The sequence below is a fragment of the Zootoca vivipara genome, chromosome 12 (assembly GCF_965207765.1).
Source record: "Zootoca vivipara chromosome 12, rZooViv2.hap1.1, whole genome shotgun sequence".
NCBI lineage: Eukaryota > Metazoa > Chordata > Lepidosauria > Squamata > Lacertidae > Zootoca > Zootoca vivipara.
The window spans coordinates 18432678-18677901 of record NC_142595.1 but is presented as its reverse complement, the minus strand read 5'-3'; the positions used below and the strand labels follow the sequence as shown (position 1 = coordinate 18677901).

Sequence of the window (245224 nt, the reverse complement as noted above, 5' to 3'; positions counted from 1 at the left end):
CCTCCATTGTCTCCCAAGGCAGACAGATGCCAACTTATGTTAAGGAGTGTTATGACTCTATTTGTGAATAAAGACATTTAGTATTCAGGATGCCTCAAGGTTTAAAACAAGAGAGGTTGAATTATTTTAATTGCTTTCTGCCAGCCTGCATTCCTGCTTGCTAGCTTTGAGGACTAGTAATTGTTTTCTTAAAAGGACGCGCGCACACACACATATACAGCATTTTTCCGTGTATAGGATGCCCCCCTATTTTTTTTTGGGGGGGGTCCAAATTAAGAAAACACCCCAGCACTACCAGTGTATAAGACGAGCCCCAATTTTAAACCTATTTTTGGTATACATAAAAAACAACTAGGCTTATACATGGAAAAATATGGTATATAATCGTGAAATCCCATACTTTACTCAGAAGGAAGCCGCATTGAGGCCCAGGCAAGGGTGTATAGCAGGGGAACTTATCCTTGTGTGCCATATTTCCTGGGAGATCATCTACCAAGCACCACTTGCTGCTAGTGGGTGGGCCCAACCCCAAAAGTGGGCCTAGCCAGAGCCAAAAGGGGTGTCCTTCCCTCTCCTCTTTTTCCTCTTTATACCACTCCCAGGAGATTCAGCTGAATCTGCATGAGATCAGGGCGAGGGATAGAATGTGCTCCTCCTGCCCCCTGCCCCCATACAGGGTTCAGCTATGCAGCTGCAAATAAAATGTTTTGAGTGTGTTGCAAAGTGCAATATACAAATGTGACACTGGATGGCGATGGTGAGCTATGGCAAATTCAATATATTTTTCAAAACGTTATGATTATTATTAAAAAGCATTTTCACGGGATTTTTTACGTTTGTAGATTCCACCTAGTCTAAGCAACTTCCATCTTTTAAAGAACAGGTGGACTACTCTCTGTTTAGTTTAGTTTTTCTCTTCTCTTTGGCCCCATCCGCACCATAACACACCCTTATGCCACTTTAAGAGCCATGGCTTCCCCCAAAGGGTCCTGGGAACTGTAGTTCATTAAGAGTGCTGAGAGGAGTTAGGAGACCCATCACAGAATTAGTCTGATCCTCCTCTGGAATTTCCAGGCAGTTTGTAGCAATAAATAGTTCCTAGTGAAGCACTGGGCTGGACTGTTTGCTGCTCCCACGTACAAGCCACCTTAGTATCCCAATGTTTTGTTTTCTTAAAAACAACACGTATCTCCCTGGGCTGAGATAGCCTCATTAAGAGTGCTTCTAAAGGTAAAGGGACCCCTGACCATTAGGTCCAATCGTGACCGACTCTGGGGTTGCAGCACTCATCTCACATTATTGGCCGAGGGAGTCGACATACAGCTTCCGGGTCATGTGGTCAGCATGACAAAGCTGCTTCTGGCGAACCAGAGCAGCGCACGGAAACGCCGTTTACCTTCCCGCTGTAGCGGTTCCTATTCATCTACTTGCACTTTGACGTGCTTTCGAACTGCTAGGTTGGCAGGAGCTGGGACCGAGCAACGGGAGCTCACCCCGTCACAGGGATTCGAACCACAGACCTTCTGATCAGCAAGTCCTAGGCTCTGTGGTTTAACCCGCAGCGCCACCTGTGTCGCTTAGAAGAGTGCTTCTAGATGACCCATTTATTGAGCATTGAATCTGATTCGTTTGCAGGGAGGTTACATGATAGGTCAAAGTATTATCCTGGTCCACTTTCCTTATCACAAAAAGTCCAGTCTTTCAGGAAAGAGGGTTTGTTACTCAAGACCATCCCAATCAACTGCAATTGCACAAGCTGAATTTTCTGGTATGTGATTGCAAATACCACGTGAAAATAGCAACAACCCAGAAACGCCTTAAGACAGTTATATCCTAGACATCTTTTAAAGCAGAGATTGCGCGCCTCCAACAGTTTTGGGGCTGCATTTCCCATCATCCTTGACTATCAACTATGGTGGCTGGAGCTGATGAGGTCACACAACTCTTAAACCTTATTCTGGGGCATTTTCAGGCACAACAATAAGTCACCTTGCCCATTGTTTTGTATATTTCATCTGTGTATAATATTGCGCTGGAAAAATATTAAGATTCACGCAGAACCTCCTTCAATCTAGAACAAAGAAACAAGGAATTAATTCTTTGCGCAACTTCACCTGAACTTTTGGCTTGTAAAATGCTATTCATTTTACAGCCCCACAAGTAGAGAAAACCTTTGCAAATAAGGGCACCACAGTTCAGGAAGGATACAGACAAGCTGGAATGTGTCCAGAGGAGGGCAACCAAAATGGTCAAAGGCCTGGAAACGATGCCTTATGAGGAAGGGCTTAGGCAGCTGGGTATGTTTAGCCTGGAGAAGAGAAGTTTAAGGGGTGATATGATAGCCATGTTCAAATATATAAAAGGATGTCATATGGAGGAGGGAGAAAGGTTGTTTTCTGCTGCTCCAGAGAAGCGGACATGGAGCAATGGATTCAAACTACAAGAAAGAAGATTCCACCTAAACATTAGGAAGAACTTCCTGACAGTAAGAGCTGTTCGGCAGTGGAATTTGCTGCCAAGAAGTGTGGTGGAGTCTCCTTCTTTGGAGGTCTTTAAGCGGGGGCTTGACAGCCATATGTCAAGAATGCTTTGATGGTGTTTCCTGCTTGGCAGGGGGTTGGACTGGATGGCCCTTGTGGTCTCTTCCAACTCTATGATTCTATGATTCTAAGAAAGGCTGTAAATGTATGTGTAAAAATAAAAATAAAGAAAGGTAAAGGACCCCTGGACGATTAAGTCTAGTCAAAGGTGACTGTGGGGTTGTGGTGCTCATCTCGCTTTCAGGCCGAGGGAGCCGGCGTTTGTCCACAGGCAGCTTTCCGGGTCATGTGGCCAGCAGGACTAAACCGCTTCTGGCACAACAGGACACCATGATGGAAACCGGAGCGCACGGAAATGTCGTTTACCTTCCCGCCGCAGCAGTACCTATTTATCTACTTCACTGGTATGCTTTCAAACTGCTAGGTAGGCAGGAGCTAGGATTGGGAGGGTGAGGATTTCTTACCTTCCAAGTCCCGGACTGCAGAATCCGGGACCGGCAGCCATGTGACGCAACTTCCGGTGTCGCTTTGCCCTTCTATGGGCACCAAAAATGGCCGCCTCCGGCTTCGAAAGTCACTTCTACTCATGTCCGGAAGTGCGTCGACGCAACTTCCGGTGTCGCTCTGCCCATCTATGGGCACAAAAATGGCCACTGCCGACACCGGAAGTCGTGCCTACGCACTTCCGGACATGCGTAGAAGTGACTTTAGAAGCCGGCGGCAGCCATTTTTGGTGCCCATAGAAGGGCAAACCAGAAAGAAAAAAATGGCCGCTCACAGGAGAAAATAACGGAGATAAACAAGAGACGAAGTGATACGGGGGACCACCGGGAAAAGGTAAGTAAAAACGGGGGTTTCCCGGGGAAAACGGGGTACTTGGCAGCTATGGGATTTGGGCAGGACTGGAACGGGATACTATCAATGGAAGAGACTCCTTCTCATTGCCCTCCCGCCCAATTCTTCTGAAGTACCTGAAGGAAACGTGCAAGGAATTAAAAAGTTACCCCCACCCCACCCCAGCCCAAGTGTTTGCCCCAAATCTGAAGGCTCATAGGAGTCCCTCACTGAACTCCTCCCTTCATGCAAACATGTAAACTGGTGCCCTCCAGAAACTTTGGACTACATCTCCCATCAGCCCCAGGGTGTGCTGGCAGGGGCTGATGGGAGTTGTGATCCGAAACATCACATTGGTGACAGACGAAGTAAACAAACCACCACCAGGCTAGCTTAGCAAGACACCTGGTTCTGAGCTCACACTTTGTTTTGCTCCGAGAAACCACAATCGCCACCCAACCTTGTATAAAAAAGTTTGTTGCTGGTTTGGCAGCCGTGGTTTGTTAGGGCCAAACGAACCACGCTCTCAGGTTTGGACATCGTCATGGTTTGCTTATGCAACTGCGCAAAAGGAGAAGCACAGCAAGGAGCGTGCACCGGACAGTTGAATAAAGCATGGTTCGTGTTGTAGCGTGTTACATACAAGCATGGCGAATGTGTGCTTAATTCTGCTCTAAAACTAATGGGACCACAGTGTGCCTCAGTCTGGCTGGACCACGTCCAATGTTCTGGAGGTGTGGGTTCATCTTAAACCAGACCAAATATAATACCTTGCTTTCCCCTCCCTGTGCCGTTGTGGAGGTCACATGAGCTAACTAAAGCAGAAAGCACGCTGTCTTTGTGTGCAATGCAATTTAAGCAGCTCTCCTCCGTATGACTAAAGAAGAAGACGTCTTTGTTTAGCTCCTTTGTATGGTAGAGTAAATAGGCTTGCAACATTGAACCCTCTGCAATTTGGAATAGTATCAATTTGTCTTTTTTTTTTGTTAGCCAGAGATAAAGATCAGTGTTTAGCTGTGTAGCCTCGATGTATCCGATCTCTGACACAGGATTATTAAGCAAAAATTATCTGATTGAGCAACTGAATATAGAGCGGAATGCAAATTTTAATCAGTATCTTAGGAGGTGAACTGGCAAATAATTAGCCAGCAGTGGAATACAGAACATTTGCATTGAATTATGGAAATGACCTGCTCTGCAACCTACAACCTATATATTATTTTTATTATGTGGAGATGACAGTACCAAATTGGTGGCGCATGCCCTTCTGGCTTGCACTCTTGATAAAGATTTGAGGAGAGAGGTTATCACCCTTCTTTTATTATCCATTCCAGGTCGCCCAGCCACTGCCCCAGTGTCCTTTCTCTTGGCAGATCAAGATGAGCAGGTGACAGAAAAGACTGCAAGGTTTATAGCTGGGGCAATTAGAACGAGATCCACTATTTGACTACTGATTCAAAACCCTAAAATGTATTTTATATAATTGACTTTTTATTTCTATCCTTTGTATATCGTATTGTTGTTTTATCGCTACGACCGATGGCTTACAAAAATAAAGATCCATCCATTCATTCATTCATTCATTCATTATTATTTGCCCGTTCCCCACCATGAGGTTCCAGGGCGGGTCCGAGCAATCTAAAACACAACATTAAAAACAGTTTAAAACAATTGGCCATCACAACTAGTGTGGGTCCTAAAATCAGTGGCGGAGGAAGGCAGGTGCGGGGGGGGGGGGCACGGCCCGCCCTGGGTGTCATACCTGAGGGGGGTGACATCGCCGCAGGCGGCGTCCCCTGGGATGCTTGCTACTCGCCCCCCGCCCCCCGGAAGCTCGCCATGGACGGTGGCGCCCCCATGGGCAGATCGCCCCGCCCCTGGGTGCACCGCACCGGGTGCCAGAGCAGCTAGCTCCGCCTCTGCCTAAAATATCCCTCTCTCAACAATTAACATTATAACTATTTATTTTTCATGCATACCGTACATGCACAGAGACACAGTTAATCAAAGTGTGCATTTCTTAAGGAATCACCTTTCCTTTTTAGTCCAGGTAAAGGTAAAGGTAAAGGGGCCCCTGACCATCAGGTCCAGTCGTGTCTGACTCTGGGGTTGCAGCGCTCATCTCGCGCTATAGGCCGAGGGAGCCGGCGTTTGTCCGCAGACAGCTCATGTGGCCAGCATGACAAAGCTGCTGCTGGCGAACCAGAGCAGTGCACGGAAACGCCGTTTACCTTCCCGCCGTAGAGGTCCCTATTTATCTACTTGCACTTTTTGATGTGCTTTCGAACTGCTAGGTGGGCAGGAGCTGGGACCGAGCAACGGGAGCTCACTCCGTTGCAGGGATTCGAACCGCCAACCTTCTGATCAGCAAGCCCTAGACTTCTGTGGTTTAACCCACAGCGCCACCTGGGTCCAGGTAGGGCTGCCATATTTTGAAGAGCAAAAACAGAGGACTGCCTGAACTGGGGCGGGGCGGGGGGGGGGGGAGGTTCATGGCAAATAAGTGCTTCAAGTGGTTCGCGACATATCATATGAATAAAATGTATAAAACTTCCAAAAACATATCGGAAACAATCAGAAATAAATAATATCCACACAAAAAACACCCCCAAACAAACCCCAAAATCAAGCCATACAACATTGCATGGATTCAGTACAAATGCACCAGCCTAATTTAACAGCTTTAAACTCAACAGGAGAGAGAGAAATGTCTTACACTGAAACTAAAAAGTAGTTTGTTTGTTTGTTTGTTTTAAAAAAACCACCGTCTTCCAGACAACACACCTGTCATTTGGATCCGAGACTCAGGCTTCACACATCCAGGCACCCACCCCATCTCTCACCTAGGGTGGTGCAGATACCCCCCCCCCCCGTGGGACTGTAGGCTCCAATTATTAAGGGCTGTCGCCCTACATGACAGTCAGCAACTGTCCTTCTCACCTGTCCCCACCCCCTCCTCAGTCACTGATAAGCATTCATTCATCCAGGCTAGAGGCTAGGAGCACAGTTACAGTGGTACCTCTACTTACAAATTTAATGCGTTCCGAACGCACATTCATAAGTAGAAAAAAATTGTAAGTCGAATCCCATAGGAATGCATTGGGAGAAAAAAATCGTAAGTCGAAGCAACCCTATCTAAAAATTCGTAAGTAGAAAAAATCCTATCTAAACCGCATCCAAGATGGCGGACGGAGCTCCGTTCGTAAGTAGAAACATTCGTAAGTAGAGTTATTTGTAAGTGGAGGTACCACTGTAATTGAAAGTAGGGCTGGAGGAGTAATTTGATTCTGTTCGTATTTAAAGGCAATCTTGTCCACACTTTCTAATCTTGTCCACAGTAGGAGGTCCACTTCTGAGGGCCTTCTGGCGGTTGCCTCATTGCGGGAAGTGAAGTTACAGGGAACCAGGCAGAGGGCCTTCTCGGCGGTGGCACCCGCCCTGTGGAACGCCCTCCCGTCAGGTGTCAAGGACATAAAGAACGACACAACTTTTAGAAGACATCTCTAGGCAGCCCTGTATCAGGAAGTTTGTAATGTTTGACATGTTATTATTTTTTATATTTTGCTGGAAGCCACCCAGAGTGGCTGGGGAAACCCAGCCAGAGGGGCATGGTATTGGTATTATTATTATTATTATTATTATTGAAAAAACAGTCATCCTTCAAAATTCACTCTTCTCCGAATTTTGCAATCCTGTTATCCAGTCAAGTAACATGTATTAAAATGCAAATAGTGTGGTAAAGTGCCCATTAAAAATGTGTCTATTAGTGAAAATATCATATAAAATGCATTATTTTGGTAGTACGTGGTCTACAAAAACAGTTTATAAAAATGTGAACATTAGGAGAAATTTTCAATAAGATGCTGATGAATTTTCAAAGTGCCTTTTTCTTTTCTTTCTTTCCCCCCTTTCCGTTTTCCTTTCCTTTCCTTTTAAAAAGTGCAAATCACACACTGATATGGAAATGGGGAGTATGGGATTTAAATGGGAAATATAAGAAACTGAGAGAAACTGAAATTTACAGATCCACCCAGCACTATTGGTAAGCCTGCTATGTCTGTCTGCTCCTCCGAGGCCCTATTTTGCACCAGGTGCTGGGTCTTTGGGGCTTTATTGCAAACGCACATATAAGTTAAAATAGCGTGAATAAAACATGTGATATTCCAGGGGAATGTCTGGCAGAAAAGGTGTCTATTAGGCAAAATTGCATACAGAATTACATGCATTAGGAGAAATTCTACATTGAAATGCTGATTCTCACAGGAACTTTTTTTTAAAGATACATGCTTGAAAATATGGAGAACTGTACGAAAATTGACAGATTTGCCAGTCCCTACTCCCAGGTAAGTGACTGCAGTTTAAGTCAGCTGTAATTTGGACACCTGCCAATTCAGTTTACTATTTCAGCAGGAACGATGACAAAAAACAAGAATGTGTTAATTTCCAAAGCTCCTCCAGGACTCTAGAGTCAGCCTCTTCCTTTACTGTGCCTATTAAATATTTGAGAGTTGTGGGGGGGGGGAGCTCTTCCATGCCGACAAGCAACACACCCACAAAGCAAGGACAACTGGGAGGGGATGTCCCGGATTTTGCTAACCACACCCTGGTTGTCTCACTGTCTCTCTCCCTCTCTGGGCTGTAGCCACCACCCACTCTGTCCCACCGGTTTGGTAACAAGTCACCGTTCGGCCTCGTCAGCGAAACAAGTTGGGCAACTTCTGTTTGGCACGTGGCTCTTCCGAGGGTGAGGTGATCTTGGGCTGTCACCCCTGGGCAGAATGCCTCTCTTCCCTTGTCATAACAGCTTCCTGTCATGGCAGGGCATTGGGGACACCAGTGGGTGGGAGGAGGAACGGCAAAGAAGATTAGGGACCCGACAGGCCCACCTTCGAGTCACTCAACCCCAAGGCTCTGGGGCCTTCTGTTTCGTGTTGGCTTTGAATGATCTGCTTATGCAGCTGATACGATCTGTGTTCTCTGAGCTCTCAAAACATGTGGCGGTTTGTAATTCCTGCGCGACAGGTAGAAAGCTTGCCTTGTACCAAATCAGGCCATTGGTATAGCTAGTTCAGCACTATCTATGCCACGGACGGGGAACCAGATATTTGTTGGAGTATTTGTATGGGGTGTTAGGGGAGGGGAAGTAACTCTGGTGGGGCACACGTCTTGCTCCTTTTGAGGTAGTTGGTCCACCTTTGGTCCGCACCCTGCTCTCAGCTCTCACCTGTGGCTCCTGGAAGCTGCCAGCGTGAAACAATGGCCACATCCTGGGAAATGGCGATGACTGGCCAGCTAAACCAGGTTGAGGGTAGCCAATGGGTTTCAAACCCTCGGTGGGTTAGGGATTTCCCCTGCCATGCAAAGACAGACTTGGGTGGATTGAGCGGAAGAGACTAATAGTGTGCCTAATGGTCAAGAAGGTGGTTTCTGCACGTGCTGTAGAGGCATAGCTGCCAAGTACCCCGTTTTCTCCGGGAAACCCCCGTTTTTACTTACCTTTTACCGGTGGTCCCCCGTATCACTTCGTCTCCCGTTTTTCTCTGTTATTTTCTCCTGCCGGCGGCCTTTTTTCTTTCTTTCTGATTTGCCCTTCTATGGGCACAAAAAATGGCCACCAGCGGCTTCAAAGGTCGCATCTACACATGACCAGAAGTGCGTACACGCGACTTCCGGTGTCGTCGTCGGCCATTTTTTGTGCCCATAGATGGGCGGGGCGACACCAGAAGTTGCATCGACGCACTTCCGGTCATGCGTAGAAGCTACTTTTGAAGCCGGCGGCGGCCATTTTTTGTGCCCATAGAAGGGCAAAGCGACATCGGAAATTACGTCGACGCAACTTCCGGTGTCACATGGCTGCCGGTCCCGGATTCTGCAGTCCGGGACTTGGAAGGTAAGTGTAGAGGAAAGTAAGGGGCAGGTAGGACTCATCCACCTGGGAAGGTAGCCCATCTAGGAGAAGGGGAACTCTGATCCTAAACCAGGCATCCCCAAAGTGCGGCCCTCCAGATGTTTTGGCATACAACTCCCATGATCCCTAGCTAACAGGACCAGTGGTTGGGGAAGATGGGAATTGTAGTCCAAAACATCTGGAGGGCCGAAGTTTGGGGATGCCTGTCCTAAACCTCTGCTGCCTTGCTGAGAGAAGTCACCCACTGTGTTCCATGGCCTAGCAGAGATTTGAACCCTGGTCTCCCAGGTCTGAGTCCAACCTTCGAACCGCTGCTCCACACTCCTGGTCTGCAGCATTAAAAGGCCAGGATAGAGATACCGTCAGGAACGTGGCTCACCTGAGCACAGGGGAAGAGTCAGACTCTGAAATTGAGCCAAGTGAGAGAGAGGCCAACTTTGCAGATGAAAGCTGGCCGGGAAAGGATAGTTCGACCCCCGCTTCCTGAAGAAGACACTGTTAGTTCTCAAGAAGCGGGAGAGTTAGGAGGCAGCCAGAGCGTTGCTAGGCCATCAGCAGATAAACAGAGGACTGAGAATGTGTTGAGTGGAAGTGGGGAGGGGGAAGGCCAGCCTCTCAGTCCCCATTCTCGAAGACTGGATAAGGTCAGAGGGCAACGGAAGGGCAAGATGGGAAGGGTGGGAATTTGGCGTCCTTCCTGCTGTGAAACGGGCAGCGATTCAGACTGACCAATTCCTGTCAATGCAAGCAGGCGAGAAGCTGTGCCAGGCATCCCCAAACTTCAGCCCTCCAGATGTTTTGGACTACAATTCCCATCTTCCCCGACCACTGGTCCTGTTAGCTAGGGATCATGGCAGTTGTAGGCCAAAACATCTGGAGGGTCACAGTTTGGGGATGCCTGGATGTGTTTTTGTAAATAAACGTAACATAAAACTGCCGGAGAGTCATTAATTCTTTTCGGGGCTTGCATGCCTGCCTGAGATCATTACAGATACAGCATCTGCCTATTGGCCAATGAAGGGCGGGATAGCTGTGTTAGAAAATAAATAAATAAATAAATAAATAAATGCCAAGCAACCACATCAGCCTTCGCCAACCTGGTGCCCTCTACAGATTGCCAGACTCTGGTGGATGGTGTAGGATGGAATAAAGGGAACAACAACATCTGGTCTACAAGATGGGGGAGATGGTTCTAGAATTACTTGGCCTTACCTACCTCTGGCTGGGCTGACGATGAGTTGTGTTCTGAAACATCTGGAGGGCACCAGGTTGGCGAAGGCTGAACTAGATGGAGGAAGCAAAATAAAAAAATTCCTTCAGTAGCACCTTAAAGACCAACTAAGTTTATATTTTGGTATGAGCTTTCGTGTGCATGCACACTTCTTCAGAAGTGTGCATGCACACGAAAGCTCATACCAAAATATAAACTTAGTTGGTCTTTAAGGTGCTACTGAAGGAATTTTTTTATTTTGCTTCGACTCAGACCAACACGGCTACCTACCTGTAACTAGATGGAGGAAGGCCATTCCGAATTTGTTCAATTGTGTGTTGTTGTTGTTTTTTAAAATGCAAATGAAACAAACGAAAGTGAGAAATGGAGGAAGCGTCTGACAAGGAAGGAGACAGGAATGGGTGGAGGAAAGCAGACGAGCAGGAGGAACACGAGAATCCTGCAAACTGAATCCTGCAAAATATTGGGAGCCGGCCAAGAAATGCAAAGCAGAAAGGCAGGGTCATTGGGGGGGACGGGACGACTGAAGAGTTAGACGGCCTGCAACCTGTTTTCCGCACACCACAAAAGGTCAGGTGTGAAGTAATGATAATGACATAGCTTCTGAGCATGTGCAGAATCTGTCCTCTCAATTGCTAAAGAAGAAGAAGAAGAAGAAGAAGAAGAAGAAGAAGAAGAAGAAGAAGAAGAAGAAGAAGAAGAAGAAGAAGAAGAAGAAGAAGAAATATATAAGCCACCACTTCTGCCCTCTCCCAAAAACCCATACAGAGAGATTCTGCTTACTTTTAAACTGGGTGATTGAGCATTCAGTTTGCTTCATGCTGAGTCAAGCAGTTGATCCATTGAGCTCAGTACTGCCTACACTGGCTGGCAGTAGCTCTGCGGGTGCTCCACCTCTGAGCCGCGACCAAAGCCGGCTCAAGACATTTGGCTGCCTGAGGCGAAGGACAAGATGGCGCCCTCCCCCAAGTCACATACAAAAGCCAATTGGACGGGTGGTTCAATCTTACTCCAATACTGGCGAAAGTAAGCTCTGTTGAGGACAGCAGGCTAGCCCAGGGGGTACACAGCAAGGCCACATGGTACTCACAGCTCTGTGCCCTCCCTGCACCTCCGCCTTGGCTGCTTGAGGCAGCTGCTTCACTTTGCCTCATCGTAGGGCCGGCCCTGGCTGTGGCCCTTCTTCGAAGTATCTTTAACAACAACCAAAGGTGTGCCGTGTGTGTGTGTGTGCCGTGTGTGTGTGTGTGCTTTTAAACGAACTCCCACCACGGACTTAAACATGTCAGTCAACTCCCTGATTCTTGTTCTCATTCTCTCTCTCTCTCTCATATATTCTTTAGTTGGCAGCCGTGTTGTAGTAAAATATGCTGCTGTCTCCACATTGTCTGCCCACCCGCCGGCACAAGGATCCTGTTTGCACGCAGCCCGGAGAGGAGAAAGCTGCGTGGAACTGTGTGTGTGTGTGTGTGTGTGTGTGTGTGTGTAGTTACTCCTTGGATTAACTCTTTAGTAGTTCAAGACATTCTATTCCAAAAACTGTACATAAGAAGCATAGGCGGTGGCGGGGCGGTGGCGGGGTGTTCCAGCCCCCACAACATTCTCCATGAAGGGGCAGGGCACCCACAATTTTTTGCACTGGGGCCACACACACCATGGGGGCGTGAGCACCGGACGTCAGCATGCCCAGCGACAGAGGATATGCTCCCACCGCCTGGCCAGAGAGCATAGGATGTGCCAGGAGCCCGTTTCAGGAGAGGGGTGGCAATGCTGCCACGACTACCCTTCTTCTCACCCCTTGCCAGGTGAGACCTGACCCAGGAGCGGAGCTGTGGCTGGGCAGGAGGGAGCTGACTGCTCACTTGAACGGGCAGCCCAAAATGCAGAAGAGAGTAACAAATCATACAGCATCTAGCAAACTGCATTACAATTGCTTGAGGCTGACAGAGGAAGAAATGGCGTGGTTTGCCAAGGAAATTTCAAGTGCATTTTCTGAACACATTTATTTGCATTGCAAAATCCGGAGAGGCGTGGATTTCGAAGGCTGTCTGTCTTTCTGTTTGTGAATGGTTTCTGAAGGTGCGAATTAGGGAGGTTTGCTTTTAAACGTGAACGGAGTTGAATTTCTTCCCATTCCCTAGTAGGCATGCACATCAACCCTGAGCATAACAAGAGCTTGCTGGGCTAAGACAATGGCCCATGTAGTCCGGCACCCCATTCTCACAACATCAACCCAGATGCCTATGGAAAGTCCACAAGCGGGATTCAAACGCAAGAGTTCTCTCTCTTCCGATGGTTTCCAGTAACGGGTATTTGACTGTGGAGGCAGAACATAGCCCAGGCACCCCCAAACTGCAGCCCTCCAGATGTTTTTTTGGCCAACAACTCCCATGATTCCTAGCTAGTAGGACCAGTGGTCAGGGAAGATGGGAATTGTAGTCCAAAACATCTGGAGGGCCGAAGTTTGGGGATGCCTGGCATAGCATAGCCATTGTGGCTGTTGTTATTTAGTCATTTAGTCGTGTCCGACTCTTCGTGACCCCATGGACCAGAGCACGCCAGGCACTCCTGTCTTCCACTGCTTCCCGCAGTTTGGTCAAACTCATGTTCGTAGCTTCGAGAACACTGTCCAACCATCTCGTCCTCTGTCGTCCCCTTCTCCTTGTGCCCTCAATCTTTCCCAACATCAGGGTCTTTTCCAGGGAGTCTTCTCTTCTCATGAGGTGGCCAAAGTATTGGAGCCTCAGCTTCAGGATCTGTTCTTCCAGTGAGCACTCAGGGCTGATTTCCTTCAGAATGGATAGGTTTGATCTTCTTGCAGTCCATGGGACTCTCAAAAGTCTCCTCCAGCACCATAATTCAAAAGCATCAATTCTTCAGCGATCAGCCTTCTTTATGGTCCAGTTACTAGCCATTGTGGCTAGTAACCATTAATAACCCTCTCCTCCATGAATTTGTCTAATCTCTTTTTAGACATAATTCTTTAATTGATTTTCACAGATTTACAGATTTACTTATATTTCAATATGATTTCTCCCCCCCTTAAATGTTGACTTCCCCACCCTCACTTCCATGATGTTTTTATTCCTACTAATGCTTTATATGACATACTTTCACCCAATACAATTATCCTTCATGTCAATTATCATTGTTTTCATTCCGCTGCTCATCATTCAAATCCTGCCTGCGTTTTCATTTTACTATAAGAGCATAGCTGCCAAGTTTTCCCTTTTCTCGCGAGGAAGCCTATTCAGCATAATGGAATATCCCGTAAAAAAAGGGATAACTTGGCAGCTATGTATAAGAGTTCTTCAGGCATGCTGAAAAGGGTCTCCACTCTTCCATGAACTGTTCATCCCTTTTGCCTCTCATTTTTTTGCCGTCAATTTTGCCATTTCTGCATAGTCTATTAACGTTTGAAACCATTCCTCCTTAGCTGGCACTTCTAGGGGAGCGGGTGGCACTGTGGTCTAAACCACCGAGCCTCTTGGGCTTGCTGATCAGAAGGTCGGTGGTTTGAATCCCCGCGATGGGCTGAGCTCCCATTGCTCTGTCCCAGCTCGTGCCAACCTAGCAGTTTGAAAGCACGCCAGTGCAAGTAGATAAATAGGTACCACTGTTGCGGGAAGGTAAACAGCATTTCCATGCACTCTGGTTTCCATCACGGTGCTCTGTTGTGCCAGAAGCAGTTTAGTCATGCTGGCCACATGACCCAGAAAGCTGTCTGTGGACAAACGCTGGCTGCCTTGGCCTGAAAGCGAGATGAGCGCCACAACCCCATAGTCACCTTTGACTGGACTTAACCATCCAGGGGTCCTTTACCTTTTACCTTTTACTTCTCCTTCTTTCCATTTTTGCTCCTACAGGATTCTAGCTGCTGTTACATACCTAAATAGTTTAATCATCGTTTTCAGGACCCCTTCCCTATCATCCCGAAGAGAAAAGCTTCAGGACTTTTGGGAATTACCAATTGGAACATTTCCTTCAATTCATTATGTATACCGTAATTTCCCCAAAGCCATTAGCTTTTTCACATGTCCACCAAGTAGATATATATAATATATACCGTATATACAGGTGAAACTCGGAAAATTAGAATATCGTTGAAAAGTGCATTTATTTCAGTAACACAATTTAAAAGGTGAAACCAATATATGAGATTGATGCATGACATGCAAAGCAAGATATGTCAAGCCTTTATTTGTTGTAATTGTGATTATTTGTCATTAGGCAATTATAAATGGAATGTAATTAATGAAATGTAATAGTGATGTTTATTTTTGTTTATTTTTGTATTATTGTAACTATTTGTTTTATTACTGTGGAATTTCCAAAAGAAAGCATTTGTAAAAATTAAAAGAAAAATTAAAAAGAATAAGTTGCATTACTGAAATAAATGCACTTTTCAACGATATTCTAATTTTCCGAGTTTCACCCGTATATATAAAAGACCCTTCAGTATGCTTACAATTCCAACATTTACTTGACACATTTTGTCTAATCCTCTTTTAAAATCATTGAGGTTGGTGGCCATCGCCGTCTCATGTGGCAGGGAGTTCCATAGTTTTAACTATGTGCTGTGCGAAGGGATTTCTTTGATCTGTCCTGAACCTTCCAACTTTCATTCAGCTTCACCCCTAAAAGCATATGCCCTGCAATACCAGGGAGAGGATAATAGGCGCACTCAGCATGTGTGCACCACTGCATTTTTTTTTTTTACAATTCAGTACACAGAGCGGGAGAATTGCAACACTGCAACACTGACAGGCAGCATCCTGCCAGCTGGCTTGGTAAAACTGGTAAGTTAGCCAGAGCAGGAGGTGCAACTTTGGGCGACATTAGAAACGCATCTACGCAGGAGGGAGACGAGGGCTATGGTGAAAGCCTTGTGTGGACACTTCCTTCGAGTTAGGGGTGAAAGGGGACCAGTATTATTTTGCAGGAATCGACACTTTTTTCTACATTGCTGGGTTCCATCAATAGTCTTCCTAGGGTGGTTGCTTAAGGCATTGTCCCCAAAGAGAGAACGCGACGCACACACGGGAGCAGCTTTGCGCTGAATGCGCACATCATGCTAATTTTTAAGCGCCGGTGCAAATTTAGAAATTAACCGCTACATCGAAATGCAGCGCATCTTGGCACAGCAGGGAGGGCAGAGGGGAGGTGACCCAAACACCTGCTCCAACTGCTCTCCTGTTGCAAACTGTAGATAGGCAACTTCAAGGCCTCTGCCCTTCTTTTAACCCAGTGGTTCTCAAAGGGTGTGGCAGGAAAGGATGGCAAGTGGGGCAGGGAAGATACAAGGACAACTGAAGAAACGTGTACATTTTAGTGTAGCATATCATGGGAGTCAACTCCTAGGGCCCCCCCCCCCCAATAAAATATTTGAGCCCCCCCCAAGTGATAGTCATTGCCATTACAATTGTGTGTGCACACAATGTGATTGATTATGCAGGGCGGCAGGCATAGCTGCCAAGTTATCCCTTTTTTTCAGGGATTTTCCATTATGCTGAATAGGCTTCCTCGCGAGAAAAGGGAAAACTTGGCAGCTATGGCGGCAGGGGCGGTTCGCCCATTGGCCCTAGTGGCGCAGGGCGCCAGGGCGCTGGGGCGCCCCAGTAAGTGGGGGAGCTGCGCGGCGGCCTCCCTTTCCCTCCTCCTGGATGCCCGCCAGCCGCGCCGCTCAGGGGAGAGAGGTAAAGGAGCGGAGCAGGGGCACTAGGACCCTGTTCCGCTCTGCAGTGCTGGGGTCATCCCTCACCCCAATGCTGCGTTTCATTGGTAGAGATGACGCCACATGGCAGCAGCTCTACCAATGAAACGCAGCGTAGAGGCGATGGTGGGCTGGTCCCTGGTGTTTTTCTTTTAAAAAAAGAAGGGGGGCGCCCGAGGGATCCCTGCACCAGGGCGCCCAATGAGCTTAAGACGGCCCTGTAGGGCGGGGCTTATCTGGACCCTCCAATTCAAGTTGGCACCCCTGTATACTATAACAACAACAACAACAACAACAACAACAACAATTTATTTATTTCTACCCCCGCCCATCTGGCTGGGTTTTCCCAGCCATTCTGTGTGGCTCCCAACAGAATATTTAGAAGAAGAAGAAGTAGAAGTAGAAGTAGAAGAAGAAGAAGAAGAAGAAGAAGAAGAAGAAGAAGAAGAAGAAGCGATAAAACATCAAACATTAAAAACTTCCCTAAACAGGGCTGCCATCAGGTGTCTTCTAAAAGTCAGATAGTTGTTTATTTCCTTGACATCTGATGGGAAGGCGTTCCACAGGGCGGGCGCCATTGCCGAGAAGCCCCGGTTCAAAATATTTTTATTTATTTATTTGCAGAATATGGATAGATTTCTTTTGAAAATGGCAGCAAGAGCATCAGTTGATACAGACGACAATCCTGGTTGTGTTTTCCAATGTATTTCTTATCAATTAAAAAATCTGGTGTGTGGCAAGCAATTTTTTATTCCGAACGTGTGGCCTGGAGGAAAGAAAGCTTGAGAACCACTGCTTTAAGCCAAACTTGTGTCAGACAACACTTGAGATAGAGGAAGTCTTCAAACAGAACAGGGGTGTGGGGACCTTTGTCTTCCAATGCTGCCGAACTACAGCTCCCCTCAACCCCACCAAGCATGGCTAATGTCCAGGGATGATGGGAGTTGTAGCTCAGCAACATCTGGAAGGCCAAAAGCCTCCCACACTGAAAAAGAATGATGTGCTCTGAAATGTAGGATATATGATCAAGCTAACTCTTGATAATATTGATTTCATTCATTAAGCAGAGGATAGATGTCCAGGGATGCTATGCCAGCACAGTGGTACCTTGGTTCTCAAACACCTTGGTACTCAAACAACTTGGAACCCAAACTCTGCAAACCCAGAAGGAAGTGTTCTGGTTTGCGGACTTTTTTCAGAAGCTGAACATGCTCCGTTTTGAGTGTTATGCTTCCGATTTGAGTGCCACACTTCCAATTTGAGTGTTGCGCTGAGGTCTGTCTGTTTTTGCTATTTATTTTGCGTCTTTTGTTTTTGTGGCTCTTTTTTGTTTTGTTTTCGTGACTGTGTGGAACCCAGTCCAGCTACTGATTGATTATGTGACTGCGGTACATTGCTTATTGCTTTCATTTTATAGATCAATGGTCTCGTTAGATAGTAAAATCCATGTTAAATTGCTGTTTTAGGGGGTATTTTTTAAAAGTCTGGAACGGATTAATCCGTTCTGCATTACTTTCTATGGGAAAGCGTGTGCCTTGGTTTTGGAACGCTTTGGTTTTGGAACGGACATCCAGAACAGATTAAGTTTGAGAACCAAGGTACCACTGTAGATTTTCTGCATTGGACAAGAGGATCTTTGAGGTCACTTCCAATTCATTCATTCATTCATTCATTCATTCATTCATTCATTCATTCATTCATCCATCCATCCATCCATCCATCCTTCTGGTGTATCTCTAGGGCTCAGAGTGGTCTTCAGCTGTTTTTCTCAAGTTGAATAGTCCTGTTCCGAGGAGGTTTACAGCTGTTCCCAGGGGTGGCACAGCTGGGCACCTGCTGAAGCCCACACCTCTGCAAGGGTGTCCTGCCCAGTCACCACTGTCCTGCCATTCCCCAGTTCATTCCCATTCCCTTGTCCCTGCCCAAGTCAGCTCCAAAGTGCATAAACAACCCTTGGGCTGCAGCAGAGAGCTTTCGTAGCAGGCGGCAGCCGTGCTTCCATGGGGCAAGGACACAGAGTGCCTCTGCAGTGAGTCACAGCCCAAAGGCCTCCCCCGCAGGGGGAGGGTGCAGGAGGACAAACATGAGGCGCTCGCCGCCCCCAGATGTTTGGCTCTTTGTTTATGTGGTGTCAGCCTTCCTGATGTCAAAACACCCTTTCTTCTGGCAAGACCTCAAGGGCTTTTTTTCTTCCATAGACTCATCGCCTCATCCTGCATTCAGAGCAACTGGGGACAGGATTAGGCTCGGGACTGCAATATTGCCTGGCTAGGGAGAGTTTGGCTTCTTGTTGGTTTGAGCCCCAGAATCTCTTGACTTTTGGCTGGTAGCCATGACAGAAATCCATCCATCCATCCATCCATCCATCCATCCATCCATCTCTCTCTCTCTCTCTCTCTCTCTCTCTCTCTCTCTCTCTCTCTCTCTCTCTCTGTGTGTGTGTGTGTGTGTGTGTGTGTTTTGCCAATTATTTTTCCAAATTTTAACCCACTTAAACAAATTTTTATAAGTTATTTAAGAGGCCGCTGTAAGCAGATAGGATCTTTTGCAGGATTTTGATTTCACTTGTAGTGTAACAATTACAGTGGTACCTCGACTTACGAAAACGATCTGTTCCGCGGCCGTCTTTGTAAGTCGAAGTCTTCAGTTCTTGAAGCGCCCATTCTGCGCATGCAGAAAAGGCACGGCGAAAAGACTTCCGGGGTTGTCGACTTCGGAATTCGAAACCTTCGGAAGTCGAGTTGTTCGGTTGTCGAGGTACCACTGTACCATGGAAAATATGGATTGATATAATAGAGTTTGAAAGAAGATGCAGTTATAAATGTTTAAAATGGGACTCCAAGGAGGGGGCTGGGGGAAGTGCTGAGATTTTGAGGAATCGCTGTACAGTGGAACCTCGGTTTATGAACACCTCAGTTTACGAATTTTCGGTTTATGAACGCCGCGGACCCATCTGGAACGGATTAATTCACTTTCCATTACTTTCAATGGGAAAGTTTGCTTCAGTTTATGAACGCTTCAGTTTATGAACAGACTTCCGGAACCAATTATACCCATGCTTCGGGTTAAGTACGCTTCAGGTTGAGTACTCCGTGGACCCGTCTGGAATGGATTAATCCACTTTCCATTACTTTCAATGGGAAAGTTCGCTTCAGTTTATGGACGCTTCAGTTTAAGAACTCCATGGACCATCTGGAACAGATTAATCCACTTTCCATTACTTTCAATGGGAAAGTTCACTTCAGTTTATGAACGCTTCAGTTTATGAACAGACTTCCGGAACCAATTGTGTTCATAAACCGAGGTACCACTGTATATGGATGTGTATTCGAATTTTTATAACCTTGTACAGTGGTACCTCGGGTTACAGATGCTTCAGGTTATGGACTCCGCTAACCCAGAAATAGTACCTCAGGTTAAGAACTTTGCTTCAGGATGAGAACAGAAATTGTGCGGCAGCGGCAGCATGGCAGCAGCGGGAGGCCCCATTAGCTAAAGTGGTACCCCAGGTTAAGAACAGTTTCAGGTTAAGAACGGACCTCCAGAATGAGTTAAGTTCTTAACCCGAGGTATCACTGTATTGTAAAAATCAAATAAAAACAATTAAAAAAAATTACTGACACTGTGAGGGATTAGAGGATCCAGAGTTTGGTTGAGTGCATTTGATTGGCTGCAGTCTGGCTTGTTTGCATGTGGGATGGGTGGTTTGTTGGGTCAAGTTAGCCATATTGGTTTGCATGCTGTTGGGGAGGGGATATGTTATTGTCTTCTTGTGCTGTGCATATGCACCAGAACCCCTTGTTATTTGTTTCTTTTAATCCCATCCTTTCGTCCAATTGGCGGAAGGGCTTGGGGTTCAAAAAAAGAAGAAGATTCAGTTCCTGGTGTCTCCAGGAATTTCCCCTGCCTGAATGCCTGGAGGGCCAACTCCAGTCAATGTCCACAATACTGAGCTAGAGGGACCCAATGACTTGGTAGGAGGCCACTTCCTATACAGTATCTCTGTGTTCTTCCCCTGCCAGTCCTTTCATCCTTACAACAACCTGGAAGGTAGAACGAGAGCAAGTGATTGGCACAAGATGGCCCAGTGAGCTTTGGGGCACTGGTGTAGCATGGGGGTGCGATGGGGGCGGTCTGCCCCGGTGCCACCCTGGAGGGGGGGTGACACTCGGTGTGCCCCCCGGGGACTCCCAAGCCGAGCGGTTCCACTCCAGCGCCATGCACGGATAGTGCCGAGGTCCTGTGGTCGCTGTCCCCTCGGAGGGTCACGCCGCTGTCCCCGCACGCCGCTGTCCCAGTTTGCTGGCGCTGCGCAGCGCGCATGTGTGTAGTACGCATGCGTCGTGTGTGGTGATGTCACACATGCGCACTGCATGGCAACGCCCCCAGGTGCCGCTCCGGGTGCCAGAGCGGTTTCCTCTGCCCCTGCTTTGGGGAAGGAACGTAGCTCAGTGGTAGAACATTTGCCTTGCATGCAGAAGGTCCCAGGTTCAATCCATGTGATCTCCAGCTCCCATCAGTGCCAGCTCACATGGCCCAATGATCAGAGGATGGTCGGACAACAACAAAGAGGAGGGCACCAGCCGGGGGAGGCTGACGCAAAGGCACGCCGGCACTGCCAGAAGAAAAGAGTCGGCCAACCTGCTCCACAGGAAGCTTCAAAGGCGAGGAGCAATTGGAAGCAGGGTTTATTACAGCCCAGCCCAGTGCTCTAATCACTGCACCACACTACTGCTCTGCCTGGAGTACTTTTCATAAACAACGCACACATGCACACACACACACACACAGTTGTCTGCTTTCCGATCTGGATTTCCAGCTCTTCCTGAGGTGTCAGTTTGGGGTGAATGGCGACGAGTTCCAATTCGGTTCAGGGAGCAAACCATCGCTCTGCTACATTTACCACCCCAAACTAGGATCCAGCAGAGCTTCCCAGCGCTACTTAGCTCAATAAAATAATAATAATAATAATATCAGGCCAGGTGCAAGTCTGCAAGGGAAGGCAAATGATGCTGATGGAAAGCATGCAGTGAAATCGGACAACTTTCATTTCAGAGGCTGGAGAGCGGAAGGAAAAGTCTCCAGGTCTGGGGATTCAACTTCCTTTATGGCAGGGATGGGGAACGTCATCCCCAGAGGCTAAATGCGGAAGGATGCCTGGATGGTTCAGTTTCAACCCGCCACAAATGCGCAACTACAGCATCAGTGACGCGTGGCGGAATATACCCACCCCAAAACACACACATCCAATGTAGCAGCCAGGCTGTTGACTAGCTCTTGTTGGTGGGGACAGGGGTGTACCTAGGGTTTGGCCCCCGCCAAGAGCCCAGGCCCGGGGGAGTGCAAAAATTGTGACAGAGACCTGGCGATTGCTAAGGGTGCAAAGGATGGGGGGGGGAGAAGGGGACGCTGATACAACTCATTGCCAAGGGAGCCTAAGTACACCTCTGTGTAGGGATTAAATGGTGGGGGGAGAACCCCGTACACCACCTTGAGCTCCTTGGAGAAAAGGTGGGGTGCAAACGCAATAAATAGTATCGGCTTTATATTGCTCTCGTATTGATTTGTGTATTTTAATGGATTGTTTTGTACTGCCCTGGGAACCTTCAGACTGAAGGAGGGACGATGTTGATGAAATTGTATGCTCAATCCTCTGTTTGGTGGGGGGAGGATACCCCCTTAAGTACTTCCTTAGCATGCTGTTAGCTCCCCCTGGTGTCCTATTATCCCAGTTTGGCCCCCGTTTCTGTAGGCACCCACTGCTTGCATTCACCACTGGAAAGGAGTTGACGGACAATAGGCCACTCAGAGTGGACAATATTGAGCTAGAGGAGCTCATGGTAAGGCATATTCCTGTGCTTCTATGACCTCAGCCTCAGGTGGCGATCCTATACTGCTACTGTCCCTCACACCTTATAATTTAATGTGTCCGGGTGGGGATTCACTGAACTCTCTGAGGAAGCAGACTCGGTGCCGGACTCTCATTCTGAGCACCTATCCAGAGCTATCAAGGGGAGGGGAGGGGAGGACCCGAGTTTCCTTCTGCACAAACTTATCGACTGCACACGGGTCTTGTTCTCAGTGGCGCCATTGGGGCCAGACCATAGGGCCCAAGTCTGGGACCTGCCCAGCTGAGGGCCGCTCCTGCAAACAGGGCTGACAGGAGCAAATGGCGATGTGCATGCTAGGAACGGAACCCCTGGATTGGCAGCTTAAGGTCCCAACAGCCTCCTCAGCCCCTTCCCCTCTCACCATCCGGGGTCTCTCATTGGCCCTGCAACACCAAAGGTGGCATCTGATTGGCTGAGCTCACCACCACTCTCCACCCTGGGGTTGGAAACAATTTGAATTAAAATGGTGGGCACACCAGAGGAGTTGGCGGGTGGAGGGTTTTGCTTTGCAGTGTGGAGGTGTGCTTCCAACAAAAGCAACGTCTCTGCCAATTTGGAGCTGTCCGAGGTGCTGGAGAACATGGCAATTCTCTCCGTTGCCCCAAACCTACGACCTGATTATTCAGATACCCTGCTGCCTATCAGCCTGGTACTCAACCCACCTATTTGTATGTCTGGACGCTCCCCGTAAATAAAACCAATACGTACACACAGAAGCAAACCATGCATGTAGAAAGGCAGGTCAAGGATTGGCTTATACCATTCCCCTTGACATGGTAGGTCATTTAGCTCTGCAATGTAAAGCTCTTCAGAGTGATCTCTCACATCAGCTTCTCATTATTGCAAATCCATCAAGGGTCCTTAAGCGTTAGCGAGGTTTTTCCACTATTTCAACATATTTTTTTAAAAAAACTCTTGCAAATGTCTCTTATTCTCTCACCAGACTTACCTGTTCTTCTGGATTTACCTGCTGTTGCATCTAGTAGCTGCTGGCGACCACTTTGGCGTCTGCTAAGCTAGCAGTCGAAGAGTCTCTGGAAACTCTTATCTACCTATCCCTTTTTCTAGGGATGGTTCTGGAGACGCCTTCTTTCAGACACCCGCAGTTCCTTTAAAGCAGCCCTTCAAACTGAAAATCTTAAATTCTTCCCATGGCACATTGCACAAGGAAGCTTCAGGGTTATTAATGGTTATCTCCCTCAGGCCCAGCGCAACAAAGAAACCCCCTCCCCATACAACAATGCGCTGTGCACCTGGGGTTCCTGGGGATCTCTACTAGGTGTACTCCACAGCATCATTCCCCATCCATCCCTGCCCTGGACCTTTGTTAAAACATAACAGAATACCTCTGACCTACTCCCAGTGGCGGCCATTTTTCCTTTGCAACGTCCCACAAGTTGAGCCAACTTCCGGGGCCTTGTGGTGATGGAGAATGTCCATTGCTAGAAGCTGTTTAATCTTTATTTTTGTTTAATGAGGGGCCTAGTCAAAGTGCTGGGACCATGTCAGCTGCCTGAGGATGCCTGGCGGTGATGCTAGGCCTGGCCTCAGATTTGACTAGCCTATGACTAGGGTGTCAAATACTCGGTTTGTGAGCTTCCAAAACAAGTGGCTGGCCTCTGTTGGAGAAATACAGGCAACTCCCCATTGATGCGGAGCAAAAATCGGCCCTAAAAGAGCTTTAAAAGATGGCACAAAAATAGCATCGAGCAATTCCACAAGCCTTTGCGAGTGCGATCCCAGGAGCCCTTGCACCAACCTTTGAGGCCTGTGGAGAGTTGGAGTTTGAGCAAGGAGGTTTGGAGGGAGCTATTGTGGTGGAGTTTGATGGATTTTTGGTTTTTTCAAAAAGGGTTTCCAAGGGTTTCAAGAGCTTTAGAGGGTGTTTGCAGGCTTTTTCAGTGGTGTTTTCAATACACAGTTGTACCTTGGTTCTCAAACGCCTTGGTGCTCAAACAACTTGGTACCCAAACACTGCAAACCGGAAGTAAGTGTTCAGGTTTGCGAACTTTTTTTCGGAAGCTGAACGTGCTCCATTTTGAGTGCTACGCTTCTTATTTGAATGCCACACTTCCATTTTGAGTGTTACGCTTCCGTTCTGAGTGCCACACTTCCGTTTTGAGTGCCACGCTGAGGTCTATCTGTTTTTGCTACTGGTATTTATTTTGCGTTTTGGTTTTTACGCCCCCCCCCATTTTTGTTACTGTGTGGAACCCAGTTCAGCTATGGATTGGCTGATTGTGTGACTGCGGTACATTGTTTATTGCTTTCATTTTATGGATCAATGGTCTCGTTAGATAGTAAAATCCATGTTAAATTGCTGTTTTAGGAGTTGTTTTTAAAAGTCTGGAACAGATGAATCCATTTTGCCTTACTTTCTATGGGAAAGCGCATGCCTTGGTTTTTGGAACACTTTGGTTTTGGAACGGACTTCCGGAACGGATTAAGTATGAGAATCAAGGTACCACTGTATGTGATTTCACTTAAACATGCAGTTCCTCGGAATATAACCTCCTGCCTAAATGCAAACTTTCCTGCAGTGAAGGACTACACAAGGGTTGGGGAACCTGTAGCCCTCCAGATGTTAGGATTCCCCACTCCCATAGCTGCCAAGTTTTCCCTTTTCTCGCGAGGAAGCCTATTCAGCATAAGGGAAAATCCCTGTAAAAAAGGGATAACTTGGCAGCTATGCAACTGGGGCTGATGAGGGCTGGAGTCCAGCCACATCTGAAGAGCTATTGGTTTCCCATCCCTGGAACTTACTCAACTTTGGTCTGATCCAGCAAGCTTAACTTTTCTGTCCTCTGATTAGTTTTTTTTTTTTAAGGTTAGTACAGTGGTACCTTGATTTACGAACAGCCCTGTTTATAAACTATTCGGTTTATGAATAGGGACACGGGTGGTGCTGTGGGTTAAACCACAGAACCTAGGGCTTGCCGATCAGAAGGTCGGCGGTTCGAATCCCCCCGACGGGATGAGCTCCCGTTGCTCAGTCCCAGCTCCTGCCAACCTAGCAGTTCGAAAGCACGTCAAAGTGCAAGTAGATAAATAGGTACCGCTTTGGCGGGAAGGTGAACAGCGTTTCCTTGCGCTCTGGTTTCCATCGCGGTCTTCCGTTGTGCTAGATGCGGTTTAGTCATGTTGGCCTCGTGGCCTGGAAAGCTTTCTGTGGACAAATGCTGGCTCCCTCGGCCTGAAGGCAAGATGAGCGCCGCAACCCCATAATCGCCTTTGACTGGACTTGACCATCCAGGAGTCCTTTAACGTCAAAGTGCAAGTGGACAAGTAGGTACTGCTACAGCGGGAAGGTAAACAGCGTTTCCGTGTGCTGCTCTGGTTCGCCAGAAGCGGCTTTGTCATGCTGGCCACATGACCTGGAAGCTGTACGCCGGCTCCCTTGGCCAATAACGCGAGATGAGCGCGCAACCCCAGAGTCGGTCACGACTGGACCTAATGGTCAGGGGTCCCTTTACCTTTACCTTTTACAGTGGTACCTCAATTTACGAACAGCCCTGTTTACAAACTATTTGGTTTATGAACTCCGCAAAACTGGAAGTAGTGTTCTGGTTAGCGAGCTTTACCTCAGTCTACGAATGGAAGCCAAATGGTGGAAGGGCACCGGTGGCAGGAGGCCTCATTAGGGAAAGCGCGCCTCAGTTTAAGCACGTATTTGGTTTAAGAATGGACTTCAGGAACGGATTAAGTACATAAACTGAGGTACTACTGTATTCCTTTCTTCTGATGCTCACGAAAAGCCCAGTTTCTAAGCTCATTGTCTAGTGTCTGACTCTCTCCTGGTTTGAGGACTCTGAGCTGCTAAGCTGCGCAAGGTGAACACAGGCCTCTCCTTGCCCCAAAGTCTCACACACCCATCACATAAACCATCCCTGTTATGGGGTGAGGCTCTTTGCATGCAATACTCCCTCCCACCTTGTTTGTTTGCAAATGGCAGCATTGGCCTTGGCCTGCCGGAGGACGACAACCTTTGGTGCTGTGTCAGAAACCATACCAATTACATTTCTGTGGTATATTTGCCCCTACGGGGGTCAGGGAGGGAAGCCAAATGTGCTTGATAGTTCCTTTTTTTCCTTCTCCAGCTCAGGAAAAATAAAAAACTTAATTCCTTGAAAACAAGGACCAGCTGAAGCTGAGCCACGTTTGTGAATGCAGAGACGGGGGATCCTTGGTCTTTCCAGACCCTGCCACATTCCTTCTCCCATCAGCCCCCCCCCCGCCACTGTGGCCAGTGGTTAGGAATGATGGGAGTTGTAGTCTCACACGATCTGGAGAGCCACATGTTCTATGACTCTACGCAAATGTACAGTATGTCACGAGCAAGACTGAGGACCAATATATATTTATATATATAACCCCTCTTGCAAATGGTAGGCTTCGCAAGATGGTCTGAGCTTTGAAATGCAAATTAAGTTTTGCGTGTGTGTGTTGGCTGAATTAAACAACTGCATGTGGTATCAGAAATACGGCCCATTCCCTTTCCCTTGTTTCACTGAAGTGTGTGAGTGAGGTATACACAGCGGTGGAGCTTCATGCTCCGCCACCGGGGTGGAGAGCAGGCGCGCTGCCCCCAGGGACGTGGTGCACATTCTGGGGGGCAGGGCGCAGTGTGCGTTTTGGGGGCGGGGCACACCGTGCTCAGGGGCGGGACGCGCCGCGCGCAGGGGCAGGGCGTGTGTTTGGGGGCGGGGCGGGCAGCCGCGATGGCGCCCCTGGGATCACGCCGCTCGGGACGGCCCGCCCCCACCACCCCTATCTTCCTACGCCCCTGGGTACAACACACACACACACATGGGGGGGGGGTTGCTGACATTTCCTGTGATCTCAGAATAGACCATACAAGGCAGGCATCCCCAAACTTCGGCCCTGCAGATGTTTTGGACTACAATTCCCACCATCCCTGACCACTTGCCCCCTTAGCTAGGGATCATGGGAGTTGTAGGCCAAAACATCTGGAGGGCCGCAGTTTGGGGGATGCCTGATACAAGGGATCCATATGATTGCAGATATACATATTGCAATGCAACCACATGTTCCATCGCACATTTGCATCTTATGTGCAGTCAGTTCCTCCTCGCCAAATTTGTCGGTGGCAGGATGGTACAGATGATGACAGTTTACCCCCATGGTAGTTTGCACAGCTGCACGAGGTCCTTTAGGCAAGAATTGCAGGTCCCCTCCCGCAAGGGGTGTCTGCGAAAACTTCTCTCCCCCACATCTTGCTAGGAAGGCAGCCCTAGTCTGCCTTGCTATTTCAGCTCGCTCCAAGAACATGCCCCATTCGGAAGCTGGGTTGAGCTTGGCACAACACACACACACACATTTCAACTGGAATATAGACAGGCACAACTGTGGGTGCTGCATTTTAGTCGCTCGTCCACCTCTGCGCATGTCAGACAACCACGACCGGTTGCAGAATTGCCCCCCACGATGACACATATTCCGACTTAGTCAAGGTTTGGAATTCTACCTCGCTCTGAAAGCTGTTATTGCAGCCCGGTTCTTGCAAAGCTCACGCTGCTAGATTTAAGGCATGCTGACAGAATAAGGAACAGGCGATTCTGGGGGAACTGTTGGCATTGCCAAACACCAAGGGCATTTGCATGCAGGCCCAGATTGACAAAACACACACTGCGAGCTGAAAGACAACAAAAGGGCCACTCTGTGAAGTTCAAAATGTTTTATTAACATTCTATGAGAAAGTTTCTGTTCGCTACCGAAGCACAAAGAAGCTTGGGCAAAGTTCTCACCTTGCCCTTCCCCCCCCAAGCCAAGATAAAAAAGAAACTTCTTTTAAAATTTAAAATAAGCTTTATACAAATCAGCCCTATATACATTCCCCCCACCTTTCTCTCCTTATCTATTATACAAGGCGACATAAATAGCAACCTTGACACTGTACAACATTAGAGAATGCTTATTAAAATTGCAGCTGTTTGTTTAAAAAATAACAACTCCCCCCAGCTTTATTATTTTTTAAAAAAATCCAAGGTGGATTTGTTTTTTTTCTTCTTTAAAAAATAAGCCTTCCTCTCTGACGATAGCTTAACATGATGCAAGTAGCGCAACACTTAAGACAAATTTTCACTTTCTTTTTCAAAAATAACAATAACTTAAATTATTCCCAAAGTATTTTAAATATCTCCCTAAATTTTTAAAATAAACATTTATCCGCCATCCACCCCCTTACAAACCCTAATGTAAAGGTCAAGTGGTATAAATTCCCAAGCCACATATTTTAATTCTTGGGGTAATTCTGAAGCATCTCTAAAAGGGTTGAGATTTCTCTTTCTTTTCTGAACTGGGATTTTGGTTTGTTTCATTTGGCTGAAAGGGAAATAAGAATCTGGTCCCTCGGAACACAATAATAAACGGGTCTACTTAAAACAACAACAACAACAACACCTTGTGTTCAATAGAGTTTGACTCCTATGAAAGTGGGCACAGAACTATATGGGTTGCCATATTTCAAGAAATAAAAAGTTTTGGGAAAGTTGAGATTTTGGAGGGATATTGCCCAAAGAAAGTTATCGAGCTTTTTTTGGGAAAGTTTCAAAAAACCCGGACATTTTTATGACGGCCTAAAAGGAACTGAGAAGCTGTTTTGTGCTGAGTTTTATACTATCGATCCATCTGACGCAGTTTTGTCCTTAACAGAGATGGGGAACTCATGGTCCACCAATGTGTTGTTGCCTCCGACTCCCATCGACCCCAGCTAGCACAGACAACATTGAGAGGACCAGTAGTTCCCCATATCCATGAAACAGAGTTTCAGACTGGGGAGATTCCCAGCACTAGCTGGAGGTGCCAGGATCCAACCTTGGGACTTTCCCCATACAAGACATGTGCTCTGTCACAGAGTTATGCAGCTGATCTCCTAACCTGATGTAAACATGGAATAACCCACGATAATTTGGGCCAGGTTCCCTCCCCCCGTGCCTTCCTCTCCCCCCCCCATGCCACTCCACAACACCGACTGGTGTAAAGCAAGGACCCAAACATTTGTCCTTCCAGTCCCATGTAAGCTGAACTTGAGTAACTTTAGTTCAAAAAAGAGCTAGCGCAGATGGGCAGTGTCACAAAGGAGATCAGAATCTTCACACACACCCCAAGGCAAATAGTTCTGTCAAGGGATAGCTCAGTTGGTTAGAGCATGAGACTTAATCTCAGGGCCATGGGTTCGAGTCCCACAATAGGGAAAAGATTCCTGCATTGCAAGGGGTTGGACTAGAAGACTCTTGTGGCCCCCTCCAGATCTACAATTCTATGATTCTATGACCACCCCACTCCAGTTTATGCTGGATATTTTGGTCCCCCAACCAAGACAAATCTTGGTCCATATTAAACCTGGACTAATGTTCCAGAACTTTTCTTCCTGCGTTGGGATTTTTATCCTCAGTTTAATCCCAGTTGAAGAACTGGGTCTAAGCCCACCTGTTTGGCTTTTCTAATTCAGAGGGCTCCTGGAGTAAACCTGAAATAGCCACTACAGTAGTGAGATCAGAATTGGTCCTTTCCATCACAGCTCTCCGAACTCTCCCCCTGTTCTCTTTGACCACAAGCTCTCCAGCACTATATTAACACTGGAGGGGAGCCTTTTGCCTTTCAGATGTTGCTGAACTACACTTCCATTCAGTCCCAGCAAGCATGACCAGTGCCCAGAGATGATGGGAGTTGTAGTTCAGCAACATCTGGAGGGCCAAAGGTTTCCCACACCTGCTATATGCTGCCCAGTTTTGTAAAACAGTCATGCATATTTCTAAGGAATTGGCTTAAATCCTAAATTTAGTGTGTGTGTGTGTGTGTGTGTGTGTGTGTTTAAAGCTGTGACAATGTTTACTTGCCCCCACCATCTCTTAAATGTTCCTTAAAATAAATAAATAAAAAATTCTAGCTGGACATTATTTCTGGGAGGTCATGTAGGAATAGAGAGGGGTGGGTTCGTTAGACTGCCTCCATTCCCTAAATGAATGGACGAGGTAACAACAGAAATCCAGCTCCTGCCATAAATGACCCTGATTGGACTTTGAAACCTTGCCAGATCTTTCAGAGCTCTCCGAGGAGATCCCTCTCTGATTCACTTTGCTTGGGAAAGTGAGCAAACAACACCAAATCAACAAAACAAGAAGGAAGGTAAAGAGAACCAGTTGTATACTTTCTTCTCGGGAACCTGGGGCGGCGCTGTGTGTGACGCTGGGCTTCTCTCCAACCAAGCAGAGAGCCTTCCATGCACATGTCTTCTGACTGAAGCTGGCTGTGATGATGATGATGATGATGCCGGAGAACTGCCTACAGATAAACCACGCAGGAAGTCGAGGAGGTTGGTCGCGTAGGGCGGGTGAAACCAATTTGGCTGAGATACAACATGGACTATGAGCTTTTCTCCCTCCCTCCCTCCCACCTTTCCCTTTCCCTTATTTTTAGATGGTCTCTCAAAAGTCTTAGCCTTTACTGCAGCTCAGTTGTTCCTGAGATGGGATGGGATGTATACATGTCCTACAAAACACATCAAAGAGTTTTGACTTGTCGCTGTCTCTCTGTTTCTCCCTGTCTCCCTCTCCCTCTCTCCTTCATTCCTTTTTTCCTGCTCCACTGGTTTCATCAAGGAGGCAAAGGAGGTTAATATACCGCTCCAGGATTGGGAGGAGGCCCCGGAGATGGGTGATGCATAGAGCCAGGAGTGGGAGGAGGTCCTTGCTGTGGTAAGTGAGGCCCGCTCAGGTTCTGATGATGGTACCAGGGGCTGTGATCCTCCAGGTAGCTTGGTGGGGAGTTATAGGAGAGCGGCTGCGGGAGCTGGCTTCGACTGGCTGGGTTGTTGTTGTTGCTGCTGCTGCTGCTGTTGTTGTGGGTGTTACTGTCCCAGAGGGTGGGAGACGGCGGAGAATTGCAAGCCATGGAGTCACTGTTATTGGGGCTGTGTTCCAAGGGGACCTCTCCGTTCTTGTACAGCTTCTTGAACTTGGACCTTCGGTTCTGGAACCAGATTTTCACCTGAAAATAAAGAGAGAATGAACCATGAAAAAAGAAAGAAAGAAAAGGTTTCAAAGCTTTTTGGTAGGACTGAGCTTCATCTGTGGCACTCTGGGTTCTGAAATCAGGCCGTGGGGTTGAAATCAAGCTGAAATACCCATGTCTTTCCTCACCAAGGAAGACATCCCTACCATGAATGGAGAGAGTTGTTAACACTCCTTCTTGGTCCATGTGGTGGAGCACACGCTTTGCACGTTCCAGGTTCAATCCCAGGTTTCTCAAGTTTGGGTTGGGAAATACCTTTTCCCGAAACCCTGGAGAGATGCTGCCAATCGGTGTGGGCAATACTGCGGTAGATGGGTCACCAGTGGTTTGCTTTTGTTATAATGCATGTCCCTATGTTGAGTGCTCACTTATCCCAGATCATGTCAACTTTAGAACGCCAAAGAGAAGGTGGATCTCAACCAAGATGATGTGCCAGCATCTAAAATACACATTCAATGGCATGGCCCCAATTTCATGCACAGGAGGCAAGAGGTGGCCTATGCCTCTTATTTCCCCAACTGCAGTTCTAGAGATGATCATGAAAGTTCCCATCAATCGAGGGGAAGTTTTTTGAGTGGTGTGTAGAACAGGTGTCAGAGGGAAAAGAAGGACTGGAAAGACCCACTTGGTGTACTTAATATAGAATTTTGGAATTGGGTTGTAGCTCTGCAAACTGCTAACGCTTCAAAGAGCTCCACGCTGTACCAGACGCAGAGACACCCCCCCCCACACACACCCAGAGACCACTGCTGCCTAGAATTGGGACTTCAGCGTTCTGCAGAGTTGCTACATCATAATGAGCCAGGATTTAACCTGAGCCAAAGTTTGCCAGCTTTCAGTCATCGCATCTCTTTTCCAGCCTAATCTCCGCCTGGGAAGATGTGGAGAAAAAACATTTTCACCTCTGAACTTGTGTACAGTTCATCCTTTGAGTTACCACAGCAAAACACATCTCTGGAATCGTGATGGGACTTCCAGATCTGAGCATGCACACCTCTCCTTCTGTTTTCAAAGAAATAAATTGTTTCCAAGAGGAAGCCGTCCTCAGGCAGAAGTGCCTGGTTGAGACGAAGGTAGAATGCATAAATTCCACGCATTGTCAAAGAGTTCAGATGAAGCGAGGGGGAAATACCCCTCTTCAAAGAAGGGGTGGGGGGATCTGTGGCCATCCAGTTGTTGCTGGATTCTCAACTCGGTCCCAGCCAGAATGGTCAATGTTCAAGGACGATGGGAGTTGGCATCTAAAAACATTTTGCAAGGCCACGGGCTCCCCATTCCTGCTTTAACTGTAGTCTAGACTCCTTGGACCAAAGGTAAGAGAAAAATGAAATAATATATTCCTCCGAAGCTTCCCCACCCCCCACGTCACACTCCCTAGAAGAGGCGCCACATCTATCCGTCTTTTCAAAACAATCGCCCATTTCCCCCCCCCCCCAAACCGATCTTTCAAAAAGTCTTGGTGACGAGCTCTTTCGGAACGTCTTTTTACAAGTCCTCTTGGGGTGGGAGGACTGAGGTGACGAAACTCAGGGCAGGGCTGGGAGGGTGGCCTAGCTGGCTTGGAGCCTTTCCGATAGCACTCTGAGGGCTGCGGCGATGACGTCACACTCTCCTCACTTTGGAGAAAGAGCCGAGGAGCAGCGAAAGAAAGTGGGTGGTAGGTGGGGAAGGAAGAGCAAGGGAGGAAAGACTAGAGAGGGAGAGAAACTCCTGGGAGTCAAAACAAGGAAGGAGGAAAGATTTAGGACTCCTTTGTGTGCCTGGTTGGGAAATAGCCATATTTGCGGGCGGGAAGAGGGAGGGAGATTTCTCCCCAATGCAAACCTGGCAACAGGTTCCTTATGAGCAAAGTCATCTTCCAGATTGCAGCCTTTGGTATTTGTTGCCTGTCAATTAATTAATTCATGAACGGATAGATTGCAGGTCATGAAGGACTGAACATGTTACCTGAAGTCAGCCAAAGTTCTCACAGAGTGCGCTTGCATTAGAGGGCAAGGGGAAATTATGTACAGTATTAGAGTCTGTGCAAGCCGGCTGTAATTAAGGAGCACGCACAATGGGGAAAGGCCCTTTCCAAAGGCCAAAGGGCCCCATCCACCAGCACATTCTCCCTGCAAGACAACATTGAGAGGACCAGTAGTTCCCCATATCCATGAAACAGAGTTTCAGACTGGGGAGATTCCCAGCAAGGGCACTACTGCAGATCGTGAACAGTATTGCAAAGTAGGCTGCGGTCCTGTATACAGTGGGAAGTAACTCTGGGACTTCCACCTGACTGCAATGTCTAGAACTGAACACTTAGTGGCACAGGACTGACAAGGAAGGAGCAAAGTGAGAAAGTAATGGCTATGCTCTTTTCGGAGGAAGGACACAAAAGGAAATGCCAAGGCAGAAGCGGGAAGAAAAGCGCCAGCGCCATGTCCACAACATACACCGTTTCCCCTAAAGGAATCCTGGGAACTGTAGTTTGCCAAGGGTGCTATAGCTCTGTGCGAAGTAAACTACAGTCCCCAGAATTCTTGTGGGGGGGGGGGGAGAGCCATATCCTTTATGGCGTGGCTGCGTGACAGATCAGCTCGATTTCCAAATCCAAAGCGGCCTTTCCAAAATCCACCAAGATTAAAGAAACAGCTCCCCCTCATGTCCAAAGAAAAATCCATTGTGGCTGGTGTGTGTTTGTGTATGCGTGTGTTAAAAAAATCAAGCCTTTGAAGAGGTCCCACTAAAAACAGTTCGGAACAGTTGCTCCTCGTGTGTGAAAGTTTTTATTTTTGCAGAGCCCACTCAACATCATTAGCATCAAAATGCCAGCCTGTATCCCTCCCTCCCCAATTTGACCAGATTTGCTCTTTGGGGGGAAAATCCATTTAGGTTTTAAGAAGAAGAAGAAGAAGAAGAAGAAGAAGAAGAAGAAGAAGATTGTTGCCAACAACTTGTTATCTCAGTGTCCCATTTGAAAATTAAGCCTCCTGTCTGGAAGCACAGTTAATCTATCGATGGCGGCACCTTCTTCATTTCAGAGCATCTTAGCTCTGAAAAGCTTCCCAAAATGATCAAGCACACCCGTCAGGTCCTATCCCAGCCTCTGCACACCTTTGGACAACAAACACTGTTCAGCCTCGTAAGGAGGTCAGAAACACCCAACCTATAAATCCTAGTGACATCTAGAGCAAAACAAGAAGAATGGATTTATTCATTTTAGGGAAGGGAAAAGCCGGATCCTGGACTTCCAGCTACAGAGCTCATTTGGTGAGATATCTGTTACAGAGTGAAGCTCCAGCGCTCCGGATGCCATTGGACTCCAATTCCCATCCCAGTTGAGATGTGCAAGGTGAACTTTGGAACTCCCTGCCTGTTGACATTAAGCAGGTGCCTGCTAAAGACACTCTTGTTTAGACGTGTCTACCCAGATGCTTAGAAAGTTGGGGTAATTTTAATCTATTTTAGTATTCTAACTTTTGAATGCTTTAAAGTAGGGTTGCGTTCCCCCCCTCCCTCAATTTTATTGTTTTACCTTTTCGTAAACCACTTTGATGCTTTTTTTCCAGGAAGCAGTGTATAAATTTCATGAAATGAAATAAAGAAACAATAGGAGTTATAGGATTATAGAATCATAGAGTTTGAGGGACCCTGAGGCTCATCTGGTCCAAGGTTTTTGTGCTGTGCAGCTGTGCAATTTGTGCTATTGTACAGGGGTACCTCGGAAGTCGAACGTAATCCGTTCCAGAAGGACGTTTGACATCCACAACGGTCGATTTCTGAGGCGTGGCTTCTGATTGGCTCTTGCAATCGGAAGAGCCAATCGGAAGCCGCTTGTCTGCCGCGTCGGATGTTCGGCTTCCGAAAAACGTAACACTTACATCTGGGTTTCTGACGTCTGGGAGCCGAAACATTTGGCAATGGAGACGATTAAAAACCGAGCTTTGAGTGTATTGGCTACAAACAATAAAACTGATTGATTGATTGATCTGGTCCAACCCCTTGTGGTGCAGGAATACAAAGCTGCCCTATACAGGGATCAAACCTGCAACCTTGGCATTATCAGCACCACGCTCTAGCCAATTGAGCTAGTCCAACAACAACTGGAGGGCCACAGGTTCCCCTGACCTAGCCTTAGGCTGCACACACATCATATATTTAAAACACATTTCCAACCCCCTAAAGCAGGCATGTCCAAAGTCTGCCTTGGGGACCTTATTTATTGAGGTCAAATCCTAAAAAAAGCTCAACAACTTCAATCCTAAAAAAAAGCTCATCAAATAAATCTGGCCCTCTTTTTTAAAAGTTTAGGCACCCCTGCCCTAAAGAGTATTGGGAACTGTAGTTTATCAGCCCCCTTAACTACAGTTCCAAGGATTCTTGCGGGGGAGGGGGGTGCTGATGTGCTTTAAATGTATAGTGCATATGCAGCCTTAGTAATGACGTGGAATATTTTACGATCACGGAATGGCAAGGGACCTTGTACAAGCCTCCAAGCTCACCCCGACCTGGCCACCCAGTGTGCCTCTTGAGCAAACAACAGGTACGCTCTAAGCAAGGAGTTTCAGATGACTCAGGCAAGCGAGCCAAGCCAAGCGCTCTTCTACTGCAGGAGACAAATAAGCACCAGCCTAGCCAACAGGGACCTTGGGGGGAATTCCTGTCTCGATGATCACATGGCCACCAGTGAGTGAGCAAAACGGCAAAAAGCTCCAGGCGACTCAGGGGAGTGAGCCAAGTGCTACGTTGCACCAAATTAGGGGGGGTCACTAATCAATGTGTGACCCCGGGGAGGAAATTCGTTCCTGACCACCATGAGGCTGTGTCAGTGTCACCCCACCCACAACATGCGCCCCGAGAGCATTATACTGAGGGCAAGGGTGAGCGTTCTCAGGTGGCCATGAGCGTGCTACATCGCCGCATCATTCTTGGCAGTATCAGGCAGCCCAGAGGCACGCCAGCTTGCTGCCTTATTTAGACCGAGGCAATTAAGAAGGCAGACCTTTTAAAAGAGAGGGAGCATCATCAAAGCACTTGGCCAGCCTTGCGTTCCATCTTCGCTTCTTCTCCCTGGCTGACCTGCTTAACAGGGATAGCCTAAGCGAGGAGGAAATAAACATTCAGGCTTCGTGTCCGAAGGTGGGAGGGATGAAGCAGAGGAAAGCAAGATGGCTGGCCAGAGGAGATTTGCAGGAATTTGGCATTGGAGCCTGTGAATTTAAAGACGAAGCTTTTCTTCTTCTTCTTCTTCTTTTTTTAAAAAAAGGTTTTGAAGGAACTAAGACAGGCATCCCCAAACTGCGGCCCTCCAGATGTTTTGGCCTACAACTCCCATGATCCCTAGCTAACAGGACCAGTGGTCAGGGATTATGGGAAATGTAGTCCAAAACATCTGGAGGGCCGAAGTTTGGGGATGCCTGAACTAAGATCTTGAGACTCACAATGTCAGGGCTAGGACGTGGAACAGAAGCTGTAACTGGTGATGCACTCAAGAGTTGGGAGAATATTTTCATTTACTTATTTAAGGCCTTGATATACCGCTTAACCATTAGCAATTCTAAGCAGTGTAGATTAAAATAAATCAGGTCATCTTGTCCAAGCCCCTGCAACACAGGAATCTCCACTAAACATCCATGACAGACGGCCATCCAAACTCTGCTTAAACCATACAGAGAATTTTTAAAATCGCCATAAAGCCAAACACAATTCTGATTTATATAGTGTATATCAATCAAGGGTAGGCAAATTATTACCCTGAAGATGTTGTTGGACTCCAGCACCCATCAGCCCCAGCTGGCCTGACGAGGGCTTTGGCAGGATGTGAGTTGTAGCTCGACAACATCTGGTGAACCACCTCTGGTTTATACTATTCTCACCATTTTATTTTATTTTTAATACCACATTTCTAATTATACATGTTGTTCCAATTACACTTCTTCCTCCTTGAGGAAGTTTATCCTATTGAAGAGGACGAATTAACACTATGTCCCTAATTTTTTCAGTTTCAAGATTTTAGATCTTGTAAAAAAAAAAATCAAATCAAATCAAATCTTCACCTGCTTAAACTCACGGGGAAATTCAATTTCATCTCAGCCAAGCTCATGTCTCCCACAAAGTAAAAGCTTGCTTTCAATCCTAGGGAACCATCTGTATATGTGACTGGGGGTGGGGGGGAGATCCTGCCCACATAAGGTTTTATGCGATGAAGAATCCTTTGAATCTTTGCTTTTGGCTGAGCTATTTTAGCACAGCTCATTGTAAGCATGGGTAAACTGGTTTTGCGGATGCTTTTCAAGGGTAGCTGGATCTTGTCCTTTCCATCACCACCCAGGAAAAACCTTTGAGAAGCAGGTTCTGCTGGGAAGATGAGCTGAACGCAATCTCCAATTGCACTTGAGAGCATTTGTGAGACTCTGAGCAACCACATCTCTTCAACAATCCCCCCCCAAAGAATCCTGGGAACTGCAGTATACCCCTCGCTGAGCTACAATTCTTTGGGGGAAGTTTCAAATGTTTGCTGCAGGTCTTCTGCCAGAGAACTTTTCATAGAGGCTTTTTAGAAGCCATCAGTGGGGATGCTCTAGATCTGAGCAGGCGATATACATCACCAAGCAGGGAGCTGGATCGGATAGGCCATGAAGCTTCTGCACAACTCTATAATGCCATGCCTTTATCTTTTACCAGGCATAGGCAAACTCCGGCCCTCCGGATGTTTTGAGAGTACAATTCCCACCATCCCTGACCACTGGTCCTGTTAGCTAGGGATGATGGGGATTGTAGTTCCAAAACACCTATGCCTGACCTTTACTGTACAAGTTCTAAAACGGAACCCTGGGGTTGGAAAGATTCCGGTTCCGAGCCTTGATTGGCGCGGGAGATGAGGGCGGACTGCTCCAAACCCATCTCTGTGGTTGCACCAGATAAGAGGTCAGCGACTCTTCAAGTCACCCTGCTCCTCCTGCCTAGATAGCCACCGCCTTCCAGCCTGAGCTTGGCATAAACAGCGGAAGTTGCATGACTGCTATTATCTCCTCATGCCTCTGCCTCCCCAAATTGCAGCTGGAGTAATTGGGTCAAACTGCTTCTGGCGTCGGACGTCCTACTACTGGAGAGGGCCTAGCAAAGTTTCCAGGCAGTTTGCTTTAGAATATATATATGAGAGAGAGAGAGAGAGAGAGAGAGAGAGAGAGAGAGAGAGAGAGAGAGAGAGAGAGAGAGAGAGAGAGTTGAACAATGATATGAGCCTTCTGTGGGCAGTTCTGCAACTCTGCAATACGTAAAACTTTTATCCCAATGTACTTTAAAGGGCAGGCAACCTGTCCATCTTCTAAACCAGGCATAGGCAACCTTGGCTCTCCAGAAGTTTTGGAATTACAACTCCCACGATCCCTGACCACTGATTTCATCTCCCAAATGTCATGAAGCAGTACTTGCCAATCTTGCTTTATTCAGTATTCCTGCCTCCGCTATAAACTGCATCATTGTATCAGAAGGAACCCAAATGCTGCTTAAGTCTAATCCGATAGTATCCTTACCAGCTCTCCATTCCTGTACCCATCCAAGCTCCTTAAAAGCAACAGTAAAGGCTAAGCAGGGGTGTCAAAAGTCCTTTGGATGGTACAGCCTGGCCTCCTGTCATGCCTAAGAGACAGATGGCCTAACCCCGCTACTTGCCATAGCTGTCTTACAAGCAGATTTATTTTATTGCGGATTCATGCAGATTTGCTTGCGGGGAGGTCAGATGCTGCTGCATCAAAGCAAAGCAAATGTTACCCCACACTTCCTAGCACAATTTCCCATCGCTTATAGCAAAGAGTCCAATCGAGGGATTTGGGGGGGGGCAGGCTTGTTGTGCAAGACTTCCCAGCCAATTATAATTGTGCAACCTGAACTGGCTGGTACTTGTGATTGAATCCCACCCAAAAATAGCAAGCACCCTGAGACTTTTTGGCCTCCAAACTTCCCATTAGGCGGAGAAGCTTCCGTCGCTTAGGGAACTTGCCAAACTCATCCAGAAGCATCGGAGGACGGGGATAGCCCTCCATGGGCAACTCAGAAATCACTTGGGGAACCAGAAATAGGATTGTCTACATTTAAAAGAAAATCTTTATAGCAGGGGTGGCCAACTCCCAAAAGACTGCGATCTACTCACAGAGTTAAATACTGGCAGTGATCTACCCCCTTTTTGGGGGTTCAGGTCAAAGTTGTTGAGTTTTTTCAGGGAGGAGGTAAAAGGTTGAGCTTTTTTAGGGGAGCCACAGTTGTTCAGCTTCTTTTGAGGGAGCCAATGATCTCCCAGTGATCTACTGCAGACGACCACTGATCTACAGGTAGATCACGATCTACCTGTTGGACATGCCTGCTTTATAGCAAGCAATGAACCTTCGCCAATTAGAACTGAAATTATGGCACAGTGGGAGGTTTACCGGTGAGTCTTTCCAGCGCACTATTTACCTGATCAGAATACTACCCCCGTTCCACTGCCAAAAAGGTATCAAATAAAGTTTCTGTAGACACACACACACACACACTGCTGCTGCTAACACTGCAGGAAATGTGATCTCTGCTTTTGGTCCTCCACAGATGACGATTAGCTGAGATTTCAACTGACAGTACAAATCCTTTTGAAGGAAGTCTCCCTCTGTTCAGTGGGGCTCACAGAGCAACCCTACACAGGTCTTCTAAGAAAGAAGTCCGGGCCGAGTTCAAAAGCCCTTTCCTCCCAGGTAAGCATGTGTAGGATTGAAACCAGTTAGTGTTGGGCTTTTTTTCATCTGGTTTAGATGTTTCAAAAGTCTTTTTTTTTTTGTCCTCCCTCCCCCTTGAAAGCTGCAACCACTATTTGCCCAAGGAAACAGATGGTTATCGGCAGTCTAAAAATGACATACAGGCACACACACCTTCCCAGTGCTTTAAACCGTATGAGCAAAAATCCAAGAAAAGGAGAAATATTCACAGCCTGGAATATTGGACAGTGTTCTTGGAGCTACCAGCATGAGTCTGACCAAACTGCGGGAAGCAGTGGAAGACAGGAGTGCCTGGCGTACTCTGGTCCATGGGGTCACGAAGAGTCGGACACGACTAAACGACTAAATAACAACAACATTCACAGCCTTATCCTACTCATGTAAGTTCAGTCCCGCTGGTTACGATGGGGCTGATTCCCAGGTTTAAGCGTGCAATCCTAACTACGTCTACTCAGGAGTAAGCGAGGTGCCTAAGGCTCCAGCTTTGCAGCCTGATCCACAATGCATGTTTTGCTAGAGATCAAGTAATTATGCAGAGGGGCAGTAAAAACAAACAAACAAGCAAACAAACAAACAAACAAACAAACAAAAAACACCCATCGTTCAATGCTGCAGTATAATGTCGCCACCATTTCTCTCTTCCTTCCTTTCTGTTTGTTTTTTTGTTACCCAAGGAGAGTTTGCCTTCAATAAGGTCTGCCCAGCTATTCCCGTGGCCTACTACTAGATAGCTTGGTGGGCTGAGATTCTAGTGGATCCATCCTCGGCTCAGTCACACTTGGAGAAGCTTTGCGGGAGTTGCTCCTTGTTAACTTTAGCTCCCTCCTCCCTCAGTCCTGTAAAATGGGAATAATAACGAGGCACCTTGCGAGTCTGATCAGACCCTCCAAGTGTCCCCATTTTCCAGGCACAGTCCCGGATTTACAAAAGCCGCCTCAGTTTCTGATTTGATCCCAGAATGTTCCGCTTTCCCCTTAGAACGTCCCTATTTCAATTGGAGAAACATCGGACGGTATGGAATAAAGCGTCCCTATTTTCTCTATGTTTAGCCTGGAGAAGAGAAGGTTAAGGGGTGATATGATAGCCATGTTCAAATATATAAAAGGATGTCATATAGAGGAGGGTGAAAGGTTGTTTTCTGCTGCTCCAGAGAAGCGGATATGGCGCAATGGATTCAAATTACAAGAAAGAAGATTCCACCTAAGCATTAGGAAGAAGTTCCTGACAGTAAGAGCTGTTCGACAGTGGAATTTGCTGCCAAGGAGTGTGGTGGAGTCTCCTTCTTTGGAGGTCTTTAAGCAGAGGCTTGACAGCCATATGGCAAGAATGCTTTGATGGTGTTTCCTGCTTGGCAGGGGGTTGGACTGGATGGCCCTTGTGGTCTCTTCCATGATTCATTGGAGAAATGTTGGCGGGTATGGAATAAGATGCCCTATTTTCATCGGAGAAATGTTGGAGGGTATGGAATAAGACGTCCCTATTTTCATCAGAGAAATATTGGAGGGTATGCTGTTTGCGTGGAGGAGCATGAGAGGCAAATATTTTGTGTCTTAAACAACAGTACACAAAAGACACATGCAGGCCATCCTACTTGGGACATGTCATCCCCAGCAACTGTGAACCCGGATATGCAGTTGCTAGCTGGTCCACCAGCTGCTTGTGTTCAGCCAATGTGGGGGACGTGTGGCTTTCCAGATGTTTCGGAACTACAAGCCCCATCATCCCTGCCCATGAGTTGTGCCGGCTAGGGCTGCTGGGAATTGCGAGTCCAGCAACACCCGGAGTGCCACAAGTTCCCCACACCTCCTCCAGAGGCTACCAGGGAGTTGTTTTCCCAACTTGGCCAACTTCCTCCTCGCAGTTACCAATCAGCACCTCTCAGCTGAGCCTCCCTTGGCCTCAGGAGGAAGAAAGGGACTCTGCCAAAACACAGGAGTTGCATCGCCACACCTACATGTTTCCTGCCGCCGCCGCCTCTCAGGGCAGTCAGCATTCCGCTCTGGATCACTGAGCCCCAGCCAGGGACGAATGAGTAGGCCTGCGACAGCAGAGGAGCGATGGAGACTTGACTCCTTCCCTCCCATGCTGCGGCCCACTGCTCCAAATCTGTCAATATCGTCTAAGCCCGACGCCTACACATGGTTCCCATGTTATCAGAGCTACTGCTCTCATCAAAGAGACATCGACATATGTCGCCTTGCGCAGTGGCATAAAAACCCAGAAACCTCTTCTCAACGATCCCCTCCATCCCAAAACTTTTTGCTGCGATGCCACGGAATGCACAAAAACATTCTAACTGCAGAGGTTGAAAAGGCTGATTGTGTGGAATGCTGGCATTCCGCACAGCTGTCAAGAGAGAGAAGTGAAATATTGGCTGTGTGGGTTAAAAACACACACACACACACCCCAAATGGCTAGGAACTGGAGGGGCTGAGGAAAATGAGGTCAAAGCAGCAGATGGGGGAAACCTGCATGCAATACCTAGAGGAGTGGGGAGGGGGATGAAGGAAAATACAGCCAGGGGGGCTGAATTTCACATAAGGATTTGACACGTATCTTCGGATTTTCAGCCGCAGGACTCCACTTTTGTAGTAATGGATTGGGATTCCAACAGCTGGAAGCCTCAAAGTAATTGTGAAATCAAGAAGGAAGCTGGAACATCCAAACACCTGGAACTATTTTTCTCTTACTGTCCTAAGCTCTTTTATTCAAGAGCTGTGAAACTCCTGCTGGGGATCTCCCAACCATCTAGGGCCACTAAATCCAGCAACTTCCTGAGATTTTGCTGGAGTTCCACGCACATGTCCCTCTCACGCTCACGTTTCCCTAAACAGAGTCGGAAAGCTAAACAGACCAGGATGTTCTTTTTTTTTCTTTTTCAAATGTGTGCTTGTTTCTACCTGAGTCTGGGTCAGTCCAAGCTGCGCGGCCAACTCTGCCCTCTCTGGCAGCGCCAGGTACTGCGCCTTTTGGAACCTCCTCTGCAAGGCGGCCAGCTGGTAACTCGAGTAAATCGTGCGCGGCTTTCGGATCTTTTTGGGCTTCCCGTTGACCATCCGCACCTCTGGCTCGGGTTCTTCCTTCACTGAGACTGCAGAAAGGGGCAGAAGGGGGGGCGGGTAAGGCAGAGGAAGAACTACATTAGAGCACAGGAATAAATAAAACCACAGTGACTTGCTGGATCGGAACTGGGAAAGGAGTTGCTTTTCAAACAGTTGGAGCGGCAAGCTGCCTTTCCGCAGAAGGGTCCAAGTTCTCGGTCTCTGCTGGAAAAGAAAATGAATGAAAGTCTGGCTGCAGAGGACAATGCGCATTTCTCTAGGACGGCGAAGATCAGCCCTTTGAGAATGGCGGCTCAACAGAATGGCAGGCTGTGATCTCCTCTGGCGACTATTTTATTTTGCTGGGCTGCTCCCCAAAACTCTTAATTTGCCCCCAAGAACCCGCCCGACTTCTGCGCACCACGAAAGCACCTAACTCCCCTCCAACGGTTCCCAGGGGTGCAGAAAACATCAAAATTATAATGTCAAAGATGTCAAAGATTCATCTCACAAGCCTCTGTGGCCTAAGACATATAATGCCACCATAGGCATGGGACGTCCACCATCCATTCCCCCCAACCCTACCCAGTCATCAGTCAACAAAGCTTCGTAATCTCCATCTTTTAGGGCTAGATTGGGGGAACGATGTCTGGTTTAATTGAGGGTATCTGGAGCATGCTATGGGAAGCAAAGGTATAGAGTTGCGTCCAAGCTGAGTTTTACTCAAAGTCGACCCATAGGAATCATGCATTCCAATTTCGCCCTGTCAATTCATTTCAATGGGTTTACTCTGAGCAGGTCTGGCATTGGGTACGGCATATTGTACACTTGGGTTGAACCAGTCAATTCACCTCTCTGGAGTCTGTACCGCAGAGGTTGCTTCGAGCCAACTGTTGCTTTATTGTCATGAGACAGAATCAACTTTACCCCTGAATATTGAAAAAGAGCCTTCTCTTGCCCAGTCTTCTGGGAGTCTGTACCATCCTATTCAGTGGAAGCGGAGGAGATTCCACTGTTAAGATTTCGGAAAATAATCGAACTTCCCGTGGTTTTTATCACTTTTCTTTCTCTTCCCTTGCCCAATATTTTTCTCGTTTTCAATTTTTCCTTCGCTCGGCTCGACTCTGGTTATTTGATCACTGCCTGGGTTTCTGTATCCAGATTTCCCTTTCTCCCTCTCTTCTAGTCTCAGTTTCTTCACTTTTTCACCTGTTGTTTTTAGCATTTCCAGAACTGAACGTGGCTGGACTTTGGCCTAGCCAGCTCTGCTCTGTTTCAAATCTCCTGGCTCACAAACCTGCCTCCTCCTCCTCCTCCTCTATGTCCTTCCTAGTTTGCCTTTCTAAAACTGTCTCCATTTCTCAGTCTCACTGGAACCAGGGATATTTTTTCTCCCTGGCAGGAAGCATTGTCCGGTTACGTGGGGACAGTCGGAACCACACTGCCCCCATGTTCCCTTCCTGAAATATTTGTGGGGAGTGAGGGCGTGAATTAGGCCTCAAACCTGCAAGCATCTCTAGCCTGCTTCACTTAGAAAATCGGCATGCTTAGTTTTGTTGACAGAGAAAGCCTTTTCTCACCTTTACACACCTCCGTCCTAAACCCATGTACTTGGAAGCAAGAACTACTATTTTCCATGGAGCTTTGATTTATTTTTATTTTTTAATAAAGAAGAACCTATTGCCTTCTTGTTGGCATCTTTTGCTTTTTAAACTTTCCACTTTATTTCCTACGTTTTAATCGGTGATACCAAATCAAATGTCTCTCCTCTTCCAATCATAAGTTGCAAAGTATCTCAAATAAAAAGTTTTGGAGAAGAGGGGAGAGAAGCCCAGCAAATTCTGCACACCTGTCCGTACACTCACAGAAAATAAATTTGTATAAACTTGGGAGAGGCGGTCACAGGACAAAAGAGTGGTGTTTATTTTTTAAGTGTGTGTGTTGGGGGGGGGGGGGTTGAATATTCCTTTTGCCCTCGAAAAGTCACAGAATCACCCCGGGGGGGGGGGGGCGGGTTTGTACAAACTATCAAACCCTAACTTGAACAAAAGAAGCTATTGTGATATTCTTCTAAAAGTCGCTTGTAGTTTACATAAGAACAGACAGCAATCAAAAGTCACGAACCAGTTCATAATAATTTTTTATGTAGACTGTGTTACGGGTTATACTGTTGGGTATTCCTAAATTTCTATATCTTAAGTACGCTGAAGAAATAGATCTAGGAGGGGAAAGTCGCCTTCAGATATTTTTCTCCCCTCTTTCTTCAAATGAGAGAAGATAATCCACCACTGATCTCAATCCCCTTTTGACCAGGAAAAAAAAGTTGTATAACCCGAAGATCTCCATCACTGGCTTTGCTATTTCATGCCAGAATAAAGCCTGCAATGAATTTTTCATATGACATCTTTTATGGCAGAGCCTGAATGTGGCAAAAAGGGAATAAGGAGGGACAGGGCACTGTTGTCGCCTCTAACTTGCCAGCAGCCAGGGTTGTGCTTCTGAACGGGATCCCAGAACTGGAGCCCCCATTTCAGTCTTTTAATATTGAAGGATAACTTTATGGACATAGGACAAGCTAACGTGAATGTTTGTGGATTGAGGGCACTGGTTTAGCCTCATCCTAGAAGTTCATGTTTCTGATTCAATGGGGCTGCTGCTGGACCCCCTCCAGAAAGTGTACTTGTTGTCTAGTGTGATAGAGCAAAGGTTACATTCCCCACGTCCAATTTTCCTGTTCAGTAGTAATACCTTTCTCAGAAGATATTACCTAAGTATATCCTCCCCCTCTTCCATATCTTCCAAGAGAATGGGGGGAAGTGATTCCACTTTCTAGGAAGGTCTTAGCTTCCCTGAACCCTAAAACTCCCCTTTCCCAATAGTGTCACTAACACACACACACACAGCTTCTCATACCCTTGACTTCGCTCGCCGGGAACAGAAATATTCTCCTTACCTGTTTCTTGACTGGGCAATGGCTGATCCCGGAAAGATCCATACGGCCTGTAGGAAGTGCTGTAGGGGTAATCAGATTTGGGGGAGTACGTCCCAGCACCCCCAATCCCATTGAGGTTAAATTGGGGGTGGTACGCATAATGGTTCATCGGCTGGGTGTACGTCTGGGTGGGATAATACTCATGCTGGTTATGTGGGGCGCTGTAGTAACCCAGATCCGTGATGGACGACTCGGGGAGCGTAGGGGAGTCCTTGGTGGCCACATGGCAACTCAGGGAGCTGGAGATGTCCGTCAAAATACTGGTGATCTTCTTATCAAAAGATCCACTCATGGTGGCAAGGTCCACGCCGTCGCAAGGTCCACCAAGTTGAGCAAAAGGAAAACAACCCACCCACCCCCTTTTTTTAAAAAAAAAAAGTGTGCAAGGCTTGCTTGTAGGGTTTGGGGCAGATCTCCTCCTCTTCCTCCTCCTCCTGAGTAGGCTTACTCAGTCATTGCTGCAGTAATAGCTGTTGCTGCTGCTGCTGCTGCTGTTCCAACCCTCCTCCAGGGAAAATGTGTAAGAAATCCAACCCAGCCAGCTTGCTTAAACCCTTTAATTAGGGAGCAGGGAAGGGTGGATACTGCATTCCGATTGGCTCCAGAAATATTGCCTTGCAGGCAAAACAGACTCTCCCCCCCCCCCCCACTCCCTTCTCTCTTTGCCTTTTCTTTCTTTCCATCTATCCATACTTTTTTAAAATAAAATAAAATAAAAATGAAGGGAGCGGAGGAAAAAACTAATGCAACCCCTTCGAAGCACACATGGACACACATATTTACATATACATGCCGCTTGGGACCACACACACACACACACACAACACCTTGGAGAGGAGATGGATGCCCCCCCAAACCCCAGGGTGGGCTCTCCCTATATCTCCCCTCTTGACTCTGGGAGGGATTAACTGTTTTATAAAGGGGTGCATCCCTTAGGATGGGGAGAGAGGCACATCTGTTCTGCATTTGACATGTTCTGTTCACCTGTGGAAAAGTGTGTTTGGGTGGTGCTGGCCCTGATTTTTTTTTTGGGGGGGAGAGTATGCATGTGGCCTGCATCTGCCCCATTCCAGCTGGAATGGCAGAGACGCACTCAAATTCTACGGGTTTTTGTTTAAATGATGTACAGAGCATTCTTTATCTGTTTTTAAAGCACTCCGCAAACCGTTGCCGGCATTATAGTCCCCCTCCCCTCCCCGGTGTTAAATTAAAAGTTTCTACCTGTCCTTCAGAGTCCCCTCTGAATCTGGTCATGGATGCTCTTATAAACACCTGGATACCTTGATGACGGATGTAGCACTTAGTTTACTTGGTTAGAGGATGCTGCTGATAATGCCAAGGTCGTGGGTTCGATCCCCATATGGGTGCGTATTCTTGCTTTGCAGGGGGTTGGACTAGATGACCCGTGGTGTCCCTTCCAACTTTATGATTCCACCATTCATTTGCAAATTGCTTTCAGGTCTTCATTACACACACACACACACACACACACACACACACACACCCCAGATCCATCGCTTGTTCATTTACAAACTGCTTTGCAAATCTTTATTATTATTATTATTTCTTTGCAAATCTTTATTCCACCTCCCATTCCTCCGACACGTGGAGAGTGAATCTCGATTAAATCCAGCTGAAAGGAAAAGGTGGAGTTTAAATAAAGTTGTGACTGATTTCTTTGTTGCCTTTTATTGGAGGGGTAATTGTTGGCTGGACCTGAGCCAATGCACTTTTCATAATAACCACCTTGCGAGGCAGATCCTCTTCTTCCCATTTTATTGATAAGGAAGTGAAGCCGAGAAAGCAACACACCCAGAGACAGGATTTGAACTCCCTTCCAGATCTATTGCACCACATGTAAGCCAAAGTATCAGTGTTCCAATATGTCTTGTTGGGGGGGGCGCGTATAAGCGGTGTGTGGGTTCTAAGCGGGCAAGCGTTTGTGCATTTGTACAAGTATATCTGTGTCTGGGAATGTTTGTTTCTAGCTGGGTGGATAAAGGACCTAAATAAATCGCATACACGTTTTTACATTTAGCACAAAGTTTGGGGTCTGAGTTTTGGAAATGTTCACATTTGGAAATGTTCACATTTTTTTTTTAAAGAAAGTTTTAACCAAGCGTTTTAAGGGTTTAGCACCTCTCTGGCAAAGTCGGGGCTTTTTTTTTTTTTTTTGCTCTGAAATCCACCCAAGCCAGCTGCTTCCAAAATTAGGCAGACTGAAGAACCCTCGCATGAATGAATTTCTGCAAAGCGTATTCAAGTTAGGGAAAGTTGTGGGAGAATTTCCCACTGGCTGCCATGTTGGTATCCTTCTTCTGACTGTGTAAAGCAGGTGCGGGGAACCTTTGGCCCGCCAGATGTGACTGAACTACAACTCCCAACAGCACCAGGAAGCAAGTACTATAAACATACCCTGTGCTTGTCACAGTGTACTTCTTGGATTTTATGCCTACCTTCCAGTACAGAATCATGTGGGGGACAAGATAGTTCAGTGGCTCAAGGGTATTGGCCCCAACCTGAGTTCAAATCCCAATTTCTCCACAGACTTAACCCTTGGGCAGGCCTTTTGTAGGTAAAGGGACCCCTGACCATTAGGTCCAGTCAGGACCGACTCCGGGGTTGCAGCGCTCATCTCGTGTTATTGGCCGAGGGAGCCGGTGTACAGCTTCCAGGTCATGTGGCCAGCATGACTAAGCTGCTTTATGATGAACCAGAGCAGCGCACGGAAACACGGTTTACCTTACCTTATCTACTTGCACTGCATGCTTTTGAACTGCTAGGTTGGCAGGAGCTGGGACCGAGCAACGGGAGCTCACCCCGTCGCAGGGAATCGAACCGCCAATCTTCTGATCTGCAAGCCCTGGCTCTGTGGTTTAACCCACAGCGCCACCTGTGCCCCTAAAAAAAAACTGAGGTACCTTCCTGCTGGAGAGGTACCTATTTATCTACTTGCACTTTGTAGTGCTTTCGAACTGCTAGGTTGGCAGGAGCTGAGACTGAGCAACGGGAGCTCACCCCGTCGCGGGGATTCAAACTGCTGACCTTCTGATCGGCAAGCCCTAGGCTCTGTGGTTTAACCCACAGCGCCACCCGTGTCCCTTTTATAGAAGGTGATAAATTAAGCTTGTGATAACAACTGGCCCATCACTGCTAATGAACCCAGTGGCTGAAGAGGGATTCCAGCTCAGGTCTCCCAGAAACCTAAGGCCCACCTTGCAGGGTCGCTGGTGCTCGTGGGAGCTTCCATCCCTATGCAAATAGTAGCTTTGGGTGGGCGGACAGATTTTAATTGGGACTATTGCGGGAAGGGGGAAGTTAAACTCACCTTTCCCGTGCTACATGGACCTGATCCGCCATGCCCAAATGCTGCTGTGAAAACAACCGCACAGCTTAAAGTAATGCTGGTCGCATTGGCCGCAAGAGAGGCATGAAATACTTGTCCCTTAAAAAAACCCGGAAATATATACGGACCCAATGCTAGTCCTACTCAGAGGAGACCTGTGGACATTCATGAGGAGACCTGTGGACCAGCAATTGGTACAACCCATTGGCTGTGTGTGTCCCCTTTCTAAAAAAAACAACAACAAATACAGTAAACAATTATTTACTTGTTCATTCCATTATTATTTTGTCTTGCCGCCTGCCTGTCCTCGTGAGCCAAGGGCTCCTCTTTTACGTTGTCCTTTGAACGGACAGCACCGTGTGTGGGAATGCGCCCACAAATGGGATGCCTTTGCGCAACCTCTGCCAATCCTGTGTGTGATTCATTGCTCCCGTCTCCCTGAGCCCACAGACCTGTATTTCCGAGACTCTTGAGATATGCTGTTGTCCCGCTTTGCATATATGCAAAAATGTGGCAACTTGTCATGCGCTTGCTAAAGGACTGAGGTTGAGAGCCGGGGATTGTGGGTGTAGAGATATTTCTGGTGCCGAGCAACAAAGGAAACTGCCTTAGGGCCGAGCCAAACCAATGGTCCATCTGGTTTGAGGCTCTCTGAACTATAGACAGCTACTCTTTTCCAGGGTTTCGGGCATAGGGGCAGTGGCATCCCTGCCTGGAGATCCCATTGGGGATTGAACCCGGGACCATTGCGCTACCACTGAGCCACTGGCGTATGGGTTTGTGTGTTGGCTAAAGGGATAAAGGACAGGTGGAGTTGTGTGATGGCAAAGAATGCTGGAGAACATTTGTGTAGGTGGCAAAGGTTAGGGCGTAGATGGATTTAAATATGCGCGAGGCCACAAGGTTCATCTCTGAGCACATGGCTGAGCAGTAGGGTTTTTTTAATAGATAACTCACCATGAAGTTGTGACAATAAGTGCCACACTTTCTTTCTTTTTAAACTGCGTACCTTTGAGTACCCCCGGGGGAAGCACTGGGTAGGAGACTGAACACATAGGGGAAATATAATCTGTGGGGTGTGTATGTGGGATGGTGAGAACTGGGAAAACAGAAATGTACGGGATGCCCCTTTTGGAGCCAAAAGAGTTTGCAAAAACACCACGCGGAACAGAAGGTACAGCCTTCGAGAACTGGGCATTTCAAAACAATGTTTTCTTCTGTGAAACTGGATACATTTGTGTGTGTTTCCGCCGACACTTTTGCTTCACCGAATGCTAAGCCTTGATGGATCTGAAAGCCACTTGGCCCCAGATTCAGTAACACACGACCCTGTATTTCTGAGGCTGCAATCTTGCTTCTGAGCGGATGTGTCCAGGATGGCACGGCAGAGGTCTGAAGTGAAAAGCAGGATCCACAATGAGGAATCATCAAATCAGAACGAATGTTGAGACTCGATAGACTCCCCTCCGATCTATTCCAACACTTTTCTAAGCATTTTTCTCTGGTTTTTCTCCATGTGCATTCATTATCATTTGTTTGCAAAATAAAATCCTGTTCCGCCAACGTTAAGGGGAGGGGGAAAACACCGTGGTGGTCAACAACAAAAAACTAGCAATTAAAAAAACAAGTACAAAATACATCACAAAGCAGTAGGTCGACTTAATCCATCACCCCTCAAGGACGGATTAAGCTTGGGTGACGAGTTTAATTTTAAGCAGGTGCCTAAATGCGGGTACAGTAGGTGTCTACCTGATGTTAATTGGAAGTGCATTCCAAAGCGGCAGGTGACACCACACTAAAAATCCTGCTCTCGGTGGAATATAAAGCAAACCTCGAGAGCATAGGAGTAGAGGATCCAAGCGGCAGGACAAGGGGATGTAAGGTGAGACACCTTTGCTCACAACAGGGGTCAGGTGTGAAGGGGGTAACCAGAAGTTGCTTGTTTTAGACTAGTGAATCTAAGTGCCTCAGAGCTTGTTCTAGTTCCAGCAAGGATGCTCGCTGTGTGCAGCCATTTGACACCTCCGATATGGGACATGCATGCTTGCAGTGTGTAAAAGATAAACAAACTTTTGTTTCAAAAATTATTAGTGCTGGCTTGCCGTTTGTTCCTGACTTAATTGCCAGCTTCTCTCCACAGAGCAAAACATGGTGCACGGTTCTTCTCCCATAAGTCCTGTGAGGTAGGTTGGTCTGAGAGGTCATGACTGGGCCAAGGTCAACTGTTGGACTTCATGGCTGAGCGGGGATTTGAAACTTTGGTCTCCCGACGCTCTAGCCTGGTGCTCTAACCACTACGCCGCCCTGTCCTTCTACCTTCGCAGCCTTTGAGGCCTTTTACAGCACACTCCCAAACACAAACTATACCACCCCGCTGCTTTTCTCTGGCGCCAAAATGCTGGCGTCTTGTGGAATCGCGGAGCAAAGGAACCAGTGGATCAGAATGACTTTGAATTTAGCCCTTAAGCTTCCTTCCTTGTCCAGGTTGAGATAAACCCCCGAGCTGATGAGATTGTATTGTTGTTGTTTTTCTTGCATGCTTTCTAGAAGAAGAAGACCTCTGCCGGATTAGGCTAATGGTCCTGCTCTCATAGCAGCCAGCAGAACAGCGCACTTTCCTCCTGTGGTTTCCTGGGACTGCTCTTCAAAAATATATACTGCCCCTGACAGCGGAGGCAGAAAATAGCCACCAGGGTTATGAATGACAGTGGGCTCTTCCTTAGTCTCTTGCTTGAATGGCAGCCTGTGGCTTTGAGAGCTAACGCGGCCTAATGGTTAAAGTGCTGGACTTTGAGTGAGGGAACCAGAGTTCAAAACCCCACTTAGCCAGGGAGGTCACTGTGTCCTGTCGTGGTCTCTCTCTTGAGCTCCTTGAGGGGAAAGCAGGCTATACGTGTAACATTGAGGTAAGTAGTATGCTTAATTTAAATCAGGGCTCAGTCCCTAAACATGTTTGGAACACTGAGCCAAACACTGGAGCACATGCAGATTGTCGCATACCCTCCGGCATTTCTCTGATGAAAATAAGAACATCCTATTCAATAATAATAATAATAATAATAATAATAATAATAATAATAATAATAATTCTACCCCACCCATCTGACTGGGTTGCCCCAGCCACTCTGGGCAGCTTCCAATACAGAAAAACATAATAAAACGTCAAACTTTTTTTTAATAAAAAAACTTCCCTACATAGTGCTGCTTTCAGATGTCTTCTAAAGGTTGTCTATTTATTTATCTCCTTGGCTCAGGGAGTTGCATAACTCCACACCCTCCAACATTTCTCCGATGAAAATAGGGATGTCCTGAGGAAAAGCGGGACGTTCCGGGATCAAATCAGAAACCGGGACGGCTTCCGTAAATCCGGGACTGTCACTGGAAAACAGGGACACTCGAAGGGTCTGTTATTGTGAGCGTCAAATGGGGACTTTGCTGAGGTCGCTGCCCCGCACTCAATTGCATACTCAATCAGAAGACGGAGAAAACGTGAATGATAGGCAGTAGAAGAAAAAGACAGATCAGTGGTTAAATTATTGGAGGGCATAATAATTTGTTTGATTCTCACGTCATTAGAATAGCCCCTCCCCTAGTCAGAAGATTTAATTTCACCTCTGGCATATTTCTTCTGCATCCGTGCTTTGAATAGACTCCCCAGCGAAACATCTGATGTTCCTGGGGACACTTTGAAGTGGATCTCGTGAGCACATGGGATCATTATGTCACAACTTGTTGCACATCAAACGAGTCATGAACAGGCGCATCCCCAGATTCTTCCTCGGAAGCGGTATGCGGAGAGAATTGTGATCGAATGGGCCCCCCTGTGTGTGGTCGTGGAAGCTGTCCACAAATTGGCCGTGGGGCAAGGGAGAAACACGGGAGGAAATCCTACCACAGAACAGGGGCAGGCAATGGGGTGCGCTTCAAATCTTGTTGGATTCCTGCTCTCGTCAACCGCAGCCAAAGGAAGGCCGAAAAGGCCAGAGGTGATGGGTGTTCCATGCCAGATCCATCAGCCCCTTCACAGAGCGGTGATAATTCTCCTGCATTTCCTTAAGAGAGTTTTAAAGATGGATCTCAAAGACCAACAATGAACTCTAAAATACAAATGGGACGTAGTTCAAAACCATGCTTGAAATTTGGGGGTAGGGGGCTGAGGTTTTTGTTTCGTTTCGGGTGGGATATCAAGGATGATAGGAGTTACGTCTGGCCACAACATTTCGTTCTTCATCATCAGTGCTGGACTTGAGTGCACAAATGGCGAGGGAAAAAGAAACCCCATCAAAGCAAATGTCCCTTTGCGCAGCTTTGACTTTCCCCCCTCCAGTTTCCAGGTCAAAAGAAGAGGCTAACAGACCAAGGTTGCAACCCTTCCACTTCCTAGCATCTTTCTTGTATGAATGAATTACCCTGGAGGATATTCGGTTCCTGCGACATGGACAATTATGCCAGGGAGAATGTGTCCTGTGTGGCACAGATGCCAATTCAATAGCTCTTTAATAGGAATTAATTGCCCAACCATTAATTTTCTGCTAAATTAGGACACGCCATACATTTTAAACATATCTCTCCCCCCCCCCCACAAAGAATCCTTGGAACTGCAGTTCACCCCTCACAGAGCTACATTTCCCAGCACTTTTACAAACTACAGTTCCTGGAATTCTTTGTTTTCCTTTGTTTTTCTACATGTGCCATTGAACAGTATGTGGAATGGGAAAATGAAGCACAAACCTTTCTCCCTTCCCTTCTCTTCCCTTTGTTTTCACAAAGTTTGATCTTTAGTACTATTTTCCTCCCTTTAAAACTGGTCAATTTACAAGCTCTTTTTTCATGTGGCAAAGTAAGCCCCATCAATGCAGTGTGTACGGCACTTTTGCAGTGTGCGAAAGAACAAGTCCCTGCCCCAAGGAGCTTACAGTCTAAAACCCAACAATAGAGTGTTCAGTGGAATTTTTTTGTTGCCAATTTCCCTTCTTCCACCCCGGATGATAATAAAAAAAAAATGGGGGGGGGGGTGAGAGGGTAGTTATATAACTGGCACCAAAATTCCCAATCCGAAAGAAGTGATTCTTGACACATTGAGTAATCTATTTATTCAGTGCGTCCATGTTTATATTCGGCTCCTAATGTGTTTGTGTGACAAGAAAACTTTCTGAGTAAATGTGACACTCATGTGACGTGCCCATTGACTCATATATGATATCCTCCTGTCCTGCTTATATATATTTTCCCAAGCCCATTTAGGGATGTGCAGTGCAACATTGCCATCTACTGGGAGTCATTCTGTACTACCACACTGCCACACTGATCGTCTTCCAAAGCAACTACTCTATCCCGAACTTAAAAACGGAAAGCATAATGCTGGTGGTCAACAAATGAGGTTTAAAGACTGTCTCAAGGCAAATCTTTAAAAAATGTAGTAGAAACACTGACAACTGGGAAACACTGGCCTGCGAGCGCTCCAGTTGGAGAACAGCCTTTAGCAAAGGTGTCATGGGCTTTGAAGAAACTTGATCTCAGGACGCAAGGGAGAAACATGCTAAGAGGAAGGCACGCTTGGCAAATCCACACCGTGATCAACTCCCGCCTGGAAACCAATGTCCCCACTGTGGAAGGATGTGTGGATCCAGAATTGGCCTCCACAGTCACTTACGGACCCATTGTTAAAAACGTGTTTATGGAAGACAATCTTACTCGGATACGAGTGATCGCCGAAGAAGAAGAAGGAGGAGGAGGAGGAGGAGGAGGAGGAGGAGGAGGAGGAGGACCACACTGCTTATATCTTGTAAAGCCAGGAATCTGCAGTCTATCAGATTTTACTTTTTTGTTCTTCAGCTTTCATTTGACGCAGCCAGCATGTCCAATGGTCAGGGTTGCTAGAGGTTGCAGTCTGACAGCTCTTGGAAGGATGCAATTTAAGGAGAAATGTCGTGAAGCAATTCACATCCTTCCTTACATTTCCTGTTCAATGTTTCAGCTTCACCCGCTGCTAAAGACTAGGCTGTGCTGAGGTCCCTTTTCCTCTTCCCTGCTGCAAGTGATTGCTTGATAGCTTTCCCCTGAACCCAGTGTTCTTCTCCAGTCCAATCGCAATGAACTTTTACTCAAGGGGAGGCCAACATTTGTTTGCCTGCTTTGCTGCTATGAAAATCGGTCTGTATTCACATGTGCAAATGTCGCGCAAACGTGTGCCGGGAGCCCGAGCCCTTCAGTTTTACAAATGCTTAAGCCCTCCCAGCCACATTTCTCCCCAGTCCTTTTCTGGTGCTCCCTGCTATGTTATCCCCACCCCCTGCTTGCAAAACATCTGCATTCATCCATTCCCATTTCTCTCCTTCTTTGCGCCCCTCCATCCCTTTTCTTCTGAAACATTAAAAGCTTCCCTAAACAGGGCTGCCTTCAGATGCCCTCTAGAAGTCTGGTAGTTGTTTTTCTCTTTGACATCTGGTGGGAGGGCGTTCCACAGGGCGGGTGCCACTACCGAGAAGGCCCTTTGCCTGGTTCCCTGTAACTTGGCTTCTCGTACCCATCTGCTGAGGCAGCAACTGCAAATCAGTTGCCCTCCAGATGTTGTCAGACTCCAGCCCCTTCTAGACTGGGCTGTGGTTGTTGTTTTGTGGGTTTGCGTGGGTGAATTACGCAACATAACATTGACGCAACAGTACCACTTTTTGTTGTTGTGAGTTTATTCTGGGCTGTCCACATATCAATCTGCTTGATCAGTTGTTTTGCAACACTTCCCCAACGCTATTGGGTTATCCCCACCTGGAGAGGCTCACCAAAGCAGGACAGTCACCAATAACACCTTAGAATCAAAGACCTATAGCCACCCTGAAATGTTTGCAGGCACCAACAGTATTCTTTTTAAAAAACAACAACATTGTTTTTATTTATTGTTTGTGGTACAGAAGATAAATTATGAGAAAACAGTTGTTGCAACAGTAAACCACAAATAACTTGTCCTGATACAATTACAAGCTTCTGTCATGCTAGGCAATAACGTTTCATTTGATCACTCTAAAACTAGAGGGAACCCTTCAGAGGGCCTTCTTGGTAGTGGCACCCACCCTTTGGAATGCATTCCCATAACCTTTAGAAGACCTTCAAAGGCAGCCCTCTACCTTCGATCCAGAACACCTTGCGAGTCAAACGGTTTGGCTCCTGAATGCTGCAAACCTGAAAGCGAGTGTTCCGGTTCGCGAACATTCTTTGGATCCTGTGCTTTGGTTTCTGAACGTTTTGGAAGTCAAACGGACTTCCAGAATGGATTCTGTTTGATTTCCGAGGTACGGCTGTGTAGGGAAGTCTTTTAGTGTGTAATGTTTTGTTGTTTTTACATATGTTTGGAAGTTGCCCAGAGTGTCTGGGGCAACCCTATCAGTTGGGTGGATCATCATCATCATCATCATCACCACCATCACACCACATTTTCCCATGAGCGTTGTATGGGATGTGAAACACAAAAGCAGTCAAGTACAACATCCCTAGAGTGGACATAAAAGGGGATGTCTGGACCAGCCAGTCGGAACTTCCTGTTTCTCCTGGGCTGGGACAGACTTCCTCTGCATGTGGCCTCACCTGTGCAGGTAACAAAAGCATAGGACTGGCCGCCATCTCTCTCTCTCTCTCTCTCTCTCACACACACACACTACATTTGTTGAAGAAGCAACATCTGCTTAGCCAAAGATGCTTCCAGCCAAGAGAGGACAAAGGGGCTACAGTATCTCCTTATGGGATAGTTTCCAGGTGTATGTTACTTTTCTAAGCAAAGTCTGCCTTCTGGGATCCTATTGTGAACAGAATGTGAGTGAGTAAACTCTTTTATATATATACTTTTATAGAAGACTGTGTCATGTCTTACCTTTTATTAGGGAATAAAGGGGACAATACCAGGACAGTTGTTATAGAGGCTTTAGCGAACCTGAGCAAACGCATCCGCTGTAAGTTTAAAAGGGGAATGTTACTCTGCTACCGGTAAATTGTGGAACTTGTTAACACAAGTTGGGAAGGCTATAATCAAACAATATACCCTCTTCTGCATCCCTGAACATTCCCACACGTTGGGTGGATCGATGCCACACAGGGCCGTCTCAAGTTGGTCGGGCGCCGTGGTGCGGAGATCGCTCCGGCGCCCCCGCCCTGGTGGGCGGGCGCAGCGCGCAGCGCCCTCCTGCCAGCCCAGCGCCCTGGTGCCCTGCGCCACTGAGACTACCCCTAGAGCTGGGCCTGATGCCACAGGGACTGCGATTGCCCTTTGTTGCTTTGACCTGACATGTCAATTTCTCAGCCAATGCAACAACAGTATTAAAAGCAGGGTCACCCCCCAATATCATCACGAGTGCAGAGCATCATGAACACTCAATGAAAAGAACATCTGGAGGCTCCTTCCAACTCTCATTGGTCTCAGCCAGCTTGGAAAATGGTCAGGAATGACGGAAGATGTGTTCCAATAACATCTAGAGAGCCATGGCTCCCCCCCCCCCGCTCCCACAGAGCTTATGGTAAGTTGCACACCCTGAATTCTTATTTGCTATTGTCGCCTGAGGTCATCACACCTTCACAATCATTGCGCAAACGCTGCAATTTTAACCGCAGAAGACCGGTGCGGATCTCGAATCAAACAGTCCCCCAGTCATGGAGACTTATGATATAGGGCATTTTGAAGTTTATTTTTGGGTTCAGGGACTTACAAACTTCACTCCTTTTTTTTCAAACCTTATCTGAACAAGCTGTGCACCGTAAATGGAAAGCACATTTATAGCACAGCCCCCTCTCCCCAAATCGTGGGAATTTGAGTTCACCCATCACCATGCTACTATTCCCAACACCCTTAACAAACTATGCTTCCCAGGATACTTGTGTGGGAGGGGTGCTTTAAAAGTATGGTCTCAAGCTTTCAGACTGGGAACTAGTAGCTAGCCAGGGTCATGATCTCTCAGCTTTTTCTCTTGCTTGGTGAAGCAGCGCCATCTACTGGCTTTAGCAACCCACAACAGAGCATATGAGAGGCATTTAAGCATGGGCTTCACATTCCCAACAAAGTTGATGTGACTTGAAAGCATATGCAGTGCAGTCCTGCACATGTGGACTCAGAGGCCAGTCCTGTTGAGTTCAATCTGGCTTGATCCCTGTAAAGATGTAAAGAGGTAAAGGACCCCTGGACGGTTAAGTCCAGTCAAAGGTGACTATGGGGTTGCGGTGCTCATCTCACTTTCAGGCCGAGGGAGCCGGCGATTGTCCACAGACAGCTTTCCAGCTCATGTGGCCAGCATGACCAAACCACTTCTGTCACAACAGAACACCATGACGTAAACCAGAGCACATGGAAACGCCATTTACCTTCCCGCCGCAGCGGTATCTATTTATCTACTTGCACTGGTGTGCTTTCGAACTGCTAAGTTGGCAAGAGTTGGGACAGAGCAACGGGAGCTCACTCCATCATGGGGATTCGAACGGCCTACCTTCCAACCAACCGGCAAGCCCAAGAGGCTCAGTGGTTTAGACCGCAGCGCCACCCGAGTCTCTTTCCCTCGTGAAGAGCATAGTAGGATTGCAACTCTTCCCAGCGAAGTCAATGGGATTTCAAAGGGCAGGACTCAATCATCTCCTAAAACACCAGGACTCTTTTTGATGTTGTTTTGAGGAGGCGGGGCCAAGGTGTTGCCTTTTTCCTGCAGGGGAAGACAGGGCAATTCCTTTACCTGTTTGGCAGATGTGGCTAACTGGGTGGGTTGCCCTGGGTGTTTTGCAGAAGCAACTTGAACTAGCAAGAGGGCTGGACTGGCTCTGCTGCTGTGTCTGCACTGCGCTGACCAGTGGCATAGCGTCACTTGCCGGAGCCTGGGGCAAGGCGCAAAAGTGGAGTCCACAGGAAGCTCAACTTTGTCCATGCGGGTGCTCTGGCAATGCCCTGCCATGCCTGTGGTTGCCTACTACCACATGGGGGCCTTGGCTGGGGGGCTCTGCAGTGGTCCTGGGGCAGGAGGGAGCTGAGAGGGCTTCCTGGCGCAGCAGTGACCTGGTGCACACAGCGACGGTGCAGCTATGGTCCGTGGAGTGTATGGCGAACCGTCCCGAGGCACCTAATTGTGTGAGCAGCTAGAGGGGGCTCTACCCCAACAGGGGAAGGCCTATCTGGCTGCCTGCTCTCTGCTTGCAGAACACCAGGGTACCTAGGAGATGTGTGCGTTGCATGGGCACCAAATATGGGAGGAACACAGGACCAAGTCTCCCCAAAAATTGGAAATCAGAGGGGGCCCCCAAAGTTATGTGGTGGCTGCATGACAGGTCAGCATGTCCCCAGTGTGCACATGTGGTGTCAGCACGCCACAGAGCATGCTGACGTCATGCGTATGTGCACTGATGTCATGTGCACACACCATGTGACAGGCGCACATGGCGTGCTGATGTCATGCAGCCCTGGGCCCCCTCGATCACGGGGGCAAGGCGGCATGTGTGGCACACTGCATATGCTGAACGTTGCTGCTACCAGAAAAGGGAGCCACCTCCCTCCTGGTTTCACGGCGCATTCAGGACCTCTAGGGCTCAGTCGCACCCTTCAGATTTTGCACCCCAGGCCACAGCCCCTGCTGCCCAGCTCACGCTACGCCTCTGGTCTTCAGCTCCTCCATTGCTTCACCCAGGGCCGGCCCTACGGCCAGGCCGGGTGGCGCAGGGCACCACAGCGCCGGTCCGCCAGGAGGGAGCCGCAAGCTGCACCCGCCCGCTGGCCGGCCGGTCCGCCGGTCCGCCGCGCAGCCGCGCCCATGGCAACCGCACTGTGCCTGCCCGCCGCACAGCAGCGCCTGTGGCAGCCGCGCTGCGCCCACCCGTCCACCGCGCTGGGAAACGGGGTGGGGCGGGGCGCCAGAGGGATCAGTCGCACCACGGCGCCAGGGGCGCTTAAGACGGCCCTGGTTTCACCCCTCTCCCTTCCGGTCAGCAACAGCGGCCTACCAGCAAGCCACCTGGGTTGTTGTATTTGCAATCCTCCCCAATCCTCCTTTTGCACCCTCCTTGAGTAGTCCTGGCCTGGGTGGGATGTGTCCTTGATCTCTGACCATGCCTCTTGCTTGGTGGAGATGGTAAAATAAAACTCTCCCATTGAAGCACAGGGGGGTTTAGAGCATGGGTAGGCAAACTAAGGCCTGGGGGCCAGATCTGGCCCAATCACCTTCTCGATCCGGTCCGCGGAAGGTCCAGGAATCAGCATATTTTTACATGAGTAGAATGTGACGTAAAATGCAGCTCTGAGTTATTTGTGGGGCCTGCATGGTGTTTTTACATGAGTAGAATGTGTCCTTTTATTTAAAATGCATCTCTGGGTTATTTGTGGGGCATAGGAATTCGTTCATCCCCCCCCTTCAAAACCATAGCTGCCAAGTACCCCATTTTCCCCGGGAAACCCCCGTTTTTTTCGTACCGTTTCCCAGCAGTCCCCCGTATCAGTTTGTCTCTCGTTATTCTCCCTTATTCCGGTCCTGCCGGCGGCCATTTTCCCCCCTGCTTTGCCCATCTATGGGCACCGAAAATGGCCGGCGCCGGAAGTCGCGTCTACTCATGTCCGGAAGCGCGTAGACGCAACTTCCGGTGTCGGCGCTGGCCATTTTCGGTGCCCATAGATGGGCAAAGCGACACCGGAAGTTGCGTCTACGCACTTCTGGGCATGTGTAGACGCAACTTCCGTTGCCGGCACCAGCCATTTTTGGTGCCCATAGATGGGCAAAGCGACACCGGAAGTTGCGTCTACGCAGCTTCCAGTGTCACGCGGCTGCTGGTCCCGGATTTTGCAGTCCCGGACTTGGCAGGTATGTTCAAAATATAGTCCGCCCCCCCCCCCAAGGTCTGAGGCACAGTGGACTGGCTCCCTGCTGAGAAAGTTTGCTTGCCCCCGGTCTAGAGTCATTCCATGTGGCAGGGAGTGCCCTTTCTCCTCCTCCTTTTCCTCCGAAAGCTAGATCAGCTTTCCTCTGTGCTGGAGCAGTACAGCGAGAGAGCACGTAGCCCCTACAGCCCTCTGAGTTAAATTAAGTTATAAATAAATCTCCGAATGGGTGCGGCCATGTTGGTGTGTTTGTCAGTGTGGGGCTGTTGTCGCCAGGCACCCAGCCTTAAGGCAGGCAGGTACTTCAAAGGCAGGTGGGTTTCAGGCTGACAAGCCAGGCAGGCAGGAGGCCAGATGTCTGTCGGTGAAGACTGGGGAGCCACTCCCAGGAACGGATTGGAAAGTCAGCAGGAAGGTGAGCTGCTCTGTAGGGAGCCGGCTCGACTGTTAGGGTTTCCGGTGATGCACTGCCCAAAAGAGTGGGTTTTCAACACTGAAAAAGAAAACACACATCTGCATAACCTTTGCATCTGCTCAGCATCATGGATAGCTGCAGATTTAGAAATCAGTATAATTTAACTGGAGTGTAGGGGTTTTTAGAGCAGGAGCAGTCCCTCTGATGGGGGACACGTCATGCTCCTTCTGGGGTACCTTCTGGGGTAGGGGACGCGGGTGGCGTTGTGGTCTAAAGCACTGAGCCTCTTGGGCTTGCTGGTTGGAAGGGTGGCGCTTTGAATCCCCACGACAGAGTGAGCTCCCATTGCTCTGCCCCAGCTCCTGCCAACATAGCAGATCGAAAGCACACCAGTGCAAGTAGATAAATAGGTACCTCTGCGGCGGGAACGTAAATGGTGCTTCCGTGCTGAAATATACTCGGAGTCGAGAGTGAATTTCATGCTCTTTATTCAGCTCATAGTCATCAAGGAGAAGAAGGGAAGAATGGCTCTTTTCCCAAAACCATCAGCTTATATACATTATTTACACAATGGGCCTTGCGTGATTGGCTACTTCAGGGATACAACTGTGGGCCAATCAGGTTGTGGATTGACTTCTGCCTGCAGCCTGATTGGCTGCTCCTACAGGCCAATCAGGTTGCAGATTCACTTCTACCAGCCGCCTGATTGGCTACTCCTGCAGGCCAATCAGGTTGCGGATTCACTTCCACCTGGAGTTGGATTGGGTAGCTCCTGCTGACCAATCAGACTGCTGATTCTGAATCCTATTGTTCTAGGATTCAGCTCAGTACATAACACGTGCACTCTGGTTTCCATCACGGTGTTCCGTTGTGCCAGAAGCGGTTTAGTCCTGCTGGCCACATGAGCTGGAAAGCTGTCTGTGGACAAATGCCGGCTCCCTTGGCCTGAAAGCGAGATGAGCGCCACAACCCCATAGTCGCCTTTAACTGGACTTTACCGTCCAGGGGTCCTTGACCTTTCACCTTTCACCTTTTAACCTTGTCTGCCTTTGGTTCCCGCTTTGCACTCTGCTCTCACCTGTGTCTCATGCCCTGGGGACATGACTTCGAATGGCTGGCTAAACCAGGTGAGGGTGATCCATGGGTCTCAAACCCTCATGAGTTAGGGATTGCCCCCGCTTGCGAAGACGGGCTCTGGTGGATGCAGTGAGTCAAGAAAGCGGTTTCTGCAACAGCCAAGAAGGTGGGTTCTGCACATGCTGTAGGGCAGGGTTTCCCAAAGTTGTGTCTCCAGGTGTTGTTGGACTACAACTCCCATCATCCCTAGCTAGCAGGACCAATGGTCAGGGATGGTGGCAGTTGTAGTCCAACAACAGCTGGAAACCCACGTTTGGGAAACCCTGCTGTTGTAGAGGGAAGTGAGGGGCAGTTGGGGCTTGCCAACCTGGAAAGGTAGCCCATTGACGTAAGACAAGAAAAAGTCTGACCAGGCCAGGAAAATGCAGTGGAAAGCATAACAGCTACTTGATGCAACATCTTCTAACCTCCCTGTGAACAAATCAAAACGAATGCTCAGTCAATAGCCGGCATCCTCTCTCCTGCAAACTTTAGGCAAGCAGATTAGGACGAATGCTGAATAAACTGCGTACACAACCTGAGCAAGTAAATTCAAGCTCAGGCTTTCCTCTTAAATTTTGAGCAGCACATTCCAGTGGCCACTTGGTGGCAGAAGTAAACCATTTTCTTTTGTGACGCAGCAGTGGTTTTTCAACTTTCAAGGAACCGCTTCCATATACAGTGGTACCTCTACTTACAAATAACTCTACTTACGAATTTTTCTACTTACGAATGGAGCTCCGTCTGCCATCTTGGATGCGGTTTAGATAGGATTTTTTCTACTTACGAATTTTTAGATAGGGTTGCTTCGACTTACAATTTTTTTCTCCCAATGCATTCCTATGGGATTCGACTTACAAATTTTTTCGACTTACAAATGTGTGTTCGGAACGCATTAAATTCGTATGTAGAGGTACCACTGTACATTTGCCTGCCCAAAGGTCACCTTCATTAGTTGCTGGTGGGTTGTGTTCTTTTTTTTCTTTTTCTTTTTTGCCATATCATTTTTATTAATTTTACAACAATGCTTTCCATTACAATCCATCACAATGTAAATTTTGGCTTTTCAGGGCCATGATGTCCTCCAAACCTTCCTTATTATTTTCTATCTTTCAAATTTCTGCATTTTCACTACTTAACCATTGCTTTCAGATCAGAAACATCAAAACATCATTTTATTTTATTCTTTTCTGCAGTGATTTTTATACCTTCCCTTACAAAGCTTCTTGCAATCCTTACCAATGTGTTTGATTGACTACAATTGTCTTTCAAATAATTTACAAATTTAGTCCAGTCCTTGATGAACTTCTGGTCCCGCTGTTCTCAGATTCCTCCCATCATTTTGGCCAGTTCCACATACTCCATTAACTTCAATTGCCATTCTTCCTTTGTCGGTAATTCCTCTCGTTTCCACTTCTGTGCTAATGAAATTCTTGCTGCGGTTGTTGCGTATAGGAAAAGCTTGGTATCTTGTCTGTTAATGTTTGTACCTACAATTCCCAGTAGAAAAGCTTCCGGTTTTTTTAATATATGTATATTTCAACATTTTCTTAATTTCATTATATATCATATCCCAGAAGCATTTCATTTTCTTACATTCCCACCACATATGATGAAAGGTACCTTCTTTGTCCTTACATTTCCAGTGCTGATGGGTGGTGTTCTAAGCCATACCTCTTTGGTCTCCTATGAACATGACCAACACAGCAGAATCTGCAGAATCTCAGAAGGTGGTGAGCTCTCCTTCACTTCAGGTTCTGTATCAAAGTGCTCTTGTGGCCCACTCAATATGAAAAGTTGGGCTGCCTAGAACACGCTTTGCAAACCACAGCTTCAAAGGCTCCCCCATCCCAACTTTACTTCTCTCAACTTCCCCTTCCACCCAGAAAGATTTTGGATGTGTTGGATTCATGGGCAAACCAGAGGGGATTATGAAGTCTCAGGCTACCAGACTACCTGGTCAGAGTTATCTCCCCGACTGGTGAAAGCTTAATTCGGAAGGAACACTGCATTATTATTATTTTTAAGAGAGAGAGAGAGAGAAACAAAAAACAGATAGCCCTTCTGTTCTGTGTTGACTGCTCAATAACTGTTCTATTCTAAACAGTAGCAGCTGGAGACATTGGTCTACCCCAGGGAATCTTATCTAACTCCAGAATGACTCTGGATGCTATAAAAGACTACAATCCCTGTCCGGAGAGCTGCCTGCACTTCGGGCAGTGAGAATTGCAATTGGGGAGCATTTTTCATTGTTGAAAATACTTTTTGCATGCTGAGAGCTCATGTCTTAGCTAAGAAGGGTCCGACCCTCCATTCACCCTTGCTCCTGACTTTGGAGAACTCAGATTTCTAAAGCTTATTGTCCTGTCCCAGAGTAGGAAGTGAAACTGATCAGAGATGGCAATGAGATGGATGGGTTGCCACCCGAAGGCCAGGGCGCCACAGTGTCTTCTCGAAGATATTTGTAGCTCGCCTGCCACACCCACCCACGCCACCTACAAGGAGACAATCTGCCCAAAAAGGAGAAAGGGGGGAGACATGCAAGGGGTGGTCCACCCCAGGTGTCCCCACTGAGGGAGGGGGTGACAAAATGCTGGGCGGCACTCACCGTGGGGCCTGCAGCATGCCCGAGCCACGCATCTCTCCTGAGAGTGATGCGGTGGCTTGGGCGCCCGCAGGCTCCGCACTGCCCCAAATGGTCCGTCCACTGCCTCCCCCTCAGCTGTAGGGCGGTTGAGTGGGAGGAGGCAGGCAGACTCCTTGGAGGCCCCATGGATTATCCTGCCCCTGTGGGCATCTGGCCCCACCCCATGGCGCAGGGCACGCAAGCCGCCCCAGGACCCTGATCGGCTTGCTCCTCCGCTGGAAACGTAAGCAAAGTGTTTGGGACAAGCCCAAAGTATATCAAAAGTTTTCCAAAGTGCTCTTCTCTGTGATACAAACCATCATTTGGGCCTTCGGCCTTTCAAAGCTGGACTACCACACTGCACACATCATGGGCTGCCCTTGGAGACGGTTACCGGCGTTTCGGCTGGTTCGAAACATGGGGTAGGTTGCAGAGAGCACATGAGGGGTGGGCTCCCCATTGACTTCCAGTTGGCTGGCTCCATGAAACTGACTGGCAGGAGATTCAGAACAGACAAACAGTGGTACCTTGGATCTCAAATGCCTTGGTACTCAAACAACTAGGAACCCAAACACTGCAAAGCCGGAAGTAAGTGTTCCGGTTTGTAAACTTTTTTGGAAGCCAAATATGTCCCGTTTGGAGGGCCATGCTTCTGTTTTGAGTGTTATGCTGAGGTCTGTCTGTTTTTGCTATTTATCTTGTGTTTTTTGCGGCTCTTTTTGTGTTTTGTTTTTGTGACTGCGTGGAACCCAGTTCGGCTACTGATTGATTGATTGTGCGACTGCAGTACATTGTTTATTGCTTTCATTCTATGGATCAATGGTCTCCTTAGATAGTAAAAATTCCATGTTAACTAGCTGTTTTAGGAGTTGTTTTTAAAAGTCTGGAATGGATTAATCCTTTTTGCATTACTTTCTATGGGAAAGTGCGCCTTGGTTTTGGAACGCTTTGGTTTTGGAACGGACTTCCGGAAGGGATTAAGTTTGAGAACCAAGGTACCACTGTACAGCACATATAGAATAGAAATCAGTGTGTGTATAGAATTGTAGAGTTGGAAAGGAGCCTGAGGGTCATCTAGTCCAACCCCTTACAAGGCAGTCACCCATCCAACTTGAAACCATCCCAGACCCTGCTTAGCTTTGCAAATGCGCTAGCAGTTTTACTAGGAGGGGACATACATAGGATCATAGAATCGTTGAATTGTAGAGTATGAAGGGACCACGAGGATCATCTTGTTCAGACCCCTACAATACACTCTGAGAAAGGCACCTCCAGAGAAAGGCACTCTGTACATGCTGAGAGAATATCCCTCCTTTGCATGATCCCGAGTGGACAGCTAGCATTGAAAACAGGCCCTGCAGGAAACAGGCAGATGCCTTTAGTGCTTCCTACCAAAAGGCACGACCCCACCATCTTTTTCCAAACAGTGCTACATTTTTGGAGGGGGGGATTAATTTCCTCCCCCATCAGCCCCATTCCTGCACCAGGTGGTATCATGTAGGAGGGATGGCTCCTGGTGCCAGGTGTAATGGGGAGTCCTAGCTTTTCCTCCTAGTTGTCACATTCCTGGAATTCCAGCTGCCCTGCGGAGGAAGTATGAGCAATGTTAGCTTTGCAAACAAAGTCTGCTTTTCTCAAGTCATGCCTTCTGATAGCCAGTGTTCACACATAATGTTTAACTAGAGGTGAAGTGAAGCAGGCTCATGGGGCAATGGGTCTCTCTCTCTCTCTCTCTCTCTCTCTCTCTCTCTCTCTCTCTCTCTCTCTCTCTCTCTCTCTCTCTCTCTCACACACACACACACACACACACACACGTGCACACCCCAAATCTCTCCAGACTGTTGTGGTTATTTTGTGTACGCATCCCACAACACACCATTGATACAATAACAGTGCATTATTTCAGTGAGAGATTTTACAAGACGCCTGCTTCTTGGGAGAAAAGCAATGACAAACCTAGACAGCATCTTAAAAAGCAGAGACATCACCTTGCCGACAAAGGTCCGTATAGTTAAAGCTATGGTTTTCCCAGTAGTGATGTATGGAAGTGAGAGCTGGACCATAAAGAAGGCTGATCGCCGAAGAATTGATGCTTTTGAATTGTGGTGCTGGAGGAGACTCTTGAGAGTCCCATGGACTGCAAGAAGATCAAACCTATCCATTCTGAAGGAAATCAGCCCTGAGTGCTCACTGGAAGGACAGATCCTGAAGCCGAGGCTCCAATACTTTGGCCACCTCATGAGAAGAGAAGACCCCCTGGAAAAGACCCTGATGTTGGGAAAGATGGAGGGTACAAGGAGAAGTGGACGACAGAGGACGAGATGGTTGGACAGTGTTCTCGAAGCTACCAATGTGAGTCTGACCAAACTGCAGGAGGCAGTGGAAGACAGGAGTGCCTGGCATGCTCTGGTCCATGGGGTCACAAAGAGTCGGACACGACTAAACGACTAAACAACAACAACCCAAACACTATTCCACTTTCTTGGCTGTCCTGCGATGTTACCCCAATATTACTGTGCAGCTGATGCTGTCTAGAGGGGCACCATAGACAAAATTAATATACAAACAAACCAGAACATATTTCCTTTAAAAAAAAATACAGCATACAAAACGTTTGCGGGTGCAAATGGTATGGAACGCGGGATTGCGTGTAACCTCCCTGATATCGTCCCAAGTGCGAATCATCGTGTATGTGCAAGGAAAAGAAAACCTATAGGGGGAGCCTCTTCAATTCTAAACCTGCTTCCCAATCTACCTGGAAAAAGCAGCATGATTATTTCCTCCCGACCAAGGAACTGAGTCCAGATGGAGCCTCTCCTAGGACTGAATCATTTTTCTAAACCAGGAAACAGCAGCAGCAGGAGGGCACTTCAGCTAAACCCTGTGATGGCCTGGCAGGCCTTATTCCTTATCCCCGATGGGTTGGGGCTGGTTATTCAGTGGGACAAGGAAGACGTTCATGGTTGGAGGCATTCTTAAATACGATGCTGGTGGTGATCTTATAATTATGGTCTGGAATTGTACCATTCTTACAAGAGTCTAGCTCTGCAGAGAATGTCTGTATGTGGCAGCAACCCCCCCCCCCACCGCCATGATTGGCATCTTGCTTCACATACCCTCCCACACTTCACAGAAGAAAAGAGCGATGTGGTGTTTATTTATAGTGCTCACGTGTACAGTAGGGATCATTGTTCTGTCTCTCTCCAAATAGGGATTTAATTCTCTGGAAGCATGATTGGTGGAAGTAAATAATAATAATAATAATAATAATATACAGATGAGGCATAGTTCCTTAGTTAGCCAAAATGGCACCGCCCGGGAACAAAAGGAAGGTACAAATGTACCTTGGTAGCCAAATGGAATCCGTTCTGGAAGTCCGTTCGACTTCCGAAAAACGTTCAACAACCCAGGCGCATCTTCCGACTGGCTGCAGGAGCTTCCTGCATTCAATCAGAAGCCGTGGAAGCCGCGTCAGATGTTCGGCTTCCAAAGAATGTTCACAAACCGGAACAACTCACTTCCGGGTTTGCGGCGTTCGGGAGCCAAAACGGACGAGTATCCAAGGCGTTTGACAACTAAGGTTTGACTATTGACAGTCTTAGGGAGGAAGAACCCAAAATTTGTGGAAGTACAAAAAAGGAAGGAAGGAAGGAAGGAAGGAAGGAAGGAAGGAAGGAAGGAAGGAAGGAAGGAAGGAAGGAAGGGAAAGTAAAGGGTGGGTTGGAGATGAATAAAATCTCAAAAAGAGCCCATTGAGGGCTGAACATGCTCAGAATGCACAGAATGTTGACTCATTCTTGGGTTTGGAACTGGAAACCAGGGTTAGATGGAAATGGAATAGAGTCTTCTGTGAAAGGGCATGGCTGGCCACCTACAACCCTAAAGGGGAGCACTCTGCAGGTTCCAGGGGTTGCTGCAAAAGACAAAGGCTTCATCTATTCTCAGTAGTTGTGCTCGCCTTGTGGAATGCCCTCCCATCAGAAGTCAAGGAAATAAACAACTACCTGACTTTTAGAAGACATCTGAAGGCAGCCCTGTTTAGGGAAGTTTTTGATCTGTGATGTCTTACTGTGTTTTAATTTGTTGGTAGGGTTGCCAGACTCAATAGTGGACAGGACTTCTGTGCCTTTAATTGCCCTGCTCTCTTTTGAGTCTGGAAACCTAAAAGAGAAACCAGCAGACCCTTTGTTTAATTTCCAAGCAAAGGGTCTGCTGGTTTCTCTTTAAGGTTTCCAGACTCAAAAGAGAGCAGGGCAATTAAAGGCACAGAAGTCCCGTCCACTATTGAGTCTGGCAACCCTATTTGTTGGGAGCTGCTCTGAGTGACTGGGGCAACACAGTCAAATGGGCCGCATATTATTAACAACAACAACAATTATTTTTATTAGAGGCTATTCTCTCTGGCTTGTGTACTTGCTGCAGTGGCTTCCAGACTGGGCTGTGTAGTGTTAATAAGCCTGTTGTAATATTTCCCTAAGAATGCTAAATGGAATGTTTAATCTCGCAGTGGATCGGGGTTGTGTTTAGAGAATACTTGCAAGACAAAAATTGCATTCTCAGGCATTTATTATCAGTGCAGGGCAGCGGTAGCAGAGGAGGGAGAGGACAGAGCAGACTGGTGTTTTGAGTCTGTGTCTGTATATATTCACTTGCTCGTGTATTGGAAACACACACTGTCCCAAACTCCCCACTTAGATCCTGAACTCCAGCAGATGTGGGCAAACCTGAAGTGCTCTGGCCTAGGGTCAAGGTGGTGTAGTGGTTAGAGCACAGGACTAGGGACCAGGAAGACCCAGGTTCAAATCCTCAGTCTATATACACGTTGCTGGCTTAAATGCAACTGGGTCGTTCTTTTTCTCAATACGGATTGAGCTGGTTTGGTGGAAAGTTTGGTGGGGAAAAAAAAAAGGTCGGCCTGGGTGGGTGGAATCAATCTGGAACATTCTTCACTAAGAAGGCTGCTGCTTGTAGTTCAGTTGTTCACCACACGAGGCAGCCATGCACAGATTCCAGGAGCTTCTGGCACACCGTGCTCTCAAAATTGGAATAGGTACAAGAGATGGGGCAAAATTATTCGAATCAAGAAGTTCCGGGAAAGCTCTAAGCTAAGCTTCCCCTAGCTTAGGAACAGAGCCGTCTTTACCCGGGGGTGCGAGAGGTGCAGGGCACCTGAGTGCCAATTTTTTTGGGGGGGTGTGTGTGTGTGCCAAATGTATACCTACTGTATACTGGTCCCTCTCGATCGGTGGCAGTGAAAAGCAATGGAGCAAAAGTCCCCGCTCTGTTACTCTGTAGCGTCAAAAATTCCAGACGATTCACAAATTTTTCCGGTTTGTTGTTGTTACAGGTGAGCGATTTCCGCCCCTCCAAGAAAATTTTTAACAACTTTGAGTCCCCCCCCAAAAAAAGGTCAACAACTTTGGCTCCCCCCTCCCTAAAAAGCTCAATAAAAGTTAATTTGGGGGCAGCTAAACTAAATTTTGGGGTGCTGGGCAGATTTTTGCACCCCGGCAGCACATAAAGATGGCCCTGCTCAGGAATGGTTGTTAAAATGTCTAGGGCTATGTGTACACATTGCCATTTCATCTGGGTCCAGTGCAGCCCCACCACTGACTTTTGAATCCATGCACATGTAACGTTACCCCTGATGCAGAGCTATCCTGCAGGTTATTGAGAAACGCTGCTGTCTGATTCATTCCCTTCAGAACAGCTTCTGCCCAAAAGGAAAGCGTAAGCCACATTCACTTTGCAGGGAAACTGAGGTGTGTACGGTTGAGACGGGCATTGCACATGCTCAGATGATAGTTTAATGAATAAGTGTTCCGGAGGGTTGCAGGGACAGAGGAGGCGAATGAGTATTGCACGCAAGGTGAAGATGTCCCCATCCCCTCACTTGTGTGTACAGCACGCGCAAATGCACCTTGAAGCACAGCGCGGGGAGAATGACCTCGCTGCGTTTCAAGCCACTAATAGCCTAGATTTGGCAGAAATGGGCCAATTAGCAGAAACAATTCATGAAGAGAGGCTTGCAACAGTCAATTAATGTAGCAGATAAATGGATGAACTTTATATTTTACTGGAATACGTGTAGTGGTCGTGTTACGTTGGACAGAAGCCTGGCTTTATTTGTTTTCTTTGTAATCGGCGCTGTTATTCCCCATTTCTTTCTTGTGCATTATTTCTCTCTCAGGGAAGTTTAGCTGCAGCCTTCTTTATACACCTTTAGCTGTTCCTCTTTAACCAGGCCCTGGGCTGATTGACACGTGATCAGTGGCGAAGCTACCTGCTCTGGCACCGGGAGCGGCATACATCTGGGGGTGTGGCTGGTGTGCGTCCCAGGGGGCGTGGCATGTTGCCCGCGGGGGGCATGACACACATCCGGGGGGTGCGCAGCAAGTGGCACGCATCCCTGAGCGTGCGTGGCAAGCGCTGAGCACCCCAGGGGGCTGCGGCAACCACGGGCGGACCACCCCCCGCCCCCACCTTCATCAACCAGTGCATCCGATGCCCTTTTAAACTGTTGGGGAGTGGGGATTATTAGGGTTTCCTTGGTTTTTTTTTTATTATTATCACGTAGCCTATGTTTTTATATTGTGATTGACTACCCTGAGACCTGCGAGTATAGGACAGTAAAGAAGTTTAATTAAAAAAAAAGGAAATAAACTATGTGTTGTGCAACAGTTTTAAAAATACATTTACAGTCGTATCTTAGAAGTCGAATGGAATCCATTCCTAAAGTCCGATCGACTTTCCAAAATGTTCGAAAACCAAAGCACAACTTCTGATTGGGTGCAGGAAGCTTCTGCAGCCAATCAGAAGCCTCAGAAGCACTGTTGGATGTCTGGCTTCCAAAAATGGTTCGCGAACCAGAACACTCACTTCCAGGTTTGCTACGTTCGGGAGCCAAAACGTTCGGGAAAGAAGCTGTTCGACTTCCAAGGTACGACTGTATATTTAAAGCAACTCTTTACATCCGGGCCGTGTGAAATAAAGACTATTCCTGAGAATTAGAGACAAAGGAGCCTAAAGGAAGAAAGGATGAAGAGAGACAGATCAGGGCTTCTCTCTTTGTCCCCAAGCGGACTTCCAGCAAGTCGTCTTGGAGCAGCTATCACTCCCTTCGCACACCTTTTCTGTATCTGGGTTGACAAACAGCTGCCGGTATTCCTTACGGAGTGGGAATAGGCCCTTGGACACTACTTCCTAATCCTGTACCAGCTTGATCTCTGCCCTCATCTCTTCCCAGTGAGCCAGTGTGGTGTAGTGGTTAAGAGCGGTAGACTTGTAATCTGGGGAACTGGGTTCACGTCTCCCCTCCTCCACATGCAGCTGCTGGGTGGCCTTGGGCTAGTCACACTTCTCCGAAGTCTCTCAGCCCCACTCACCTCACAGAGTGTTTGTTGTGGGGGAGGAAGGGAAAGGAGAATGTTAGCCGCTTTGAGACTCCTTCGGGTAGTGATAAAGCGGGATATCAAATCCAAACTCTCCTCCTCCTCCTCCTCCTCCTCCTCCTCCTCTTCCTCCTCCTTCCCCCACTCCTGCAGCACCGCCATCCCCAAGCCAATAAAGGTAACAGGAAAAAGCAATCCAGACCTTTTCAGCATGAATTTGTGCCCTGGACTGCCTGGTTCTTCCTGCAAGGAAAGCACCAGCAGGGGTGTGGATGCTTTTTTGGGGGTGCCAAGTGCATCCTGGCAGCCTAACTCATCATGCATCATTGCTTCTCATCATTTCTCTTGCTGGCTCCTGCCTCAAGGTGCTTGCTGCCTCAGGTGATAAAAGGGCAACGATCCATGAATACTTCACTGTGGGATGACTCAGGAGGAGTGATCCCAAGGCTGGATATGGTTGCATGGCACCCCCAATCTCTGAGGGTGTGAGATTCCGGGGTGTGTGTGTGTGTGTGTGTGTTCCTGGAGCTGTTTCCTTTTGGAAAAATGAGGCAAAGTGCAGATTGTGGTGTCTTTGTGGTATATGGTTTATTTAATAATAATAATAATAATAATAATAATAATAATAATAATAATAATTTATTATTGATCCCCACCCATCTGGCTGGGTTTCCCAAGCCACTCTGGTTGGCTCCCAACAGAATATTAAAAACATCAAACATTAAAAACTATACAGGGCTGCCTTCAGATGTCTTCTAAAAGTCAGATAGTTGTTTATTTCCTTGACATCTGATGGCAGGGTGTTCCACAGTCCAAATATTCCTGTAATAAGTCCAAAAGAATAGCTCTTTACGTGTATACTTGTTGCTGCTGCAATTCTGACAGAACTCCGGCAACAAGATAACTGGATTTCAGTTTCTGTTTTGTGACTCTTCTTCTGGTTGGACCGAAAAGGAACTATGCAATGGCAGTTCAATAAGGGCTGCCATACGTCCAGAATTTCCCAGACATAGCCGGGATCAATCCGTTGAAAATGGCATCTGGGTGGGATTTTCTAAAAGTGGTTTAAATATTTGGGGAGACCCAGGCGTATGGTTGCCCATATCGGAAGTTTTTGGGTGAATATCTGGAAAAACGGCTTTAAAACATCTTTTTTCTTTTGGAGAAAGTTCAACAACTTTGGCGAAAAGTCTGGATTTTCAATTCAATGCTCAAGCAAATAGGTCAGCTCCGACTTTAGAATGGCACCTTGCTCTTTGAATATTTGTACGTTACTGTTAATGAATTTTTGTAAACCACAAACAGAGATGTTTAGTTTGGGACCGAGGAGCCGTGCACGCACACAACCCACAACAATCCTGTTGTTTCTCGTCAAATGCTGGATTTTGTTGTGTTTTTCACCCAAGAAGCTTCGGTCCTTTTTATGAAGTGGAATGATCTAGCTGCGTTTTAAACAGCTAATGTGCACACAGCCTTATTGTTTGTAGCTGAAACGTGGGTGGGTGCAATCACACGCATTTTTTTGGGGGGGGGGAGCTTACAAAATCCCCAGCCTTACTTGTAGAAGTTCCGACTTGCCCGTTCCTCCCCCCCCCCATCTCCACACACGAGCTAGAATTCTCCGAATTTTATTGCATTCCTTTCTTCCTCCTTCCCAATAACAGCTCTCCCCTCTGGGCATGCAGGATTCAGGATGAGGCTTGTCCATCTACCTCCCATGCCCTAGTTATGTCTATGGAGGGAGGAGAAGGGATGGGACTGCTTTCTTAGGGTGGGGGCTCAGCAGGGATGAGATGACTCCGCATGCCTTATGTAGGGAGCTGTGTGTTGTTTTGTGGTGTGGCGATGGGCGGGGGAGACTTTATCACTGCTGACAAACATGGCTTGCTCAGGTTCCTTTGGCCTTAATCAAGGTGTGCGGAAGACTTTCTTCTCGCAAAAGCAGATAAATCTCCGGATGTCTCACGCACTAGAACCGAGCCCCAGAACCTGTTGAGTCAAGGATCTGGAATGTGTCAAGCCCAGGGATGAAATGGATTTTCTCAGAATGTGCAAAGTGCCTTTCTTTACCGCTGCTCAACCATGGACAGCTTGTATATATATCTGGGAATCTGTGTGGGCTCTTCCAGAATGTCTTGAGCTGTGCTGGATTTATGTATAAGCTAAACAAGCTATAGCTTAGGGCCCCACTCTCTTGCCCACCCCAAAAAAAGATTAAAGGGGTGGGGGAAACCTGGATGTACGTTTCCAAAATATAAGATAAAAACAAATAAAATAAAACCTACACACAGCAACAGTGTTTTGTGTTGTGTAAGCTCCTGTGATGTAAGTAATGGGCCCCGCCTGCTAGCCTGCTCCCTAAAATATCACTCGTTTGCTCATTTCTTTAATGAGGGTGAAAGAGGAGAGCGCAAAACATGGTCTGAAGCTCAACATCAAAAAACCAAGATCATGGCCCCTGGTCCCATCACCTCCTGGCAAATAGAAGGGGAAGAAATGGAGGCAGTGAGAGATTTTACTTTCTTGTGCTCCTTGATCACTGCAGATGGTGACAGCAGTTATGAAATTAAAAGACGCCTGCTTCTTGGGAGAAAAGCAATGACAAACCTAGGCAGCATCTCAAAAAGCAGAGACATCACCTTGCCTACAAAGGTCCATATAGTTAAAGCTATGGTTTTCCCAGTAATGATGTATGGAAGTGAGAGCTGAACCATAAAGAAGGCTGATTGCTGAAGAATTGATGCTTTTGAATTGTGGTGCTGGAGGGGACTCTTGAGAGTCCCATGGACTGCAAGAAGATCAAACCTATCCATTCTGAAGGAAATCAGCCCTGAGTGCTCACTGGAAGGACAGATCGTGAAGCTGAGGCTCCAATACTTTGGCCACCTCATGAGAAGAGAAGACGCCCTGGAAAAGACCCTGATGTTGGGAAAGATGGAGGGCACTAGGAGAAGGGGACGACAGAGGACGAGATGGTTGGACAGTGTTCTCGAAGCTACGAACATGAGTTTGACCAAACTGCGGGAGGCAGTGGAAGACAGGAGTGCCTGGCGTGCTATGGTCCATGGGTTCACGAAGAGTCGGACACGACTAAATGAGTAAACAGCAACATCAAATATATAGGTTGCCTACATTCTGCATGTGCAAATGGTTTTAGATACCTACATAGCTGCCAAGTTTTCCCTTTTCTCGCGAGGAAGCCTATTCAGCATAAGGGAAAATCCCTTAAAAAAGGGATAACTTGGCAGCTATGGATACCTATTAGGTCCATAAATTACCATAAAGCATATATTCAACACAAAAAACAGTGACAATTTGTTGTTGGCAAAGGACAGCTGGACATATAAAGGGCCCCATTACCTTCAGTAGCTTAGGGCCTCATCAAACCTAAATCCAGCCCTGGTCGTGAGCTCTGATGGCTATTCGTTGTAGAAATTAACCCCTACTTTTACATTCAGCGCAATGGGTGCCCGTCTCTTGGCTATAAAAAAAGGGATGTGCATTTCTGAATCACACAAAGCTCTTCACAGCTGTGACTTACAGTGGTGCCTCGCTGAACGAATGCCCTGCTTAACGAAATTTCCGCTTAACGAAAGGATTTTTCGACTGGAGGTTGCCTCGCTAGACAAATTCGTTTTGCGAAAAATTCGTCTAGCGAATCGCGGTTTCCCATAGGAATGCATTGAAATTCAATTAATGCGTTCCTGTGGGCAAAAAAATTTCCAAAAAAATTCAATGCATTCCTATGGGATTCGCTAGACAAATTTTCCGTTATAAGAAAAGACCCGTGGAACAAATTAAATTCATCTAGCGAGGCACCACTGTACCTCCAAACATCTCAGAAATGACATGAGAAATGCCTGCTGGATCAGGCCAATGGCCCATTTAGTCCAGTGTTCTGTTCTCACATCCTATGCTTGCACATCTGCTACATTATCAATCTGTACCTTCAGCAGGTTAAACTATGCCTTGTGGCCATTTGCGGCTTATTTGGGTTCTCTAGATGGACATATTTGCATTTGCTTTGTTGCGGCTGGAATTTCTTCCCCTTAACATGTAGGCATTTCAAAACATTGGTCGGCCTTTTCCCCATCACCCGTTTGTCCCATGCTTTCCTTTCATCTGGGGAAGCTTCATAAACAAAATCCAGATATACGAGGAACCATAAATATCCTGTAAATATACAGATGGAGGGGAAGATAAGAAACAGTCGCTGGAGCTGCTATGTTTCTACAGCAAAGGGATAACGGGGCGGAAGGGTGGGGGGTTTCTCCACCCCACCCTAAAGACAATTGATGAATGTCAGGCAGACGGCAGCCGCTTATGGGATCCTGAGACCCGGAGGCTGGATTCACACAGACGAGCCAGCAGAGGCAAAAGCTGAACTCCACATGGCTTGGTCAGCTCTCTTTCAAAGAAGGTAGTTTGCAATGGGCGAAACCAGCCCTTGAAAGTCTTGCAGGGAAAAGATCATATGATCACAGAAGGGACCCAAAGAATCATCTCGTCCAACCCCAGGGGTAGGCAACCACAAGCGGCCCATGGGGGTCGTTTAACCGGCCCATGAGCTGCCCCCGAACTGAGCTGCCTGCTTGGCGAGTCCCTGTGCGCTGCACTAAACTGGCGCGGCGCAGCACGGGGACTCGCTTCCGCGGTGCCGGAAATTGCATCTGCACAGACGCCGAAAATCACAGGCGCGCATACGATCTGGCCAACGGAGGGATCTCCACTGGAGTGAACCGGCCCAGGTGAGGTAATCCTTGCCGACCCCTGTCCAACCCCCTACAATGCAGGAATCACAGAGAAAGGCTGTTAAATAACTGAATAATGTGTAATAAGAAAATTCCTTCAGTAGCACCTTAAAGACCAACTAAGTTTATATTTTGGTATGAGCTTTCGTGTGCATGCACACTTCTTCAGATCTGAAGAAGTGTGCATATCTGAAGAAGTGTGCATGCACACGAAAGCTCATACCAAAATATAAACTTAGTTGGTCTTTAAGGTGCTACTGAAGGAATTTTCTTATTTTGCTTCGACTCAGACCAACACGGCTACCTACCTGTAACTTGAATAATGTGTGTAAGCTCTTCTGCGCAGCCTAGGCGCAGTTTTCCCTCTGATGTAACTACATCCCCTACTAAATAGGCAACATTGGAGAAAACACTGAGTATGTTCTATCATAAAGGTAAAGGTAAAGGGACCCCTGACCATTAGGTCCAGTCGTGACCAACTCTGGGGTTGCGGCGCTCATCTCGCTCTATTGGCCGAGGGAGCCGGTGTACAGCTTCCAGGTCATGTGGCCAGCATGACAAAGCCACTTCTGGCGAACCAGAACAGCACACGGAAATGCCGTTTACCTTCCCGCTGTAGCGGTCCCTATTTATCTACTTGCACTTTGACGTGCTTTCAAACTGCTAGGTTGGCAACCCGAGGTACCACTGTACATAAATGGCTAATTTGACGAGTAGACTAAGAAACCAGGGTGAAATAACTTTTAAGGAAGATTGGGAAAGTTTTGTAGAACATTTGTGTGTGGGGAAATCATTGTAAACGTATTAAAATGTAAACAGGATTGGAATAAATTCAGTGGTATGAAGTAGATTGAAATAAAACTGAAAATGAGAAAATATTGGGGGGGGGAGGGGGAATAGAATATGCAACAGTAAAGGCTTAATAAAATGAACCAAGGATGGAAGGGAAGGGAAGTCGATGATATAGTTTGTTTTCGGTTAAATATTATTGTGTAAACTTGAAAATGATTTTAAAAAAAATTAAAGACAGTCATTCAAATGGTGTGCGTGTGACGTGTCATGTGATCGATTGTGTGCTTGGAGCTTATCTGAGCCCCACCCCACCCCACCCCACAGTATTTTAATCAAGCTGGCACCTCTGGGGAAATGGTTAAGTCGTCCTTCCTACTCACCTTTCCCCCTCTCAGACATAGCGTGCCCCCAGGCTGCTTTTGAGTTAAAGCAAAAGAACAGGACAAAACCACAGAAGAGTGAGTCACCAAACTTTTAAGGCGTAGCTTGAGCTTAACAACTTATGTAGTTCTGACCCTGATGACGAAGAACAGGGAGCCACAATTGTTTCACGCAAAATGGCCCCGGAGGGCAGTCTTAAGATGCAACTATTCTGCGGCGCAGTTAGGTAATTTTTTTTAGGCTGCAGACGTATTGCCGCTTACTCCTCTGGTGTTTGAACCCGAGTACACCTGATGTTATCTGCACTGCATAGGTATCCTGTAGCTCCTTGGGGAATCCTTCTGTTTGATGTTCCCTCCCTCGCACTCACTTCCATGCCATTTGAAAACGTGAAAAGGTGTGTACACTTCGGGTGGCTGTTGCACATGCCCAGATGATAGCTACGGGGAATTGGGAGTGCACAGCAATGTAAGGATGTGTCTGGAAAAGCTTCTAATGTGTACATAGCCTTAGACTCATAGAATCATAGAGTTGGAAGGGGACCCCAAGGGTCATCCAGTCCAACCCCCTGCAATGCAGGAATCTCAGCTAAAGCGTCCACAACAGATGGCCACCCAACCTCTGCTTATAAACCCCCAAGGAAAGAGAGTCCACAACAGTTCCACTGTCAAATAGCTCTTACTGCCAGAAAGTTCTTCCTGATGTTTTGTCGGAATCTCCTTTCTTGTAACTTGAATCCGTTGGTTCGAGTCCCACCCTCTAGAGCAGGAGAAAACAAGCTTGCTCCATCTTCCATGTGACAGCCCGTGAGATATTTGAAAATGGCTATCATATCTTCTTTCAGGTGGAAACTACAAACATATTAAAAAGCGCTGCGCAAATGCTTTTTAAAAAACATTTTGAAATATACATTGAATTTTGCATAGCTCACTGTTGCCATCTACTGTCACATTTGTATATTGCACATTGCAACACATTTATTTATTTTTTGCAACACATTTATGTTTTATTTGCAGCTGTGTAGCTGGGTCCCCAGTCTCCTCTTTTCCAGATTCCTTTCCTTAGAATCTGGATTTAAAGAAGGCATGGAAGACCCCTCTTTATGTGGTAACGGGCCTTATTCTTTTGTGCACCCTGAAGTTCTGCCCTGCTCCAGTTAAAAAGGTGAGTTCTGCTAATGCTCCAGTTTCCCTTACAATATGATTTCTTTTTCATTCTAAAGTAGGTCTCTTTGTGGGGATGGTGGCGGAGGTTCAGAGAAGATTCAGGTTCACGGGGGGGGGGGAGACTTAGTGGCCCACTTTGCTCCTTCTGCTTCTGGCTCCAATCCATCCCCACAGCCCATCCCCAAGACAAAGGTAGATTTGAACCTAGCAACTATCAATTTCTACCCTGCTCTTCTTTGCAAAGAAGCCCAGGGCTTGTTCCTGTTAAGGAGGGCGCCGTCAGCGAGGTAAAGGCACAAGCTACAGTGGTACCTTGCAAGACGATTGCCCTCCAAGACGAATTTTTCGCAAGACAAATGCGTCTTGCGATCTGATGGTGACTCGCAAGACGAATTTGTTTTGCCAAAAATTTGTCTTGCGAATCGCGGTTTCCCATAGGAATGCATTGAGATTTAATTAATGCGTTCCTATGGGCAAAAAAAAGAAAATTCAATGCCTTCCTATGGGAAACCGCGATTCGCAAGACGAATTTTTCACAAAACGAATTGACTCGCGGAACGAAATAAATTCATCTTGCGAGGCACCACTGTAGTTGCTTCTTATTCAGGGCCAGCCCTGCCATTAAGCAGAGTGAGGCGGATGCCTCATTCAGCTGATTTTGAGTGTAATGAAAGGGCAACAAACGACTACTTATTTAATTTATTATGAATGAATTTTCACTTCCAGAGAAAAGGAGAGGCACTTGTGGGATTTTCTCAGGTGCCAGGATGTTTTGACAAGCCTTGGCTAATGTATACCTTGACTGAGCATCATTTAGTGCTCTGCCTCAGGCGGAAAAATGACTTGGCTCAGGTCTGCTCTTTACTTTTTGTTTGCTAACCTTGCCTACTTTCACTCCCCCCCCCCCGCATTTTCCTTCCTCTTCTCCTTTCCCCCATTCCTTCTTTCTCACAGGACCTTAAACAGGGGTAGCCAACACAGTATCCCCTCCAGAGATTTGCTGAACTACAACTCCCATCATCCCTGACCTTTGCCTATGCTGGCTGTGGCTGATGGGAGTTTGTTGTTGTTGTTTAGTCGTTTAGTCGTGTCCGACTCTTCGTGACCCCATGGACCATAGCACGCCAGGCACTCCTGTCTTCCACTGCCTCCCGCAGTTTGGTCAAACTCATGTTCGTAGCTTCGAGAACACTGTCCAACCATCTCGTCCACTGTCATCCCCTTCTCCTAGTGCCCCCAATCTTTCCCAACATCAGGGTCTTTTCCAGGGAGTCTTCTCTTCTCATGAGGTAGCCAAAGTATTGGAGCCTCAGCTTCACGATCTGTCCTTCCAGGGAGCACTCAGGGCTGATTTCCTTCAGAATGGATAGGTTTGATCTTCTAGCAGTCTGTGGGACTCTCAAGAGTCTCCTCCAGCACCATAATTCAAAAGCATCAATTGTTCGGTGATTAGCCTTCTTTATGGTCCTTCTTGATGGGAGTTAGAGTCCGACAAACATCTGGAAGGCAACCTCTGTTCGTTGGTCGAAAGAAAACCAAAGTGGGAAGGAAATAATAGGCCATAAGGCTACAACAGGCGACAATTTCATTTCCCATTGAGCAGCCATTGGAAGGTTCTAATCACGGCCGGATTTAGATGAAGAGAGGCCCTGGGCTACTCCACTTGTGAGGCCCATCCCCATCCCCCACCCTCATAACTAGAAGAAAACGGAAGAGTGTTTTAAAAAAACTTGAGGGAAGCGAAGGATGATGACAGGTATTTAAAATTCTACAATTCTACCATTCACAATTTCTCCTCTAAAGGACATAAGATATTATTGTTAAACTAGTGGTTTTCAGCCCGTTTAATAACGGGCGCTAGAATCCTGGGGTTCGGAGAAGCGCTTGAGCAGCGCTTCTCCGAACCCTGGGACCTGTCCTTGCTGTCGGTGGCAGGGGGACAGGAACAGAGGAGGAGAAAGCGCTGCTTTCTCCTCCTCCGTTCCTCTCCCGCAGCCGCCGACAGCAAGGAGACATCCCAGGGTTCGGAGAAGCGCTTGCGCAGCGCTTCTCCGAACCCTGGGACCTGTCATTGCTGTCGGCAGCAAGGGGACAGGAACGGAGGAGGAGAAAGCGCTGCTTTCTCCTCCTCCGTTCCTCTCCCGCAGCCGCCGACAGCAAGGAGACCTCCCAGGGTTCGGAGAAGCGCTTGCGCAGAGCTTCTCCGAACCCTGGGACCTGTCATTGCTGTCGGCGGCAGGGGGACAGGAACGGAGGAGGAGAAAGCGCTGCCTTCTCCCCCTCCGTTCCTCTCCCGCAGCCGCCGACAGCAAGGAGACATCCCAGGGTTCGGAGAAGCGCTTGCGCAGCGCTTCTCCGAACCCTGGGACCTGTCATTGCTGTCGGCGGCAGGGGGACAGGAACGGAGGAGGAGAAAGCGCTGCTTTCTCCTCCTCCGTTCCTCTCCCGCAGCCGCCGACAGCAAGACCTCCTCCCTGGGTTCGGAGAAGCGCTTGCGCAGCGCTTCTCCGAACCCTGGGACCCGTCCTTGCTGTCGGCGGCAGGGGGACAGGAACGGAGGAGGAGAAAGCGCTGCTTTCTCCTTCTCCGTTCCTCTCCCGCAGGCGCCGACAGGAAGCAGACATCCCAGGGTTCGGAGAAGCGCTTGCGCAGCGCTTCTCCGAACCCTGGGACCCGTCCTTGCTGTCGGCGGCAGGGGGACAGGAACGGAGGAGGAGAAAGCGCTGCTTTCTCCTTCTCCGTTCCTCTCCCGCAGCCGCCGACAGGAAGCAGACATCCCAGGGTTCGGAGAAGCGCTTGCGCAGCGCTTCTCCGAACCCTGGGACCCGTCCTTGCTGTCGGCGGCAGGGGGACAGGAACGGAGGAGGAGAAAGCGCTGCTTTCTCCTTCTCCGTTCCTCTCCCGCAGCCGCCGACAGGAAGCAGACATCCCAGGGTTCGGAGAAGCGCTTGCACAGCGCTTCTCCGAACCCTGGGACCCGTCCTTGCTGTCGACGGCAGGGGGACAGGAACGGAGGAGGAGAAAGCGCTGCTTTCTCCTTCTCCGTTCCTCTCCCGCAGCCGCCGACAGGAAGCAGACATCCCAGGGTTCGGAGAAGCGCTTGCGCAGCGCTTCTCCGAACCCTGGGACCCGTCCTTGCTGTCGGCGGCAGGGGGACAGGAACGGAGGAGGAGAAAGCGCTGCTTTCTCCTTCTCCGTTCCTCTCCCGCAGCCGCCGACAGGAAGCAGACATCCCAGGGTTCGGAGAAGCGCTTGCGCAGCGCTTCTCCGAACCCTGGGACCTGTCATTGCTGTCGGCGGCAGGGGGACAGGAACGGAGGAGGAGAAAGCGCTGCTTTCTCCTCCTCCGTTCCTCTCCCGCAGCCGCCGACAGCAAGACCTCCTCCCTGGGTTCGGAGAAGCGCTTGCGCAGCGCTTCTCCGAACCCTGGGACCCGTCCTTGCTGTCGGCGGCAGGGGGACAGGAACGGAGGAGGAGAAAGCGCTGCTTTCTCCTTCTCCGTTCCTCTCCCGCAGCCGCCGACAGGAAGCAGACATCCCAGGGTTCGGAGAATCGCTTGCGCAGCGCTTCTCCGAACCCTGGGACCCGTCCTTGCTGTCGGCGGCAGGGGGACAGGAACGGAGGAGGAGAAAGCGCTGCTTTCTCCTTCTCCGTTCCTCTCCCGCAGCCGCCGACAGGAAGCAGACATCCCAGGGTTCGGAGAAGCGCTTGCGCAGCGCTTCTCCGAACCCTGGGACCCGTCCTTGCTGTCGGCGGCAGGGGGACAGGAACGGAGGAGGAGAAAGCGCTGCTTTCTCCTTCTCCGTTCCTCTCCCGCAGCCGCCGACAGGAAGCAGACATCCCAGGGTTCGGAGAAGCGCTTGCGCAGCGCTTCTCCGAACCCTGGGACCCGTCCTTGCTGTCGGCGGCAGGGGGACAGGAACGGAGGAGGAGAAAGCGCTGCTTTCTCCTTCTCCGTTCCTCTCCCGCAGCCGCCGACAGGAAGCAGACATCCCAGGGTTCGGAGAAGCGCTTGCGCAGCGCTTCTCCGAACCCTGGGACCCGTCCTTGCTGTCGGCGGCAGGGGGACAGGAACGGAGGAGGAGAAAGCGCTGCTTTCTCCTTCTCCGTTCCTCTCCCGCAGCCGCCGACAGGAAGCAGACATCCCAGGGTTCGGAGAAGCGCTTGCGCAGCGCTTCTCCGAACCCTGGGACCCGTCCTTGCTGTCGGCGGCAGGGGGACAGGAACGGAGGAGGAGAAAGCGGCGCTTTCTCCTCCTTCCTTCCTCTCCCCCAGCCGCCGACAGGAAGGACGCGCGCACTCTCCCCCCCGCCTCCTCCAACCGCCGCTCCTCACGGCCAGGGAGGGTTGTGAGGAGGCCTTCGCCGGCCTCCACCCCGGCGGGAGCGGCGGTTGGAGGAGGCAGAGTGGGGGGAGAGTGCGCGTGCGCAGTCTCTGCTGTCCAATCCCTGTATCCCTGGGGCACATGCGCAGTGACCCAAGGACACACGGGACATCTGGACGCAGGGACAACATGGACATTATTATATAGGATACCATGGTGATTTTTAAAAAATGCATAAAATTGAGGCTCCAATACTTTGGCCACCTCATGAGAAGAGAAGACTCGCTGGAAAAGACCCTGATGTTGGGAAAGATTGGGGGCACTAGGAGAAGGGGACGACAGAGGACAAGATGGCTGGACAGTGTTCTCAAAGCTACAAACATGAGTTTGACCAAACTGCGGAGGCAGTGGAAGACAGGAGTGCCTGGCGTGCTATGGTCCATGGGGTCACGAAGAGTCGGACACGACTAAACGACTAAACAACAACAACAAACTTTGGCAATAACTGAACTTTGTAAACCATTTTTGGCCTGGGCAGGCCTGGAACTAATTCCCATGTCTTGTTCCTCTCTAAGGAATCAAGTTCGGCCTTCATGGCATTCAACCATGGCTCAGCATCCTCTGAGGTTAAACTTTGGACCTCCCGGAAGCCTGAAGGTTCCCAAACCTTCTCTGAGTTACTAACAACAGCTGTATCTGCTATGACTGTTTTAGGAAACTCTTCAGCATACCTTTTGGGTGGTTTACCCTTTGTGGCCCTTTCAGACCTGCGTGCTATACACAAGTTTCCACACTAGGCTTGTCCTCTTTAGGAGAATCCAACAGGTCTGGGCAGCCTGGGTCGTCCTCTTGTATACCTGCCGGGATTGACATGACACCTGACCCTCACCTGAATCGAATGTATGCAACTAATGTACGCATTCTTGCAAGTGTTTTTTTCCTAAAGTAATGCATGTTTGCCCATTGTTTCCACCAAAATATTAATACACACTTCCCCAATATGTGTACATTTTTGTAAACATTTGTGGGTCAATGAGCTATATACAGTGGTACCTCGGTTTATGAACACAATTGGTTCCGGAAGTCTGTTCATAAACTGAAGCGTTCATAAACTGAAGCGAACTTTCCCATTGAAAGTAATGGAAAGTGGATTAATCTGTTCCAAACGGTCCGCGGAGTACTTAAACTGAAGCGTACTTAACCCAAAGCATGGGTGTAATTGGTTCCGGAAGTCTGTTCATAAACTGAAGCGTTCATAAACTGAAGCAAACTTTCCCATTGAAAGTAATGGAAAGTGGATCAATCTGTTCCAGACGGTCCGTGGAGTACTTAAACTGAAGCGTTCATAAACTGAAGCAAACTTTCCCATTGACAGTCATGGAAAGTGAATTAATCCGTTCCAGATGGGTCCGCGGCATTTGTAAACCGAAAATTCGTAAGCGGAGGTGTTCGTAAACCGAGGTTCCACTGTATCAGAAAAAATCAAATAAGTGCAAATCTTGAAGGATATCTGTGCTTTTGTTTTCTATTGTTTCAGAAAGAGTGAATTTGATAGGCTTGGCTCCCAATGACACCTGAATTGAATTTCCCCCCCATGCCCAGTCCCTGCTTTGAATCTTACTCAATGGTTTTGACAAGCTACCACCACTCATCTTCAGTTTCCCCACTGCAGGATGGAATAAATAATGCTTCACCTACCTGACAGGGTTGTTGTAAAGATTGATATAAAATAATGCATGTGAATACTTCAATATTTTAATGCATGGTGGAAATGCCAAGTCTTACTACTACTCCGGGTCATCCCCCCAGGATGATGATGATTAATACCCCACCCACCTGGCTGGGTTTCCCCAGCCACTCTGGGGGGCTTCCAACAGATTAAAAACAGAATAAAACTTCAAACATTAAAAACTTCCCTAAACAGGGCTGCCTTCAGATGTCTTCTACAAGTCAGATAGTTGTTTATTTCCTCGACATCTGGTGGGAAGGCGTTCCACAGGGCGGGCGCCACTACCGAGAAGACCCTCTGCCTGGTTCCCTGTAACCTCACTTCTCGCAGGGAGGGAACCACCAGAAGACCCTCGGAGCTGGACCTTAGTGTCCCAGCTGAACGATGGGGGTGGAGACGCTCCTTCAGGTATACTGGGCCGAGGCTGTTTAGGTCAGCACCAACACTTGAATGGTTGTTTTGCACTGGAAAAGGCTAATCTAGTTGGCTGGCAAAGGAGCATAGTAGCTGAGCAGCTTGCAAAATCTCAGTTCTGCACGGTTTAGCAACCCAGGTTTAGAAAACTGATACAGTACTTGGAAAAGCTGATACTCTTGCAAGGCAGCCGGGTCTGTAATCAGCTCAATTCATTTTAATCTGGGATACATTAGAACTGGCGAGCTCCTATTCAAAATAAGAGAGTTGATCTCTTTGTGCAAAGGTGGGAGCAGGCTAGGCTGGGTGCAATGGTAACTGGACAGATATTTCAGGATATTAAAGAGTCAGATTTGGTTGTTTCCTGGACCTTCATTTAAGAGCCTAATATTTATTTAAAAAGGCACTCATTTATTTATTTTTAATTTTATTTAGCATGTTCCATTCAGTAAACACAACCAAAAAGAATAATAAAGTCACCCTGCTGAGAAATGGGGGAAGGAAATGCATAAAGCAGAGGAATCTACAGAGGAAAGAGGGGAGGTTTTTTTTTTTTTTAAATAAACTTTATTGAAATTCAAATCAAAGCACACAAATCATACAAATCATATATATCATGTATCCAAACCTACAAATAAAAATATAAATAAAGCCTAATACGGAAATCCACTAAACTTATCTTTATATTCCCTTTACTCAATGATTCAAACAATAAACAAACAAAACAAACAAATTTATCCTCTCCAACCATTAAACTTCCACTTGTCGTCCTCTCGGTTTAAACAGCCATTTTAATTAATTACTGCTTCCTTTACCACCTTATACTTTAATTCAGGGGCGTAGCGAGGTGCCGCGACACCCGGGGCGGCAAATTGTCATGCACCCGGGGTGTGGGGGGCGCGACGTCGCTACGTAATGATGCATGTGTCGTTACGTGGCGGGGTATCACCGCCCCCGCACCTCCAAAGCTGTGCGCCTCCAACTACAAACTCCAGGTAGTTTGTAGTTTGTAGCTGGAGGTGCGGCTTTGGAGGCGCGGGGGGGCAGCGATACCCCGCCATGTAATGACGCATGCACAGCATCCCACTGCGCATGCGTGTTACGTAGCGGGGCATCGCCCCCCCCCCCCAGTGACTCCAATCCGCACAGAGCCTCCAGCCTCCCGGTAAAAAGTCCGCTTTTACCGGGAGGCTGGAGGCTCGGCTTGGGAGTCGCGGGGGTGGGGGCGCCAAGTGGCACCCCCCCCCAGAATGGAACCCGGGGCATACCGCTCCCATCGCCCCCCCATTGCGACGCCTCTGCTTTAATTCCATACTACCTTTCAAATATATTCATATATATATGTGTGTGTACTTCCGCGCATTCATTTATATTTCCATATACCCATATCCATACATATATACCTACATTTTTATATTTATAAACAATACGGAACTCTAAAAATAGATCCAGGATTTTAATGTGGGGCACTGTTTCTTCATATAGTCCCCAAATTTTCCCCCAGCTTTGGTAAAATTTCTGATTACTGCAACCTCTGATTGAGTTTGTTAATTTCGCTAGATCTAAATAGCTAAATAATTTCTCCTGCCACTCACTGATTTTTGGTATTTCTTGCTTTTTCCAATATGTGGCGATTAATATTCTTGCAGGGAGTTTTTAAGCATCATGTAGCACAGGTGTTGGCAAGGCTTACCTTGCCTGGGCCGGTTCACTGCCGTGGGGCCCCTCCATGGGCTGGATCACGGGCAAGCGTGAGCATGCATGCCCGTAATTTCCTGCGTCTGCGCAGGCGCAATTTCCAGAGCCGCGAAAGCAAGTCCCCGTGTCGTGCTGCACCGGTTTAGTGCAGCATGCAGGGACTCGCCAAGCAGGCAGCTCAGTTCGGGGACAGCTTGTGGGCCAGTAAAACGACCCCCATGGGCCGCTTGTGGCCCATGGGCCTTAGGTTGCCGACCCCTGATGTTGCACAAAAAGTACCACAGCATAGATTGAAACGACTGCTCTCACAGTCATTCTCAGAGAGAGTCCTTTAAGAGAATCTGACAAGTCTCTTTGCAGGGAGGGAGGCAGGCTTTTGTGACTGGATAAGACTGGCTGGGCAGGGGAGGGGTGCACTCTGCACATGCTCAGAGGAACTCTTGCCTGGTGTTCTGAAACCAGCCCAATGAAGCCGTTTGCTCCTTACTGACTCCAAAGACAAATGCCAATCCCAGATCTATAGGATTAGCACTCTCTGCAGGGTGGTTTGGGGAGTGGAAAGGAAGGTGACGAGCCCCGGCTGATGATAAGCCCAGGCACGTCCTGTCCTGGGCAAGGTCCGGGCCACATTCAGCTAGAGAAGGGAAGTGACTCACGCCGGTTCCAGGGCTGTGCGTTCTGGACACAGCGTCAACTTTCCTTTTCAGGAGGAAATTTATTCATCGCCCGACATGAAAAGCAAGCCAGGGCGGGGCACTGCCGTCCAAGTTGCCGTGGGCAGAGGGGGTTCAGGGTGGATCAGAACGGATATTGAAAAGAGGCTGTTTGCATTGGCTCATCTTTGCCTGCCTGCCTGCTGGAACAAGTGCACTGTGCTTTGTGGGGCTGCTCAAGCCTTGGCGAGAGTCCAAGGGCTGGAAGGTTCAGCTCTTCGACGTTTCCTCTGCCGCTCAGGTGCGGTTGCAACCCATCCCCGCCTCCCCAGGCCATTGACTTTTGAAGCGAGAGAGGGAGGGAGGGAGGGAGGGTGCGACCCACCTGTGATTATGGCCAGGACACAGCGAGCCAAAGTGCAGCAATATAATTAGACACCTGCATTGTCTGCACTGCAAACCGGAGGCCTAGCCTTTTCGCAAGCAGCCAGACTGGGCCATTTTCAGGCTGCAGAGCAAGGCTTATGGAAACTTGTTGCTCAGCAGTACCGGAATACACAAACATAAAACCCCGCGCTAATTAAATTAGCATGTCAGTGGGGCGGCCAGGCTACTGCTCTTCGGCCCGTAATGCAGTTTTATATGTAAGAGGGATTAAAAATAATAATAATGGTATGGACTAGAGGGCACCTCTGCACCATAAGTTTAAAACACTGTGTCATGGCCATAGTGATTTAACCATCAGTCCCTCTTCCGGGGGAATTTTGTGAGGGGTTGCCTGCTAACATCTCTCAGCACCCTTAATAAATGACAACTCCCAGTATTATTCAGGGAGAGTGTGGGCTATAATTTGTTGTTGTTTCGTGACCCCATGGACCATAGCATGCCAGGCACTCCTGTCTTCCACTGCCTCCCGCAGTTTGGTCAAACTCATGTTCGTAGCTTCGAGAACACTTTCCAACCATCTCATCCTCTGTCGTCCCCTTCTCCTAGTGCCCTCAATCTTTCCCAACATCAGGGTCTTTTCCAAGGATTCTTCTCTTCTCATGAGGTGCCCAAAGTATTGGAGCCTCGGCTTCATGATCTGTCCTTCCAGTGAGCACTCAGGGCTGATTTCCTTCAGAAATGGATAGATTTGATCTTCTTGCAGTCCATGGGACTCTCAAGAGTCTCCTCCATCACCATAATTCAAAAGCATCAATTCTTTGGTGATCAGCCTTCTTTATGGTCCAGCTCTCACTTCCATACATCCCTACTGGGAAAACCATAGCTTTAACTATACGGACCTTTGTAGGGAGTGAATTTTGCAACAACAACAACAAAGTTCTCCAGTAGAGAATTTTCAATGACTGACTGCAAGATGCAGTTCCCAGGGGTCTTTGGATGAAGCCATGATATATTAAACTGGTACAGTGGTACAGTTTCGAACGAATCCATTCTGGAAGACTGACTTCCGAAATGTTCGAAAACCGAGGTGAAAAGGCAGCCTGCAATTTAATGGGGAAAACTGAAAAATAAACTCAGCGGAAATGCATTTGAAAACCAAAGCAATTGCTTCCGGGTTTTCGGGGTCCAGAAACCGAAACGTTCGACTTCTGAGATGCTTAAAAAACAAGGTAAAGGTAAAGGTAAAGGGACCCCTCACCATTAGGTTCAGTTGTGACCGACTCTGGGGTTGCGGCGCTCATCTCACGTTATTGACCGAGGGACCCGATGTTCAGCTTCCAGGTCATGTGGCCAGCATGACAAAGCCGCTTCTGGCGAACCAGAGCAGCGCATGGAAACACTGTTTACCTTACCTTATCTACTTGCACTGCGTGCTTTTGAACTGCTAGGTTGGCAGGAGCTGGGACCGAGCAACGGGAGCTCACCCCGTCGCGGGGATTCGAACCGCCAACCTTCTGATCTGCAAGCCCTAGGCTCTGTGGTTTAACCCACAGCTCCACCTGCACCCCTAAAAAAGCACCACTGTATAAATAATGTTAGATGTTCCACGACTTATGTCAGTTTGTAATACAGTGGTAACCTTGGTTTTCAAACGCCTTGGTACTCAAACAATTTGAAACCCAAACTCTGCAAACCCGGAAGTGTTCCAGTTTGCAAACTTTTTTCAGGAGCCGAATGTGCTCCATTTTGGCTGTTATGCTTCTGATTTGAGTGCCACACTTCCGTTTTGAGTGTTACGCTGAGGTCTGTCTGTTTTTGCTATTTATTTTGCTTTTTTTTTTTTTTTTGCTTTTGCGGCTCTTTTTTTTCTGACTGTGTGGAACCCACTTCATCTACGGATTGATTGATTGATTGATTGTGTGACTGCAGAACATTGTTGCTTTCATTTTATGGATCAATGGTCTCCTTAGATAGTAAAATTCATGTTAAATTGCTGTTTTAGGGGTTGTTTTTTAAAGCCTGGAACAGATTGATCCGTTTTGCATTACTTTCTATGGGAACATGCACACCTTGGTTTTGGAACGCTTTGGTTTTTGGAACGGATTAAGTTTGAGAACCAAGGTACCGCTGTATTTGTGTCTATTTCCAAATTTATAGGTTGAGCGCAGGTGGGAGAACAGCATTCGGCACCCCAAATCCACTATTAGATCTTCACAAAGAACACGCCCTGAAGTTGTTTCAGAGTCCTTACATCCCAGCTCTTTCTTCCTTCAGTCTATCTTGGTTAGGGTAACCCACAGAAAAACACTCGCAGTCATGGTATTGAAATAAGCAAAAATCTGCCCTTATGGGGTTCTCCATCGGTCAGAGAATATAACAGAGGCCAACCAGAGAATTTTGAGAAGCAAAGCCTTTATTTTTGCTGTTGCAACAGGGTCCTTCCCCTCACACAAGAGATCAAGGAAGGAACCCTGAACAAAAGAGAACCTCCACTTTTATCAGCTTTCCCATCACCAAGAAACACCCCCCAAATACATCATTCCTACATCACAGCTACGTAATCAATACCTCACAAAAAGGGAGGGTTCAAGGTAGAAATCTGAGCACCTTTGACACCTCTCTTAGTCCTCCTCTCACCCCTCCCAGGTGTGAATTCCTAAACACAAAGAAAAATTAACAGTTTCCTAAAAGTTGATCACTATCTTTTGTTCGGAGGAGTCTTCCATTGTGAATGAGATGGCTAGTAGTCTGGCACCATTTATGGGGAAATGTCCAGTTGGCAGAGCCTCCGGCTTACAGGATTATGGCTCCCAAGTTGATAGTCATGTGGAAATGTGTGTGTGATTCTGGTCAGAGAGAGTCAAAATGGTGTCAGTCAGGCCTGTCTTCCTGTGCTGCTTCAGACATGTGCCTGTACATTCATGTGCATCTTTATGAACAATTATAATATATATATATATATATATATATATATATATCCTTAAAATTTACAACAGTATATATATATTGAGGACTCACCTTAAATTTTGTGATCTGTAGGCCCCTCACTTGTGATGACGCTTCTTGCTCATTTGGATGGAAGATGGAGAGACATGTGAGGTTGTGTGCACAGATATGAATGAAAAGTTAACATTCATTGCTCACCGTGCTTTGATTTCTGGCCCTGCCAACTTCTAGCATGTGGCCCCTGGGAGGTTGCCGAGAAAGGAATGCGGCCCTCAGGCTCCCCACCCCTGTTCTATGCAGAAGACACGTGCTTTGCGGTGGGCTCTTCACTGCCATGCCGGCCCCCTCCGCCGCCCCTACAAGTGCTCTGAAGGGTGGCCATCCTAGTCCCAGATAATAATAATAATAATAATAATAATAATAATAATAATAATAATAGTTTATTATTTGTACCGCAGTCTCCCCAGCCACTCTGGGCGGCTCCCAATCGAGTGTTAAAACAATACAGCATCAAATAAATAAATAAAAGATGAAGGGATTTCTTAATTTGATTTTTCTTTTTTCTTTTTAGCCCATTTGTTTCCTCTCTTCTTACCTTCCGATTCATTTCAAAAGCTTGCGGGAAAGCCCGCGAAGGTCTGGCCCAGCCGTTTTTTACCCTTAACACACCCATGAGCCAGGCAAATATTTAGAGAGCTAATCTGAGATAAGGGAGCTCCTGGCAGCCTTCAAGGGCCTTCAAGGCAGTATTAGGGCCTCCTCCAGTTTGGGCTGGGCTGTATTTGCACCTACGGAATTCCGAAGATGCCGTCCCTTTGCTTCTCGTCCCCTCCAGCAACTGGGGGGGGGAGGGGGGAGCTCAAGGCAGACTTTTCTGGGCTCTGGGCTCTGTTTCTGGGGGTCTGAGACAGCGCTGCTCAGGGCAACCTCAGGGCAACCTCAGGGTTGCCAAATTTTAAAAAAGCAAAAACCTGGCCACCCCCCAAAATTGTGATTTTTCGAGTGGCAAAGCACTGCCTTTCAGGAACACCCCAACCCCAACCCCCAATGGATGTCAATTCTGCTTTTGAAATGTCTGTGGAAATCTAGATGAATGGCAGCTCTACTGGACAGTGTTTGTTGTTGTTTTATTTTTCGTTTTCATTGGGGGGCAATTGCATAATTGTTGCACGTTACATGTTTTAATAAAAGAAAAATATAAAGCACTTGGCATTTCAGAAATTCATAAGCAGCATACAGTAGGAACATAAGAAATTGCCTTATAGTGAATGAGATCCCTGCATTGCAGGGGGTTGGACTAGATGACCGTTGAGGTCCCTTCCAACTCTACAATTCTATGATTCTATGAATCAGACCCATTGCTCCGTTTTGATCAGTCTTGTCTATACTGACTGGCAGCCAGGGCCAGATTGAGGTTTGATGAGGCCCTAAGCTACTGAAGGTAATGGGGCCCTTGATATGTCCAGCTGTCCTTTGTCAACAACAAATTGTCACTGTTTTTTGTGTTGAATATATGCTATATGGTAATTTATGGACCTAATAGGTATCTAAAGCCATTTGCACATAATAAAATATGTATTTTTATCAAAGTAATTGTTGAACTGAAATACAATTAAGAAGAAGTATATTAATAGTGAAATAATTACAGTGGTACCTCGACTTACAAACGACTTGACAACTGAATTTTTTTATTTACGAATGTGCTAATAGCCGCACGCTTACGAATGTCTTGACATCCGAAAGAAAACCGCGGCAGTTTTTGATAGGGATTTTTCGACTTACGAATTTTTAGATAGGGTTGCTTCGACTTACCGATTTTTCTGTTTCCAACGCATTCCTATGTGAAATCGTGTTTCCAATGGCGTTTTTCAACTTACGAATTTTTCAACTTACGAATGGGGGTAATGGATGCGCGTTTACGGATGTCTCGACATCAAAAAGAAAACCGCGGCAGTTTTTGATGGGGATTTTTCGACTTACGAATTTTTAGATACGGTTGCTTCAACTTACGAATTTTTCCGTTTCCAACGCATTCCTATGGGAAATCGCGTTCCCAATGGCGCTTTTCGACTTACGAATTTTTCAACTTACGAAGGTGCCTTTGGAACGGATTAAATACGTAATTCGAGGCACCACTGTATTAAGCCCTAACTGTATGTAGGTTTTATTTTATTTGTTTTTTATCTTATATTTTGGAAAGGTAAAGGTAAAGGGACCCCTGACCATTAGGTCCAGTCATGACCGACTCTGGGGTTGCGCGCTCATCTCGCATTCTTGGCTGAGGGAGCTGGCGTATAGCTTCCAGGTCATGTGGCCAGCATGACAAAGCCACTTCTGGCGAACCAGAGCAGCGCACGGAAACGCCGTTTACCTTCCCGCTGTAGCGGTCCCTATTTATCTACTTGCATTTTGACGTGCTTTCGAACTGCTAGGTTGGCAGGAGCTGGGACCAAGCAACGGGAGCTCACCCCGTCACAGGGATTCAAACTGCTGACCTTCTGATCAGCAAGCCCTAGGCTCTGTGGTTTATACCACAGCGCCACCTGGGTCCCCTTTGGAAATGTACATCCAGGTTTTTTTGCCTTTAATTTTTTTGGGGGGCCCCAAGAGATGTTTTGGATTACAATTCCCATCATCCCTGACCACTGGTCCTATTAGCTAGGGATCATGGGAGTTGTAGGCCAAAACACCTGGAGGGCCGCAGGTTGGGGATGCCTGCTATAGTTTGTTTAGCTTATACGTAAATCCGGCACTGTTGGCAGCAGCACTGTTCAGACAGGAATTCTCTCCCAGCCCTGCCTGGAGATGTTGGGGATTGAACCCTCCTCACTGGAGTCCTCTCCTCCACCCGAAATAATTAAAGATGCAAACAATAAACAATGAAGCATCCGTATAAAAATACTTAAAAGCAAGTAAAGCAGAAAGCTGTGCATTCAATGCCCTCCCAGCACAGGTGTCACTGCAGCGCACCTGGGCAGGTAGGACAGTTAAGGTTCAGCAGGTGTATTGGGAAGGATGCTGGAATGGCCCATGCAGTCCCAACTTGCCACCGATACCTTGCCCCACCTCACTCCACCCTAGTCCAGGTGAGCTGATGGTTCATCCCTCAAAGTTTCTTGCAGGAGTGGATGAAAAAAAAATAAGATAAGATATCTTGATTGTCATTGTCCCCTTGCGGGAACAACGGAATTACTCGGTTGCTACATCCACTCAGATAAAGCATTTCACATAATCCAAAATTACTACAAAACCTAAATAAAAGCAGCCGTAAGACAAGATATAACAAAGACAAAGATATACCAAAAAGACAAGATATACCAAAAATTGATGAGTGGCAGGAAAAATTATTTGGATATGTAGATTTAGCAAAATTAACCAATTTGATTAGAGGCGGCAGTAAACAAAATTTTGAACAAAATTGGGGGAAATTCGGAAATTATATGAAGCAACAATGTCCCACATTAAAATCCTGGATTCATTTCTAGAGACCAGTACTGTAGGTAAAGATTATAAAACAAAAGGAAACACAGGCGAAACATTGGGTGAGGGAAGCAGTAATTTATCAAAAGCTTAAAGAGACCAAGATCAAAGCAAGAGGAAGTACATGGAAAAAGAGGAAAAATTATCTGTTACATATGTTTAAGAGAAATAATAAGTGTATGTTTTTAATTTGGATGTTATAGTAACAGTAAATATGATACAAAATAACAAGTAAAATAAGATGACTTCAAAGTCCAGACTTTCCATTTAAGGCCAAAATCGCTCTAGAGAAGAAACTGTTCTTGCGACGGCTCGTTTTTGCCTACATTGTTCTATATCTCCGTCCCGATGGCAGGAGCTCAAAGAAATGGTGACCAGGGTGCGTTGGATCTCTTAGTATGTCTAGTGCTTTTCTATGGCACCTGGTGGTGTAGATTTGTTCTAAGGTGGAGAGTGAGCAGCCAATACTGTAATGCTCTCTGCTGTTTTAATAATTCTGCACAGCCCTGCTCTATCCTGAGAAGTACAGCTTCCGTACCACACACATAAACCGTACGTGAGCACGCTCTGTATGGCACAGTGATAGAAGGCAAGCAGCAGCTTTTGTGGAAGATGGTTTTTTCCTTAAAATTCTCAAAAAATACAGTCTCTGCTGCGCCTTCTTCACAAGCCCCCTTGTATTAACACTCCAGGACAGATCCTCCTGTAACTCAGTGCCTAGAAATCTAAACGTTGTTACCCGCTCCACACAGATTCTGTCAGCAAAATGATGCGTCAGCAAAAAACAAAGGACAGAAGAGGCAGATTCTGCACAAAATCGCCACATGCTAATTTATTACTTAGAGGTGCACATTTGAAAACCGCTACTATAATTTAAACAGAAATGCAATCCTACTGTAACCCTAATAGGAATGTGATCTATCTCTTTCTCATCACGTATGGTGGGGATGTGGGAAAATAAAAAAAATCTGGAGTAGTGTTCATGAGGAACTGAAAAAGATGTTTAAAACATCATTTGAGGGGGGAAACAGAAACATTCCTGTTAGGCATTGTATGAACAGATATCCCCAACAACAAGGGGGGGGGGGAAAGTGTTTTTATATGCTACAGCTGCTGGCAGAATACTAATAGCCAAAATTTGGAAAGGCAACATTGTCCCATCAATAATGGATTGGCAAAATAAATTATTTGTGAATTTGTAGAATTGGCTAGAATGACAGCAGCTATCAGCTACCAATCAAATCAGAAACTAAGGAAAGAATGGGAATGCGTGAAAGAATATATGACAAAACATCGCTCTAAAACAAATTTATTGATATGCATTGACTAAATTTTGTAAAGCTAAGATGTCGACAGACGTTTTATGGGGCAAATACAAACAATATAAACAACACAATACAATAAGAAATAAAAACGAAAGAAGCTGTAAAGTGGTGGAGGGAAGTCACAGGCATAGGGATAAGAGAAATATATATATATATACATAGAGATTTATACACATAGTATTGGAAACTTTAAAAGTTTGGAATGTATTGGTAAGAATGTTAAAATGTGTAATTGAAAGTAATGTAAAAAAAAAATTTAAATCACCAAAAAAAGAGAAAGAAATCCGTCACTATAATTTAAACCGAAATGCAATCCTTGTTGTTGTTGTTTAGTCAGTCGTTTAGTCGTGTCCGACTCTTTGTGACCCCATGGACCAGCGCACGCCAGGCACTCCTGTCTTCAACTGCCTCCCTCAGTTTGCTCAGACTCATGTTGGTGGCTTCAAGAACACTGTCCAACCATCTCGTCCTCCATCATCCCCTTCTCCTTGTGCCCTCAATCTTTCCCAACATCAGAGTCTATTCCAGGGAGCCTTCTCTTCTCATGAGGTGGCCAAAGTATTGGAGCCTCAGCTGATCTAACTCATTCTCATGGGGGGAAACTGTGATCAGCTGACCTATATCCCTGCTCCGCTGGTACGTTGTGGGCGACTGGGAATTTCAAGACCCTTGCAAACTAGACTTAAAGCCAGGCATGAACTGAACAACGCTTCAAGTAGATGCCTGTCTTTCTTGGGCAAAGTAGGATTCATGGACACCCTAGTTGAGAATGAGGGGTAACGGGTTAAGGCAAAGGGATGCTATAAGCTTTTTCTTGTGGGATGAGTTTTTCCAAAGCACTCCTCTTTTTTTTAAGCCATTCTCTGCAAAGAAATCACTTAACAGAGATTTTAATCCCCTCTCTCTTCACAATGGGCGTTGCTATTCAGGTGAAAGGGAAAGGTCGCAAGAGGCTGTGTACAAGGATGGAAGGGAAGAGTTGTACAAGGTTTAGGGCTGTAACCAACCAAGTCCTCTTTGGGGTGGACCCACAGAAATTAGTACGTAAACCGAACTTACTCAGGCCCATCAATCTCAGTGGGTCTGCTCCTTGAGTAAGATGAGCATTGAATACTGTCCTTTGTTGCTCCTGTTTTAATTGACAGAGGATAGAAATGATGGACCCAACCATATGCACCATATGTACCATATATTTATCCATGTTGTTGTTGTTTAGTCGTTTAGTCGTGTCCGACTCTTTGTGACCCCATGGACCATAGTACGCCAGGCACTCCCGTCCTGCACTGCCTCCCGCAGTTTGGTCAGACTCATGTTGGTGGCTTCGAGAACACTGTCCAACCATCTCGTCCTCTGTCATCCCCTTCTCCTAGTGCCCTCAATCTTTCCCAACATCAGGGTCTTTTCCAGGGAGTCTTTATTTATTTATCCATACACAATCTAAAAGCAATCCGTTTGTATGTTGCAAGAGTTGTATTTTCTATCTGCTGTGTTAGCTTTCCAAAGAATCAATAAACAAACTGGGAACACAGCTATCCTACAATGTTTGTGCATCCTTCCAAGTTTTGCGAAGCCACACTCCGACCCCAAAATGTGTACAAAAAAAAGTGTACGTGGAGGAGAAATGTCCTCAAAAATCCATATATTGGTGGGAGAAATGTACAAAGGTAATCACCGTAGGGAGAATTGCTTGCAAAAGCACCTGTATTTGGCAAAATGCTGTACAAAACTGCACACGTCGGGAGAGACACATGCGAATTTTCACGCAAGCTTCTTCTTTTTTAAAAGGAAAATTGCAAACTAATGCAGAGATGAGATAAAAACTGAAACACTGGGAAAATGAGAATTCGAAATGGGCAGATTTGCTCATCTTCCGTAAAGGAACGAGCTGGAGTTTGAGAATAACATGTGTGGATCATTTTCAAATATTGGGCAAGGGGGGCTTATATTTGCTCTGATGCTCGTAAAGCCTTTCAGCAGCTCTGGGGGAAGAAGCAAACAGCTGCAAGACTTGCTCCAGGAAGGGGATCTTGCAATGGGGAAGGGGGAGTAGGGAGGAAATGTGACTTTCTGTTGGTGTTTGGAAGGAGGCACACTTATCGTAGGGATTATAAAAGCTGCTGAGGTTGCCCTAATGCAAACAAGATCTGCGCTGCAGAGCCCCGCCGAGGAAGGGGAGGCGGACGTGAAGCATCACAGAAATGACACGGGCTGTTATTGCACCTGCCCGATGCCATAAGAATTCGGCGGCTCGTCCCTCTCGCTCGGGCCTGCCAGCCTCAGAGAATGGCCCCAACTTCCTGGACCTCAGACTGCGGCTTGGCAAGGGGTGAGTCTGCAAAGAGAGAGGCGGCAAGGCTGCAGCCATGCCCCAAATTTAGCTGGGTGCACCCAGGCCGCTCACAGTGGGCGAGGGCGAGGCCTTCTGTGTACACAGAGCCAGGAGGAAGAGAAGCAGTTGTGTCTCAGCGGTAGTCCCAAACAGGGAGTGTTTTGGACTACAACTCCCATAGCCCTAGTCAACAGGTAGAGGATGATGGGAGTTGTAGTCCAATATTGGAGGGCACCATATTGGCTCTGCACAATAGATAGGGTGCCCAAGTGTCCTCCTTTATAGCCCTCTGTTTGAAGGGCTCTCAAAGAGCAGTCCTCTTTTATTTTTTTATTTTTTTAAGGACTGCCAGTAACTCAGTGGTAGAGCATCTGCCTTGCATAGAGGTCCTATAGACAATCCAAGTGTCCCTGTTCTCCAGGGGCGGTCCTGGATTTACAGAAACCATCCTGGTTTCTGATTTCATCCCAGAATGTTCCACTTTTCCGTAGGATGCCCCTGTTTTCATCAGAGAAATGCAGGATGGGGGGGACATCTCTATTTCCATCAGAGAAATGTTGGCAGGTATGGAATAGGATGTCCCTATTTTCATCAGAGAAATGTTAGAGCAGGGGTCCCCAGACTTACCGGGCTTCGGGCCGGTGCCCGCTGCGCCGACCGCGCGGCGGGCCGGAGGGCAGGGGAGTGCGCGTGCAGCGGGCCGGAGGGCGGGGGAGTGCGCGCCCATGCGCATGCGCACACGCACACGGTCGGGGAAAAATCGCCGAAAATCGCTTGTGCGCATGCGTATGGCCCCCCCCAACCCGGAAGTGCATCGGAAATGACCTCTTCTGGGTCGGGAGAGGCCCATACGCATGCGCACAAAGGATTTTCGGCGATTTTGAAGATCGCCGCTGCGCCACGCGCTGTAAGAGTTTGGGGACCCTGTGTTAGAGGGTATGTATTCAGTCCCCAGCATCTCCAGATAGGGCCAAACCGAGCAGGTTTACACTGCTTGCTGTTTTTGGAAGCCCCTAAATCAGGGGTCAGCAACGTGCGGCCCACGGAGGCAGTTTAACCGGCCCACAAGCCGCACCAGAACCGAGCCACCCGCTCGGCGAGTCTCGGCACGCTTCGCTAAACCGGTGTAGCACGGCGCGGGGACTCGCTTTCGCGGCGCCGGAAATCGCGTCTGCGCTGATGGCGAAAATTGCAGGTGCATGCATGATCCAATGCAATCTGGCCCACAGAGGGTTCTCCGTGGGACTGATCCGGCCCAGGCAAGGTAAACCTTGGCGGCCCCTGCTCTAAATCCTGCAGCAGCAGCAGCAGCAACAACCCGAACAGGAAACTCAATGACATGATGAACATGCCATGCATCTTATTTGAACTCTGCGAGAAGTCATGGCTGAGTGGTAGAGCACAGGCCCTGAATGCAGAAAGTCCCGGGTTCAAATCCTAGCATGCTCAGTTTTTGAAAGTATCCGATAGCAGGTGATTGTAGGTGGGGGTTGTGCTTCAGACCTTGGAGAGCAGCTGACATGCCCATTATCTAAGTCCTGTACTATAATAATAAATAATAATAATACACTTTTATTTATACCCCGCCCTCCCCAGTCAAAACCGGGCTCAGGGCGGCTAACACCAATAAAGTTACAATAAAACATAAAAAGCAATTAATTAAAATACAGATTAAAATACAATATTAAAATTTATAATGCAGCCTCATTTTAAGTAGTCCATAAATCCAAACCATGAGGGAGGAAAAACACAGGGGTCAGACTCATAGCTGCCAAGTTATCCCTTTTTTAAAGGGATTTTCCCTTATGCTGAATAGGCTTCCTCGCGAGAAAAGGAAAAACTTGGCAGCTATGGTCAGACTAAGTCCAGCCCAAAGGCCAGGCAGAACAGCTCTCTTGCAGGCCCTGCGGAAAGATGACAAATCCCGCAGGGCCCTGGTCTCCTGTGAATGAGCGTTCCACCAAGTTGGGGCCAATACTGAAAAGGCCCTGGCCCTAGTAGAGGCCAATCTAGCCACCTTATGGCTCGGGATCTCCAGAATATTGTTGTTATGCTAGAATATTGTTGTCTATGCTAGATCAGGGGTAGGGGAGGAGCCTTAGAGAGCAGTGGGAAGGCAGGGGCCCTCAGTCCTTGCAACACCCACATTGGGGCAAGACCTACTGGGAAGAGTGACCACCAGGCTTGCACCGTTTTGGTTTCCTTGAATAAAGAGTTAACTTCGCTGGCACTGCTGTTTTTTTTTATTGCTTCCCTACACCTGACTAAAGGCGCCCTTCAAAAGTGATGCTTGGTGCATGCAATTTGTCCTTGGGGATTATATCCAAGTGCAAAATAAATAAAATAACAACTGGTTCAAAATAGTTCAAAGAGAGGTGTGGTCCAAAGTATCTGCTTTCTGATGCCGGGAAGATCCACGGGAATCCATTTCCAGTTACCTGGTGGAGCCAGGGTCTTCCTTGACACTAAAAGCAATTAATGCTTTGGCCTTAATGTTATTTTGATGTAGCTTTCGCTGCACAACAGTGCTCGCTTGCCTTTATTTTATTATTCATGAGGAAACGTTTACGAGGGTGTTAGAAGTGCTAAACGTTGCAAACGTTTTGATGCCCGAGGCAGGAATTCATAATGTTTCCCTTGAATAGCACACAAACCCACAACCAGGGCGTGTCAGGAGGTGTCAAGTCCACAGTAAGCCTTGAACCTGAAGCAATACAGTGGTTCCTCGGTTTATAGACGCAATTGGTTCCGGAAATCTGTTCATAAACTGAAGCATTCATAAACTGAAGTGAACTTTCCCATTGAAAGTAACGGAAAGTGGATTAATCTGTTCCAGACGGTCTGCGGAGTACTTAAACTGAAGTGTTCATATACTGAAGCAAACTTTCCCATTGAAAGTAATGGAAAATGGATTAATCTGTTCCAGACGGTCTACGGAGTACTTAAACTGAAGTGTTCATAAACTAAGCGAACTTTCCCATTGAAAGTAATGGAAAGTGGATTAATCCGTCCCAGACGGGTCCGCGGAGTACTCAACCTGAAGCGTACTTAACCCGAAGCATGGGTGTAATTGGTTCCGGAAGTCTGTTCATAAACTGAAGCGTTCATAAACTGAAGCAAACTTTCCCATTGAAAGTAATGGAAAGTGAATTGATCCATTCCAGATGGGTCTGCGGCGTTCGTAAACCAAAAATTAGTAAACCGAGGTGTTCATAAACCGAGGTTCCACTGTATTGGAGAAGCCGCCTAGCTTCAGCAAGCTCTGGAAGGAGCTACCAAGACATGGAGGGGAGGCTTTCAATGGCCACTAGCCACGAGGGCTGTGCTCTGTCGCCGCAGTCGGAAGCAGCAATGCTTCTGAACACCAGTTGCTTGAAACCCTGGGAGGGGAGCATAGCTGCCAAGTGCCCCATATTCCCCGGGAAACCCCCGTATTTTCTTACTGTTTCCTGCAGGTGTCCCGAATGGCAAAACACCCCGTATTCTCCTGGATTACGGAGCTCCTGCCAGCAGCCATGTTCTTCTGGTGCTGCGCTGGCACCAGAAGTCGCTTCTACGCACTTCCGGACATGCACGGAAACGCTGCTTACCTTCCCGCCGAGCGGTACCTATTTACTGGCATGCTTTGGAACTGCTAGGTTGGCAGGAGCTGGGGCAGAGCAATGGGAGCTCACCCTGTCACAGGGATTCAAACTGCCGACCTTCTGATCGGCAAGCCCAAGAGGCTCAGTGGTTTAGACCACAGTGCCACCCATGTCCCTACCTATTATATGGAAGCTAACAACGGGACAAAGAAAATGGATTCAACATGCTACCGCCAAGAGGCTGATATTGATGAACTGGAAGAATGAAGAGATGACCCCCTTTAATAAATGTACTGACAATACGATAACACTTGCAAGTTATGAATGGACTGCTTATAGACTATATAGACTGCTTATAGACATAGACTTTGGTTAAATATGATGGATATTTGGAATGAGTTTATACAAAATGTAGTAGGCTATTAATATTTACACATCAGTATTATTAATAATATTTACATATGTATTAATGGGAGTGGGTGGTGCTGTGGTCTAAACCACTGAGCCTCTTGGGCTTGCTGATCAGAAGGTCGGCGGTTCGAAACCCCATGATGGGGTGAGCTCCCGTTGCTCTGTCCCAGCTCCTGCCAACCTAGCAGTTGGCAGTGCAAGCATGCCAGTGCAAGTAGATAAATAGGTACCGCTGCAACTGGAATGTAAACGGAATTTCCATGCGCTCTGGTTTCCGTCACGGTGTCCCGTTGCGCCAGAAGCGGTTTAGTCATGCTTGCCACATGACCCAGAAAGCAGTCTGTGGACAAACGCTGGCTCCCTTGGCTTGAAAGCGAGATGAGCGCTGCACTCCATAGCCAAGTTTGACTGGACTTAACTGTCCAGGGGTTCTTTACCTTACATAAGTATTAGGATAATAATATCAAATGTATATAAGTATGTATGGCTTAGCCTTAGGGTATTTTTAGCATATTGGGTATATGCACATATTGTTTCCTTCTACACATTTTTGTCTCTTCTTTCCTTTTTGTCTTTTTCTTTGCATCACTTTATTTCTTTAAAGCGGAAACCTTTTCAAAAAATTTATTACATCCCAAAAAAGTCTAAAACGGGCACCCGGTCAGCCACTGTGAGATCAGGGGTGCTGGATTAGATGGGCCACGAGCCTGATCCAGCAACCTCTTCCTATGTTCTTACATCCCTAGTTGGACCAGCAACGACTCTCTGCTGCTTCATTTCCCATGACAAGCCAGCTCAGTGTTAGATGAGCTAAGCATTGCAAAATGATGCTTTCTTTCCATTGAAAGGTTGTATACACTGTAACAGATTTATGGGCAGGCAAATCCCCCCCCCCAGGGCATTTAGGCATGTGGGGTGCACCTGTCACGAACTAATCCATCCAACGATCTTCTCAACAGCTGAAATGAGTTGCACATACATTTTCTACGGCATGAATGAATATAGAGTTACAGATCATAGCGTGACAGGGGTAGATCGTGCGTGCAGACCGCACATCAAAGTCAGGCAATGGGTTACCCCGAGGTATTGGGGGAAATATATATTTTAAAAGCTGAACAAACGGAATGGGCAGAATACCCTCCTCACCTGGAGGGTGTCATGAACTGGTTGGATGCAGAGGAATGGCGGGAGGTTCCATCTGAGGGAACAACCACCAAGGAAAGAAGGCTCAGAGCCCGGGGAGAGGTGGTAGGATGAGGAAGAGTGGACCGAAGGAGAAATTTGGGAAGAGGAGGAGTTGGAAGCTGAGGAGGTAACAGGGTCTAGTGAGCAGGGGGAGTCTGTGGCACAGAGAAGTCCAGAATCGGAGGCAGAAGCTGATATTGTGGCAATGCTAGCCATCCCCTCCCCATATTCTTGAATAACACTGACAATTGGGAAACACTGGCCTGCGAGTGCTCCAGTTGGAGAACAGCCTTTACCAAAGGTGTCATGGGTTTTGAAGATGCTCGAACTCAGGACAAAAGGGAGAAACATGCTGAGAGGAAGGCACTCTTGGCAAATCCTCACTGTGATCGACTCCTACCTGGAAACCTATGTCCCCACTGTGGAAGGACATGTGGATCCAGAATTGGCCTCCACAGTCACTTACGGACTCATTTTTAAAACCGTGTTTATGGAAGACAATCTTACTCGGCTACAAGTGATCGCCGAAGAATAGTGCATGTCTTTTACATGTGGTTCTGGTGGGTAGATCTTGGCATTCTAATAAAACCCAAGGTGGTTTGTGAGAGCCTGAAAACGGGTGGCCAGGGCGGAGCCTTCCAGATGTTGGGCACTACAACTCCCACTAGCCCTAGGCTGCATCAATAGGAGTATAGCATCTAGATCAAGGGAAGTAATAGTACCACTGTATTCTGCTCTGGTCAGACCTCACCTAGAGTACTGTGTCCAGTTCTGGGCACTACAGTTCAAGAAGGATACTGACAAGCTGGAACGTGTCCAGAAGAGGGCAACCAAAATGGTCAAAGGCCTGGAAACGATGCCTTATGAGGAATGGCTTAGGGAGCTGGGTATGTTTAGCCTGGAGAAGAGAAGGTTAAGGGGTGATATGATAGCCATGTTCAAATATATGAAAGGATGTCATATAGAGGAGGGAGAAAGGTTGTTTTCTGCTGCTCCAGAGAAGCGGACACGGAGCAATGGATTCAAACTACAAGAAAGAAGATTCCACCTAAACATTAGAAAGAACTTCCTGACAGTAAGAGCTGTTCGGCAGTGGAATTTGCTACCAAGGAGTGTGGTGGAGTCTCCTTCTTTGGAGGTCTTTAAGCAGAGGCTTGACAGCCATCTGTCAAGAATGCTTTGATGGTGTTTCCTGCTTGGCAGGGGGTTGGACTGGATGGCCCTTGTGGTCTCTTCCAACTCTACGATTCTATGATTCTAGGCAGAACAGTCAATGGGCAAGGATAATGGGAGTTGTGGTCCAACCAAAACATCTGGAAGTCACTATGGGAATGTTAGGGATGTGGATTAGGATATATTATTAGATAGATCCTATCCAAGCTTGTGTTAGCAAGCTTCCAATATTAGCAGAGTGACATTCCCCTTTTGTGCGCAGCAAAGCATGTGCGTTAGATTCGCTAGAATCTCTATAACAATATTACACTTTATAGTTCAATATTACACTTCCTGGCAAAGGTCCCCTTTGTCCCTCTTAAAAGAAATACACAACACAGTGTTTATAAAATAAGATAGAGTTTACTTACAGTTTCATCCTGAGTTACAGCATAATCTCAGAAAGGCAGGCTTGCTTAGAAAAGTTACAAGTATATGTACATCTAGAGACTACTTAGTAAAGTAAGACTCCATTTGGTCTCACTCTTGGCTGCAGGCCTAGAGTGAGAACCATGCTAACTAGAGATTCTCTGGAGATGTGTCCTCATCGAGGGAGGAAGTAGCTAAGAGAGAGAGAGTGATTGCAGGCTAGGGCTTTTGTCTAATCCAACTCATTTGCATGTCTGAGGGAACAGGAACTGACCTGTAGTCAGGTGTCCCTCCAGGTGAGTTCCTGTTAGTGGACACTCTAGGAACTGTTGTGACTTGTCTGCCCCAGTGTTCCATCCCACAGTCACGATGTTGGCTACCCCTGAGAAAGGCCTTTGGTGTGATCCAGCAGGGCTCTCCTTAGGACTTAGAACAGGGGTCAGCAACCTAAGGCCCATGGGATGGAAGCAACCCCTGGAGGTCCTTTGACCAGCCCACGAGTCACCCCCGAACTGAGCTGCCCGCTCGCGAGCTGCACTAAACCAGCACAGTGCGGGGACTCGCTTCTGTGGTGCTGGAAATTGCGTCTGCGCATGTGCAGATGCCGAAAATCACAGGCGCACATGCTCATGCGTGCACACCATCCGGCCCACAGAGGGATCTCCGCGGGACCAATCCGGCCCAGGCAAGATAAACCTCGCAGACCCCCGACTTAGAACGTGAAGACCGCCTTTCTTGAGGTATGTTCCCATACATGGTGATGAAGGCACAGGGTTTCATTTCCCATGACCCCTGGCCAATGGCCATGATGCCTGGGGCTGAGGGGAGCTGGGAGTCTAAAAATACCTGAATGGGCACAAGTTAGCCACCCCTGTTTTGAAGGGAGGACTTCTCCTTTTAGGGAGCAAGAAGTGAGAGGGTATCTGCGAAAAGGCTATGCATCAGGAGGGGAGTAGGAGGCGATCTGAAACCTCTGAGCTCACCAGGAGGGGAGAGAAACACTGCCTGGTTGAATCTGAGAATGGTGAGAAATCAAGCTCATCTTGATTGATGCCCTGTTCACGATTCCTCCACTGCTAATGGGGGAAATCGAGGATTCTGCACCGAACCTCTGGAAGACTCCACATTTCCTCCTGCCTCCATTTCCTCTTTTCTCTTGGAATCCCAAGATTATCAGGCCGAAAACATCCAACAGCAATTAATGCATTCCATTCCTCAAACAGAAGAGCTTGCAATGATACGCAAGCAAATTTCCTGGGAACAACTTGTGGTTAAGAGCTGAAAGTCCATTTTTTTGGCCACCCAGAAAAAGTGTGGCCTGGCACACAAGGCACAACCGGAAGCTGAAGCAAATTCTCTCCCCACCCCCAAAGTTCTCTGGTGTGAATTTCGAAGTTGATTGTTCTCCAGATATTCCCCGGTTGCTCAAATATTTGCTGTCTGTATTTGCCAGTATGTGGACATATGATACGTGTCGCTGACTGCCTTGCTCCTATCGGCATCAACGCTGACCACAGTTCGAAACACAGAGAGCGCTACAGTAGTCCCTTCCGAATGTAACTAGTTGATGGGTCACCAGAGCTTAGAGGGAAAGCACATGCACCTATTTATTTAACATATCTCTGTCTCGCTTTTCAGCGCAAGCCCTTACAAGGCTGCTTACAGTGGAATGTTAAAACCCAAACAGTTTAGTGTTGGAAATGTAAAGAAGTAGAAAGTACATTTTACCATATGTGGTGGACGTGAAAGGAGCTAGGGACTTTTGGGAGACGATTTACAATGAGTTGAAAAAGATATTTAAGGCAACTATCCCCCCCAAAACTAGAAGCTTCTTCTTTTTACTAGAGATAACTGGAGCAGATATTCCCCCAAACCCAGATAAATCTATTTCTTTAGGCAACCATGGCAGCACGAATATTATACGCACAAAAATGGCATAATGAGGTGCTCCCTAACGAAGAAGAATGGCAGTTGAAATTGATAGAATATGTAGAACAGACAAGTTTGACGTGTAAAATTAGAGATAAGAAAGAGACTGCTGTTAAAGAAGATTGGAAAATGTTTGCAGAATGCTCAGTGTAAAAATGTTAGATTGCAAATAGGATTGGAGTAAGAACAGCAGTGTGGGGGTGTGAACTTTTTGTTTTTTATGTGAGATAAAGCGAAGGTATAGAGGAATGATAATATGCAGCATAAATTGAAATTTTGAGGGAAACATGGAGGGATGGAGGGGAAGTCGTAGGGGGAAGGGTTGCTAAATTTGAAATGTTGTTGAATTGCTTATTTGTTGAAAATTTATAAAATCATAACAAACAAAACAATTGTATGAACATACAATAAAAGCAGCAGGTTATAAACGTAACTTCACAAATCAGAATGAAAGCTCAATAAGAAAACGACAGCCAATGTTGTCTAACCTTCCCACAAACTTGGTGCAAAAAAACCAGTATGAATGCTTAGTAAACATACAACATCTTTGAACCTACCTGCAGTTTTTGTGCAAATAAACCAGAACAAATGCTCAATTAGAAGGTCACCTGGAAGTAACTTATATGTCATGATGATAAATCAGCTACGGGGTGTGGTTTCGAAACTATGAAATCTATGAATTCGGAAGAATACCTGTGCGTACACAGAGAGCACTTTGAAATACAAACATCCGAAGTGGAAAGCCATCTCAGGGAGGACCAAACAGCATAGCTAGATTTTGATATAAATACACGCACACACATTTTAAAATCCAGAGGTTAGAACCACAGATTTGTAGAGCTGGAAGGCACCCTGAGAACCATCTTTTCTAGTCCAACCCCCTGCAATGCAGGAATATGCAGCTGTCCCCTACGGGGATTGAACCTACAACCTTGGAATTATCAGCACCATGCTCTAACCAACTGAGCTTTTCTGAGATGTGGATGTCTGCTTGCCAGTTGCCACATTTGAAAGCTGTCTGTAATTTCAGTGCAGTTTACTTGACTCGGGGAGGGCTTGCACAGCAGGGATCAGTCCCAGAACCTCAAAAGTAGAGAGCAAGTGAGGTGGAGTGGCTAGGATGTTGAACTTAGACCAGGGAGAGACAGCTACCAAGCTCTGTTTTGCAACAACGCTCACTGGGTGATTTTGGACCACTTTATTGCCTCCTACCCTATAGGGTTGTTGTGACAGTGGACTTGGGACAGGCAGAGAGTGAGATGGGCATCTTGGCCGAGGAACAGGATAGCAATGCAATAACGAAACAGACAAACCTCACAGCACCAAATGTAGGTCTTTCCCAGGGCGGACTGAAGGAAATGCAAGGGGCATCTGTTAAAATATTTTGATCCAGTGATGGTTCTGAGTCAGGCAAACTTCTGCTTCCTGAAGATAAGCCCAGCGGTTTACCCAGGAAAGCCGGCAAGTGCGCCAGAACCGGCTCTTGTTATTTCTCGCGCGGCGTCATAATAAACACAAGGGTCCCCTGAGCACGTGCAGAGTGCATCCCCTTGCCCGCTGAGTAAACGCAGCGCCCCTCTCAACACACCTGTGATCACGGAGAGATGCGCTTCGAAGGGAAAGCGTGCGCCTGGAGCTTCCAGGCAAATCTGGGTCTTTGTACCTTTAAGGTTTCTTTTTTTAATAAAAAGAAAAAGAAAATACTAGCAAGAATGAAATCAGTCCCCCGGCCTTTTATCTGCCCTCGTCTTTGTTTGCGCGCTGGGCAGGTGTCCAACCTGTCCGGGGCCCCTTTAAGAACCAAGTGCTTGTCACTCCTGCTCGCTCCGACTGTTTCTTTTTCCCCCGGAAGAAAAGTGTAGCCAGAGCGGCTGCTCAGACTCTGTGCAAGGTGGGGAGGGAGGTAACCAAGCAAGCACACGCGCGCCTCGCTTGCGCGATACCAGGCACAGAACCGGCTCCATCCGAGCCTTTTTGCGCGTAGGGAAGAACCGGGTGGAGAGGAAGGAATTCCCGATCGCTAAGCAGGGAGGCTGCTGCTACAATCTGCAACATTCACAAAGGAGGTTGGAGAGGGGAGGAGGAGGGCAAAACTCCAGGAACTGAAAGCAACAACAACAGCAGCAAGCCGGGTTCCAACCCTACCCCCCCCCCAGCAAAACGAGCAAGCCACCCGCAAACTCCTTTGCAGAAGGGCGCAGCAGACTCCTGGGAAGCAAAAAGAAGAAGAAAGAAATTGGCGAAACACGACATGGGCGCTAGCCAGTTCCACCTTTGCAGACCCGCAGGATGCAAGAGCCAGCTTGGGAGGCAGAAAGCGCTCCTGCTGGGATGCGCCCTGTGGATTTCCCTCTGCGCCCCGAGATGCGCGGCTTTCAACCTGGACACGAAATTTTTGGTCCTCAAGAAAGGCAAGACCCCGGACAGCTACTTCGGACTCTCCGTGGCTCTGCACCATCAAATGGACCGGCAACGATACCTGTAAGTGAAAAAGCTTTGGGACGGGGAGTGTGCAGTGTTTGGTATTGTGAGAGGCGCCCTTTTCTCTGGAGCCCACCCCCCCTCTCTTTCTGAACTTGAGGTTCAGACTGGAGGCATAAAATCTGCTGCAGTAGTTAAGAGGGTAGCAGGCATTCGAATCACACAGAACTGTCCTGCAAGCAGGGATCTGAGATGTAGAGAGCTGTCCGATATTTAAGCTGACATCCCTTTTTGTTCACAGCTCTGCCCCCTCTCAGGAAGTCCCCTCTGAACTCTGCGAGACTTACTTTTGAGTAGACCTGTCTAGGGTGTTATACTGAGAGGCACACTCTTTTCTTTCTGCCCATTTTTGCCTAGAACAACAAGTTGGCAAAGCCCCCAGTTCTTCGCTCATTCCCCCTCCCTGTCACCAACGAAGTTTGGCAGTTCCCCAATCTGCTTTTAATTAAATGTCATATTCTTGGTTCCTTCTCTTGGGGATGGAGATCTAGCATATTTTTGTGGTCTCTGGCTAGCAAAAGGGACTCTTATAATAAGTGTCTGTGAACTAATGGAGAAGTTATTTGCATTCCCCCTGCCCGCCTCAAAGCGTGCTGCAATTCACATCTGTTTGTGCCATTCAGCTTGTCAGCTTTTTGGATTTAGCTGGAATTCATCTGTTCCTGAACTTGATGCCTGTTTGCGTGTGTTTGAGAGCAATTTATGCCCTATTGTGTTGGGATTGTACCACATGTGGCCTGGTGCGTCCAACATCAATTGGCCCTTTGCTTCCGAAGCAAGATCTTGATTGAAACCAGGGAAGCGGCTGCAAATGTGATGGTTAATGCTGTTTGCTGACAGAAAATATATTCAGGGTCACTGAATATTGGTGGCCACCGGTAACACAAGACTGGTGGTTGCCAGCTGTGGCTGCCCATGAAGCCCGAAGGGTTTCTTCCACACAAATTAGGCTTGTAAGAAGCATTCCATTGTAGCCAGTGTCACGGGTTGCAGAGTGCTTGGTTGTGGTTTGCAGATATGTCCACAGACCCAGAAAGATGGCAACTCCTGCATTCGAAGGTAAATTCAAGGCTGCCCAGCAGCACATTGCAACCTAATCAGAAACTGCAGGGTTAGAAACCGAGATATATGAGCTAGGCTCCAAATAGGTTCTTAAACTAAGATTACAGTTGCCAGAACAGAATGTCTAGTTTGGGGGTAAAAGGTAAAGGTAAAGGGGCCCCTGACCATCAGGTCCAGTCATGTCCGACTCTGGGGTTGCGGCGCTCATCTCGCTCTATAGGCCGAGGGAGCCGGCGTTTGTCCGCAGACAGCTTCCGGGTCATGTGGCCAGCATGACAAAGCTGCTTCTGGAGAACCAGAGCAGCGCACAGAAACGCCATTTACCTTCCCGCCGGAGCGGTCCCTATTTATCTACTTGCACTTTGATGTGCTTTCGAACTGCTAGGTGGGCAGGAGCTGGGACCGAGCAATGGGAGCTCACCCCGTTGCAGGGATTTGAACCGCCGACCTTCTGATCAGTAAGCCCTAAACTCTGTGGTCCCCAGTTTGGGGGTAACACGGCTCTAAAGTCTTATTTTTTCTAATGATGGACAGCTGACTGTGATGGCTTCTCAGTTAAACATCTGGCTGGTTCAGATGAGCACTTTGAGCTAGGTTAAGAGCTCTGAGAACTTAGGGGAGAAAAGTCACATGATCCAGGGACAGTTCACACGTATACCTGTTCCAAACTCTTTTTCTTAACGATGGCTGCTGCTGCGCAGGCTGCACAGAAAAAAAGCATTTTGGTTCCAAAAATTCATTCAGATTGTGCAGATAATATATAACTGATAGAATTCTACAGGATGGGGGGGCATGAGTGTGTGAAAACAGCTCAGATTCAATGATCCCCAGGCATGCACCTCCAGGTGGTGGGGATGATGTTTTATGTGAATCACCCTGAGGCCTTTGGGTATAGGGCGGTATATAGATGCACCCAGGCATCTTCGCTTGGTCGCAATTGGTCAAAAGCCAGGTGCAAAATGCGCCTGGCGCCTCGGTAATTTCGAACACCAACAGCACGTTGAGATACCTTACTGGGGAATAGTACAACTTTACTACAACATACCCCTGAGCAGAATAAAAAGGGCAAATCAGAACTTTAAAAGGTACCCCTGACCGTTAGGTCCAGTCGTGGATGACTCTGGGGTTGTGGCGCTCATCTCACTTTACTGGCCGAGGGAGCCGGCGTACAGCTTCTGGGTCATGTAGCGAGCATGACTAAACCGCTTCTGGTGAACCAGAGCAGCACATGGAAACGCCGTTTACCTTCCCGCCGGAGTGGTACCTATTTATCTACTTACCCTTTCGAACGGCTTGGTTGGCAAGAGCTGGGACCGTGGCGGGGATTCGAACCGCCGACCTTCTGATCGGCAAGCCCTAGGCTCTGTGGTTTAGACCACAGCGCCACTTAGGGACACATCCTTACTGTCCCAAACCTGCTTAATTCAGAGCAGTGCAGTTTTGTGTAGGATATGCACATGAAGGCGAGGCTCCCTTAGCACTCACTGTGTGGTTCCTTGGATGAGGCTTAATTCTTATGCCAGTGGCAGCAGATAACAGGTGCCAACCAAGAAATGCAACATGCAGCCACTCTGTTGGTTCCCGAGAAGCCTTTCGAAACCTTACCCAGCTAGGATTCAGCACTAAATATTTAGTATGTATGTCACACACCCACCCCTTTTTTTAATGGCATCAAATGGTTGCTGGAATGCTTTTATTTCATCTTAGAAATTTATATCCCACTCAGTATTTAAGTAAAAAAAAACACCCCAAAACTTATATTATTATATATTTTATGCTATTATTTCCATTTATATGCCTTTTTTCCCTACGTAAATGTGCACCAATGCAAGAGTACCTCTGCTCAGAGAACTGCCCTGGTTGCCCATTTTCAATTGGACCTAGTTAAAGGTGTTACAACAACAACAACAACAACAACAACAACAACAACAATACCTATATTTATACGGTTACCTACTGAGAAGATTCATTTAAACAGCAGCTGTATTAGCAACCCCTCCTTATAATAATTACTAATCATTTATTATCTATACCCCACCCATCTGGCTAGGTTTCCCCAGCCACTCTGGGCGGCTCCCAACAGAATATTAAAAACACGATAAAACATCAAACATTAAACTTCCCTAAACAGGGCTGCCTTCAGATGTCTTCTAAAAGTCAGAGAGTTGTTTATTTCCTTGACATCTGATGGGAGGGCGTTCCACAGGGCGGGCGCCACTACCAAGAAGGTCCTCTGCTTGGTTCCCTGCCACCTCACTTCTCGCAGGGAGGGAACTGCCAGAAGGCCCTCGGAGCTGGACCTCAGTGTCCGGGCTGAACGATGGGGCTGGAGACGCTCCTTAAAGCCCTTAACAGCTTGGGACCAGTTTACTTGTGAGATCGCTTTACCCCATATAGGCCCATACAACCGCTTCAGTCTGCAGAACTGGCAGTGTTACAGGTACCACATAATACTAATTCTGAACTTCTTGTTGTTGGCACCCATCTAGAATCATAGAATCATAGCATCATAGAGTTGAAAGAGACCACAAGGGCCATCCAGTCCAATCCCCTGCCAGTAGCAGTCCTGTTCTCTCCCACACCAACCCAACATGCTTGGCCAAGGCACCATCAACCTTGAGGCACAGATCACAACATAGATCTTTCTCCTTTTAGAATCATAGAATCATAGAGTTGGAAGAGACCACAAGGGCCATCCAGTCCAACCCCCTGCCAAGCAGGAAACACCATCAGAGCATTGCTGACAGATGGCTGTCAAGCCTCTGCTTAAAGACCTCCAAAGAAGGAGACTCCACCACACTCCTTGGCAGCAAATTCCACTGCTGAACAGCTCTTACTGTCAGGAAGTTCTTCCTAATGTTTAGGTGGAATCTTCTTTCTTGTAGCTTGAATCCATTGCTCCGCGTCCGCTGCCCTGGAGCAGCAGAAAACAACCTCCCTCCCTCCTCTATATGACATCCTTTAATATATTTGAACATGGCTATCATATCACCCCTTGACCTTCCTCTTCTCCAGGCTAAACATACCCAGCTCCCTAAGCCGATCCTCATAAGGCATCGTTTCCAGGCCTTTGACCATTTTGGTTAAAGGCCTGGATGGTCAAAGGCCTGGGAATGATGCCTTATTTATTTATTTATTTATTTATCTAAATAAATCCATATTTTCGTGTGGCACCACTTACACATTGGAACTCCCTGCCTCATGACATCAGCCAGCCACCTTCGCTGCTCTTTCAGCACCTGCTTAAAATGTGTGTGTTTTTCTAGGCAAGCCTACCCAGACAGGCAGACATCATCATTGAAACACCTCAGTCAATACCAGCTGGTGAAAATGTATGTGTTCCGCCAGGAATCTGGTGGCATTGTTGACGGGGGACACTTCTATGGCAAGATCTGTTGAGATGGGCAGTTTAGGATGCATAGATGGTCTCTGGCTCTGCTGGTGTTAAGTGCCTGTCCTGGCCTGGCTTAGCCAAAGATACACCAGGATAACTTAATAATAATAATGTTATTATTTATACCCCACCCGTCTGGCTGAGCCGAGGCCAGCGCAAGGCCAGACCAAAATGGACATTCTGGGGGTGTGGTTTGGGCAGCACCGGGGTGGGGGTGGGGAGACCCTTAGGCCGAATCCTAAGCTTGTTCTGCTCATTCATATGATTGGCAGCCCTGCATAAAACACTATTTTAAAGGCAGGTTTCCCCTCTGCCAGGCTTAGGCAGAGCAGCTGCCGCGGTTCCACAACTGAATGGGGTTCGGCTCTGCTGTACCTTTAGGGCAGTTTAACTTACAGTGGCTTGTTTTACGCCAAGCTTCTTGTGTGCATAGGATTGCTTCCTATGTCTGGGCCACACTTCTCAATGTGAAGCATTGTGGAGAGACACCTGAAATGGGTAGTTATAAATAATAATAATAATAATAATAATAATAATAATAATAATAATAATAATAATAATAATACAGTGGTATCTCGCAAGACGAAATTAATTCGTTCCGCGAGTCGTAGAGAAAATTTCATCTTGCGAAGCGCGGTTTACCATTTACCCGGTTTACCCGGTCTACCCATTTAATTAATGCGTTCCTATTCGTCTTGCGAAGCGCGGCCAAAGGAAACTTCGACTTGCGAGACGCCTCGCGCAACGCAAAACGCTTTCGTCTTGCGAGTTTTCCGTTGCACGAGGCATTCGTCTTGCGGGGTACCACTGTAACAACAACAACAACATTTATTTATTTATTTATTTATTTACCGCTCGTAGTTACACAAAACTCTTAAGCGGTTTATAACACAGGTTAAAACAGGCATCCCCAAACTGCGGCCCTCCAGATGTTTTGGACTACAATTCCCATCTTCCCCGACCACTGGTCCTGTTAGCTAGGGATCATGGGAGTTGTAGGCCAAAACATCTGGAGGGCCGCAGTTTGGGGATGCCTGGGTTAAAACATCTTAAGTGAACAGCAAACAGCAAAACGAAAAGGAGAGGATTTCTACCTTCAGTGAAACATAACTCAATAGAGCACCCTCGTCGGTATCAAAAAATAAACATTGCCACATAAAAACCCAGCTGCAAAAAAACACACAAGGAAAATCCATTGTAAAAGGACTAGATCCAAGCACCCTCTAAAGATCAGGCAGCAAAATAATTAGAAACGGAAATGAGCTAAAAAGTATAAATTTCACTTTTTTAAATTAACCCCCCCCCACACACACACCCTGATTCGCAGTGAAGCAAAAGAAAACCGACTCATTCTTCCCTACCACAATACATCAATCCATCATCCCATTAAAATCACGAAGAAAACTTAAAAACTTAAGAGTCATTTTAAAAAAATGGGCAAGAGAGATATCAGCCTAGCGGGTGAAAAGCAGGCTGCCATGGAATAATGCAAGGAGGATAGCTCAGTTGGTTAGAGCGTGGTGCCATTAAGGCCAAGGTTGCAGGTTCGATCCCCGTAAGGAACAGCTGCCTATTCCTGCATTGCAGGGGGCTAGACTAAATGACCCTCAGGGTCCCAACTCTATGATTAGGGTTCCAACTCTATGATTCTATATGAAGGGGGATGTGCTGGATTTCCAACAGCCATCCCCTTGGGGCATGTGAACTGGAGGCTCTTGGCTTGCGTTCTCTCCTCCTTTTTTGCACGTGGCACACACTGGCCTGCTTGATCCCTTTGAGTGTGTTCTTCGAAGCACATGCCTAGTCTTGCAGATGCTTCCCTGTGGTTTGTGGCTCCTCCTTCACTCCCGCTGCCTGTCTGCCATGCAGAGAGAGTCATCTGGGTGGGACGCAGGTACCTAGTGCGTTGGTAGTTTAGGGCTGTTTGAGGAGCAGCCGTTTTAAGGTTCTGATCCTATGTTTACTTGCTGGGAGGGAGGGCAGGGGATGGAGGATGGAGGAGGAATTTGATTCACTACACCTTTAAAGCCAGATCTAGCAGATCCACGGTTTCTGAAACAACACGAGAACCGGAACGCAGCTCATCTTTGAAACGTGCTTTTGTCTGAATTTTGTGGTGCAGTTTTCCAGCCAAACGTTTACTAAAACGCATATGATAGTGTCGGCATTAGAATGAGGATATTAGATACGGCAACACATTCTATTCAGGAAAAATTGCTTCCGGAAATGCGTACATCAGTCTAAACTGCGTTTCTTCCTTAGCAGAATTCTGCACTAAAACGCTAAGGACTTTCCCCCCTCAATGGAAAAGTTCTCCGCAAATATGCGGAGAACCCAAAATGAAGATTTGAAAAATGAGAAACTGAGGGAACTGAAATGGATAGATCCTTCCAGCTCTACCTGGGAGTAAGGCTTGTTAAACTCAATGGGACTTACTTCTGAGTAGTGGCTTCTTCTTGAAACAGTGCTGAACTGGACGGACCAGTGATCTAAAGCAGTTTTCTATGCCCTTACGATATGAAACACTGCACAGTAAAGTATTGTATTAATTCTCTACGTGGCTGGCAAACCTACTGAGGCTGGCATCGAAAAATCTGAATTTTTCCTCCAGTCTTCCTAAGTAGTCTGTCTCTCTGGCTTTTGTTACCTGTCATCCACATATTGTGTGTGCATGTGTGTGTGTAAATACACTTACAAAGCACTGAGAAGAATTCCAGCCATGTGCAAAAGGTTAAATGGAAAGGTATTGCCCTAATGTGCAAAGTACCTATGCAAATGTGGTGGAGGAAAGCAAAATCAATGGAAATTCTTCCTCCACAGAAGTCTATTTTCATATGCATCAATTATGCTTTTGTAATTGTCTCGGCCAGAGAGCTTCATGGCTCAGAAAGATTCGGATCTGAGGCTTTGCAGTCCTTAACTGATCCGCTTGCTGTCTGGCTTGCTGCTTCCAAATCATTCCTGGAAAACCCCAAGCGGTTGTAGTTCCAGGAGCCCTTGAGCACAGGCTCCCTCCCTCTCCCCATAGCCTGACTCCCTTTCCTTCTAACTCTGGGTGCAGACCTCACTGTCTTCAAGAGGGGAGAAGCAGGCAAATAAGCAACAATTGCTCCTAATTGCTCACTTACCGTATTGGCCCAAATATAATCCGCATCCGCAAATAAGCCACACCTTTAAAATTCAATGGGGGAGGGAGAAAAGGACAATACCCAAATATAAGCCTCTCCCTTAAAATTGGGTTACAGGCTGAAAATCGCTGCGGTTGGTAGAATTTTAACTCGGATCCAATTTAAGCCTTTGATCTTCCAAGCCTGCGAAAGTTACCGTACAATCTCTGAAATGGCAAATCGCTATTCAGTTGGCTCCAATTCCGCAGGCACTCACACCCGTAAATGGCAAGTGAAGAGTCTCAAGCTCGCAAAATCGACAATAAAACATTTACCGTTTGTCTGTTTCAGCAGCAATATCGTAAAAAGGCCAATTTTTGTAAGGTCGCGAATTTAAGCCGCACTTTAACTTTTCACGGTTGAAATTTGGAAAAGAAGGGAGGCTTATATTCAAGCCAATACGGTAACTTCATGAAAGTTCAGCAGCAGTTTAGTGGACATTTCTCCTAACTGACATGCAATTGTGTGCAATTTTGCCTAAGACAAGCATTTCTGCAAGGCAATTTCCCCGAAAGTGATGCTTTTTTTTTTTGCATGTCCTCGTCACTAGTATACACAGCTAGGGTTGCCATATGTCCTCTTTTTCCAGGACACGTCCTCCTTTTCATGGGCAGAGTTATCATAGCGATCCATAGTTAAAAGTTGACGTTGGCCCAGGTGTCCTCTGTTTTGCTCTTCAAAATATGGCAACCCTATTTTCCTGCACACTTCCCCACGGCAAACGCATCTCCGTACTTATTAGTTTGCTGGAAAACTATGTTGCAAAATGCGGAGAAGTGTGGATTTTGAAAGACGGTTGTGTTTCAGGAATGTAATGTTTCAGGAAGAGCGAATTGTGTAGCTTTGCCTTTAAAGGTGGCCCAAATTGGATTGCAATTGCTCCCTACTCCCTAGTGGAACAACCTTGAGTCTTTTCTGATTTTTATTTGACATTCCCTCCCCCCCCCCCGCCAATTTGAATGTTTTGATTCAGAGCAATGGCCCCAAAGTATCTCTTAGGGGGTACTCTTCATCCAGACCCGACTGTGAATTGTTCATTTACAAACAGAGGCCTATCCTAGGCCAGGCTCATCCTTGAGGGTCAAGGTGTGAGGTTCCCATGGACCTGTTAACATTCTTGGAGTTCTTTGTTGGATCGGATAAATTCTACGGGTGCTTTACAAAAGACCTTTTCAAACCACCGGATTTTTCCTCTTGATTAACTAACTCTCTCTCTTAGCTCAGGCCTCCGTTCCCATGGAGACGTGTATTATGTTGTTTAAGAGGCAGGGTTTTTTTCCACACACACCCCCTCCTTACTTAGCCTTGGTATAAATCACGGCTACTTGCACTAATTCTAAATGTACTGATCTTCTAGATTGCGTTTCAGCCGGAGATCTGTTTGTGTTCTTCTGCTCTTACTGGGGCTGCGAAAGGATGGATGAATCTGTCCGTTTCATTTTTTTTCAATCTTAAATTCAGCTCTCCACATTTGCACATAGATTGGTGATTTTTTTTTATTTGCGAAAGGATTTCTCTTCATAGGCACATTCTTGCAGGCAATTTTGCCTGAAATAAACCTTTCGGGAAAGAGATTCCCCTTACTAGAATGCCATGAAAATGTATTTTATTTTCACTATTGTATGCATTTATAGTACTAATGTATGCCCTTTGCCAGGGCCGGCCCACACATGAGGTAACATGAAGCAACTGCCTCAGGCGGCAGGATCCACAGGAGCAGCAGATCCCAATGTAGATCTTTATTCCACCCCTCCCCCATTCCTGATGTAGATCTTCACTCACCCCTTCTTCCCTGGCAGGGAGTGGGGACGCCATTTTGTGGTTTACCTCAGGTGCCAAAATGCCTTGGGCTAGCCCTGCCCTTTATGCTAGCATAGCTACCGGTAGTTCCAGGACCCACTTCTAACCTGAACATACATTTGGGGACCTATTTCTTAACCTTTTTTACCACATATTTGCATAGTGGTAGCGCTCCTGTTGTGACCCACCATGGATCAGGCCGCAATCCTGTAGTAACTTGGAGACCAGCGCGCTAGTAAGTGCATTTGTGTGCATTTTCTTTGGCTGGAGATTTCAAAATTCAGAGAAGCCATTTCAGAAAATGGCTGCGTTTTGGTTTTCATCTTGTTTCAGAAAGTGAAAATTAGGCAAGCTCGTTTTAAAAGGCAATCTAAATCTCTGCCATGTTTGGTGGGGAGTCCTGTTCCTCTGCCTGTAATAGTGGTCTTCCAGGCAAGCATTTAAAAAAGCTTTTCCTGATTATTTTATAATTAGTAGTACAGTGGTACCTTGGTTTACAAACACAATTGGTTCCGGAAGTCTGTACTTAACCTGAAGCGTACTTAACCTGAAGTGAACTTTCCCATTGAAAGTAATGGAAAGTTGATTAATCCGTTCCAGACGGTCCACGGCGTACTCAACCTGAAGCGTACTTAACCTGAAGCGAACTCTCCCATTGAAAGTAATGGAAAGTGGATTAATCCGTTCCAGACAGGTCCACGGAGTACTCAACCTGAAGCGTACTTAACCCAAAGTATGAGTGTAATTGGTTCTGGAAGTCCGTACTTAACCTGAAGCGTACTTAACCTGAAGTGAACTTTCCCATTGAAAGTAATGGAAAGTTGATTAATCCGTTCCAGACGGTCCACGGCGTACTCAACCTGAAGCGTACTTAACCTGAAGCGAACTCTCCCATTGAAAGTAATGGAAAGTGGATTAATCCGTTCCAGACAGGTCCACGGAGTACTCAACCTGAAGCGTACTTAACCCGAAGTATGAGTGTAATTGGTTCTGGAAGTCCGTACTTAACCTGAAGCGTACTTAACCTGAAGCGAACTTTCCCATTGAAAGTAATGGAAAGTGGATTAATCCATTCCAGACAGGTCCGTGGAGTACTTAAACTGAAAATACTCAAACCGAAGTGTACTTAAACCATGGGCGTAGGCAGGGGGGCAGGAGGGGGCAATTGCCCCTACTAGAAGCAGGGCCGCTGGCCAGCCTGCCCCGCTGCCCGCCCGGTGCCGTCTCCCTTCTCCCTGGCTGGCTGTGGGGCGGGTGGAGGGAAAGCCCCAGAGCCGCACAAAGCGTTTGGCTGGCTTTCCCTCCGCCCGCCCCACAGCCAGCAAGGGAGAAGGGAGACGTCCCTTCTAGCCGGCTGGCTGTGGGGCGGGCGGAGGGAAAGCCAGGCAACCGCTTTTCGTGGCTCTGGGGCTTTCCCTCCACCTGCCCCGGCGATTGCATCTGATGGAAGGGCTTTCCATGGGGCGAGAAGGCCCTCTGCCTGGTTCACCGTAACCTAACTTCTCGCAGGGAGGGAACTGCCAGAAGGTCCTCGGCGCTGGACCTTGGTGTCTGGGCTGAACGATGGGCTGAACGATGGGGGTGGAGACGTTCCTTCAGGTATACTGGGCCGAGGCCGTTTAAGGCTTTAGAGGTCAGCATCAACGCTTTGAATTGTGCTCGGAAACGTACTGGGAGGGGGAAGTGATGAAGAAAGCCTGCACCAATTTCTGTGCATCGGGTGTTAAAAAGATCTGAAAAAGAAAGAAAAATTGGCAACCCTGTTTATTAGACATCTGGCATTTAGTGGTGGGGGGGGGGTTGCATTTCCTCAACGTACTTATTCTGAATCAGTTTGGTAGCAGTTTAATTGTGCAAAGTGCTCCAGGGCCATAATTTCTTTCGGCCTTGCTAAGCGACTCTGTTTTCCAATTTTCCGTGGGAAGCGGCCTTATATCAAGCCAGACCGTTAGTCAGCCCAACTCAAGATTGCCTGCTGCCCTCTCCAGGTTTCCAGACAGGGTTCCCAACTCCACCCTGGAGACTGAATCTGGGACCTTCTGCGTTCAAAGCAGCGGCGTGCGGTGAAATTTTTCGTAGGGGAACAGTTTGGGCCAGAAGCGGCAGCTTGCGAGGGTGATGGGGGGGAAGGTTGACATTGTGTGTGTGGTGTCTCAATGTCCTGACATCAGAAGCGTGAGCATCACACCTTCCTCCCAATAATAATAATAATAATAATAATTATTATTATTTATACCCCGCCCATCTGGATGGGTTTCCCCAGCCACTCTGGGCGACTCCCAACAGAATATTAAAAACACAATAAAACATCAAACATTAAAAATTTCCCTAAACAGGACTGCCTTCAGATGTCTTTTATAAGTCAGGTAGTTCTTTATTTCATTGACATCTAAGGGGAGGGCATTCCACAGGGTGGCCGCCACTACCGAGAAGGCCCTCTGCCTGGTTCCCTGTCACCTCACATCTTGCAGTGAGGGAACCGCCAGAAGGCCCTTGGAGCTGGACCTCTGTGTCCGGGCTAAATGATGGAGCTGGAGACGCTCCTTCAGGTATACTGGGCCGAGGCCATTTAGGGCTCCCTAAGCAGGGCAAAAGCTTCCTGGGCTTTGGGAAGGGGACACCCGGCTTTGGAGCCCCCTGCCTCCTTCCCAAAGCCAGGCGGGCACTGGGAAGGTGGTGGGAGGGCTCATGGACCCATGGGGGCATCGTGCCTCCCCCCCTAAGATGGACAGAAGCTTTTCAGGCTTTGGGAATATGGTGCCAGGGGAACATTTAGGGAGCTATCCTAGTCCCCCTAGGCCACTGTCCGCACACCACTGGTTCAAAGGCATGTGTTCTACTACAGTGGTACCTCGGTTTATGATCACAATTGGTTCTAGAAGTCTGTTCATAAACTGAAGCGTTCATAAACTGAAGCGAACGTTCGCATTGAAAGTAATGGAAAGTGAATTAATCCGTTCCAGGCGGTCCACGGAGTAGTTAAACTGAAGCGAACTTTCGCATTGAAAGTAATGGAAAGTGGATTAATCCGTTCCAGACGGGTCCATGGAATACTCAACCTGAAGCGTACTTAACCCAAAGCATGGGTGTAATTGGTTCCGGAAGTCTGTTCATAAACTGAAGCGTTCATAAACTGAAGCGAACGTTCGCATTGAAAGTAATGGAAAGTGAATTAATCCGTTCCAGGCGGTCCACGGAGTACTTAAACTGAAGCGAACTTTCGCATTGAAAGTAATGGAAAGTGGATTAATCCGTTCCAGACGGGTCCATGGAATACTCAACCTGAAGCGTACTTAACCCAAAGCATGGGTGTAATTGGTTCCGGAAGTCTGTTCATAAACTGAAGCGTTCATAAACTGAAGCAAACTTTCCCATTGAAAGTAATGGAAAGTGAATTAATCCATTCCAGATGGGTCCGCAGCGTTCGTAAACCGAAAATTCATAAACTGAGGTGTTCATAAACCGAAGTTCCACTGTACTGATCTGTGAACTTTCTCGAAAGGGATGGAGCAGTGCGGCTGGACATTCACTCAAAATACGTGGATTGTTATTGAATCTATTGCTGCTGCTGTTTAGTTCCAGGATTAAGCCATGACATAGGCAATGAGGAGCTTGCAGCCTTCCAGATTTTGCTGGCTAAACATTGGCCATGTCGGGAGCATCCAGAGAGCCTTGGGTTCCCCGTCCCCGGTTCAGAACACACAAAATCCTAACGGCGCTTCTGAGCATACGCAAAGCGCCTTTCCGAGGCCGCTGAAGCAAGCGCAGCCGGTCTCTGTGCATCTGGAATGAGCAGCGAAGCCTTCCAAGGCACATGGCAAGACTTCTAAGGAGCTGTGAGCTCCGGACACCTCTCAGAGGCAAGTTTTGCAATAGGCCTCGTTTGCTCACGCTGTGGTACCTACTTTTTTTAAAAAAAACAAACATATTAACACCACCAGGGCAAAAACAGTGGGAGAGCGGGGAGGGGGTGGGAAATGAGAGGGGAGCCAGACCTATTGGCTTTTTGCATTTCTAAGACAGCTGGAGGGTCTCCCTCGCTCTCCTACCCGTTTGACAAGGATGTCTTGTGCCCTGGAGAGGATTTCTGACGGCAGCAGCTGCACGGCTCAGAAAACGTCTGTGGAGACATTCCAAAGATTCATTTGCAAAGCTCTTGATGAAGTTGAGGACTTCTCTGTTGAAGGCAATGGGCAATTCTGTCCCCCCTCCCTCATTTTTCCTCCAAGAACTGCAGACCCTCACCCCCACCCCGCAGCCTTTAGGTGAAAAGGGGGGGGAAAGGCAGCTGTGCACTGTGGAACATGTGTCTGCATGTGCAAACACTGTGACAAAGTTTGGGGATTTGATCTGCAGGTGGTGTTTTAGGAAAGGGGCAGCCCCAGAGTTTAATTTCAGCCAAAGCTCACCCCGTTTTGAATGCACCGGGTTTTTGCTTTCTCCTAAAAAATACACAGCAAAGGGGCTTAGAACCCTAGAATCATAGACTTGTAGAGTTGGAAGGGACCCTGAGGGTCATCTAGTCCAACCCCCCCAGTGGCACCTCTAAAGGCTGACACATTTATTGGAATCTATCCTTTCCTAAAGGACTAGCGACAAGGGATATTTGATGGACTTAACCTATAGCTAAGGATAGGAGGAGAAATGTGATTCCATTCCCATTTAATAGGATCATAGAATCGTAAAATTGTAGAGTTGGAAGAGACCCCATCTAATCCAAACTTAGCCCATTCACGCTTCCCAAAACTATGCTCAAAATGAAACACATAGCCATCCTTGTGAATTTTGCAATTCTTGTGAATTTTGTAATGCCCTCCTCTAGCCAAAAGCATCATGAGTGTATAAGTTAGTGGGACGTGTGCCTCTAAATGGATGTAACTAGTGAAATAACACATAAGAACTCATTTAGTTAGGGGAAATTGCTTTGCAAAAAAGAAGAAGTTCATATCAAGAGCAATTCACTGACGAATTTTGATGAGGACTTTACAAAACCAAACAGAATATCAAACAGGTGTGGAGATGTGCAGAACTGAATGTAAGACTGGAGAAATGAGAAACGGAGAGGAAGGGAAGCGGACATTTCTGCCCTTCCCTACTGAGCATGCTCTGCCAACCAGGTGATTGCTGGGAGATCAAGTTCCTTCTGGGTGTTCTTAAAGGACTCTCCCCACCCTTTGAGAAATGTAAAGTCCAAAGGGTAAGTAGGTTTGTTTGGAGAGTGTTGCTATGTATCTGTCCTTTGCTCTCCCCCGCCCGCTCCACAAATAATGCCTTTTCACCTTTGAAAAAGGGGCAAGGATGCTTTCTAAAGGCAGATCTTACCTAAAGCCAGGGCCGGTGCATCCATGAGGCAAAGGGAGGCAAGCGCCTCAGGTGGCAGGATCCGCAGGGGTAGCAGATTTGACCTTCAAATAATGCATCGCCGGCTGCTGTCGCTGCCGCTGCCGTGGCAATGTCAGCAGTGCACTCCTTAGAGGACAGATCTACTGTCTCTTGGGCAGCCCCCCCCCAGTGGCATAGCATGGGTTGTCAGCACCCGGGGCCACACAGAGAGGGTGGGAGGGAAGCGGATGGAGTACCCATGGACATTCAACTGCCTAATGGCACTTGCATCACCCAGGAGATCACAGCCACAGAAATAAGAAAAGAAGAGTCGTTCCGTTGTCTGGAGAGGTCACTTCCTGGTCCACATGGAGAAGCCGTTTTCAATGGAGCCCAGCGACAGAAGCATGCAGCTATATTGAGGCAGCACTGGGTGTTGAAATTTTGTGCCCCCTAACAATTTTGCGCATGGGGCAACCGTCCCTGTGCCCCCCGTGATATGCCACCTCCCCAGTTTTGCATCTACAAAGGCCTCTTGCTGAACAGAAGGTGCTGCTGGTCTCTTCCCACCCCAAGGGAGAAAAAGTTGGGGTCTTCGCTTGGGGGTCTCCTGGGATCTGCAGCCACCTGGTGTGATTTAGAGCACTACCACCCTCCCAGTCATAGCTGCCAAGTACCCCATTTTCCCCGGGAAACCCCCGTTTTTTCGTACTGTTTCCTGGCGGTCCCCCGTATCAGTTCGTCTCCTGCTTTTCTCCCTTATTCCGCTCCTGCCGGCAGCCATTTTTTTCCTGCTTTGCCCATCTCTGGGCACCGAAAATGGCCGGCGCTGGTACCGGAAGCCGCGTCTAAGCATGTCCGGAAGTGCATAGACACAACTTCCAGTGTCGGCGGTGTCCATTTTCAGTGCCCATAGGTGAGCAAAGCGACACCGGAAGTTGCGTCTACGCACTTCCGGACATGCGTAGACACGACTTCCGGTGCCAGCCCCGGCCATTTCCGGTGCCCATAGATGGGCAAAGCAACACTGGAAGTTGCATCTACGCAACTTCCGGTGTCACACGGCTGCCGGTCCTGGATTCTGTAGTCCAGGACTTGGCAGGTATGCTCCCAGTGATAGCCTTTGATTCCCTCTTCAGCCACTTGGTAAGGATAATCTGACTCCCACTCCATTGTTCCCGATGTTGATATTTATCCCCCCTTGTTCCTGGTGTAGATCTTCCCTCACCCCTTTTTCCCTGGTGGGTGGGGTTCACCTTAGGTGCCGAAATGTCTTGAGCCGGCCCTGCCTACACCTGTGTGCCCAGGTGCATGACTGACGCAAGTGTCTTCCAACTGGACAAAGTGAATGGAAATCCATTGTGTGCATTTTTAAAGATAGCTATCCAGAATTCTGAACCTCGAAGCAGAATAGGGCTGTGTGACATATCAATATATCGTCCCAAACCGGCTTGAAGTCCGTATCGTGATATTGGTTTCATAATTTTCGACCTGACAATAAATCGCAAATCATGGTGTCTGTGTGTATATCTGTGTGTGTGTGTGTGTGTGTGTGTGTGTGTGTGCATGTGCTTTGCAAAAATCACAATGTGGGGAAAACTGTGAAGCCAGCCAATGCCTCTACATAGCTCCATCCTTATTTCAGACATCATGATATATCAGTATATCCCAATATTCAGCTGGTGATATATCGTGATGTTGAAAACCAAATATCGCCCAGCCCCTAAAGCAGAACTTGAAATCCTCCACTTTTTGCACAGATTCCTGAAAATTTCAGCTTTTGCATACAGCAGGTCGGGAGCAACACCCATAACATCTATAGCACTATATAAGGCAGGGATTCAAAATCTATGGTGCTTTAAATGTTGCTGGACAGTGATGAATGGAGTTCTAATGCAGAAACATCTGAAGGACAACTGGTTCTTCTCCTCTGGTATGACGAGTGTCTTGATTTCCTGTTCTATACAGCACTGAGCTCATTGGAGCTGCTGATTAAAGAAGGGGGTACAGTTTGAAAACGGGAGGGGGGGCACAAATTTGCAGGGGCTGTGGCTTTTGCAGCATGTCTATGCAAAACCACGCCAGCTTCAAAGTCTAGACATTGTTGCAAGGTGAAGCTTTTGTGTGCAAGGATGGGACCGCATGGCGGCCTTCATGATTGCAGAGCTTTCCCCCCCTTCCAAAAATATTTATAGATCTTGTAGCAGCAGCAATTGTTGGATAACTTTAGGAAGCACCTCTTGGGCTCCTTTGAGAAGATGTTTGCACTGACCTCTGCAAAATTGACAGAAACTTTCTGCTGATTTTTTTTTTTAAAAAAGTTGCATCCTTCCTTGTTACGTTTCTTGGAAGGGGCCCCAGGTCAGAGAACAAAACAAAGGGAACAGGTGCTTTGGGGGCGGGGGAGGCTTCTGCAATGCAGCTTTGGATTAATGATAAAAGCCAATAAATGGGTGACTTTTTAAAGTTGCTGTGATTCCTGTAAAGAGAGCTTTAAAGAGAGACTCCCTCGCTCCAAATCACCAGCGCAACGCTTTCCTCCTTAAGAAGGAGACTAGATTAGGGTTTTAGGATGACAGGGGAGGGGGAGAGAATCCTTGATCAAAGTTCAGATGTGCTGGCTAAAATTTCGAAATCCAAGTGGATTAGCTTCAAGGCTTTCCCCAGGTTGGAATATCTGAATCTAGGGATGGCTATTTGTTTCACTTTGGGACTGTTTTTTTTAAAAAAAACCCATAATTCCGTTCTGTTTCTGCATTAATCTGCGATTTATTTCTTTTGTTTAAAAACCCTCTTCCAATGCATATTCAAATGCTTGTTTTGCTGCATTTGAGCCATCAACACCTGAGCAACATTCACAGAGGTGTGAAATCAGATGAGAGCGCTAGGTTTTCCAGTCATGCATTAGTCAGTGACATGCAGATCTGTGTGTGTGTGTGTGTGTGTGTTTGTGTGTGTGTGTGTAGGAATTTGCAAATATCAACTTTCTTAATCCTCCCAACTGTAACATCTACCCTGCACATCTCCTTGCCTATTTCTCATGACTGTGAATCACTGCTTGCTCTTTGCATCCCTTCTTGTTCTTTTAAATATTATTTTTATTATTTTTTTAACAACAAGAACAACAAATGTCACAACTCCAAAATAGGAGCTGTAAAACACGCAAATTGGAATGTTCATAATAGTAGGATACACAATAACCGATTTGGTGTTCAGCCAATATAATATAAAGGTAAAGGTAAAGGGGCCCATGACCATCAGGTCCAGTCGTGTCTGACTCTGGGGTTGCGGCGCTCATCTCGCTCTATAGGCCGAGGGAGCCGGTGTTTGTCCGCAGACAGCTTCCGGGTCATGTGGCCAGCATGACAAAGCTGCTTCTGGCGAACCAGAGCAGCGCACGGAAACGCCGTTTACCTTCCCGCCGGAGCGGTCCCTATTTATCTACTTGCACCTTTGATGTGCTTTCGAACTGCTAGGTGGGCAGGAGCTGGGACCGAGCAACGGGAGCTCACCCCGTTGCGGGGATTCGAACCGCCGACCTTCTGATCAGCAAGCCCTAGACTCTGTGCATTAACCCACAGCGCCACCTGGGTCCGTATAATATACACAATAATAAAAAGAATGCACCCAAGTACTCAAACTACCGTACAAATAATATGTGCTAAATCAGTGACATAGTACATACATTTAGTGCATAGTGCTAAACATAGTACACAGCCCTCACCAGTCTGGAGGCAAAGGCTGCCATAGTATCTCTTCCCTCCATTATTACCCCAAACCCCACCACCAGCCTTCATATGGCTCAGTTTCTTGACTGCTCAGTTGGGCCACTGTTTCATGTCAATTTCACATCCGTGCTGCGGCAAAACAGACAACGCACCTGTCTGTTTGAATGTGCCATTGACCTTGCCGTAAATCCCGCTGGCTTCTTTTGACGCAGAATATTAGATTTAGGTTTGTTCCATTTGTAGCTTCGAATATGAGCCAGGACTTCAGTCTTCCTTTTGCAAAAAGCACCTGGTGTGTCTTAATTAAGCGGAGGGGAGCTTTGGCCAACTTCAGCAGCTGAGCCCTGCCAGAGCTCACCTTGGCTGGGCTCAAGAGCCCCGTACTGTTGTGCTTTTGCACTTTTGTACCTTTGCTTATCTTAATTTATTTACGGCGCAATCTAGCCAAGGTGAAGAGCTCTTCTTCCCCGAAATTTCAAGGAGAGATTTAAACCTTCACGTTAAGAGGATTAAAAAATGCTTATCTTTGGACAGTTCACGCGCTTGCAGAGCAGCTCTTACAAAACATACCAAGTCAGTTTGTCAGCTGGATCTACCATTTTCTGCACATGTACACGGGCAAATGACTTGGAGTGCTCCAATATCTTCTTTCGGAGTGACAACAACAACTTATTTATTTATTTATACCCCGCCCATCTGGCTGGGTTTCCCCAGCCACTCTGGGCGGCTCCCAACAGAATATTAAAAACATGATAAAACATCAAACATTAAAAACTTCCCTAAATAGGGTTGCCTTCAGATGTCTTCTGAAAGTCAGATAGTTATTTATTTCCTTGACATCTGATGGGAGGGCGTTCCACAGGGTGGGCGCCACTACTGAGAAGGCCCCCTGCCTGGTTTCCTGTAGCCTCACTTCTCACAGTGATGGAACCGCCAGAAGGTCCTCGGAGCTGGAAATCAGTGTCTGGGCTGAACGATGGGGGTGGAGATGCTCCTTCAGGTATACTGGGCCAAGGCAGTTTGGGACTTTAAAGGTCAGCGCCAACACTTTGAATTGTGCTCGGAAACGTACTGAGAGCCAATGTAGGTCTTTCAGGACCGGTGTTATATGGCCTCAGCAGCCACTCCCAGTCACCAGTCAAGCTGCCGCGTTATGTTTTCCTTGAGGTATGTAGCAGAAGTTGCACACCGTCTTCTTGAAACTGAAGCAGCCCTTCTGCTTTCAATGTTCCTAAATGCATAGCTTTGGAGCATACAGAAACACTCCTCCTTGGCGTTCTCCTCACACACTTTCTCCAGAGTGACCCCAGGAGCCAATCCTTGGTGGCTGACTCTCTTTTCACTCTGACGAGCTCTAATCAGCACAAACGGCAAGAAGGCTTATTCTCAGTGGCAAAAAGGATCCCCTTCAATGCTCATTGGGCGGCACTTAGATGCTGGAGACAGTGGCATATTGGCACTTGTCGGTGCCCAGGGCAGGCAGGTACCCCCCAGACAAGGGGTGCCAGCCCAACCCTCGCTGCTGATTCCACTGGAGCACCCCCACCACCACAGCAAAGTGGGGTAGCGCTTGGCCACATCCTTGCCTGTGCAGGGGGAGCTCAGCGGACAGGGAAGAGCACTGGGCCGGGACATGCTGGTGGTGCCTGCTTCACGACCCCTCAAAAAAGGTGCACTGTGGGCCACCCCCCCCCTGACACACACACATGCACACACACAAACACACACCAATGCTATGCCCCCTGGCTAGAGACTAGGGCCCTGCTGGAGAAATAGTACAGTGGAACCTCAGTTTATGCCTACCTCCATTTATGAATGCCTCCATTTACGAACGCCGCAGACCCGGAAGTGTTTACATCCCAGTTCCGTGGTGCTCGGATGCGCAAAAGCGATCTGCGCAGCTCGCACATGCGCAGAAGCGCTCTATCTGCACTTCGCGCGTGCACAGAAGCGTGCCTTCAGCGAGCGAACACCTCCACAGAACGGATTGCGTTCACAAACCTAGGTACCACTGTAATGGGTATTGACCCCATGCAACCCCAAACTGCTACACCAACCAACTGCTATGGAACCAACCCTAATGCTTGGCGTGCTTTATGATATACGCAACTGTCTTGAGGTAGAAGCTGACACTGCCCGCAATCCAAATGTGTGTGGGATTCTAAGAACGTAGACACAATAAAAACTTTTCTTAACATCCCTCCAAAATCTGTTTGACCCACTCCCTCTCCCCAACAAATCTTCACATCCCCAAATCCTCGCTCATCTTTCTTCGTAAATATACATATATTCGACCTGCTGCTGTTTAGTTTACTTGAGTTTATTTATATGTCAGTTTTCTCCTTTGGAATGTGCTCAAAGGCGCTCGCCGTCGACCTCAAATAAACATCCACCCAACATTTGGAAAACAATTCAATTAACAATTCATAATAGCATGTCAAACAAATGGAAATGAAGTCATCAATTCAATAAACATACCATAAATGTAATATTTACAAGGATGACATACAGTCCACTGCCTTTATTTTTTTTTAGTTCATGTTTACTTCGCTTTCCCTCCATGGGGTTCAAAGAGACGTATGTGCCCCTTCATTTTATTCTCACAACAACCCTGCGAGTAGAATTGACTGAGAGATAATGAGTGGCACAAGCTCACCCCTGTAGGCTTTGAAGCTCTAATTTGCACTTCATTAATATTTAGCAATCAGATACAAAACTAAGATACAAATTAGCATGAATAAAATAAAATAAAATAACAAATCCAGCCCTTACTGCTGTTGCCAGTTTTGGGATCCTTCAGCAGCCTGGATTTAAATACAAATTGGGATCTTGCAAGGTCACACTAGGCTAAATCAGGCTTCTCCAATCCTGGTGCCCCTCCAAACGTTTTGGACCACAACTCCCACCCGTCAGCTAGATGGTTCTCAGCTGGCTCCCTCAACACTCCTCCAAGGAGGCATTTCATCAGATCCTGTTGGTGTTCCAGCCCAGTGCAGGTGGTCTGCCAATGATCCTGGTAGCATTCCCATTAATCCGCCGTGATCCAACTGCAGGACTCAACGGCCAGCTGGCATATTGTCAGGTGGTGTCAAGCAGGCACCCTGATTGTTGTGGGAGTTCATGCAGGGACACGACAATTCAACCAGTGATGAGGAATCTTCCCGTCTCTTTTGGAAAATCCTTGGTTCTCCCAAGCATCTGGATGTGGCCCTTGGTGATGGGGCTAAGACAACTGCAGGTCAGTAGGACACCATGGATCTTGGGTAGAAATAGGAAGTAGCCTTGCAACAAGCAGATAACTGGTCCATCTAGCGCAGTGTTGTCTGCAACCGGGGTGAGGATCCTGTGGCCCTCAGGTTTTGTTGGACTGCAACTCTCATCATCCCTAGCTAGCAGGACCAGTGGTCAGAGATGATGGGAGTTATAGTCCAAAAACATCTGGAGGCCCAAGTTTGAGAAACACTGTTCTCCATCTCTGGTCTGCATAAGGCTATGGCTAGTGGTATCATCCCAACGTTTCAGTCAGGGACCTTTCCAAGCCGTACCTGGAGATGCCAGGGATCAAATTTCTGCAAAGCATCAAAGTGCATGCCCTACTACTCAACTATGACCCAACTCAGTTCTTTTAAGCCACAAAGTTTGTTGGGCTTGGAGCACCAGTGGCAGCTGGTGCCCACTGGGACTGGTGGGATGGGAAGCACGGATCCCAACAGCAGGTGAAGAAGAAGAAGAGTTTGGATTTGATATCCCGCTTTATCACTACCCGAAGGAGTCTCAAAGCGGCTAACATTCTCCTTTCCCTTCCTCCCCCACAACAGACACCCTGTGAGGTAGGTGGGGCTGAGAGACTTCAGAGAAGTGTGACTAGCCCAAGGTCACCCAGCAGCTGCATGTGGAGGAGCGGAGACGCGAACCCGGTTACCCCAGATTACGAGTCTACCGCTCTTAACCAGTACACCACACTGGCACTAGAGGCAATGGTGGGCGGAACCAACTAATTCTATTTTTGCACTGAGGCTGACTGCGAGGAAGCAGACAGCCACAGCCACTCTCTGAACCTGTTGTAAATAAGAAAACAGGTGGCCTTAGAGGAATCAAGATGGAAGTTGGTGGGGCAGCACCCCATTTGCCCTAATGCACTGGCCTCCACTGCCTTGCAGGTCTTTAGCCGGCTGTCAGTCTTCTGGGGAATCGGCTGTCTCCCATGGAGCAGCCCAGAATCAGGGAAACAGTCAAAGTTCTTACCAAGCAATTTATTCAATAATTCACAGAGAACGATGAAGGAAAGCAGCCTTCCTAAAAACGGTGTTGCTCCAACTGAGCTCCTTCCCCCTCCCTTCCTTCCTAGCAACAACACTTCCCATGACAGTGGTTGCCAGGGGCCAATTGTCTCTGAGTCCTTCGCTCTTCCACTTTCAACGCATGCCAGGTTCTGGGAGAAGGGGGGTCAGAAATGCTCTCCAGTGATAATGTGTCAGCTGGCAGCTCTGTCTCTGTTTCCCCCTTCTCTTCTCCCAACACCTCCCAACTCTTCTGTTCACCTGTCTCTGAGCTATGACCTTCCTCAAACCACTGCTGTAATTCAATACTGCCTTCCTCTTCTCTGGAAGGTTCAGGAGCGGGGGGGGGGGGGCGGTCTCCACCATTCCTCCTCAGTCTCACCTCCCTCAGCCCAGTCCCTGACATTGGCTTTCTGGGAATCTGTCTTCTTCCTTTTATGTCTCTTTACTGTGCTTCAACGGGACGCGGGTGGCGCTGTGGGTTAAACCACAGAGCTTAGGGCTTGCTGATCAGAAGGTCGGCGGTTCGAATCCCTGTGACGGGGTGAGCTCCCGTTGCTTGGTCCCAGCTCCTGCCCACCTAGCAGTTCAAAAGCATGTCAAAGTGCAAGTAGATAAATAGGTACCGCTCCGGCGGGAAGGTAAACAGCATTTCCGTGTGCTGCTCTGGTTTCGCCAGAAGCTGCTTAGTCATGCTGGCCACATGACCCGGAAGCTGTACGCCAGCTCCCTTTGCCAATAAAGCGAGATGAGCGCTGCAACCCCAGAGTCGTCCGCAACTGGACCTAATGGACAGGGGTCCCTTTACCCTTTACCTTACTGTGCTTCATGTTTCTACCCTGCTTGGAAGTTCTAGGTAACGGAATGGTTTCTTTCTGACCTGTGAGCTCACCTGCTTGCACATGCCCGGGAAAACAGGTATCATTCCACTTCATTGCTCTTAGCTCCTTATTCATCATCATGACACACAGCACAGCACAGGCGCCAGGCAAGAACGCTTCCGGCCTCATGTTCCTTGGCAACCGCCGTGAGGCTCTTGGCTCAGAACTGCAGCGTCAGCTGCTAACTATCATTGCAGGGTAGCAACGCGAGCCGCTGGCACAGGTACCCGTTGAACTGGCCAGAGATTACCCTATTTTACGTCACAACCCAAAGCCAGGCTTTGCTGAGTGGCAGGGCCACATCCACAGGACACGCCGGCTGGGTGTCAAAGGTGGCAGGGGGGCAGGCAAATTGCTGTTCCTGCCTGGAGCCTGTTCGGGGGGTTTCTGCAGGCTGCCCCCAGTGGGAATCCCACCTGTGCTACTTCCACCTGCCTGGATTTTTTGGGGTGGGGAAGCACCCCAACACAAAGACGCTCCAATTAAAACCCTGGAGACAAATTCCCACTCGACAACACTTGCAATAAGTCTTCCCCCTTTATGTATTAGCACAAAGGACACTGGGGTCCAGCTCCAGGGCCTTCTGGCAGTTTCCCTCACTGTGAGAAGTGAGGTGACAGGGAACCAGGCCTTCTCGGTGGTGGCGCCCACCCTTCCCACCAGATGTCAAGGAAATAAACAACTACCTGACTTTTAGAAGACATCTGAAGGCAGCCTTGTTTAGGGAAGTTTTTAATGTTTGATGTTCTAATATTTTCTTGGGAGATGGACCAGTTGATGTTTTAATATTTTCTTGGGAAAACCCAGCCAGATGGGCTGGGTATAAATTATAAATAATTATTATAAAGGGTGTGTGTGTGCTAATATGGCGTCCTGAGTGAGGACAACATTTGGCACTCCCACCCACAACCACACTAAATATTTCTTATTTTCACAAAAATTGGTACAGTTGCTGTTTAAATGGATCTTCTCAGTAGGTAACCGTATAAATATAGGAATTATTATTATTATTATTATTATTATTATTATTATTATTATTATTATTTGTGCCCCCTTGACTCAGCACCCTGCCCGCCCTTCCCTAAATACAGTGCTATAATGACTTTGTGAGGGACTCCCTCATAAAGGGACTGTGTATTAATTCATTCTCTTCAAAATGTGGGGAGCCAGTCCTGTTGAATTTTGAAAGGGCTTTTCTGCTCATTCTGCTGAGTGGGAGCTCCCCCAATGTCCCGGCCTACCTGCGTCCCAAATATGGTTTCAGGTTATTTTAGTGATTTTGGGTTCTCTTAGCCATCTTTCGGCTTCCACTTCATTTGCGTCCGGTCATGTGAAGATTACTTTATCTACCTATCATCTAGCAATCTATCTATCTCTGCATCCGTCTATCTCAAGTTTCACATAGCATGGCCTTTGCTTCCTGAGGAAGCCACAGCCAAACCTGCCGCAAATTTAAAGCTCTCCAGAGTGCCTAAGCATTAGCATCATAGAATCGTAGAGTTGGAAGGGACCCCCATGGGTCATCTAGTCCAGTCCCCTGCAATGCAGGAATCTCAGCTAAAGCATCCATGGCAGATGGCCACCCAACCTCGGCTTAAAAACCTCCAAGGAAGGAGAGTCCACCGCCTCCCGAGGGAGACCGTTCCACTGTGGAACAGCTCTTACTGTCAGAAAGTTCTTCCTGGTGTTTAGTCGGAATCTCCTTTCTTGTCACTTGAAGCCATTGGTTCGAGTCCTACCCTCCAGAGCAGGAGAAAACAAGCATGCTCCCTCTTCCACATGACAGCCCTTAAGATATTTGAAGATAACTTAATAATAATAATAATAATAATAATAATAATAATAATAATAAATTATTTATACCCCGCCCATCTGGCTGTGTTTCCCCAGCCACTCTAGGTAGCTTCCAACAGAACATTAAAATACAGTACAGTGAAACCTCAGCTTATGAACACCTCGGTTTACGAATTTTTGGTTTACGAATGCCATGGACCATTCTGGAACGGATTAATTCACTTTCCATTACTTTCAATGGGAAAGTTCGCTTCAGTTTATGAATGCTTCAGTTTATGAACAGACTTCCGGAACCAATTACACCCATGCTTCAGGTTAAGTACGCTTCACACTGAGTACTCCGCGGACCCGTCTGGAATGGATTAATCCACTTTCCATTACTTTCAATGGGAAAGTTCGCTTCAGTTTATGAACGCTTCAGTTTATGAACAGACTTCCGGAACCAATTGTGTTCATAAACCGAGGTACCACTGTAATCTATTAAACATTAAAAGCTTCCCTAAACAGGGCTGCCTTCAGATGTCTCCTAAAAGTCTTTGACCTCTGGTGAGAGGGCGTTCCACAGGGCGGGCGCCACTACCGAGAAGGCCCTCTGCCTGGTTCCCTGTAACTTGGCTTCTTTCAGCGAGGGAATCACCAGAAGGCCTTCAGAGCTGGACCTCAGTATCTGGGCAGAACGATGGGGGTGGAGGCGCTCCTTCAGGTATACACTACTGGGCTGAGGCTGTTTAGGGCTTTAAAGGTCAGCACCAACTCTTTGAATTGTGCTCGGAAACGTACTGGGAGTATTAGAGTAGGACCACCACCTGTGTAGGGCATATGACCATTCTAAAGGTGTATGCAGCAGTACATAATTTCAGCATTGAGCCTTGGGCTTGTTGTGATTTGGCCAGACACATGCATGTGGGTTAGAGAGAGATGCACAAACCTTTTGCCTGCGTCCTCTGTTTTCTCACCGCTCCTTCCCGCTTCCTTTCTTGATGTGCTGCAGCAAGCCACAAAACTCTACAGTTGAGTGTAGTTTCTCACTATGAGCAAATGGGGGGGGGCGGCATGCTGTGGTTGCCGTGTCAGAGCACAGCATCTTAAAGCACTGTCTAAAGGGTCTGGCTTATTATAAGGCTAATAATGCAGTCATACCTTGGATCCTGGACGCCTTGCGAGTCGAACATTTTGGCTTCTGATCGCTGGAAACCCAGAGGGGAGTGTTCCAGTTTGCGAACGTTCTTTGGAACCTGAATGTCCAACACGGCCTCCGCGGCTTCTGATTGGCCGCAGGAGCTACCTGCAGCCAATTGGAAGCCACGCCTTGGTTTCCAAAGCTTTTGGAAGTCGAATGGACTTCTGGAATGAATTCTGTTTGACTTCCAAGGTACCACTGTAATAGCAACAACAACAACAACAACAACAACAACAACAACAACAACAACTTTATTACAGGTGAAACTCGGAAAATTAGAATATCGTCAAAAAGTGCATTTATTTCAGTAATGCAACTTTTCTTTTTAATTTTTCTTTTAATTTTTACAAATGCTTTCTTTTGGAAATTCCACAGTAATAAAACAAATAGTTACAATAATACAAAAATAAACATCGCTATTACATTTCAGTAGTTACATTCCATTTATAATTGACCCGCCTAACGACAAATAATTACAATTACAACAAATAAAGGCTTGACATATCTTGCTTTGCATGTCATGCATCTATCTCATATATTGGTTTCACCTTTTAAATTGTGTTACTGAAATAAATGCACTTTTCGACGATATTCTAATTTTCCGAGTTTCACCTGTATTTATACCCCGTTCATCTGGCTGGGTTTCCCCAGCCACTCTGGGAGGCTTAGAACATATCTAAAAACATAATAAAAACATCAGTCCTTAAAAACTTCCCTAAACAGGTCTGCCTTCAGATTAGCAATAATAATTTATATCAATAATAGTAACCAGGGCAGGCTCCAGAAGGTGGACATTTGCCCAGGCCCTAAGACCATTAGAAACTCAATTGTCCTAACAGTATTTTTCAAATTGCATGGGGGATACAGGAAGATCAGATGAAGTCCCACTGCTTCCTGATTTTGGGGGGCACTGAGGACCCCCAAAATCTTGGAGCCAGGACTGCCAGTAACCATTATTTTCCAGCCTGGATGGTACCAGAGGCATTGCTAGTAGTTAAAAATATTTAAAATACCAAGTTATTTAAAATATTCGGGTTATAGGCCTATAGACAGAAATTTACATCTATTCGTATAAATTAGCATACGCATAGCTTATGTAAATTTAAAAGAGTAGAATTTAAACTTTGCAGAAGCCCACAAAATTCCCATTCAAGTCACCCCAGAGAAAGTCTTCCTTTAATTTTTAATGACACCCTAGATCAATTCCTTTTCAATTAATTCTCTCCTAATTAATTTCCTAATAGTTCCTGCTTCAGATCAGTTCCCCTTCAGCTACCTGCTGTCACCACCACCAAATCATCTCTAGATAAAGCCACATGAAATTAATTTATTTTCCTCCAAATTAATATCCCACCAGCAACCCAGATCCATAGCTGCCAAGTTTTCCCTTTTCTCGCGAGGAAGCCTATTCAGCATAAGGGAATTTCCCTTAAAAAAAGGGAGAACTTGGCAACTACGCAGATCTCTCTCCCTCTCTTTCATACACACCTCATTCAATTACCCCCAAATGCATTAGCAACCCAGAACAACTCGATAAGCTTTGTGCATTTTGCCCACCCCGGCAACAGCCCTGTAAACCATGGTCAATTGAAGGCTTTTGTGGTTAACTATAGTGCACGGACAAAGGAGGAAGGGGTTGGTGTGCCGAAGCAAAAGGCTCGTTCATATTTTGATATATTAAGACAATTTTCTGAATGCATCAATGTATTCTCCTCTGGATCAATCATGGAGAAAATCTTGAAGCTTCTATGTACAGCAGAGAGTGGCCAAGAAAGGAGATATAATTAATCTACCCCCCCTTCTTTACTAAAGCAGTTTTCTCAGTGCTTAAAATTGATTCTACTTCTTAATATTGCTAGGGAAAAAGATGGTGGTGAGGTAAGTTGCGCGACTTCTGACCTCCTGGGTGCCCCATACAAAGCAAGTGAGTAGCAGCATTCACAGATGAGCAAAGACTTTGGTGGTTGGTTGTGAGAGTTCATGTGTGTGTTAGGGAGGGAGAGAACTGTCAATTTCTATTTCTTTCCATTTCTCATTTTCCCCCAATCTTAAATTCAGTTCTCCACACTCCGGTAGCAATTCACAATTTTAAAAAAAGACACAACAAATCAACAAATCGTCCTGAAAATTCACCAGCATTTTAGGATGAATTTCTCCTAGAATTCAAAATTGGATCTGGACACATCAAATAAGTGTTTCAGGAAAACACATTGTAAACTTTGTATGAGAAATCGCATTGGCAAAAGCGGAACTCCACAGCGCCACCTGGTATTACTGTGCTATAATGCATATACATGTACAACACATATAGAACACTTTTTCTTTACCAATCTAGCTGAGTCCCAGGTTTCTATGCAATTCTGCCTAATATGCACTTTCTCCTTTTTTGCAGAGCCATTTCCCCTAAAATAATACATTTTTGTATGCTATTTTCATAAACATATGCATTTTAATGCACACTTTGCAACAATATATATATTTTTGCACATGTAGGAGAACTGCATTGCAAAATTCAGAGGAGCGTGAATTTGAGAGTTGATGTATTGTTTCAGAAAGTGTGGATCTGACAGATTCACCTTTCAATAGGAACTGGATTGGATTTCTCCCCCCCCCCATCCCATGTGCCTGCTGGACACACAGCAGAAGGTCATTCCCATTTTGACCGATGAAAAACCGAGGCTGCAAAGAAGCAGTTTGCCCAAGGCCACCTTACAAGTCCTTGACAGAGATGGTATTTGAAAACAGGTCCTTCCCATACTACCAGACATCGTGTGTACTCATGGGTGCTTTTTCCTAGCAATAGATTTTGCAGATTGAGGATGGGGAAAACATGGATCTTCTTGCCATCGTGGTGGGGACATTTGGACCCCCTCTCTCAACCCACAAACGAATAGGGGCAGGGACTGTGATTCAGAAAGGCTGCTGGGTAGACCAAGTACCTGTATAGCTTAAGATCTCCCTTACATGATATTCCCTTTGTTCTTCGGTCTTGCCCCTTCGGTCTGAACCGTGGGTGGTCCAGCTGGACAAGGAGTGCAAAGCCATAAAGGCACAGAGTTCTCTGGGAAGGAACTAACAGTGGAATGAAGCCAGCTTGCTGGTGCCAGCAGCCCAGAGCTGTTAATCTGGGGAAAGATTTTCCCTGCTTTAGACCTTCGCAAGCAAGAGGAGCCTCCGTTCTCTCTTCTGTGTAACTGGTTGAGCATTGCCTCCCTCACCGTGAAGGTTCACTTCCTTTTCTTTCTTTCTTTTCAAAAAAGGAATTTTTATTTGATTCTACAAATATAGAATTATAACAATCCAAACTACATATCCATATTTAGAGATCCCTGCAAATCTCTGGACTTCCCACATTCCCCTCCAAGGGTCCTATTGTGGCACCTTCTCAGCTGCATATTATTTAATAATTCATATTTTATATCTATCCATATTGTCCATAATATTTGCTACATTGCAAGTGTTATTAGAATCCTGCTCATGTTTTCATCTGCTTTCAGTGGTCTCCTAGATAAAGTATAATCCCCCCATTCTTTATTGAAGTTTTTATCTTCTTAGTTCCTGAGCTTTCCGGTCAGTTTTGCCATTTCGGCCAACAGCTTGGTTTGCCATTCCTCTCTGGTTGGGACGTTGTCTCCTTTCCATCTCTGGGCTAGTAGCGTCCGTGCGGCTGTCGTCGCATACATAAAATTTCACTTCCAAGCAGTTCGCCACCTAGCAGCTGAGCTTTAGCAAAGTACATATGAGCTGAAAACAGCCTTGCAAAAGTGCTTTGTTTTGATTCGGCATGTTTGAAAGTTACTGAAGCTGCTGATGGGAGGTGACTCCAATCAGCTTTCTAGCCTTTGCGAGCAGCTTCCCCATAGGGAACTCAGCCCCACAGCCAGATCTCTACCTGCCATTCTCCTGACATCCTGGGCATCGTTTGGGGAATGTGGCCTTGTGGACCACATTGGGCCATGTGCCTGGTCAAATTTCTTTTAAAAAAAAAATCATTTATTGCCTTTTTATCTCACCTGTTCTTCTAAGGAGTTCAAGGCGGTGTGCACAGTTCTCCTCCTCCCCATTTCCTCGTCACAACCACCTTGTGAGGTAGGTTAGGCCAAGAGACAGTGACTGGCCCAAGGTCATCCACAGGGCCGTCTCTAGGCCCGAGCCAGGTAGCACAAGGCGAGGTAACAAAGCGCGGTGACAAGTATAGGTGGCAGCGGAATATCCATTCTTGGACAATCCATTCTGTGGAATAATCGCTAACTGACATCGTCAGACACTTACGAATAACTCTACTTACGAATGTTTCTACTTACGAATGGAGCTCCGTCCGCCATCTTGGATGCAGTTTACGAATTTTTAGATAGGGTTGCTTCGACTTACGAATTTTTTCTCCCAATGCATTCCTATGGGATTCGACTTACACATTTTTTCGACTTATGAATGTGCGTTTGGAACGCATTAAATTCGTAAGTAGAGGTACCACTGTATATTCCTGGTAGCGGTGAACAAAAACTCTCAAGTATTACGCATCCATTTGGAAGTACATTTGAACCAATTTATATGTCATATGGATACCCAATATGAACTACAGCATATTACTGAATACATTGAACTGATGTTGGATTGAATCACGAGTGATATGACGTTTATAGTTGTGTTATTTAAGTTATTCTGCGTTATATGTTTATAAATTAGTGGTTGAAGTTATTCTGCGTTATATATTTATAAATTAGTGATTGATTATAGCAGCCGGTTACGCTTGTTGTATAATTGATACTCTAGCCATTACAGGCTGCAGACTGGAGGTTCCCCACCTCTGCCCTAAACAGAGCTAGGCAAGAGACCTTGTAGAGGTGCCTGGCTTGATAAGCCTCTTCCCATCTCCCTCAGAGCATCTGGGATTGGGGTCCAGGCAGAAGCTGCTGCTTTCAGGAGAGCCTGAAGACTCCTCTCTGCCCACAAGCTGAGCACTGTTTTAACTGGACTGCCCAGCCTCAAAGGGGGTTATCCTAGGGAGGCTGTTGGGTATCATTCAACAGAGGTGTGAAGGTTCAAATAGCCGATGGACACAGCTGGTGCCCCACGAAATCTAGCAGGGCTCCTGTTTTTCAACCTCCCTACCCTCATTCATGCCATGCCCACGTCCTAGGGCAGGACTCTGTGTATGGATCAATGAGAGTCTAGAGTGCAAGAAGGACTCTGCTAGGACTTGGGCACCAGCTTCTCCTCTGTCCAGCCTGTCCTGTCCTGAAAAGCGGGTGCGGGGGAAAGTTGAGAGGAAGAGCTACCCTAAGAGTTCTTCCTTCCACCTCCAAGTCCTGGAAGGGGGGCTGAGCTCTCATCCTTCTGGACTGCTGGCAAAGAAGGGGCTTTTCCTTCTGCTGTGGGTGGACTAAGGAAGGTTCTCTTCGCGGCTTTCTATCTGATTAAAGTAGCAGCGTTGAGAGAGGGGCACACCTGCCCTGCTTTCCTTTTCCAGTCTCCTGCCTGTAATCTCCGTTTCTATCTTTCCTCCGTTCCTTCTTAGCCAGCCAGAGCCAAGCTGGCTCTTTAAGCAGATGGGTTAATGGGAAATGACATTTGCCCAGAGTTTGGCTCTCTGAATGCCCGCCACCTCTCTCTCTCTCTCTCTCTCTCTCTCTCTCTCTCTCTCTCTCTCTCTCTCTCTCTCTTTCTCTCTCTCTCTCTCTCTCTCTCTCTCTCTCTCTTGACGCAACTCCCTGGCTGTGTTTACACTTGGCTTTTCTGGCACCAGTGCGGATCCGTTTTGGACTAGCTTTACAATTTCTGCCACTGCTGGCGCCAGGGGAAGAGGTGCCCGGGGGGGCACAGATGACACCCCCCTCTTTGTCTGTGTTCCTGGTGCATTTTTGTGAGTACTGAGCAAAACTTTGCCTGAAGTCAGGAGAGTAGAAATATATATCTATATATATATAGAAATGTAAAATGTCCATGTGTGTGTGTCTCCACTTTTCACCAAAACCGCTTGACCGATAGCGTTGAAATTAGGACACAACGTCACATGCGAATATGCGAGTAACTGTTTGCATAGACAGATGTCACACCTATGCCAGGTAAAAACCCCAAAACCCTGTGTTCCAGACATCACCACTCAGCCAAACGTTCATGCTGGGAGCACAGGAGAGATTGCAAATCAGCGCCCTCTAGCGACGGTTACACTGGTACTGCAGCTAGAAAAACTTCCCTCTCCACAGCAGCTCGGCTCGGGTTTATAGACTGGGCCGAGTGGAGGTGGGGGCTCGCCTGGGTGAGGGTGGGGCGAGGATGGGGTGGAATAGGTCATGGGTTGGGACAGGGTGGGGGGAGTCACAGGGATGGGCCACAGCAACGCGTGGCCGGGTACAGCTAGTGCTGTGTATATTTGAAGGTGATGGTGGTGGAAATGGGAGCCTGTAAGTAACCACACCTTGAAGGTAATGCAAAATCGCACCCTTGTTCAAAAAAGGACAAGCAGAGAGAAGTGAATTTTGGAAGAGTAGGACATCTCTGTCCCCAGCCCTGCAGACCACAGTGCATCTGAGAGGCTGCAGGGAGGCTGGAGGGTAAATGCAACTGCCTTGTGCACCTTCACAACTCTCCATCACTTCCACAGCTTCTGGCTTATATCATTGCATCCACTTATAGCTTTCCTTTCATGTGTGTGTGTGGGGGGGCGCTCTCTCCACGGGGCAGTGCATTCAAAGAAAAGGAAGAAAGCTCAGGCATTCTGCAAGATTATGATCTTGTGTGCTGGATTTTAAATTCCATGGCATCAGAGTCAGTGCAATGGGACCTAAAGGCCATCTCAGTCCACTCCGTGTTATGAAGCTGGATTACACACACACACACCCCATATGCACTGTACTTTTAAAGCACTATGAGGCCACTTCATACAGTTGTGGCTCCCCGAAAGAGTTCTGGGAACTGCAGTTTGTTAAGGGTGCTGAGAGTTGTCTAAACCACAGAACCTACGGCTAGCCGATCAGAAGGTCGGCGGTTCGAATCCCTGTGATGGGGTGAGCTCCCGTTGATTGGTCCCAGCTCCTGCCAACCTAGCAGTTTGAAAGCATGTCAAAGTGCAAGTAGATAAATAGGTACTGCTGTGGTGGGAAGGTAAACGACGTTTTTGTGCGCTGCTCTGGTTTTGCCAGAAGCGGCTTAGTCATGCTGGCCACATGACCTGGAAGCTGTCTGTGGACAAACGTCAGCTCCCTCGGCCTATAGAGCGAGATGAGTGCTGCAACCCCAGTCATCCATGACTGGACCGGATGGTCAGGGGTCCCTTTACCTTTACCTTTATCCCCACTCCTGGAGCTACAGTTTCCAGAATGGTTTAACAACTAATCCTCTCTTCCCAGGGAACCATAGTTCTGAGGGGGCATCAGGCTGCCTCGGTGGGACAAATGGGGAGCAGAGCTCTACAGCAACAACCCAGCCCCACCAGCCCCCCCCTCTGTAGCCATTCCACCAGGCTGCCTCAGTGGGAAGCAGGTCTCTTTCCATCAGCTTTGCCGAAAGCTGTGTCAGGCACCTCCACCCCTGAACTGAGCCATTTGGTCAGTAGAAGAACAACTGTTCAGGAATTGGTGCCTGAGTTTGAGGTTTTCCTCCTCCCTCCGTGTCCCTTTCCCCTTGTGTGTCTTTTTGTTTGTTTGTCTTAAGCCTGTGGGCAGGGACTGTCTTCTTCGCATTGTAAGCCACTCTACGTATAAGAGCCTTTTTGGCTGACTGGCGGGTTACAAATGCTCTAAGTATCTAAATAAGTTGGGATGCAGATTGAGAAATTCTAAATGTGGCGCTAGCCGCATGGACCCTGGGGGCTATTTTCTGACAGTGCTGCAAGCAAGCGGCACTGTGTCTGTTCTGAATTAGCCACCCCTGAAGCCTGTCTCCTGATTTAGCACCAGGGAATTTTATTGATGGGAAATCCATTTTATCCAGTTCTTTGCCTTTTAGCTGTAGCAACCCTCAATAGTGAAAGTGGAAGGAGAGAGGATCGGTTTAGCTGGCTGCTGGCAAATTTCCAGACACTAAGGACTTTGTTAGGAGGTATCCCAGGGGCCTGCAACTTAGAAGAGGGCTTGTCGTTGTCTTTTGCACTGGGCCTAGATTCCCCTGCTCCTTTCAACCCTTTTTCAAATGTACAAACTTTAAAAAGAAAAATGGCTCACAGCTGGTCTTGATGCAAACCACAGTACCCTAATGTGCAAAGCAGAAACTAGGGTTGGTGGGAGTCATATAGTACGGTGGTTTTAAGGTTGAACTTGGACCTGAGTGGCCCGGGTTCAAATCCCTGACTTGGCCATGAAGCTCACTGGGTGAGTGTGGGCCAGTCGCCACCTCTCAGCCCAACCTACCTCACAAGGTTGTTGTGGGGATTAAAGGAGGAGGAGAATCATGCACGCACACCCTTGACCTCCTTGGAGAAGAGGACAAGATATGAATGCAACAAAAAGCCCCCAAATCTGGAGGGCACCAGGTTGGTGAAGGCAGCTCTGGAGAATGCCGCGGGGCTTCCCTGTTTCAGGCCTGGAAGCTTGGGGCTCCGTTCTGGGTTAAGCTGACATTTGAGGCCTCCGTTGCACTTCCTCAGCCCCCTCCTTCCTTTGCGAGTCTCTCTGCGACGCACAAAAAGCCACATTTTTGACCCTGCAGCCACAGAAGTCCGAGGGCTGCTGATATATAAACGGAGGCAGGAGGAGGAGGAGGAGGAGGAGAAAAAGTCCCACTCCCTAATTCTGGCCTTGGGATTTTCATCTCCCTCCCCCTTCTTCCTCTTCCTTAACAGGGTGGGTTGGTACTATTGCTGGCACTTGCTCAAAGCCATTGTGTTTTGTCCCAATGACTTCCTTGTCATGCCAGTTCGGCTTCCCGGAGCTGCCAGATTGATTGAGAGCAGAAAGCTGGGCTTGCCGAGAGACCGAAGTCAGCTGCAGGATCTATCCCCTGCAAGTGAGCACCAGCCCTGGCCATACTGCCCTGCTTGGGGGGGGGGTGTCTTCCTCTCCCAGTAGACATTGGCGAGGTTATCCGGCACTGCAGAGCAACAGGGTTTTAAGGAATCCGGGGGTGAAAGGAGAGGGCCTATGGCATTTTAAATTCCCCACAGCACCTTGGGGAGGTGGCGGCCAGGTGACGGGAGCGAGCAGCGGTGAATCTCTTTAAGCAATAAATCGTAACAAATGACAATCTATGGAAATCCAGTACGTTTCCAACCACAATTCAAAAAGTGTTGGTGCTGACCTTTAAAGCCCTAAATGGCCTCGGTCCAGTATACCTGAAGGAGCGTCTCCACCTCCATCATTCTGCCCGGACACTGAGGTCCAGCACCGAGGGCCTTCTGGCGGTTCCCTCGTTGCAAGAAGCCAAGTTGCAGGGAGCTAGGCAGAGGGCCTTCTCCGTGGTGGCGCCTACCCTGTGGAACGCCCTCCCAACAGATGTCAAAAAGGAAAACAACTACCAGACTTTTGGAAGACACCTGAAGGCAGCCCTGTTCAGGGAGGCTTTTAATGTTTAATAGATTATTGTGTTTTATTCTTCTGTTGGAAGCCGCCCAGAGTGGCTGGGGAGACCCGGCCAGATGGGCGGGGTATAAATAATAAATTATTATTATTATTATATTATTATTATTATTAAAGCCCTCTTGTTGTTCCAATTAAGCACTAAACCACAGTTGCACTAAACCAAAGTTGCGCTGCAACTTTATGTTGCAGGTTCCATTTGCCCGTTCAATGTGTTCCCTTTGCAGCAGTTGTCCTGCATTGCTTTCAATACTGAGATTCCATCAAGGTGTCTGTTTTCTTGGCTAAAGGTGTGCTTGGGGTGGGGGGTGGGGAGTCCATATGCTCCCAGCAGTTCCCAGTGAAATGGCACATGGTGTTGGGCTGGGCGATATGTCGTCCAAAACTGGTTTGAAGTCAATATCGTCAGATCGGTTTCACAATTTTTGACCTAGCAATATATTGCGATTCCTGATGTGCGTATATGTGTGTGTGCTATGCAAAAATCACGACGTGGGGAAAAACCGTGAAGCCAGACGAGGCCTCTGCAATAGCTCCATCCTTACTAGAGATATTGCGATATATCAGCGTGTGAGGGACAGAAGCTATAGACAGCCCCCTCCCATCTTAAACACGAGTTCTTCGCCCAGCGCAAGGGGGAGCGGGGAGGGGGATGTTTCTAGTGGGGAATCAGGAAGTAGGAGCCAGGGCTCGGGCAAGGTAGCCGAGCCAAGGCGCCGCTTGGGAAAGGAAGGGGGAAGCAGGGAAACCGCGGGCAGAAGACCGATCCCAGCGACCCCGGAATTGCGCAGGAAGCGACGTGGGCGGAGATTTAGTATCCCCAGGCTACTTTGCTGGAGGAAAACGCGGGAATCTCCATTCGGAGGTTCTGCACCCGACTGACAACATGTACATAGCACTGTTTCAGCACTGTAAATAGACTGCACTAAATAAAAGGATAAAAATGCAGAGCTGTGAGGAGACGTTACTCTAGAGTAGCCACCAGCGCCACTGTGACAAAGCACATCACGATGTTTAGCTGGTGGTGTTGAAAACCAGGTACCGCCCGGTCATAACTGTGTGTCCCTTTAATGTTCCTGCATGAGCTGAAAATGAAAAGAAAACGAGTGGGGAGATTTAACTGCTAGAGACCTGGGATGAGAGGGATACACCCGGAAAAACAGCAAATGAAGAAACTCGTGCTAACAACTGTTAATTAGCTATCTTCCAAGGCAAAACTGATTTAGCAGGGAGCAGGAAGGAGAGGCAATGGGGCTGTCTGCGGGAGGCCACACACTTCAGCGGAATGCAAAGGAAGCCAGCATAGTGCAATTTAATGGGCAGATGGGCCTCTTGGTGATGCTGGACTCCAAATCCCATCATTCTACAACTAATCCATAATAGGGCAGCTAGACTGGTGACTGGGAGTGACCTCTGAGACCATATAACACACGTCCTGAAAGACCTACATTGACTCCCAGTACGTTTCCGAGCACAATTCAAAGTGTTGACGCTGACCTTTCAAGCCCTAAACGGCCTCAGCTCCGTATACCTGATGGAGCGTCTCCACCCCTGTCGTTCAGCCCAGACACTGAGGTCCAGCACCGAGGGCCTTCTGGCAGTTCCCTCACTGCGAGAAGTGAGGTCACAGGGAACCAGGTAGAGGGCCTTCTCGGCAGTGGTGCCCGCCCTGTGGAATGCCCTCCCATCAAATGTCAAAGAAATAAACAACTATCTATCTAACTTTTAGAAGACATCTGAAGGCAGCCCTGTTTAGGGAAGTTTTTAATGTTTGATGTTTTATTGTGTTTCTAATATTGTGTTTGCAGCTGCCCAGAGTGGCTGGGGAAACCCAGCCAGATGGGCAAGGTATAAATAAATTATCATCATCATCATCACCACCACCACCACCCATGTTTCCACTTGTCCTGCTGCTTTTTCCCTGGGGGAGAACCACTCTTTAGTGCCTTGACCCCCGCGATTGAGGGGGCCGACGCCACATGAAGTGCACTTACGACAGCATCACATCGCATGGTGTGTTCACGTCCCTCGCATGTGACGCACAATGTGTGGACATGCATGCCGCATGGCTTGTGGGCTTGTGGGCTGCGCGGCACGTACGAGTAACGTGAACATGCCATGTGACATGCTTGCATCATGCGTGCATGTCTCTGCAGAACATTGAACATTGAGGGGGGCCTGGTTCCCTCCTTGAAATTTTTTTTTTTTGGGGGGGGTCCCTGGGCAAGCAGACAACCAGCAAAAATATGGACAAGCCCTTAGCGGGGCGGCAGGGGAAGGAGACTGGTTCAAGTGCCCACCTGGCTCACCTTGGGGACGTTGCATTTTTTCAACCTAACTCAAATCTCTCTGCCTAAACCACGGGCCCGCTTTGAGCTTGAAAGGAGTGACACCGCCACACAGGCACACACACACACAACCTTCTTGGAGGAAGGGCGTGACAAAAATGTGAATGGGTGCGAAAGAAGTGTGACAAAGGGCGCTTCCTGTCTGTCACGTCCCAGAACTCGACAGCAGAACAATTTGTCTTAATAAAACAGTTTGTCTTGGCACTGGGTCCATTTTGACATCAAAGGATCCCAGTCTGGTGACGGCGTCTTCGAGGGAGGAGCCCATAGCTTGGTGGCAGCAGAGCACATGCTCTGCACTGCAGAACGTCCTGGGTTTGAATTTTGGCGTCTTCGGACAGGGCTGAGAATTATCCCAGCCTAAGAGAGTCAGTGGCAGACCTAGTTGGGAAATGGGTCTGATTTGGTATGAGACCAAATGCTGCTGCTGGTGGTGCATCACACTGTTGACTCGTGTTCAGATTCTGGTTAACTAAGACCCCAGGATCCTTTCCACATGTACTACAGTCGTACCTCGGAAGTCGAACGAAATGCGTTCCGGATGTCCGTTCAACTTCCAAAATATTCGGAAAACAAGGCGCAGCTTCTGATTGGCTGCAGGAAGCTCCTGCAGCCAATTGGAAGCCACGGAAGCTGTGTCGGACATTCGGGTTCCAAAGAACGTTCGCAAACCAGAAGACTCACTTCTGGGTTTGCAGCGTTTGGGAGCCAAAAAGTTCAACTCACAAGGCATTCAGGATCCAAGGTACAACCCCCCCCCCAAAAAAAAACACCCAAATGCACTTCAGAAGGCTGTACCTATGCTCCCCTCCCAGCTGTAGAAAGCAGCAGTTTTAGTACTAAGATATATCACTGGGCAGATGTGTGATAAAATTGTCCCCTACAGGCACTCTCTCTTACACACACACAGTCAGGATATAAGAGAGCAGATTACTAAGCGCTGGCAGGAGTGAAGTTGCCGCTTGCAAATGATTCATGGATTGAGTCAGGACAGGTGAGAGATGCCTACTACTCAGCTTCCTTTTCTTACCCGTTCATTGTTGGGGGGCTAGGCTGGCTAGATGTGGAGTCCTTCCAGGAAGCTGAAAAGCATGCTTCATCTGATGACTCATGTACCTTCTATCTGGGAGGCAAAATATTTCCCGCACATATCACATCTCTCGCGCACAAAGGGCACGATGATTCACAGAGGCAGCATCCTTATGTCAAGAGGTCTCTTGGCAAAGCTCACCAGAGCCATGCCAGCCGGGATCTGGATTAATCCAAGGGCATGGACTCGGTGGCTTCCCTGCCCTTCTTATGGTTTGTCCTCTCTTTTACACGACCCTGTTTTTATATGTGCAGCTCGAGTGCATATCATGATCTCGGTTTCATGATTATGACCTGGCGATATATCATGCATCGTGATAACTGGTTTAGCTGGTGATGTACAGTATCATGAGAAGAGAAGACTCCCTGGAAAGGACCCTGATGTTGGGAAAGATGGAGGGCAGAAGGAGAAGGGGACGACAGAGGATGAGATGGTTGGACAGTGTTCTCGAAGCCACCAACATGAGTTTGACCAAACTGCGGGAGGCAGTGGAAGACAGGAGTGCCTGGCGTGCTCTGGTCCATGGGGTCACAAAGAGTCGGACACGACTAAACAACAACAACAACAATGTTGAAAACCAGATATCGTTCAGCCCTGTTGGACACCGAACAGGTTCCTTTCCCATCGCAGTGAGAGCATCACCCCTCTGTCTTTGCTCCAGCTCCCCAATATTCTCTGCCTCCACTTTCTAGCCTATCCCTTCAGTTCTAACCTCTCACATGTGAGGACTAGCACAAAACACTCTTTCAATCTGCAGAGGCGACCATTTGTACAAACATCTCCGCCCATCTTCTGCCCCATCAGCTCCACACGACCTTAGGGGCAAGTCCACAAATTACTAATTTCTAAGGAAAGGCTGGTTCGTATCCCAAATAAGGGGATGTTCCCTAAACTGAAAACAGTGGTGATGGTATTTTCCGGGTTCTTGAGGTGGTGACATCAGAAATACCTATTTGGCAACTTTTCTACACTGCCCGTCAGGTATAGCTCAGTCGGTAGAGCAAAAGACTCTTGATCTCAGGGTTGTGGGTTCAAGCCCCACGTTGAGCAAAAGATTCCTGCATTGCAGGGGGTTGGACTAGATGACCCTGGTGGTCCCTTCCAACTCTATGATTCTATGAATGCCTATTTTCTCCTTGTAGGTGCAGGTTGGCAGTAGGTACTGAAGCTGTACCTAAGAATGGAGCATCCAGTTGTACCTACAGGTGAAACTTGGAAAATTAGAATATCGTCGAAAAGTGCATTTATTTCAGTAATGCAGCTTAAAAGGTGGAACCAATATATGAGATAAATACATGACATGCAAAGCAAGATATGTCAAGCCTTTATTTGTTGTAATTGTAATTATTTGTCGTTAGGCGGGTCAATTACAAATGGAATGTAATTAATGAAATGTAATAGCGATGTTTATTTTTGTATTATTGTAACTATTTGTTTTATTACTGTGGAATTTCCAAAAGAAAGCATCTGTAAAAATTAAAAGAAAAATAAAAAATAATAAGTTGCATTACTGAAATAAATGCACTTTTCGAATATATTCTAATTTTCCGAGTTTCACCTGTATTTAGCTGGCAATACATTTTGCTCAGTTTGGCATGCAAACCAGGCCATTGAGCTCCACAGTTAAACGATGCCCTGGGAGAATAAATACTTCTTGCTTATATATTGTTGCTGTCCCCAAGTAGTGATACATTCCGGAGATCTGGGAATTTGTTCCCTGTGGATAAGCAAGCACTGGAGAATTAAGAGGCCGTTGCAATGTTGCCTGACATATACAAGAATAGCCAACGTGGAGGCATAAGGCAATTTTGGGACCCCATAGCCGATCCCCACAGAGCAGGGAGCCCAAATTTGGCATCTCCCACCTCTCGCCTTCTGATGTTCATGATTGCTGCAGTGTCTCCTGCTTGGCACCCAGTGTGGGCAGCTTGGCTGCACTCCATTAAATCTCCCTCTGCAGGGAGCCCCAACCATTTGGGGCCCATTTGGAAATGTGAAATGAGGCATGCAGCTGGCAGGGAAGGGGTAGAAAACCGATTCATTCCAGTTTGCCCTTTGAGAAACAATACAAGAATGAAAATTCAGGTTGTCCTCCAAAATGTGCACTTCCCCAAATTTTGCGCTTCTCCAACCGAGTGTGTACACAATTGCATATACTAGGGTGAAAGTTGTATTGACGTACGTGTTAGTGGAAACAGCAGGCAAAGATCCATTGTATGAAGGACAGTTGCTTTGCAGAAATGGGTCCATCAGGAGAAACCTGCACTAGAAAAATGCTAGTGAATTTTCACGAGGACTTAAAAAACAAATTGCAAACTCATTAAGAAATGTGGAAGACTGAACTTAAGGTTGAGAAAATGAGAAAATGAGGGGAACCAGAACCCCAGTGGCTGGCCATGAAGTGGGTGCAATGGGAGTTTGGTAAGGACTAGTAACTTGCTCAAGAAACAGTAGAGTGCAGGGCCGGCCCTATGGCCAGGCTGGGTGGCGCAGGGCCGCCAGGGCAGCGCCGCGCAGCTGTGCCCGCCCGCCGCGCTGGGAAATGGGGCCGGGGGCGCCGGAGGGATCAGTCACACCACGGCGCCAGGGCGCCAGATATACTTAAGACGGCCCTGGTAGAGTGGAACCTCGGTTTTCGAACGTAATCCGTTCCAGAAGACCGTTCGAGTTTTGAAATGTTCAAAAACCGAGGTGCAAATCTACTAGGGGGAAAAAATGAGAAAAATACAGTGATACCTCAGCGGAAGCCGTTCGACTTCCGAGGCATGTTCAAAAATGGAAGCATTTACTTCTGGGTTTTCAGTGTTTAAAAACTGAAATGTTTGTCAACAGAGACATTTGAAAACCGAGGTACCACTGTACAAGGCAGAGCCCCAAATACCAGCACATATTTTTGGCCCATACGTAGCACACTAAAATGCTGATTCTACATCCAAACTGTCTTTTACCTGTGCGCCCTCATGCACCAGTTCATACCCTCTCAAGTTCATGCACATACATTCCATTAATCCATGGCTTTTGTGCTTAATGTTTCCCTCCCACCCACCCTGCTGCCTGCCACTGTGAAATGTTCCCTTGGTGCTTTTTGCTGTTGTTGCTGCTGCTTTCTTTCCCCTGTCTAGCGCGAGAAGCGCCTTGCCCACAACATTGAAAAAATACAGCTGTGTTTTTAGAGTGCGGTGGAACGCATATCCCAGCTGCCTCTGTGCCAGGATAGAAGTCATATTTTGCTGGAATGGAAGAACCTCTCCTCACAGAGGACTAGCTACTTCGACAGGCTAGCTGATGCCGCTGTAGTTTCATGTCTATATGAGTTAAAAGATTGGGGTGGGATGAAAAAGATCCTTAAGTATACTTTCCCCAAAAAACCAGAGGCATTTTTATTAGGAATTATTGGACAAGAGATTGCAAAGGAGGACCATATAATATTTTTGTATGCGACAACTGCGCCTAAGACTTTATTAGCCCAAAAATGGAAAACTCAGGATTTACCGACGATTGAAGAGTGGCAGACAAAAATGATAGACTATGCGGAACTAGTGAGACTGACTAGCAGGATCCGGAACCAGGGGGAAAAAGACTGGAGTAAATTTGTGGACTATATGGAAAAGAACTGTAGAAGTTTAAAGACACTTGCAGGACTGAAATAAATCCTATGAATTGATTTTAAATGGATGGAATAAAGGAACTGCGAGATAAGAGCTGAATAGAAAACCAAATGAGGGGAGGGAGGGAAGTCAAGCTCGGCAGAGCAATGAGAAGGAGAAGTTTGAGAAGAATTGTTAAAAAGATAGCTGTGTGTGTTATTTGTTTTTGAATGTTTGTTTGTTTTGTTTATTGTTTTAAATGTGTTTACTTGGAAAATTCAATAACATGCTTTTTATATATATATAAAAAGATTGGGGTGGGCAACCTCCGTCCCATGGGCCAAATACAGCCCTCCAAGACGTCTCCCTCTGGCACCTCAGGACTCTCCCCAACAGCCTCCCCTCAGTTACTTCTATTTCCATTCCTGCTTCTCACCGTCCGTGAATGTTTTTTGCCTGACTGGGAATGTGGGTTGCTTTTAGAGCTGATGTGTTTTTCATTTTGCATTAAGGGTTAATTTTTTTTACTTCCGTTACGAACCACCTGGAGCTTTACCAAAGATCAGGAGGGATTAAAATGTTCTTTTTAAAAACAAATGCAGGGAGGAAAGAAGGGGCAGGCAAAGCGCGCTGCTCCAAAAGGAGGCAGTTTGGAGGTCAAGTTGCCGGTGTGAAGTGGTATTTAATTTCCAAAGTAAGAGGTGCTGAGTTTCAACTTGCTCGGAAGTTCCGCTTTCTGAGCCGGGTGCACTTTCCTGGAAACACCAGTCATGGATCAGCAATGAGGGAAAGGCACCCTGCACGTGCCCAAAAGCACTTTCGTCTCTCTCACAAAACGTGAATTGAGGTCAAATAAACCTAGCATTAAAGAAAACACACCAAGAGTTTGTTGGGATAAGTAGTTGCCCAAACTAAGCCCCGGTGACCAGGTGTCTGGAGAAGCTATTTTATGACTCTCCCTAGTTTGGCCACAGCGCTCTGGAAAAAGGCAAACTTCTGCATCATGGACTGCCTTTCCTTGCAGGTTTTTTAAAGCAGAGGCTGAACGGCCATGCAACAGGGATGCTTTAGCTGCAATCCCTGTGTTGCAGGGGGTTGGACTAGTTGACCCACAAAGGTCGGCGGTTCGAATCCCCGCAACGGAGTGAGCTCCCGTTGCTCTGTCCCAGCTCCTGCCAACCTAGCAGTTCAAAAGCACGCCAGTGCAAGTAGATAAATAGACACCGCTGCGGCAGGAAGGTAAACGGCGTGTGATCTGGTTTCCGTCACGGTGTCCCATTGCACCAGAAGCGGTTTAGTCATGCTGGCCACATGACCCGGAAAGCTGTCTGTGGAGAAACAGGCTCCCTCGGCCTGAAAGCAAGATGAGCACTGCAACCTGTCCAGGGGTCCTTGACCTTAACTTTACCCTTCCAACTCTACAATTCTGTGAAAGCCACTTCCACATCTCTCGGAGGTGGTGTTGTGGGCGTGGCCTGAGCGAACTCCCGCGATGGGGGCTGAGCGCTCAGCCCCCTCGCGAGAAGGGAGTTTCCTCTCTTTTAAACGAGCCAGAGGCGGGAACTCGGTGTTTCTCGTCTCGGCTCTCAGCCCCCTTTTGGATCACCCACCCACCCGCCCTTTAGGCTAGGCAGGCTAGGCCGACGCTGCTATGGACTTCAGTTGGTTGCCTCGGTTGGCCGGGGGGGCTGGTAGGTCTTTTTCCACTTGGGCTAGCCAAACTGGTTTTTTCACCTACCTCATAGCAATTCGTCACAACTTGGTTTGGCGGTTAGGCATTGGAAATTTGCATAAAAGAAGAAGGGGGGCAGATTACGTCATCGTCTGCCCAGAAATTGGAGATTTAATCCCGTTAAAGAGGTTCCGGGGGCGGTAGCTTTGTCCTGAGCCCGCGGAGGTCAGGGCCTTATGGCACCCCCCAATGGTGGCCACAGGAGGTGTCTCAGTAGATGTACATCATTGGGCTCCTTTCTGGTGCTTAATTTCTCCCAGACTGTAACACACGGGTTACAGTCGGATATAGCCGGTTAGGTTCCAATGCCTAAGCCAATACCGCTCAACATCCGTAACCAATAAAGTTGTGGCCTTTTCGCCCACTTAAATTCATTTCACTGTGTCTTGTGTCTTATTTCCTGGGGAGCGAGGGACATCGCCACACAAGTATTTTCCCCCGTGAAAAGCATACCATCTCTTCCAAATTACATTGCAGACGTGGTTTCTCATTGTGAGGAAGTGCTCCCCTTCCACCGCCTCTCATTCAACATTGTTCTTATTTCTTCTCCCTCTCTTCAGGCTGCTTGCTGGAGCTCCTCGAGACGCGGCTACAGGGATGGAGAACGCCACGCGAATGGGCGCCATGTATGCTTGCCCTCTGACAGCGGCCACTGATGACTGTGAGAGGGTGGACATCAAGGTGAAAAGTACGTGGGCATGTGCAAAGGAGGGCCCCCGCTAGGGCGGGTCGCAAAGTTTCACGAAGGGCGGAGAGGCTGGGCTAGAGATCTGTTAGATTGCAGAGTGAGATGTTTCAGCACAAACCCTTCTGTCTATAATTGTGGAGTGCCTTCATTAGGAGAAGGACCGACCCAATTGTTGCAGAACTGTGGCAAGCTTTTGATTCTCCATCAGTTTTTTTTTTAAAAAAAAGAGGACAGAGAAAGTACAGAAATTAGACTGGATGTTGTAGCCATGAGATCAGCTTGTAGACTCGGTTCGAAGATGGACGTTACAAACTGGATATATATACAGTGGTACCTCGCAAGACGAATGCCCCGCAAGACGAATTTTTCGCAAGGCGGATGCATCTTGCGATCTGATGGTGACTCGCAAGACGAATTCGTTTTGCGAAAAATTCATTTTTCGAATCGCGGTTTCCCATAGGAATGCATTGAAATTTAATTGATGCGTTCCAATGGGCAAAAACAGAAATTTCAATGCATTCCTATGGGAAACCGCGATTCGCAAAATGAATTTTTCGCAAAACGAATTGACTCGCGGAATGAATTAAATTTGTCTTGCGAGGCACCACTGTATCCCTCTCAGGTGCTCTGCAGCATGAGTGGGGAACTGCTTCTGGCTGGTGTAGTAGGCAAAAGGGTAAATCGAAGCCAATTTGTATCGTATTAGATAGTGTTTGGAGGGATGCAACTCTCAAAATGTAAAGTGCAGGACAGGCTTTTCTCTGTGGCAGCCCCCCAACGGGGGGGGGGCTCTCTCCTTGCAGAGGTGCACCTGACATCATCATTATCCACCTTTTATCGCTTTGCCCTGGCCTTTGACAGCTGAAAACTATTTTTTGGTGAAATAATTTTCTTTTGTGGAAATGGTTAATTAATGTATTATTGTTGTTTTTTGTATTTACAGCTGTTTTTATTTGGTTTTAAATTGCATTAATAGTGGCATTGTAACCTATACTGGGATTTTAGGGTGAAATACGAGTAATAAATCTGATAAAATGAAGAAGATGATGGAGATATTTTTCAGCTGCAGTCTTTTTCTTTTCTTACACAAAATAGCCCCAAATGCTTTAGCCTTTCCACATATGGAAGGCTTCTGTTCCCCATTTATAGCAAGCATCTCAGGTACCTCACAGGGAAGTTGTGGGGGTAAATGGAAAGCAAACAGCAGAACATATTATTATTATTATTATTATTATTATTACAAATGAAGCAATAAACAGCAAGCCCTGATTATTCCTCTGTTGAAACAAAATAAAAATAAAATTCCTTCAGTAGCACCTTAAAGACCAACTAAGTTTTTATTTTGGTATGAGCTTTCGTGTGCATGCACACTTCTTCAGATACCTGGTAAACCTGTTGATGACTGTTAACGACTGTTAATGACTGCAATTTGTCTTGCGGGGGGGGGGGAGAATCCTATGTCTTTGTTCATTCCATAAGAATCCTATGTCTTTGTTCATTCCAGGTGGCTCCATGGTTTTAAGCTTGCTAATGAAGTGTGCATGCACACGAAAGCTCATACCAAAATAAAAACTTAGTTGGTCTTTAAGGTGCTACTGAAGGAATTTTTTTATTTTGTTTCGACTCAGACCAACACGGCTACCTACCTGTAACTATTCCTCTGTTGGTTCCTGTTGGGTTTTCGAATGAAACTTGCTTGAAGTTGCTTATCAATTATCAGGATTTTGCTCTGCAGCACCTTCAGCTTTGATTACTGGTTTCAAACAAGATCCATTCTTATGTGATTTTTATCTTCCTTCCTTCCTTCTCTCCTCTTATATACTGCTTATATTCCAGAACAACTTCCAAGGGGTTTATAACTATTAAATTAATCCATAATTAAACTATACAATAGTATCTGTCTTTCTGCAGCTATGAAAACTGCATCGTTGTGTGTGTTTGTGTGTGTGTGTAGCCTAGGTCTAAATAACTTGTAGCCCTTCAGGTGTTGAACCACAGTTTCCATGTTGGCTAGGGAGGTTGGAATCCCTGCATCACCTGGGTGGCCACAGATTCCCCACCTGTGCCTTAAAGGACCAGGCAACAATCCTTTGCACATTTATGGGGGAGGAAGTTCTATTCCACTCAACGGGACTTACTTCTGAGTAGGCATGCATAGGGTTGCATGGCAGGGGTGTTTGGAACATGGTGGGAAGGTGGATCATGTCCTAACAGCATTTCTCCCTCTTCCTTTTGCCCCTCTGTTCTCCCCGCAGGCGACCCCCAGAATAATATTGTTGAAGACATGTGGTTGGGGGTGACGATAGCAAGCCAGAGAGCGTCTTCTGGGAGAGTGATGGTGAGTAGTTTGTATTTATGGGGCATGGAGCATTTCCATGGCAGGGATGGGGAACCCAGTGCTGCCTGGATGTTGTTGAGCTTCTTCTTCTTCTTCTTCTTCTTCTTCTTCTTCTTCTTCTTCTTCTTCTTCTTCTTCTTCTTCTTCTTCTTCTTCTTCGATCACTCATAGCCAAGTACAGTTTAAAAAGGGAGTCCGTGATTGTGGAGGCCAATTTTGGATCCACACGTCCTTCCACAGTGGGGACATAAGTTTCTGGGCGGGAGTTGATCATGGTGAGGGCTTGCCAAGCGTGCCTTCCTCTTACAACATTTCTCCCTTTTGTCCTGAGTTTGAGCATCTTCAAAACCCATGAGACCTTTGGTAAAGGCTGTTCTCTAACTGGAGCGCTTGCAGGCCAGTGTTTCTCAGTTGTTGGTGTTTATACTACATTTTTTAAAGTTTGCCTTGAGACGGTCTTTAAACCTCTTTTGTTGACCACCAGCATTACACTTTCCGTTTTTAAGTTCGGAATAGAGTAGTTGCTTTGGAAGACGATAACCAGGCATTCGCATAACATGACCAATCCAACGAAGTTGGTGTTGAAGAACTATTGCTTTGACACTGGTGACCTTTGCTTCTTCCAGTACACTGGTATTAGTTTGCCTGTCTTCCTAGGTGATGTGCAAAATGCCATTCATCTGTTAAAATGCTGTTAGGGTGGCATGCCCAGTCCAAGGTGGGTCAGAAGCTTATGGCAAAACTGCATGTTACACTTGGCCTGAGGCTGTCACCCAAAAATGCCCCGCCAAATCCAGTTCCTTTTCTCTCCCCTGTTAAAATGAAGAATGACCCCTACTGGCATTCATTTTTCGCCCATATTTGCTCCATTGCATTGGTTGTCATGGGCATTATAGCTCTAAGGGTGGATTCAACACTGTTTTCAGAGTTGGCTCCTATGATAGAATCATAGGCTAAAGCATCCATGACAGAGGGCCATGACATGTCTGCACATGTGGTTGTGGTTGAGGACAGGAGATGGCACATCTACTGCATGGAATATTCTTCATATTGATTTTAAATTGCATTAAAAAATATTGCATTGTATTTCATTGTATTGCGGTATACAACATACAGTGGTACCTCGGTTTATGAACACAATTGGTTCCAGAAGTCTGTTCATAAACTGAAGCGTTCATAAACTGAAGCGAACTTTCCCGTTGAAAGTAATGGAAAGTGGATTATTCTGTTCCAGACGGTCCGAGGAGTACTTAAACTGAAGCGTTCATAAACTGAAGCGAACTTTCCCATTGAAAGTAATGGAAAGTGGATTAATCTGTTCCAGACGGGTCTGCGGAGTACTCAACCTGAAGCGTACTTAACCCGAAGCATGGGTGTAATTGGTTCCGGAAGTCTGTTCATAAACTGAAGCGTTCATAAACTGAAGCGAACTTTCCCAATGGAAAGTGAATTAATCCGTTCCAGATGGATCCGCTGCGTTCGTAAACCGAAAATTCGTAAACCGAGGTGTTCATAAACCGAGGTTCCACTGTATATACAATGCTGCACAGTATACATGAAATAAAAGATGCAACTATAACGCAACTAAAAATAATACAGCAACTCAAATTCCACAAGAGGTGGGGAAATCAATAAGTGGTCCACCAAGACCCTCTGTAATTTTCAAGTGGTCTGAGTGGGGGAGTTTGGGAACCAGTGGGTTGGACCTACTAAGAATCCTACTTTTCTTTCCTGCTCCTTCCCAAATATTGCAAGCAGGAAAAAGCTGCCGCTATGTAAATCCATAAGACCTTCAAAAACCTGCTACAAACTGGCCCTCGGTTTCCTGGTACATCTTAGATAACATCCTCCCGACTTCTACCCCAAAGCCCTTCGCATCCTTGAATCTCTCCCGGTAGCTATTTTGATCCTCTGCCACATCAGCACCTTTAAATGGTTTAAAAACAAACATAAAACCCCCACCAGTCTCCACTGGCATTTGCTGAAATTCAAGAAATAGCTTTGGGCAGTGGCAGCCAGACGGTCAGGCACCTTGGAGATCAGAATGCAGATGCCAGTTAATTTTTGCTTTATAAGAAAATGCCAGTGGTGATTCCTTTTCAGGTGGGTTTAAGTTTCTTGAGAAGCTTGCTGCTTCTGTTCCATTCCCTTCCCTGGCTTATTGGATACGTTACTAGTTTTGTCATCCACTGTCTCCATTGCAGCTAATTTTATCCTGGGTTAGGCCAGGAATTTGTTTTCCTTGCCAATCACAAGTCCAGAGTACTCAATGCAAGGAAGATTAAAGTTTCTCTGAGCATGTACGGAGCGCTCTTGACAGCATCATGGAATTAGAAAGTATCTAGCTAAGAGCTTAATTTCAGCACAGGGTTCAGTCAGAATTAGCCTGTTTGTAATACCAGCGGTCAGCCTGGTAACGTACAATGAGAGAAGAGAGAACCTGTAAGCATGCGCAGAGTGCGTATCCCTCGCTACTGAATAATCACAGCCAGCTCAGGATGGGAGTTGGAAGTGCTGGCCAGAGCCGTTCGATGGTCGGACTCCCTTGGAAGGTAGTAGGCTCTGGAGCTGCGAATTACTATCAGGCTTTGAAAAGCTGGTATCACTGAATCAAGTTCATTCATTTGTTGAATTAATTAAACTAATGCCAAGGCTTCAGGGAATCCTATCCCTTCCCACGGCGGGATGCCAAGAAGCAACAACAACTACTACAACAAGAGGAGTTCTTACCAAGTGGTTTATTCAGTATTCACAGAGAGAGATGAAGGAATGCAGTCTCTCTTAGATAATGCTGTTGCTCCAAGTAAAGTCCCACCCCCTCCATCTCAGCTAATCTGTGTCACCCTTGCATTAGTTGATCTGTGTTTTCTGCCTCTGAGCTTTCTCTTCTAATACCCTCAATGCCCTGCTGGTCCTGGGAGAAGTGGGGTCAGGAATACTCTCCAAGGACATTGAGTCTGTCAGCTGTCTCTCCCCTGGTGCCTTTTCTTCTTCCTGCTGTTCCTCTTCCAATTTTTCCAAGCTCCTCCTCTCTGCAGCCTCTGAACTATGCCCTTCTGCAAACCACTGCTCTAAATCTATACTGTCCTCCTCTTCTCAGGAAGGTGCAGGAAGGGGGGGGGCAGTTCCCACCATTCCTCTTCAGCCCAGCCCCTGACAACTAAATAGTTTTAATTGAATTCTGAATAAATGTGCAATTGCCATATTTTTCCGTGTACAATACTAGTTTTACCCCCTAAAAAAATTTGTCAAAATTTAGGGGGCGTCTTATACACGGATAATCTCTCCTGCCCATTTTCTTAAATCTGAGTCCCCCAAAATAGGGGGTATCTTATAGATGAAAAAATACAGTAATCGCTCGTGCTTTGAATTTTGTTGTGTCGTTATCTTCTTTAGTGAGTCGTGTAAACCGCTGTTCTGAATGATGCTCTTTATAGGGTAGGGGCCACTGGGAATTAATTTAGGGAACTAAGGGGACGCTGAGCCGAAAATGTTTGGGAACCTTAGGGAACCTTAGGCTACGGAAAGGCTTTCAGTGCTAAAGCTGAGTATGTACGGACCGCGCATACATATCCCCAAAGTACCTGGAATCATGGGTATGGCATACCCTGGGACATTTCCGGAATTACAGAAGCCATCTGGGCTTCTGATTTGATCCCAGAATGTCCTGGGGATGAGCTAGAGCTTGCAGCAGTGCTGTGATCTTGCGTGAGCCAGCTGATTCGCACGGCACCCACACAAACACGTCCCAATTGTCATCAGGAGAATGTTGAAGGCTATTGTAAGGGGGAGGGCTTATGGGGAACAGCCCCCCCCCTCATCAGGAGCAGCCCATCTCCCAGCAGTAATGAAAGCGAAGGGTCGGAAGGGGAAGGTCAGGAGACGGAGAGGGAGTGCCAGAGCTCTGGCAACATCCAAGAGCCACTGCTCCTCATGCAGGAAGAGAGGGAGGAGGAAAGAGAGGATGGGACTCAGACGGGCCGCAGACCTTTCCCCCCCCCCCCGACGCCGGAATTAAGGAGGAGGAGAAAGGGGAGGAGGTTCGCAGTCCCGCGACTCTTATGTTGGTCCAGATCACGAAAGGGGGCAGTGCTGGATTCTGATTCGGACTGATGAGACATGAAACTTCACTGTAAATAATGTGCACTAATAAATAATAATGTGCAGTAATAATGTACACTAATAATGTGCAGCTCACTTCACTGTAAATAATGTGCACTAATAAAAACTTCTGAAAGACAAGCATGTGGAGGGCCGTTACTCAAGAGTAGGCGCAACAACCCTGACAGCTATGTTATGGACTTAGAAAGGCAGAAAGCGTGCCTTCAAGGAAAGGGCAGAGCCTCACCCCCCCACCCCCGTTTCGGCGCAGACTAAAGTCTTGTCTGCTTGGCTTTGCTAGGCTTGTGCCCACCGGTACACCCGAGTCTTGTGGGCTGGCAACGAAGACCAGAGGCGCATGGTTGGGAAATGCTACGTCCACGGAAACAACTTGCAGCTTCAGGAGCAAGACGAGTGGCAGCATTTCCACAACGAGATGTGCAACACCCACAGCGACTCAGACATGACGGGCATGTGCCAGATGGGCATCAGCGGCGGCTTCACCGCCAACAGCATTTATTTCGGAGCCCCCGGTGCTTTCAACTGGCAAGGTTTGTGACACTTCCTAAGCCTCTCCTTCCTGTGTCGCCATGCAAATGTGTGGCTTATTGGGTTAATTCAGCCAGAGATGAAACCAAGCGGGTGGGAAATTGCCAAAAGCACATTAATTCACAGGCCGTATGCAGCCGTACCTCGGAAGCCGAAACAGAATTCATTCCGGGAGCCCGTTCGACTTCCGAAATTTTCGACTTCCAAAGCGTGGCTTCCGATTGGCTGCCGGAAGCCCCTGCAGCCAATCGGAAGCCCCGTCAGACGTTCAGCTTCCGTTCGAAAACCGGAACACTCACTTCCGGGTTTCGATCGTTTGGGAGCTGGAACGTCTGACTCCCAAGGCGTTTGGGAGCCGAGGCACGGTTATATAAAGATATAAACTTCCTCTCAGTCTTAATTTGATTATTTTTCGAGGAGAAAACATCCAGTGAAGATAATATATTAGGGGAAAATGCTTTGCGAGAACGTCTGCATTAGGTAAGATTGCATAAGAAAATGTGTACCTATAAAGAGAAAATTTTCATAATGACTTTTTAAAATATATAAATTCTAATCTGATGCAGAACATTTTTCTGACTGTGGTCCCCTTCCGACCTTGTTTTCTTCCTGTAGCCCCCCCCCCCATGGGCATGGCCAAGGGGGGCAGCTGCCCCCCAAATAAGTAAAAATCAATACAAACAATACCAATCTGAGGTTCTGCCCCCCCAACAAAATCTGAGGTTCTGCCCCCCCCCCAACAAAAGCCTGCCCTCCCAACAAGAATCCTTGTACCGGTAGAATGGTAGCCATTTAAATGGTTTGTTCGTAAATAGAACATGTTTTATTTATAATTTTTTTATAATTTATACAAAATACAATTGCATAACATAATGATAGGAACATAACGAAATATTGTTGAAGCAGAAAAAAGATAGAATCATGGAGCTGGAAGGGACTCAAAGGGTATCTAGCGCAACCCCCTGTAACATAGAAAACTCAGCTAAAGCACCCATGACAGATGGCCATCCAACCTCTGCTTAGAAACCTCCAAGGAATATCCTTGGGGGGGGGGCTGGGGGCCATATTGGCCCCAGTTGGTGAACACTGAACTAGACTGGTTTTTGAACTACAGTTCCCATAATCCCTGACCACTGGTCCTGCTAGCTAGGGGCGATGGGAGTTGTAGTCCAAAAAATAAAATTAAAATGGCTGGAGACCCAGGTTTGGGAAACTCTGAACTAGAGATTTTTAAAAAGAGAGAGAGAAGCAGACAAACTGAAATGGACAGAATCGCCCATCCCTAAATAAGCCCCGTCCAATCGCATCTCTTCCTTGTGGTCAATGACCGGTGTTAAATAAGCCCCATTAAATTCAGTGGGATTTACTTCTGGGTGGACGCGGTCAGGAGTGCAGCCTTACCTGGTAAAATAAATGATGAAATAAAAGCGGCCGCGCAGAGCCCAGTTGGGGGGGAAGGACATGTGCTCTCCTTTTCTTCTGTGCTTAGAGGCCCTGGACGTTTGGGTTCTGAAGCACAGGGAATAGCTTCCAGGCAGGCTTCGAACCCAGAATCTCTCTCTCTCTCTCTCTGGAAAAGCAAGGGGCACGATAGATGGGCAAGACCCCGGACAGAAGGGAGCGGTAGGTCTCTTTGTCTGCGTTGAGTTAAAATGTCGCAACTTTCCTCTTTCTGGCATAGGAACCGATTACATGATCCGTCGAGAGGACCGGGACTGGGACCAGCAAGATTACTCGTATCCAGATCAAAAATACAGCTACAGCTATTTGGGTAACCGCAACCGATATGGCTTTTCCACTGCCCTTTTTGCCTGCCTACATCTCCCTTCTTTCCTCACTCGCATAGAAACATGGGGATAGGATCACACACGCCCCAACCTAGCTAAGATTTCTTAACGCAGGGCCTAATTTGAACCGGTGCTCTCAGCACTAGTCTCGAATAACTCAATGACTAAATAAAAATATTAACAAAATATCATCATTTTATTGAAAGAGTTTAAACTACAGTGGTACCTTGGGTTACAAACACCTTGGGTTACAGACTCCGCTAACCCGGAAGTACCGTGTTTCTCCAAAAATAAGACACCGTCTTATATTTATTTTTCCTCAAAAAAAAACACGGTGGCTTATTTTCAGGGGATGTCTTATTTTTTTTAATTAAGTATGGTACAGTTTAACCTACAAGGCAATCAGAAGCTGTGCTTTGGTTTCCAAACGTTTTGGAAGTCAAACGGACTTCCGGAACGGATTCCGTTCAACTTCCAAGGTACGACTGTACAGGACTAGAAGACAGTGAGTGAGAATTTTGCTTTGGGGGAGGGGGTGGTCAGGATAAGAAGGAACTCATGCACTTCCGCTCGTATCTATAGGCTACACAGTCGAAGCAAGTACTGATGTTCTGCGCAAACACGAGACCACCTTAGTCAGTGGGGCCCCTCGGTTTAACCACACGGGAGCCGTCTTCCTGATGGCAGAGGACAGCGGCACGACCCTTCAGGGGAAACTGATTATCTTCGGGGAGCAAGTGGGCTCCTATTTTGGCAGTTCCATTGCTCTGGCTGACCTCAACAACGATGGGTGAGTCTAGTAGCCGGCGAAAAGCAATGTCTCGTTTGCCCAGCAGAGGAGCTGCGATCACACCTCTCTCTCTCTTCCTGTCGCTAGGTGGCAGGACTTAATTGTCGGAGCACCCTACTACTTCGACCGGAAAGAGGAGAAGGGTGGGGCCGTCTACGTGTACATGAACCTGGGGGGGACGTTCCACAGCAGCCCCAACATCACCCTGACGGGGCCCAGCAGCTCTGCGTTTGGCCTGGCCGTGGCCAACATTGGAGACGTCGATAAGGATTCTTTCCAAGGTGGGGAGGCTTCCTGCTCCTACTGTTGCCCTCGTGCATACATTACTGGAAATGCATTCTGTTAGGGAAAGTTGCTTTGCAAAAATGTGTATTTGGGGGGGGAGTGCATATGAAATGTATTTATAATTAGGAGAGAATCGTGGACAACTGTAATCAAGGAGAAAAGGTTTAGCTTAGCCCTCTCTCTGGCCGTTCTCATTTTCTACATCCAGAAAGAGTTCATGAAGTTGGTTTTTTTGTTCAAGGAGAATAAAGTTCTGGAGTTTGGAGGCGGTGGGAGATTTTAGCGAGATTTGTTTTGAAGAGCGACTGTAGGTTTCTTTTAGATGCCTCCTTTGGAAAGCCGGCAAACGAGTCCACCTGACCCTTATCCTCCCTCCTTTCCCCCATAGATATCGCAGTTGGAGCTCCTTTTGAAGGTTCGGGGAAGGTCTACATTTACCACAGTGGTGCAGGAGGGCTTATTGATAAGCCCCAGCAGGTAAGCTCACCTTGCTGGTTCCTCTTCATTATTCTTCCCCTCCATGCTTGGCGAGGAAACTGCCTGTGATCTCATGCAATGCCTTCCTCGTGTTTCAGCAGGGACTGGGTTTCAGCAGAGCTTGGCCCCACATCGTGGATCTGCTGGGGTGGGGTGGGGTGGGGTTCTGCACTTCTAGGCTATGTGCCCATTATGGATCTGCACCATCCCCAGCTACAGAAGGGTCATAGCTCAGGGGTCGAGGTCATGTTTTACATGCAGAAGGCTGTGAGTTCAATTCCCGACATCTCCAGATAGGCCTGGAAAATAACAACAATATGTTTTTTGTACCCCACACGTCTGACTGCCCCAACCACTCTGAATGGCTTCCAACAGAATATACAAAGACACAACCTGTCTTTAAAAAAAACACAACCCTGTCCAAAATTCTGGAGAGCTGTTGGTGTGGACCACTGTCGTTCAATCTTGGGTCCCCAGAATCTGTTGGACTACAACTCCCATCATTCTTGACTAAGCTGGCTGGGGTTGTTGGGAGTTGTAGTCCAACAGGGTGTGGATGAAGAATACCGGTTGCAGGCAATCTCTGTTCGAAAGCAAGGAATACCTGGTGACATCAGTAGCAGTCCTGTTCTCTCCCACACCAACCCAACATGCTTGGCCAAGGCACCATCAACCTTGAGGCACAGATCACAACATAGATCTTTCTCCTTTTAGAATCATAGAATCATAGAGTTGGAAGAGACCACAAGGGCCATCCAGTCCAACCCCCTGCCAAGCAGGAAACACCATCAGAGCATTCCTGACAGATGGCTGTCAAGCCTCCGCTTAAAGACTTCCAAAGAAGGAGACTCTACCACACTCCTTGGCAGCAAATTCCACTGTCGATCAGCTCTTACTGTCAGGAAGTTCTTCCTAATGTTTAGGTGGAATCTTCTTTCTTGTAGCTTGAATCCATTGCTCCGTGTCCACTTCTCTGGAGCAGCAGAAAACAATAATTCACCCTCTTCTATATGACATCCTTTTATATATTTCAACATGGCTATCATATCACCCCTTAACCTTCTCTTCTCCAGGCTAAACATACCCAGCTCCCTAAGCCGTTTCTCATAAGGCATTGTTTCCAGGCCTTTGACCATTTTAGTTGCCCTCCTCTGGAAACGTTCCAGCTTGTCAGTATCCTTCTTGAACTGTGATGCCCAGAACTGGACACAGGTTTTTTTTATGGCTGCCCTTCCTCCTCCCTCATTTCCTCCTCCTCTGCAGGTTATCAGCGGCGAAGACATCGGACCCGGACTCAAGACCTTTGGCTACTCCTTCAGTGGCGGAATGGATGTGGATGGGAACTCCTACCCCGATCTCTTGGTGGGCACACTCTCAGAAAATATCCTGCTGCTCAGGTGAGAGGAGACTTAAAGAGGGACAGGAAATGTACCCCCAAGGGTTTGCAGAATTCTTTCCCCTCACGGCTCACTTATCCAAAGCCACTGCTGATGTTTGGGATTATTTGGGTTTTTATTATTATTGTGCATTAATATCCACCTTCTTTCTGTGAGGAAGTCAGAATGGCATGCATATTGCTCCTTGATCGCAATAAGGCAAGCTTCTTTTTTTACTATGTCCACTAAAACAGTCGTTGCATTTTATATGCATTATTGCACACACGATTGAACATACTATAGGGACGCGGGTGGTGCTGTGGTCTAAACCACTGAGCCTCTTGGGCTTGCTGATTGAAAAGTCAGCAGTTCAAATCCCCGTGACGGGGTGAGCTCCCATTGCTCTCTCCCGTCACGGGGATTCGAACTGCCGACCTTTCGATCCCAGCTCCTGCCAACCTAGGAGTTCGAAAGCACGCCAGCGCAAGTAGATAAATGGGTACCACTATGGCGGGAAGATAAAAGGCATTGACGAAACCAGAAGTGGTTTCGTCAAGCTGGCCACATGACCCGGAAAGCTTTCTGCAGACAAATGCCGGCTCCCTCGGCCTAAAAGCGAGATGAGCGCCACAACCCCATAGTCACCTTTGACGGGACTTAACTGTCCAGGGGTCCTTTACCTTTACCTTTTTACCTTACCTACGATATTATACATGGATCCTAAAGTAACCAGCATATAAACAGATATGTACTATGACCACTTAGAAACCAAACAAGAAATATGATAAAATAACTGTATTAAAAAATACTCATGTTTTGCAACTTTTTGCCAAAAGTATATAGTACTGCATGGGACTTGATCTTTGTTATATATACTATATATGTTTATAATTTTTGAATATATTTTAATCAGGCTGTTTTTAACAACACTTGCCGATGTGCAAACTTCAAGTTACAAGAAAGGAGATTCTGACGAAACATCAAGAAAAACTTTCTGACAGTAGGAGCTGTTTGACTGTGGAATGCAGACTCTCCTTCCTTGGAAGTTGTTCAGCAGAGGTTGGATGGCCTTCTGTCATGGATGCTTTAGCTGAGATTCCTGAATTGCAGGGGGTTGGACTAGATGACCCTCGGGGTCCCTTCCAACGCTACAGTCTTACGATTCCGTAAGCAGGTGCTTGATGCAAATGGCAGTCCAGTGCAACCAAAGCTCCATTAGTTCAGAACCACCAAAATTCCATGTATAAATCCATGTAAAGTGGACTCCGACTCTATCCATATGAACCTACCTGGACCCTGAGATCATCTTCTTCGTGTGCCTCCCTCTTGAGAGATCTGGAGGGTGACAACATGAGAACAGGGCCTTCTCTGCAGTGGCTCCCCTCTCTGGAATGCTCTCCCCAGGGAAGTTCGCCTGGCGCCTTCATTGTACACCTTTAGGCTGACACACACACACACACACACACACACACACACACAAGTCCCATGGCGATCAGCAAATGGTAACGGAGCCAGGATCGTGAAATCTGGAAGCCCCTAGTCATGAACCGGCACATGGGCGATGGATACAGATTCAGTCGTTCTGACTCAAGGAACAAGGCAGTTGAGCAGCTCGGCAGCTGTATCCTTGAATGATCAGCCCTTTTTAGGATCCACTCTGCTGACCCCAAAAAGGCGGAGGGGCTAGAAAAGGTGCCCTACAAATGTCCCCACTGTGGAAGGACGTGTGGATCCAGAATTGGCCTCCACAGTCACTTACGGACCCATTGTTAAAACCGTGCTTATGGAAGACAATCTTACTCGGATACGAGTGAAGAAGAAGAAGAAGAAGAAGAAGAAGAAGAAGAAGAAGAAGAAGAAGAAGAAGAAGAAGACACCTTAGGCGCCAGGCAAAATCATTGCTTTTTAACCAGGCCTTTGCTTGATCTGATTTATATCCTATGCCCTTTTAAGATGTGTTTTGTTGGGGGGGGGGGAATATTGGGTTGTTGTTTTTATTTTTATTATGTATTTTGTGGTTTCATATCTTGATTTTATTCTGTGAAGCACCGAGTATAGGGCGGTATATAAATTCAACAACAACAACAACAACAACAACAATATCCTTAAACAGTACCCCGCTCATTTCCCTTTTGTCTCATATCTCTCTGCAGAGCCCGTCCGGTGATCAACATCTTAGACAAGTCGTTCACAGTTACCCCGACCACCTTGGACCCAAACAGCTGTAGCGAAGACTCTTGGTAACAGCTTCCTTCTATGTTCTCTTCTCACAGTTCTCTCTCCTCACCCGCCTCCCTGGGTGCCAGGGCTTTTTGGAAGGTGGAGTGGCGGCAGAAATGCGATGGAACTGGTTATATTTAGCCTAAGGAAAGGAAGGGGAACACGTAGCCAATTTTCAGCTTGTTTAAGGGGATGTCGGAAAAAATCGGGAAAACAATTGTTTGCCCTCCCCGCCGAGTGCAGGACAAGAAGTAGGAGTGTTTACACAAGAAAGGGAGGGATTCAGATTAAATGTGAATGAAGAAAACATCTGTCGCTAAGAGGAGGATAGTGCACTGGAGCAAGCTCTATAGCAGGCATCCCCAAACTGCGGCCCTCCAGATGTTTTGGCCTACAACTCCCATGATCCCTAGCTAACAGGACAAGTGGTTGGGAAAGATTGGAATTGTAGTTCAAAACATCTGGAGGGCCGAAGTTTGGGGATGTCTGCTCTATAGAGATGTGGCAGAGTTGCCTCCTTTGAATGATTTCTATTATTATTATTAATTTGTATACCACCCTTCATCTGATGATCACAGTCGACAACATAAAAATACAAAATGAAAACACAAAACGCAGTGGAACCTCGGTTTACGAACACCTCGGTTTACGAATTTTCGGTTTACGAACGCCGCGGACCCATCTGGAACGGATTAATTCACTTTCCATTACTTTCAATGGGAAAGTTCGCTTCAGTTTATGAACGCTTCAGTTTAAGTACTCCGCGGACCCGTCTGGAACAGATTAATCCACTTTCCATTACTTTCAATGGGAAAGTTCGCTTCGGTTTATGAACGCTTCAGTTTATGAACAGACTTCCGGAACCAATTGTGTTCATAAACCGAGGTACCACTGTACGTAATAAAGCAAAAACAAACCAATAACACCCTCATCAGGGAACCTGCGGCAGAAATACAATAGTCGCAGGTCTTTGACCCTCCACAAACCCAGACCACAACATCCCTGCCTGGAGGAATCTGTGTTTACTCCCATCTGATCCTGTTCCAAGACTTCCAGGTCAATCACATTTCTCTCTTTCTCTCTCCTTTCTCTCCCCACCTCCTCGTCTAACAGCATCAAGGTGCAGCTCTGCTTCTCCTATTCCCAAAGTGCGGGAAACCCGGCATACAAGGAAACCATAAGTGAGTAGAAGTTCCATTGGAGAGGGATTTTATTTTTCAGGAGAGAAGCTCGGGGGCTCATCCTCTGGAAGCCGCACAAGCCCTGAGCTTGATCTGTCCATTCCGGATATGCCCAGAGGCACCTTCCTCTTTCAGTCTTGCCTTTTCCCGGGTTCAGGTTAAACTGTTAACCAGCACTGCTTTGCAAGGAAGAGCAGGATAGAAATCGAATGGATTGATAAATATATAAATCACACGCAGAACTCATTTTCCATTCTGGAGGTTTCTCAGAACTTCAACTTGAACCCAGCCCTTACCAGGCCCAGAATACAACAGCTGAGCTGAGGTGGAGGCAGGGCCGCCCCACCCAGGAGGCAGAGTGAAGCAGATGCCTCGGGCGGCAGAATCCCATAGGGCATCGACCCCGCTGGCACACAGCCCGCCCCTGCTGCCACTGGGGTCACATGACTGTGGCTTCTGGCAAGATCTCGTGAGAGTTCTGCGAGATCTCACGAGATCTTGCCAGAAGCTGCCAAGTTGATGGACAAAACAATAATTTCATAAGTTGTATCGTTTTGATTATTACGTTTTCTTTTCTACGGCTCAAACTGAAAAGGCCTATGCCTGCCTACTTTTTACAGTACAGAACTAGTTGTTTTCAGGTACTGTATGTAGCAAATGTCCCTTCCAGAACACGGGAAAAGCATAAACTGTTAGAATCTATGGCAGCCGTAGTGTGCAAGAGAAGGCAATCGTCTAGGCATGGCCGTTGTGATTAATCTTGAATTGCTGACATAAGAGGATAGAGGGAGACATTTCATGAACAGGAAAATGAGCCAAAGTCTTATTAAAGAAAGACATTGAAAAATGATTTTAATCACAGGATGTTACGACGAGGACTGATCCTGCAGACTAAAATGATTTTGATTGGTTCAGGGTGGTAAAATTTGGTGGCAATGGAATGAAATCACCAAGGGCGTAAGAAACATTGCTTTGGATGCGATTCTTCATCGCCACCTCCTTATTTTCAAGGCTGTCCCTCTGCCTGTTTGTATTTCAATAAAGGCTTCTATTTACACTCGGAGCCTGCATCCTTTTTGTTTGGGTTTCTTGGAGGGATACCTCCAATCGAGGAACCCCTTTTTTTAATTTATCCAACACACGCCCCCCTGGTAAGCGAGGATTCGGCAGGATGGGGGGGGTGGAGATGACGGGAGCAGCACTTTCCTGTTTTGCCTCAGGCGGCAAAATGGGACAGGCTGCCTCTGGGTGGAGGGAGTGGGGTGCACATGTGCCTGCTGAGTCTTGACAGTGCCTCCGGCCTGTTTTCCCCACCCTATCACTTCCCCTCCCCATCTCATTTCAGAGTTGAACTACCTGGTGGAAGCCGACCGGGACCGCCGCCCACCCCGGGTATATTTTGCCGGGACGCAGTCCGCCGTCTACAAGGGACAGTTTTCCATGCCAAGGGAGAAGTGTCAGACCCTGGAAGTCCTCTTGCGGGTGAGGCGAGGGCAGTGGGCAGTTTAAGCGATGCACTCAGGTGGCTGGGAGCGAGCCAAACATCACCTTGTCCAGGGGTGGGCAGACTTTAGATCTATAGAACCCCGAGATCTACCACCCACAGCCAGCTACAAAAGGCATGCAGCCCGCATCCACGCCACACACTTAAAAGTGCATGCCATGCGCATTTAAAGAACATGACTTCTCCCAAAGAATCCTGGTGTTACAAGGAAAAAACAGATCCTTTTCCCTTATGGGGTATCCAAGAGCCTGTATAGAGTCCTTAAGTAGGTCCCCTGTCAGAAGGAGAAAATAACAGAGGCCAACCAGAGGATATTGAGAAGCAAGGCAGCTAGTAAGCCTGATCTTTATTCAAGGAACTCTTGCAACAGGGTGCTCACTCACCACACGCAGGAGGCAGGAGGGAACCCAAACAATGGTGTGCAAGCCCTTATATAGACTTTTGAAATTGCCCACCCTGTAGCTCAAGACCACCCCCTAAAACATCGTACATACATCACAGAAGGAGGAGGTCTACCGCAGAAATCCTGTTTGTCAGGATACCTGACAATGGTCAGTGCTGAGATGCTAAATACGTACTTAGTTCCTGAATCCAGGTCACAGGCTCACCCTCTTCATGCACAAATACGCCCTTAAGACAGGATTTGTGAGCAAAGAGACAATGGGGAGCCTTTCCCATTTCCTTCCTCACTGCAGAGGAATATTTGAGGTCACTGGGGAAGTCAAAATGGCTTCAGGATTGCTCTCCTGTACTACTTCACACATGTGGTTTATATACTTTTTTGCCTTGTACATTTATGAACATACTAGTGGAATTCAGCCCGTTTAAAAACAGGCGCTAGAGCGCGTGTCTCGGCAGAAGCCGGGGCCGCGGCGCCACCTCCTCGGCCAGGACACCATGGGCGCCGCTAGGAAAAGGAGAGGTGTCGGGGCTCAGGCAGCCAAGGGGCGGAAAGGAGGCGGCGGTGGGTGGATCTCAGGGCCAGCGAGCCTACTCCTCCTCTTCCAGCAGCCAGCCAGAGGCTATGGCGACGCCCGTGAGGAGCTGCGAGGGGCGGCCGGAGCTGCCGGGAGATGGGAGGAGGGGGTCCCACCATTGTCGCACTCCTGCTGCTGCTGCTGCTGGAGGAGGAGGAGGAGGAGGAGGAGGAGGAGGAGGAGGAGGAGGAAGGAAGGAGCCCGGAGCTCGAGGCGGCTTCCCCGGCGGCCCCCTCGGCTCGACGCCCGCCGCCTCGGCCCGGGCCGCCCTCCTCAGCCCGCCGCCTCCTCAGCTGCACATGGCAGCGGTGACTCTGCCGCTTCCCCGGTGTCTCTGCCGCTTCCCCGTTGTCTCCAGCCCGAGTCCTGGCGCCGCTGCCTGGCCCGAAGGAGCCTCCGCCGGGGCAAAGGCCAGCGAGGCGCTGAGTTGCGGCTCTCTTTCCCCGGCGCCGCTTCCTGCCTTTGCCCCCGGCCCGAGAGGCGGCAGTTCCTGGCGGCTGCTTGCCGTCATGTCCCACCAGACCGGCATCCAAGGTACTGAGCCCCTTGGTCTGCTGGTGGTAGGGGGGGAAGGGGGCTAAAGCAGCCTCCTCCTCCTCCTCGCTCTTTAGCGCAAGCACACTGAGGCGCTTGTCCGGCCGGGAGCGGCAGTTGGCAGGGGGAGGGAGAGCGTGTGCGCGTGTGTGTACGTCGTCTCTGCTGTCCAATCCCTGTGTCCCTGGGGCCCATGCGCAGTACCCCAGGGACACACGGGACAACTGGACGCAGGGACAACTTGGACATTATTATATAGGATGATTTATATATATGAGACCTTAGAATTCCTATAACACTGGGGTCTGCAGTTTTGCTCTTCAGGGAAATACAATTCCTGGCACCAGTAACAAACTCCAGTTCCCAGGGTTCTTTGAGAGAAGTCATGCTCTTTAAATGTATGTTGACTGTGCCTTAAATGTTTGGTGTGGCCGCAGTTACAATAAGAGAACAAACAAATCCCGATCCTGCTGATTTATTTCCAATATCGGAACTGCATTGAACTCAGGGTCCTATAAGTCCTAGTTAGCTTTTAGCAGTCTAAATGGTTGCTTTGTTTGTTAATATGGCTGCAAAATTGGGTGTTGGAAACCTTTGTTGATCTACTGCAAATCAGCCGTAGATCTACCAGGGGATCTCAATCTATCTTCTCCCCGCCCTGATCTTTTTCACCTTATTGTGCAGCTGCCTCCATTCAAATCTCCTGTTGCCCCAAGGCAATATTCTCCCAATTTTATCATGGGCACTTATGATGTTAGTGTATTTTATTCCTTCTTCCAAAGAGCTCAGAGTGGAATACATTATATTCATTCATATTTAAGGTGCACCCCCCCCCCGCCCACCACCATTTCAAACATATTCCCAGCATAGGTTTCAGAATATAATTCATAATTATATAGTCACAACCTAAATACAGTTCAGAACAGTCTATTTCATCTGTACAACAGCCCTGCTTAATTGGTTAGCCCGCGGGAGAGTGATTGATGCTTTGCAGCTGAGCAGAGATTTGAACCCGAGTCTCTTTCGCCTTAAATCTCAATCCAGATTATTTTTCCTATGTTCTCCCACTTCATTTTTCTGCCAGAATTTAACAGCCTGTGATGCAAGCACACCACATTTTGGGGATCTAAGTCTCCGACAGGGCAGCAAGGGAGTAATGTGTTTGCTGCTAGAATAATCTGCAATGTACGCTGATAACTTGATTATTTTGCACAAACGCGATTGTGGGTTGCAAGAAGGGAGATGACCAGAGCCGTCTTTCCCATAAGGCTTAGTGGTGCGTTGTGCCAGGGTGCCGGGCTCTCAGGGGTGCCCCAGTGACCTCCCCTTTCCCTGCACGCCCACCAGCTGCGCCCCGCCAACCATAAGGCTGGCAAGCGTGCAGCTTCCCTCCCAAGCCTCCTCGGGAGGAGAGCAATCCCTGCAGAGGCTTAGGATGGAAGCTGCGCCCCACCAACCATATAGCTGGTGGGCGCGCAGCTTCCCTCCCAGGATCGCTCTCCTGAGGAGGCTTGGGAGGGAAGCTGCGCTCTCCTCCCGCAGAGGCTTGGGAGGGGTGCAACTTCACTACCAAGCCTCTGCAGGGATCGCTCTTCTGCAGCGGCATGGGGGAGAGTTGTGCCCCCCCCCCATGGCTGGCAGTGCCCAGCTACAGCCACCCCAACACTAGCTGTGGTAGTTTGGGGGCTCTGGGCAGATATTTGCACCCCAGCACTGCATCTGCTGAAGACGGCCTTGGAGATGACCCTCTGAGATTTCGAATTCCTCGACAGAGTACAACCAAGATGTTGGTCCCTTACCTCTCTCGCCCTGATCTGGCCACAGTGATCCATGCAATGGTCACCTCCAGGCTTGATTATTGTAACTCTCTCTACATGGGGCTGCCCTTGAAGCTGACCCAGAAACTCCAGCGGGTGCAGAATGCCGCGACGAGGCTCCTTACGGGGTCCCGGCCGCGGGATCACATTCATCCAGTGCTTTACCAGCTGCACTGGCTCCCGGTGGAGTACAGGATCAGGTTTAAGGTGCTGGTTTTGACCTTTAAAGCCCTATGCGGCTTGGGACCCTCGTACCTACGGGACCGCCTCTCCTGGTATGCCCTGCGGAGGACCTTAAGGTCCACAAACAACAATATTCTGGAGATCCCAAGCCATAAGGTGGCTAGATTGGCCTCTACTAGGGCCTTTTCAGTATTGGCCCCAACTTGGTGGAACGCTCTTTCCCAGGAGACCAGGGCCCTGCGGGATTTGTCATCTTTCCGCAGGGCCTGCAAGACAGAGCTGTTCCGCCTGGCCTTTGGGTTGGACTTAGTCTGACCCCTGTGTTTTTCTCCCTCATGGCTTGGATTTATGGACTACTTAAAATGAGGCTGCATTTTAAATTTTAATATTGTATTTTAATCTGTATTTTAATTAATTCCTTTTTATTTTTCATTGTAATTTTATTGGTGTTAGTCGCCCTGACCTGAGCCCGGTTTTGACTGGGGAGGGCGGGGTATAAATATATTATTATTATTATTATTATTATTATTATTATTATTATTATTATTATCACTCAGAACTAAGTGGAGGGCTTTCTGCAACAAACTCTTCCCTTCCCCTGCAGGCTGATATGCGGGACAAGCTGCACCCCATTGCGTTCTCCATGAACTATTCTCTTGCCGAGAAGCCCATGCGGTTCCAGTTAGGCCTGCGCTCTCTTGATGCATTTCCTGTCTTGAACGAGGATCAATCCCGTGAGAATCAGATTGAGGTGAGTGCCATGCAGTAATCCAAAGCATTTCGCCTCCCCAAAACCGCCCAGCTTTGCACAAGCTCATTCGCTGTTGAATTTCTTTGTCTCCTTCCCCCCACCTTTTGCCTTCTGTTGGGTTGCTCAATGTGGCAGGACAACTCGGTTTTCCCATACTGCTCTTCTTTCTGCCCCTAGGATCGCCCCACTTTCTGCTAATTGCACCGACCTTTTCAGTTATTCTACAGATGCCACTCTATTTGCCAACATTCTCTCTCTCTCTCTACATATATATGTATAATTTTTATTTATTTAAATAATACAGCAAAACCAGAACATAAACCGGGGGGGGGGGGGAGAGAAATTTGCAAAGGAAAAAAAACAGTTCAAAAACATTGAAAACAAATATACTAAATGGCCTTGGTCCAGTATACCTGAAGGAGCGTCTCCACCTCCATAGTTTTGCTCGGACACTGAGGTCCAGCACCGAGGGCCTTCTGGCGGTTCCCTCGTTGCGAGAAGCCAAGTTGCAGGGAACTAGGCAGAGGGCCTTCTCGGTGGTGGCGCCCGCCCTGTGGAACGCCCTCCCACCAGATGTCAAAGAGAAAAACAACTACCAGACTTTTAGAAGACATCTGAAGGCAGCCCTGTTCAGGGAGGCTTTTAATGTTAAATAGATTGCTGTGTTTTATTTTTCTTTTGGAAGCCGCCCAGAGTGGCTGGGGAAACCCAGCCAGATGGGCGGGGTATAAATAATAAATTATTATTATTAGTAGTAGTACAGTACTCCCCCACCCCCAGCTTCCCTCCGCCACAATTCGACTTCTTTAAATCTCTATCTCCACATTTATCCTTGCAGTCTCCAAATATATCGTTATTTGTACTTCTTTTATGTCCTTTCTTTTCCAATTCACACATGTTGTTGTTGTGTTGTTTAGTCGTTTAGTCGTGTCCGACTCTTCGTGACCCCATGGACCATAGCACGCCAGGCACTCCTGTCTTCCACTGCCTCCCGCAGTTTGGTCAAACTCATTTTCATAGCTCCGAGAACACTGTCCAACCATCTCGTCCTCTGTCGTCCCCTTCTCCTAGTGCCCTCAATCTTTCCCAACATCAGGGTCTTTTCCAAGGATTCTTCTCTTCTCATGAGGTGGCCAAAGTATTGGAGCCTCAGCTTCACGATCTGTCCTTCCAGGGAGCACTCAGGGCTGATTTCCTTAAGAATGGATAGGTTTGATCTTCTAGCAGTCCATGGGACTCTCAAGAGTATCCTCCAGCGCCATAATTCAAAAGCATCAATTCTACGATCTGTCCTTCCAGGGAGCACTCAGGGCTGATTTCCTTAAGAATGGATAGGTTTGATCTTCTAGCAGTCCATGGGACTCTCAAGAGTCTCCTCCAGCACCATAATTCAAAAGCATCAATTCTACCAATTCACACATACACTTTACATTTTTATTCTAAGCATATTAGCACATCTTTCTTAGAACAATACTTTAACATATAATCTTTGAAACATTTCCATTCCTTTTTTAATTTTTGGTTTCACTGATATCTTGTAATTGACGTTAGCTTTGCCAGTTCTATTGGCCAACATTCGTTTTGCTGGCTCATTTTCCCTCATTGACATGAGTCAACAGTGTGATGCAGCAGCTAAAAAAGCCAATGCAATTCTGGGCTGCATCAATAGGAGTATATCATCTAGATCAAGGGAAGTAATAGTACCCCTGTATTCCGCTCTGCTCAGACCTCACCTGGAATACTGTGTCCAGTTCTGGGCACCACAGTTCAAGAAGGATACAGACAAGCTGGAACGTGTCCAGAGGAGGGCAACCAAAATGGTCAAAGGCCTGGAAACGATGCCTTATGAGGAACGGCTTAGGGAGCTGGGTATGTTTAGCCTGGAGAAGAGAAGGTTAAGGGGTGATATGATAGCCATGTTCAAATATATAAAAGGATGTCATATAGAGGAGGGAGAAAGGTTGTTTTCTGCTGCTCCAGAGAAGCGGACACGGAGCAATGGATTCAAACTACAAGAAAGAAGATTCCACCTAAACATTAGGAAGAACTTCCTGACAGTAAGAGCTGTTCGGCAGTGGGATTTGCTGCCAAGGAGTGTGGTGGAGTCTCCTTCTTTGGAGGTCTTTAAGCAGAGGCTTGACAGCCATCTGTCAGGAATGCTTTGATGGTGTTTCCTGCTTGGCAGGGGGTTGGACTGGATGGCCCTTGTGGTCTCTTCCAACTCTATGATTCTATAGAATGTCTGTGCATATTGCTAAATTTGGTCCAGCAGCTTAAGCTTAAACCGACTGCGGGGCAGGATCTCTTGCAAACGATTAACACATGCACGCCAAGGTGAGCTATGTGCATGCGCACACATACATACATACAAAGGCAGACAAATATCTGTGAGAAATTGACTCTGGTTTCCCATCATCAGCCTTTGTAGATCCAGCATCCAATTTGTCCTCTGGCACCATCTGGTGGGGAAGCCTGTTCCCCATCATTTTAAAGACAAAGCAAAATAACATCCTGAAAAATAAGTTGCGTGGGCTCGTGCACGTGGACCAGTGTGCTGCAGTGCTCTATTGGTGGCATTTGTGCCATCGTTGGGTGATGGCTTTGACTTGTTTCGCATCAAATATTTCAAGTGGGCCAGCCAAAATTTGGGAGACCCTTCACGGCGCAATATTTATTTTGTTTGGATGGTTGATATCCCTGCCTACTAGCCTGCTCCCTAAAATATCACTAGTTTACTCATTTCTATATATAGGGTGCCTACATTCTGCATGTGCAAATGGCTAGAGATACCTATTAGGTCCATAAATTACCAGATAGCATATATTCAACACAAAAAGCAGTGACAATTTGTTGTTGACCATGGACAGCTGGACATATAAAGGCCCCCATTACCTTCAGTAGCTTAGGGCCTCATCAAACCTCAATCCAGCCCTGCGTGCAACATATTGCCATTTAAAGGTTAAAGGACCCCTGTCCTTCCAGTGAGCACTCAGGGCTGATTTCCTTAGGAATGGATAAGTTTGATCTTCTTGCAGTCCATGGGACTCTCAAGAGTCTCCTCCAGCACCATAATTCAAAAGCATCAATTCTTCGGCGATCAGCCTTCTTTATGGTCCAGCTCTCACTTCCATACATCACTACTGGGAAAACCATAGCTTTAACTATACGGACCTTTGTCGGCAAGGTGATGTCTCTGCTTTTTAAAATGCTGCCTAGGTTTGTCATTGTTTTTCTCCCAAGAAGCAGGCTTCTTTTAATTTCGTGACTGCTGTCACCATCTGCAGTGATCAAGGAGCCCAAGAAAGTAAAATCTCTCGCTGCCTCCATTTCTTCCCCTTCTATTTGCCAGGAGGTGATTCTGTAATATACTGGTATATAATTGTTGATACAGAAATAACACACACACACCCGGCCGCCCCCACTGCGAATAGATTGTAACAATAGCAATAACTCTTCCGCTTTCAGATTCAGTTCAAGAAGCAATGTGGAACAGACAACAAATGCAACAGCAACCTGAAGATTAAGGCTGTCTTTTTAAATGACCAGAACCAGAAGTTGCCCAGGTGAGAAATGCGTTCCCTTTGCACCCTCACTGGCTCACCACTAGGGGCAGCAGCAGCATGCAGACTTTGCACGTCTGACATTCTTTCCGTGGGACCTCCAGAGAGTTAACTAGGAGGTGGGTGGATGGACAGCCCTTCTCTGCCTTTAGCCCACCCCCCACACCTGTGCCATCTCCCCCGATGCAGGCGGAATGGGATGCAAGTGTTGCAGTACAGCCGGGATGTCAAGAAGCTGAACCTGGGCGTCAGCGTCACAAATATACCGTCGTCACCCACGAATGGAGAAGATGCGCACGAGGCTTTCCTCAACATCACGTTCCCACCCTCTCTGCTGCCTTCCTCTGTTCGGCCGGTGAGTGACTCCCCCCCCCTTTTAAATAAAAATAAGGAGAATATATATATATCTATATATATCAATTATAAAGCAATAACATGATTTGAAAAAAAGAGTACACAAAACTGTGTAAAGAGGAAGATATATATATGAATATACAGTGGAACCTCGGTTTATGAACACCTCGGTTTACGAATTTTCGGTTTACGAATTTTCGGTTCACGAACGCCGCGGACCCATCTGGAACGGATTAATTCACTTTCCATTACTTTCAATGGGAAAGTTCGCTTCAGTTTATGAACGCTTCAGTTTATGAACAGACTTCCGGAACCAATTGTGTTCATAAACCGAGGTACCACTGTATACACAGATGCCCTAATCCAGGCACAGCCAAACTGCGGCCCTCCAGATGTTTTGGGACTACAACTCCCATCATCCCTAGCTAACGGGACCAAGTGGTCAGGGATGATGGTAGGGCCGCAAGATAGGAAGCAAAACAAAAGCCGTATGAAGGGAAAGTTCAGTTGCTTCTGGTCGCGCCAGAAGCAGTCTTCGGAAGGGTCATCTTGATTGATGATGGTGGAGGCTGTTTTAAAGCCATTTGGAGCTATCTGTTTGTTTTGACAATGAAACATCCTTTTAAATGAACTACGCTCACTGTGTTATCAAGCCGGGAACTGGACTCCTGACAGTGGGGCTGGTGGAAGTTGCCCCTGTCGGAGCGCAACATTTGCTGCACCCCATCGAGTCTGCTTTTGCGCAGAAGCGTCGAAATGCCGACGAAATAAGGCAATATTCAGCAAGGTGGCCTTTTCTTTCTTCAGAGCGGCGCCTGCAGGTTCGAGGAGACAGTGATATGTGAGCTCGGCAACCCTTTCAAAATGGAGCAGCGGGTGAGTTGTTTTGGGTCCCGGTACTCCAGAAAGGGGAGGGTTCCAAGGTGGGAGACCCAAACTATGACATCTCATCCAGCACAAAAGATCATAGCTGCCAAGTCTCCCGTTTTCCCCGGGAAACCCTCGTTTTTACTTACCTTTTCCCGGTGGTCCCCCGTATCACTTCGTCTCCCGTTTTTCTCCGTTATTTTCTCCTGCCGGCGGCCTTTTTTTTCTGATTTGCCCTTCTATGGGCACAAAAAATGGCCGCCGCCGGCTTCAAAAGTCGCATCTACGCATGACCGGAAGTGTGTAGATACGACTTCTGGTGTCGGCGGCGGCCAATTTGGTGCCCATAGATGGGCGGGGTGACACCGGAAGTTGCGTTGATGCACTTCCGGTCATGCGTAGAAGCTACTTTTGAAGCTGGCGGTGGCCATTTTTGGTGCCCAAAGAAGGGCAAAGCGACACCGGAAGTTACATCAACGCAACTTCCGGTGTCACACGGCTGCCGGTCCCGGATTCTGCAGTCCGGGACTTGGAAGGTAAGCAAAAGATGTGTTCAGGCCTTGGCCCCCTTAGTGACCCTTGGGACTTAGAAATAACAAAACACTGGAACCTTTTACCTGCTCCCAGCCTGCATTTACATTTAAAGTGCTCTCTCACACACAGAGAGAATCCCAGGAACTGTGGTTTGCTATCGGGGCTGGGGAATCGTAGTTCCGTGAGGGGTAAACTACATTTCTTAGAATCCTTTGAGTGGGAAGCCACGTGCTCTAAATGGGGGTTCAATGTTTTCTCAATGTTCAGTATGGTGTGGGTGTTCATATTTTTGGGGGGTAAACTACAATTTCTAGGATGCTTGGCGGGAGGGGGGGTGTCTTTTAAATGTATCGTGTGTACGCAACCCCAGTGTGCCATTGAGGGAGGACAGACATACATTGCCAGAGTCAGATCACATGTAATTATTCCTCGGGAATGATCTTTGTAGGCGGGGAATACACAGAAGAAACCATTTTGAGGAGATACGGAAGGGGTTTGTATTGTACTGTTAAAAAGGAAAGGGCTCAAACCATCGCAAGAGGTATGGAAATTTTGGGAAGGTGGATACTGACACATTGGAATGGTCTCAGTGGTGGGGTGCACATTTTTATTCTTATTTATTTATGTTTGGGGTTTTTTTTAAAAAAGGAATGGTTTTCATTTTTTCATGCAATGTTTTTGCACCTTACCCATCTGATAAAAAAAGCAAGTCAAATATCCATAGTTAAAAACCATCCTATCAAATCCCATCAAAGTATCACCCATCAGTGGTAACAGAGTACTATACCACACAGTGGGTAAAATAAAAACATTTCCCTTTTATAATTTAAAGAGTGTTGCTGAGGGCCGGGGGGGGGGGGAATAAATGAACATCTACTAAGAGGGAGTTCCATATGTAGCGTGTTGTTGCTGCAGTGTTAGATTTATATCCATACCTGCCAAGTCTCCCGCTGAAAAATGCAACTTCCGGGGCCGCTCTGACCACGTGTGTGCACCGGAAATAGGGCAGAGGGGCACCGGAAGTCGCTTCTACGCATGCCCGGCAGCCATCTTGCCCACCACCAAGATGGCCGCCGGGCATGCGTAGAAGCAACTTCGGGTGCCGCTCTGCCCTATTTACGGTGCCCACACATGGTCAGAGCAAGCAGCACCCAAAATGGAGGCTCCGTGGCAGGTAGGAAATCCGGGGGATTTCTGGGATTTTTCTCCATTCGGGAGAACAGCGGGAAATGGATTAAAATCCGGGGGTTTCCCGTGAAAAACGGGATACTTGGCAGCTAAGTTTATAACCCGTTATTTGACCAGTAGTTGAAATGCTGGTTCTTCTGATTTGCTTCTGCAACTGCAGCAAAGCATGCTGGGTAACCAGCTTGTGCACTCTTGCCTCCTTTCCAGGCAGAACTGACTATCACGTTTGAAGTTACTGGAGTTTCGCTAAATACCCAAGATGTCACCGTGCAGGTGGAGCCTTCCACGTGAGTCTTCTCCCCAGGGCTAAATAGTTGTGGTTGGAAATGGGAATGCGCATCAGGAAGCCCAGTCAGTACTAGTGTACTTGGCTACAGCAGTTCGAAAGCACACCAGTGCAATTAGATAAATAGGGACCACTGCGGCAGGAAGGTAAACGGCATTTCCATGCTCTTTAGTTTCTGTCACAGTGTCTCGTTGGGCCAGAAGCAGTTTCGTCATGCTGGCCACATGACCCAGAAAGCTGACAAACGCCAGCTCCCTTGGCCTGAAAACGAGATGAATGCCACAACCTCATAGTCGCCTTTGACTGGATTTAACCGTCCGGGGTCACATTTACCTTTTACTTGGGTATTGACTGAAGGGCTGCATGGCTGGTTCACCCACCTTGGGCGGCAAAATCCACATGGGCCGCACAAGGAACGCATTGCCCACTGCTGCTGCCATTGCCGTGGTGGCAGCGACGGCTTTGGTGCACTCCTTGGAGGCTGGATCTGTCCCCTCCTTGGCAACCCCCACAATACAGCAGATTCTTGGAGAATAGGAATCATAGAATCATAGGAGTTGGAAGAGACCACAAGGGCCATCCAGTCCAACCCCCTGCCAAGCAGGAAACACCATCAAAGCTGTCAAGCCTCTGCTTAAAGACCTCCAAAGAAGGAGACTCCACCACACTCCTTGGCAGCAAATTCCACTGTGGAACAGCTCTTACTGTCAGGAAGTTCTTCCTAATGTTTAGGTGGAATCTTCTTTCTTGTAGTTTGAATCCATTGCTCCGTGTCCGCTTCTCTGGAGCAGCAGAAAACAACCTTTCTCCCTCCTCCATATGACATCCTTTTATATAGGAGGCGCTGCCGGTCTTCTCCCAAATGGCAGGGGGTGTCCTCTGGGGTCTGCACCCACCCGGCATGATTCAGGGTGCGTCCCTTTCCCTGCAACAACCTTTGAGTCCCACTCCAAACATCTGGCAAGGTTGAGTTGATTCCCCAACTTGTTCCCAATGTAGCTCTTCACTCACTCCTTCTTCCCTGGTGGGTAGGACGCCATTTTGTGGTTTGCCTCAGGTGCCACAATGTCTTGGGCCAACCCTAGAATGATTGGTGTGGGGAGGGGCCTCTGTGTGGACTCATCCCACATGGCCTTGGGCTTCTTGCGTGACTCCGCTGTTGAGAGAAGGGGCACTGTTTGGGTTGACTTAAGCATCCCTTCTGAGAAGCCCCAACTGACCCCTCTGAACGATGTCCTGTCTCTCATAGGATCAGCTATCAAGAAGATCTCGCACCCGTGTCGGCAGTCCTGTTGGTAGACTACACCATTGATGCTTCCCTGAGCATGTGCGTAACCACCGCGATGTTTGACGTGGGTTTAAAAAAGAAGTGATACAGTCAACCTTTGGTTGTGGAATGTAATCCGTTCTGGAAGACCATTAGACTTCCAAACTGTTCGACAACCGAAAACTGAAAGTGGAAACCTCAATACAACAGGGAAACTCAAAACAGAAGCCACGTCCGACATTGGGCTTCCGAAAATCGTTTGAAAACCGGAGCAGTTACTTCCGGGTTTTCGGCGTTCAGGAGCCAAAACGTACAATAATGGAGGCATTTTGGAACAAAGGTTTGACTGTATACAAATGCCTCTCAAGATGAGGTTGTAAAACAGGATGTGTGTTATGTTGAGACCTCCAGACTGCCGCAATTACCCATGCCATCAAACTCACTTCGGATACACACACATGCATATATAAGTTGTGTAGTTCTCCATCTCGCTTGACATCTGATGGGAGGGTGTTCCACAGGGAGGATGCCACTACCAACAAGGGCCTCTGCCACTCTGGGCGGCTCCCAACAGAATATTAAAAACACGATAAAACATCAAACATTAAAAACTTCCCTAAACAGGGCTGCCTTCAGATGTCTTCTAAAAGTCAGGTAGTTGTTTATTTCCCTGACATCTGATGGGAGGGTGTTCCACAAGGCGGGTGCCACTACCGAGAAGGCCTTCTGCCTGGTTCCCTGCAGTGAGGGAACCGCCAGAAGGCCCTCGGTGCTGGACCTCAGTGTCCGGGCTGAACGATGGGGGTGGAGACGCTCCTTCAGGTATACTGGGCCAAGGCTGTTTAGGGCTTTAAAGGTCAGCACCGACACCTTGAATTGTGCTCGGTAACGTACTGGGAGTCTACTCTTGACTCTCATGGTTCCCCATATTGTTTTATGAAGTTGCTTGAGTTCCCAGGATTCCACGATTAGCAGATTTGGTAGTCGAGTAGGCCTGACAGCAGTATAAATCTTCATTACAGACATTTCCTAAATGTAATTCTAGTAGGTTACACTTCCCATTGACTGAATTGGGAAAGTGTGACCCGCTCATCCAAAGTTCCTCACTTTGTAAACTTTTTCATCCTTCTCACCTCTCAATGTGTTCCTCTCTCCGTGGCAGAGTCAACCGTTGGCTCCAGACGCATTTCAGTGGGACAGTCATGGGCGAGTCAGCCATGAAGCATGAGGAAGACGTAGGCAGTCCCATCGAATTTGACTTCCAGGTAAGGATCTTCCTTGAGGGGTGTGGCTAATACTCTCAAAAACTGAAGCGTAGGATCATAAAGTTGGAAGGGACCACAAGGGTCATCTAGTCCTGGAATCTCATGTTCTACCAACTGATGTATCCCAGAATTGCTTCTGATTAAAAACCCACATGAGCTTGTTTACTTGAGCAGGATTCCATACGGGGCCATTGATCCCTTGTCTTGAAAGCAACTAAGACACAATCTAGGATTGAATCCATCCCAATGTGATTTGTTAATTTGTAGAGTTGAGAGTACAAGCACAAGACAGAGGGTCGCTGAAGGGCATGTGTGTCGGCTTATTTCTCCCAGTGCAAAATGTTAAGCCAAATATTTGAAAAGATCTCTTTCCCTTCCTATTTGTGCCTGAAACAGAAGAATAAACTGCTTGGTTGAAATGGATTCTTGACATTCCCCCCACTCCCAAATCTGGTTCTTTCAAGATACTTTGAGGAAGGGCAATAGCTCAGTGGTTGTAGATCAGTCCTACATGCAGGTTCTGGGAACCGCCCTGCGACCTATATAGGGTGGTATATAAATTTAATGAATAGTAATAAAATAATAATAATCCTTGACATCTCCAGGTAGGGGTAGGATAGACCTCAGTCTGAAAACCTGTAAAATGGGTGCCAGTCAGCCTCGACTGAGCTACCGGTAGATCCACCAGCTCAGTATAAGGCAGATTCCTATGTGCTCTTATACCTTGACCTTGTTTTTTGAAACTGGCGTATTGGCACTGATTTATTACACCTTGTCTTCCCAAATATGTTTGTCTCTTTTATCTCTTATTTTGGCTGTCAATTTTGCCATTTCTGGATAGTCCATTCACTTTTGAAGCTATTCCTCCTTGGTTAGTACTCCTCCTTTCAATTTCTGTGAGTACAGGATTCTGGCTGCTGTTGCCACACACACACACACACACACTATCTTTTCCACCAAAATAGAATAATCTTGACACCGAGTTTGTTTTATAAAAGGGGCTTCAGCTTGTCACCTGACCTTTGTCTTTCAGGTGACCACGAAAGGCGAGTCTTTAGGATCCTCTGGAACAATCACGCTGGGCTTCGAATGGCCTTACGAGGCCAGCAACGGGAAATGGCTGCTGTACCCAACTCAGATCCTTGTGAAAAGGAGTGGGAACGAGAGTCGGCTCTGTGTACCCCCCGGGGAAGTCATCAACAACCGCAACCTCACAGTGAGTCTGATCTCCAGTGCGAGCCCTTTCTCCCTTTTGCATTTTCTCTCTCTCCATTGACTCCTTTTTCTTTGCACCCTTTTCAGTGGGCTACACCTTCTACCTTGCCCTGCCACCATGTACTGTATGTAGCTATTTCTACTAGCTATACCTGGGATGCAGGTGGCGCTGTGGTCTAAACCGCTGAGCCTCTTGGGCTTGCTGATTGGAAGGTGGGCGGTTCGAATCCCCATGATGGGGTGAGCGCCCATTGCTCTGTACCAGCTCCTGCCAACCTAGCAGTTAGAAAGCACACCAGCGCAAGTAGATAAATAGGGACCACTGCAGTAGGAAGGTAAATGGTGTTTCTGTGTGCTCTGGTTTCCGTCACAGTGTCCCGTTGTGCCAGAAGCGGTTTCATCATGCTGGCCACATGACTCAGAAAGCTGACAAACGCCAGCTCCCTTGGCCTGAAAGTGAGATGAGCGCAGCAACCCCATAGTCACCTTTGACTGGACTTAATCGTCCAGGGATCCTTTGCCTTTACTAGCTATACCAGTGGTTCTCAAGTTGTGTTGTGTGTTGCACGGGTGCGACAGGAGAGGATAGTCTTCTTGAGCACATGCTTTTCCAGGAAGAGAAAGCTGACCAGTTCTTTTGCTTTCCCAGCTACACGATTGGAGCAGGACCTCAGCACGGAGGAAGCGCGATCTGCAAGCATCTCCGAAGCATGAGCTTCCCGTCACCTTGCCAGCTTCCAAGAAAGCCAAGTCAGAAACATTACTGGTGAGCATTTTGGCCATCCTGTGTCATTTCCACTTCTGCTCAGGAGGGCTTTTCAGGAGCAGGTATGTCCCAACCAAGAAACGGCTAGTTAAATGGTTAAACAGCTTCAGAAACAAGCCTTTGTATCCCAGTTTGTTCTGAAGTCATTAACCATCGTTTCCTCACTTGGGCGGTACAAGAAACCATGGTTAGCTGAAGACTTCCTGGCTTGTTTGCCAGCTTATTAAATGAAGTTATGTTCATCCAACCCTAGCCAATGAGTGGTTGGATGGAGTGGTACATTTTCTCAGGCAGGAAATAGCATAGTAGTTCTAGGAATCTGGGCACCCTTTTCACCGTTGGACTATTTCCAAATATAATCTTCAATTGGACTATATCCCCATGTACAAAAGTGTCCTTGGTGGTGTGGAGAGACTTGTAGTTTTCCTGGACTGTAGCTCAGTGAATGTTCCCATTCCCAATCCCCGCTGTCATCTCCTGGTAGGGCTGGGATTGTCACCTGTCTGAAATATCCATTCCCCTCTCTTCCTTTGTTTCCAGAGCTGTTCCAAAGGAACATGTCGCTGTGTCTGGTTCGAGTGCCCCTTGTGGGATGCAGCAGATGTGACAAATGTGATGGTTCGTGCCCGGGTCTGGAACAGCACATTCATCGAGGTAGATGCTCATTCTGTCCCCTTGCAAGAATTTTCTCTGGTTAATGAGAGAGGGAGTGTTCTTGTCAGGCTTTGGGGAATTGGCTTCCTCCCCCCACCGTGTGGCAGTTGATAAGAGATCAAATAAAAGGAACGTCTTACCAGTTAGAATCTTTAATAATCACAGCGAGAGAACAAAGAACACAACCCCTAGAAATGGCAGGGCTCCCAATTAAGGATTACACACACCCCATCCCTATTAATGTACGTCACTTCTATGTCTTGTAATCTGAGTTAGTAGCCTCTGCGCTTTCTGTTTTGACACTTTCTGAGCTCTCCGGGAGTTTGGGGGCGGCGTATGGACTGTGAATATGTTAACTATCTCTCTCCTAGTGTTTCTTCTCCTAGCTGTTCCCCATCCGGTATTTCCCAGCTTCTGCCTTCTGAACTATGCCCCTCTGCAAACCACTGTTCCTAATCTAGACTGTCCTCCTGCTCCTGGGAAGATGCAGGAGCATGATCAGGGGAGGGGGAGACTCCCACCATTCTTCTTCAGTGCAACCCTCCTCAGCACGGTCCCTGACAGTTCTGGAACATTCCAGAATGTCCCCTTTTTGCAATTTAAAGTGGCTGAAAAGACTCCCTTCTCCCTAGTACAACAAACCCACTATGAAATAACACACAAACTGAGACTTGTTGTGGCCTGGAAAGTGACTGGGAAACGTATGGGATGAACGAATTATGGGATGGGAAGATTCATAAAAGCAAATTGGGTTGAATGCAGGACAGACGCTGGTCGCCCTGTAAACAAACCGGAACAATTTTCTCTCTCTCTCTCTCTCTCTCTTTTTTAAAAAAATAACCTTTATTGAATTTAAAATAAATATAAAACAAAACATTCAACTAAAATACCAACAAAAAATACACAACAAAAGAAATACACGAATAAAAAATCCAAAACATTGAAATAAAACTTACCCTATCTTCTACCATATTTATCAATCTAACTTCTACGTCTTCATTTCAATATCAATATTCACAACTTCTTATCCAGATCAACTTCCCCTTCTCTTCCTCCCTGGCTTCAAAGTTTTTAACTTTCCTACTGCATCCATTTACTTTCCTCTTGGGAATTCTACAAGATATTCATTTTAAACACAAGTTCTTTCAAATATATTCCAATTTTTTCCCAATTATTATTAAACTTTTTACTTGAACCACCCCTTATCGAATTTGTCAATTTGGCCAGATCAATATAGCTAATTAATTTCTCTTGCCAATCTCTAATAGTAGGGACTTCCTGGGTTTTCCATAATTTAGTGATCAAAATTCTTGCTGCCGCCACTGAGTACAGAAATATCTTTTCATCCTTTTTTCCCACTTCCTCTTCAACCATTCCTAATATGAAAGATTCTGGAGTTTTCCTAATATTATATTTGAATATTTTCTTTAATTCTTCCAATAAAGGTAAAGGTAAAGGGACCCCTGACCATTAGGTCCAGTCGTGACAGACTCTGGGGTTGCGCGCTCATCTCGCATTATTGGCCGAGGGAGCCGGCGTATAGCTTCCAGGTCATGTGGCCAGCATGACAAAGCCACTTCTGGCAAACCAGAGCAGCACATGGAAACGCCGTTTACCTTCCCGCTGTAGCGGTTCCTATTTATCTACTTGCATTTTGACATGCTTTCGAACTGCTAGGTTGGTATTCTTCCAATACCCCGCTCCAAAAAGGCTTTATCTTAGCACAATACCACCATACATGTAGGAATGTACCTGTTTCCTTCTGACATCTCCAGCATTGATTATCTTTGACTTTATACATTTTATGATTTTTTTCTGCCTTCTCAATGAAGGCAGAATGTAATCTAACCTCCAAGTCAGCTGTTTATCACCAAATCAGGATGTTCAGTGAAAGGGTCTCTCATTCTAAGGCATCTTCCTGTGTTCAGTGGGTGGGAGTACATTGGGAAATGAGTTTATGTTGCTGCTTTTTTGATATGCTCGCTCTTTCCTATCCACCCCCCATGGAAATGTAGGACTACAACAACTTTGACCGCGTGAAGGTGGATGGGAAAGCCACGCTGTTTCTCAGGACAAACTCCTCCACCATCAACATGAAAAACGACACTGTGTGGGTGAGTGAGACTGGATTTGTTGGGTGAGGCAACTTCAGAAAGTCCAGCGGTCCAACTATCAATTCCAATGGAAGGCCTCCCAGTCTCCATTCCTCTCTCCCTCCCATAATTAGCAAACTCCATCAGTTCTTCTTGAGCAGCAGCTTTCATAATAATAATAATAATAATAATAATAATAATAATAATAATAATAATATTTATACCCCGCCCATCTGGCCGGGTCCCCCAGCCACTCTGGGCGGCTTCCAACAAAATATTAAAATATACAGAAATCCACCAAACATTAAAAGCTTCCCTAAACAGGGCTGCCTTGAGATGCCTTCTAAAGGTCTGGTAATTGTTGTTCTCTTTGACCTCTGGTGGGAGGGCATTCCACAGCGTGGGTGCCACTACCGAGAAGGCCCTCTGCCTGGTTCCCTGTAACTTAGCTTCTCGTAGCGAGGGAACTGCCAGAAGGCCCTCGGCGCTGGACCTCAGTGTCCGGGTAGAACGATGGGGGAGGAGATGCTCCTTCAGGTATACTGGACCGAGGCCGTTTAGGGCTTTAAAGGTCAGCACCAACACTTTGAAATGTGCTCGGAAACGTACTGGGAGCCAATGTAGGTCTTTCAGGACGTGTATTATGTGGTCTCGGTGGCCGCTCCCAGTCACCAGTCTAGCTGCCGCATTCTGGGTTAGTTGTAGTTTCTGGGTCACCTTCAAAGGTAGCCCCACGTAGAGCGCATTGCAGTAGTCCAAGCAAGAAATAACTAGAGCATGAACCACTCTGGCAAGACAGTCTGCAGGCAGGTAGGGACTCAGCCTGCATACCAGATGGAGCTGATAAACAGCTGCCCTGGACACAGAATTGACCTGCGCCTCCATGGACAGCTGTGAGTCCAAAATGACTCCCAGGCTGCGCACCTGGTCCTTCAGGGGCACAGTTACCCCATTCAGGACCAGGGAATCCTCAACACCTGCCCGCCTCCTGTCCCCCACAAACAGTAGTTCTGTCTTGTCGGGATTCAATCTCAATCTGTTAGCCGCCATCCATCCACCAACCGCCTCCAGGCACTCACATAGGACCTTCATCGCCTTCACTGGTTCTGATTTGAAAGAGAGGTAGAGCTGGGTATCATCCGCATACTGATGAACACCCAGCCCAAACCCCCTGATGATCTCTCCCAGCGGCTGCATGTAGATGTTAAAAGCATAGGGGAGAGGACAGAACCCTGAGGCACCCCACAAGCGAGAGCCCAGGGGTCTGAACACTCACCCCCCCCACCACTTTCTGAACACGGCTCGGGAGGAAGGAGCGGAACCACTGTATGACAGTGCCCCTAGCTCCCAAGCCCTCTAGACGGTCCAGAAAGATGTTATGGTCGATGGTGTCAAAAGCCACTGAGAGATCCAGCAGGACTAGGAAACAGCTCTCACCTTTGTCCCTAGCCCACTGGAGATCATTGACCAGTGCGACCAAGGCAGTTTCAGTCCCATGATGAGGCCTGAATCCCGACTGGAAGGGATTCAAATGAAATCGATTTATTTTCAAAGCAAAGCTGCCCTCAAATCCCCATCTGTAAACTCAGGCCTAGGCATGGGATGTTTTGCCCAATGTTGATGAATTAATCAACCCAGATGAGAATACGAGGTCTGAGCTGGGAGCATTTGACCCCCCCCCTTTCTCCGTCAGGTGTGGCCATGCTGATCTTCACACACCAGGTCGATGACGTTTTAGGGGGTGAAACTTAATTTTTGCACATTTCTTCAGTGGGGAGGCGACCTAAAATTATATTTTGGGGGGGCATGAAGAATTCAAATCTGCCATTGTTTTTATGATTGGGCAACAATCAGCTTGGTAAATCTACATTTGACAAAGAAGCACGTGAACTGCTCTCAGGAAAACCAAAGAATTTCCCCTTCTGACAATTCAGGTAATGCGAAACAATAGTAATAGTAATAAATAATAATATCAGTACATCATATAACTGCACGTACTTGGCAATCCTTTTTAATGATTTCTGTGCAACTTGACACACATTTTACTTACCAAGCAAAAGTAAATTATACTCATTTAAACCAAAATACCTTTCGAATTCCCAAGTCACGTTACACCCCCTCGTTTTGGGAAGTTGAAAGTTGAAAAATTCAGCACTGAGTCGGTGTCCCCTCCCTTCTGCCCTTCCTCCCTTGAGGCAAACCCAGCTCTCCCCTTTTTGCCCCTTCCTTCAGTTCTCGGTGACCATCGACTCTGAGCTGAGCGAGGAGCAACCGACCGAGATTGAGCTCTGGCTGGTGCTGGTCGCCGTAGCAGCCGGACTTCTGCTTTTGGGCGTCATCGTTTTACTGCTGTGGAAGGTGAGAAGAGGAGATTTTTTTTAAAATTGGGGAGCAAGGGGTGACAGGCTAGAAACAGAAGCACCTTCCTTTCCTCTCTCTTGGCGCCCGTATTTGTAGAGGGACACTCTCAAAACTGCTTCTGCACAGCCAACCCGCAGAGAGAAGAAAACAATCAACAACCCACACAATTTTCTGTGGCAAGCTCAAATGCCTTAGCAGTATTTCCGGGGCTGATATAAATATGCTATAGGCGGGCTGGCCTCGCTAGAGAACAAAATGTTCAGGCATTCAGACGTCACAAAAAAACAAACAAACACCAAACAAACTAGCCAAGCCAGTTTGAAATGGGCCAGGCAGAAGTTAACTGCCTCCCGCCCCAGCTTTATCCAGCAGTGATGTAATCTGTTTACAGGTAGGTAGCCGTGTTGGTCTGAAGAAGTGTGCATGCACACGAAAGCTCATACCAATGACAAACTTAGTTGGTCTCTAAGGTGCTACTGGAAGGAATTTTTTATTTATATTTTTCGATGTAATCTGCTCTGACTTGGGTGTTTGCATTTAGCTTGTGCAGCTAATATTGGAGAAGAGCCAAACAGCTCAGTGTATCTGTGGGATGCTTGCTATACCCGTTTTTGTCACCATAGAGAAAGCGGTTGGAATGGGAGGAAACTATATTTAGAACCTGATTAACCAAGGCATCAGCTGAATATCTAGGGTCCTTTGGTCCATACCTCAGGATAAGATGATAACAATAGTCATCTGTATTATGGTCGGTCCTTCACCAACTCATTGATAGATAGATAGATAGATAGATAGATAGATAGATAGATAGATAGATAGATGATAGATAGATAGATGATAGATAGATAGATAGATAGATAGATAGATAGATAGATAGATAGATAGATAGATAGATACTGTAGATAGATAGATAGATGATAGATAGATACGGTAGGTAGATAGATATGATTTTTAAAAATATAAACCTACAACAAAAAACAATTCAAGATCCAAATATCAAGATTGCTCTGAATATCTTGACTTCCCCCCATCCCTTCCATGGGTCCTAGTGGTAATATTTACAACTGCATATCAATACTACCCAAGTTTTATCCTTCCAAATTATCCATACTTTCCGTTAATTTACGTGTGGTTAAAATCCTGCTAATGTTTTAACCTGCTTACTACAATGGTCTTGTAAATAGATGGTAAACTTTTCCCATTCTTTTTTTTTTTAAGTTCTTGTCCTCTTGATTTCTGAGCTTCCCAGTTAGTTTTGCCATTTCAGCATAGTCCATCAACTTGGTTTGCCATTCTTCTCTGGTCAGGGTAGTTTCTTCCTTCCATCTCTGGGCTAATAGCATCCGTGCGGCTGTTGTCGTGTTCATAAACAGTCATTTTTTGTCCTTTGGTGTCTTGGTACCTGTAATTCCTAATAATATGGCTTCTGGTTTTTTAGCAAAAGTTATTTTAAACTTTTTTTTTCATTTCATTATATATCATCTCCCAGAAATTTTTAATTAGTTTACACGCCCACCACATATGATAAAAGGCACCTTCTTTTTCTTTACATTTCCAGCAGGTATTTGAATTTGTTCTTAAGCAGTTTACTTCGCTGGTGCTTGGAGAATGCTGCATAGAGCCTGTGTGCCTGACCCTTTTCAGAAATCCCTTAGTTGTTGGCATCCATCTGTCTCAAGAGACAATGGAGTGCACCTCCAGGGGTGAAGTCAAGCTGCTGTGTTAGCAGCGCCAAAGTGACCTTCCTGGGGCGCAAGCCTTTTCCCAGAGCAACTCCAACCATTACCTTGTCATTGAGGGAATGTGTGTTTTCAAGCCTCCCTCCGCTTGTATTGGTTCCCAGAAAGAAAAGGATTCACACCTCCTGTTCCTAGAGTACCAAAAGCAGATTAAAAATGTGAAGGCAGTCATGGGCTTGCAGAGCACTTCCAAAGCTAAGTCTCCACTAGTGCTGTGTTGCATTCCAACTCTGCATTGCATCTCCCAGGAATAACAGGCCATATTCAAGTGGGGAGTTTCACCAGGACAGCTAAAGTGGCAACGAGTATCTCACTTACTCTAGTGACAACTAAACACAGGAAAACAACCGCTTGCCCGAGAGGATGTTTTCCTGCCCCTCCCTATGGCTTAGTATCTTTGTGTGCTGCAAATTCAGCATCCAAGATGATCAAAATATAGAAAGGGAATCCTGGAAGTGCTCTCCAACTGTGGTTGCCTGTAGTGGCTGCTGGGGAAAGCTCTCCTCCGGAAGATCACTACAGGCAAGATGGGTCGTGAATATACCTGCACCTTTCTTAAGAGGGTGGCATGGGTCTTTAGTTCTGTGCAGGTGAATTCAAGGGCATGCTTGACGTTTTGACCATCGCGTGTGGCATCCTTTGTGGCACCAGATTTGCCATTTTCTCATCAATTCTTATCAATTCTGCTTGATATTTCTTTCGCCTTGGAATTGTAGCTTTGCGGAGGAGCCCACAGCAGCCCCAGATTGTGTGGATTTGGCAACCCCCAAAACTATCACTCCTGGTGCTTGGCAATAAAATGAGACCAATCCCGTCTGCATGTTGAAAGTTATATCCTTTGCAACAAAGGGGCTGGAACGCTTGAGCTGGTTGTCTCCACCAACCCATTGCACATTGTTTCCTTGTTGTGCTTGACATTTGACCCCCTGCTTCCTCATAGTGCGGCTTCTTCCGGCGGGCAAGCACACGAGCCATGTACGAGGCCAAGGGCCAGAAAGCCATGATGAAGATCCAGCCATCTGAAACTAAGCGGCTGACCGACAGCTACTAGCTCCTGTCTCAGGGGGAGGGGAAACTGCCCACCCCTTTGCCCTGTCTCTTGGTAAATCAAGCTCTTGCAGCAGGTCTACTCCTCTTGTTCACTGTCTCTGTCAACTGCTCCACTTCTTAATCCTTCCCATAAGACCCTGGCGTTGAGAGCTGTGTCCCAGTGCTGGTTCAGGGAAATTGGACTTTGGACTGGTCACACGGGCACCTTATACTGCTTGAGTTACAGTCAAACCTCGGTTCTCGAACGGCACCGTTTTCGAACGTTTCGGCTCCCGGACGGCAAAACCCCGGAAGTAAATGCTCCGGTTTTCAAACGCTTTTCGGAACCCGAACGTCCGACGCAGCTTCCGCTTGAGTGCAGGAAGCTCTTGCAACCAATCGGAAGCCGCGCCTCGGTTGTTGAACGTTTCAGAAGTCGAAAGGGCATTCTGAACGGATAACGTTCTACAACCGAAGTTTGACTGTATATGGGACTAAGCGCTGACCCATTTGAACGAACAGACAGGACCAACTTACGTCTGCTCCAATCACAGAGCACAACTAAGAATCACAATAATCAGTATTCTTAGCCACTCCCCACCTGGGGGCAAGCAGGGCTGTGCTTCACCACCTGCCCACCTGCACAGGGGGGGAGCCCAGTTGGCCAAAGTGGCCCTTGGCAGGTGAATCCGCAGAGAGGAGCGCCAGGCTGTGCTGTGCTGGGGTTGCCCCTTGCCCATCTCCCTCCATCCACTCTCGCTCACAGTCTGGGGAGTGCACCGAGCAAGCAAGCACTGGCCAGGGGTGCAGCAGCCAGGCCAAGCTGGGGCCCAGAGACCGCCAGCAGTTGGCAGGGAAGAATGGGGAGCTGGGAACAGCAACCCCCCCCAGATGTGTCTGGGCAGCATAGCTGCCAAGTTTTCCCTTTTCTCGCGAGGAAGCCTATTCAGCATAAGGGAAAATCCCTTAAAAAACGGGATAACTTGGCAGCTATGCTTGGCAGGATGGGTGTGGGGGTGCCTGGTTCGTGCCCCTTCAAAATTGTGTGCCTGGGGCTTGGCCACCCACTACACTATGCCCCTGTATAGGGAGGAATGGTTAAGCATCCCCCCATCTCTGCTGCTTTGATCAAATTCAGAGGTGCCCCTGCCTCTTTTTAAAGCTTTTTTTTAAAAAAAGGAAATCTGCTTATGACTCTCCTGTGTGACTGGGCCCTAAGCCCTGGCTCTACTCTAATGAGCTACTATGGGTGCTTCTGCTTCAGAGTCCTCTTTAGGCGCAGGAGGAAATGCGGTTGTGCAACATGGAGCCTTGCGATTGGGAGGTAGTACAAAGCCCCTGGATTGGCTGTGCCCAATATGAAAACCAAGAGCCTACCCTTGTTGTCTATGGGGCAGAGAATTCTGCCTGTTCCTGCCCTGCCTCCTTAGCTGCCAAGTATCCCGTTTTTCGCGGGAAACCCCCGGATTTTAATCCGTTTCCTGCTGTTCTCCCGAATGGAGAAAAATCCCGGAAATCCCCCGGATTTCCTACCTGCCAGGGAGCCTCCATTTTGGATGCTGCACTTCCCATGTGTGGGCACCGGAAATCGGGCAGAGCGGCACCGAAAGTCGCTTCTACGCATGCCCAGCGGCCATCTTGGTGGTGGCCGCATGGCAGCGGCCGTCACCAAGATGGCCGCCGCCATGTGGCCGCAACCAAGATGGCCGCTGGGTATGCGTAGAAGCGACTTCCGGTGCCGCTCTGCCCGATTTCTGGTGCCCGAACATGGGGAGAGCGGCCTCGGAAGTTACTTCTACGCAACTTCCGGTGCTGCGCCGCTGCTGATCCCGCATTTTTCAGCGGGAGACTTGGCAGGTATGCCCGCCTCCCAACTCAGATTATTGAAGTCAAGGACCCTGAAATGAGAGTCTGGATTTGCAGGTGGCAGAGAAGCACATCTGGCCTCAGCCATTCTCTGGACATTTCTCCCAGCATCCAACATCTTGGGTGCCCAGATTTCCCAAACCAGCCCTCTCAACACCAGGCATTGCAGCCTCTCCCTCTCTTAGTTTTCTTCAAGGCATGTTCCTCACACATTGCACTTAATGCTCTCCCCTCAGGTTCCAGGTGTCATGTCTGTTGGCCTCTTTGTTTTATCTGTCTGTCTCACTAACCCAAATGTGTTTCTTTTCCTAGGCTTTAAGAACCACCTTCGTTTCAGGTGGCTTCTGACCTGGCACCTCCTACTCTGACAATGGACTTTCCTCTTTCTCTCTCTTTACTCTCAATCTTCCTTCCGTTCACTGGGCCATTCATTCCAAGTTCTGAGGTGGTGCTGAGTTGGCGACACTGTCGGGGGTTGACTTTGATACAGGAGTCAGTCTAGAAAACGCTCTAATACAGGGTTTCCCCAAGCTTGGGTCTCTAGCTGTTTCTGGACTACAACTCTCATCACCCCTAGCTAGCAGGACCAGTGGTCATGGAGGATGGGAATTGTAGTCCAGAAGCAGCTAGAGACCCAGGTTTGGGAAACCGTGCTCTAATATATACCCAGATTGGCAGCTCACCCTCACATATTTTGAGTTGCTACACACACACACACACACACACACACGCACGCACACACACACACACACACACACACTTGTGCTACAAAATCATGGCAGGTGTCAAAGATCAGTGGCCAATCCCAGTGTTAAACGGTTTAATCCATTGTGCCTTCGCCACACCACCCCTGAGGGACAACATAAAAAAGAATTAGCAAAACTTTGAACCAAGTTTCGAACCAACCTCTTGGTTGCCAGTTGCCATTTTGTTGGCTCTCACCCAGAAAACAACATGGCGGGCCACGTCACTGCCCCCTTTTCCTCCCCAAGCTGCAAAAATAGTCTTACCTTAGGGCCGTCTATGCAGACAACTACTCCCAACATGAGAGGGGATAATGAGATCATTCTTTTTCTCAATTTCGATTGAAGCTGGTTTAAAGGTAAAAAAGGGGTAAAGGACCCATGGACAGTTAAGTCCAGTCAACGGCGACTATTGGGTTGCGGTGCTCATCTCACTTTCAGGCCAAGGGAGCCAGCGTTTGTCCACAGACAGCTTTCCGAGTCATGCGGCCAGCATGACTAAACCGCTTCTGGCGCAACTAGGGTTGCCAGACTCAATAGAGAACAGGACTTCTGTGCCTTTAATTGCCCTGCTCTCTTTTGAGTCTGGAAACCTTAAAGAGAAACCAGCAGACCCTTTGCTTGGAAATTAAACAAAGGGTCTGCTGGTTTCTCTTTAAGGTTTCCAGACTCAAGAGAGCAGGGCAAAGAAGTCCTGTCCTCTACTGAGTCTGGCAACCCTAGGCACAACGGGACACTGTGACAAAAACCAGAGTGCACGGAAATGCCATTTACCTTCCCGCCGCAGCGGTACCTATTTATCTACTTGCACTGGCGTGCTTTCAAACTGCTAGGTTGGCAGAAGCTGGAACCGAGTAACGGGAGCTCACCCCATCGCAGGGATTCGAAGCGCCGACCTTCTGATCGGCAAGCCCAAGAGGCTCAGTGGTTTAGACCACAGCGCCACCCACGTTTGGGGCAGAAGTTTGGTTTGGGGTGGAGGGACACATCAAAATGCAACCTTTCATAAGAACCGACAAAATAGATAAATGTTGTGGTGAATACCGTGTGCACACCATTTCCCAAAACCCTGGAGGCAGAGTAGAGTGTGTACATGACCCTAGTTTCTCCATTTTGGAACTGATGTTGAGCCTTTTCAGCCTTTCAGCCACCACAGGAACCTGGTCCAATGAACCGGCCTTCTCCGTTATCTCCCCGCTTCCTCTCTCACCTCCTCTTTCACCCTGCCTCTATTCTCCGTAGTGTCCCTTTGCTCAAATTCCCAACTTCGGTCAATGTGTCCTCTCACTGATGCGTCTCTCTCTCCCCCCCCTTCTCTTCCCACGCAGTGCAACTTTTTCAAACGGACCCGCTACTACCGAATCATGCCCAAGTACCACGCCATCCGGATCCGGCAGGAGGAGCGCTACCAGCCGGCCGGCGGCTTCCTGGCACCGAGGCACAAGAAGCAGTGGGTCACAAGCTGGCAGGAGACGGGGAGTTACTACTGATGCTTGCCTCCCTCTCCCCCACCTTCCACCACCACCACCCCACCCTCGCCAGCTGCTTTGCTCTCTTCTGGACTTCGCATTGGACCAACTACAAAACTGCTATTGAAAGTCTAAGTTACGTGACTCAGGTCGGTGACCACGACCCAAGAGCTTTCTCCGGACGCAGCAATCTTCGGGAGGGGATGTTCCCTGCTAGGTGCTGCTGCTGGGATGAAGGGTGGAGAAGCTTTTTCAGTCTTTGTGAGGCAGCCTGGTGGGGCCCGAGGCAAAAAATGGACGGTTCTCACCTTTGTACAACAGGCTGCATTCCAGTCACGCAAAAGCTGGAGGCTTGTGTGCCCATGAGCCCTCCTAACTTTCCATCCCAGTTCAAGGACATCTGCCAGCCAGGAAGGGGGCTGAGCAGAGCTGGGGGAGGCTGTGTCCCGGTGAAAGTATTGAGGGTCTGCATTTGACCCCCTTGGCTTGAATCCCTTTACCCTGACCCCCTGAAATACAAAGCTCAAAGGGGCAGCTTTTTCACTTACACCAGTTATTTATTTTCCCCACCCACAACAACAACAACCACCACTACCACCAGGGTCCTGGAGACTGCATTTCTGTGAGGTATGGCAATCATCTTAGCTTCATTCTGGACAGATCTACCCAAGTCGGCTGTGTTGAAGTTGTTGTGGCTTCTCAGATGCCATTGTTGTTTCACCCAAGGGTGGCTGCTTCTTGCATTTATACTCCAGAAGGCACAGAGCAATTTCCGAATGGCTCTTAGGCAGTCTCCCATCAGAGGTGTACCTAGGGGCTGGTGAAAGCAGCCCCCGCCAGGAATGTAGGCCCAGGGTCCCCCCGCAAAAACCACCTACGAGACTAGACGCGTGTGTGACGCACTGCCACTGTTGCGGTGAGATCGGACGCAGGAGAAAATCCCCATGCTTCTTGCACTGTAGAACAAAGGCTTACGGTTATTATTATTTTTGCCCTTCCTCCTCGCCTTGCCCTCACTCCAGACGCTTTTGAGTACTTGGGTTGTGTAGTAATTTCTAATGTGGCAATTGCTTTAAAGTGATTTCCTTTTTTCTCGCGGGGCGAGCGGATACGCCTACACAGCTCCTTGTCGAGGGCGGAAGGGGTCCCAGGTACGCTTCTGCCTCCCGTCCCGGCAGCTTACAGAGTCATGCCAGTTTAGTGGTGAGACTGTCTCATAGAATCGTAGAATTGGAAGGGACCCTGGGGGTCATCTAGTCCAACCCCCTCCAGTGCAGGAATCTTTTGCCCAGTGTGGGGCCTTGAGATTGAGAGTCCCGTGCTCTACCAACTGTTCTCTGGGCAGCCAGAAGGTTCCTCTCATGCAAACTTTGGGAACATAGGAAGCTGCCTTGTATTGAGTCAGATCCTCAGTCTATCTAGGTCTGCATTGTCTACACTGACTGGCAGCAGCTGTCTTTCTCAGCTGCACTTGGAGGTGAGGGTTGAACCAGGCACCTTCTGCAGACACTTGTGCAAAACCTCTTGTGCATGGACAACTGCATGTGCCATGGTGTGAGTTAGCTTGGCTATTGCAGATGCGTACAAGCAAGCTTTCATGTACTTTTCGCCGGTAGCATTATCTTTGATGTTTACACTTTCTTTCCCCCCCTTTGGTTCTTTTTTTTTTTAATCGCTGAGAAACCAGGGATTCCGACATCCTTCCTTTGAGGCCTTGCTACAGATGACACCCATCTATCTTAATTCTCTTCCCTCCGACACCCCCCCCCCCAGGGCCTTGTTATAGACATTACACTGAACACAAGCCATCTCGGCACATGTACAAGTGTTTGTGTGAAAGACCGGACACAACTTGTTGATTTGTACAGCTCAGCTGTTGCACGCATAAACTGCAGGGGGGTGCCAACTTGAATACAATATTGTGGGCACCCAGGTAAACCCCGCCCTGCATAATTGATCATATGATGCAGTGCGCACACCTCATTTGAATGGGGATGCCAATCAACTTGGCGGGGGCCAGAACCCCTCAAACATTTTATTGTGGGGACCGAAGCCCCTAGGAGTTGGCTCCAATGATAGACTTACACTTACTGAATGTGAGTAACTACAAACGTACAAATCAGCTACTTATGTACACAGATTGTACACTTGTTGGATGTAATGTGGGAACGACCCTAGACTAAGCATAATTTGGAGAGAAGCTTGAACGGCCTTCAGTCACCGTGCTATGGCTTCAGCCGTCTCCTTCCCCAACCCCATATTGCTATACCGTAAAAACACTGGATGTATTGTCACTGGAGCTCTGACTATGCCAAAAACTACTGATCCTTTTTTAGCCACTGTGTCGTTTCTTGTATCTCCTCCACGATTCTTCAGAGAGAGAGAGAAAGCGGTTTTTACTACTCACTGTGGTCCAGCTTCTTAAGGAGCGCAAAGGAGACTTCTGAGCTTGAAATGCGGGGAGCGGGCAGAAATATTATAACGATTCCTTTCAAAACCCCTTTCTGCTCATTCTGTCGGAAAAGATGTGAAAGCCACTTTCTGCACTTTGGGGAATGCCAGGGAATGCCCGGGCTCTATGCAGGGCCGGCTTGGTGTCTGAGGAGGCCCTGGGCAATGTAGTCTGTGGTGGGTTCTCTCCGCGATCTGCGAGCCCCAGTTGGCTTACCTCTGGAGCAGGGATTATTCTCAAGCCAGCAGACCAGATCCTGGGTTCCCCCACTCCCGCCAGCCCACTCAGACAGGTGGGCGAGGCCGCTTGCCTGCCACTCACCTGATATCACCATGGCATCGGGGGACCTGCTTTTCCTTCGTAGCATGGCTTGCGTTCGAGCCGCACTGCCGAGGAAAACCCAAACAGGGCTTGACATCACAGCTGATCAGCTGGTTTCAAGCCATGCTTCCCGCAGGGATCTGCTGTGTTGTGGAGTCGCACCTAGCTTGGTCAGTCGCACCTAGCAAGCCTTGCAGCAAAGCTGTTCCCAGTGCATTTTAACTCAGCACCTGTCAGCTGATCGGTGCCGGCAGCAACCACCCCTTACCAAGGAGCAACTGGGAGCACACTTCAATGCACCTCTGTTACAACCTCAGGGGTGCGGCTGGTGGGCATGTTTTGGAGGCCAAATTGGGACCCGTGCTGGACCTAGTTAGGCCCAGGAAGTTGCCCACCCCTGGTTTACTTCCGGGCGACTGCGCTACAAGTAATATGGGGAGCTGGGTCTACCCACCAACTGAATTCCTCACAGTGCCTCATAGGAACACAATGCCATGAATATTATGGGAAGTGTAAATGGAAACTAGACCTGCTTTGAACACCTGGGCGGGTTTTCTTTTTCTTTAATGAAGAGTTCCAGAGGAAATGTCATTAATGGGCCCTTCTGAGGCACTAGCTGTCCCAGGATGCTGATTGTCTTGGCTAGGCATAGGCAAACCTTGGCTCTCCGGATGTTTTGGAACTCCCATGATCCCTAGCTAACAGGGCCAGTGGTCAGGGATCATGGGAGTTGTAGTTCCAAAACATCTGGAGAGCCAAGGTTGCCTATGCCTGGTCTTGGCCAAAACAATTGGCCCTGGAAGGTGTGTTAGTGTAATAATGATGTCTCTCTCTCTCAAAACTGACCAGCTGCAGCCAGTTCATGGGGATGGGGCGTTTGTGAGTGCCAAGAGTGGGCAGGCTTAAAGCTCCTGTTTCAGACATTATTCAGCGCTTAGGGGAGGGGGAGGATGGGATGGTAGGGACAAGTCTGCATTTCAGTGGAATACAGCAAGGCAGAACGAGACTTGCTCCCCGCTTCTCCCCCATTGCCCAGCCGCCATTTTGAATCTTGAGGAAAAGTTGGCCTCGTGTGTTCCACGTTCCACATAAGAAAGGGGTGGGGTTTGAGGGCAACTGCTTATGCGATTGGCCAGCACAGCCGCCCGTCTTCCCAAGAAGTAGGTGCTCGTGGCAGTTCAGTCTGCGATGGTTTCATTTCAAAACATCCCTTACCCATGTCTGACTCAGAGAACTTACTGTAGCTGGATTTGGGGTTCTTTATAAAAGCATGTTTCGCTTTTCAGGTTTCATATCTAAATATCCAGTGTGTTGACCTGTTCGTAAGACACAGTTCCTTACTGTTTTACAAGTGTGGTTGGCGCCAATGGACACTACTGATCTGGGCTGCAAAAAAAGGAGGGAGAAAATCTGAAATATTCCCTTCCACACATCACAGTTCAGGAAACTACGGTTGTGTTGAATATCAGAGAATGAGCACACCCCCTCTGCCCTCCCTCCTCATCTCCCAGCTGTATATTAAATTATTAAAAATGTACTTAACTATAGCTATGTGTATATAAATATATATATATATATTTGTTGCTCACTGGAATTTACCACTGTTTATGGTACTGGAGGTCTGGAATCATTGTGCCTTGGTTGTAAATAAGCTTGAGTGGCTATTTTATTTTATGAATAAAAAAATGACTCTGATTTGTAACTTGCGGCTTCAGGTTTTTGTTTTAATGAATGAGAATCCCCAAGCTCACTTCAGCAGCCTCTGATTTATGTTTGCGCATTCAAAGGAGGGCAGAGTCTGCTGAAAAAGTGTGGCTTTGCTGGCGATGGCTTGAGGTATTCCATGAACGCAGGATAACACCCCAGACCTGAGTTGGTCGCCTCTAAACAGGGGCTCCCAGTGAGAAAACAATTTGGACAAAGGGCTTAGCCAACCCATATAGCCCAGCCATCACACCCAGTTCGAATAGAATCATAGAGTTGGAAGAGACCACAAGGGCCATCCAGTCCAACCCCCTGCCAAGCAGGAAACACCATCAAAGCATTCTTGACATATGCCTGTCAAGCCTCTGCTTAAAGACCTCCAAAGAAGGAGACTCCACCACACTTCTTGGCAGCAAATTCCACTGTCGAACAGCTCTTACTGTCAGGAAGTTCTTCCTAATGTTTAGGTGGAATCTTTTTTCTTGTAGTTTGAATCCATTGCTCCGTGTCCGCTTCTCTGGAGCAGCAGAAAACAACCTTTCTCCCTCCTCTATATGACATCCTTTTATATATTTGAACATGGCTATCATATCACCCCTTAACCTTCTCTTCTCCAGGCTAAACATACCCAGCTCCCTAAGCCGTTCCTCATAAGGCATTGTTTCCAGGCCTTTGACCATTTTGGTTGCCCTCAGGGTAACCAATAGAACCAGGGTAAACAATCCTGACTCTCCCTGTACATCTGGGAAATGTAGCATGTAGGTTAAAAAAGGTAAAGGACCCCTGGAAGGTTAAGTCCAGTCAAAGGCGACTATAGGGTTGCGGCGCTCATCTCGCTTTCAGGCTGAGGGAGCCGGCATTTGTCCACAGACAGCTTTATGGGTCATGTGGCCAGCATGACTAAACCACTTCTGGCGCAATGGGACACTGACAGAAAACAGAATGCATGGAAACGCCGTTTACCTCCCGCCGGAGTACCACTGGCGTACTTTCAAACTGCTAGGTTGGCAGGAGCTGGGACAGAGCAACAGGAGCTCATCCTATCGTGAGGATTCGAACCACCAACCTTCCGATTGGCAAGCCCAAGAGGCTCAGTGGTTTAGACCACAGCGTCACCCACGTCCCTTTAGCACTTAAGCCTGCTTGTCTCTCACTTTAGATATCGGTGCGTAGTTTCTAAAAAGTCTGGTCAAGGGTCAAGAGTTCGATTCCTAAGAAGAGGATTATTCCACATTACAGTGGTACATCTACTTATGAATTTAATGCGATCCGAACCCACATTCGTAAGTCGAAAAAAATTGTAAGTCGAATCCCATAGGAATGCATTGGGAGAAAAAAATCGTAAGTCGAAGCAACCCTATCTAAAAATTCATAAGTAGAAAAAATCCTATCTAAACTGTATCCAAGATGGTGGACGGAGCTCCGTTCGTAAGTAGAAACATTTGTAAGTAGAGTTATTCGTAAGTAGAGGTACCACTGTATACAAAGGAGAGAAGTCCCCTGTTTTTGATGTTACATTAGGTTTTATATGTAATGGCCCAGCTATATGTGATTAAAGAATGCCAGAGACAGCCGTAAGCCAAAGGGTGTTGAAGTAATGTGGACTTATTGCACGAACAGAAGTTAGCACAATTTTTCTCATTCATTGTAGTCTTCCCATACACGCCGGGTTTCACAAATAGAATCGTAGAATCTTAGAGTTGGAAGGGTCCATGAGGATCATCTAGTCTAGGGGTCTCCAAACTAAGGCCCAGGGGCCGGATGTGGCCCAATTGCTTTCTAAATCCAGCCGGTGGAGGGTCCGGGAATCAGCATGTTTTTACATGAGTAGAATGTGTCCTTTTATTTAAAATGCATCTCTGGGTTATTTGTGGGGCATAGGAATTCGTTCATATTTTTCTTCAAAATATAGTCCGGGCCCCCCACAAGGTCTGAGGGACAGTGGACCGGCCCCCGGCTGAAAAAGTTTGCTGACCCCTGATCTAGTCCAGCCCCCTCCAGGAGACAGCTTGCAACACAGCAAGCCACCAGCCTCATGAGCAGAAATAAAGGGGACACTACTCAAATAGCAAAGGAGTTGGAACATGTGAGCTCTGACCAAAGGGAAGTGTAATTAATGAAAAATCACTTGACATCAGTGAATGGATAGTCTTGTGAGCCACAAAGCGCCATGGATTTATCAGAGGTGGGAAGAGGAAGAGCAGGAGAAAGTTTGGTAAACTAAGAGGAAAGAAGGAGCTCACACTCAGCCCAATCAGGTCTGTGTTTTTCTCAGAAGTAACTCTCGCTAAACCTTAACGATTAATCATTTATTTATTAATTATCAGTTTGTACGTAATATAGTATTCTATTCTGGAAGCTGCTTTTTGCTTTGGAGAAGCAGAACAGAAAAGCTACGAATGCACCCAGTCTTCCTAGTTTCTAGCTCACTTGGTTAGAGTATGGTGCTGATAACGCCAAGGTTGCAGGTTCAATCCCTGTATGGGGCAACAGCTGCATATTCCTGCATTGCAGTGGGTTGGATGAGACGGTCCTCAGGGTTCCTTCCAACTCTTCTATGATTCTATTATGGCAGCCTTCGCAAGTGCACTTACAAAGCTTTCGCTTATCAATAGCAAAGCTGGTATTTCTCTTGGGCAGGCGATCTGTGACCGAGACGGAGCTCTTGCCCGGCCTTAGCAAATAAGCTTTCAAAAATTACCAGTCTGCAAAATTATCTCGCCCAGGTGGGTTCCCAAACCGCGGTCCACAGCCCAGCAATGTTCCTCAAGTTACATTCAAGTGGTCCATAGAGTGTTGGCCAAGAACACTTACAATCTGAGTTCTTTGGAATTCAATTTGTAATTCCATAAAATGCAAACAATATAATCAGTGCTGGATTTACATACACTATAAGCTAAACAAGGTGCTATAGTTCAGGGCCCCACTCTCTTGCCCCCCCCCCCAAAAAAAATTTAAAGGAAGAAAAACCTGGATGTACATTTCCAAAATATAAGATAAAAAGCAAGTACTGTAAAATAAAACCTACATACAGCAACAGTGTTTTGTGTTGTGTAGGCTCCTAAATCATGGGCCCTGCCTACTAGCTTGCTCCCTAAAATATCACTGGTTTGCTCATTTCTATATATAGGGTGCCTACATTCTCTGCATGTGCAAATGGCTTGAGATACCTATGAGGTCCATAAATTACCATATAGCATATATTCAACACACAAAAAACAGCGACAATTTGTTGTTGACCATGAACAGCTGGACATATAAAGGGCCCCATTACCTTAGGGCCTCATCAAAGCCCAATCCAGCCCTGAATATAATAAATGTAAGAAGCGATGAAAATGCAATTACAAATCCGACGATTTCTAGAATCGTATATTACGACGACGGCAACAATAACAGACAGAGAAAGGAAGGGTTAAATGGGCGTGTCCCCCTTGCTTTTCCACGTGGTGCCGAGCACCTTCCCATTGGCCGGCCACGTCTTGTTTTTTTACGCCGCGGCCGCCCGTCGGAGTAGGTGGGCGGGCCCCCGCCTCGGATTGGCCGGGAGCGGGAGAGGGCGGGGCTGTGCCTTTCCGGGGTTGGCGGCTCCTCCAGCGCTGTTGCCAGTCGCTCGCCGAGCCGCCTGAGGGTACGGTGGTGGGTCGGATCTTGCAGGCGGAGGGCCGCTGAGTTGGCCTGCCGGGGCCTGGCTGGTGCCAGTGCAGCCGCCGCCGCCGCGATGCGCCTCCTTCGGTGTCTGCTGAAGGGCCATTCGTCGCTGGCCGGGGCGCCCAAGTACATCGAGCACTTCAGCAAGTTCTCGCCGTCGCCGCTTTCCATGAAGCAGTTCCTGGACTTCGGTGCGTGGACGGGCAGAGGGAGGCAGGCAGGCGGGGGAAAGAGGCGCATTGCCGGGCTTCTCGCAAGGCTGCTCTCCCGACAAGGCAGGCCACCAGCGGGGTCTCCCTGCTATCTCCAAAAAGTAACAAGTCAATCCGCTTTAAATCTATTTGCATCTGCTCTGTTGCTATTTAAACAACAGCGACAAACAAGAAGTTTTTTTTAATGGTAAACAAAACGGGTGGGAAGCTTTGGTTGCGTTCCTGCTTTGCTTCTGCTCCCTAGGTTTCTGTTTTTATTAATGGTGAATTAAAAGAGAGGGGGAGTTTTGGAGCACATTCCTGTTTTGCGAGTGCACTCAGAAGCAAGACCTGATTTGAGCGGGGTGGGGACTTGCGCGTAGAGTTGTAGCCACTGGTTGCTGCGTTGTTTTTCTTAGCTGCCTTGGGTGTTTTGTAGGGAGGGGAGTGGGATAATATGCATGACCTAGGGCAGTGTTTCCCAACCTTTTGCCTCCAGATGTTTTGGGACTACAACTCCCATCATCCCTAGCTAGCAAGACCAGTGGTCAGGAATGATGGGAATTGTAGTCCGAAAACAGCTGGAGGCACAAGGTTGGGAAACACTGATCTAGGGGAGCGAGAACCGGCTGCCCCCCCACCCTCCTGCGCCCAGCTAAACTGGATTAAAGACCCGCTTCTTTTGCCTCCCTAACCTTGTTAAGTCCATCCCCTGCGCTTGGGACTTCATCAAAGTTGAGTTATTCTGTTTCAGTTATTTTAAGTCCCTGGTACCTTAACAGGTTTGACAGGGTGGTGGTCTTGTGCATGTGTGCGTAGAAGCAAGTCCTGTGGAGTTGAGTGGAATTGGCTGCCAGGTCAGTTTGCTTACAGAATTGCGACCTGGTAGATCAGTTGTGGATCAGGCACACCCACCCACCCAACCAAACAGTTCAGTGTAACCAGGTGAATCATGAGATGACCTCTGCGTAAATATACCGTGACACTTTAATCTGGCTCTCGGAACAGCATTTCCTATTTATCTGTGGAGGAATGTCCCACAGCCTGAACAGGTGATCTTTCCTTTTGTTTGTTTGCGCATGTGTGTGTGAGAGAGAAGAGTGGGGGCATAGCTCACTTTGTGTGCAGAAGGTCTCGGGTTCAATGACATCTCCAGTAAAAAGATTATTTAAGTAGCTAAACATTCCTATGCACATGCAACTCCCCACCGCCACCCAATTTTCCTCAATTTTAGCCTGTTCTTTGCCTCCCATGCAGTCCAGTAAATCTCTTCCTCCACACCCATTTCCACAACTAGATACTTCAGGCTGATCTCTGTGCTTCCACAAGTCACAGAGTGCAGTTCCATAAGTAAATATGTCCTGTGTATCTCAGATAAATGTGGGAACCCCTAAAAGGGGTCTGCATCGTTCCAGTTTCTGCCCATAAACATTCTGTTTGGTATAGAATTCTTGTGCCTTTTCTTACTAATCCATTGCCATGGTTCTGAGAGATCAGGGATGTGCAGAAGGCTCTGCTTAAATGCGGGACCAGTTTTTCCTGGGAGCTAAATATGTATATATTTGAGCTAGGGAATTGTTGCATTAAGCCCCTTACTCAAAACAAACTGACATTTGGTTGAGCAGTTTTACCTGCAGGGGGCTAGCCTCTTTGCCATATATTTCCAATGCTGGTAAATGACCCAAATCTGAATGGTGACAGCGTCACCGTGTCCCTCTATCTACAAGGTTGCAAGCCAAACACCTGGACTAAATCTGGGCAGGTACAACTTTTAAAGTTATGTTCCCCACAGTGCCCCTTTTGCCAGGATTTGCTCGCTTGTCCACCTGGATTAACATCTCCCCAGACACACTGCTTTTTTGAAAGGACACCAGAGATGAATGGGAGGGAGGGGGCAGGATGGACAATATTTCAAAGTTCCCTGATGGCAGAAGTGATTCTTGTGAATTGCAAGGACCTTGCCTCATCGTTCTGGGTTTTATGCTGCTGAGTTGGGGGGGGGGAGTTTTGTGTGATGCCCTCTGAAGGATATGAAGGACAAGCGGTGCTGATTGGGGGATCCTCGGCGTCAAGACCTCCCCTAGCCCCACTTGCCGATTTTTCTCGCCGATTCCACCCCTCCCTCCGTTTTCCCTGCAGTGCTTCATTCCAAGCCTGCGAGGATGGTGTCTGACGCTCTTTTCAAAACAGTGGGGCTAAATAAAGAACTCTGCACTCTTTTCTCGGGCAGCAAAAAGAAACATGCACAATGGATTCCTTGTCTCCCTTTCCAGCAGTTGCTTGCACAGCTCAGCTTGCAGCTTAGTGCTTTGACCTGTGTGTAGGTTTCCTTCGGTGGAGAGTTTGGATGGAAGGGGTGGGGGGTGAAACCTCAAAGCAGCTTTGGATGTACGTGGCCCAGCTTGCCTTCTCCTACATCCTCTGCTGGCTTTTCTGTCTCCTCTGTTTGCTGAACAGCTCCCTGTTTCCCTGTCCTTGCCCAACGCTCTCACCTTGGGTTCTTTCCTCCTCTTTTTGACAGCATAAATTGCTTCCACACATCTGCTTCAGTAATAAACACATCATGTCTCTGCTGTCCGCAGACCTTCCTCCTGTTAGTAGAGGTACTGCCCTGTTTCCATACGGTTTGATTTATAGAATTCAGAGGTGGCAGGGCTTGGAAATAACACCAACCGACCCTGTATTTGTTTTAGGAAAGCTGGTTCCCCCCCCCTTGTGCTTCTAACGAATGCATTATAGTGGTTTCTGGTTGCTGTTTTTAAGCGCTCAGGAATTTTGTAAAATAAGCAGGGTTTTTTTTTTTTTAAAAAAAAACCACCTTGGATTTCAAGGTTAAGCTGTGCACCGAAAACAAATTCCAGCAGTAGCATGTGAGGGATTAAGGCCTGCTATGCTAATTCATTTGCCTGGGAGTAAGATCCTTTGAAAGGGACGCGGGTGGCACTGTGGTCTAAAAACCACTGAGCTTCTTGGGCTTGCCAATTGGAAGGTTGGCGGTTCGAATCCCCGCGACGGGGTGAGCTCCTGTTGCTCAGTCCCAGCTCCTGCCAACCTAGCAGTTTGAAAGCATACCAACACTAGATAAATAGGTACTGCTCCGGCGGGAAGGTAAACGGCGTTTCTGTGCGCTGCTCTGCTTTTGGTGTTCTGTTGTGGAAGCGTCTTAGTCATGCTAGCCACATGACCTGCAAAAACTGTCTGCGGACAAACGCTGGCTCCCTCGGCCAGTAAAGCAAGATGAGTGCTGCAACCCCAGAGTCGTCCGCGACTGGACTTAACTATCAAGGGTCCTTTACCTTTTAAGATCCTTTGAACTGAAGACTTACTTCTGAGTAGATGTGGTTAGGATTGTGCTGTTTTTCCTCCGTTCCTGCGCTTTCATCCACCCCAGGAAGTGGTTTTCTTGCCCATTGAGTAAGGGAACACAGAAAGCGTTGAAATCCAAGGTAATTCATAGCAGATGTTGAAAATGCACCCCAGGAATGGAGCAGTAGCAGCTGGGTGAATGGATTTGTCGGCAGCTGTGATGGCAAAGTATGTGGCTATACAAACTTTGGTGCCTGACTGCTTGAATCTACCATTTGGTTTCTAAATCTTGACCAGAAACTTGCCCCCCTTTTCTTTGCAGTTAGCTCTCTACAATCATGAGGTCTAGTAACTTTCTCTCAAGGAGCAGAACCCGATACTATTTCCGCAGCTAGCTTATTCCGTGTTCGCTATCTTACTCTAACATAGCAAAAGCAACAGAGAGCCCTTAAGACACCTTAAATACTAAGAGGGTAACCTGAGCTTTCCCTGATGAGAACCTTTGTCATCATAAGCATGGAGGGGACAGTGAAGGAAGATACAGTACATAATTTGTGTGTGCGCATGCATGCATGTTGCACTTGTAACACTGTAGGTACTTGGTAACATAGTTAATTGCAGGATCTGGATCAGGCATAGGCAAACTCGGCCCTCCAGATGTTTTGGGACTACAACTCCCATCATCCCTGACCACTGATCCTGTTAGCTAGGTATGATGGGAGTTGTAGTCCCAAAACATCTGTAGGGTCCGAGTTTGCTTATGCCTGATCTGGATCTTACAAGGCTAGAATTTTATAGATTACTAGCTGGCCCAGCCAGGCGTTGCTGTAACTCATCCCTGTGATTCCCCCCACCCTGTCCCCATCCATGACATACACCGCCCCCTCCTCCCCCCCCCAACCCCCACCCAGGCGAGTCCCCACTTCCACTCGGCCTAGCCTGTAAAGGCGAGCTGAGGTACAGTGGTGCCCCGCTTAACGAATGCCCTGCTTAACGAAATTTCTGCTTAACGAAAGGATTTTTCGAGCGGAGGTTGCCTCGCTAGACGAATTCGTTTTATGAAAAATTCATCTAGCAAATCGCGGTTTCCCATAGGAATGCATTGAAATTCAATTAATGCGTTCCTATGGGCAAAAAAAAAAAAATCAAATTTTTTTTATGCATTCCTATGGGATTCGCTAGACGAATTTTTCGTTATAAGAAAAGACCCGTGGAACGAATTAAATTTGTCTAGCGAGGCACCACTGTAATGTGGAGAGGGAAGGTTTTTCTATCTGCAGTACCAGTGTAGCCACCGCTAGAGGGCGAAGGTTTTGTAGCTGCAATACCAGTGTAGCCGCCGATAGAGGGCGATGTTTTGTAACCTGGTTCTTTTCCCAGCATGCTCGACAGGGTCCTCTGGCTGACTTTTTAGGTCCTAAAAATGGGGTTTTAGCTTGCGCAGGTGTGACATTTGTATACCCCATGTAACTAGGAACACTTGCATAGTGGCATGTGATGTTGCTCAAGCGGTTTCGGTGAAATGTGGAAACCAACAGACATGGCCAGTTTACATTTTTATATATATATAGATCCTCCGATTAGGGGGCCTCCGTTGGGGATCGCAGGCTGGCTTGCAATAACTTGCCAGAGTGTCACCTGGGATCCTGACCAGGGTTCAAATCCCCACTCAGCATAAAGCCTTGGGCTGCCTCTCAGACTAACCTACCTCACAGGGTTGTTGTGGGGGGGCTATTTGAGGAGGGATAGAACCCATACATAACACTTTGAGCTCCTGGAAGGGGGGGGGAAGGGATAGAAATGCAGCAGTCAAATAAATAAATGTTGGCTGGTGTAACCTTTTCCTTGGGGCGTGTGCCAGAACAGCTGATAGCAGGGCATGTTTTTTTTCTTTGCAGGATCCAGCAATGCCTGCGAGAAGACCTCATTCACTTTCCTGCGCCAAGAACTCCCTGTCCGGCTGGCCAACATCATGAAGGAAATCAACCTTCTCCCAGACCGGGTGCTGAGCACCCCTTCCGTTCAGCTGGTGCAGAGCTGGTGAGTCCCTTCTGTTTGTTTAGATGTTTATGGGCAGATAAAATCACAATATACACACACATACATATAAAACATACACAATAAAAGCAAGAATGAAAACAAACCAATAATACCGTGTTTCCCCCTTTTTAAGACACCGTCTTATTACTTTTTTTTCTCAAAAAACCACAGGGTGGCTTATTTTTGGTGGGATGTCTTACTGGTACCGGTATTTTTATTACGAGTCCGAGGGAAGGGAGGTGTGTGCGTCCCTGGTGCAGCCCTCTCTCCCCGGCCCTGGGATGTTCGCGAAGGGCTGCTCTCTCTCTCCTCCAAGGTGGGGACTCACTTAATAGCAATCTGCTACACTGGAGCTTCTTAAATCTAAACCAGTATAATGGAATCTATCTGTGTGATACAGTCCTAGCAGTAGCCTATACCTAAAGCAAGTAAGGATCTCTACCAGCCAGCTGCCCAAGACTGCAAGACTGTCTGAAGTTCCAACAACATAGCACTTTGCAGTGCTATCACTGATAGCAAAGAAGCTACCTGCTGAGCACAAAGAAGCCAGCTAAGCAGCAATTAAGATTGCTGACTTGGTTAATGGTAGCAATTGAGAAGCAATTGAGCCAGCGAGGTGAGGAAGCACGTGTTGTTAGGACCGGCAGTTTAACTTTTGTGTAAAGCAGCGTTTAGCAGCTCCTTTTAGCAGCTCGCAAACAGCGAAGGAAAAAGTCCTTAATAAATAAATAAAAGTCCCCAAGGCAAGGACTGCGATCCAGACTACTTACAAATCCTTAAAGGGGCAGCTCCACAGACAACCAAGCAGCATAAGGTAGAAAGAAAACTGCAGCAGGATTTTTAAAAGGCTGCTTTATGCCCGGTAAAAGCAATGAGACAACAATCAGACACGGGAGATTCCCGTTAAGAGGAAATCAACGTGCATTGAATGGAAGGGAATTTAGGGAAAGGTGGGGGGAAGCGAGAGGTGGGCTGTGTGTGTGTGTGTGTGTGTGTGTGTGTGTGTGAGAGAGAGAGAGAGAGAGAGAGAGAGAGAGAGAGAGAGAGAGAGAGAGAGAGACACGCAGGGGGGGGGAGAGAGACAGACGCGCGCACGGAGGTCTCTCCCTAAAAGGGAAAACAGCCTTTGCATTCTTCAATCGCCCCTCTTTTCTTCCTCGTGCCTTCATCTCCTCCCCACCCCACTTTTCTCCCCTTCACCAAGTAGAGCTTACACAGCTTGGCTAAAAAAATTATTTTTGGATCTTTTTATTTAAAAAAATGCTCTCAGAAACGGGGAAGGGAAATCACAAGGCTTCGGCAGCCAGCAGCTACGGCTGTTCGGTGCATTTTTACAAGCTTTTAAAGGAAATACGTGTCTGTGGAGCGACAGCAAAATGGGGAGAGATTTTTAAGGGGGGAGTTGGCTGGCAGGAGGGGGGTTATTGCTAGTGGGTGAAGGGTCTATCAGTATGTCTTATTTTCGGGGTATGGCTTGTATCGCGCAATTGCTTAGAAATCCTGCTATGGCTTATATAATGACTACGTCTTAAAAAAGGGGAAACACGGTATGCCCCCTCCCACAGCACATTTAAAAGTGCATCGGATGTCAAGTCACCCTGCTTGAAGAGGAACAATTGCTGCCTGGCGCCTAAAGGTGTATAATGAAGGTGCCAGCCAAAACTCCCTGGGAAGAGCATTCCATAGACGGGGAGCCACTGCAGAGAAGGCCCTGTTCTTGTGTTGCCACCCTCCAGTCCTCTCATGGAGGAGACACACGAAGAAGGGCCTCGGAGGATGATCAGCGGTTCCTTTATGATCCAGCCTGCCAAACCAAAGTGACTTTCCAGCCCTGGAGCGGATGTTCCTCAGCTGGATGGGTAGATCTTCTGGCTCGTTGTAAGGCAGTTTCACAGTGCCCGGCACCCTTCAGCAGTAGCCTGGGAGCTTCTCATTCACAGGGCTTTTTTACAGAGCCATTCTGCACAAGTCTAGTCAGAAATATAAACTGTCCCAAACTCCGTGTTCATCCTCTGAGGCCCTTCTTCGTGTGCCTCCTCTGCATAAGGTCTGGATCTGGCAACATGAGAAGGGCCTTCTCTGTGGTGGCTCCTCGTTTGTGGAATGCTCTCCCCAGGGAGGTTTGCCTGGCGCCTTCATTATATAGTTTTAACCTCCAGGCAAAAACGTTCCTCTTCAACCAGGCCTTTGGCTGATTAATACTCTACAGCCTTTTAAATATGTCTGGGCAAACTGAGGTTTTCTTGTTGTTGTTGTTTTGGTTTAATTATAATTTTCTTGTGTTTTGTCTTGTATTTTATTCTGTCAACCGCACTGAGATCTTTTGATGAAGGGCACCATATAAATTCAATCAATCAATCAACAAGTCCTGTTCAGTTCAAAGGGGTTTACTCTTTAAACAATTTATTTAACTAAAACAAGAACATTATAGCATATGTATCCATGTTTGTTAACTGATGTGGTTAAATGGTTTAAAAACAACAACAACCTCACACACCTTAGATTGAGTTTTAGCACACATGAAAAACTTAAAACAAATCATTATTTCCTGATGAATAGCCTTTGGACTATAATTTAACTTAAATAGAAAACTATCTTTAGAAAGATTTTTCCTCCAAAAGAATTTTATTTTAAAAAAATCCAATTTAATTTTTTTAAAATTCCGATTTATTTTAAAAAAATCAATTGATTTTTATCCACCCTGGTTCTAAGGCATCGAGGAGGGATTTGGCATGTACCAACGGGGCTGGAGAGGGATTGGCATGTGGTTTCAAACGCTCGGATTGTGCTCTAAAACACTTTCAGCAGCTCTGAGCCTTTGGGTGGGTGAACCTGGCGGCTGACTCTTAAGAAATAAACATACAAGGGAACAGGTGAGGTCTGTGCTTGGAACCTGATGCCGCAGTAAATGTGTTGGCCTTTAAAGCACCCATCGCCAGCCCGGTACCCTCCACATGCAACTGCCCCCAGCCTCAGACAGCAGAACGGATGGGCATTTCAGTCCAGGTACATCGGGAGGGCGCCAGGTTGGCAAAGGAGGCTTCATGGTGTCACGACACTCCTGTGTTTTGTTTTCTTGCTGCGGCACACTCACCTGGCTCCCTGCGTGGGCTCAGAAAAGTGTAGCACAGGCACCCCCAAACTTCGGCCCTCCAGATGTTTTGGGACTACAATTCCCATCATCCCTGACCACTGGTCCTGCTAGCTAGGGATCATGGGAGTTGTAGTCCCAAAACATCTGGAGGGCCGCAGTTTGGGGGTGCCTGGTGTAGCATCTTGTCAGATTTGCCTGGGTCTTTAATTTCTGTTTCCCTCATTCCCCTTTTCTTCCTCTCCCCCCCTTTTTTTTAGGAAAGGGTTTTTGTTTTGTTTTCACTTCCTCTGAAGGTGCCGCTGCTTTTAAGCGGCTTGCACGAACTTTGTCCTACTTTGAGGGAAGCACGTGATGAGGGCCTGTTTGTTTGCTTCGCGTCACCCTGTTCTCACATCCCTTCACAGTTGCCGGATTAACGCGGCGTAGGAAAACCGTGATTCCTCCACAGCAGAGCAAAGCGCCAAGTTGATTGCTGCAGGGCCTCTCTCCCTCCCTCCCTGCACCCACCCAGTGCCCATGCTGGCGTTGAAACCTGCCTCTTGCCTTATCAGCGCCTCCCTGCTACACTTTATTATTAAAAAATAATAATGCAGCCATCTCTCCCCCCCCCACCTTTTGTTTGAAAAGTTCAATTTGATTTTGCACAGATCAAAAGCCAAAGGGGAGATACAAGTGGAATATAGGTGATGAGGTTGTACATGTACATGCACACAAACACAAATATGTATTTATACATATGTACATAGAATCAAAGAATCTTAGAATTGTAGCATTGGAAAGAACCATGAGGGTCAGGTAAGTCCAACTCCCTTGCAAGGCAGGAATCTTTTGCCGAGTGTGGGGCTCAAATCCACAGCCCTGAGTGTTGCTCAGTCAGTAGAGCATGAGACTCTTGATCTCAGGGTTGTGGGTTCGAGCCCCACGTGGGGCAAAAGATTCCTGCATTGCATGGGGTTGGACTTGATGACCCACACAGTCTTTTCCAACTTTTTGATTCTTTGATTCTGTGGTCTAAAGGTATGTGTCTCTCCTGTTGCCTTAACAACAACAACAATTAATAATAATTTTTTATTATTATTAGGAGCGTCTACACCCCCCATTGTTCTGCCCGGACACTGAGGTCCAGTGCTGAGGGCCTTCTGGTGGTTCCCTCATTGCAAGAAGCTAAGTTACAGGGAACCAGGCAGAGGGCCTTCTCGGTAGTGGCACCCGCCCTGTGGAACGCCCTCCCACCAGATGTCAAAGAGAAAAACAACTACCAGACTTTTAGAAGACAACTGAAGGCAGCCCTGTTTAGGGAAGCTTTTAATATTTAATAGATTATTTTAATATTCTGTTGGAAGCCGCCCAGAGTGGCTGGGGAAACCCAGCCAGATGGGCGGGGTACAAATAACAAGTTGTTGTTGTTGTTGTTGTTGTTATTATTACCCAGCCCATTTGTCTGGTAGTTGTTTATTTCCTTGACATCTGATGGGAGGGCATCCTACAGGGGAGGTGCCACTACTGAGAAGGCCCTCTGCCTGGTTCCCTGCAACCTCACTTCTCGCAGGGAGGGAACCACCAGAAGGCCCTGGGAGCTGGACCTCAGTGTCCTGGCAGAACGATGGGGGGTGGAGACGCTCCTTCAGGTATACTGGGCCGAGGCCGTTTAGGGCTTTAAAGGTCAGCACCAACACTTTGAATTGTGCTCCGAAACGTACTGGGAGCCAATGCAGGTCTTTCAGGACCGGTGTTATATGGTCTCGGTCTTCACATACGCAGTCCATGAAGGCTGCAGGCAACTCTTCACAAACTTCTCCATCCCAGTAGTCCCTACTCTTCTTTCTCTCTTCCTCCTACCAGGTACGTGCAGAGCTTGCTGGACATCATGGTGTTCCTGGACAAAGACCCTGAGGACCAAGGGACGTTGGGACAGTGAGTTTGGGTTTTGGGGAGGAGGGAGGAGGCGGTTGAACACAGCGCATACAAGAACCCCACCTCACAGCATCATTGTAAAGCCACTTTTTACGTGACATCTTTCCTGTATGGAGAATGTCAACAATCTTGTTTGGAGTTGCTGCAGTACTTGGCTTTGGTTTGCTCCCACTGGAACGTGACTTGGGAAGTCAGAATAATATTTTGGTTAAATCAATATAATTTAGCTTTGCTTGGGAAGCAAAAGGTTTGTAAAATTGCATGGGAATCATTCAAAATGATTGACAAGGACTTTCAGTTATGTATCAATATTTATTATTATTATTTAGCATTACCTGACCTTTTCGGAAAGTAAAATTAAAATCCGAAAGCATTTTCATCAGACATAGACCTACCACAAAAAGAAGTCCGTTCTTAAACCGAAACCGTTCTTAAACTGAGGCGCGCTTTCGCCTCCTGCCACTGGTGCCCTTCCACTGTTCGGATTCCATTCTTAGACCGAGGTAAAGTTTGCAAACTGGGACACTACTTCCGGTTTTGCGGAATTCGTAAACCGAATCATTCGTAAACAGGACTGTTCTTAAACCGAGGTACCACTGTAGCAGATTGTAATTCCTCATCCCCCCTCCCCAAAAAACCATATTTTAAAGACCCTTCATGGAAGGAATCTGCAGAAATTATGTTTAACAACCCCCCCCCCAAAAAAATAATAATAATGAGATGCCCTAATGGGGTGGGGTGTGTGATTTTCCTCCAGCACACAGTGAAGAGCAGGAGACCTGGACCTTTGTCTTGTCAGGAAAATTTGAAGGGAATTGCTCTGCTCTTAGACAGAAGACCTACCTCCCGTTTTTGAGATCTCCTCTTCTTCTCCCTCCCCCTTTGTGGCCTGTCTCCTCCCAGATTCACAAACGCCCTGGTCACGATCCGTAACCGCCACAACGACGTGGTCCCCACCATGGCGCAGGGTGTGATCGAGTACAAAGAAGCTTATGGGGATGACCCCGTCACCAACCAAAACATCCAGTACTTCCTGGACCGCTTCTACCTGAGCCGCATTTCCATCCGCATGTTGATTAACCAGCACAGTGAGTTCAGTGGCAGCCATCTTGGATTCCTGCCCAACCCTCACCCTCCTTGTTCCTGGTCTGTAACTTCTGCAATTCCTTTTTCTTTTATTTTTGCGAATTATTTTGTTATTAGTTTTCCAAAAATTTGACACATTTACATCCAATTAATACAAATGCAATACAAATCTAAAGTTGTCTTCCCACCCTATTTTTCGTGGCAGTTCCCTTCTCTCCCCTTCTTGCTCCCCTTCAGTGGTGCTGTGGTGTAAACCACTGAGCCTCTTGGGCTTGCCGATCAGAAGGTCGGCGGTTCGAATCCCTGTGGCGGAGTGAGCTCCCATTGCTCTGTCCCAACTGCTGTCAACCTAGCAGTTTGAAAGCACACCAGCGCAAGTAGATGAATAGGTACCTCTGTGGCAGGAAGGTAAACGGCGTTTCCGTGCCCTCTGGCTTCCATCACGGTGTCCCGTTGCGCCAGAAGCAGTTTAGTCCTGCTGGCCACACGGCCCGGAAAGCTGTCTGTGGACAAACTCCGGCTCCCTCGGCCTGAAAGCGAGATGAGCGCTGCAACCCCATAGTCGCCTTTGACTGGACTTAACCAGCCAGGGGTCCTTTAACTTTTTTTTTTTTGCAATAATTTTCATTAGTTTTCCTTATCCGATATCCAAATTCATTACTCGTACACAACATTTATCTTAACTTTGTATATACAGTGGTGCCTCGCTTAACGAATGCCCTGCTTAACGAAATGATTTTTCGAGCGGAGGTTGCCTCGCTATACGAATTCGTTTTATGAAAAATTCGACTAGTGAATCGCGGTTTCCCATAGGAATGCATTGAAATTCAATTAATGCGTTCCTATGGGCAAAAAAAAATCAAAAAACATTCAATGCATTCCTATGGGATTCGCTAGACGAATTTTTTGTTATAAGAAAAGACCCGTGGAACGAATTAAATTTGTCTAGCGAGGCACCACTGTACATAAATTTCCTTCAAAGAACAAGAATGAGAAAAGTACAAAAAAAGAATACCAAAAGGTGAAAAACAAACAAAACAAAACAAAAACATAAACAAGCTGAAAACGAAAAAGAAGAAACATTTCCGTAAAGCTAACATTAAAATACAAATGCAAAAAAGTGACTTCCACACTACCTTCATCTGCCAATTAGGGTCATACTTTAACTTGTGCATTTTATCATTCTTTCAATTTGTATAGTATTATTTTATGCACGGTGGCTGGCCGTCTGTTTTATTGATTGTAGCTTAGAAATAATTTATTGTAATTATTATGAGTGGAATTCTGTTTAATTTTTATATGCTGATTTATTATTCTATACTATTCTAACGATTGTTGAATGTTACTTTATTTGATGTAGGTTGTTTATTTTAAAGCTATGTTTTATTAACACATTTTTGTATTGCATGAGGGTGTTGTAAGGTGTACCTTCTTTGTTTCTTCAGCTTGTAAACCGCCTTGAGTATTTTAAGATAGAAAGGCGGTATACAAATTAAAAGTGATGATGATGATTTATATATTAAATCATGGGTCCACTTTGATCCAGGGTGGGTGGTCCTTTACCTTTACCTTTTACCTACATACTTTACTTCCCAATCCTTTACTTAAAAGAGTTTAAAAATTTATCTTCCCCCCCCCTCCTCCTGCATTTCCTGGGGCCTCTCACCGCCTCAAAGTGAAGTCCCCCATGCGTGGGGCAGCCCGACCCCCGTTCCTTCTGATGGCCCACCACGGTCCTCTCATGCCTGTCCTGCCATGCTTACCACATGCCATATGGTCTCTGCCTTTGTTTACTTCACCCTTTCCCCCCCTCACAGCCTTGATTTTTGACGGCAGCACCAACCCGGCCCACCCCAAGCACATTGGAAGCATTGATCCCAACTGCAACGTCTCGGACGTGGTCAGAGGTTGGTGGGCTTTTACGTTCTGTGTCTCCCCCCCCCTCCTTCCTGCTCCGTCCTGAAAATGAATGAACTGAAGCTAAAATGCAGCAGAACCTTGGCTTTCGAACGTCTCCGTTGACAAACATTTTGGTTTTCAAACGCTGTAAACCACCCAGAAGTAAGTAAATGCTTCGGTTTTTGAACACGCCTCAGAAGTCGAAAATGCCACGCAGCTTCTGTATTGTGTTTTCCACATGGAGGCTTCTGTATTGAGTTTTCAAACATTCCCAAACTCAAACGGTCTTCCGGAACGGATTACGTCCAGAAGCCGAGGTACCACTGTACTATGTTCATTTTTCACATGGTATGCTTCTTCCCCTGCTCACCCCCCTAATATTCTTAAGAGGGTCTCTTCTCTTCAGAGAGTAGCTGGAAGTAGGGGAGGAAATGGAAATGGAATTTGCTGCCAAGGAATGTGGTGGAGTCTCCTTCTTTGGAGGTCTTTAAGCAGAGGCTTGACAGCCACCCGTCAGGAATGCTTTGGTGGTGTTTCCTGCTTGGCAGGGGGTTGGACTGGATGGCCCTTGTGGTCTCTTCCAACTCTATGATTCTATGAAATGGTCCTTGTTTCCTTTCACTCCACAGTTTTCATCTGAAATCTTTGGCGCAGTACTGCACCCAGAGCTCGGAAACTGCCCTTGCTAATGAAATTCCCTGTGGCAAAATGCGCCTAGAACAATGGGAGTTTCGAACACGGCCCTCACTTGAGGGCAGTGAGGAGGATTGCCACATGAGAACAGGCCTTTTCAGGAGTCTGTGGAATTCTCTCCACATGCCTGGTGCCGTCCTTGTCGACATTTCCACACCAAGCTAAGACTTTTCCAGTTTACCCAAGGCCTTGGGTCAATTAATGTTGCCTCATTCGCAACTGTCTTCAAAGGCAGCCCCACATGCAATGCTTGGTGGTAGTCTAACCTTCAGGTTACCAGGGGCACAGACAACCGAAACCAGGCAGTTCTTTCATAGCCGAGTTTGAGCAATTCAAAGGGAAATGCCAAGAAGCAGAAGCGATACAACTCACGCTGTCTCCTATTTCTCTTTTTATTACTTGGCGAATGGTGATTTTACTACTTGGGGGGGGGGCAGCTGGGTCTTTAAGGGGAAGACCAGGGGAAAATTCATACCAGCCTGCAGCAAAACCATCATGTTAAAAGAGTTCCAAAAGCAGAATGGGCTAATTAGATCTAAAAACTTGTTAAAACAAGATTTAGAGTCACAGACTGACAGATTGATAAAATGAAGATGGACAATCAGAATTATGAAATTGGAACCAACAAGCAAGAAAGCAGAATATAAATAAAAGACATGACCTCTAGAAACCAGGATATGGGGAGTCCCTGGAAATTATTTAATTTGGAATTTATAATTGGTGATAATGTATATGATTTGATATTTATAATTATTATTATTATTATTATGACTTGTTTATACCCCGCCTGTGAGGGACAAGGGATACAGGGAAGTCCCTCCCATCTTAAGTTCCAGCCCATCCCCAAGCGCTGGAGAGAGTAGGGAGAGCTCTGCCTCTAGCGAAGAGTCAGGAAGTGGGGTCCGAGGCTCAGGCAAGGTTGCGGAGCCCATGCACCAGGTGGGACAGGAAGTGGGGGGCCCGGGGGGAAGGCCAATCCCCCCAACTCCCGAATTGCGACGCAAACGTAGGGGGAAGAGGTTGGGTCTCCCAAAGCTTCTGTGCTGGAAGAAAACGCGCCAATCGCCATTCGGAGGTTCTGACACCTCACCTTAAGGATGCATATTTACCGCTCTGAACACTGTAAATAATCAGCACTTAATAAAAGCCTAAAAAGACCATGCTGGAGTCGTTACTCTAGAGTAGCCATATCAGGCCCCCTGACAGCAACCTCCGAATCTTTTTTTGGCTACTTTGGAGTGCCGCGATGAGCGCGCAAGAGGCTGAGCATTGGAGGCTGGAGGCTGAAGCAGCGAAGCAGGAGCTACGGAACCTTACAGCGCAGGCACAGCAGCAATTGCATGCCGCTCAGGAGGAAGCGCGCGGGGCGCAGGAGGAGCTGAACAAGCTGGTGGACCAGGTGAGGACAAAAGAGGAGACTGAGAAACAGCTAAGGGTGATGGTATTAGACCTGCAGAAGAAGTTGGAAGAGGAAAAAGCCGCTAGAGGTGGGGGGGCGCCCCAGCCGCAGCTAGTCCAAGTGAGAAGGGGACAGAGCCTAGTCACCAAGTTTAGCGGCGACCCTAGGGAGTACCTAGGATTTGAGACAGAAATAAATTATGCGCTGGAATTGCATGCAGCAGAATTCCCAGATGACGCGCACAGAGTCTCCTTTATCATAGAGCATTTGACGGGGGCCGCCCGAGAATGGGTAAGACCGCTCATCGCGCAAAAAAATCCTTGCATGAAGAACGCAAAACTATTTCTAGAAGCTTTAAAAATAATGTACGCTAGTGACAGTGAAATGGAGGCCACTAAAGAGGAGCTTCATAACTTAACACAAGGAAAATCGACAGTTAGGGACTACTGGGCGAGATTCACCATGCTGGTGCACAAACTGGGGTGGGATCTGCAAAGTGAGCCAGTGAAATCAGCCTTCTACCTGGGTTTGCACGCAGACGTTAAGGATGAGCTGGCGAGAGGTCCTAAACCGCGAACTATGGATGAGTTAAGCAAAGCGGCGCTAGCGAGACAGGAATCCAGATGGAATGACAAACAAGCGACGCGCGCAGCAAAGCCTTGGTTCCCACGCTCCCAGGACAGACCACATCACCAAACCCCACCCCAGGGCCCGCCCCCAGACCAAGCCCAGAGCCGGAACCGATGGAGATCGGTGGAGCGCGCGCGCGCGCGGGGGCTTTTCAAACCCCGGCGGCGCCAAGACGCAAGGAGGGAAGAGGCGGGAATTGCTTTCTCTGCAACTCCCCCCGGCATCGCGTCAGAGACTGCCCTCATCGCAGGGAGTGGCAAGGAAAGGCGGGAACGGTTGTACCTTCCCCCACTGAAGCAGCACCACAGCAGGGAAACGAGACAGCCTGGCTGCAGGAGACAAGGGGCAGCAGCCAGGCACAGTTAGCACAAACCGGCCCCAACCCACCCACCCGCACAGCGAGGAGCAGCGACAGCCCACCCCCCCAGAGCAGGGGTGGTTCTAGAAGTGACGCTAACGCTCCCAAATGGCTATCCCCTGACGGTACTCGCGTTAATTGACAGTGGTGCATCAGCCAACTTCTTCTCGAGAAACTTTGCAGAAGAGCACCAGATCCAACTTCTGCAGCTGGATTTCCCCCTGCACGTCTCCACCATTGACGGCAGGGAGTTGCTGGGGGGGGCCATCACCCACCAGACCCCCCCCCATGAGAATGACGGTGGGACGACACTCAGAGACACTGGCATTCAACGTCACCACCATCTCCGACCCCCCCCCATCGTCTTAGGCATGAGCTGGCTGGCGTGCCATGACCCCTCCATCAGTTGGCACCAGAGATGCATCACGTTTGGATCGGACTTTTGTCTGGAGCATTGCATGCAACGCCAACCTGGGGAGGGGCCTCCCATCGCCACAGTGGCCACCATGCACGTCAAGGGGGGTGAGGCAATACCCAAACCGTACTGGGACCTACAGGAGGTCTTCAGCGAAGCGGAGTCCGACCACCTACCCCCACACAGGTCCTTTGACTGTCAAATCAACCTGGTGCCAGGGGCCACGCTACCTCCAGCCAAGCTGTACTCCATGTCAGATCAGGAACTGGAGGATCTGAGGGAGTTCATCGACAAGAACCTCAAGCGGGGGTTCATCAGAGAAAGCAAGGCAGCAGGGGGCAGCCCGGTCTTCTGGGTGGACAAGAAGGACACGCAACAGCGCCGTCTGGTGGTGGATTTTAGACGGCTCAATTCCATGACGGAACCGGTGGCTTTCCCAATGCCCAGAGTGGATGATCTGCTGACAGCGGCACGCAGGGGCAAGATTTTCACCAAGCTAGACCTGAGGGGGGTGTACAACTTGATCAGGATCCGGGAAGGCGATGAGTGGAAAACCACGATGTTCACGCCACTGGGCTCTTTTGAATATCTGGTCATGCCCTTCGGTTTGCAAGGGGGCTCAGCATGCTTCCAGGCCTTCATGCACCACGTCCTGGGGTCCCTCCTCTTCAAGAAATGCCTGGTCTTCCTGGATGACATCCTTATTTACTCCAATGACCCAGAGCAGCATGTGCAGGATGTCAGGGAGGTGTTGCAGCGCCTGAAAGAGAACCACCTGTATGTGAAGCTGGAGAAATGCAAGTTTCACACCAGGGAGGTGGACTTCCTAGGTTACAAGCTGTCAGACGAGGGGCTAGCAATGGATAAGGACAAGGTGCAGGCCATCCTGGACTGGCACAGCCCCAGGACGCGCAAAGATGCCCAACGCCTACTAGGCTTCGCCAACTTTTACAGGAAGTTCATCAAGAACTTCTCTCGCGTTACGGCTCCCATCACGGACTGCCTAAGAGGCAAGCAGAAGTTCAGGTGGACTCCAGAGGCGCAAGCAGCGTTCGAAAGCCTCAAGAGGGTGTTCGCGTCCGACCAGAACCTGTTCCACGTGGTGCAGGATGCGCCCCTACGCGTGGAAACCGACGCTTCAGACAGGGCTTTGGGAGCGATCCTGTTGCAACTGGATGCCAACAGAGAGTGGAGACCCTGTGCCTTCTTCTCCAGAAAGCTGACCCAGCCAGAACGCAATTACACGGTGTTTGATAAGGAGCTTCTCGCGATCCACGCTGCGTTCCAGCATTGGAGACACTTCCTTGTGGGCGCCAAGCATCCCATTCAGGTGTGCACGGACCACAAGAACCTGGAGTTCTGGAGAACGGCCAGGGTGCTCAACCAGCGGCAGATACGATGGGCAGAGTTCTTCTCGCACTTCAACTTCTCCATCCACTACATACCAGGGGAGCAGAACGTCAGGGCGGATGCCCTCTCCCGCAAGCCGGAATACATGGAGGAGGAGTTGCCACCAGCACCACGGCACATTTTCCCCCAGTCCGCATGGGCCTGCGGAGCAGCAGTGGTAAGCGAGGCAGAGCTCACAGCACTGACGGCAGCAGATGAGTTCGCCACCCGCATCTTCAGAGAGCTGCGAGGGGGGAGGGAGCGGGCAAAAGACTTTGAGGAAAGGAGGGGGTTGGTTTTTTACAGGGGAGCCCTGTACCTGCCCACCAAACAGCTAAGAGGTAAGGTCCTCAAGCAGATGCACGACAACCCGACGGCGGGTCATTTCGGAAGGGACAAAACCACTCACCTAGTCATGAGACACTTCTGGTGGCCAGGAGTGCGGGAGGATGTTCGGGATTATGTAAGGGGCTGTGACACCTGCCAGCGAGCAAAGGTGGTCAGAGCGCCACCAGCAGGTTTGCTGGAGCCATTAGCCACACCGCACAGGCCGTGGGAAGTAGTGTCCATGGACTTCATCACAGACCTGCCGTCGTCCAGGGGCAAGACCGCAGTGTTGGTGGTGGTGGACCTCATGTCCAAAATGTGCCATTTTATACCGTGTGCCAGGGCGGTCTCGGCAGAAGAGACAGCCAAACTGTTTGTTGACCACGTATTCAGACTGCATGGATTGCCTTTAAGAGTTATTTCGGATCGTGGCCGCCAATTTGTTTCCAGGTTCTGGCGGCGGCTAATGAACCTCCTGCAGGTGGAGGTCAGCTTGTCTACGGCTCGGCACCCGCAGACCAATGGACAGGCGGAGCGAGTCAACGCCATTCTGCAGCAGTACCTGAGATGTTACGTCAGCCAGAGGCAAACGGACTGGGTGGATCGCCTGCCACTGGCAGAGTTTGCCTACAACAATGCGGTGCACGTCTCCACAGGGGTGTCACCCTTTAAGGCCAACTACGGGCGCGACCTCAGATCTTTCCCGGAGAGGGAGGGGGAGGAGGAGGAAGAGGGCCCACAGGCAGAGGATTGGGCAGAGGACCTGGAGACGGTGCACCAGCAGCTCAGAGAACACTTGGAGAGGGCCAAGGAAGCGTACAAGAAGGGGGCAGATTGCCACAGGCGACCGGGGGAGGTCATCAGGGTGGGGGACAAGGTTTGGTTGTCCTCGGAAGGTCTTCCCACCAGGGGGCGATGCAAGAAGTTAGCACCCAGGAGGCTGGGCCCCTTCACGGTCACGCAACAGGTCAACCCGGTAGCCTTCAGGCTAGCACTGCCTGAGGACATGAGAGTGCACACAGTGTTTCATAGATCCCTGCTGTCGCCGTACAGAGAAAGCACCAGGTTGCGGGACAGTGATCAGCCTCCAGAGGGAGGGGGGGAGACGGGAGACGCCCGACGACTCAATGAGGCAACGGAGATTTTAGACTCACGGAGAGGGGTGAGAGGGCTGGAGTATCTTATGGCATGGGAGGATACTCCGCCGTCCCACAATGAGTGGATACCGGCCACGGAAGTACCTGAGGAATTTTTAGTGGAAGAGTTCCACGCCCTTTTCCCCCACAGACCCAAGCCCTGGCACATGGAAAGGGAGGAGGAGGGGGAGGGGCGGGAGGAAGGGAGAACAGGCAGCAGCTCTCCATGGAGATGGGAAGCGGAATTTGAGGATACGGAAGAAGAGGGGTGGGTTTCACCAAGGTCGACTACGTCAGAGGCAGGAGAAGACTGGCAGAACATTTTTAATCCCACCAGCTCTGACGCCACAGACTTTTTGGGATTCCAGTCTTCTCAGGGGGAGAGGGAAAGATCGCCAGATTGGGGGAAAATTTTCACACCCACAGGCTCTGACACCACGGACTTCTTGGGGTTTCACTCGTCCCCAGCAAGCGGAGAGCCCTTAGGGAGGGGGGTGGATGTGAGGGACAAGGGATACAGGGAAGTCCCTCCCATCTTAAGTTCCAGCCCATCCCCAAGCGCTGGAGAGAGTAGGGAGAGCTCTGCCTCTAGCGGAGAGTCAGGAAGTGGGGTCCGAGGCTCAGGCAAGGTTGCGGAGCCCATGCACCAGGTGGGACAGGAAGTGGGGGGCCCGGGGGGAAGGCCAATCCCCCCAACTCCCGAATTGCGACGCAAACGTAGGGGGAAGAGGTTGGGTCTCCCAAAGCTTCTGTGCTGGAAGAAAACGCGCCAATCGCCATTCGGAGGTTCTGACACCTCACCTTAAGGATGCATATTTACCGCTCTGAACACTGTAAATAATCAGCACTTAATAAAAGCCTAAAAAGACCATGCTGGAGTCGTTACTCTAGAGTAGCCATATCAGGCCCCCTGACACCGCCCATCTGGCCGGGTTCCCCCAGCCACTCTGGGCGGCTTCCAACAAAATATTAAAATACAGAAATCCATCAAACATTAAAAGCTTCCCTAAACAGGGCTGCCTTGAGATGCCTTCTAAAGGTCTGGTAATTGTTGTTCTCTTTGACCTCTGTTGGGAGGGCATTCCACAAGGTGGGTGCCACTACCGAGAAGGCCCTCTGCCTGGTTCCCTGTAACTTTGATCTGATTTGATATTTGATCTGATTTGTTAAGAATTAGAAGATTTTTGCTGGAAAATGAATTGTTGTTGCTGCTGCTGCTGCTGCTGTTAGCAGACTGTGCTCCTGCAGCAACCTAAAATGTTGGGTCTTTCTTCCTGCCACAGATGCTTATGACATGTCCAAGCTCTTGTGTGACAAATACTACATGGCGTCTCCTGACCTCGAGATCCAGGAAGTGAACGGTGAGTCCTGCAGGGGGCAGAGCCAGAAGGCAGGTGGCAAGATTGAAAAGAGGGTTCATTTAAACTCGGGGTGATAAAGGAAAGATGGGTGCTCCGGGGGTGCATAGGCCAAGAGCTGGTGGGGATCAACCAAGGCCGTTGTCCTAACTCTGCTTCACCTGGGACCAAGCCCATTGTACTCAGCAGGGCTTACTTCTGAGTAGACGTACTGTGCTTGCAGGCCAGCTATGGCAGGTATTCTCAACTGCAGACAGGTTTCACAAGGCTTCCTGATATACAGAGGTGCTGCTCACTCCTCCACCTGAATATGAGGCTCATAATCTGAAATTTTCCAGAGATGGGACCTTAATTTACACTGGAGTGTAATTTTGGGGGAACGGGCTTCGTAATAACATTTCGGCGGGTTGGAAAATGCCCCAGGTGTAGTCTGTTTTTGTTTTGGACTGCGTAACGTTCTCTCCAGGCTTCCGTTTTTAAATGAAATAAAAGAGGAAGTCCATCCTTTCGGCTCGTAGAGCAACTCTTGGCCTCATTCATTTCCTCCCCCTTTTAATTCAGCCTCTGGAACAGGACCTCACCCATGGCTTAGTAAGTAGATCATTCAGTTACCAGGCTGTCCTGAAGGTTAGCATTGTGGCTCAGTGGCTAAAGCTTTGCTAGAATCCCAGCTTCCTTTCTTGTGGCTTTTTTATTATTATTATTTGCCTCCTAAACCAAACGATAGCAGCTCCCATCCCTTTACTCCGCGGCATGGCATGGAGAATTCAAGAGGTGCAGCTCTTTGCAACGTGGAAGTCACAGTAACTAGGAGATCCTAGTTGTGTGGCAATGTCCCTCCCTCCCCGTGAAATAAGACACAAGACACAAAGAATTGATTTTAAGTGGGTGAAAAGGCCACAACTTTATTGGTTTCGGATGTTGAGCGGTATTGGCTTAGGCATTGGAACCTAACTGGCTACATCCGACTGTAACCCGTGTGTTACAGTCTGGGAGAAATTAACCACCAGAAAGGAGCTCAGTGATGTACATCTACTGGGACACCTCCTGTGGCCACCGTTGGGGGGTGCCATAAGGCCCTGACCGTTCTGGCTGGGAGCAAGGGGGCAAAGAGGCTTAGTTCCCGCCTCTGGCTTGTTTAAAAGAAGTGAAGCCCCGCCTCCCGGCTGACCCTATTGGTCGGCCCGGGTCTGATGGAGGCAGGAACTCCCACCTTGCGAGGGGGCTGAGCTCTCAGCCCCCATCGCGAGAGTTCGGTCGGGGCAAGCCCACAACACCACCTCCGTGGGATCCGGAAGTGGTTTTAACGGACAACTTAGAGTAGATGCTTAACTTACCTCTTTCGTCAAGACTTGGGGGCATCTTTGCATTTTTATTTTTTTGCATTCAGGACTGAATCGGTTTAATAAGGATATTGGTTTTGGAGTTTTCCAGTATCACAAACCCTGCATTTTCTAATAAATACAGAGCAGCCTTTTGACAGAACGCAAATACTGATCTTGAAATAATAAAAGACAGAAAAACACAAACTCTCGACTGGTATTTTTCAGCGGTCATTTGCAGTCAAACAATCTCTCCCTCACAATCATGTTCATTCTGGAAGAGACCTACAATTTATTAACAATAGGTCTCTTTTTTCCTGGGTCTGCAGTGGGAGATCAGCAAGATAAACTAGACAGGGGCAGATAGAGGTTCTGCTTCTCGGGTATCACCGATGGGTGAACAAACCACTTTCATCACCCATGTATTAAAGCATCCAAGTTCTACTAACAGCAGACAACCCTGATTCACGTAGAAGTCTGTCAAAAACTATGAAGCTACGATGCCTAAATGGAGTGAGCATCCATGTTCAGGAGCAGTATACCCCGGATTTCAGTTCAAATGGGAGGGCTGTTGCAGTCATGCTTGGCTTGTGGGCTTTACAGAGGCATCTGTTTGGGCCACGATGTTGGACTGGAGGGATCCTTGCTCTGTTTCAGCGGGACTCTGCTCAGGGTGGTAAAAGCCTTTAGCCCACAAGTGGACCCTCCCAGGCATCCAATAGTATTTGGGGGGGGGGGGAGGGAGAGTCCAGCTCATGAAAGGGGAACACATATCAGCACACATTTGATATCAGACAGCCAAACGGTTGCATTCTGCCATTGAGTAAATGCACATCACCTCCAACGCTGCTTTATACTAGCTTGCAAGACCTGATGGTTCTGCAGCAACTAGAATTACGTACAGCCGTACCTTGGTTTTCAAACAGCTTAGTTCTCAAGCGTTTTGGCTCCCGAACGCCGCAAACCTGGAAGTGAGTGTTCAAGTTTGCAGAGTATTTTGGGAAGCCGAACGTACGACGGGGCTTCCGATCGTCTGCAGGAGCTTCCTGCAGCCAGTCAGAAGCAGCGTTTTGGTTTCCGAACGTTTTGTAAGCCGAACGGACTTCCAGAACGGATTCCGTTCGACTTCCGAGCAGGGCCGGATTTCGGTTTGATGAGGCTCTAAGCTACTGAAGGTAACGGGGCCCTTTATATGTCCAGCTGTCCTTTGTCAACAACAAATTGTCACTGTTTTCTGTGTTGAATATATGCCATATGGTAATTTATGGACCTAATAGGCCCATACACAACACAAAACACTGCTGCTGTATGTAGGTTTTATTTGATTTGTTTTTTATCGTATATTTTGGAAAATTTACATCCAGTTATTTAGATTGGGGGGGGGCCAAGGGAGTAGGGCCCTAAGCTATAGCTTGTTTAGCTTATACAGTGGTGCCTCGCTTAACGAATGCCCTGCTTAACGAAATTTTCGCTTAACGAAAGTTTTTTTCTAGCGGAGGTTGCCTCGCTAGACGAATTCGTTTTCGTCTAGCGAATCGCGGTTTCCCATAGGAATGCATTGAAATTCAATTAATGCGTTCCTATGGGCAAAAAAAAAAAATTCAAAAAAAATTGAATGCATTCCTACGGGATTCGCTAGACGAATTTTTTCGTTATAAGAAAAGACCCGTGGAACGAATTAAATTCGTCTAGCGAGGCACCACTGTACGTAAATCCGGCACTGCTTCCGAGGTACGACTGTAGAGGCATTTGGGGATTGTGCTTGTGGGAAATGGGAGCAATTTTGTGCGTGCAGAGAGAGAGAGAGAGAGAGAGAGAGAGAGAGAGAGAGAGAGAGAGAGAGAGAGTCAGGGACTTGGGAAGAGCAACAAACTGTGCATGCTGGGGGGGGGGGACGGACGGACGGACTTGCAAAGAGCAATAGAAACGCTGGCACGTCAGCCTGAAGGGGAGCTAAAAGAAGGAAGTCTTGGAGGGCTGCGAGCCAGCCAGGGAGGCAAGCAAGGAGCCAGGGGAAAGGCCTCGGGGAGCAGGGAAATGGCTGAGTGGCTGAGGCATCCTGTATAGTGGCATGGCGGCATTGGGAGTGTGGTGTCTTGGGGGGAGCCCGAACATCTAAGCTTGAACATGGAATCTGTGTGGATAAAGCAGCATTTCTGAAAACTGGCAGGTAAATGCAGCAGGAAGCATGGGCGACTTGCACGTGGCGGGTTGGTGGAAGGGAAGGTAGAGAACAGCAGCTGTGCTTTCAATGACCTCCTCTCCTCTCCTCTCCTGCTTCCTAGCTAACCACCCCGACCAGTCCATCCACATGGTCTATGTCCCATCTCACCTGTACCACATGCTCTTCGAGCTGTTCAAGGTAACTCTTCCCTGTGGTTTTGATAATAATGATACCTGAAGGATTGTCTCCACCCCCATCGTTCAGCCAAAACACTGAAATCCAGCTCTGAGGGCCTTCTGGCGGTTACAGGGAACCAGGCAGAGGGCCTTCTCGGTAGTGGCGCCCGCCCTGTGGAACGGCCTCCTATCAGATGTCAAGGAAATAAACTATGACTTTTAGAAGACATTTGAAGGCAGCCCTGTTTAGGGAAGTTTTTAATGATAGGTGTTCTATCGCTTTTAAAATTATTATTAGTATTGTGTTGGGAGCCGCCCAGAGTGCCTGGGAAAACGCAGCCAGATGGGTGGGACATAAATAATAATAATTATTTATCTATTTATTACAGTCCAATAATAACCTCATTATAGCAATGCCAAATTATAATACAGTTACTAATACCAATCATTGGAAGTCTCTCTTTTTGTTGTGTATTCTGGCATGGGAAGCGGAATCCTAATCCCTTCGTGGATCCATAGCGAGCTGTTGGAACAGGCCTGCTTGCATTGCCTTGATGACAGTCGGCCATTTTTCCCCCAGCATGCATTTCCTTGTCATCCTTAATGGCCGACTGCTGCAGTACATTCTAACTGCAGGAAGCAAACCTATGGCAGTTGGGTGTGCCCTTTTAGGGGCGTGAAGCTTAACTCTTCCAAATTTATTCAGCGAAGGGTCTTAAAAATATGCTTTGGGGTGTGAGGAATTCCAGTCTTCTGTTACTTTTGTGGTTGGACAGCATTTAGCTTGGTAAGTCTAGGTTTGATGAAGAATAACCTCAGCTGCTTTTAGAAAACCAAGTAGTTTTGATTTTACCTTCTGAAAATGTCAGTTAATGCTAACTAATAATAATGACATATAACTGCAAGTACTTGGGGATCATTTTTAATGATTTCTATGCAATTTTACCTGCAGTTTACTTACCGAGCAATGCTAAATTATATTAATTCAACCAAAGTGTCTTTTGAATGCCCAAATCTTGTTTAGGGTTGCCAGACTCAACAGAGGACAGGACTTCTGTGCCTTTAATTGCCCTGCTCTCTTTTGAGTCTGGAAACCTTAAAGAGAAACCAGCAGACCCTTTGTTTAATTTCCAAGCAAAGGGTCTGCTGGTTTCTCTTTAAGGTTTCCAGACTCAAAAGAGAGCAGGGCAATTAAAGGCACAGAAGTCCTGTCCTCTATTGAGTCTGGCAACCCTAGTCTTGTTGCAACTTTTTTTGGAATTTGAAAGCTGAAATATTCAACCCAGTGGGGCAGGGAGGTCTGGTTTAGAAAAGCCTGGCTAGGTGAGACGTGGTTTGTCCGTTGTCTTCCAGAATGCCATGAGAGCCACCGTAGAAAGCCACGAGTCCAGCCTCACGTTACCGCCCATCAAGGTGATGGTGTCGCTGGGCCAAGAAGACCTCTCCATCAGGGTAAGCGGGGAGGCTGGGAAGGGAGGAGTTTCAGAAGGAAATTGTCTAGCGGCAGTAACTGCCCCCCCCTACCCCATCACAATTGATGCTATTTCCCCTCCCTGTCTTGGAGCAGATGAGCGACCGCGGAGGCGGGGTCCCTCTGCGCAAGATAGAGCGGCTCTTCAGCTATATGTATTCCACAGCACCCAAGCCAGAGCTGGGGACCGGAGGGACGCCCCTGGTATGTGCTCTTAACTGGGCTCAGAGTGGTGTGCGGGAGAGAGAGAGAGAGGAGACCCGTTTCTAACCACATTCCTGTCCTTTCCTCCTGCTAAAACCAGGCTGGCTTTGGGTATGGCTTGCCAATTTCCAGACTCTACGCTAAGTATTTCCAAGGTGACCTTCAGCTCTTCTCCATGGAGGGGTTTGGGACTGATGCTGTCATCTATTTGAAGGTGAGTTGGGTCTCGTCCTTGTCTTCCTTCCCCTACCCGCAAATGTGACTTCCTTCTCTTGAGTGCCGATCTGGTTTCTTAATTGACCCATTGAGGATCCATTCCTTTCCTGCTTCTCGGGAGAGATGAATGTTCTTTTTAACTGCTTTGTCTTTTTGTGGATCTCTCCGCCATGGGCTGTAGTACCGGTAGCTGTTATTATCACTTTGGGTTCTTTACCCCACTGTTCATCCTAAGGTCCCAGGGCGCAGGTTGCCGCAATTTAAAATCCAGTACAGTGGTACCTCTACTTACGAATTTAATGCGTTCCGAACGCACATTTGTAAGTCGAAAAAAATCGTAAGTCGAATCCCATAGGAATGCATTGGGAGAAAAAAATCATAAGTCGAAGCAACCCTGTCTAAAAATTCGTAAGTAGAAAAAATCCTACCTAAACTGCATCCAAGATGGCGGACGGAGCTCCGTTGGTAAGTAGAAACATTCGTAAGTACAGTTATTCGCAAGTAGAGGTACCACTGTATTAAAGGCAGATTGAAACAATATTTCTCAGGTAAAAATTTTAAACCACAAGGATGCAGTGGCGTGGTAAACACGGCCAGGTAATGAAAATCGTAACACACGTTCGAAACGAAAGCTTAGGGATGTTTGCTCTGCAGGCCATCCACTTTGGAGTAGCTCAGCTGAGCCCAAGGACTTTTGCACTTCATGCTCTTGAGGTCATTTGCCTTGGAAACAAAATCAGGGGCAAAGAGTCCACGAGTGACATCCGTTGGGTCATTGCCTCATAGTACCTACGAAAGTGGGCATGGTAGGGAAACTCTCCTCCTGTTGGCTGTGAGCCCCTGACTCTGCTGCTTGGCGGAATCCTCTTCCAACTTCCTGGGTTGCCCGGCCAGCAGCAGATCTTTGAATGTAACATTTCTGGTCAGGTGGACGGGCGTTAGCTTTGCCACATGTGTTTCTTTTCCTGTCGGCGGCTTCTTCTGAAAGCCCTGAAGGGTCACTGTGAATTCCAAAAGAAGCCCAGGCTAAGAGGACCTTTGTTTCGGATGCATGTTTGGGTTAGGAAGAACCTCTACGGGAATTTTTGTGACCCTCCTTCGGCCGTTGACCCTGCACAAGAACTCTATATGAGCCTCCTGTTGCTATTAAAATAGGAACTGTGGGAAGGCTGTTGCTTTTTCTGTCTCTCCCTCCCCACACATACCTTTTTAAACACACACACACACACACACACACACACACACACACACACACACCAAAGATACAACCTGGCATTGGAAAAATCTATACTACTACTATGCCCATCTCCCTGAGCCAGTTTCGCCAGTGGTTGTGTAGAATTATCAGCCACTAAGGGTCCTTTAAGTTGCCCCAGGCAGGACAAAGATAGTCAAAACGACACCGGGGTTGAGTTCCAGAGAAAGAATTTAATTTCTTATTAATAAGAGACTCAAGGTGGTTAGTTCCACGACAAGAGTAAAGAAACACAAATTGCAAAGCTCCCTTATACCCTTCTTTTGGGCTCTTTCCCCCTCCCTGTAAATGTGCGCACGCAAGGGGGTCACGCACGCAAGGGGGTCACTAGTACACGTCCTGTGCGTAAACACATGCTGGCTTAGGCAGGGGTAACTTAAACAGGGCTATAGGGGACAATGGTGATTTACGCATCTTCCCCCCTCCTTCACATCGTCTATGCATAGCGTCAATTACTTATCTCTGGCTGGCTCCTGTGCCCTTGGGTGTGTTCCCTGTCTCCGGCAGCTAGGCATCATACCCTTTTGATAAGAGAATCCTTTTGTCAGGAATGTTTTCCTTTTGCAAGGCTGTTCTGTCTTCCTGCAGCGTCTCCTCCTCAAGGTTCTTACATCATTGGGGCCTCTGGCATAACGCAGAGTGTAAGGGTAAGAGTGTATAGACTATGAGCCAGGCCCTGCTTTGGGATTCAAAAGTCAACTTTTTTACTTGGTTCCCCTCTGAGCTTTGTACAGGTATAATACAGGGATACATTCATTATGCAGCAATAATGAGCTGCGTCCAATTCACATGGCCATCATCACCCTCTCCAGTTGAGGATCCTGGGAGTTGTAGTCCAGCATCTGCAGCGTACCACGTTGGCTCTCCCTTTTAGAGTGAGCTCCCCAACTTGCAGGGCCCACAGGGATCACCTGTTGGTCCCTGTGGGCACTGCCAGGTACAGGGGGTTGAAGCCACGGTGCGCTAAGGCTGGATCGGGCACTTACAGCCCTGGAGCCTGCCATTAGGAGGCGCGTTGGCCGTGCACCTGGCCCTGCCAGGAGCCCCTTGTCCCACGCTGCTTTTGTCCCTTTCCCAGGCCTTGTCAACAGACTCTGTGGAGCGGCTTCCCGTCTACAACAAATCGGCTTGGCGCCACTACCAGACCATCCAGGAAGCCGACGACTGGTGCGTGCCCAGTACGGAGCCCAAGAACACCTCCACGTACAGGGTGACCTAGGACCGAGACTTTTGCTTGCTCGAGGGAACAGTGTCTCGACGCCCGGCCTCAGTGGAGGCACCAAAACTTTGGGGCGGGAAAGAGAAAGACGAGATGATCATCACCAGCACAAAACCACCTCATTCCGCAAGAGCTCGTGGCTGGCCTGGCCTGCAACCCTGGAGCCTGGCAGCTTCTCAGATTTGATTTTTGGAAGTGCATAGCCTAGATCTCCTTCACAAATATTGCCACAGCCCCGCATGGAACTTATTCTCCTTCTCCCTGCCCCACCCCCAGAATTGCCCTCTAGCCTAGCCAATTGGAGTTTGCCTTCCACGAGTGGTTTGGATCATAAGTGTTTTGCACACCATATTATTATTATTATTATTATTATTATTATTATTATTATACCGTAAAATGGAAGAGCTTAAAGGACTGGGCACAAGATTGAGAGAAGAGTCAAAGGGGGGGGAGTCTACAAGAAGAAAAGGATGGCAGAGCAGCTGGCTCATGTGGGCTGTGTTCATTTCCCGACATGGCGGACAGAGGGGAAGTGGCACCTATAGGCAGATAAGCCTATTGAAATGAGCAGGCAAGTTTGAGAAAATTCAAGGCCACCTGGGTTGCTTCTCAACGCAAGCAGAAGAGGGAGGGGGAATGGTACACAGAAACCCTGGTGTTACATTCTGTACTTTCCCCAGTGTGTATGACTCCCCAGCTAGGGAGGCCTGACATGAAAAAGAGGCCATTTTAACTGCGGGTTGGGTAGGTGGGCGATGGGTACCCAGATTAGGGGCAGGCAGACCATGGGTGTGCAGTGGGACCTCTGCCAGCATTTGAAGGAGGTCTCAGAATTTCACTGGTGGCTCCCCGCTCAAACGGCTTGTCCACCCACCATTGGCTGAAAGGGTTGGCTCATGTTGGTGTGCTTCCCTTCACGGTGTGTGTGGGGGAACCCTGCACACCCCATTCTCTGCGAGCTAAAGCGTTGCCCCCGAACGGGGTGGGCAGTTTGGGCGAGCCTTGCAATGGCAGAATTCCCACGTGATGCTTGCAGGGGCCACACAGAGCTGTTAGGTCGCTTGAGGTGCTGTAACAAAGCCTTGTGGGGAAAACATGGTGGCATAAGCAACTGGGCCTAGTTCAATGGGTTGTGGTGGGTGAAGGAGAGGCTGGGGTGGGGAGTGTTGAGGGCCTCCCCCTTCAACTCCAGTGGAGCAAGTGGGAGTCTCTGCCCAGAGAAGAAAGAGATTGTCTCCTCGACCAGCTGCATACGGTGCGTGGAAGGGATGGGCGGGAGTCACTTGTTTGCAGTATCGGTGCCCAGTTTGTGAGGTATAAAGACCGCATGACTTCCCTCTGCCATTCCTCCTCCCTTCTCCTGCCGGGGTCCCTCATTTCTGGTCCTCGTTCGAAGCAAATGGTGATGGGTTTGTGGGCAAAGTGTCCCCATCTGACTCCTGCCATTGCTTTCCGTCCCGGTCGCTTCCCCAATTCATCTAAGCAGGAATCGCCTGCGCCCCTCCCCCAAATTCTCCTGATCTCACCTTTTGGGCTCCCCAAGCAATTGCCAGCCACCCTTTGCTTGGAGCCTCCTGCATGGCATGCTCTCGAATTGTCTGGAAGTTTCCATGTGCATATATATAGAGGGAGAGAGATCTATTTTATTCTCTGGGTGGAACCACGGACACAAAAATGCCACAGTATTCTTTGCTCGCTGATGAACCATCGGGGGAAAGAACCATTAAATTTTTAACCCTACTTCCCTGCTTGTGTGACACGTTGCTTTATTGCGGATTGACTTTTTGGTGTTGGGTTTTCGTTGCCCCACATTTACTGACTTTTCGAGGAATTGTGGAACAGAAGAATGCTCCGTTAGAGGCTTGGTTCGCCCCCTTGTGCTTCTGAAGCTCAGATTTGGAGTCTGTCCCTGAATTGCGCTTAGCTAGCAAGATGCAGGTCATCGGACAGATTCTTGGTCACTGGTTCCTGTAATGGCGCTTTCCCCTCCTCTTTGGTTTTTGGAAGAAGCAGCCGCTAGGGTTGTCGTGTGAGAAACACAACATCATGCCTCAAGCTGCCTGTTCTCATCTCTTTCCTCTGTGCTTCGTGGCTCGAGGAGCTACAGAGTGAGGGGCTCCATTAGATGTGGCAGAAAGCAGCAGAAATCCTGACTCATCATTAGGACGTGACTGTAAAGCTTGCAAAAATGACACCACCTATTCACCAGATGTGTGTGCATGTGTGCGCACAATGAATGTTTTCAGCATTGGCTCAAACCATGGTTATGTTTGAGTAATCAGAATCATCTCTCCGAAAGTCTTCCCATGTGGTAGAGCATCGTGAAGGCTTTTGGAGAAATGGTGTTGACTGAACTCCGAAAACCTGGAAGTAAATGCTCCAGTTTTCGAACATCAAGCCGCACCTCAGTTGTCGAACGGTTCGGAAGCTGAATGGGCTTCCGGAATGGATTATGTTCAACAACCAAGGTTTGGCTGTGTACAGTGGTACCTCGGGTAAAAACGCTTTGGGTTACAAACGCTTCAGGTTACAGACTCCGCTAACCCGAAAGTAGTACCTCGGGTTAAGAACTTTACCTCAGGATGAGGATAGAAATTGCGCGGTGGCGGCAGCAGCGGGAGGCCCCATTAGCTAAAGTGGTACCTCAGGTTAAGAACAGTTTCAGGTTAAGAACGAATTAAGTTCTTAACCAGAGGTACCACTGTATATTGAGCCAAGCAGGCATTGGGAACACACACAGACACACACACGGCCAGTGGGCAATGCTAGTGAACAAAAGGCCTGTCCAGTAACACACGAGAGCCGCTGGGGCTTGCCGGCTTCTCAGGAGACCTGTGATTGTTCCGTTGGCAAAAAACACAAAAATACATGCAAGTGTAAATAACCACCCCTATTATCTCAGAGACGGAGATCAGGTGGCCTTCCCAATGACGTCGGACTCCTTTGGCTCTGGCTGGCATTAGCAACGGCCAGGAATGATTGATGTTGGAAGCCCAGGACCATCTTGAAGGACACACTTTTCCCCCATCCTGCTTAAAAACCGGGACTGTTGGATGATGCAACATTAGGGCATGTAGAAAGATCCATGCCATTGATATCCCGTATAGTTTGGCTCCTTCGATGGGGATCGAGTTACAGATTTGTGCTTTGCTTTTGTCATCCCGCGGAGAAGAAAAGAAAAACTCCCCATGGGAAAGGGGCTCTTGGCTTGTTCCTTCCAGGGACGTCTACCCACCGTCTCTTTTTCAGGCCTCTCTGACCCAAGGAGCAGCACTTTGGCTGTCCACAAGCAATACCCTTCAGTCATCGGGGCACTCTCAGGAATACATGTCCTATCAGCAAGCTGCCAGGTATGGCTTCCCTTGCTTTATTTATTTTTTATTCTGGAGCAAAGCCGCTGAAGAGCACCCAGTCCTGGCACGTTCTTCCTGCCGGCGTGGGCAAGCTGAAGCAGCAGTTCAGGGAGTGTCCTTGAAGAGGGACTTCTCCTTTCCTGTCCTTTCTTTGGACGCCAAAGGATGCTCTGCAAGGGCAGGTTTCTGAGACGCAATGTACCCGGTGCAAAGGCGTTGTGTCTCCGCCCACGACCGCTGGTCCCAAGGTGTGTCTTGAGTTGGTGCTTTGCGTCCCTTTGATGTTTGGAGCTCTTTCCTGTTCCCTGCAGCTTCAACTTCTGTTCTCTACAGGCGCCAAACTCCCAGTGTCATACGCATGGATTTTAATTTTTTTAAGTCCTCTTATTCTACCAGCAAAGCTCGTGTGTTTGTGCTCCTTTATTGCATGGAGTTGTGTTCTAAGAAACAATAACCATGGAACATGTGCTCAGCGTGTGTGGACATCCCTCTGTGGACTATTGTGCCTTGAGTTTTGAAGAAATAATAGATCCAAATTGCCATATTTTTTCGTCGATAAGACACCCCCATGTATTTTGGAGGACTCAGTTTTAAGAAAATGGGGAGAGATGGCCCATGTATAAGACGCCCCCTAATTTTTGACATAATTTTTAAGGGGGAAAACCTAGTCTTATACATGGAAAAATATGGTATCTTCCCAGATACTGCAAGTTCAAGGTGTGACAGCCTGTGTGGGTAGGATCCTAGAAGCTAAGAGGCACACACTTACCCGTTGCGGAATCATGGTTCAGTCCAACCCGCTGCAATGCAGGAATCTTGGCTAAAGCGTCCATGACAGATGGCCGTCCAACTTAAGCCATCAACTTATTTAGACTTTTCAGAACTTGCAAGTAGTGAGATCACTGAGTGACATCACAGCAGCCCAGGCAGTGACAACTTGTGCCTATCACATGACTTTGAAAATACATGGAATTTTTCGTATATAAATCACACCGCAGCCTGACATTTCCAGCTCTAAAAATAAAGCAGGCTGGAATTCACACTGTGATGTGGGTATAGGAGTCTGTGTCCTTGCTATGAGTTCACAGAGAAACACAAGACCTAAGCTAGTAATAACAACAACAATAATAACATTTATATCTGGCTGGGTTGCTAAAACAAAGACTTTGCTAAAACTCTTAGTGGGTATGATCTGCAGAGTCTTGAAGAGACGAGATTTAACTGTTACAGAAAGGGCATGGTTTGCAACACTTAAAATCTAGGTTTCTCTTCCTCGTGGCCAGGAGAATTCTTTTTTTATAGGAGTAGGAGCAGAGCAGGGAGGCCCAGACGTTCTCCAATGAAATCCTAAAATTAAAACTTGGCACATCAATGTTCACAGCACTTTAAGAGGCAGAACCTCCCCACCAACTGGATATGGGGTGAGAAACCACCTGACAACTGGCTGGTTGTTGGGTACTTGCAAAACCTTGCGTAAGGGACTTTGACAGGTGTCAATCACCAGGTGTCGGATAACTGACAAGTGGGCTGTCCCAGCCACCTGCTGCAGTTGATACACGGAGGTGAGAGGAGATAAGGATCCACCCCATCAGGATAAAAACAACCCCCCCATCCATGATCTAGATAAGGTAAGGTAATGGTAAAAAGATCTAGAAAATGCTTACAAGAAAACATAGCTGGAGTTATGAGGTCCTGAAGACAACTGCAGCCATTTGAAACACTGAGGTGGTGAGAAAAAGGCCAGAGAGGGTGGGTGGGTATTTGGAATTGGAATGAATTAAAAAAAAGGGTCCCTCCCATTTCTCTTCAATGCTCCTGAAAAGACGTCGAGCTTCGCTCTTCTGCTTTGAAAAAGCTCTTTGCTACATTTGCATGTACCTGTGTAATGGGCTCTACGTGGGGCTACCTTTGAAGGTGACCCAGAAACTACAACTAAAACAGAATGTGGCAGCTAGACTGGTGACTGGGAGTGGCCACCAAGACCATATAACACCTGTCCTGAAAGACCACATTGGCTCCCAGTGCGTTTCCGAGCACAGTTCAAAGTGTTGGTGCTGACCTTTCAAGCCCTGAACAATCTCGGGTCAGGATACCTGAAGGAACGTCTCCACCCCCATCGTTCAGCCCAGACACTGAGGTCCAGCTCCGAGGGCCTTCTGGCGGTTCCCTCCCTGCGAGAAGTGAGGTTACAGGGAACCAGGCAGAGGGCCTTCTCGGTAGTGGCACCCGCCCTGTGGAACGCCCTCCCACCAGTTGTCAAGGAAATCAACAACTATCTGACTTTTAGAAGACATTTGAAAGCAGCCTTTTTTAAAAAAGAAGTTTGTAATGTCTGATTTTTTACCATGTTTTTACTGTTCGGTTGGGAGCCGCCCCGAGTGGCTGGGGAAAACCAGCCAGATGGGTGGGATATAAATAATAAACAACTTATTTAATTATTGTTAAAAAGGTACACCAGAGATTGTATTTTTTGCAACAACTAAGGAAATTTAATCTGCCCCAAGAATAGCTGGTCCAATTTTATAGAGGTACTATTGAAACTGTTCTCTTTAATTCCATTACTGTCTGATATGGTACAGCCTCTAAGCTGGATAAGAAGAGGCTCCAACGAGCAGCAAGAACTGCAGAGAGGGTGATTGGTGTTAGTTTGCCTCCAATAGAGACACTGTATGCCGCTCGAATCAGGAAGAGAGCAGTGAGAATTGCTGTAGACCCTTCGCATCCTGGTCATCACTTGTTCGATTTACTCCCATCTGGACGTCGGTACAGGACTCTGTATACAAAAACGTCTAGGCACAGGAATAGCTTTTCCCCTTGTGCCATCAAATTGTTGAATCTGTAGTTGTGGGAGGAAGGGAGGCCAGTTGGTGGTATGGGGTCTTTTCGCTGTGCTGTTGTATTGCGAGGGGAATACTGTTTGTATGAGGTACGTTTTTTCTTGACATTGCAATGTAGTCGAAGCAAAATTCCAGGTATGGTTGATACTTGGCCAATAAATCTATTCTATTCTAGTCTTTGTTTGTTTGGCCTCTATGCCTGACTAATCTGCGCCGACTTTCCCCTTGCAAACCTTTTAAAATTGGGGTAGCCAACCCTGAGCGATTTTTCTTGCCCCCCACACTAAAGAACTCGACAGTTTTGATGACGAGAAAGGAAAGCAGTAAAATAAAACTGGAGATGGCACTTTCTGTTTTGCAGCCCCTACCCCTTCAATGCAAATAAAAAAATAGGGGCACATCCTGGGAACAATTTAAAACTTTCTTTTATTCCTTGTGGTTCCTCGTTGTGTATTCACCAGACATCTGTGGCTCTCTCACACGCAGTTCTTCCTCTCTGCTGAGCCTGTCCCCGCCTCCCCCCTGCCCCCTTTCTCCGCAATGCAGGTCACCAGGTAGGTGCAGTGGGAGTGTGGTGGGGGAGAAGTCAGTGAGTAGACCGGATGTAGAACCTGTTCAGGAGGGAGGATGCAGGGGTAGGGAGTGGGGAGAGACAGACAAGGGAGTGGTGCTGTGCATTCATCTCGTCCTTTTCCATTTGGGGAGATTGTGTACGTGTGTGTGTGTGTGTGTGTGTGTGTGTGTGTGTGTACGCACGCACGCACGCACGCGTACACGTGTACCTGTGGCTTGTGTCTCTTGAGGCAGCGGTGGCCTGCCTCGTAGGAACGAGGCGGTGTGAGGGGACACCCAAATGGCACCGATCGGCTGCGGACACATCTAGGCCTCTGGGGGGAACAGAATGGAGTCAACGGGAGGTGTTATCGGAAGGTGTTCGCAGGCCGGGGCTTCGCTTCGCATCTGCGCCACTGCCCTTCCTGCATCACAGCAGGCAGGAGGGCTCGTGGGCCCGCCGAACATGCAGTTGGACCATCCAGCTGATGAAAGGGGGTGGGGACGCCACTGGGCAGAGGTATCGCCTTCTCCTCCATGGCCCAACTCTGCCATCGGCGGTGGTGTCCAGCTGCCACCGCCATCTCCATCGTGCCCGGTTCCACAGCAGGTTCAGCCTCGCCGCATGCCCCCACCCAAACCCGTAACCTTCGCCGGCAGGGCGCCACCTGCTTCTGGTCCCTCCCTCGTCCTTTTCCTAGTTTGCAGATGATCCATCCCTCCCACCCACCCCCTAGAAATGCTCCGTGGGTGAAGAGGGTGTGAGCCCCGTGTGCCTGGAAGCGGTCACCCCCGTATTTCCCACCCCCACACTCCATTTATCTTAGCTCTTCTTCTGTTCCAGTTCCCGTTCTTTCTTCTTCAGCTTCTTCTGCTTCTCTACTTTCTCCTGAGCTTTCCTTTCCTTCTCGACGGCCGCGTTCAGCTCCTTCAGCTTCCTCTTCAGGAGGGAACGGTCGTGAGAGTTGCTGACGCCGAGAGCCTACAAGGACGTGGCAGGAGAATTTGGTACATGCAAAGTTTAGAAATTTGTGTCCTCAGCACGCGTGCACACACACACAAATATCCACATAGGTGCCAACTCCCTGGGGCCTGAATGCCTGAGCACCCACAAAATTCCCCATGAAGGGCTGGGCACCCACAAATTTCAGTGCACACTGCGTGGCATTCATGGCCCCCAGGCACCCACAGCCATGGGGCCGAGCTAGCACTCCTGAATGCCAGCAATAGC

At 47.7% G+C, this 245224-nt stretch overlaps 4 protein-coding genes across 8 annotated transcripts in view; 2 read left to right on the top strand and 2 right to left on the bottom strand.

The window, feature by feature from the left end:
- Positions 1-27797: 27797 nt before the first annotated feature.
- Positions 27798-46434, bottom strand: DLX3 (distal-less homeobox 3). Of its 2 annotated transcripts, none has more exons than XM_035136428.3 (3): positions 45871-46434; positions 42777-42967; positions 27798-31126 (listed from the first exon to the last, which is right to left on the bottom strand). In XM_035136428.3, exons 1-3 carry the CDS (start codon positions 46199-46201, stop codon positions 30752-30754), a joined length of 897 nt encoding a protein of 298 aa, XP_034992319.3. In that variant the 5' UTR covers positions 46202-46434; the 3' UTR covers positions 27798-30751. The 2 variants fall into 2 exon arrangements, with proteins under 2 accessions (XP_034992319.3, XP_088511994.1); XM_088655868.1 differs by having other exon boundaries at positions 42777-42961.
- Positions 46435-109582: 63148 nt separating this feature from the next.
- ITGA3 (integrin subunit alpha 3) lies at positions 109583-204339 on the top strand. Its single transcript, XM_060281422.2, has 26 exons — positions 109583-110173; positions 155611-155738; positions 157994-158076; positions 162479-162728; positions 164408-164497; positions 165096-165303; positions 165391-165584; positions 165977-166065; positions 167329-167462; positions 169595-169681; positions 170775-170842; positions 172188-172324; positions 176462-176608; positions 180074-180171; positions 180358-180523; positions 181330-181398; positions 183319-183398; positions 184647-184724; positions 185827-185929; positions 186963-187145; positions 187794-187910; positions 188451-188564; positions 190580-190678; positions 192890-193015; positions 195698-195859; positions 199724-204339. Exons 1-25 carry the CDS (start codon positions 109944-109946, stop codon positions 195806-195808), a joined length of 3189 nt encoding a protein of 1062 aa, XP_060137405.2. The 5' UTR covers positions 109583-109943; the 3' UTR covers positions 195809-195859; positions 199724-204339.
- Positions 204340-207938: 3599 nt separating this feature from the next.
- On the top strand, positions 207939-238991 carry PDK2 (pyruvate dehydrogenase kinase 2). Of its 4 annotated transcripts, XM_035134351.3 has the most exons (12): positions 207939-208180; positions 213385-213526; positions 218463-218534; positions 219438-219622; positions 221438-221527; positions 229150-229227; positions 229786-229815; positions 232832-232908; positions 234240-234338; positions 234454-234561; positions 234662-234775; positions 237111-238991. In XM_035134351.3, exons 1-12 carry the CDS (start codon positions 208060-208062, stop codon positions 237249-237251), a joined length of 1257 nt encoding a protein of 418 aa, XP_034990242.1. In that variant the 5' UTR covers positions 207939-208059; the 3' UTR covers positions 237252-238991. The 4 variants fall into 4 exon arrangements, with proteins under 4 accessions (XP_034990242.1, XP_034990243.1, XP_060137404.1 ...); XM_035134352.3 differs by lacking the exon at positions 229786-229815; XM_060281421.2 differs by lacking the exon at positions 234454-234561.
- A 4095-nt stretch (positions 238992-243086) lies between these two features.
- Positions 243087-245224, bottom strand: part of SAMD14 (sterile alpha motif domain containing 14) — a 24150-nt gene continuing 22012 nt past the window's right edge. Inside the window, exon 9 of the mRNA XM_035134350.3 lies at positions 243087-244975. Within this exon, the coding sequence (XP_034990241.3) occupies positions 244817-244975 (159 nt within the window). The 3' untranslated portion in view covers positions 243087-244816. The remainder of the gene's footprint in view (positions 244976-245224) is intronic.

Excerpts from the sequence above, each read along its gene's own strand:
- DLX3 (XM_035136428.3), bottom strand. The coding sequence starts at position 46,201 with ATGAGTGGATCTTTTGATAAGAAGATCACCAGTATTTTGACGGACATC. Across the intron at positions 42,968-45,870 it reads ATTGCCCAGTCAAGAAACAG|TCTCAGTGAAGGAAGAACCC; the intron begins GTAAGGAGAATA and ends CCCTTTCTGCAG. Across the intron at positions 31,127-42,776 it reads TTGGACTGACCCAGACTCAG|GTGAAAATCTGGTTCCAGAA; the intron begins GTAGAAACAAGC and ends CTTTATTTTCAG.
- ITGA3 (XM_060281422.2), top strand. The coding sequence starts at position 109,944 with ATGGGCGCTAGCCAGTTCCACCTTTGCAGACCCGCAGGATGCAAGAGC. Across the intron at positions 166,066-167,328 it reads TTATTGATAAGCCCCAGCAG|GTTATCAGCGGCGAAGACAT; the intron begins GTAAGCTCACCT and ends CCTCCTCTGCAG. Across the intron at positions 188,565-190,579 it reads GGAACAGCACATTCATCGAG|GACTACAACAACTTTGACCG; the intron begins GTAGATGCTCAT and ends ATGGAAATGTAG.
- PDK2 (XM_035134351.3), top strand. The coding sequence starts at position 208,060 with ATGCGCCTCCTTCGGTGTCTGCTGAAGGGCCATTCGTCGCTGGCCGGG. Across the intron at positions 219,623-221,437 it reads CATGTTGATTAACCAGCACA|CCTTGATTTTTGACGGCAGC; the intron begins GTGAGTTCAGTG and ends CCCCCCTCACAG. Across the intron at positions 234,776-237,110 it reads ATGCTGTCATCTATTTGAAG|GCCTTGTCAACAGACTCTGT; the intron begins GTGAGTTGGGTC and ends TCCCTTTCCCAG.